Source organism: Schistocerca americana, chromosome 3, assembly GCF_021461395.2.
Source record: "Schistocerca americana isolate TAMUIC-IGC-003095 chromosome 3, iqSchAmer2.1, whole genome shotgun sequence".
Lineage (NCBI taxonomy): Eukaryota > Metazoa > Arthropoda > Insecta > Orthoptera > Acrididae > Schistocerca > Schistocerca americana.
The window spans coordinates 815,483,258-815,771,615 of NC_060121.1; the positions used below are offsets into that span (position 1 = coordinate 815,483,258).

General features: G+C 40.8%; 1 protein-coding gene and 1 non-coding gene across 2 annotated transcripts; one reads left to right on the forward strand and one right to left on the reverse strand.

Moving 5' to 3' along the window:
• Positions 1-12,854: 12,854 nt before the first annotated feature.
• LOC124605419 (dnaJ homolog subfamily C member 16) lies at positions 12,855-185,219 on the reverse strand. Its single transcript, XM_047137074.1, has 13 exons — positions 184,939-185,219; positions 184,716-184,782; positions 157,679-157,881; positions 157,268-157,548; positions 157,007-157,187; positions 128,267-128,468; positions 111,175-111,385; positions 109,651-109,853; positions 89,937-90,109; positions 56,246-56,515; positions 41,474-41,684; positions 32,001-32,132; positions 12,855-16,609 (listed from the first exon to the last, which is right to left on the reverse strand). The coding sequence occupies exons 1-13, from the start codon at positions 185,082-185,084 to the stop codon at positions 16,469-16,471; spliced, it is 2,421 nt and encodes an 806-aa protein (XP_046993030.1). The 5' UTR covers positions 185,085-185,219; the 3' UTR covers positions 12,855-16,468.
• LOC124608396 lies at positions 177,527-177,725 on the forward strand. The gene has a single exon (XR_006979048.1). It is a non-coding gene; the product is annotated as a U2 spliceosomal RNA (small nuclear RNA).
• Positions 185,220-288,358: the final 103,139 nt, after the last annotated feature.

Below are 288,358 nucleotides of genomic sequence, written 5' to 3' on the forward strand. Positions count from 1 at the left end.
CAAATATAAGGATGTAGAGGCTTATCTCACTAGGGGTAAGATAGATACTGCCTACAGGAAAATTAAAGAGACCTTTGGAGAGAAGAGAACCACTTGTATGAATATCAAGAGCTCAGATGGCAACCGAGTTCTAAGCAAAGAAGGGAAGGCAGAAAGGTGGAAGGAGTATATAGAGGGTTTATACAAGGGCGATGTACTTAAGGACAATATTATGGAAATGGAAGAGGATGTAGATGAAGATGAAATGGGAGATAAGATACTGCGTGAAGAGTTTGACGGAGCACTGAAAGACCAGAGTCGAAACAAGGCCCCGGGAGTAGACAACATTCCATTAGAACTACTGATGGCCTTGGGAGAGCCAGTCATGACAAAACTCTACCATCTGGTGACCAAGATGTTTGAGACAGGCGAAATACCCACAGACTTCAAGAAGAATATAATAATTCCAATCCCAAAGAAAGCAGGTGTTGACAGATGTGAAAATTACCGAACTATGAGTTTAATAAGTCACAGCTGCAAAATACTAACGCGAATTCTTTACAGACGAATGGAAAAACTGGTAGAAGCGGACCTCGGGGAAGATCAGTTTGGATTCCGTAGAAATGTTGGAACACGTGAGGCAATATTAACCTTATGACTTATCTTAGAAGAAAGATTAAGAAAAGGCAAACCTACGTTTCTAGCATTTGTAGACTTAGAGAAAGCTTTTGACAACGTTAACTGGAATACTCTCTTTCAAATTCTGAAGGTAGCAGGGGTAAAATACAGGGAGTGAAAGGCTATTTACAATTTGTACAGAAACCAGATGGCAGTTATAAGAGTCGAGGGGCATGAAAGGGAAGCAGTGGTTGGGAAAGGAGTGAGACAGGGTTGTAGCCTCTCCCCGATGTTATTCAATCTGTATATTGATCAAGCAGTAAAGGAAACAAAAGAAAAATTCGGAGTAGGTATTAAAATTCATGGAGAAGAAGTAAAAACTTTGAGCTTTGCCGATGACATTGTAATTCTGTCAGAGACAGTTAAGGACTTGGAAGAGCAGTTGAACGGAATGGACAGTGTCCTGAAAGGAGGATATAAGATGAACATCAACAAAAGCAAAACGAGGATAATGGAATGTAGTCAAATTAAATCGGGTGATGCTGAGGGGATTAGATTAGGAAATGAGACACTTAAAGTAGTAAAGGAGTTTTGCTATTTATCGAGAGTAAAATAACTGATGATGGTCGAAGTAGAGAGGATATAAAATGTAGACTGGCAATGGCAAGGAAATCGTTTCTGAAGAAGAGCAATTTGTTAACATCGAGTATAGATTTAAGTGTCAGGAAGTCGTTTCTGAAAGTATTTGTATGGAGTGTAGCCATGTATGGAAGTGAAACATGGACGATAACCAGTTTGGACAAGAAGAGAATAGAAGCTTTCGAAATGTGGTGCTACAGAAGAATGCTGAAGATAAGGTGGGTAGATCACGTAACTAATGAGGAGGTATTGAATAGGATTGGGGAGAAGAGAAGTTTGTGGCACAACTTGACTAGAAGAAGAGATCGGTTGGTAGGACATGTTTTGAGGCATCAACGGATCACAAATTTAGCATTGGAGGGCAGCGTGGAGGGTAAAAATCGTAGAGGGAGACCAAGAGATCAATACACTAAGCAGATTCAGAAGGACGTAGGTTGCAGTAGGTACTGGGAGGTGAAGAAGCTTGCACAGGATAGAGTAGCATGGAGAGCTGCATCAAACCAGTCTCAGGACTGAAGACCACAACAAGAACAACATAAATATGGCTTTTGGAACAGACAAATGTAAGAAAAATAGCATAGTCAAGGGAAAACACACTAAACAAGAAGATTACATATTGAATAACCACAGTGACTCCATAGAAGCGATGGAAAAAAGAGATGCCTATAAATATCTAGGATACAGACAAAAAATAGGAATAGATAATACAAATATTAAAGAAGAACTAAAAGAAAAATATAGACAAAGACTAACAAAAATACTGAAAACAGAACTGACAGCAAGAAACAAGACAAAAGCTATAAATGCTTATGCTACACCAATATTGACCTACTCATTTGGAGTAGTGAAATGGAGTAACACAGACCTAGAAGCACTCAATACACTTACACGCTCACAATGCCACAAATATAGAATACATCACATACATTCAGCAACAGAAAGATTCACATTAAGCAGAAAGGAAGGAGGAAGGGGATTCACCGACATAAAAAACCTACATTATGGACAGGTAGACAATTTAAGAAAATTATTTCTAGAATGAGCAGAAACTAGCAAAATACACAAAGCAATCACTCATATAAATACATTGGCTACACCACTGCAATTTCATAACCACTTCTACAACCCTTTAGATCACATAACATCAACAGATACGAAGAAAGTAAATTGGAAAAAGAAAACACTACATGGCAAGCACCCATATCATCTAACACAGCCACACATCGATCAAGACGCATCCAACACATGGCTAAGAAAAGGCAATATATACAGTGAGATGGAAGGATTAATGATTGCAATACAGGATTAAACAATAAACACCAGATATTACAGCAAGCACTTTATTAAAGATCCCAATACCACAACAGATAAATGCAGACTTTGCAAACAACAAATAGAAACAGTAGATCACATCACAAGTGGATGTACAATACTAGCAAATACAGAATACCCCAGAAGACATGACAATGTAGCAAAAATAATACATCAACAACTTGCCATAAAACATAAACTAATAAAACAACACGTTCCCACATACAAGTATGCACCACAAAATGTACTGGAGAATGATGAATGCAAATTATACTGGAATAGAACCATTATAACAGATAAAACAACACCACATAACAAACCTGACATCATACTCACCAACAAAAAGAAGAAATTAACACAACTAATCAAAATATCCATACCCAATACAGCAAATATACAGAAGAAAACAGGAGAAAAAATTGAAAAATACATCCAACTGGCTGTGGAAGTCAAGGACATGTGGCATCAGGATAAAGTTGACGTTATACCGATTATGCTATCAACTACAGGAGTCATACCACACAATATCCACCAGTACATCAATGCAATACAGCTACATCCAAACATATATATACAACTACAGAAATCCGTAATTATTGATACGTGTTCAGTAACCCGAAAGTTCCTAAATACAATGTAACATATACCATACAGTTAAAAGGAAGTCACGCTTGATGAAGGTCCGCGTCACTTTCCATTTTTAACCAGACCTAAGGTCTGAGAAAAATAGAAATAATAATAGTAAAATGGACCCACAAAATTACAGAACAATACCATTATCATCATTTTGCAGCAGAATTCTGACATATTCTGAGTGTGAATATAAGAAATTTCCTTGAGACCAAAGAGCTTATGTCCACAAAGCAACATGTTTTAGGAAGCATCTGTCATGCGAAACTCAGCTTGCCCTTTTTTCACATGATGTACTACAAATTATGGATAAAGGGTAACAGGCAGATTCCATACTTCCAGATTTCCAAAAAGCATATGACACGGTGCCCCACTGCACACTGTTGACAAAAGTATGAGCATATGAAATAAGTTAGATATAATAGTGGCTCAAACACTTCTTAACTAATAGAACCCACTACACTGTCCTCGAAGGCGAGTGTTCATAAGACACAAGGGGATCGTCAGGAGTGCCCCAAGGAAGTGTGATAGGACTGCTGTTATTTGCTATATACACAAATGATCTGGCAGACAGCGTGAGCAGCAATCCACAGCTGTTTGCTGATGATGCTGTGGTGTGGGGAAGGTGAGTGACAGGAGGAGGATACAAACTTGACTTCAGCAACATTTACAGTTGGTGTGATCAATAACAGCTAGCTCTCAATGTAGAAAACTGTGAAGTTAATGTAGAGGAGTTGGAAAAGCAAAGCATGTAATGTTCAGATACAGCATTACCAGTGTCCTGCTAAACACAATCATATCATTTAAATATCTGGGTGTAACACTGCGAAGCAACATGAAATGGACTGAGCATGGAAGATTGTGATAGGTATGGTGAATGATCGACTTCGGTTTATTTTGGAGTATTTGGGAAAGTGTGGTTTATCTATAAAGGAGACTGCAATAAGATGCTAGTGCAACCTATTCTTCAGTACTGCTCAAGTGTTAGGAAACAACACCATGTCAGATTATAGGAAGTTATCGAAGCAAATCGAAGGTGTTCTGCTAGATTTGTTGCCAGTAGTTTCAACAAACATGCAACTATTACAGATATACTTCAGGAACTCAAATGGCAATCCCTGGAGGGAAGCCAACATTCTTTTCGAGGAACGCTGTTGTGGCATTTGAATCTGACTCCAGAATGATTCTACTGTCACTCACATACATTTCGCCTAAGGGCCATGGAGATATGAGACAATAAATTAGGACTCATTTGGAGGCGTGTAGACACTAATTTCTCCCTTGTTCTATTCATGAGTGGGTCAGGAAAAGAAATGGCTCGTACTGGTACAGGGGGTAACCTCCGGAATTTACCGTACTGAATATATATGTAGATGTATAATCTGGACACAGCTCTTCAGTACAAGCTGTTAAAGATGGATTAGGGCTCATACAAAAAACTTTGTCGCAGGATTTGCTTACATGGCAAGAGAATTTTCAAACTCACCTTGATCATCAGATGGATAACAAAGAAAAAGAATTAAATGCAGTAAAGAAAGGTTAGTAATAAAACATCCCAGACATCTCTTGTAGCTGAGACTCATGATGTTTGTCCTAGTCCAGTGTCCAAAGAAAATATATGGAGGTGGCAAATGATGTGGGATTATGATATACACGTATACAGTGAGATGTTTATATTTTCCCACCTCAGTGTTGCAAATGTTTTGAGTGAAATGCCCAGTTGATGCGCTGTTGTTTTGGTTGGTTGTTTTGGGGAAGGAGACCAGACAGCGAGGTCATCGGTCTCATCGGATTAGGGAAGGACGGGGAAGGAAGTCGGCCGTGCCCTTTGAAAGGAACCATCCCGGCATTTGCCTGGAGCGATTTAGGGAAATCACGGAAAACCTAAATCACTGTTGTTTTCACGTCAGTTCTACCAACATTGAGAGTTGTTTAGTTCTCGGGGTTTTGTAAAATTCCTGGATTCATGTCTCGTCACTGTGCAGCCTATGAAAAGAATTGCGGAAGACTCCCAAATAAATTCCAAAGTACAGTGCAGTTTTAATACCAATATATTTCCAGGACTCTGTTGTCCGAGCCTGGTGAACTGTACCAGTTACATCACATGTACCCAAAGTTGGCATCAAACGACACAGAGTTTCCAACAATCAACAAAAGAGTCAGCCTACAATACATATGCTCGCAACAGTAGCCAAAAAACGAGTGTCTCAAGGTGCCTGCACGACTTCTATTTATACTTTTGTTAACAATTACATACTATGAAAATTACAATTTTATGTAAAATCACAATTAAAAGTTAAACCGAATATGAGATACACACTGCTAAAAATTTACAATCTCAGTGCTGAGCTGAACAACGTGAACCTATTTTCAACTTAGTTACGAGTTAATATAACATTTTCTGACCAATTATGTTACAGGTAACAATTACATTTCTAAATTTGTTTATAACAAATCGGCTAGTGCCCGAATTTTAGTGCTAACATATATCGGAGATTCAATTAACGTGCTTTATTTATATGTTCTATTTAATTTGTTGTAGTAATTTTATAATGATAAGTTTACTGGTACATCCTGACCATGTGCTCTATTTCTTTCGATTAGTTACAGTATTAATTTTACATTTATATTGTGTTTCTCACATAAGAACAATGTTAGATGCTTTTGGCACATTCAGAATGCACACGGTGGCTTTTACACATATGGTTTCAGCAAAGCATCGTTTTCGAATTATATGTATACTGAAATAGTGGTTATTTTTGTATGTAATGGACAATTTGGACTGGTGTTCATCTTTAATGCTCTCCGAGGGGTTCTGATAGGTAGTAATGAGATACAGTAATATTTCAACAGATGGCGGTAGTATCGTATATGCAATGTATAAAAGGGCAATGCATTGATGGAGATGTCATTTGCAGTCAGGTGATTTTTGTGAAAAGATTTTCAACATGATTATGGCCACACAACAGCAATTAACAGACTTTGAAAGCACAATGGTAGTTGGAGCTAGATACACAAGACATTCGATTCTGAAAATTGTTAAGGAATTCAATATTCTGGAAGCCTCAGCGCCAAAGAGTGTGCCGAGAATAAAAAATTTCAGGTATTACCTTTCAACACAGACAACGCAGTGGCTGATGGCCTTCACGTAAAAACCGAGAGCAGCAGACTTTGCATAGAGCTGTCATTGCTAACGGACAAGCACACGGCGTGAAATAACCGCATAAATCAATCTGGACATATGATGAATGTACCCATTAGAGCAGTGTGGTGAAATTTGTCATGCCTCTGTTAACAGTGCGACATCACCTGCAACTCCTCTCCTGGACTCATGACCATTTCGGTTGGACCCTAGATGACTAGAAAATGGTGGGCTGGTCAGATGAGTCCTGATTTCAGTTGGTAAGAGCTGACAATATGGTTCAAGTATGGTACAGACCCCACAAAGCCATGGACCCAAGTTGTCAACAAGGCACTATCCAAGTTGGTGGTGGCTCCATAAAAGTGTGGGCTGTGTACATGGAATGGACTGGGTCCTCTTGTCCAGCTGAACAGTCACTGACTTGAAATAGCTATGTTGGGCTACTTGTTCCCAAACAGCAATGGAATTTTTGTGGATCACAGTGCATTATGTCACCGGGCCACAGTTGTTCACAATTGGTTTTAAGAAGATTCTGGACAGTTATGGCCAATGATTTGGTCACCTAGATTGGCTGACAAGAATACTACAGAGAGCCGAGCAGATGCCTCTGCACAATGTCTCAGGAATCGTGTGGGATTGCTCATGGTGCTAAGAAAACATGATTATTCAGTGAATTGTTTATTTTGACAACTTTTACAAAGAGTGGTGCACTGTTGGCCGTAGGTGCCACCTGCCCTGGTCATGTACAGACTCTTGGTGTCAGACACTGTGCCAGTCCCTGTGCCTGCATCCTAGTGAGACATCATTCCTCTTGCATCAATATGGATGCTTAAACCAGCCTGGTACAGCATGGATGACTGCTACCAGCTGAGGGAATGTACTCGATCCCACCCCACACCTCTTCTTCCCTGGACCACACCATTTGTGGCTTGGTGCAGGCGGCAGGCATTGAACCTAGTACTGCCGGCCTTGTAGGCCTCGCACCTGGAGGCACTTACGCGTACCGGACGGTGCTCCGTGAGGGACGCTTGTCGTCGTCTTCTGTCCCACATTCAGAGAGTACAGCACCTGGTACCGCTCAGCTGCTGGTAATTCACAGTTCTCCCGCAAGTAATGTTTGGTGTGACATAGCATGAAGTTCGTCAGTGGAGTTCAGCTCTGCGGCACTCCATGGCTGGCTGGTACTGCGCTGGTTGATCTGAGACAAGACTTACTAAAACAACATGGTCATGGAACGGAATGTCGTCAACATGGACTCCATCATTCCCATTGACCTGAACCTTTCTCCTTTACTTGGAGCTGGGGCTCAGACATTTAAAGAGCTCTCCATAGTTCTGTGACATGCAATTTACTGGTGGTGACCACATGTGACCTCATTCTGCTACCCTTGCTTTAATTCTCTCTTAGCAGCTATTTAAATTGATTTATGAGGGTTTGCCCTAGCCATGTCTATTGCTTCTTGGGGCACCGTGCGAACGAATGAGTGTGCGTATTATTCTGCCTAGTCACTGTCCTTTTCTGTTGCTCTCTCTCACTCAGCTACTGCAGATTGTGCTGCCCGTCTGTCTTGCATCACGTGCTTCCTGGTCCGCCGCTAATTGTAGCATAACCAGCCTATCTTACAACAAAGTGGTTGAACTCTACTGAAAATTTTATGACTTGGAACCCTTATTATTCTGTACAGTTTCACATCCCTTCCCTCTGTTAAAATTCGTCCCAAATTTTCAGCTTCACTTGTTCTTAGTTAGCCTATACATTCTTAGTTGATTTTGCTATGCTTACCTAACTACAGCATTGTTTTTTCTGCTTCCATCTTATGACTAAGTTGTATCTATTTTACTGCATTTGGTGGTTTGCTATTTCACTTGAGTGTACCATCATACATCTCAGACAGAAGTAGATTGCACAAATAAATATCAGAACCAACATTATGCTCATGATTGACGAACTGTAAATAATTGTCTTCTGCCTATGCTTTTCATGATACTGTTTCTGTTGGTTTTTGGAATTTATCAAGTTGTTTATTGGCTGTAATAAAGTTTAAGCCAACGAGTTGTTGATATAAGTTAGGTTTTGGTGGGATAGAATGTGTGGGGGTTTCTCTGGCCAATACAACATTGGTCTGGACATGTTAATTAGTGTTGTACCCGTAATGGTATTTGGAAGGTGAAACTGTCTCCTTGCTATCTCGCATCAAGTCACTTTTATTAGCAATCCGTTACTTGTAACAATAACCGCATAATTCCTGTAGGTTTTCCATTTTCGTAACAGTTAGTGATTACTGTTTCTGACGTAAACATAGAATAAAGCCAGTGGTCTGTGGTTCTCTGGAATTCCGACTGTGGCACAAAAACTTTTTTCTCACACTCTGCCGCTTCTAGCTTCCATAAAAACAATTGCATTTCACATGACTTTTGGTTGGTTTCTATCGCCTTTGATGGACAAATACTAATTCTTTCCTGAATGCAGTCACTGAAATTTTCTATGGACATGGCAACATGAGCATCTCTTTCCTTAGAATCGAATGATATTTCTCGTGTTTGTAACTGTACCCATTTCTGAACTGTACTTCATTTTATTGGATATGGATGTACCGTGTAACATTGGTATTGTGCATTCATTCCTACTACTGGAAATTTAATTCTAACATGTATCCTAGCTTGATCAGTGGTTACTTCTACAATAAATGTACGATGAAATAAAACAATTGAAAATCCAGGATTGAATGTAACAATATTATGAAAAGGAAAGTTGCTACTCACCATATCACTAGTGCACTGACTATAACACCATGTTCAAACTCACTTAGATCTTGATAACCTGCCATTGTAACAGCAGAACCGATCTAACAACTGCGCCATACACTTCTCGTCTTATATAGGCACTTCAGACCACAGCGCTGTCTTCTGCCTGTTTACATATCTCTGTATTTGAATACGCATGCCTATACCAGTTTCTTTTGCACTTCTGTGTATATTTATCCATGCCAAGATGAATGGAAATTGTTTTGAATGCCAACAGTTTTTTACACCATATCAGGCATGTGCTTTTCACTTATGACTGATAGCTCATAAATTCAGAGAAAAATGTAGTTCAGCAGAACTGATGATTACACTAGTCTGCTGACATGAAATGATTGGAAACTGACTTCAACTTTTTATGTTGATTCCAAATCTGTTTTCAGGTTTTTTCCTATCACATGCAGTTTTGCCACAATTTGACCTCAAAGATATGTTGCTGTGTCAGTGCATTATACATACTGTTGGAGGGAAATTTATCAATATGCCACTGTATACCTTTAGGTTGTTAAAACTGTTGATGCTAGTTACTATTGTGTGACCTTGAAAGTGTTGTTCATCTCACAGACTGGCATTGCTAGTCTTACATTGTGATTATTCTGATATTTAAGACAGTATTAATAAAATAGTTTGCCTATTGTTTGTTGTAACTACAATGTCAACACGCAAGAGTTTGAACAACCCATATGTTTTCTGTTAGATTTGTGGAAATTATACAGTGCCAAGTAGAGAATGGTCATAACAGACTTTGAGAAAAAAGCTTACCATGTTTATTTTAAAATGAAACTTGGTGACCAGGACAAGGGAAGGGCACCAAAGACAAATTGCCGCTATTGTGTTAAGAGGTTACGTCTGTGGACAAAAGAAAGAAAGCATTTGTGCCATTTGTGATTCCAGTGGTGTGGAGGGTCCCTAAAAATCACCTTAATGAATGTTAATTCTGTTTTGTTAATGTTCAGGGGTGCAGTTCTAAAATTAAAACACACGTTGTGTATACAAGCATTGTTTCAGCCACTACACCAGCCGCACATGGAGAAAATCTGATTGCTCCTCTTCCTCCAGCAGTTTTAGATAATGTGGCAGAAGAAGAAGAAGAAGAAGAAGAAGAAGAAGAAGATGATGATGATAATGAAGCTGATACAATTCCAAAGACAATAGTGATGTCTACCAGCCTGAATGTGACTTTACCCCACAACTCGGCTATCAGAGCGAACTTCAAGTGAACTTAATGATCTCGTATGAGATTTGAATTTGCCTAAGGAATCTGTGGAACAACTTGGCTCGCAGTTAAAAAGTAAGAATCTTCTGAAACCAAGAACACATTACTCACAGTGCAGACAAAGAGGGAAAGGACTAGTTCCTTTATTCTCACTGAATGATTCCTTGGTTTACTGCCATAACATAAGTGAGTTAATGTACTTGTATGGCACTGAACATGATCCTACTCAGAGGACACTACTTCTAGACTCATCAACAAGGAGTCTAAAATGTGTGTTACTGCGTAATGGGAACATTTATGGATCCAATTCCTGTGGCCTATTCTGTTAAAATGAAAGAGACATATCAGAACACCCGAAGATACTTTTAACAAGTATCCAGGTATGAGAAACAAAAACGGCTTATCCACAGTGACTGCAAAGTTGTCAGAATACTATTGCAACAAAAAACTGGGTTGACAGAAATGCCTTGCTTTCTATATGAATGGAACAGTCAGAGAAGGCAAAGACACTGGAGTGTGAAAATTTGGTCAGAGCAGATAAATGTTGTGCCTGGAACTAAAAAAAATCCTGCATGAACTGCTTGTAAAAAAAAAAAAAAAAAAATAATAATCTTGCTTCTGCCAATGCACATAGAACTGGGCTTGATGGATTAATTTGTAAAAGATCTACAACAGGATGAAGCCTGCTTGAAGTACCTTTCCAAGAAACTTCCTCTTCATCGCACAAAACAGATTAAATGCTGGAATTTTTGTTGGTTCTCAAATAAAGAAATTGATGAAGGATGAAGATTTTGATAACACAATGAGGAGGAAAGAAAAAGACACATGGACTGCCTTCTGATAAGTTACTGAGAACTTGATAGGGAATAACAAAGATACTAATAACAAAGCCATTGTTGAAAAAATTGAAGAAGATAGGTCTGAAAGTCAACTTTCTACACTCATACATTGACAACATTCCAGAAAATTTGTACATTGACAACATTCCAGAAAATTCGGAACATTATAATAAGGATCGGGGGAACATTTTCACCAAGATATTAAGGAGATGGAGAGGAGGATCAGGGTGAACATTTTCACCAAGATATTAAGGAGATGGAGAGGAAGTACCAGGGGGACTGGAATGCAACTGCGATGGCCAATTATTGTTGGATGTTGAAGAGGGACAGTCATCATATATAAGAATCTGTCACAATATTTGAGAAGGAAAGTTGCTACTCACCATATAGCGGAGATACTGAGTCACGGAGGATTTTTCAGGACGTCAAGAAAGATAAAGTTTAAAAATTAATAGAATACTGTTGACTTGATACATGGTAAACATGAAATGAATTAGGGGAGTTCTGTAGAGTATTTTTTAAATGTATTTTATTTTTTTAATGTACTTTGTCATTAAAAACTCACATTGTATGAAATGGTGTTCGACTATTTTTGTGGTCTCAGAAGTTAAAAACTTCAAAATATTATTTGAATATAATAGAGGGAAACATTCCACGTGGGAAAAATATATCTAAAAACAAAGATGATGAGACTTACCAAACAAAAGCGCTGGCAGGTTGATAGACACACAAACAAACAAACACAAACATACATGTATGTTGTATGTTTGTGTTTGTTTGTGTGTCTATCGACCTGCCAGCGCTTTTGTTTGGTAAGTCTCATCATCTTTGTTTTCAAAATATTATTTCTTTTTTATGTAAAAACCTGAAGTGATAGGCAAACTTGGCAGTTATTTCTAGAAACAGCAAAAACACTTATTTTTAACAAACCATCTGACAACAAAAAGTTTTACAACACAGACTAGTGTTACAGTAACACTACTAAACATTCATTTTGGACGTTTTATGTTCAATCACTTGGTTCATGACATGATGACTTGCAGACTGAAGATTTTGATTAAGCAAGTAGTGCACATGCTCTGCCTCATAGTTTGACCACAGCTATTTGGGATTACTCATGCAAGTTGTTTTAATTCTAATAAGTAAACTTTTCAGTCTTATATACCACATATCACAACATTCCCCATCAGTTCTCATTCTGCTCTTAGGTTGCACCGTCTCACACATTTACACTTTCCTTTCTTGAGTCTTTCACTGCCCTCTTTCATTCCAGTTTTTTTTTCTTTGTATATCATGCATACTGTATTCTTGCTTTTTATTTCGTTCTACAATGATTGGAATTTTTTCTTAGCCAACCATAGTTTTCTCCTTTTTTTTAAAAAAAACTCCTTCAATGTGCCAGCTCAATCATTTTATTTCATTTACTTGTACCCTGTTCTTTCAATATATCCTGCCTGTATGCAGCAATATTTCTTAAGGCGATACAAAAGAAAACACACATGAGGAAGATAAAAACTCACAGCTTTGTATATTTTATTTTTAACAGTGCCTCTTTTTCCCTACTGCCAATGTCTGCTGTCAGATGCACATTATATTAAGTGTTAATCAAAGATACACTATTCTGTAAAAAGAAAGGAAAAACATAACCAAAAACTTTTCATTAATCAAATGAAAACAAATGTTTTGAAAGAAAGAATGTATTTGCATGTATAATTGGTTTTCTAGTATAAAGGCAATACATGTAAAATAATTTGTACTGCATTTTCAATGATGTTCTTGATTTTATAATGCAAATAGCATTTGCGACCATACTATAAAATATTATTAGAAACCTAGAGCAAATTGCAATGACCTGTTTAAAATGCAGAAAAGTCACCAGAAGTTTATGGCAGAGTGCCATTACACAGTCCTTGCAATTCACTCCACATCGACGACTTACCCTGAAATTTTAATGAGCATGTAAGTATTGAAAAATCAGTGTCCCATCATTCACTGCAATTTTAGAGCAGTAAGCTTGCATAAATAACAATAATAATATAACAACAACAACAGCAAGAAGAAGAAGAAGAAGAACAACAACAACAACAAGAATGATTAACCAAGAAAGCACTGCTGAAAATTTTACACATTAAATAATAAATAGTGTAGGAATGTCACAGGGATAAAGGAAATGATAAATGTTTACTTATTGCAGTGAAATGTAGAGGGAGATATCAAGTTTAGATGTGCAACAAACTATGATAAACAATGAGAGAACATTAATAATTACAAGAACTTAGCCATTCACCTTTAGCGTTATAGATTCATATATAACAAATAGATCAGTTCTGCTCTAGGCTATTAAAATTACATTTCCCACCCTCATGTAAACAATATGTATGGCACTTTGGAAAATTTGTCAATCCCCTAGGGGATTACAAGGCTTAATTTGTTTTTAGTAATATTCCATTTCTATTTACAGTCTACAGAAAGTTTTACTGAATAGCATGTACTTTCAAATAATGCTCATTTACAGGAAATAAAAATATATGTAAAAGCCCCCTAAATGACAGACATTCTTAGAATCTTCATAAATTTTACAGAATATTATGTACAAAAAGCAATGACAACTAGTACCACCCTCCCTCCACCCACCCACACACACAAATGAAGTTGTGCATGACTAGGAATGTATGTGTGGGCTTGGAGGAGGGGAGGAATAGACAGGGATTGGGAGGATAGTGCATCCAAGTATGAGTGTGAACATAATGAGCCTTCTTTCTAATGCTGGGAATTCAAAAAATATAGATAACTTAGCTTTTTATGCAAATATGGTACATTACCCGCCACATGTAACAGAAAAACAAATAAATCAAAAATTCTAAAAAAAGAAATTATTGTACATACTGTCATTTTATGGGGGTCTGTGAAAGCTGAATGGGAGCCAATGGTACAATTAAACTGTATAATATCACAGAGTGTGTAAATACAAAATAAAAAGGTCATATCATGACAACATTGTACAAACGGACCTTTAATTAAGAATTCTGACAGTTTCTCAAAAATTCAGCATGAAACATGAACACTTATACACTGTTAAAAACTGTAGTCCAAAAAATAATGTCTTATTTTGCAAAACACTGTATAAATTCTAATATGAAATTACAATCATTGGCTCACACACAGAAACAAAGAGACTAATGACAACTAATAAATACTAACAACTACAATTTTTTGCTTATGAAAAATGAAATATCAAAATCTAATATTTCCTTTCACTCTCATTAAGCATAACTGAGAAGTTAACCTTAAGCACAAAACAAGTGTGTTTCAAAAATTCTGATAAACAAAATGTTAAGACTTATTCATCAGACTTTGTATTTATATTCATACATAATTTTCCTTTCTTCAGTGAAAGCATTTTACCTTCTACATTTTAGACTACATGTCTCATCATTAATACTAATTTGTTAAAAATCTTTATTTACAACTGATTGTATATTTTGTGTCATCACGTGCAATTAAATTTATCAACTTTAGTGTTCATTTAATTGGTACATTGTATCTAAAGTCTTTGTATTAAAGTAAACTAAGATTTCTCTTCAATATCACTATGGTATATATAACTATAAGTTTTAATAACATATTTTCTTCCTTTTATATATCGAATATGTATTAAAAAAGAACAGCTACAGTAAACCATAACCATAGAAATTACAGGGAAAATGTTTAAACAGGTTATTAAAATCAGCATAGTAGCACGATTCAATAGGATACAGTTCATCTGAAGTAATCACAGATACAGGGAACAGCATACTCCCACAAAATGTAAGGCTAAAAATGGAGTATGTCTGTCACTCAAACAGCCAATAGGACTTCAAGTGTTAAAATCTTATTTGCGATCTGACTAGATAAAACATTACATTTTCAGGGAAACTAGTTTTTCCCTCTTACAGAACAAAGTCAGTGACTAGAAATTATACTAAAAGTGTAAATAACTCTATAAATTAGATAATAAGATGCACTTCAGTTAAAGAATATTCTTTGTAAAGAAATTTTGTCTCGTTCCTATTACACATGCAGAAATTAAAATTTAGATTAATAGAATACATTAAGAGTGAAATACAAAAAAGGGTATGTTGCCTTCTACTTAACAAAGTATTGAGTTATTGCAGGCTGAATCTGAAGACAAAAGTTAAAGATTTTGCTGCAACTGTAACTTCCTTTGTGGTACTACCTACATAAAAAAGAGCTTCCACAGAGCATCATATAGTGAACTGAATGAATTATCGACCAGAAAGCTCAATCTTTATTCTATACGTGGTCCTAATTAACAGTGTTTTCAAAAATACTCTTCTTAAAGATATATGAACTTTCAAGACGAATGTTTCTTTGCTCTTGGTTAAGCAGAATCATGCAATATCTGCAAAAAAGTCAATTGATAAGTGACACAGAGTCACTTTCTAGGAGGCAATGGACCTACATTAGCAACAATTCTGTAAGCTAAATGGCAGTGAAAATCTATATATCAATGCAAATGGAACAATGTCCTTATAGTTGATGAAGTCTCTTTATTTTTTCCAGGAGTCCTTCAATATAATTAAAAACATGGCATAAAATATCCATGTTGCAAATATCTACTAATTTTAAGCTGCTTCAGTTCTTGCGTAATAGGCATCTGTATATTTGTGGTGAAGGACTTAATTTATTTACAGAACTATTTTTTAAAAAATCAACGAGATTTTTTTCTTTCTGTAGAAGTATGTTTCACAGATTGTTCCTCTACACAGAGAGGGATTATTTTCCCCTATGAAGTTTGAGTTGTGATGCACACAGTGAACACAGTTTCTCAAGCTATGCTTCAATTGTTCTTAAAACTGTAACAGTATTCAGAATCTTCTCCGATAATACAATCAAATTTGCTCATACCACAACAACAGCTGCATAAATGCTAAAAAACAACATTCTTATTTCTGTCAGTCATGGGACCCTCAAAATGCCACATCATAAATAATACACTATAGTTTTTTTAGTAACAGCCAGATTAACAAAGTACATTCCTCTTCTAGAAAACAACAACACTCCTTAATCACATCACAGCATTTGGGAGAAAGATTTCCAGTTAGGGTACAGAACTTCTTCGGAACATGGAACTTGCAGAAACTTTTAAGAGAAATGGGCTTCTAAGGAATTTATGAAAAGTTATTTACATGATATTTTAAAATGTTTTAAATTTTTATATTATTTTACAAAAGCAGACAAGTTATACTTCTTAGTACAGCACCTCTTGTTATACAGATCATTGGCCAACTGCCTACTTCAGTGGAAAATCTGGCCAATAATTTATATAGTATCGTTGTGTTGTTCCTTCGAACAGCCTATCAAGCCAATTGGGTAAACCATCAAGAAGGTTACCTTGGAATACAACATTGCTGTATTTGTCAGATAGTAGACCCTGCAAAAAAAGAAAAGAAATCAAAAATATGTTTGCAATCCAAGCTGCTCCTGTAAGAAAAATCAGAATTTCAATATTCAGAGCTGTGTGGTAAATTTGAGATTGTGATTGCTGACATCATTTTGCAGCGTCTGCCTTGTCTTAGAAATGCATTCCAAGGGTATGTTAAGAGCAGATCATGCTATTTCACTAATCAACACTTGGCACACACAAACACACCCCTCACATTTACTGTACAGATAAATAGCCTGTTAGTCACTATCAATTGCCTACTGAAAAAAGAATTATAGCTAGTAACTAATGTACATAAAATTTTACTGACACATTTAGATACAGTAGGATCATGATAGTGAACAACATTTGATTGTCAGTATACTCTTTGTTGCAAAATAATATAACCCTGCTTACAGAAAGTTGCTGAGAATTACTATACCGGAGACATACAAGGATGAATGATGAATGCTGCATTTTGTGCCACTGTGAAACTCTTTTCCCACCAATTTAGTTAGTTCCTTTCAGCACTAATACGGATATACAAAGAGTAACATGTATCCTTGTCAAGACGCCTGCAATTCAATCACAACTCATCCTGCCTGTGACAGCTGCTGCAGTATTGAGAGTTCCACATCCACCAGGTACAAACAGCAATAGCTTGTGTCCACAAGCCATGTGACACTAAACATCCACGTATTCCTCTGCAGGGCAGCTTTATGTCACCACCCAGCAGCTTAGCAGTGAGTGCAAATTCCAGTCTTGATCTCGATGTCTTGACTTAACATGACAAGTCCTGCCAGTCTACCCATCAGAGCACAGTGGGCACCAGTGCAACCTATACCAACTGTGCCTAGACAGTGTTTCACAATTGTGACAGACTGAGTGCTCACATGCACCTACAAGAACTGCTATCACACTCAAAAGCTGTTTTGGTTCTAAAGTTACTGTGTACTTCCCCTCACACAACCAAACAACCAGATGTCAGACACTCATGTCGGTACCAAATATGTATATTGAAAGACTGTCAACCAAAACATCAATTTAGTTGAAAGAAGCAAAAATATAGAGAACATTTTTATTTTATTTAAAAACAAAGATGATGTGACTTACCATACGAAAGCGCTGGCAGGTCGATAGAAACACAAACAAACACATACATACACACAAAATTCTAGCTTTCGCAACCAATGGTTGCTTCGTCAGGAAAGAGGGAAGGAGAGGGAAAGACAAAAGGATGTGGGTTTTAAGGGAGAGGGTAAGGAGTCATTCCAATCCTGGGAGCGGAAAGACTTACCTTAGGGCGAAAAAAGGACAGGTATACACTCGCACACACACACACACACACACATATCCATCCGCACATACACAGACACAAGCAGACATTTTTACAAGGACAGGTATACACTCGCGCGCGCGCACACACACACACACACACACACACACACACACACACACATATCCATCTGCACATACACAGACACAAGCAGACATTTGTAAAAATGTCTGCTTGTGTCTGTGTATGTGCAGATGGATATGTGTGTGTGCGAGTGTATAACTGTCCTTTTTTCCCCTTAAGGTAAGTCTTTCCGCTCCCGGGATTGGAATGACTCCTTACCCTCTCCCTTAAAACCCACATCCTTTCGTCTTTCCCTCTCCTTCCTTCTTTCCTGACGAAGCAACCATTGGTTGCGAAAGCTAGAATTTTGTGTGTATGTATGTGTTTGTTTGTGTTTCTATCGACCTGCCAGCGCTTTCGTATGGTAAGTCACATCATCTTTGTTTTTAAATATATTTTTCCCGCATGGAATGTTTCCTCTATTATGAACATTTTTATTAGATAGATGTGGTGTTCTGTTGGACCAGAAACCTTTCTGATGAAAACGTGGTCAGAACTTATGGTTGTCTTGTAATCGTGTCTGTTTGCAAATTAACATGTCATATTTGCGGTAAGTACAATCTATCTTTCTTACATTGTTGACAACACAACATGGAGTTTCCATTCTTTTAAGTTGAATAATCATATTTGCTTGTAAAACATACCACTGACTTGCTTTACAAATTAACAGTAGGCACTGTGGCACGTCAGAAGACTAAAAGATCTTCCTCAAATCAGCGAACTCATAAAAGTGGCATATGGGAATGAAATCATGTTACTTTAACAGTGTCGACATGGATATGGCAATTCTGAGCGTGACATACATCAGTTCCAAACATTATCATCATATGGAGATGTGTCACAGACAATTTCACTGTGACAAAAAACAATATGATACTAAAATATTAGTAGAAGTACTAAAGGCACAATTTAGTGTTGTGGCTCTGTATGGCATGCTACCAGGTACATCTTCAGAAAATTTAGCTGCAACAGGTGTCAAGATTCGATTACATAATTCAAAAACAACATTTAGCTTTTAGCAATACTGTTTACATTTGACCACAGTGAAGGTATATAAATAGCAGTTTCTGCCCAACTTTTAAAATCAGGGAGGTTGTGTTTATGGTTGAGAAATAATGGGGATGAGCAATGGCAAATTAACATCTTCTCTCCATCTTTCCAAGGCATGAGTTCTTCCAAACTCCACTTTATTGTCAAAGGGAAGGAGATGACATAACTAGTGAGCTTAAAAAATTCATTTTATGGTAAATTCAAACTGCAGCTCATTGCAACTAGAATTGTGTCCACACAACCTACTTTACTAACAATAATTTAAAATAACTCTATTATCTGCACATAAATATTCACAAAAGTAATCAATTTTCACTTACTGGTATAGGAAAATATCTAGTGAAGCATAATTCGGAAAGAGTTAGATGTATTCCAATAAAAGGCATTTAGTATGCATGAACACAACTGCCAGTCAGAGCACTCAAAATACTCTACCAAATTAATGGTCAAGCAAGTGAAAGGTGCCTACACAAGGATATGTTAAGTATTGCAACATAACTCACTTTTGTTACTGACATCATTAAAATGTGCACAGGTTGGTTTCACTCACTCTTTTTTTAGATAGTTTCCTTATTTTGTGTCATATTACACGCTATGAAACAGTGTTCTGCAGTTTTTGTAACAAATGAATTGGCTGCAAAATGAAAGATAATGTCAAGCACAAATTTAAATCTGGAAAGTATCTTCAAGACAGTGCAGCTGCTTTTCAATGAAAAGACTTATTGGAAGTTTGGGGAATCTAAGTGAAGAAAACAAGATGAAGATAATTTCAAACAAATGTCAGTGGAAGTTTTTGCAAAAGTAAATACTCCATTTGTAAAACTTGGAAATCCTGAATTCTGCTTCTGGATTACTAATTTTGCAGACAAAGATCTACCCTGCACAAGATACGTACAACAAAATGAATGACCTTGGCAGCCAGTCATATGAGTGTGAGCTGCATTTGCATGAGTGTGTGTGTGTGTGTGTGTGTGTGTGAGTGTGTGTGTGTGTGTGTGTGTGTGTGTGTGTGTACAAGGTATGTTCAAAAAATTCCGGAACATTCATAATTTTGTGCCAATGTCGTCTTGGAGCAAAATGCGGTTGGCATCCCTGCATAAGCCTGTGTTTAATGTGTACTGCCAGAAGTTTCATTGCTATATGTCTTGTTAGTTGTTGTTCAGTGCTGTATTAAGCAGAACGTTGTGTTGCACAGTCTGTGGATTCCAGAGATGGCAGAGTTAGAGGAGCAACGCGTTTGCATTAAATTTTGCGTGAAACTCAAGAAAACCTCTACAGAGACAAACCAAGTGATGCAGAAAGCTTCTGGTGATGAGTGCTTAAGCCGTACTTGGAGTTACGAATAGTCACAATTTAAAAATGGGTGGACTGAAGTTAAAGATGACCTTCATTCAGGATGCCCTTTGACGTCTAACAATGACACTCATGTCAGAAATGTCAATGAAATTGTGAGTACCATTTGAAGATTGAATGTCCAACAGATTTCAGAAGAATGAACAATTTTAGTTGGATCATGTCACGAAATCCTGACATAGCATCTTGGAAAGGAATGTGTTGACACCAAGTTCGTCCCATGGCTTACAAGTAAAGACCAGAAAGACCTTCGCCTCGCAATCTGTGAAGAGCTTTTGGATCTTGCAAATGAGAATGAGATTAAACAACAGAAACTCCAGGACGGAATGTAACAATATTAAGGGAAGCAAAGTTGCTACTCATCATACAGCAGAGATGCAGAGTAGCAGATAGGCACAACAAAAAAACTGTCAAAAATGAAGCTTTCGGCCAGTAAGGCCTTCGTCAAAAATAGACCCCACACACACACACACACACACACACACACACACACACACAAAAGCAGTCTCAGGCAACTGAAAACACACTGTGAGTGGCAGCACCAGTGCATGATGGGAGTGGAGACCGAGTGAGGGATAAGGAGGAGGCTGGGATGGGGAGGGGGAGAGATAGTATGGTAGGGGTGGCAGAAGGTGAATTGCTGCAGGTTAGATAGAGGGCAAGCGAGAGATGGAGGGGGGGGGGGGGGGGGAGTAGCGGAAAGAAAGAGAAGTAAAAGGACTGGGTGTGATGGTGGAATGATGGCTGTAGAGTGCTCGATAGGAGTAGGGAAGAGGTTGGATGGGTGAAGACATTGACTTTCGAAGGTTGAGGCCAGGAAGGTTACAGGAACATAGGATGTATTGCAGGGAAACATCTCACCTGTGCAATTCAGAAAGCCTGGTGTTGTTGGGAAGGATCCACATGGCACAGGGTGTGAAGCAGTCATTGAAATGAAGGACATCATGTTTGGCATGTGTTCATCAACAGGGTGATCCACTTGTTTCTTGGCCATAGTTTTCAGTGGCTGTTCATGCAGACACACAGCTCTTTGGTTGTCATGCCCACATAGAATGCAGCATAGTGGTTGCAGCTTAGCTTGTAGATCACATGACTGGTTTCACACATAGCCCTGCCTTTGATGGAATAGGTGATGTTTGTGACGTGGTAGTGGGAAGCTGTATGGGACAGGTCTTGCATCTATGTCTATTACAGGGGTATCAGCCAAGAGGTAAGGGGTTGGGACCAGGCGTTATGTAAGGATGGATGAGTATATTGTGTAGGTTCGGTGGATGGTGGAATACCACTGTGGGAGGGGTGGGAAGGATAGTGAGCAGGACATTTTTCATTTCAGGGCACGACGAGAGGTAGTCAAAACCCTGACAGAGAATGTCCCAGGACTGGAGCAACTGTATTACATTTTCCCCCAGGGTTTCAACTACCTCTTGTCATGTCCTGGAATGAAAACTGTACTGCCCACTATCCTTCCCATCTCTCCCACAGTGGTGTTGCACTGTCCACCGAACCTACACAATATATTTGTCCATCCTCATACAACCCCAGCTCCCAACCCCTAACCTTGTGGCTAACACCCCTGTAATACACCTAGAAGCAAGACCTGCCCCATACATCCTCCTACCACCACCACCACCACCACCACCACTACCACCTACTCCAGTCCGTTCACAAACATCACCTATCCCATCAAAGGCAGGGCTACCTGTGAAAGCAGTCATGTGAGCTACAAGCTAAGCTGCAACTGCTGTGCTGCATTGTATGTGGGCATGACAACCAACAAGCTATTTGTCCACATGAAAGTAAGCTGATAAACTGTGGCCAAGAAACAAGTGGACCATCCTGTTGCTGAGCACGCTGCCCAACATGACATCCTTAATTTCAATGACTGCTTCACAGCCTGTGCCACGGGGACCCTCCACACGAACACCAGCTTTTCTGAATTGAGCAGGTGGGAACTTTCCATGCAATACATTCAACGTTCCCATAACCCTCCTGGCCTCAACCTTCGTTAGTCACTGTCCTCACCCATCCAGCCCCTTCCTTGTTCCCATTCCAGCAGTACACAGCTGTCATTCCACCATCACACCCAGCCTTTTTACTTCTTTTACACTACTTCCCTCGTCTCACCTCTCCCCTGCCCATCATTTAACCTGCAGCACTTCATTGTCTGCCTCCACTACCATTCTGTCCCTCTCCCTCCCTGCCTCAGCCTCCTCCTTACCACCACCCAGTCACCACTCATATCAGGCACTGGTGCTGCTGCTTGCAGTGTAGTTTTAGTTGCCAGAGACTGCAGTCACTTGTGTGTGTGTGTGTGTGTGTGTGTGTGTGTGTGTGTGTGTGTGTGTGTTGTTTATTTTTGACAAAGGGCTTACTGGCCAAAAGCTTTATTTGTTACAGTCTTTTTGTTGTGCCTAAATAAGAATCTGATAAAAAGGGGGGGGGGGGGGGACAAACTGTTAATCAACGGTACTATTGGTACATGTTGCATTGCTTGTGAGAAAATGTGAGAAGGAAACCACCTGAAATGTGGGGAGACAATTCATGGCTCTTGCATCACAATGACACACCTGCACATTCATCCCTGTTGGTGCACGACTAAAGCACAAAAAATCAAATCACTGTGCTGCTTCATCCTCCATACCCTCCAAACCTGGCCCCACCGGACCCTTTTTTTTTTTATTTCCAAAGTGGAAAACCCTGTTGAAAGGCTGATGATTTGCAATGATAAATGAGATTAAAGAAAATTACCAGAGATGCTTCACGTGATCCATCAAGAGTCGTACAGAGATTGCTTTCAGAAGTGGAAACAGCACTGAGAGCATTGCATCAATTGTGGAGGAGATTACTTCGAAGGAAACCATGCACAGTAAGTAAAAGATGAGCGTAGAAAAATCCTGCTATGTGGATATCCATAAACACAGCAAAAATAGATAATGTTACTAATGCTTTTCTGAGCATTTTATGTAGCTTTGGAATGATATCACTGGTCAGCTGTCCAACAAGGATAACGACACAACCAGTCTCTACTATTGATCATATAGCCACTGATACTGGCACAGAAAACTGTTACTTAGTACTAAAAAATCTGGGACTTTCAGTTCATCTTTGTCAAATTGCACAAATAAAGGTTCCTGTGGGAAAAGCAGCCAAGTTACATGCATATAAATCACTCTACTCCAAATCAACCACGCAATATTTTACTGCACAGTTAAGTCGTGTAACCTGGGACAGTGTATACAAACAAACAGATGCCAACAAAAAGTTTTGTCATCTTATGTCATTGTTTAAGCTCAAATTTGTGGAATCGCTTCCTGAAGTCCTACTTCTGGTTGGAGCACAGAGCAAAATGAAATGGATTACCAGTGGGATTACAAAATCACCCAAACCTTCAGACAACTCAGCTCTATAAACAATACATGCAGTCGCCCTGGTTTTTAAGCTATTATAAAAACTACAAAAAAATCTACAGAAGGTCCTTCAGGCAGCTAAAAGGTCAGCCAACGACAAACTGATAAAAAAATGCAAACAATAAAAGTAAAGCTGCTTGGACTTTAGTTAAATGTGAGACTGGGAGGAAAAAAAAGGAGGAGGCACTCAAACACCAAAATCAATAAATCAGGCAACACAATCAGTGATGAAAAAGAACTGGCTAACTTCATAAACTCATACTTCATCAGTATTGCAAAAGAACTGCAGAGCAAATTTCCAAAAAGATCTGATATTCCAGTGCAAAATTACGTAAAAATTCAATGGTTCTGCTCTCCACTACTCTGGGAGAAGTAAGCAGTGCCATAAAACAATTAAAAAACAAACCCTCAATAGGATTGGATGAAGTCCCAGTTTGTGTGTTAAAAGAGTGCCTAGACAGCATTAAAGCTCCAGTAACTGACACCACTAACCAGTCTTCTAGGACTGGCTGCTTCCCAGACTACCTGAAACTAGCTAAAATCATACCCCTTCACAAAAAAGGCGATGTTGAAAACACAGAAAATTACAGGCCAATTGCTTTACTTCCAGAATTTCCTAAAATAGTGGAGACTTTAATGAAAAATAAACTTATGAGCTACTTAAATAAATATAATCTTCTCTGCAAGGAACAGCATGGCTTCAGACTGCTCAGAAGTGCTGAACACCAATAGCTCTGTTAATAAAAATTGTTGTTGAATCACTTGACAAGGATAGTTATGTAACTGTAATTTTCCTACATCTATTGAAGGCCTTCGATACCATTGATCATGACACTCTTCTACACAAATTGGAGTCTCTGGGAATCAGGGGAGTGGTAAATAAATGGTGCCAATTATATCTAAATAACAGTGCAGAGAGTAGAAATTTCACATAACACATCCAAATATGTGGTAAATCACTTATCTGACCCACAGTACGTTAATGTAGGAGTCCCACAAGGAAGTGTTCTGGGCCCAATATTGTTCTTAATTTATATTAATGATTTTCCACAATGTGTGGAGCATGGAGAAAAAGTAATTTTTGCTGATGACAGTAATATACTGATTACCAGCAAGACACCTGCCATGCTATTGGAAAAAGCCAATGAAGCACTAGCAGATGTTTACAAATGGTCTACAGAGATCAGAGCAACTCTCAACATTAAGAAAACCAACAGCATGTACTTTAGAATAAACAAGAAGCCCAAGTCCATAAATTTAAAACTATGCAACACTTCAATAACAGATAACAGATATACCTAGGACTGCACATCGACAGCCAACTAAAACGGAATGAACATGTCATGATTATCTCAAAGAGGGTACCCACAGCATGCTACATGCTTAAGAGTTCTTGCATCAGTATGCAGTGACATTTGTGTAAGGTCAGCTTACTTTGGTTATGTGCATGCCATTTTTAGCTGTGTAATAATCTTTCTTGGGGAAATAGTACACAGAATCTGCAAACAGTTTTCAGATTACAACAGAGAGCTGTAAGTATAATGACAAAATGCAATAAATGGGCTCACTGCAAAGAATTATTTAAAAACCAGGTCATTCTGACTGTTCCTTGTGAGTTTATTTTTCAGACCATAATATATAACAGAAAAAATCTTGACAATTACAGCTTGAATAACATTATTCATGATCATAACACAAGGTTGAGTCATTGCCTCCATTTAGATAGGAAAAATATGCTAAAAGCTCAGAACAGTCTTGATTAGTGAGGCATGATAATCTATAAGAATCTGCCCCAGAATATAAAAGAAATTAGCAGTAAGTATTCTTTTTAAAAAAACTGTTTTCACAAGAGTATTATTTCTACACTTGGACAAATATCTTAAATGAAAACCAAAGAACTGTTGGGAACATCTAGCATAAGTTGTACCTGACATCGTATTTTTTTTCCATTCATGTATTATGTATTTATGCCTATGCATTTACGTCTGCTAGTTCCATATCAACACATCTAGTATACTTATTTAAACAATATAAATTAACTTTTTTCATTTACATTATATAGAGGCAAACATTCCACGTGGGAAAAATATATCTAAAAACAAAGATGATGTGACTTACCAAACGAAAGTGCTGGCAGGTCGATAGACACACAAACATACACACAAAATTCAAGCTTTCGCAACCAACCGTTGCTTCATCAGGAAAGAGGGAAGGAGAGGGAAAGACGAAAGGATGTGGGTTTTAAGGGAGAGGGTAAGGAGTCATTCCAATCCCGGGAGTGGAAAGACTTACCTTAGGGGGAAAAAAGGACAGGTACACACTCGCACACACACACATATCCATCCGCACATACACAGACACAAGCAGACATTTGTAAAGGCCTTTACAACTCCTAAAAACTTAGTTCAGCTATATTTGCACTTATAATCATTGCCAATCTTAGGGAGGGACAAATCAGTATATTGACATATTTTTATTTGATAATGCCACGTAGAATTGTGTTCTGGGGTAACTCATCTTTAGGAAAGAAAGTCTTCATCTAACAAAAATGTGCTATCAGAATAATATGTGGTGGTCACTCATGTGGTGATCACTCACAGTCATCTTGTAGACATCTGTTTAAAGAGTTGGGCATTATGACAACTACTTCACAGTATATTTATTCTCTCATGAAGTTTGTTGTAAATAATCCACTACAGTTCAAAAGGAGCATGATGTACACAGTTACAATGCCACAAAGAAAAACAACATTCATTACTCCACACTGAGGTTGTCTTTAGCACAAAATAGGGTGCATAATATTGGAAAAAAATTTTGATCACTTATCCAGTATATAGTATTTTTGACAGACAGCAAAGTAAAATTTGAAAAACAACTCCTCCTACTCCGTAGCAGAATTTCTATTACCATTATGTCTAAAAGGTGTTGGGTAGGAATTAGTAACTCACATCTGTATATCTTTTCTTTCTTTTTGTAAAAACAACAAGAACTTCAAAATGTTCAGAATGTGACCATGTGTACCAATTAATACGTGATGTGAATGTAAAATCACTTGTTACACATTGTTACGATCTGTTGTTGTTGTTGTGGTCTTCAGTCCTGAGACTGGTTTGATGCAGCTCTCCATGCTACTCTATCCTGTGCAAGCTTCTTCATCTCCCAGTACCTACTGCAACCTACATCCTTCTGAATCTGCTTAGTGTATTCATCTCTTGGTCTCCCTCTACGATTTTTACCCTCCACACTGCCCTCCAATACTAAATTGGTGATCCCTTGATGCCTCAGAACATGTCCTACCAACCGATCCCTTCTTCTGGTCAAGTTGTGCCACAAACTTCTCTTCTCCCCAATCCTATTCAATACTTCCTCATTAGTTATGTGATCTACCCATCTAATCTTCAGCATTCTTCTGTAGCACCACATTTCGAAAGCTTCTATTCTCTTCTTGTCCAAACTATTTATCGTCCATGTTTCACTTCCATACATGGCTACACTCCATACGAATACTTTCAGAAATGACTTCCTGACACTTAAATCTATACTCGATGTTAACAAATTTCTCTTCTTCAGAAACGCTTTCCTTGCCATTGCCAGCCTACATTTTATATCCTCTCTACTTCGACCATCATCAGTTATTTTGCTCCCCAAATAGCAAAACTCCTTTACTACTTTAAGTGCCTCATTTCCTAATCTAATTCCCTCAGCATCACCCGACTTGATTAGACTACATTCCATTATCCTTGTTTTGCTTTTGTTGATGTTCATCTTATATCCTCCTTTGAAGACACTGTCCATTCCATTCAACTGCTCTTCCAAGTCCTTTGCTGTCTCTGACAGAATTACAATGTCATCGGCGAACCTCAAAGTTTTTATTTCTTCTCCATGAATTTTAATACCTACTCCGAATTTTTCTTTTGTTTCCTTTACTGCTTGCTCAATATACAGATTGAACAACATCGGGGAGAGGCTACAACCCTGTCTTACTCCCTTCCCAACCACTGCTTCCCTTTCATGTCCCTCAACTCTTATAACTGCCATCTGGTTTCTGTACAAATTGTAAATAGCCTTTCGCTCCCTGTATTTTACCCCTGCCACCTTTAGAATTTGAAAGAGAGTATTCCAGTCAACATTGTCAAAAGCTTTCTCTAAGTCTACAAATGCTAGAAACGTAGGTTTGCCTTTCCTTAATCTTTCTTCTAAGATAAGTCGTAAGGTCAGTATTGCCTCACGTGTTCCAGTGTTTCTACGGAATCCAAACTGATCTTCCCCGAGGTTGGCTTCTACTAGTTTTTCCATTCGTCTGTAAAGAATTCGTGTTAGTATTTTGCAGCTGTGACTTATTAAGCTGATAGTTCGGTAATTTTCACATCTGTCAACACCTGCTTTCTTTGGGATTGGAATTATTATATTCTTCTTGAAGTCTGAGGGTATTTCGCCTGTTTCATACATCTTGCTCACCAGATGGTAGAGTTTTGTCAGGACTGGCTCTCCCACGGCCGTCAGTAGTTCCAATGGAATATTGTCTACTCCGGGGGCCTTGTTTCGACTCAGGTCTTTCAGTGCTCTGTCAAACTCTTCACGCAGTATCATATCTCCCATTTCATCTTCATCTACATCCTCTTCCATTTCCATAATATTGTCCTCAAGTACATCGCCCTTGTATAGACCCTCTATATACTCCTTCCACCTTTCTGCTTTCCCTTCTTTGCTTAGAACTGGGTTTCCATCTGAGCTCTTGATATTCATACAAGTCGTTCTCTTATCTCCAAAGGTCTCTTTAATTTTCCTGTAGGCGGTATCTATCTTACCCCTAGTGAGATAGGCCTCTACATCCTTACATTTGTCCTCTAGCCATCCCTGCTTAGCCATTTTGCACTTCCTGTCGATCTCATTTTTGAGACGTTTGTATTCCTTTTTGCCTGCTTCATTTACTGCATTTTTGTATTTTCTCCTTTCATCAATTAAATTCAATATTTCTTCTGTTACCCAAGGATTTCTACTAGCCCTAGTCTTTTTACCTACTTGATCCTCTGCTGCCTTCACTACTTCATCCCTCAAAGCTACCCATTCTTCTTCTACTGTATTTATTTCCCCCATTCCTGTCAATTGCTCTCTTATGCTCTCCCTGAATCTCTGTACAACCTCTGGTTCTTTTAGTTTATCCAGGTCCCATCTCCTTAAATTCCCACCTTTTTGCAGTTTCTTCAGTTTTAATCTACAGGTCATAACCAATAGATTGTGGTCAGAGTCCACATCTGCCCCTGGAAATGTCTTACAATTTAAAACCTGGTTCCTAAATCTCTGTCTTACCATTATATAATCTATCTGATACCTTTTAGTATCTCCAGGGTTCTTCCATGTATACAACCTTCTTTCATGATTCTTAAACCAAGTGTTAGTTATGATTATGTTGTGCTCTGTGCAAAATTCGACCAGGCGGCTTCCTCTTTCATTTCTGTCCCCCAATCCATATTCACCTACTACGTTTCCTTCTCTCCCTTTTCCTACACTCGAATTCCAGTCACCCATGACTATTAAATTTTCGTCTCCCTTCACTATCTGAATAATTTCTTTTATTTCATCATACATTTCTTCAATTTCTTCGTCGTCTGCAGAGCTAGTTGGCATATAAACTTGTACTACTGTAGTAGGCATGGGCTTCGTATCTATCTTGGCCACAATAATGCGTTCACTATGCTGTTTGTAGTAGCTTACCCGCATTCCTATTTTCCTATTCATTATTAAACCTACTCCTGCATTACCCCTATTTGATTTTGTGTTTATAACCCTGTAGTCACCTGACCAGAAGTCTTGTTCCTCCTGCCACCGAACTTCACTAATTCCCACTATATCTAACTTCAACCTATCCATTTCCCTTTTTAAATTTTCTAACCTACCTGCCCGATTAAGGGATCTGACATTCCACGCTCCGATCCGTAGAACGCCAGTTTTCTTTCTCCTGATAACGACATCCTCTTGAGTAGTCCCCGCCCGGAGATCCGAATGGGGGACTATTTTACCTCCGGAATATTTTACCCAAGAGGACGCCATCATCATGTAATCATACAGTAAAGCTGCATGCCCTCGGGAAAAATTACGGCTGTAGTTTCCCCTTGCTTTCAGCCGTTCGCAGTACCAGCACAGCAAGGCCGTTTTGGTTATTGTTACAAGGCCAGATCAGTCAATCATCCAGACTGTTGCCCTTGCAACTACTGAAAAGGCTGCTGCCCCTCTTCAGGAACCACACGTTTGTCTAGCCTCTCAACAGATACCCCTCCGTTGTGGTTGCACCTACGGTACGGCTATCTGTATCGCTGAGGCACGCAAGCCTCCCCACCAACGGCAAGGTCTATGGTTCATGGGGGGGTGTTACGATCTATAGTGCACAATGATCCAAGGAATATGTAACTAACTTAAACTTAATGACTGTGAGATGGTACACTGGCCAGCCTGAACATGGTTTTTAAGCAGTTTTCCGTGTTTTTTTAGGACTATGCTGGGCTCGTCCTCAAATTCTGCCTCCAACAATATGATAAATAAACAATTAAAACACAACTACATACAGAACAAAGTATAAATAACTCGCAGACAGATGGTGGAAATAACTTCCCTCTCTTAGGTAACCTTGACGACTGTGGTATTAGGAAGAGCTCCCAGCCACAAAGTTATATAATAAAATTTGCCGAATCTTGAAAAGCTGACCATGTACTAGACAGATTAAAAACTCTAGGAAAAAGACTAAAGAAGAAGTAATGTCTTACTATTTCACAATGGTGAAATCAGCCTTTTTAAACACCAAAAGTCACAAAAACAAATACATTCAGGTTTTGAAAACAAGTATTAAATTACAGCAATTCAAAAGAAATTAAAATGAAAGTATTAAATCTTAAACGAAATAAAGCTTCTTGCAATATAATGTAATGCAACAGATTTATTGTCGGGACATTGTAAACTTTAAATTGATAAAAATGAGAGATACTAGTAAGAGCGCTGTAGATTTTATACAGTGTTTAACAGGGAGGGATGTAAACAGGATATACACCCTTGTTTTTAAAGAAGATCTTCAGTCAGCTAATTGAGATTCTAACTTTACTTGAGGGATTAAAATAACACTTATTATTCTGCAAAATTTAATTCTGGGCTTATATGTGAAGTATTCTGAGACAACAGAAACAGAATTAGGTGGACTAAATACGGAAGTACAAGCTCTATATGAGGATGTGTTTCACAATAGAGCTAATGCTGGGAAAATGGAATCTTGCAATACTGAATATCAAAGATCAAAATCATGAGATTTTTGAATCCTAAGACTGGACATTTTATCCAAGAAATGTGACTTTATGCAACACTGTAAATGAGTTGAAATAGAGAAAAATAATTGAGTGTTTTAGATATAACAATGCCAGACATGGTGAGAAGCTATGACATTTCAGGAAATTAGTCGAAGTGCGGCTAAAACAGAATAACAAAGCTGATGGAAGTGTCTTGATTGTCATTAGGGTTGAGTATGATGTGTGTGCCAAACATAGTTCCTGTGGATATCAATAGATAATGTTGACAGCATGAAAATTTAGCCTCACTACAATACTATTGTTCAGAAATGGGTGTAAACTTAAGGACTCATTCATATGAGCAATAAGAAAGGTTCACTACATTTTTTGTCACTTGTTTCTTTCTTCAAGGAGGTTGATCAGTATTTAAGAAAGTAATTACTTACTACTAGGTGTAATGAACACTAGTAAATGGTAGGAATTAAAATCCTTTGAAATTTATAAATTTATCTCTTTCCTAAACATAGATGATGCTTTGTCCAAAAACAGATGTTACATTTTCAGGCCCCAAATCAAACAACCACAATTCATTTATTCTACAATTCACAAAAAATTATCTGCATTTCAAATGAACAGGAATTCTTCAAAAGGAGGGATTAGGTAATTAGAGGTGGAGCACAAATTGGACTGGAGAAGGAAACTGGTCACATCCTTTTCAAAAGAATCATCCTGGCATATGCCTTACATGATTTACGGAAACCACAGAAAAATTGCTAAATGGGGATTCGAAGTGCCATCATTAATGTACCATGTCAATTAGAAAAATAATTTTGCATTTTACACTTTCAAACCCTTCTAGTCCAAGTAAAATTTTTCTGCCAAAGATACTAGTAAAAATTAGATAGTGTAAGGATACTTACATCATCTTGCTGGTACCCTTGCTCAATGTCAGAGGTTTCTGTGTCATCTGATTCACTAGTATCAAAACCCATAAATGCTCCATTTGTTGCATTAGGTGTATTGCTGATGCGTTTTGTCATTTTTACCATACGCTACAAAAAAATTACAAGTAAAAATTAAACAACACATCGATCCTATGTATTAAAAATTAACATGACTCATGGATAAAGACTTGCCCCAATCAATAAGAGAACAATAAAAGAAGTTGCACTGGCTAAAAAGTCTTATTATCTGAGCAAGGCAATGAGATGACAACTCTACTATGGTTACCCAAGATGTGAAAAGAATACCCATGTTACCACAATGACCTATCAGTTGGTTGTAATTGATCATTAGTGGGTTCACATCTGGATAAAGCAGATTATTGCATGCACTATATTCCTGCATCTTTAAGGGAGACATACGAAAGACTGATGCAGAATGTGTTTGCGCTTACATCTTGAAAGTGAGAATTTTTCACAACATGATGGAAACACAAAGTAAGAGGCTGCGGTATTCTATCTCAACAGTGCTCACTGTGCAGGTTTCCATGGAAGGAATGAATGAATGGGATCCGGTATCTCCATGTGATACTAGCCAAATATGTGACAAACCCCCTCTCACTTGATGAATACTGTTATGTGAGCACCGGCCGCTGTAGCCGTGCGGTTCTAGGCGCTTCAGCCCGGAACCGCGCGACTGCTACGGTCGCAGGTTCGAATCCTGCCTGGGGCATGGGTGTGTGTGATGTCCTTAGGTTAGTTAGGTTTAAGTAGTTCTAAGTTCTAGGGGATTGGTGACCTCAGATGTTAAGTCCCATAGTGCTCAGAGCCATTTGAACCATTTGTTATGTGAGTACAGGTTTTCTCCCCAAGTGCTACCTGGTCCATCAGAACCTAAGGTTTCAATGTCAGATGAAAGATTACTACTAAATTAATATAACAGATAGCAAGCTGCCATTTCGATGAATCTGAATAAACAGGAAATGATAACTTTGTCTTTGCCTGTCAGTATCTTGAATCTTTGCCCCTTATCGTACTTGAATTTATATTTAGTTTTTGGTAAATACTCAAAATACATACTCCAGTAAGAATCCGTCCATGTTTTTAATCCAGACCATATCCTAACATACAGTGCTGATCTCCTAAGTTGTAATTTCAGGTGCATATTGTATATAGTTTCAATTATTTCTACTCAAAATGTCAAGTGAAACTAGCCTTTCTATTGAATGAAGTGGGTAGTAAACTAATAAAAAGGTATCACAGAATGTGATTTGCTTGATCATAAACAGTCCCTCCAAAAACACCCCTCAGAGATAGTTTATTTCACTAAATTTCCAAACTATGTTTTATATCAATGAGCCAAAACATGAGCACCTGCTGGAATGCAATGCAGCAGTGTTTTTACATGGCAAGGATTCAACAAGTCCTTGGTAGCTTTCTTCAGGTACGCAGAACCAGATACCTATGCACAGGTTAAGCAATTCCTGTAAATTATGCCTGTAGTTTGTGGGTGCAGAGCTGGTGCCCTTAATCTCCCACGTGTTCCATTGGGTCCAGGTCAGGCGAATTTGTTGACCAAGACACCAATATGAGTTCACTGTCATGTTCCTCAAAGCACTGTACCATGATTCTGGTCTTGTGATATGGGCAGGTACCCTACTGAAAGATGCCATCACCATTGGGGAAGACGTCGAGCATGAAGGAATGCAAGTAGTTTGCTGTAATGTTCATGTAGTCCACAACTGTCATGATGCCTTTGATTACTACCAGAGATCCCACTGAAGCCGGACTTAAAGACGATCATAGCATAATATTGTCCCCACTGACCAGTGCCTGTGGCACAGCGAATGTTTTATGCAGCTGTCTGCCTTGATGGCATTGTATCCAGTCATGACCACAGACCTAGTGTAACAAGAAACGTGATTCATCTGACCACATGTAACATTTTCATTGGTGCATGGTCCAATCCATTGATGCATGGTCCAATGATCTCATGCCCACTGCAATCTTAACTGATGATGTCATTTGGTCAACATCTGAATGGATAGGTGTCATCTGCTGGACAGCCTCATGTTCATCAATGCATGCTGAGTGGTGTGCCCTAAACATTTGTGCCTGCACCAGCATTGTACTCTGTTATCAGTTCTGAAACAAATCACTTACTATCCTGCTTTGCAGAACATGTAAGTCTCCTAGCACACATTCTGTGATGTGGTGAAGGCATCAAACACCCTGTCATCTAATCGTGGTTTTAATGTCCTTCAACCACTTTCTGTTGCTGCTCACAAAAGCAAATGTGTGAACAGTTTCACCACGTCAGAGATGCTTGTTCTCAGGTGCCACACCATAATAATCTATCCCTTGTAAAATTTACCTGTGTCAATGGACTTCCCCCTTTCGAGCCGATATTGACATCAGAATGACTCTCCAATCGTTCTGCTCCGCTTATGTACTTTCTGTTGTGACTCGCCGATCATTCACAGTGCTGCCGCGCAATTAGGCGCATTGTCTACATGCAGCGCTGGCTGCCAGCCACGCAGCAGCCGCGCCACCTAAGCGACCAGCCAGCCAGCGGCCACTAGGCTTGGACTCAGTGCTCATTCAAATGTTACCGTGTTCACATGTCTTGCTTTGTCAACTTGCTCAGTGACTTATGTGTGTTGTATCGTTTCGAAATATGTGTGTTCAACTTGACATTATAACAATTTGCGACGAGGTAGTGGATTTTTCCTTTTCATTGTTGACTCACAGGTTTGCATGGCTACTGTCGAGCAACTATTGCAAGGTCTCATTAAACAGCAAACGCTTCTCACATCGGCGATTCACGATTTCGGCGCGGCATCAAATGCGGGCGTTTCTCGTTGTTGTCTATGCCTCCTTTTCCTCCTTATGACCATACGGCGGAAGACTGGTCTGATTACGAAAAACGTCTTCGACAACATTTCTCGGCCTTTCATGTCATGTACGAACAAACAAGTAAATATCTGTTCCTTCCATGGATTTCACCTCAAATGTATCGGTTGTTGTCGCAAATGGCTCCTTTGAAAGATCCTGCGTCTTTGTCTTTTGCTGAAATGTGCTCACTTCTGTCCGTATATTTTCATAAGCAAATGCATGTGGTAGCCTTTCATGTTGCCTTTTATCGTTGTCAAAAACAACCGCATCAATCCTATCGCGCTTGGGCTGCTGAACTTCACGGCCTCAGTCGAAAGTGTCAATTTGTTACCGACGTTCACAAAGAATCCTATGCCGATTCCATGGTCCGGGATGCTATTATCCGGTCGGCGCCCGACAAAGAAGTTCGGCAATGTGCCCTTCAGTTGGCCAATCCTACTCTAGATGAAGTCCTATCCATCGCGCAGTCTTTTGAAATTTCTCGCGCCGCTGGGACGCAAATAGAGGCATGGGGCGACGTCGGGGAAATACAGCCCCTGAGCGCTGTTGACGACGCGTGCGGTGAGACCCTGCCGGCCGACATGGCCGCAGTACGCTCCCACGCGCAGCCTCGGCCTAACCGTAAACAACCCTCTAAGAAACTGCAGCACAACCCCCGGCAACTCCCTTCATGTCCGCAGTGTTTTACGAAACATTCACGGGAGGGCTGTCCCCAACGTTGGGCCACGTGTCACAATTGCAAAAAGAAGTGTCATGTGTCTGCCGTTTGCAAATCTGACCGCATACACGATGGTCATGACCGTGACACTAATGCTGATTCTGCTTCTGTGTTGTCTGTCAATTGCACTTCTACCCTTTCAGGGAGGTTATTCCTCACTGTCCAAATCCTTGGTCGGGATGTTCGCATTCAGGTGGATACTGGTTCTGCAGCCACTATAATTAATTCTCAGACGTATCTTCAGTTGGGTTCTCCACTCCTATCACCTGTCACTCAGCAATTACGGACGTGCAATAAACAGAAGATTTCTCTCTTGGGGCAATTTAATGCTGAGGTATCTTACAAATCCATCGTTCGCACTGTTCCCATATTTGTGGTCGACCAGAGTAACGCAGAGAATCTTTTTGGTTTCGATGCCTTTCACGTTTTTCGGTTCTCCATAGATGGCTCTGTCAATATCGTCTTTGATGCTATTCCTTATGCTCAATTGGATTCCTTGTCGACGACATTTTCGTCCCTTTTTTCTCCTGGGTTAGGCCGTGCAAACGACTTTGAAGCTCATATCACGCTCAAACCCACTGCTCGGCCTAAGTTTTTTCGGGCTCAGCCCATTCCTGTGGCCCTTCGGGATCAGGTAAAATGGGAGCTGGATAGTCTCACTACTTCAGAGGTCTTGCTTCCTGTCACTTCCAGTGAGTGGTCCTCTCCTGTCGTTGTTGTTACTAAGCCCAATGGTGATATTCGTCTCTGTGGCGATTTTAAAGCCACTGTAAATGCGCAATGCCTCACTGACACTTACCCCATGCCCCGACCTGAAGAATTGTTCACTAAACTTGCGGGAGGCCAGTATTTTTCTAAAACTGACATGTCATAAGCTTATCATCAACTTCCTCTCGATGCTGCTTCCCGGCAGTTTCTGGTCCTTAACACGCCTTTCGGCCTCTATCAATACCAACGATTGCCATTCGGGGTTGCCAGCACCCCTGCTCTCTTTCAGAGATTCTTGGAACAATTATTGCTCCCTGTCCCTGGGTGTATAAATTACATGGACGACATTGTTGTCACTGGCTCTACCACTGAAGAACATCTTCAGAACCTCCGCACCCTTTTTCATGTCTTACAGACTGCCGGTCCTAAGTGTAATCTTCAGAAGTCACAACTTTTTCAGGCATCTATCACATACTTGGGGTTTCAACTCCCTCGGGATGGTATTCGTCCGCTTCAGCAAACTGTCGCTGCGATCGATGCCCTTCCTTGCCCTACATCTGTTAAGGAGCTGCAGGCCTTCTTGGGGAAAATAGCATACTATCACAAGTTTTTACCGTCTGCTGCTTCGGTGGCTCAGCCGTTGCATCGCCTGTTGCATAAAAACGTGCCTTTTCACTGGTCCGCGTCATGCAATGTGGCTTTCCAGAAATTGAAAACTATGCTGAAACAGGCCCCGTGCCTGGCTACTTATCGACCTGGCCAACATCTTGTTCTGGCCACGGACGCGGTCGGTGCAGTCCTTGTGCACCATTTTTCTGACGGCTCTGAACAACCCATTGCTTATGCCTCCAAAACACTCACGGATGCCCAACAAAAGTATTCTCAAATTGAAAAAAAACTTTGGACATTATTTATGCTCTTCATAAGTTTGGTGTTTTTCTCTATGGATCCAAATATCATCTTGTTACGGATCATAAACCACTTGTTTCCTTGTTTCATCCATCATCGTCACTTCCTGACAAGGCTGCACACTGTCTCCAGCGTTGGGCTCTTTACTTGTCTCATTTCAATTATGAGATTCATTTCCGGCCGACGGCTCAACATGCAAATGCTGATGCACTGTCTCGCCTTCCCATGGGTCCTGATCTGGCATTTGATAGGGATGAACTTTTGTGTTTCCACCTGGATGTTGCTGAGTAGCGGGTTGTGGACAGATTCCCCATCACCGGGGACCGGCTGGCGGCTGCTACGGGTTCTGATCCTACTCTCTCCCGGGTTTTACGCTGTATTCAGAAGGGTTGGACAGATCGTCCGTCTGCTAAGACTTCTGACCCGTTGCGGAACTACTACGCTTTGTGCTACCGCCTCACAGCTAGGGATGGTGTTATCCTCCTTTCTACCGACAATGCTTCGCCGCGTGTTGTGGTACCTGCGTCTTTGTGTGTTTTGGTCTTGCGCCTCCTTCACAAAGGGCACTGGGGTGTCTCTCACACAAAATCTCTGTCATGTGTACTGGCCTGGCCTGGCATCGGCTCTGAAATAGCATACATGGTCGCTGCCTGCGGTCCTTGTGCATCGCAGGCCGCCGCCCCGAAGTCATCTTTGTCACCGTGGCCTTCGCTTGAGACGCCCTGGTAGCGCATTCATGCTGACTTCGCGGGACCTTTTTTAGGTACTTATTGGCTCCACGTAATTGACGCCTACTCTAACTTTCCTTTCATTGTCCGTCGCACGTTGCCTACCACCGTGGCGACCACAAGTGCTCTCACCCGCATTTTTTCTTTGGAAGGCCTTCCCTCTACTCTCGTTACTGATAATGGTCCGCAATTTGCCTCTTCCGAATTTGCGGATTTTTGTTCTCGTCACGGCTTTACGCATGTCACGGCCCCTCCGTTCCATACACAATCAAACGGTGAGGCTGAAAGACTGGTCCGCACATTTAAGGCTCAGATGCGGAAACTCCTGACTTCTTCTGCTGCTGATGATGCGCTTCTCCAGTTTCGGTTTCTTACCGTTTCACCCCCATGGGCGACCACAGCCCGGCTGAGCTCTTACATGGCCGACAGCCCCACACACTACTTCATCTTCTGCGGCCTTCCACCTCACGGCCGCGGGTGCCTTTGCTTGGCCGGTTCACCGCCAACGACCTTGTCTGGGTACGGGGATATGGCAGGCGGCCAAAATGGAGCCTGGGCCGCATCTTACGACACCGTGGCCGACGCCTGTATGAAATCCAGACGGACACAGATGTTGCAGTGTGTCATTCGGACCAACTTCGGCCTTGTGTGCCGGCAACGCCTGTTCTGAATGCCGCTACACCACCTTCGGCTCTACCTGACGCTCAGGATCTTGGCATCTCTCATTACTCACAACACAACCCTCTCACCGTCATCTTGGTGCCAGTACAAGAACGGACACCACCGGGAGACGTGCCCATGCAGGAACCAGATGACCATCATCTGTCGGAGCCAATCTACTCGCCTCCTTCTCATATGGACGCTGACACATCGCCCATGTCTCCTGTTATATCCACTGGACTTGCCGCAACGGGCAGATTAGTGCACGGGGCCCCAGCCGATTTGACCCCTACATCTCCTGTCATCTCGACCCGGTATCATTGGGGACACTTCCGTCCTTATGGGAAACCCCCTCCTCGAGACTTTACGGCCAGTCAAACAACACCTATGGACGTTAGCACTCTACAGGCCACCTCCATCAAGACCAGTGCAAAAATTTCAAAGGGGGGAAAAGTGTTGTGACTCGCCGATCATTCACAGTGCCGCCCTGCAATTACGCGTCATCTACATGCGGCGCTGGCTGTCAGCCATGCAGCAACCACGCCACCTAAGCGGCCAGCCAGCCAGCAGCCGCTAGACTTGGGCTGGCTCAGTGCTCATTCAAATGTTACCGTGTTCACATGTCTTGCTTTGTCAACTTGCTCAGTGACTTATATGTGTTGTATCATTTCGAAACATATGTGTTCAACTTGACATTATAACACTTTCCCTACAACATCACATGACGGGAATACCATCAAGTGGCATTCAATCTCGGGTGGGCTGTGGTCATTATGTTTTGGTTCGTCAGTGAATGTGCATATTCATCACTACCTTAATCATATTACATGTTCAAATCCACTAAAAGCACATTCACATAAAGTAAATTATTTTTTTAGAGTACTTTAATCTTTGGCCTTTTACATTCAGTAAATATTTACAGCACAGGTCTTAATATTATTTTTCGCTTAAGTTAAAAATATTACATTTATTTCTTTCAATCTTGTCAAAAGATATGAAATATTTACATCAGCTTTTATAAATGACGTGATTTTAAAATAGCCATAGTTGGCAAAGTGCACCAGCTGATTTCATAGTAGATTAAGGTTAGTCAAATTTTGTGGCTGTCTTAAAAATGTGTGTTTAAAAGAATCAACTATATTTCATTGGGAAGAATGTAAGGAGACTGCACTCAAATTAGCTGTGGTCAATATGTTGTTTAATGCATCAAGCATTAGAAAAGGCAGGTGTGACTGTGGCCCCAAGGTGCACCACTTTATGCTGAGACAAAGCTTATAAATAACAGATACAATTTTGCATTCATGTCCTGATTTCTAGAGTGGGTAAAAGAATTTTAGCAGCATATTTAATGAGGATGTCAAGTTGAGTGAAATTAAATTACATGAAAAAATTGCTTAGTCAGCTAACAACCTTGTCACACATGGACATTTGAAGACACGTCAAATATGATTCAAACCTGCGCATGTCAGATATGTCCATTATAACTGTTTATTCATTCATTACTTCATTAAATATATGTGAGCTATGGTACAAGTATTTGAAATCATTCTGACTGTGTCACTGACACTCCAGAAGCCGTCATTTATCTCTCTGGAATGTTCCTGCTGTTCTACCACAACACTGCATGGATAACAGTGGCAGCCTGTATTGTTGCCAGCACGTAACTGTGCTGTGAGGCAGGGCATGCGAGACACTGTTAACCAGTAGTGGCAATATATTCTGACCTCCCTCTAGCGCTCATCATCTCGTATTGAAGACCTGTGTTGTAACAAAGCAATAATTCACACAGCATCAAAGTGAGTGACAAATCATAATCTTGATACACTGAAAAGGCTAAAAGCCTGTGGAGTGTGTATGGAGCACTCAATAGTATGTGGTCATGACATGAGACTGATAAGCAACATGAAAGACTTAAATCTGATAATGATGTTGCACTGTACCTATCTTGTGTTTCCTAGTTGTTGAAAAAGACTATAAATTTGGAGAAAGCAGGAGATTAAAAGTTGATGAGAGGAAGGATTTTTTTTGTTTAGCTCTTGGTCAATTAAGCATGTCTCTTTCATTTTATATAATGTTTACATTGTCACAAAATTACCTGAATCATGTACTGAAAATCAGAACATGTCCGTCAATGAAAACAATCAATAATATTAAAAGTATGTTCATCACATAAACACAAAAATAACTGTCATTGCTAAACTGGGTTCTGAAGGGTGACAGCCCTGATTTATATACAATATTGAATTTTCTCTAATTGCCCAAAATTTTATTTACAAGAAGTTTCAAGAATCTTTCAAAACTCTTAAATATTTGATTTGGAGTTAATTCAAAATTTGTCAATCAAAACACCAGAAATGAAAATTTAGCATCTCATCACACACTTTGCAACTTTCGCTGTCTCAAGTCTCATGTGGAGTTTTCTTACTTTTGAAATTATTTATTTCAGACATCTCAGCTGTATCTACTATCAATATTACTGTACATCCTTAAGGATAAAGAATACACAAAACTCTCTCATATGGTGCACTTGAAGTATTTTTCTGATGCAAAATATTGCTAATGCCTTAAATTCTGACTTGTGACATCAAATAATCAATTACACCAGATATTTAAATTCTGATGTCTGCAGCTGAAGATTATTTGCAAAAACAAAAATAAATGAAATTTTTCTACACTGGGGAACATTATTTCCCAATTAACACATTAGTGAGAAAGAACAGACTGTCGAAAGTTGCAAATGGGGAGGCTTGCATATAATAGAAACACTATGTTACATGCACAGAACAACTTTAATTACAGCTGCTAAAATATGGAAGTCACCTATACTGTCCTACCTTGGAACCTTTTCCTCTACCGCATTCAGGGTGCTTAGCATGGTACATGCAAAAGTATTTCCGATGGCCATTTAGCGACAGGACGGTACCAATGCAATTCCTCGGATTTATGTTAAGATCTCTTGGTTCCGGTAAGCTCAGTGTTAGTAAACACTTGTACCACTCTAAAGCACGATCCAGCATCAAGTAGCCAAACATTAATGTCTTATTTCTGAAACAATGAGGGAAAGTTCTGTATAAAACATCAATTCAATAAATACAAACCAAAATGTCATAAAATGGCTGAATTTAATTGTTAATATTACTGTATGCAAAACATGAAAGTATAAGATTAGTTTCCAAGTTTGCCTTTGTCATACAGTCAGTCACACAGCAACTGACTTACAATAGTATAAGATGGACTTCGATGGAAGGAGGATCAAGTTAGCATTCTTTTCCAAATGCTTGTATGTTACTGAGTTTCTCTTCTATTCATATATAATGAACTAATTTTAATTTACATTTTGTTCATTTTACATTTATTTCCTGGGATGACAAATTTTCATATAACATACAGTCTGCTTAAAATTACTTGATAGTCGACATCTGTAACTTGCTGCTACAGTGTTGTCACATTGGCCACCAATCAGTTATAAGTGAACATAAGCACGGAAAGTTACTTCACAAATGCTGTTAATGTGTAACACATAGCAATGTTGGATGTGGCTGCCGCTAGATATGTCAGAAACGTAAGATGCTCTGTCGAGAACTGATTTTAAGTGACCAATGACTGTACTGCGGCACGAGATGGGTTTTGCAGACCTGAATTTAAACTCCTGTCCAAAGCTAACAACCACCTCAAGGTACGTAATGTATAAGAGATAGCGGTGGTCAACAATCTGTGGCAGAACTAAAATCACATTGAGTAAAAACTATAATCAAACTCTTTTGATTAGATTTTGAAGTAATTTTTTTTGACATCACACAAGATTTGAATCTACGACATTCCACATGGCAGGTTATTATGCTAACAATTGCACTAAAATACACCAAACACATCAGGAAAGAATACCAGACATGGAACTGGAAGTGAACTGACCAACTGTTGTGTGGCAGTTTGGCAACGGTGAACAGTTCAGGTGCGATGTTGAGGAAACTGTCTTGAGCAGCTAAATCGACAGCCAACGCGTAATGGAAATATTTTAGATCTGGTAGCCATGAACAGACCAGACCTCATCGATGGTGTCAGTGTTGAGACAGGGATTAGTGATCATGATGTTGTCATTACGACTATGGTTACGAAAGTTAAAAAGTCGGTCAAGAAGGCTAGGAGAGAATTCTCACTAGAAAGAGCAGATAAGCAGTTGCTAGTACCCCACTTAGTAAATGAATCGACTTTATTTATTCCCGGTACGACGGACGTGGAAGAATTATGGGCAAATTTTAAACACATTGTAAATCACGCATTGGAGAAGTATGTGCCGAAAAAGTGGGTTACGGATGGAAAAGACCAACTGTGATTTACCGTATTTACTCGAATCTAAGCCGCACTCGAATCTAAGCCGCACCTGAAAAATGAGCCTCGAAATAAGGAAAAAAAAAAAAAAAAATTCTCGAATCTAATCCGCACCTGAAATCTGAGACTCGAAATTCAAGGGGAGAAAAAAGTTTTAGGCCGCATCTCCAAATCGAAACAAAGTTGGTCCATTGTAATATGAGACACAATTTAGGTCGAATGAATGACGATGCAGCTACAGTAGTTTGGTTCGAGTCGTAAGCTTAGCAGTTAAGCTTTACCAGGTAGCCATTGCTATGCGTCAGGCGCTCCATCCGTATTTATACGGGTACCCTTCCTTTTTCACGCGCTTTGTCTGGTTTGAATCGATTGCTTATTTTGCTTTGATCTGATAAGTGCCGATTTCTTTGTTATAGGTGTTTACGTCACTCTAAGCTGAAAATGCATTACTGTACTGCGTCATGCATTGTTTGTCGCATTCTGATAGTTCGTATTTACGGCCTGTCGCCGCTCGCGGCATGGCTTGCTTTTGTGCGCGCTACCGCCGCTTACAATAATAAAAAAGAGAGGAATTGTCTCATAACCGAAACAACGGCAAGAGACTGCTATTTGTTGTTACTTACACTGCTGCTTTCTTCGATAATGATCAACAAGAACCAAATAATAGACTGCGTATGATAGAACATAGTTCTGAACGAGAGTTAGTCGAAAATTTTGCTCCGTTTGAAAATCTTTGCGGCCGCTTCTTTAGTACACCAAATTCTGCACAGAAATTAGTCATCTTAGATTTAAAAATCTAGTCAGTTGCCGTACTTCATTTCTGACTGTGTCACTATTAGGCATAAGAATAATACGAATATAAACATGAAACGATACGTAAATTCTTCCGCGTTTGCTGTTGTCTCACTCTAGTTTCGTAGTTTATTAGGCAGACAGGATTTAAATGAGATAGCAGCAAACACGAAAGAATGCATGGCAAAATGTTTATATTCGTATTAATTTTATAGTGAAGAGAATACCGCATGTGATTCACATTTCATCAGGTTCCTATTAGCAACCATCTCTTCTCACAGGTAGGAAAAAGTTCAGAACATAGAGTTGGCCATATTGACGAACATCCCAAACAGTCTTGCCAGTCGGATTTTCGTATTACATTGAAATTCTGCTACATTCGAAGATGAACAATGCGGAATTTGTATTTACTTCGTTGAATAATGTATGAAAATGCAGTGGTCGAAACTCGGGGCGGAGAAAAAAAGCTCGTCTTCCACCTTTTTTTTTTTCAAAAAAAATTTATTTACTGACTCAGAGGTTTTGGCGCCAGTATTTATCTTTGTGCCTACAAAGCATGCCTGTGTAGCGCTACATATATTCGACGGCAGAAGTTAGCTGTGGCGGCACCTACCAACATTTTTCAGAACTTCCGCTTGCTTTGCACTCGATTCTAAGCCGCAGGCGGTTTTTTGGATTACAAAAACCGGAAAAAAAGTGCGGCTTAGATTCGAGTAAATACGGTAACAGCGCAATTCGGAGAACGCTCAGGAAGCAAAGACAGTTGCACTCGCGGTACAAGAAAGATCGGCAGAATGAGGACAGGCAAAAGTTAGTAGAGATTCATTCTGCTGTAAAAAGAGCAATGTGCGAAGCATACAACCACTACCACCGTCATACCTAAGCAAAAGATCTTGCTGAAAACCCAAGGAAATTCTGGTCTTACGTAAAATCGGTAAGTGGGTCGAAGGCTTCCATCCAGTCACTCACTGATCAGTCTGGCCTGGCAACGGAAGACAGCAAAACGAAAGCTGAAATTTCAAATTTAGGATTTGAGAAATCTTTCACACAGGAGGATCGTACAAACATACCGCCATTTGAGTCTCGTCCCCTATGAAGGACATAGTGATAGACATCCCTGGGGTTGTGAAGCAGCTGAATAGGTTGAAAATAAATAAATCGCCAGGTCCTGATGGGATTCCAATTCGGTTTTACAGAGAGTACTCTACTGCATTGGCCCCTTACTTAGCTTGCATTTATTGCGAATCTCTTGCCCAACGTAAAGTCCTGAGCAACTGGAAAAAAGTGCAGGTGACGCCTGTATATAAGAAGGGTAGAAGGACGGATCCTCAAAATTACAGACCAATATCCTTAACATCAGTTTGTTGCAGGATTCTCGAACATATTCTCAGTTCGAATATAATGAATTTCCTTGAGACAGAGAAGTTGCTGTCCATGCATCAGCAAGGCTTTAGAAAGTATCGCTCCTGCGAAACGCAACTCGCCCTTTTTTCACAAGATATCTTGCGAACCATGGATGAAGGGTATCAGAAGGATGCCATATTCCTTGGCTTCCGTAAAGCGTTTGACTCGGTGCCCCACTGTAGACTCCTAACTAAGGTACGAGCATATGGGATTGGTTCCCAAATATGCGAGTGGCTCGAAGAATTCTAAGTAATAGAATCCAGTACATTGTCCTCGATGGTGAGTGTTCATTGTAGGTGAGGGTATCATCTGGAGTGCCCCAGGGAAGTGTGGTAGGTCCGCTGTTGTTTTCTATCTACATAAATGATCTTTTGGATAGAGTGGTGTACAGGAAGGTGTCGTCATTGAGTGACTGTAGGAGGATACAAGATGACTTGGACAGGATTTGTGATTGGTGTAAAGAATGGCAGCTAACTCTAAATATAGAATGTAAATTAATGCAGATGAATAGGAAAAAGAATCCCGTAATGTTCGAATATTCCATTAGTAGTGTAGCGCTTGATACTGTCACATCGATTAAATATGTGGGCGTAACAATGCGGAGCGATATGCAGTGGAACAAGCATGTAATGGCAATTGTGGGGAAGGTGGATAGTCGTCTTCGGTTCATTGGTAGAATTTCGGGAAGATGTAGTTAATCTGTAAAGGAGACCCGCTTATAAAACACTAATATGACCTATTCTTGAGTACTGCTTGAGCGTTTCGGATTCCTATCAGGTTGCATTGAGGAAGGACACACAAGCAATTCAGAGGCGGGCTGCTAGATTTGTTACTGGTAGGTTTGATCATCAAACGAGTGTTACGGAAATGCTTCAGGAACTCGGGTGGGAGTCTTTGGAGGAAAGGAGGCATTCTTTTTGTGAATTGCTACTGAGGAAATTTAGAGAACTAGCATTTGAGGCTGACTGCAGTACAATTTTACAGCCGCCAACTTATATTTCGTGGAAAGACCACAAAGATAAGATAAGAGAGATTAGGGCTTGTACAGAGGCATATATGCAGTCATTTTTCCCTCGTTCTGTTTGGGAGTGGAACAGGGAGAGAAGATGCTAGTTGTGGTACGAGGTACCCTCTGCCACGCACCGTATGGTGGATTGCGGAGTATGCATGTAGATGCAGATTGGAGGAAACCAGCTCCCCACACTTTGTGGTACGAGGTACCCTCTGCCACGCACCGTATGGTGGATTGCGGAGTATGCATGTAGATGCAGATTGGAGGAAACCAGCTCCCCACACTTGATGGGTCAACTATGAAGTAATTTTAATTAGACTATAGCTAAAGCACTTGCCAGAAGTGTTTAAATTCCTGCAACAGGGAAAGACTAAACAGACGCCCTCAGACAATTAGGAACTCTATAGAAATTAATGCCAAAAAACTGAATTAGATTATTGTTTTGGAGAAATATAAGTAACACACAAACTTGTATTACAATGATAATCACTTGTGAAAATTGAAAAACTATGAGAGAACTTGACTGCCCCACACTTGCCTTCAGAAGACAAAATTCCATTGCTGCCAATACTAGTAAAATTATTATTTAACTTTCAGAACCGTTCTACGGGATGGGCATGGAAAGGTTGTGAAGGAGGTTGAAGTCACTCAGGCACCAGACTGAGAGGGTCACAAATCATAAGGGGTGGGTCCCTCTCAACCTGGTATTTGAGTGGCACAACCACCATTTCCAAATCTCGCCCCCCCCCCCCCCTTCCCCTCCTGAGAATGGGGTTAAGGGTTCTGAAGGTTATGTAACAATTTTTCAATTTTGATGTTTCTATCAGCAGCAGTGCAATACCACCTCCTGGTGATTATACAGCATTGTACCATTGTACCTCCAGGGTTTCAGAAGACAACTGCACGAAACTATGAGACATACAGAAAAATAGCACATATCTGGGGTAGAGAACCTCTCCAAGTTTCGATATGTAATCTGCACTGCGGCGTAAATGCAGAGAGCAACAGTACCTGGCAGGCACGTCAGAACATGATGTATAATGGAGCAATGTGTGTGTCGTGGTCCTTGACTTCACTAAATGTGAGTCAACTGTGATGGTTCTGCGATGATTTCATACCAAATACCAAGTAAGAGTTCAAACGGACAAATCAATCTGTGGGTGGCACAACATTTTCAGTGAGCATGACTTCTTGTATGATGCAAACACTAACATTATTAATAAAGCAGCCTAATTAAAGCAATGTATGACATACGTGAGCCATCCAAACTAAACCAGGTATCTAACAAGGCAGCAGTCTCTTGCTTCCCACATTACTATAATGGATGAAGTAACAAAAAGAATTAAAAGCTGAACCACAGCAAATAACTTACAAATGTGACTGAGACAAGTGCCTTTGCTAAGAGTACGTCATCGCAAGCAGTGCCTCCCCTGGGCTCATGACCATATTGGTTGGACCCTAGAAGGATGGAAGCATGTGGCAATGTCAGACAAGTCCCGATTTCAGTTGGAACAAGCTGATGGTTGGGTTCATATGTAGGCCCAAGTTTTCAACAAGGCACTGTGCAAGCTGATGGTGGCTCCATAAGGGTATGGGCTATGTTAAAATGGAATGGACTGGGACCTCTTGTCCAAATGGACTGCTTGGAGACCATTTGCAGCCATTCATAGACTTCATGTTCCCAAAGAATAATGGAATTTTTATGGATGACAATGTGCCATATCACTGGGCCACAACTTTTGTGACTGGTCTGAAGAACATTCTGGACAATTTCAGCAAATGACTTGGCCACCCAGACTGTCCAACATGAAACCCACTGAACATTTGTGGGACATAATCAAGAAGTCAGTTTGTGCACAAAATCCAGCTATGACAACACTTTCACAATTATGGATAATTATAGAGGCAGCATAGCTCAATATTTCTGCAGGGGACACTCAGTCCATGCCTTACTGATATGCTGCACTACGCTGGGAAAAAAGAGGTCCAACATGATATTAGGAGGTATCCCATGACTTTTGACAACTTAGTGTAATACCTAAAACAAATTACAGTCCTACATAACAAGCAAATAGGGTCTAAAATTTAATAAATTTTGTATCACAACTATATCCTGCCCCAGTGGTTTCAATTTGAAACCATTCATCAAAGCAGTAGTATGAACTCAAGAGACTTTTGCAATAGCTTTCGATATACAGTAAAACTTCCCTTAATGGACATTTGCCGATCTTTAACGGACAGACTCCTCTCAATAGTAGACATTTTAAAACTCTTCTGCAAAATAACATTAGCCCTTATGGTAAAATTCATTCGAATGGTGGACTTTATCAATAATGGATGCTGGCACTGAAATGTATCCCTCAACAACAATTGAAGCTTCTTAATGATGGTTTGTGTGAATGAAGAAGATGGTTGTAAATTAAATGGCAGCAATCATTATCACAAATTTCCATGTTTTGTTAAGTTAAAGTGCATACTGTCTCTGTCTTGAAACACGAGAGCTTATATACTGCAGTACTAAGATGTAATAAAAATGGAAGAGGTTAACACCGAATGAAAAGATCAAGATCATCAATGTCTACGAAAAGGAAAAGTTTAGTGCTAAAGACATGGCCACAATGTTCGCTACCGGAAAAACAGTTCAGTGGCTGTTTAAGCAACAAAGTGAAATTCTGAAATTGTGTACTGGAAATGATAACCTTGCTAGTAAATGCACTTTTCCCAATGCACCATGCATTATACACCATGCTCTATTTTATAATTTTTCATATTATAATAGTGTACGGACATTTTTAATGAAGTACTGTAGTTACAGATAATTTTTCACTAGTTTAGATATACAGAATACTGCTGTATGGCACTACTGTATGTACAGAATTGTATACTGTATCTTTCCCCTTTTCTCAATAATGGACACTTCTTACGAGCAGACATTTTTATTTTCCCCATAGATGTCCACTTTTCAGAAGTTTTATTGTACTTACTTTCATTTCACTTCACGCACATGGAAACAAGACAAGCCCCCCCCCCCCCCCCCCCCCACACACACACACTAAAAGCAACAACAACACGTTACAATCTCCTACAACCACATAGCACATTATTCTCCGTGCTGACTGTTGCTTTTAATGCTGTAAATGACTACTAAAATACTACAGTCTCTCTGTGGTTATGACGACATTAGTGTTCTTCTCTAATCTATTTAAAAATGTAGTGAGTTACCAAACGAAAGCGCTGGCACGTCGATAGACACACAAACAAACACAAATATACACACAAAATTCTAGCTTTCGCAACCAATGGTTGCTTCGTCAGGAAAGAGGGAAGGAGAGGGAAAGACGAAAGGATGTGGGTTTTAAGGGAGAGGGTAAGGAATCATTCCAATCCCGGGAGCGGAAAGACTTACCTTAGGGGGGAAAAAAGGACAGGTATACACTTGCGCGCACACACACACATATCCATCCGCAGGCCTTTACAAATGTCTGCTTGTGTCTGTGTATGTGCAGCTGGATGTGTGTGTGTGTGTGTGTGTGTGTGTGTGTGTGTGTGTGTGTGTGTGTGTGTGCGTGCGCGAGTGTATACCTGTCCTTTTTTCCCCCTAAGGTAAGTCTTTCCACTCCCGGGATTGGAATGACTTCTTACCCTCTCCTTTAAAAACCACATCCTTTCGTCTTTCCCTCTCCTTCCCTCTTTCCTGACGAAGCAACCGTTGGTTGCGAAAGCTAGAATTTTGTGTGTATATTTGTGTTTGTTTGTGTGTCTATCGACGTGCCAGCGCTTTCGTTTGATAAGTCACATCATCTTTGTTTTTAGATGTATTTTGCCCACGTGGAATGTTTCCCTCTATTATATTCATAAAAATGTAGTGAAATTTTTCTATCTGTTTACTCTCCAAAAGTACTTATTTTAACTGCTGCATATCTATCATAACAATACTGTGTATGTTGCTGTATATGCAGGATGCATCAACTGTATCACAAACACAACCAATATCCTACACTGAAAACACTGAAATTATATTGTAAATATAATAAATTTCAGCATGTTCATTTTAATAAATCTGCTAGAAACATCAAGCTTTCCTAGTATTTAACTCCATGATGGCATATCAGGCCTGCAACTTGGTGTAACCATTTCTTCTACATATATGTATACAAATGTACAAACATCACAAGCCAGCATATAGAGCATGGCAGAGAGTAACTTGTAACACTGTTGTCACTCACTTTCTTGTTCAACTTGCAATGGAGGGAGAGAAAAAGAGCTCCAAAAGAGCACTAATTTCTTGTATGTCGTCTTTTCATTTCTTATGCAGGATGTACACTGATGGCAGTAGTTGCAAATGCTGGTTCTCCTTTTTTCTCGTAAGTATTTCTAAAAAAGATCACCATCCCCCTCCCCCGCCCATGGATTCCAATATGAGTTCACTGAGCATTTCTGCAATATTTGCATGTTGAATGTACCTACCAGTAACAAATCTAATACCATGCCCTTGAATTATACTTTGATGTCACCTTCTAATCCAATGTGCTGGGGATCCCAAACACTCGCACAGTACTCTAGAATGAGTTTTGTCAGTGTTCAGCATGCCGTCTACTTCATAGATAAGCTACACTTTTCTAGAATTCTCCCAATAAATCGAAGTCAACGATTCCCCTTCCTTACTATCATCCCACTTCATATCACTTTGCAATGTTACATCTAGACATTTAATCAACATAATTGTGACAAGTAGGACACTACTAACACTGTATTTAAACATTACAGAATTGTTTTTCCTACTCACTTGCATAAGCTTGCATTTTTTATTTATAAGAAGCTGCCACTCATCTCACCTACTAAAAATTCTTTACATGTCATCCTATATTCTCGTACCAGCACTCAATGACAAAATTTTCCCATACACTATAGTGTCATCAGCAAACAGTTACATATTGCTGCACACCCTATCCTTCAGATCATATATATGTATAGAGAACAAGACTGTTCCTATCACATTTCCCTGGGACATTACTGACAACACACTTGTCTCTGAAGAGCAATCGCCATCCAAGACAACTGACAAGCTTCTATAACCTAAAAAGTCTTCGAGCCACTCATATATCCAGGAGCCTATTCTGTAGGCTTGGACATTTAATTAACAGTCTGCAGCAAGGCACTGTGTCAAAATACTTTCCAGAAATATAGAAATTTGCAATGTACCTGTTGTGCTTCATCTATGGGCACAGGATATCAGGTGAGAAGAGGGCAACTTGAGTTTCACAAGAGCAACACTTTGTAAGTCCATGCTGATTTGTTGGTAGAAGCTTTATGTTTCAAGGAAATATATTAAATTCAAATTTAGAACATGGTCAAAACTTCTGGTGCAAAATGATGTCAAGGATACTGGTCTTCAATTAAGTGGGTCCATTTTCTTATCCTCCTCATATACGGGAGTCATCTGTACTTTTTTTCCAGTCACTTGGGACTTGGCACTCAGTGAGAAGCTCACGATAAATTAATGGGCCAAGAGAAACAAAACTGGCGTTCTACAGACTGGGGGGGGGGGGGGGGGGGGGGGTGTAAAGTCTGACGGCAGGAGGAACAGGACTTGTGATTGGGTGAGTACAGGGTTATAAATACAAAATCAAATAGGGGTTAAGAGGGAGTCGGTTTAATAGTGAATAAGAAAATAGGAATATGGGTAAGCTACTATGAACAGCATAGTGAATGCATTATTGTAATCAAGGTAAACATGAAGCCCACACCCCCACAATAGCATGTTTATATGCCAACTAGCTCTGCAGATGATGAAGAGATTGAAGAAATGTATGATGAGATAAAAGAAATTATTCAGATAGTTAAGGAAGACAAAAATTTAGTTGTGATGGGGGACTGGAATTTGATAGTAGGAAAAGGAAGAGAAGGAAAAATGGTAGGTGAACATGGTCTGGAGGAAAGGAATGAAAGAGGAAGCTACCTGGCAGAATTTTGCACAGAGCACATATTACCATAGCTAACAATTGGTTTAAATACCATGGAAGAAGGCTGTCACCTGGAAGAGGTCTTGGAGACACCAGAAGGATTCAGACTGATTATATAATGGTAAGACATGAGATTCTGGAACCAGATTTTAAATTGTGAAACATTCCTAGGGCAGATGTGGAATCTGATCATACTTTATTGGATATGAACTGTACATCAAAATTGGTGAAATTGCCAAAAGTTAGGAAATTAAGGAGATGGGACTTGGGTGAGTGAAAAGAACCAGAGCATGTTGAGAGTTTCAGAGTGAGCGCTAGGCAATGACGATAGGGAAAAGGCATACAAGAAGAAGATGAATGTGTAGCTTTGAGAGATGTAGTAGTAAAGGCAGCAGAGAATCAAACAGGTAAAAAGACAAGGCCTAGTAGAAATCCTTGGACAGAACGTAAGATACTGAATTTTAAGTGATGGAATGAGAAAAAATTAAAATGCAGTAAATGAAGTTGGCAAAAGGGAATACAAACACTAAACAATGGAACTGACAGGAAATGAAAAATGGCTGAAAAGGAATGGCTATTATATATAGTGGAAAGATAGACACCACCTACAAGAAAATTAAAGAGATCTTTGGAGAAAAGAAAAGCAACTGTATGAATATTATGAGCTCAGATGGAAAACCAGTCCTAAACAAAGAAGGGGAAACTGAAAAGTGCAAGGAGTATATATAGGGTCTATCCAAGGGAGATGTACTTGAGAGCAATATTACAGAAATGGAAGAGGATGAGTATGAAGATGAGATGAGAGACATGATACTGTGAGAAAAATTTGACAGAGCACTTAAAGACTTAAGTCGACACAAGGGCCAAGGAATAAATGACATTCCGTCAAAACTACTGATAGGCTTGAGAGAGCTAGACACGACGAAACTGATCCATGTGGTGAGCAAGATATATATAATAATACCAATTCCAAAAAAGAAAGGAGGTGCTGACAGTTTAATAAGTCATGGTTGCAAAATACTAACATGAATTGGTTACAGAAAAATGGAAAAACTGGCTGAAGCCAATCTTGGGGAAGATCAGTTTCAGTTCTGGAAAAACGTGGAACTCGTGAGGTAATACTGACTATGACTTCTTGTAGAAGAAACTTAAACAAAGGCTGAACATCAACAAAAGGAAAACAAGGATAATAGAATGTAGTCCAATGAAATCAGGTGATGCTAAGGGGATTAGATTAGGAAACGAGACACTGAAAGGAGACAAGTTTTGTTATTTGAGAAGCAAAATAACTTATGCTAGCTGAAGTAGAAAAGATATAAAATGTTGACTGGCAATGGCAAGAAACGTGATTCTGAAGAAGAGAAATTTGTTAGTATCAAATACAGATTTAAGTGCCAAGAACTCATTTTTGGAAATATTTGCATGGTGTGTAGCCATGTATGGAAGAGTAATGTGGCAATAAACAGTTTAGACAAGAAAAGAACAGAAGCCATTGAAATGTGATGCTACAGAAAAATGCTGAAGATTAGATGGGTAGGTCACGTAGCTGATGAGGAGGTACTGAATAGAACAGAGGAGGAAAGAAATGTTTTGGCACAACCTAATTAGAAGAAAGGATCAGATGACAGGGCACGTACTGAGGCATCAAGGGACCACTGTTTTAGTACTGGAGGAAAGTGTGGAAGGTAAAAATTGTAGGAGGAGACCAAGAGATCGAAACAGTAAGCAGATTCAGAAGGATATAGATTGCAGTATGTTTTCAGAGACGAAGAGGCTTTTACAGGATAGAGTTGCAGGAGAGCTGCATCAAACCAGTCTTTGGACTGAAGACCACAACAGTAAGGGGCCTATACTGAAAAGTATTCATGGTAAAACTTAACTGGGATGCCATCTGGACATGACGATTTATTTGTTTTCAACTGTAACAGTCGCTTCTCAACACCAGGAATGCCTATTTCTACACCATCCAAACAGGAGTCTGCATGATGGTCAAAAGATTTTTTGAAAATGGAACTTAAGCTATCATTTTGCTGTCTTCTAATGCCACACAAGATTGGCTGATGAGTGGCTAAATAGAAGCCTCTGATCCACTTAGCGATATTATGTAGAACTAAAATTTTCTCAGGTTCTTGGCAAGTTCTTTCACTAACATTTGCTGGTGAAAATTTTAGCATGCTTCATGCTTGGTCTTTTTATAGACACATGAATTTCTACTAATTTTTGCCTGTCAATATTTCTGCATTCTTTTTTGAACTGAGAATGCAACAATCTCTATTTCCTCAGCATTTTACACAAGAAATCGACTACATCCAGTTACATGAATGAAATCTCATTAAGTACACTATTCTGATTTATAATATGAAAGAAGAAAATTACAATAAGAGGAACAACATTTTTTGTGATGATGATAATAAAATAGTAGTGTAAGGTGGGGTAAATCTGACCTAGTAATTTCTTGTGGCTATAAAATGCTTATCCGGGGTCGGATATTAACATCATGTACATTAAATTATAGGTAATATAAAGGAGCAATTGTTTGCAAAATATTTTTGTTATACCATAAATAGTATTTGATATCGGTATTTTAAGAAACTTCCATTTTTTCCATATGCAAAAATGGTGGGGTAAACCCGACCCCCTATTTGTTTGGCTGATTTTGCCCAAAAATAGTTCTAAATGAACGGTTTTTTTGGGAAATGCTTATAAGCAATTATGTTTTTTACATAAATGAACAAAATGTATTAAAACAAATAACAATGTTTAGAGTACTAAATGAACTGAAAGTTAAATGAATGTAAATTTTAATTGAAAAAAAGATGATTTCATTGCACAGTGGTGCAACAGCAATGTCGATCTCAAAATGTTAAAATCACGAGCGACAGCTTGTACAGACATTCCCATTTGCATTGCAGCAACTGCTCGGCGAATATCGTTTTGATTGCATTTTGTTGTTTTTTGTTTGTAATTTTTCATACCATTTCCCTAAAAATAAACAAAAATTCACTTTGTTTCCATAAATAAATAATTTCATACACATAAACAATAAAAAATATACGGTCCGATTTACCCCACGATTTAGCGGTTGGATTTGTCATTTAACACACACAGAAACAATTTAGATGAAATTTCCAACAAAAACAATACATACACTAAATAGGTCACTAAATGCACTACTAAATCACTTACCGTTTGTTTTGCAATCACTTTATTTAATAAAGTAAATCTAGTGATGCAATTTGCACAAAAATTAAATTGAAACAGTCGAAAACACAATTGTCAATTGAGTGTCTAAATTTCAATTACAGCAAAGTTGTCAAGGTGACATTTTCGTTATTTCGAATGCTCTATATGGTAACACTAATGCGAAATTGCTCCGCTTTGCCGTTTCTCACAAACAGAGTGTGGTCGAGTTTACCCACGCGGTCGGATTTACCCCACCTTACCTTATTAAAAATTTAATTTCATGTTTGATAGGTTACAGAATAATAAACAATTGACCATATAACACACTCCAAAACTGATATGTATATTCACTTTTCAGGTAAGGTGAGCAGTCAAGACATCTCAAATCATCTGCTTGCAGTAAACTAACATAAGAGATGGTACAGGATAGAGCGAGTGTGATTAAAGCCAATTCCAAGTTTAAGAAGCTACTCCATTTGTAATGAACTGAGTATAGGACATGTCAAAGGAGACCTTTGTAATGGATGGGGCCACCAATAATGATATCCAGGTTAATGCCAAGGGCTTAACTAGTGGTTGAAATGATGCCTTACAAAAATAATGTCCTGTTTTGAACATTACTGACTCAAATAACATCCTTCTACATTTATTAGAACTACATCTAGAAACAAGCTGCTGATAAATACTATCCTGTGTGTCAGCTGAATCTATCTGTGGGGCTCATCAGCAATACAGTCAAAGCAACCACTTGGATTCATAATAAAGTATCTCTCTCTTATGGAAACAAACTCATTACATAGTAACCATAACTACACTACAAAAGATATGAAAAAAAAACCTTAACTTGGACTCAATGGGTTACAAATATAACATTTTCAAACACTTCTCTTAAGTAAAATTATGGTAATCAGAAAGTAGCTTACTTGCGATACGGCCAGACTGTTTTGTGAAATGCAGCTATAAGTTGGTTGCGGGACTGTGTATCAACTAGAAGTACAATTGTACGACAACCAGGTTTCAAAAGGCGAACCATCCCATTGTATGTTTCAGCTCGAAGTTCGTGTAATCGTAACTCCGGTGTTGTTGGCTTTCCAGTCTTCTTCAGTGTTGTAGTTTCATAATTTCCAGTCTCTGGTTTTGGAGCTGCACCATTTGTACACTGTTTTTTTCGGATGCTTTCTTCCTCAAGTCGGCTAATGGAAAATGCACAACACTTTAATATGTATGGGTATTGTTTCAAATAATTTTACATTACAATGAAACTCACATCCAATTCTGAGCCACAAAAGTATTTAGATTTTTGAAATGTCATGATATTTATATGCCTTTCTTTAATTTATCTAGGATTTTAAGCTATTACCAATGTGTTATTAAAAAAATCACAAAGCATAAAAATGTTAACTGAGTAACTGTATTTTTATGTAAACAATATGTTACTTATATATAGCATTATGTGAGGTTCATTAAGGAAATTCAACCTTGCAGGAGCATATTTTCAAATTCTCATGAATGTAGCATCAGAAGCTTACCTGGTGCTCAATAAATCATATGGCCTCTCAGTTACCTTTGAAATCTCTTCAGCCCCTGCCATAATCTAGTATTTTATGGATTGTTTACTACATTGTGTTCCAAAATGTTCTGCACACCTTGGTCAGATCTTAGTCACAACTGAGAACCTCACGCTCTTGTTCCGGGCACTAGTAGCAAAAGGACTAAAAAGGAAGGGAAGTTATGCACCACTGAAAACGTCGGTATGGAAACTGAGGAGTTGAGCTGTCCACCATGGTGCCACTACCAAGGTGATGTGTCATCAGGGGGACACCCTGAGTATTATTCGTCCCCGGACCAGCCTGAGTCAGTTGTAATGCTATTTGTGACATCTATGTGGATTGGCATATTTGTCTGTTTTACAATGTTTACATTCCAAGTTCTGTTAGCAGATGAACTCTGCTATTGCACAAACTGGTTTTTGAGGGGCATGCTTATTTAAAACAGCTCGCTTGCATCGCGTCTAAGTTTTCTGTAACCGATTTCATTTAGTTAAGCAAACTGGGGTGGTACTCAGTTTGTTTTGGGTGTAACTCATGTTTAAAAGAAATTATTTTTTGATGACTGTATGTCTTGTGGATTACTCACAAATATTTTTCATTTCTAACAGCACTAAGAAACAATTATTAGGATGGCACTCAGCATGACCCGTTCACAGTTTAGTTGGAATCCAAACAGTGAAAAACAAAATCTGGACTCAAGACCTGATGAAGACAACTAGCACATTTGTTGAAATATTGTGTAAAGAGAAAACCACAATATGGCAATCCCAAAAACTTGTAAACTATCAATTTTGCCAAGAAAGCCTGAAGGATCACAAAAGACATTATATGCGCAAGACATGGATTATTTCAAGGAGAGCCAAATTTTCATCCACTAATTTTCATGCGCTTTTTCTATATCACATTTCATCTGAAGTCAGAGGAGAACTATGACTCAAATTATTGAAAAATGACATAACAAAACCTCTCACTGAATGAAAAAACTTGACATGTATTGCTAAAGATATGAAAAATAAACTTTGTATCAAAACAAAAATTCTCCTGAGAAAGCTATAAAGTTATGAGACAGAACTGCTCAGCTGTACTTATCTCAGCAGAAGTTCACAGACACATTTACAGCAAGTATATACATTATCCTACTTTGTGGAACTAATAGTTCCTTTATTAGGGAGAACAGAAAGATAGATTTGGGAAGGTTGAAAAGGAAGGGCAAATCACTAAGACCCCTACACGAAATCTCCCTGCTGCGAGAACGAGGGGACAGGGACCCTCTAATCTCATCCTGCGATATGAGTGACTTGTCCTTCCTTTCTTGTTTCACCTTTCCCAATCTACTTCTTTCTCTCTCTTGCGGAAGGAACTACTAATCATGAAAAACAGCTTAAATAGTTATGAGGAAAACAATTACCCAGGTGTGTGTGGAGAGATTGGGGGGTGATGAGGAGAGGGAAAGGGCTCATCCTGCGATATGAGTGACTTGTCCATCCTTTCTTGTTTCACCTTTCCCAATCTACTTCTTTCTCTCTCTTGCGGAAGGAACTACTAATTGAGAGATTGGGGGGTGGTGAGGAGAGGGAAAAGGGGGGGGGGGGGGGGAGAGAGGGAGAAAGAGAGAGAGAGAGAGAGAGAGAGAGAGAGAGAGAGAGAGATAATTTATAGAAGAATGGAAAAACTAGTGGCGGCTGACCTAACCTCAGGGAACATAATTTGAGTTCCGGAGAAATGTGGGAACACACGAATCAACACGGACTTCAGAACTTATCTTACAAGGTACTTTAAAGGAAAAAAACCTATGTTTGTAGCATTTATAGATTTAATAAGAGAGCTTTTGACAATGCTGACAGGCATACACTCTTTGAAATTTTGAAAGTAGCAAGTATAAAATACAGAAAGTGCAAGGTTATTTAAAACTTTTTCAGAAACCAGACTGCAGTTATAAGTGTGGAAGGACACGAAGGGGAAGCTGTGATTGAGAAGGTAGTGAGGCAGGTTGTGGCTTCTCTCCAACGTTGCTCAATCTTTTTGTTTAACAAGCAGTAAATTAGAACAAGGAGGAATTCCGAAAGGGAACTAATATTCAGGGAGAAAACATAAAAACACTGATATTTGCCGATAATATTATAATTCTGTACACAGGAATCGAAAGAGCTGTTGGACTGAATGGATAGTGTTTTGAAAAGAGGTTATAAGATGAATATCAACAAAACTGAAGCAAAGGTAATGAAATGCAGTTGAATTAAATGGGGCAATTACATTAGCAAATGAGAACCTAAAGGTAGCAAATGAGTTTTGCTATTTGCGCAGCCAAATAAATGTTGATGGCTGAAGTAGGGAGGTGTAAAAAGTAGACTGGCAACAGCAAACAAAGCAATTCTCAAAAAGAGGGATTTGTTAACATCTAATACCAATTTAAGAGTGGATCATCAATACAGTGTATTTCAGTTTTTAATATATCTATGTTTCTCCAAGTACTGACAAAATAATGAATACATGTATTTGTCTAGAGTGTAGCTTTGTACGGAACTGAAATGTAGACAATAATCAGTTCAGATAAGAAGTGTGTGGAGGCTTTTGAAATGTGGAGCTATAGGAGAATGCTAAAGACTAGACTAGTAGACCAAGCAAATAATGATGAGGTACTGAAGCAAATTGAGGAAAAAAGAAATATATGACACAACTTGATTAAAAGCAAGGATCGATTCAACGGCCACATCCTGAGGCATCAACGAATCATCAGTGGGGTAACGGAGGGAAATGTGTGGAGGGGGGGATGGGGGGGGGGGGGGTGTAAGAGGTGAACTGGGAAGCCATACTATGAATACAGTAAGCAGGTTCAAATGGATGAAGGTTGCAGTAGTTCGCTGGCCATCTCCATTACCCTTTCTTTTGGGGTTTATTGCCCAGTTATGACCCTAGCAGCTCAAGTCTGAATTCCTTTGATGCATGCTGTAATGCTTATCCTAGAAGGACTAGAAATATTGGTACAGTGTTCTAGAAAATGTCATGCTAGCATCTTTATGCAGTTTCCAACAACCCTTCCAACAAATCCCCGCCACCCATTTGTCTTCCCTGCTACCGATTTCACCTATTCATCTCATTTCGTATCACTTTTTAGTATCACCTATCAAAATTTAAATAATGTAAATGGGTCCAACAGTTTACCACTAACCTTTAAACCAGATACCACTAAAATCTCGCTTTCCAGGTTTCGTTTTTGCTCAATTCACAAAATTGGTTTCTGAGAAATTTCACACAAATAATCTGCCATCTGATAATCCACTTTCAATATTAGTGCATCAGCATAGATTCACGAAAACTCACTTCTATAACACACAACTGCACTTACTGATACAAAATGTCATGCAAACAGAAGATGCAGCTTGTAATGAAACAGGCTGTATTGGGTCATGTGGAGTACCTGATACAGCATGTTTTGTAGTACGCAATGCATGCTAAAACAGATGTCGGTAATGTGTAAGGACACTTAGTGAATAAGGTCACTTAGTGCAACAGTGTGAAATAGTTGTAATGAAAATGTTAAACTGTGTTACAGAGCAATAAATATATGTTCTTAATCAGGTAAAGTAATACAGTTAGGATAAGTCATTATCACTTTGATATGAATTTCAGGATGTTTTGGCGAGAAAGAACACGTTCTGGAATCAGTATTAATAGCGTATAAATGTTAGTAACCTCCTTCATTCAGTTTTGTAATTGTAGTTTGATGAGTAAAATTCACTGTTTGCCGTAATGCAAATTAACTGTGTAAACCATTAATTTTCGAAAAGCTTAACATTTATATATCTTCGCAAGTCAGGACAAAATATTCTCATGGAAATCATCAACCAAAAATCTGCAATTAAACTCTTAATTAATGTTTCTGAAACATTCTATAGAGAAATTCAGAGCAACGTCCACTTATTATGAAAACTAGAGAATATTCGTTTAAACTGGAGATATAACCTGATTCAGAAAGACGATCTGTATCACAAATAATGTTAGAAGAACGATTCATTAATTTTCTGTTACACAACTTAAAGATTTTGTGATGTACGTAATTATTCCGCATTTTAGCCTTCAAATGTTGTAAAATGCATTTTTGAATGTTCGAATTGTAATTTTTTTATGTAGAAATATTACCAGTTCAAAATTGTTTCATAAAATTGCATAATTAATTAAATTACATAAAGATATTCGAGAATGTTCTGGACTGAATACTAAGAACTTGATTGTTAACCGTATGTATGTTTCAAAATTGCACTTCTAAAAGATTGTTAATTTCAGAAATATGCATTATTATTGTACTCATTTTAATTTCTACTAAAACTCTGTAATGTCAGTTTCTGCTGGATTAACTTATTGCAACTGTAACATCAAACATGTAATAACATAATAATCTCAAAGAACATAATTGTTAAAAGATGTATAAATACATCTTGTTCAAAGCCTTTGAGAGGGATAGAGGGAGTGCGCGGTTGGAGTACTATCTGGTGTGTTGCGGTTCCTGGTAAGTTGTAACAGTCAGCTGTTGTATATATGTATGTAATAAAGAAGTGTTGTCAACAGATTAATTGGTGTACATCTGGTAGTGACCCATGACTTTCTGCAGTGAAGTCATCATCTCCAAAAATGTAAAACAAGGTGCGATCAGCTATACTATGTTAAACCTGAATTGAAGGGATTGCCACATTGGATTTGGTGAATGGAGCTGGTATGAGAAGTTATGTTAGATTTGATGTTGGAGCTGGGCTTCCAGGCCTGGTTAAGTTTTAAATGGTTTGATGAGCTGGGATAGTTACGTTTTAAATGGTAGAGGATGAGAGGATTTATGACATACCAGTGTATTCTTCAGAAGAAAATATGCCTACTTTGGGTGCACAAGTTGAGTGAAACTACCGAACGAACCATTCTGGAATTGAAGGAATTTCGAAAACACGGACACCAACGACCGACAACGAGCAAAGAGATAAGTACTTACATTCTAAAATTTCTACTTTATCATGGATAAAGATTCAGAATTTAGTGTTAATGACAGTAAATATGAGCACACCTATAACACAATCAGATGTTAGGGAAAGTGTTTCTGACAGTGTAAGAATGTTGACAGTGTTAGAAAAGATGTTTTCAGACTTTTAACTCGAAAACTGAAAATTCTCATGCAGACATACATTCAAGACACAAAAGTTCTCAGGTAGAATTAAGTTTAAATTTGAGCCACAAATCGACGATTCTCAGGCAGATCTACAAGTTGTAAGTCCAAATTTGAACCAACAGATTGACAGTTCGATTTCGAAGGCTGTGAATGATTAAAATAAAAAATCGATGCAAATTTGGAGCAGATAGTGCAAACTAAGCAAACTTTCGAAAAGTGGCATATTACTTTTGAGTCAAGTCGTGAAGCAGTTAGTACTCGAGTGGACACTGTTGAGGGCAAAATTGCAGAGTTTGAAATTAATTCAACAAATGAAATTTCAAACAACTGGTCAAAATTTAAAAACATTGCTGATTTTGTAAATAAGGAAAATTCTCAACTGAGAAATGAATTTGACCAGTCGAAACGATTTTTTGGAAACGAAATTGAGACTTTCAAAACTGATACTGACAGAAAGGTCACAGAAATTGGTAGTAGGGTAGTTAATGTCGAAAAACTGTAGACCAAAAATTTGTAGAAATACAAGAAAGTATGTATAAAAAAATTTTAGTAGTAGTTGTAGTGGGGTCTGGGGAAATTTCCCAATAAAAACTTATCCAGGGGATAACAAACTACACCCAAAAGACTTTTTGCAATTCTGCAAGTAACAGAAATGTGTGACACTGTTAAGATAAAATTTGTAAAGAAATTACTTGATGGTGAGGCACCTTCGTGGGCTGATCAGTATTGTTCCGTGGAAATGTCTTTTGAAGATTTTGAAAAATGTTTTCTAACTAAATTTTGATCTGAAACTGAGCAAGCACAAATTAAAAGTGAAGTCTTGAACAGTCCCAGTTATAAAGAATCTGACAGGACAATGAAAGCTTATTGTGAGAAACTGTTACAGACATTAACGCATCTGGATAGACCATTTGATGAGCTCACTCATATCGATGCATTAAAACAGAGGCTTCCAAAAAGAGTACAGTGGGGTCTATTCTATTGACCAGATGAGTCCATAGAACTATTCTTGAAATATGTGGACAAACGTGACAGAGACTTTGAACAGAATAACAGATTTAATGTTAATCCCAATGACTTAGTCACAGAGAGGGTGCGGACCAAACCATGGGAATAATAATAATAATAATAAAAAATGAAGAAACTTTAATAATAACAGGGATGATTATAATGGCAATGATAGGAGAAATTTCAGTAGAAATGATCAGTACTATAACTCAAACAGAGAATGGGAAATGACAAGAGAGAGGTAACCAAAAGCAGGGAGATGATAGACATAGGCCTTTAAACAACTAAGTGCCCCACTGTGAGCCTGTCACTTTAGGACAAGGAATGTGTCTTACCAAAATCAGGCTAACTTCACCCGGAACAGACAGTATTAATATCAGTGACCAATCCATTATCGACAGTATGCAAATGATCAACCCGCAGATAGAGGAAATAAAAGAATACATTTATATAAACAAACTTAAATTTTACAGGCAATTTTGGAAAGTCATCAGAGAAACTACTAGTTACAATTGTAATAGGAGCCATGTTAATTTTGATGAAGTAGGCTTAGAAGACGATGTTATTGCAAGTTTACATAATCAAGAAGAACAATCTAATGCTGAAATGAAAGGTAAGAATAACTTTGATAATTATGGGTTGTGCAAACTTATGTGTCATAATGCTTTAGATGTAAGTTGTCATAATGATGTTTCTAATGAACTTTCTGTAGAGTCTGATGTTCATGTAGATGTGGTTAGTGAAAATGTTGTTGTGAGTGGTGATGGTGATGTTAATAGTGTTTTTAGTGTAAGCTCAGGTGATGGTGGTGGTGGTGGTGGTGGTGGTGGTGGTGGTGGTGATGATGATGATGATAGGGATTATGATGATTATGTGCTAGAAGATTCTGATGGTGAATTGAATGGAAAAGTACAGTTGAAGTCAAGGAGGATGCAATTAGTAACAGTGTTGAGAATAGCAGTTCCAGGAACTCTAATTACATACCACGTGAGAATCAGATTGTACCAGTCCAGCTTAGTAATGCATCAGAAGACAGGGGGGTTGACTGTGCTGATGTTTCTGAGATTATCTTGAAATCTGTTTGGGACAAATTTAAAGATTACAATGATGACAATGAAGCTAAGATCAAATTAAGGGAAATTTGTGAATAAACTACTTCTAAGCCAAATGAAATTGTCAGACAGGATACTATTCAGAACATGTGAAGTAAATAGCAACTCAAAAATTGCAATAAATTCTACTATATGTTTGAAGAATGTATTGCCTATTAAAGAAAATGCAAACATGGAACAGAGGTTTGATGAGATAGTAGAAGATCTTTTGTATCAGGGACAGGAAGACAGGGAAAACACCACTATTGGCAGTCCCTACATAAAAATTAAAGCTGCAGATTGGGAAGGATTTTGTTTGATTGACACAGGGACCCAATTATCCTTAATGACCCCAAGACAGGGGTAAGATCCAGCACTGAGGATTATGGGGAGATAGTTAAAGAAAAATTAGGGGAATCAGGTAAATTGAAACAAGAACAAAAGGCAGAATTAGGAGAATTATTGTGGAATTACTACGACTTTTTGATGACAGGCCTGGTAAAATAAAAGATTATCGGTGTAAACTCAGATTAAAACCACATTAGCCTTTCTTCAGAAAGCCTTATTGGGTACCCATTGCAAAAAGAAAAGATGTAGAAAAGGAACTTCAAAAGATGGAAGAGTGGGACATCATTGAGAGAAGTAAGAGCCAATACGATAACCCATTGGTAGAAGCAACAAAACGTGATGGTAGTGTTAGGCTCGTGCTTGATTCAAGACACCTAAACAAGTATTTGGAAAGGGAAACTGATCATCCAGAGAACATAGACAAGTTACTACATAAATTTGAAAGAATGAAATACATGACTAGTTTAGAGCTCACATCAGGATTTCTCCAAGTAGAGTTAGAAAATGATTCCAGAAAGTATACTACCTTTTTGTATGGGGGAAGATGTTACCAGTATTGTCTAGCACCATTTGGCCTTAGATTAGATTAGTTTTTTGTTCCATAGATTCGTGCTGAGGAGATCCTCGTGGATGTGGAACATGTCTTTTTTTTTTTTTTAAGCTGAAATAACAATACTAATAGTATGAATATATACAATACAACATTTGTTTCTATTAAAAAATTCACCATGGAGTAGAAGGAGTTGGCCACTAGTAAGTCTTTCAGCCTCCTTTTAAACTGATCTTTATTTGTAACTAAATTTTTTATGTTTGCTGGCAAATTATTGAAGATGAGTGTTCCTGAGTAGTGGACACCTTTTTGAACTAAAGTAAGTGCTTTTAAGTCCTTGTGCAGATCATTTTTGTTCCTAGTATTGTATGTATGGACTGAGCTGTTTGTTGGAAAAAGAGGTATATTATTTAGGACAAATTTCATTAAGGAGTAAATACACTGAGAGGCAGTAGTTAGTATACCCAGTTCTTTGAAGAGGTTTCTACAGGACGTCCGTGAATTTACTCCACAAATAATACATATTACACGCTTTTGAACTCTGAAAACTTTTGTTTGACTTGAAGAGTTAACCCAAAATACTATACCATATAACATTATGGAATGAAAGTAGGCAAAGTATGCAAGCTTTTTCATTTTTATGTCGCCTATGTCTGCTAACACTCGAATTGTAAATACATATTTGTTAAGGCGTTTCTGCAGTTCTGTGGTGTGCTCCTCCCAACTGAATTTATTATCAAGTTGTAATCCCAGGAATTTAAGACTGTCAACCTCTTCTATCTGCTCTTCTTCATACTTTATGCATATGCTGGGTGGAAACCTATTACAGGTTCTGAATTGCATATAGAAAGTCTTTTTGAAGTTTAATGTCAGTGAGTTGGCTTTAAACCATTTATTAATATCCATGAAAATATCATTAGCAGATCTTTCTAGAACTACACTTGACATACTATTTATTGCAATACTTGTGTCATCTGCAAACAAAATGAACTTTGCTTCTGGAAGTGTAAATGATGAGAGATCATTAATGTACACAAGAAAAAGCAATGGCCCTAAGATGGATCCTTGTGGGACACCATATGTAATTTCTTCCCATTCTGATGATGACTGATGACTTAATTCACTAGTCCCTTGCACTGACACCCTTTGTTTCCTGTTAGTGAGGTATGACTTGAACCATTTTGCAGCACTGCCCGTGACATCATAGAATTCTAATTTATTTAAAAGGATGTTGTGGTTCACACAATCAAATGCCTTTGACAAATCACAGAAAATACCTGCTGCTTGTAACTTGTTATTTAATGAATTAAATACATTTTCACTGTAGGTGTAAACAGCCTTCTCGATATCAGAACCCTTCGAAAATCCAAACTGTGTTCTTGATAATATGTTATTTGTGGTCAGATGGTTGAGAAGCTGCCTGTACATTACTTTTTCTAAAATTTTTGAGAATGCTGGCAAAAGTGAAATTGGCCTGTAGTTTGATGGTATCTCTTAACCCCTTTCTTGAATAGAGGCTTTAAATCTGCATATTTTAGCCAGTCAGGAAATGTCCCAGTTATCATTGACTGGTTACACAAGTAACTTAGAATTGTACTAAACTCACAAGAACATGCCTTAATTAACTTTGTTGATATTGTAACCACTATAATGCTTTGTTTTTAAAGATTTTATTATGGAAGTTATTTCTTTTGGTGAAGTGAGTAACATATTCATGTACCTGAAGCTATTTGTAAAGGCTAGTTTCAGATATTCAAGGGCATTATTTACTGATCCTGACAATCCCATTCTAGCAGTAACGGATATAAAGTACTCGTTAAATAGATTTGCCACACCATGCCCATTGGTTACTAATGTGTCATCTACCGTTAGTGCTACTTGCTCCTGGTCCTTTCTGGTTCTACCAGTCTCCTCTTTCACTATATCCCATATTGTTTTATTTTGTTCCCTAACATTACTATCTTCTTCTGGTAGTGCATTTGTTTAGATGTCTGAATTACTTTTTTTAATGTTTTACAGTATTCCTTGTATTTATCTAAATCATCAGCATTGGAGCTTTTCTTGGTCGACAGATACATTTTCCTTTTTGTCTTACAGGAAATCTTTATTCCTTGTGTAATCCACAGTTTTATTATAGACTTCTGTTTAATCTGAGTAACTTTTAAAGGAAAACAGTTTTCAAACATGGTACTGACTTTGTTCATGAATGTGTATATTTTTCATTCATGTCATGAGCACTATAAACATCTTTCCAGTTCATATCTTTGAGCAGTTTTTTAAAACGCTCAGTTTTTGGTCGATTGACTACTCTCCTGTACTCAGATTTAGCAGTCTTGATAATCTGCTTAGAATTTACATCTAAAACAAGGAGCCTCAACGTTTCGGTAGCAGAATTCATTACAGCTCTTGACTCTGTTTTGGGAAAGGATCTTTGTCAAAATTAACTGTTTATATAGATGACATTTTGATTACTGGGGAAACTTGGGAGCAACATATTAATACTTTGAGGGATGTTTGCAATAGACTGAGGAAGGGGGGAACGTTACTTAAACTATCTAAATATAAGTTTGCTGTGAAAAAATCGAAATTTTTCAGCCACAGCATTTCTGAGGAGGGTATTTTGCCAGATTCTGAAAAACTTGAGGCAACTGCAAAATCCCAATTCCTAAAACCAATAAACAATCGAAGTCATTTTTTGGGATGTGCAGTTACTACTGAATATTCATTAGTACCCAAGCTTTGAATGCTCCAAGTCTCAACAGACTGCTGAAGAAAAACACAATGTGGGTTTGGGATCAGGAATGTGAAGCTGCCTTTGAAGAAATAAAAACACAATTACGTAACAGTCAAATTATGTAGCGTCCCAATATGAGTTTACCCTTTTGCATTATGGCAGATAGCACTGATTATGGTCTAGGGCTTCACTTTTTACATGAAGTAGATGTAAATGGGAAAACAGAAAACAGATCTAGCGCTTCTGCTAGTAGAACTTTGAAAAAAAAACATGAGAAACAATACACTGTTACAGAGAAGGAACTTTTGGCCATTTACTGGGCATTTTCTAAATTCAGAAATTATTTATTGGGACATCAGATAGTTGTCTACAATGACCAAAAGGCATTACTTTATATTCAAGAATGTAGGTTCATCATGTAAGGATTACCAGGTGGGCACTCTTGTTACAGCAATTTAACTACTCAATAAAACATCTTAGAGCGTTTGATAATGTAGTTGCTGATGCTTTGTCTAGGCTACCTGTGGGGAGTGACTTTGAAGATAACAGTGGAGAATGTGAAAAGGAATTCAAAATTATGTACTTAAGTGGGGTGGACAATGAACAAGAAATCAGAGTCATTTGTAATGACATCCGCCAGAATCAGAACCATGGCAAGAACTTTAAACTGGTCAAAAGTTATCTAGGAAAAAGGGGACACGAGAAAGTGGGAGATTATTACAAAATTTACAAAGAAATGCTATTCAAGAAAAACAGCATCGATAGTGATGTATGGAAATTATGTTGGCCTGATCAATACATTGATGTAATACATTGATGTACTCATCAAATACATTCATAAAAGTTTTGGCCATTGTGGAATTCAAAAGTGTATCCAGTAAATCCAAGAGAATGTATACTTTAACAATATAGCTAGGAGAGTCAGAAAAAATTTTGACAGCTTGTGACAGGTGCCAAAGAGTAAAAGTATCCAATCAAACTTGTAGAGGATTGATACAGAACATCTTGCTAAAAGAACAACACGAGTTAGTCAATGTGACTTATATGGAGCGTCACCCAAGACCAAAGGAGACTATTGGTACATCTTTGTTATGGTTGCTGTTTCTTTCAAAATTCATTAAGTTATAACCTCTTCAGAAAGGAAAAAGTACAAGCATTATTTCAAAAATCAGAGGGGATTATTTTGGCAGGGTAGGAAAACGTCCGAAAATTTTATCAGATAATGCCACTTAATTTATTTCTGGACCATGGAAAGCTTTTATTGAAGATGAAAGGATAAACCATATTCTTATTTCAGCCTATCACCCACCGGGAAACCCTTCGGAGAGATACACGAGAGAAATTGGGCAATTCTTTAGTACATACTATAATACTAATCATGCTAGTTGGATTGACTATGTTGAGAAATTTGAAGATGTTATAAACTGCCTGCATCATTCCTCAACAAGTTTTTCACTTTATGAAATACAGTATAATAGCAAACCACCACATCCAATTAGTGATTTCATTGATTTTCTAGTCCGCAAACCATTAAGTACCCAATAGAGATAGTGTAAATTGTAAGAAAAACCATGAAATCTCAATGTGACATAAGGAAATGTAGACATGAAAAAAGATTGAACCCTACACAATTTAAAATTGATGACTTAGTCCCTGTTAAAACACAAGGGAAATCTAAAGCCATCAGTGGGGAATCAAAAAAGTTTTTTGACATATAAACTGGACCTTTCAGAATTCAGGACAACCCACATCCGAACGCTTACCATCTAGTCTACCCAAGTTCTGGGAGACTGTTTGGCCTACGAAATGTAACCAAACTGAAACTGTATAAAACAAAATGTAAGAAAATATTTTATAATAGATGTTTACAGAAATTTTAAATACTTTCATGCCGTAATTTTCCCAGGATATAGTGTATACTATGTTATGCTGTATATATTTGTTCCTCGGGGGAGCATGCATCCTTGGTATGCTAAGTGTTTGGCGAACACTGGATCCCCTAACTGTGCAATTGCCAGGTTTCATTTTCGTATTCTGGCATTGCATCTTACTCTTATTCTGTAACCTTGTATAATCAATTTTCTCCAACTGTCAATCTATCCTCTCTTCGCGTTAAGATATTTTTTTTTTAATTAATCTTACTTTTCAACAAATTTTTTAGAATAATTAGAACCTTGTGCAATTACATGTAAAAATATCTGTGAACCGGATTTGTACCCGACAACTTGTCCACAAAAGTATTGGCCCTCCTTCACTTATTCCTAACTGGAATTGACCACTGTATACCGTGTACTCGTAGTGGACAGTGCTATTGCAGCCTATAGTAGCCAGCAGTGTACAAGAAAGCCACGCCAAGTATCAGATAGGGACTGAAAACTGAAGTGTGCCGCTAAGGTGTACCAATGGGTGTACCAATCTTCAAGAAAGAAGACACCAACCCTCAAGAAAAGACGACACCAAAGAGATATATATATATGAATATAATAGGGAAACATTCCACGCGGGAAAAATATATTTAAAAACAAAGATGATGTGACTTACCATACGAAAGAATGCATCACAGTGTAGGCAGGTCAGTTGGTAAATCACGTGGGTGCTTTCACATGTGGCTCTGCCTTTGATCGTGTACACCTTCCGGGTTACAGGACTGGAGCAGGTGGTGGTGGGAGGGTGCATGGGACAGGTTTTGCATCAGGGGCGGTTACAAGGATAGGAGCCAGAGGGTAGGGAAGGTGGTTTGGGGATTTCATAGGGATGAACTAACAGCTTACGAAGATTAGGTGGACGGCGGAAAGACACTCTTGGCGGAGTGGGGAGGACTTCATGAAGGATGGATCTCATTTCAGGGCAGGATTTGAGGAAGTCGTATCCCTGCTGGAGAGCCACATTCAGTGTCTGGTCCAGTCCCGGAAAGTATCCTGTCACAAGTGGGGCACTTTTGTAGTTCTTGTGTGGGGGATTCTGGGTTTGAGGGGATGAGGAAGTGGCTCTGGTTATTTGCTTCTGTACCAGGTCGGGAGGGTAGTTGCCAAAGCTGTTGTCAGGTTGTTGGTGTAATGATTCAGGGATTCCGGACTGGAGCAGATTCGTTTGCCACGAAGACCTAGGCTGTAGGGAAGGGACCGTTTGATGTGGAATGGGTGGCAGCTGTCATAATGGAGGTACTGTTGCTTGTTGGTGGGTTTGATGTGGACGGACGTGTGAAGTTGGCCATTGGACAGGTGGAGGTCAACGTCAAGGAAAGTGGCATGGGATTTGGAGTAGTAACAGGTGAATCTGATGGAACCAAAGGAGTTGAGGTTGGAGAGGAAATTCTGGAGTACTTCTTCACTGTGAGTCCAGATCATGAAGACGTCATCAATAAATCTGTACCAAACTTTGGGTTGGCAGACTTGGGTAACCAAGAAGGCTTCCTCTAAGCAACCCATGAATAGGTTGGCGTACGAGGGGGCCATCCTGGTACCCATGGCTGTTCCCTTTCTTCACTTTTGAAGGCCAGACATACCAACAATTAAAGGGAAGTTTAACATTTATGTATCTTTGAAAGTCAGGACAACATATTCTTACAGAAATCATCAACTAAAAATCTGCAATTAAACTCTTAATTAATGTTTCTGGAACATTCTATAGAGAAATTCAGTGCAATGTCCACTTATTACAAAAACTAGAGAATATTCTCTTAAACTGGAGACATAACCTGATTCAGAAAGACAATTTGTATCATAAATAATGTTAGAAGAACGATTCATTAATTCTTTGTCACACAATTTAAAGATTTTGTGACGTATGTACTTATTCCGCATTTTAGCCATCAAATGTTGTAAAATATCATTTTGAATGTTTGAATTGTATTTTGATGTTGTAGAAATATTACCAGTTCAAAATTGTTTCATAAAATTGCATAATTAATTAAATTACGTAAAGCTATTTGAGAATGTTCTGGACTGAATAATAAGAACTTCATTGTTAACTGTACGTATATTTCAAAATTGCACTTGTAAAAGACTGTTAATTTTGGAAATTTGCATTATCACTGTACTTGTTTTAATTTCTACCAAAACTCTGAATGTCAGTTTTTGCTGGTTTAACTTATTGCAATTGTAACATCAAACATGAAATAACATAATAATGTCAAAGAACATAATTGTTAAAGGATGTATAAATACATCTTGTCGAAAGCCTATGAGGAGGGCAGAGGTTGGAGTACTATCTGGTGTGTTCTGGTTCCTGGTAAGTTGTAACAGTCAGTTGTGGTATATATGTGTGTAATAAAGAAGTGTTGTTAACAGATTAATTGGTGTACGTCTGGTAGTGACCCAAGACTTTCTGCAGCGAAGTTATCACCTCCAAAAATGTAAAAAAAGGTGCGATCAGCTATACTATGTTAAACATGAATTGATGGGATTGCTGCATTAAGATTTGATGAATGGAGCTCATACGAGAAGTTACGTTAGATTTGACATTAGATCTGTGCTTCTAGACCTGGTTAAGTTTTAAATGATTTGATGAGCTGGGATAGTTACGTTTTAAGTTGAACAGTTATATTGTATCTATCTTGAAATCCAAAGGCACTTATCTCTATCAAATCAGCAACTACTACCAACCAAGGTATGATTGTAAGGAGTATCTTCACATACATGATTGGCTTGATAAATATTTAACTGGCAGAATCCAGTGCATTACATTGGAAGGCAAATGCAAAAATGAAAATAAGATCAGGTATGTCCCAAGTCAGCATAATTGGATCTCTAACATACAACACAATTTATCAGACAGGACCAGTAGCACTATAAGATAGTTTGATGATAATGCTGTTATCGACAGAAACTTTTCACTCTCTCTCTCTCTCTCTCTCTAACCTCCCGGTTTCTTAATTTGGGTGGGGTTGGGGGGTATAACATCAGTTTTCTAACAGAGATTTGTCATGCCATGAACTCTTCTCCTGTGCCAGCCTCTTCATCACAGAGTAGCACTCACTTGCACCCAACATCATCAATCTCTGTCTTCCCCTCCACAGTTCCCTCAAGTACTATGGATGCTACTCCTTCATGTCTTAATGCATGTATTATCATCCTATCTCTTCTTATTGTCAATGTTTTCTATATATTTCTCTTCCTTCTGGTTCTATAGTGAACCACTTGATTTCTTATTTTATCAGTCCACCTAATCTTCAACATCCTTCTGCAGCACTATACCTCAAATGCTTTGATTCTCTTCTTTTCTGGTTTGCCCAAAACCTATGGTTCACCATCATACAATGCTGCTCTCAAAATGTACACTCTCAGAAATTTTTTGCTCAAATTTAAGTTGATGTTTGATACGAAGAGACTTCTTTTGGCCAGGAATGCTCTCTTTATGTGTGCTAATATGTCCCCCCCCCCCTGGTTTTTTGCTTTGAAGATAGCAGAATTCCTTTACTTCATCTACTTTGCAGTCCCCAATTTTGATTTTAGTTTATCGCTAACCTCATTTCTGATACTTTCATCTTTCTTCAGTTTACTCTCAGTCCATAGTGTATGCTCATTAGACTGTTCATTTCATTCAACAAGTCCTGTAATTCTTCCACAACTTCAATGAGGATAGCAATCTCATCACTGATAACCTTTCATCCTGAATTTTAATCCCATTCCTGAACCTCTCTCATTTATTCTGTCAATGCTTCTTTGAAGTACAGAGGCAAAAAATCTGCATCATCTTTAATATGAGTACTTTGTTCTTGGATTTCCACAATTATTGTTTCTTCTCAGTTCTTGAATATGTTGTATATTATCCATCTTTCCCAACAGATTATAATAATTTTTCTGGGAATTTCAAATATCTTAAGGCATTTTATGTCACTGAAAGTGTTTTCCACATCAACAAATCCTGTGACATATCCTGATCTTAAATTGTGTTTCCATTACCATGAGCAACATCTTTCCTAAAGCCAAACTGACTTATCTAACTGATCTCCAGTTTTCTTTTCCATTTTCTGTACGCTGAGGTGACAAAAGTCATTGGATACCTTCTAATGTTGTCTCGGACCTCCTTTAGCCCCGCATAGTGCAGCAACTCGATGTGGCATAGACTAAGCAACTCACTGGAAGTCTCCTGCGAAATACCAAGCCATGCTGCCTCTATAGCTCTTCATAATTGCAAAAGTGCGGCTGGTGCAGTATTTTGTGCACGAACTGACTTCTTGCTTATGTCCCATAAACTTTTAATGGGATTCATGTTGGTCAATCTGGATGACCAAATCATTTGCTCAAATTGTCCTTCAAACCATTCACAAACAACAGTGGCCCAGTGACATGGTGCATTATCGTCCATAAAAATTCCATTGTTATTTGGAAACATGATGCCCATGAATGGCTGCAGATGGTCTCCAAATAGCTGAACATAATCATTTCCAGTCAATGATCCGTTCAGTTGGAACAGTCGCCCAAGTCCATTCCATGTGACAACAGCACACACCATTATGGAGCCACCACCAACATGCACAGTGCCTTATTGACAATTTGGGTCCATGGCTTCGTGGAGTCTGTGTCACACTTGAACCCTTACAAAGTGAAATCGGGACTCATCTGACCAGCCCACGGCTTTCCAGTCATCTAGAGTCCAACTGATAAGGTCACAAGCGAAGGAGAGATGTTGCAGGCAATATTGTGCTGTTAGCAAAGATATTTGCTTCAGTCTTCTGCTGCCATAGCCCATTAATGGAAAATTTTGACGCAGTGCCCTAACTTATATAGTCATCATACAGTCATCACAGTGTAGCTTGTCTGTTATGACAACTCTATGTGAATGCCACTGCTCTCAGTCATCAAGTGTAGGCTGTTGGCCACTGTTATATGTGGTGAGAGGTAATGCCTGGAATTTAGTATTCTCAGTACACTCCTGATACTGTGGATATCGAAATACTGAATTTCCTAACGATTTCCAAAATGGAATGTCCCATGCATCTACCTCCAACTACCATTCTGCGTTAAAAGGCTATTAATTTCCATTGTGCAGCCATAATCACATCAGAAACTTTTTCACATGAATCACCTGAGTACAAATGAAAGCTATGCCAATGCACAGCCCTTTTATACCTTGGATTCATGATACTATCATCATCTGCATATTGAGTATCACTATCCCATGACTTTTTGTCATTTCAGTGTATACAGGGTGATTCAAAAAGAATACCACAACTTTAAAAATGTGTATTTAATGAAAGAAACATAATATAACCTTCTGTTATATATCATTACAAAGAGTATTTAAAAAGGTTTTTTTTCACTCAAAAACAAGTTCAGAGATGTTCAATATGGCCCCCTCCAGACACACGAGCAATATCAACCCGATACTCCAACTCGTTCCACACTCTCTGTAGCATATCAGGCGTAACAGTTTGGATAGCTGCTGTTATTTCTTGTTTCAAATCATCAATGGTGGCTGGGAGAGGTGGCCGAAACACCATATCCTTAACATACCCCCATAAGAAAAAATCGCAGGGGGTAAGATCAGGGCTTCTTGGAGGCCAGTGATGAAGTGCTCCGTCACCTGGCGGCCGATCCATCGGCTCGGGTAGTTGACGTTCAGGTAGTTATGGACAGATAAGTGCCAATGTGGTGGCGCTCCATCCTGCTGAAATATGAATTGTTGTGCTTCTTGTTCGAGCTGAGGAAACAGCCAATTCTCTAACATCTCCAGATACTGTAGTCCAGTTACAGTAGCACCTTCGAAGAAAAAGGGACCAAAAGCTTTATTGGCTGAAATGGCACAGAAAACGTTCACCTTAGGCGAGTCACGTTCATACTGAGTTGTTTCCCGCGGATTCTCAGTGCCCCATATACAGACATTGTGACGGTTGACTTTCCCGTTAGTGTGGAAAGTTGCTTCATCACTAAACACAATCTTTGAAACGAAAGATTCATCTGTTTCCATTTGAGCAAGGATAAAATCACAGAAATCGATTCTTTTAATCTTATCAGCTGCAGACAGTGCTTGAACCAATTTCAGGCGATAAGGTTTCATAACTAACCTTTTTCGTAGGACTCTCCATACAGTTGATTGTGGAATTTGCAGCTCTCTGCTAGCTCTGCGAGTCGATTTTCCTGGGCTGCGAACAAATGCTTGCTGGATGCATGCTACATTTTCATCACTCGTTCTCGGCCGTCCAGAACTTTTCCCTTTGCACAAACACCCATTCTCTGTAAACTGTTTATACCAACGTTTAATACACCACCTATCAGGAGGTTTAACACCATACTTCGTTCGAAATGCACACTGAACAATTGTCGTCGATTCACTTCTGCCGTACTCAATAACACAAAAAGATTTCTGTTGAGCGGTCGCCATCTTAGCATCCACTGACGCTGACGCCTAGTCAACAGCGCCTCAAGCGAACAAATGTACAACTAAATGAAACTTTATAGCTCCCTTAATTAGCCGACAGATAATGCTTAGCTCTGCCTTTTGTCGTTGCGGAGTTTTAAATTCCTAAAGTTGTGGTATTCTTTTTGAATCACCCTGTATTACTCTTATCAGAAACTTCTAACACTTATCTGGCATTACTATATTTGGAATTGTGTAGATGATATTTTTCTGTAAGTCTGACAGTATGTCTCCAGTCTCACAGTTCTTACACATCAACTTGAATAGTCATTTGGCTGCCAATACCCTTGATGATTTTAGAAATTTCAAAGAAATCTTATCTAGGCCTTCTGCCTCATTTGATCACACATTTTCCAAAGCTCTGTTCAGCTCGGACTCCAATAGACTCCAATATTGGTTACCTCTGTCTTATAAATCAACACCCATTTCTCTTTCTATCACATCATCAGACATTTCCTCCCTGCAGTAGAGACCTCCAACATTCTCTTTCCTCTACCTGCTTTCTCCTCTGTGTTTAACAGTAGAATATGACACTTTTCTTTTAACATTACCATGGGTTGTTTTGACTTTTCTATACGTTATATATTAAATTTTTCTTCATATGAACATTTCTTCATTGATTTCTTCACATTTTTTCCTGCAGCCATTTCGCTTTAGCTTCCCTATGCTTCCTATTTATTTAATCCACAAGTGTCTTATATTGCTGTATTCCTTTCTTTTCCTGAACATTTTTGTACTTCCTTTTTTGTCAACTGATTGAAATATTTTTCTCTTAACCAAAGGTTCTTCTTAGACACCTTCATTATACCTATCTTTGTCTGACCAACTTCTGCAATTGCTCTTTCTAGAACCTTCCATTCCTCTTCAACTGAGCTGCTTACTGTGGTATTCATTATTGCAGCATCTCCATCCTTAAAGAACTTCAAACACATATGAACATTTCTCAGCACTTCAGTATCTCATTTCTTTCCATACTGATTTTTACAGACGATTTTCTTAAACTTTAATCTATTCTTGATCATCACTAAATTATGATCTGAGTTTATATCAACTCATAGGCACACCTCACACTCTACTGTCTGATTTCAGAATGTGTCTGACCATGATGTAATACAGCTGTAATTTTCCTGTGCCTCCGAGCCTTTTCCAAATATGCCACTTCCTCTTGTGATTGTTGAACTGTGTATTCACTATTACTAACTGAAATTTATTGTAGAACCAAAGTTTTATTTCCCCTCTCTCATTTCTACTACCAAATCCCCATCACCCACAACACTTGTCTTCTATTCCTTTCCCCTACTATATCATTCTTGTACCTCATACATTCATTCATTTCGTATAGGCCACCTTTGGACCACGTTATTTCAACTGTCTTGCTTTACGTGTTCTGATGTTTGCCCAGTGCTCCCACATTCATTCTCAATGTTGCTCCTTCTTCTCCTGGGTCCAAGCTTTTCCTGTTTTTAGTTTTGGCTTTTCTTGGAAACCCTGCCACGCCGTAAGTTTCTCCTTGAGTGCAACACACTCCAAGATGCCATCATGGGTGATCCCCACTTCTTTAAGATTTTACTCCACCTCTGTGAACCAGGCCCATTTTGTTTTCTTCTCCTGAAAGTAGGTGATCATACGATTGGTGAGTCTTCCAGGGCTCATTCAGGTCGTATGTCCATAAAACATAATCCTTCTTTTCCGAATGGTATTGGTTATCTTCTCTAGGTGGGAATACAGTTCATGATTATGACATCATCTATATTCCCCATTCTCTTTGATGGAACCTAAGATCTTTCTCAAAATCTTCCTTTCCCTGACTTCCAGTTTTTCCATTAGGCCTTTTTTGTTCATTACTAGGCATTCAGAAGTGTACAGCCTCTGGACGGATAACACTGCAGTAATACCTTACCTTTGCAATGAATGATACTGATCTTTTGGTGTCGATGTTTTTAGTTAAATGAAATGCCATTTCCATTTTGTTGATGCTTGATATGAAGGCTTCTTTCTCTGATAAGGTGGCTGTTATCCAGTCTCCAAGATATTTAAACTTTTCAACTCGCTTAATTTTGCCTTTACCCGCTACAAGCTCCCTTGGTGGTGAATTTACATTTGTTATAAACTTGGTTTTCTCAAATGGAATTTGGAGGCCAGTCTTCTGTACTTGTGCATTAAGCTCATTAATCTGTCTCTCAGCTGTTCCCATGGAATTAGAAAAGATTGCAAGATCATCTGCAAAAGCGAGACAATCGATTTCAAAATTTTGTTTCTTGTAACCCAGGCTGACACCATTTTTAAGTTCTTGGTTTTCCAGTTCTTTGCACCACTTATGAATCACCTTCTTGAGGACACAGTTGAAGAGCAGAGGTGAGAGCCCATCTCCTTGCCTCCCTCCAGTCTTTATTTGAGAAGCTTCTGATGTTTCTCCTCTAAATTTCACTTTTGAGGTTGTGTTGGTTAGTGTTTGCTGGGTTATCACTTGGGTCTTCTTGTCTAGGCCAAATTGTTCTAGAATTCTGATCAGGGTTTTACGATCAATTGAGCCGTATGGCTTTTTGAAATCCACAAAGGTGGTCACAACAAAATTTTTATTCCTGAGCTTCAGGTATGAAAGGAAGTATTTGAGGTTCATTACCTGTTCGATGCATGATTAACCCTTCCTGAAACCTCCTTGATACTCTTCCAGTTGTGGATCTAGTATATAAAGCTTTCGACAGAATCTTATACCTCAGTTATTATTAAATTTTTATATTCCTTTACATAATGAATTATCTGTTCAATATCCCTCTATACTTTCTCTGTCTCTTCTTCTTGTGCTTATGACATTGGCTTGTATACCCACACTATTGTTATTGGCATTGGTTTTGTATTGAGTGTGATGAGAATAAACCTATCACTGAACTGTTCACAGTAACTCACTCTCTCTGTTACCTTCTTTCTCATAATGCATCCTACTCCTGTCACACTATTTTCTGCTGCTGCTGATATTACCCTATATTTTTATAACTTTAGAAAACTTATCTTCTTTCTATTTAATTTCAAACCCCCCCACCACCACCACCACCACCACCACCTAGACTGAATCTTTGCATTTCCATTTTCAGGTGTTCTAGCTTCTCTACTACATTCATACTTCTGACATTCCGAACCTATATTTGTAGAATATTACCCCGTGATTGGTTACACAATCTTTTTCTAATGGTTACCTCTCGTTAGCAGTCCCCTCACAATGGTGATCTGAATAGGGCTACTAATCCATAACCATTTGTATGTGGAAAGATCATCGTGACACTTTTTCAATTACAGGCTACATGTAATGTGGATAAACATTACATGTCCTTGATGCAGGCACTTCCGCTGCCTTTTGAATCCTCAAGCCAATGATCAGTGGCAATTCTTCTGCATTTTAGGGGCAAATTCCCACCCTAAGGGTGAGAGGATCTCTTACCTTTGACCGCTTCTCCTCCCTCCTTGCAAGGTTGTTGGTAGAACTGGGGGTAATTCCTTCTATCGGCAGTCTTTGTCTGCTGATGACTTTTATTTAATAACTTGGGAAACAGGACATTTTGATTAGTTGTAACAGACAATATTCCTAGATCATGGTGATCTAACACTTCCCTTCAAATGTGGATAAATGGAAGGTAACGCCCATAATACAGAGAAATAATCCAGAAGTAAACAATTATAAAACATCTTGAGCATGTCACATTGTGTAAGTAGTTGTGGGTAATACTAAGAAGTGGCACGAAATGGGTTAATCACATGAAATTAGTACAGTAATACTTGATCAATGTAGAATGTATATACCGTATTTACTCGAATCTAAGCCGCATTCAAATCTAAGCTGCACCTGAAAAATGATACTCGAAATCAACGGGGGGGAGGGAGGGGGGGGGGGGATATTCCCGAATCTAGCGTATTTACACGAATCTAAGCCGCACCTGAAAAATGAGACTCAAAATCAAGGAAAAAAAAAATTCCCAAATCTAAGCCGCACCTAAAATTTGAGATTCGAAATTCAAGGGGGAGAAACGTTTTAGACCGCAGAAACGTTTTAGACCGCACCTCCAAACCGAAACAAAGTTGGTCTATTGTAATATGAGACAATTTAGGTCGAATGAATGACGATACAGCTACAGTAATTTGGTGCGTGTGGTAAACTTAGCAGTTAAGCTTTGCCACGTAGTCACTGCTATGCGTCAGGCACTCCATCCGTATTTATACTAGAGAGCCTTTTTCACGTGCTTCATCTGGTTTGAATTGATTGCTTATTTTTCTTTGATCTGATAGGTGCCGTTCTCTTTGTTATAGGTGTTTCCGTCACTCTAAGCTCAAAATGCATTATTGTACTGTGCCCTGCATTGTTTGTCGCATTTTGATAATGCGTGTTTACGGCCTGTCACCGCTCGCGGCATGGCTTGCTTTTGTGCACGCTACTGCCACTTACAATTTTAAAAAAAGAGAGAGGAATCATCTCATTAGTGAAACAATGGCAAGAGACTGCTATTTGTTGTTACTTACACTGCTGCTTTCTTTGATAATGATAAACAAGAACCACATAATAGACTGCATATGATAAATGTTCTGAACGAAAGTTAAGTGTAAATTTTTCTCCGTTTGAAAATTTTTGAAGACACCTCTTTAGTACATTACATTCTGCACAGAAATTTGAGTCATCTCAGGTTTAAAAATCTAGTCAGTTGCCGTGCTTCATTTCTGACTGTATCACTATTCAGCATAGGAATAATACGAATATTAACATGACATGATATATATATTCTTCCGCATTTGCTGGTGTCTCACTCTAGTTTCGTAGTTTATTAGGAAGACAGGATTTAAATGAGATAGCAGGAAGCACATAGGAACACATGGCAAAATGTTTACATTCGTATTATTCTTATGGTGAAGAGTGATTCACAATTCATAAAAGTTCCTATTAGCAACCATCTCTTGTCACAGGTACGAAAAAATTCAGAACGTAGAGTTGGCCATATTGACACACATCCCAAACAGTCTTGCCAGTCGGACTTACGTAGTACATTGAAAGGCTGCTACATTCGGAGATGAACAATACGGAATTTGTATTTACTTCGTTGGGTAAAGTATGAAAATGCAGTGGTCGAAACTCGGGGCAGAGAAAGAAGCTCATCTTCCACTTTTTTGTTTTGTTTTGTTTTGTTTTGTTTACTGACGCAGAGGTTTTGGCGCCAGTATTGATCTTTGTGCCTGCAAAGCATGCCTGTGTAGCGCTACATATATTCGACGGCAGAAGTTAGTTGTGGCGGCACCTACCAACATTTTTCAGAACTTCCGCTTACTTTGCACTCGATTCTAAGCCGCATGCGGTTTTTTGGATTACAAAAACCGGAAAAAAAGTGCGGCTTACATTCGAGTAAATATGGTAAGCTGCACCTAAAATTTGAGACTCGAAATTCAAGGGGAGAGAAAAGTTTTAGACTGCACTTCCAAATTGAAAAAAAGTTGGTCCATTGTAACAAGAGACACAATTTAGGTAGAACGGATAAAGATACAGCTACAGTAGTTCGGTTTGAGTCATAAGCTTAACAGTTAAGCTTTACCAAGTAGCCATTGCTATGTGTTAGGCACTCCGTCTGTATTTATATGGGTACTCTTCCTTTTTCACGTGCTTCGTCTGGTTTGAATCGATTGCTTATTTTGCTTTGATTTGATAAGTGATGTTCTCTTTGTTATAGGTGTTTACGTCACTCTAAGCTCAAAATGCATTATTGTACTATGTCATGCATTGTTTGTTGCATTCTGATAATGAGTGTTTATGACCTGTCGCTGCTCGCGGCATGGCTTGCTTTGGTGTGTGGTACCAAGGTTTACAATATAAAAAAATAGAGAAATTGTCTCATTAGTGAAACAATGGCAAGAGACTGCTATTTGTTGTTACTTACACTGCTGCTTTCTTTGATAATGATCAACAAGAACCAAGTAATAAACTGCGTATGACAGAAGACGTTCTGAACGAGAGTTTAGCGAAAATTTTTCTCCATTTGAAAATCATTGCAGACGCCTCTTTAATACATTACATTCTGCACAGAAATTAGTCATCTTAGATTTAAAAATCTAGTCAGTTGCCGTGCTCCATTTCTGACTGTATCACTATTCAGCATAAGAATAATACGAATATAAACATGACGTGATATGTATATTCTTCCGCGTTTGCTGTTGTCTCACTGTAGTTTCGTAGTTTATTAGGCAGACAGGATTTAAATGAGATAGCAGCAAACACGAAAGAATACATGGCATAATGTTTACATCCTTCTACATTTTCTTTTAATTTATTTACTGATGCAGAGATTTTGGCACCACTATTTATCTTTGTGCCTGCAAAGCATGCCTGTGTAGCGCTACATATATTCGACGGCAGAAGTTAGTTGTGACGGCACCTACCTACATTTTTCAGAACTAACGCTTACTTTGCACTCGATTCTAAGCTGTAGGCGTTTTTTGGATTACAAAACCAGAAAAAAGTGCGGCTTAGATTCGAGTAAATACGGTAATTCAGAAATCTGATCTAGCCGTACAAGTATTTCACTCCTGAGGCACTCAGAACACTTTTATAGACCAATTTTTTGTGTAAAGTGGAATGTGCCTAATGCAGAAATGGAACGCAAATTTTAAGACTTGATTGCAGAAAAAAGCTTATACAATACTACTGTATTACGGTATACCTTAGTTATTCATGTCTATGCAAGAATACTATTTTTAACATTAATATTGTAGAGCCCTGACAATGCTGTTATGTGAAAAGATGTGATTTATGTTCTGCTAAACAATGGTTTTACCCAGTAAGGTCAAGCTTTTCAAAGAAATGCACTACCTGCATTATTTTATGCCAGTTTCAGTTGATTTGTAGCACTAAGTGACAACATGATGTCAAAAAAAGTAAGTTGCTAACACTTAATGAAAAGATTACGGTAACCAAGGCAAGTAGAAAGACAAACTCTCTGGCACGACACAATGTTGTGTTTTCAAATGTGGTAGCACACAAATTTATGAAACATTAAGAAATAAGGATATGAGATATGACATGGGATGGAGTGATGAAAGACAATGGGCAAACAAAAAGAAAGACAAAGATGAAGGGAACTGAAGAAACTGATGAGACAGTATGGGAACAGTTTTTAAGTGCATGAGCAAAAGACATGCCTCTGTGTGGACGCATGTCGCAGAGTGAGACTGAAGTCGCTTAAGAGCTTGGGAATATGGAATTTAAGGCATCCACAGGATGGTTGGAAGTTTGAAAATTATACACGTCGTGTGGAATGAAGCTTGTGGAAAAGTTAAGTATATGCAGGGAAGTGTAGCAACAGAACTGAAGACAATACTGAAGGCAATACTGCACAATGTAACTGTGAATTATGACCCAAAAGACTTGTGCAATGTTGATGAAATGGGACTGTTTTTCCACACTCTGCCTTCAAAATCTCTAACTTGAGGAGAGAAGTGCATCAATGGGAAAATGTCAAAGGTAAGACTCATTAGACTGCTTCATGGGAACATATTAGCTGAAATGGAGAAGCCACTGATTATTGGAGAGGTGGCAAAACCTTGGTGTTGCAAAAACATAGATACCAGTAATGTTCTGACGTCAGTAATATTCCAGTCACAAGGCGAAGCAATAAAATGGCATGAATGGTGAGTGGTTTTATGGAAGAATGGCTGGGCTCTTTCAATGACAAAATGAAGAAAGGACATCACCAAGCTCTCTTTTTCCTAGGCAACACAACCTATCACCCTGAAATTATAATATCAAACATGAAACTGACTTGGTTCCCGTCGAATCAACCAGCCTATTACTGATGCAGTCTCTTATTCTTAGTGTTGAAGAAGCCAAAAGTGCATTTGCTCTTGCACAGTCAGTTTCTGTCCTGGATGCAGTAAATTGGATTGGCTTGGCAGTAATGGATATAAAGCCCAAAACCGTCACCAAGTGCTTCATCAAAGCGGGGTTTGGAGGTGGTGAACAAGACACTTCTGTACTCACCGAAACTCAAGAAAATGCAACAGCCACTTCTGAATTAATTCAAACGCAAAACAATTCAAGCAGTCGCGATGAATACATCTTAAGTGATGACTGTCAACTCACTCCACTTTTACTTAAGCAATTGATGATGATGACGAAACAAAGGAAGAAGAAGAGGAGCAAAATGATGTCCCTAGAAAAACTGATGCATGAAGAAACTATTGTCAGCATTAACGATCTATGCAATTTGCAGTGCACATAAATTCTGTGCAAAATGTTGCACAGAAAAAAACAATTTTGAATAGGAAATTCAAACATATTTTCCTCTTTGATATGTGGCAAAAAAATGTGAAATGTAAAGCAATTTCCATGGCTGTGTGAGTTGACCGTATGCCGCTGTGTGAGGCGGGTGACCTTGAGCGGGACTTAGCCGCTGGACGAGGCCGGGCGCAACACGGGCCCTAGTATTACTAAGCCCGTGTTGCTCGAAAATTCACTTCCGGTTGCGCAATATGCGCCGCCATTGCACTGGCGCGCGGGCTTACTTCCTGCCACGCCCATGTTGCTTGATATCAGAGTGCGCAGGAAGCTGCAGGCTGATTCGACTCGAGGCAGCCGCACGATACAAACAGCCATGCCGTACAGGAGGAGAATGTATAGAAGAAGGAGCAGATAGTCAGTGTACAAGACAGTGGACACCTTTTCAATTACACCTTGTATACAATGAAAATGGCTTGTCTGTTGTAACCACACATGTTCCATAATCCCTGTTCGGTACAACTCCAACTGCAAAGGTGCGATAAGAAATAATGTCTCTTTCATTGTAGGCCTCCAATCCTTGAAGATGTATATCAGTACCTCTTACAATAGCAATTGTTAACCATGAATTGCCACTAACTACTTCTGTTGTAGTACAAGAAAATTGAATCTTGCAACCAACAAAAGTAATAGGTCCTTGTAGTAACTCCTGTTGACCAGTCTCATGTATGTAAAACATTACACAAATTTAAAGTTACAGCAAAAATGCAGCAGACATGTCGTATTGTGTGTCAATTAGTGTAATAGTAAGTGAACATCTACTGTACAGGATTAAAGGTATGTAAATATGTGCATAATTACAAAATCATAATTTTGTGCATGGTACTTGACAAATTTTATTTAGCCTAGTGTGTTTTATGTAATCCAGAAACTTGCCTGATTTGGAAAGTTATTTTAGTCCCATACGATTCCATTGTGAGAGAGTTTTACTGTATTAGGAAATGCAAATGGAAGACTTTAGATTTATTGAAAGAGTTCTGGGAAAGAGCAGTGTGTACATAAAGAAAATTCTTCACAAGGCACAAGTGCAACCAATCCTAGATTACTGCTTCAGCATTTAAGAGTTTTATGAGGTAGGCTTGACAACAGATGTTGAACAAATTTAGATGCACACTGCTAATATTGTGTAAGTTTGGCACAGACCATATCAAAGTGTAAGAGAGAGTAAAATAAATGGGAAGCTTTGGAAGGCAGGAGGCTTAATTCTTCAGAAACCCTACTTGGTAAATTCAGAGAACCTATATCCAAGGAAGCCTGTATGATCATTCTGCTGCGACCATCACATATCTCATGTAGTGATCATGAGAACAGGACTAAAGAGATTAGAACCACATAGACTGTCAATTTCACCTCTCTCAACATGTTAACAAAATAGGACAGAAAATCAATAATGGTTTGATGCATCCTCCACCTTCCACGCACAGTGCCTTGTAGAGCATATCACGTGTGTTAAAAAGAAATGGGAATTTTTTAATTTAGCGTGTTGCCTTCATATCACTTGCACTTTTTTTCCAGTTTTGTACTGGTAAATGTGGCTGGAAAGAATGTCTATAGTGTTATCCATATCAGATTTTTAGTTTGTTCTCCGCTGTCAAAGAGGTTAGATGATTATTTATTTTATATGAAAATGAACCAGAGAATTTTTGATACAAGATTGGAGTAAGCACAGCAAGATATTACAAATGTTAAATATTGCTTTTGATGAGGAAAACACTGGTTTAAGAGTGGCATAAGCATTTCAAACGCCGTGCAGACAAGTGCCGGGGATTCCCCAGGGCATTGTCAACCGATGCAATTGCAGAAAAAGTGAAAGAAATAATTATAAAGGATCACCGAATCACAATCGTGGAATTTTCTGACAATGCTGGCATATGAAGGGTTTCATGTAATGAAATCTTTTCAAGTGGGTGTGGACCCGTGAAAGCAAGCTTTGTTCCAAAATTTTTGTTGCATTTTGAATAAACACAGCGACAAATACTTGGGAGTCACTAAATGAAGTCTACAATGATGTGAAACAAATGAACTGCGTCATTGAAGGTGATGAAACATGGGTTTACAGATATTATCCTGTAAATAAAGTTCAGTTGTCCCAGCAGAAACATTCCAGATGACAATGACTGAGGAAAGCTCCAGTGTGGTCACATACAAAGGTTATGCTCATTGTGTTCTTCGATTTTAACAGCACAGTGCACCACGAGTTCTCATCAGAGGGTCGAATGAACAATAAGGAGCATTACTTACAAATTCAACACAGTTTGCATGATGCAGTGTGGAAAACACTACCTACACTTGTAGCAAAACAATTCATAGCTTTTGCACCACATAATGTGCCTGCTCACACTTCATTATTTGCTTGTTAATTTTTGGCCAAAACAATACTGTAATGATGCCTTAGCAGACAATCTACAGACATGGTTCCAAGGGACTTCTTTCTGTCCCCCTCCCCACCCCCCAAAAAAAGAACTATCACTTTACAAGCATAGATGAGATTAAAATAAACCACCAAAAGTGCTAAAAGTTAACCCATATACTGAGTTCCAGATTAAAAAAAATAAAATAAAATAAAATAAAATAAAATTAAATTAAATTAAAAAAAACACCTGGAGAGGTGCGAGTATGACTCATGCACTATGGGATATTTACATTTTGTACTACGTGGGCACGGCAACCAAAAAACTGTCTATCTGCATGAATGGCCACTGACAAACTGTGACCAAAAAACAACTGGACCACCCGGTTGCTGATCACGCTGTCCAACATGATGTTCTTCATTTCACTGACTGCTTCACAACCTGTGACATCTGGATCCTTCCCACCAACACCAGCTTTTCTGAATTACACAGATGGGAACCCTTCCTGCAATATATCGCACGTTCCCCTTACGCTCCTTCCCTTTGTTTGTCATTGTCCTTACCCATCTAGCTCCTTCCCTGTTCCCATTCCAGCACTACACAGCCCTTTATTCCACCAACACACCCAGCCTTTTTACTACTCTCCTTTTCCACTACCCCCCACCCTCTCACTCTCTTCCCCGTCCTCCGTCTGACCTCCTGACTGCAAGCAGCTGCTCCACCGTCTTTCCGCCTTGTCCCTGCAAGCTCCCGCAGTAGTAGCACTTTAGTGTCTCTCACCCCCACCATGCTAGACTCCCCCCCTCCCCCCCCTGCTGCCCACCCTGTTACCTCTCCCATCCTCCACTGCTGTTTGTAGTCTCTCTCTCTCTCTCTCTCTCTCTCTCTCTCTCTCTCTTTCTCCTTTTTTTTTGACAAAGGCCTTGTGGGCCGAAAACTTACAGTATGATAGTCTTTTTGTTGTGCCTGTCTGCGACTCAGCATCTCCGCTATATGGTGAGTAGCAACTATCCTTTTCATATTTTTTTTCCATGTGATGTAGTTAGAAATTAACAATTTTTGGAGTTTTTCCTTTAGTTGTACTGTGCGTCGTTGCTTCTTGCCAAATTTCATGGTTGTTGGCAACAGGATGTACATTATAGGTATTGATGAGTGAGTTTGTAAGTATTAAAATATGCGACATAAAATGGCTGTGTCTTTGATTGCATTGACTTTGAAGCTACAATTTTTTATGCCACCAAGGGGCCATAGACAAAAGTATGTGATATAAATTTCAACTTGATATGTCTACATGTTCCTGAGAAAATGGGTTTTTAACAGTCAGACAGACAGAGAGACAGACAGACAAAGTGATCCTATACGGGTTCTGTTTTTCCAGGGTGAGGTACAGAGCTCTTATAATGGGATATTTTTTGTCTTTTTTTTTGAAAGAGTTTTATTTAACCACCTACATTAATGTTATTCCTTTTGAAATAGTTTCTATTGGATATTATACACTTACACCAGCATCCAAAAATAATTCTATGATCAACATTGTACACGTACTTATTTCCCATCTTATACACACAAAATATAGGTAAAACTGTTAAAACACCTAGAAGAGTTTGTTAATCATTACGAACTGGGATGCTGACTGTGAAGGCATTGCCAGTTCACACAACTGGTAAATTTAAAAGATACTGACTAGCCAATGACTTCATAAGCCAATACCAGTAGTGAAAACAAATAAATAACAGTCTCAGTGAAGAAAATTTTCAGTCCCTGAAACACTTCTGGACCTCAATATTTGAGATAGTTTTTAGCAATCTAAGTAATTTATTTTAGTCTTATCTATGCTTGTAAAATAATGGCCCTTTAAGGTTCCCAAAAATAAGGAAAAAGCCGCATTCATTCTATGTGGATTCACTATGGCTGAAAAAGCAACTAGCCAACCAGCAATGGGCAAAGTTATGTTTGTTATTTGGGACTGCCATCATCTAGTGCTAACACATCATGCTTGTAAGTGGGCAGAAGCATGATAAGAACATACTTCTGAAATCTCCTGAAAAGGCATTGGGAGGCTGTCAAGACGAAACTTCACAGGAAGCTGTACGACGCGGTGTTTTTGCTCCCAGAAAATGCCCCAGCACAACACACAGTCCCACAAGCTGTTTCTTTGGACAACCAAATTTAGCCTCACCCTCTCATATCTGCTGACAAAACGCCCACTGACTTCTTCCTCTTTCCTGTGATCCCTATGAACTTAGAGAATGAGAAATAGTGAAGGAAAATATATGGAACCACACAAAATTCTAAGAAAACAAAAACCACTTACACTTCTGAAGCAGATGGTAACTGTGTTTCACAAAACACTAATTACAACAGGATAAAAGCTTTAAAATAAATACAAATAACAAACACAATAAATGTGACAAAAATGGAGTAGGGTGGGAACACAGTGTACATTAAAAGCCACATGATTAGCTCTGGTGGTCCATCTGCTGCTGGCCCACTAATGTGTCATCCTTAGCAAATGGCATCAATGGATATCAGTACTGATGTGTATTGGTTAGCACATCTCTCTCCTCTCTCTCTCTCTCTCTCTCTCTCTCTCAGCAGTTAATGGTGGGCTTCCCAAAACAGAATCAGTACTGTTCCTTAAAGTACTTACTCAATTCTCCTCACAAGGCTGAATGTACCACATTTCAGTCATTTTAAAAAGAACAAATATTTGGTAGTATAGAAACTGAACTGAAGGACTCAGTGTGATAGCCAAGGCAGGCAGACCCCTCTGCCATAGAAGTAGGCAGTATACTTTAACTTCTTACATAAACTGTAAAAGTTTATCACCCATGAACATTTGCAACTTTGACAGTTTGCAATGTTCTCCATAATACATATGAAGCAATTGCCAAAGTGCAGTTTAACAAACTATAAGTGCCTGATAGCAATTTATTATCGATTTGTGTAATGAATACCTAATTAGTGCATATTAATGATTTGCTCTTGCTATTAGTTAGTAGTCTCTTCTCAATATCATTCCAAGTTCAATTAATTTTTCACAATTTACACAAGATATGTCATTATGTACCCTCCAATCACAATGAAGACAACTGTTCCTAAAAAGGACAGAAGTGGCAGCAACTGTTCCGTTGTTATATTGTATATATTAATTTTTCACTACTTACACAAGATATGTCATTATGTACCCTCCAATCACAATGAAGACAACTGTTCCTAAAACAGACAGAAGTGGCAGTAACTGTTCCTTGGTTATATTGTCTTTGAGGTAGTCCACGGCAGAAAAAACCTTGGCCAGTATGCGCATCATGATCCCTTGTGCATGCTCATCCATTAACTCCTGTTCAAAATGGAAACAGAATAATATACTTATTTTGACAATTTACAGAATGATTTAACTTAGACTGCAATACAACTACTTAACTAGTAAATGAATTCTGTCTTGGAAGCAAATGCTATTTTACATGATATTCTCTTCTCTCTCTCACCCCCCCCCCTTTCCCCACCCCACAAACACACATACACAAATGTGTTGTTATACGAGAGATAAAAAAAGATTCTTGACATGCATACATAGTTAAGACATCCTAGCAATGATAGCTGAGCAAAATGTTACATACTTTAGATTAGATTAGATTTACTTTCATTCCAATTGATCAGTAGTGAGGAGGTCCTCCAGGATGTGGAACGTCTCAGAAAAACAACAATACATGACAAATATTTACAACTAAAACAAATAAGCTAATGTACCATTCCACAGGTCCCAAGTGGAATGATCGTCATTTTTTAATGAACACTAAGAGTCATTTTACAAATACTAATGCACTGAATTTAAAATAAAAAAGTTTTTTATTTATTTATAAGGTAATAAACATGTAATACAACTACTGTAATACTTATTTACAATGAACACATGACTGCACTGAAATTGTGCAGAAGTTAGATTTCTTACTGCACATTTTTGTGCCCGGAAAACTTTAGCTTGGCTTGATGAATTACCCCAAAAAATAATCCCATATGACATTATGGAATGAAAGTAAGCATAGTATGCCAGCTTTTTCATTTTTATATCTCCTATGTCTGACAAAATTCGCATTGCAAACAGAGATTTGTTAAGACGCTTCAGCAGTTCTGTGGTGTGCTCCTCCCAGTTGAATTTATTATCAAGCTGTAATCCCAAGAATTTAACACTGTCCACTTCTTCTATCTTCTTGTCATCGTATGTTAGACATATACCCTTGGGACACCCCTTACAACTTCTGAACTGCATGTAGTGTGTTTTTTTCAAAGTTTAGTGACAAAGAATTGGCTAGGAACCAGTGATTAATGTCCACAAATATTTTATTGGCTGATCTTTCTAAGACTACACTTGATTTGCTATTTATTGCAATGTTTGTATCATCGGCAAACAAAACAAACTTGCCATCTGGTAATGTTACTGATGAAAGGTCATTGATATACACAAGAAAAAGTAAGGGCCCCAAAATGGAACCTTGTGGGACCCCACATGTAATTAGTTCCCAGTTGGATGATGCCTGATAGCTTGATACATGTCTCTTTCCTAATAACACCCTTTGTTTCCTGCCAGAGATATAAGATTTGAACCATTTTGCAGCATTTCCTGTTACACTATAATATTCTAGTTTACTTAAAAGGATATTGTGATTTACACAGTCAAATGCCTTTGACAGATCACAAAATACGAGGGCAGTTCAGAAAGTAACCTCCGATTGGTCACAGTGCGGGTTGTGGGGGGAGTAGCGACGCCATCTGTGCGTTCACGCACTCAACAGGTCAGTCGGCATCAAGCCGTGGTCGAGTGAACGTCGTACCTGCGCTAGTTTAGTTTTTGTGGCAGTTTGAAATGTGTGCTGCAATAGAAAACCCCGCCAAATGTGAAGTGCGTGCTGTCATAAGGTTTTTTACAGCCAAAGGATATTCTGCAGCAGCTATTCATCGTGAGCTTTGTGCCGTGTACGGATCAAGAGTTATGAGTGAAGGAGTTGTCCGTGAATGGGTACGTTCATTTAAAAGTGGACGAGAAAACGTTCATGATGAAGAGAGGAGTGGTAGACCATCATTGGTGACTAACGAACTCGTTCAGACAGTTGATGCAAAAGTTCGTGAAAATCGACGTTTCTCAATGTCGGAGTTGTCTCCTGGTTTTCCACAGATTTCTAAGACTCTCTTGTACGAGATAATGACAGCAAGATTGGGTTACCGTAAGTTCTGTGCACGATGGGTGCCCAAAATTCTTACCGACCACCACAAAACTCAAAGAATGGCCTCTGCATTAGACTTTCTGTCACGTTATGAGGACGAAGGAGAACCATTGTTAAACAGAATCGTGAACCCTGAGACAAAAGAACAATCAAAGATGTGGGCACATTCAAATTCGCCTACCAAACCAAGAAAAGCCTCACAAGATTTTTCTGCCAGAAAACTGATGGCAACGGTGTTTTGGGATGCCAAAGGGGTGTTGTTGGTTGAATTCATGGAACGTGGTACGACCATTAATCAAGACGTGTACTGTGAAACAATAAAAAAGTTACGACGGGCTATACAGAACAAACGCCGTGGTATGCTGACTTCCGGTATCGTTTTTTTGCACGATAACGCCCGTCCTCACTCTGCTCGCAGAACAACGGCCCTTCTTGAGTCCTTCAAGTGGGACGTTATCAACCACCCACCTTACAGCCCAGACCTGGCGCCAAGTGATTATCACCTCTTCATGCATTTGAAGAAATGGCTCGGGTCACAGCGGTTTGATGACGACGAAGAGCTCAAAGATGCGGTCACAGGCTGGCTCCAGGCACAAGCGGGTGATTTTTATGCAGAAGGAATTTCAAAGCTTGTGAAGAGATACGATAAGTGCCTCAATCGCTATGGAGACTATGTAGAAAAATAGTGCAAAGATGTAGTTGTACGATGTATATATTAAAATATTTTTATTTAACTTGGTGTATTTTTTTAAATCAACCGGAGGTTACTTTCTGAACGGCCCTCGTATACCAGTTGCCTGCAATTTTTTGTCTAACGAATTAAGCACATTTTCACTGTAAGTGTAGATAGCCTTCTCAATACCAGAACCTTTTAGAAATCCAAAATGTGACTTTGACAGTATGTTATTTGAGATAAGATGGTTATAAAGACGACTGTACATTACTTTTTCAAAAATTTTTGAGAATGCTGGCAACAGTGAAATTGGACGGAAATTTGATGCTATTTCTTTATCTCCCTTCTTAAACAGAGGCTTAACTTCAGCATATTTCAGCCATTCAGGAAATATTCCACTGATTGTGATCTACCCATCTAATCTTCAGCATTCTTCTGTAGCACCATATTTCGAAAGCTTCTATTTCTTCCTGTCCAAACTATTTATTGTCCATGTTTCACTCCCATACATGGCTACACACCATACAAATACTTTCAGAAACGACACCCTGACACTTGACTCTATACCCAATGTTAACAAATTTCTCTTCTTCAGAAACGCTCTCCTTGCCATTACCAGTCTACATTTTATATCCTCTCTACTTCAACCATCATCAGTTATTTTGCTCACCAAGTAACAAAACTCCTTTACTAGTTTAAGTGTCTCACTTCCTAATCTAATTCCCTCAGCATCATCTGACTTAATTCAACTACATTCCATTATCCTTGTTTTGCTTTTGTCGATGTTCAACTTATATCCTCCTTTTAAGACACTGTGCATTCCATTCAACTGCTCTTCCAAGTCCTTTGGTGTCTATGACAGAATTACAATGTCATCGGCGAACCTCAAAGTTTTTATTTCTTCTCCATGGATTTTAATACCTACACTGAATTTTTCTTTTGTTTCCTTTAGTGCTTGCTCAATATACAGATTGAATAACACCAGGGAGAGGCTACAACCCTGTCTCACTCCCTTCCCAACCACTGCTTCCCTTTCATGTCCTTCGACTCTTATAACTGCCATCTGGTTTCTGTACAAATTGTAAATAGCCTTTCGCTCCCTGTATTTTACCCCTGCCACCTTCAGAATTTGAAAGAGAGTGTTCCAGTCAACATTGTCAAAAACTTTCTCTAAGTCTACAAATGCTAGGAATGTAGGTTTGCCTTTCCTTAATCTTTCTTCTATGGTAAGTCGTAAGGTCAGTATTGCCTCACGTGTTCCAATATTTCTATAGCATCCAAACTGATCTTCCCCGACGTTGACTTCTACCAGTTTTTCCATTTGTCTGTAAAGAATTCGTGTTAGTATTTTGCAGCTGTGACTTATTAAACTGATAGTTCGGTAATTTTCACATCTGTCAACACCTGCTTTCTCTGGGATTGGAATTATTATATTCTTCTTGAAGTCTGAGGGTATTTCGCCTGTCTCATACATCTTGCTCATCAGATGGTAGAGTTTTGTCAGGACTGGCTCTCACAAGGCTGTCAGTAGCTCTAATGGAATGTTGTCTACTCCCGGGGCCTAGTTTCAACTCAGGTCTTTCAGTGCTCTGTCGAACTCTTCACGCAGTATCATATCTCCCATTTCATCTTCATCTACATCCTCTTCCATTTCCATAATATTGTCCTCAAGTACATTACCCTTGTATAGACCCTCTATATACACCTTCCACATTTCTGCTTTCCCTTCTTTGCTTAGAACTGAGTTTCCATCTGAGCTCTTGATATTCACACAAGTGTTTCTCTTTTCTCCAAAGGTCTCTTTAATTTTCCTGTAGGTTGTATCTATCTTACACCTAGTGAGATAAGCCTCTACATCCTTATATTTGTTTTCTAGCCATCCCTGCTTAGCCATTTTGCACTTCTGGTCGATCTCATTTTTGAGACGTTTGGATTCCTTTTTGACTGCTTCATTTACTGCATTTTTATATTTTCTATTTTCACCAATTAAATTCAGTATTTCTTCTGTTACCCAAGGATTTCTACTAGCCCTCGTCTTTTTACCTACTTGATCCTCTGCTGCCTTCACTACTTCATCCCTCAAAGCTACCCATTCTTCTTCTACTGTATTTATTTCCCCCATTCCTGTCAATTGTTCCCTTATGCTCTCCCCGAAACTCTGTACAACCTCTGGTTTAGTCAGTTTATCCAGGTCCCATCTCCTTAAATTCCCACCTTTTTGCAGTTTCTTCAGTTTTAATCTACATTTCATAACCAATAGATTGTGGTCAGAGTCCACATCTGCCCCTGGAAATGTCTTACAATTTAAAACCTGGTTCCTAAATCTCTGTCTTACTATTATATAATCTATCTGAGACCTTCTAGTATCTCCAGACTTCTTCCATGTATACAGCCTTCTTTTATGATTCTTTACCTCAAATTGGCCTACAAAAACTGCGTAAACTAGAGTGCATGTTCATCAAGCGAGTTTTTCAACATTCTCGCGCTCCCTTCGCTCAAACTACTAGTTCTAGAGAAAAAACTGAACCGGACACTTTTTGTAGGAAATTTAATGTTGTTTAATTTTGTACTGTCACACGTTTTCGCTGGAGGGTGCGGTTTTCAAGTTATTCAAGAAAAACATACAAAAGTGATATTAAATGTGTTCTATCTTGGAAACCATTTGGACTAGGGCATACGTCCATATGAAGTCTTTTGTTCAGGATCACTAATATTATCACCCCTCAAAGCATTTACCTTTCCTACTGACTCTCCTTGTAAATCAGGCAATCTGACGAGTGAGGAGAATGTGGCCAGAACAGTTCACGCACTTGGGCAGTGGTGTGTAAGGGAGGCAAATAGGATTTGCATCATGCCGTGAAGACATATGACCAAAAGCAGTACACTGGGAACAGCGCGTGGGAGGTGGGTTATAGGGCTTCAAGTCACACCAGTAAACCATAACTTTACTTTTTGTGGAAGGGTACCCTCCTCAAAGGCCAGGACGAAAGCACCAGTACCAACACTATTGTCCTTAGTACCTCTCTCTGGACGAAATTAAAGCCAGGCCATTCCATATTATTCTCGAGTTCCTTGTCAGATTGAAGAAGAAGATCCCTGTGGAAAATAATGTCTTAGGTCACATTTAAGGACTGGTGAAGAGTAATGTTGAACCCGGATGTCACCTAATCATTCGCAAGCACATTCGGAAGCCAAATGGCTGGCAGAGGAGGTTTTAATCAGTAAGGAACCAGATCACATCTGAGTGAGTCAGCTTCACGAAACTTATCTTTGATATGTTCTACAATAAAGAGCAATTTGGTGTGTATTATTTATATCTCACTGTGTATCTTCTGTAGGCTTGCTGAAGATGTTTGTATAGCCCAATACTGGTCAAGCCACAATAAAAATGAACAAGCAGCAATGCAAACAGGGTGTCAAAAAAAGTCTAGTAAACATGGGCTCTAAAATGCATGTCTTAATGAGTCAGGAGCATTTATTCAGTAGAAGAGAAGCATTTTACACTAGTGAAGATGAGTAAGTAGTCATAGCTCTTAGGGTTTACATTTTAGACCCCACATTTATTGGACACTTTTTCTTAGTTTGATCTGCACTACCTCCTCCCAAAATATGGAAAACAAAGTCCTTGCAGCAGAAGACATGTGTTTCACAGTATCAAAGATGAACCAGTGCTCATAGCTCTTAAGTTGGGCATTTTAGAGCCCATGTTTGCTAGACATTTTTTCTTGTTTTGGAACCTGTCCCTAAAGCTTGTTTTGGGACACCTTATATAGAGTTGGTGCGTAAGTTCGTAGCATTTTTCCATAAGTTTAATACAAACAACACATACACGTAACAGAGACTTTAGTCATCAACAATACATTGAGACTGCAGTATTGTGTTTGTGATTGTGTTCGCGTTAGAGTGTGTGTGTGTGTGTGTATTTTTGATGAAGGCCTTAAGGGCCGAAAGTTTTATTTGGAACAATATTTTTGTTGTGCCTATCTTCGACTCAGCGTCACCACTACATGGTGAGTAGCAACTTTCCTTTTCATTATACTGTTACATTCCATCCTGGATTTTTCATTGTTTGATACATTCTCCTTCGCTGCTTGCAACAGTTTGCCAATGGCGCGGGTAAATTTTTGATTCCGCAACTGTTGAAATCATGTGATTTTGAGGCAAATAACTCAGTGAGCCATGTTCAGAGCGCATTTTCATCTGAAAAGGAATGTCCTTGAAGGTTGTTTGATAGAGTGGAAAAGGTGGAAATCTGAGGGCGCAAGATCAGGTGAATAAGGTGGGTGTGGAATGACTTTCCAACCCTACTCCAGTGTAGAGTTTTTTTGCCAGTCGAGGAGGATGTGGGTAGGCATTATCATGGAGTGGAATCACTTCCTGCAGTCGTCCTGGTCATTGTTCTTGGACTGCAGCTGCAAGATGTCTCAGATGTTGACAATAAATCTCAGCAGTCACGGCTACACCTCAGAAAAGCAATTCGTAGTAGACCACACCATTGTTGTTCCACCAGATGCATAACATTACCTTTTGTGGAAGCGTGCAGATCTTCATAAGGGGAGTTGCTGCATTGTGTGGGCTCAAACATTGCTTTCTTTTCCTTATGTTAGCATAGAGACACCATTTCTTGTCACCAGTAACAATACAGGATAAGAATAGTCAACATAGTTCGCGAGTTAACCGACAACAAGCAAGCAGAGACGCACATATGGCTACCCGCAGCTTTCTGTGATTTTTGCTTAGAGGATTTGGTACCCACACCCCCTGATTTTTTAACCTTCCCCATTGCATGCAAATGTCACATGATGGTGGAATGATCACATTTCATCATATTTGCCAGTTCTTAATGACAATGACATGGATGACTGTGGATTAATGCATTTAAACAATCTGTGTCTACACAGGTACTCCATAAGCCACCATACGGTGCGTGGTGGAGGGTATCCTGTGCCACTGCCAGTCATTTCCTTTTCTGTTCCACTCACAAATAGAGCAAGGGAAAAATGACCGTCTATATGCCTCCATATGAGCCCTGATTTTTCGTGTCTTATCTTCACGGTTATTACACGCAATGTACAATGGCGGCAGGAGAGTTGTTCGGCAGTCAGTCTCAAATTCAAGTTCTCTAAATTTTCTCAATAGTGTTTTTCGAAAAGAATGTCTTTCTTCCAGGGATTCCCATTTGAGTTCCTGAAGCATCTTCTAACACATACGCGTTTGAATCTACTGGAAACAAATTTAGCAAGGTGCCACTGAACTGCTTCATTGTCTTCCTTCAATCTGACCTGGTACAGATCCCAAACACTTGAGCAGTACTTAAGAAAAGGTAGCACCGGTGTCCTATATGCTGTCTCCTTTACAGGTGAACCACTCTTTTCTAAAATTTTCCCAATAAACTGAAGGCAACCACTTGTCTTCCATACCACAGTTCTCACATGCTTGTTCCATCTCATTTCGCTTTGCAACATTATGTCCAGACATTTAAACGACTTGGCTGTGTCAAACAGGACACTAGTATTACTGTATCTGAACATTAAAGGTTTGATCTACCAACTCATCTGCATTAACTTACATTTTTCCACATTTAGGGCTAAGTCACATTTTATCTTCCTATAGTCACTCAGATTCGAGACCTTACAGTACACCGTGGCATCATCAGCAACAACCGCAAATTGCTGCCCACACTGTTCACCAAATCATTTATGTATATAGAGAACAATAGCGGTCCAATCATACTTCCCAGGGGCATTCTTGATGATACCTGTGTCTCCGATGAAAACCCACCATCAAGGATAACATACAGGGCTCTACTATTTAACAAGTCTTCCAGCTACTCACATATCTATGAACTTATTCTATATGCTCATATCTACATTAACAGCCTGCAATGGGCCACCGCGTCAAATGATTTCCAGAAATAGAAATATGGACTGCCTGTTACCCTTCATCCATACTCTGCAGTATATCATGTTAGAAAAGGGAAAGCTGAGTTCCACATGAGAAATACTTTCTAAAACCATGCTGATTCATGAACATAAGCTTCTGAGTCTCATGAAAGTTTATTGTATTCGAACTCAGAATATGTTCAAGAATTCTGCAGCAAACACAAGTTAAGGATATTTGTATGTAATTTTGCAGGTCTCATCTTTTATCCTTCTTACATACTAGAGTGGCCTGCGCTTTTTTCCAGTTGTTAGGGACTTTGTACTGGGTGAGAGATTCACGATAAATTCAAGCTATGTAAAGGACCAATGCTGTAGAGCAATCATTGTAAAATTGAACTGGGATTCCACCTGGATATGGTGCTTTACTTGCTTTCAAATCTTTCAGTTGTTTCTCTACACCATGGATGCTTATTGAAACTTCCTGGCAGATTAAAACTGTGTGCCGGACCGAGACTTGAACTCCCTACCTTTGCTTGGGTAGCTCAGTTGGTAGAGCACTTGCCCACGAAAGGCAAGGTCCCAAGTTCGAGTCTCAGTCCGGCACACAGTTTTAATCTGCCAGGAAGTTTCATATCAGTGCACACTCCACTGCAGAGTGAAAATCTCATTTATGGATGCTTATTACTATGTAATCCATATATGAGTCTGTTCGATGGTCAAATGGTGGTATGTTTGTACGATTCTCCTTTCTGAACAATTTATTGAACATGAAATTTAAAACTTTGGCTTTCACTTTGCTATCTACAACTGCCACACCAGACTGTTCAACAAGGGACTGAATGGAAGCCTTAGACCCATTTAGCTATTTTACATAAGACTAGAACTTTCTCAGGTTCTCAGCCAGATCTTTTGCTAAGGTGTGATAGTGGTAGTTGTGGTAGGCTTCGTGCATAGATCTTTTCACTGACACACAAATCTCGACTAACCTTTGCATGTTGTCATTTGTGCATTCCCTTTTGAACCGAAAGTGCAATAGTCTCTGCTTCCTCAGCATCCTCCGAATTTCATCATTAAACCATGGTGGATGTTTTTATTTATTTACACGTCAAATTCCGTAGGACCAAATTGAGGAGCAAATCTCCAAGGTCATGGAACGTGTCAATACATGAACTTACAACATAAAAGTAATAACAGACAAAAATAAATGTTCATGAACCTACAAGAAAATCAGTCCATAAGTTTAAGCAAACACTATCAGCTATACAATGAGAATCGGCTTAATTTTTCAAGGAACTCCTCGACAGAATAGAAGGAGTGACCCATGAGGGAACTCTTCAGTTTCAATTTGAAAGCGCGTGGATTACTGCTAAGATTTGGTTCGCGAACTCACACCACTTATTGCCCGAACCGCCCGTTTCTGAGCCAAAAATATCCTCCTACAATGGGAAGAGTTACCCCAAAACATAATACCATATGAGCCCAATGTCAAAATACCCAGACTCGTGAACAGAGGTCGACAAGAGGTTCGCGAACTCACACCACTTATTGCCCGAACCGCCCGTTTCTGAGCCAAAAATATCCTCCTACAATGGGAAGAGTTACCCCAAAACATAATACCATATGACATAAGTGAATGAAAATAAGCCAAGTAGACTAATTTACGTGTCGAAGTATCACTCACTTTCAATACTGTTCGAAGAGTGAAAATGGCAATATTAAGTCTTTGAACAAGATCCTGAACGTGGGCTTTCCACGACAGCTTACTATCTATCTGAACACCTAGGAATTTCAACTGTTCAGTTTCACTAATCATATGCCCGTTCTGTGAGATTAAAACGTCAGGTTTTGTTGAATTGTGTGTTAGGAACTGTAAAAACTGAGTCTTACTGTGATTTAACGTTAGTTTATTTTCTACAAGCCATGAACTGAGGTCATGTACTGCACTACTTGAAATCGAGTCAATGTTGCACACAACATCCTTTACTACCAAGCTAGTGTCATCAGCAAACAGAAATATTTTAGAGTTACCCATAATACCTACGGGCATATCATTTATATAAATAAGGAACAGGAGCAGCCCCAACACTGATCCCTGGGGCACCCCCACTTGACAGCACCCCACTCAGATCCCACATTACAGCCGTTATCAACATTGTGAATAATGACCTTTTGCTACCTGTTGCTAAAGTAAGAGGTGAACCAATTGTGAGCTACTCCCCTTATTCCGTAATGGTCCAACTTCTGGAGCAATATTGTGAGATCAACACAGTCAAATGCCTTTGTTAAATCAAAAAATACGCCAAGTGTTCGAAACTTTTTGTTTAGCCCATCCAGTACCTCACAGAGAAAAGAGAATATAGCATTTTCAGTTGTCAAACGACTTCTAAAGCCAAACTGTACATTTGATAGCAAATCGTGTGATATAAAATGATCAATTAACCTTACATACACAGCCTTTTCGATAACTTTTGCAAACACTGATGGCATAGAAATTGGTCTAAAATTATCTACATTATCCCTTTCTCCCTTTTTATAAAGCGGCTTTACTACTGAGTACTTTAATTGCTCAGAAAAGTGACCATTCCTAAAGGAAAAATTACAAATATGGCTAAATACAGGGCTAACATGCGCAGCACAGTACTTTAATATTCTACTACACACTCCATCATAACCATGAGAGTCCTTAGTCTTCAGTGATTTAATTATTGACTCAATCTCCCTCTTGTCTGTATCACAGAGGAGTACTTCAGACGTCAATCTCGGAAAGGCATTTGCTAAGAAATTTATATGATTTCCTGTAGAAACTAAATTTTTATTTAATTCACCAGCAATGCTCAGAAAATGGTTGTTAAATACTGTACACGTATCTGATTTATCAGTAACAGAAATATTATTACTGCGAACTGTCTTTATATCATCAACCTTGTGCTGCTGACCAGACACTTCCTTCACAACTGACCACATGGCTTTAATTTTATCCTGTGAATTAGCTATTCTATTTGCATACCACATACTTTTTGCCTTGCTAATAACATTTTTAAGCACCATACAATACTGTTTGAGATGGGCTACTGTAGCTTGATTGTGACTACTTCTAACATTTTCATATAATTCCCACTTTGTTCTACATGATATCCTTATCCCACTAGTCAGCCAACCGGGCTGTACATTACTGCTAGTACCCCGTTTAGAATGTTCTAAAGGAAAGCAACTCTCAAAGAGCATGAGAAATGTGTTATGGAAAGCATTGTATTTATCATCTATATTATCGGCACTATAAACATCTTCCCACTCTTGTTCCTTGACAAGTTTTGAAAAACTCTCTATTGCTGTTGGATTAACTTTCCTACGTAGTTTGTAATTAAATACGACATTGGTTTGAGTACAAAAACCTTTTAGTGTTAAAATTTGCGCATCATGGTCTGAAAGGCCATTCACCCTTTTACTAACAGAATGCCCATCTAGTAATGAAGAAGGAATAAAAATATTGTCTATGACTGTGCTACTGTTCCCCTGCACCCTAGTTGGAAAAAACACAGTTTGCATCAGATCATATGAATTCAGGAGATCTACCAACATCCTTTTTCTTGCACAATCATGTACAAAATTAATATTGAAGTCACCACATATAACTACACTCCTGGAAATTGAAATAAGAACACCGTGAATTCATTGTCCCAGGAAGGGGAAACTTTATTGACACATTCCTGGGGTCAGATACATCACATGATCACACTGACAGAAACACAGGCACATAGACACAGGCAACAGAGCATGCACAATGTCGGCACTAGTACAGTGTATATCCACCTTTCGCAGCAATGCAGGCTGCTATTCTCCCATGGAGACGATCGTAGAGATGCTGGATGTAGTCCTGTGGAACGGCTTGCCATGCCATTTCCACCTGGCGCCTCAGTTGGACCAGCGTTCGTGCTGGACGTGCAGACCGCGTGAGACGACGCTTCATCCAGTCCCAAACATGCTCAATGGGGGACAGATCCGGAGATCTTGCTGGCCAGGGTAGTTGACTTACACCTTCTAGAGCACGTTGGGTGGCACGGGATACATGCGGACGTGCATTGTCCTGTTGGAACAGCAAGTTCCCTTGCCGGTCTAGGAATGGTAGAACGATGGGTTCGATGACGGTTTGGATGTACCGTGCACTATTCAGTGTCCCCTCGACAATCACCAGTGGTGTACGGCCAGTGTAGGAGATCGCTCCCCACACCGGGTGTTGGCCCTGTGTGCCTCGGTCGTATGCAGTCCTGATTGTGGCGCTCACCTGCACGGCGCCAAACACGCATACGACCATCATTGGCACCAAGGCAGAAGCGACTCTCATCGCTGAAGATGACACGTCTCCATTCGTCCCTCCATTCACGCCTGTCGCGACACCACTGGAGGCGGGCTGCACGATGTTGGGGCGTGAGCGGAAGACGGCCTAACGGTGTGCGGGACCGTAGCCCAGCTTCATGGAGACGGTTGCGAATGGTCCTCGCCGATACCCCAGGAGCAACAGTGTCCCTAATTTGCTTGGAAGTGGCGGTGCGGTCCCCTACGGCACTGCGTAGGATCCTACGGTCTTGGCGTGCATCCGTGCGTCGCTGCGGTCCGGTCCCAGGTCGACGGGCACGTGCACCTTCCGCCGACCACTGCCGATAACATCGATGTACTGTGGAGACCTCACGCCCCACGTGTTGAGCAATTCGGCGGTACATCCACCCGCATGCCCACTATACGCCCTCGCTCAAAGTCCATCAACTGCACATACGGTTCACGTCCACGCTGTCGCGGCATGCTACCAGTGTTAAAGACTGCGATGGAGCTCCGTATGCCACGGCAAACTGGCTGACACTGACGGCGGCGGTGCACAAATGCTGCGCAGCTAGCGCCATTCGACGGCCAACACCGCAGTTCCTGGTGTGTCCGCTGTGCCATGCGTGTGATCATTGCTTGTACAGCCCTCTCGCATTGTCCGGAGCAAGTAGGGTGGGTCTGACACACCGGTGTCAATGTGTTCTTTTTTCCATTTCCAGGAGTGTACTTTCTGGTACTTCTTACAAAGTGAATCAAGAACCCTCTCTAGCTTAAGCAAAAATGCTCTGAAGTCGGAGTTAGGGGACCTATAAACAACAGCAATTAGAAGTTTAGTTTCACTAAATTCAACTAATGCTGCACAACTTTCAAATATCTGTTCAGTGCAGTGTCGTGATACGTCTATGGACTCAAATGGAATACTGTTTTTTACGTACAGAGCCACTCCCCCACGCAGCAAGGAACTCCTCGAGAAACAGCCAGCTACATCCCTTATCCACTTACTAGGCACATAAGTCTCCAGACCACAATTTACAGTCTGATTAAACCTCATCCATAATTCCTCTACATCCATCTTACTGGAACTAAGTGACGCCAATTCACTGTCTAAGTGAAACCAAATAATTGCTCATCTGCTCTATCTAGCAGAAACACTCTCCTAGACTTCTTGACTGATTTATTAACTTTCGTAATCATAGTTGCTATAATGACATCTTGATCACTAATCCCCATTTCTACCACTGACATTGCTGATGAAGTCCAGCCTATATGTAGCTACAATGTCTACGATATTCCCATCGTGTGTGGGCTGCTAGCTAACTGCTCAAGACAGTTTTCTGAAAATGTGTTCAAAGGTATTTTGTATTACTGTCTGTCTGTACCCCCCCCCCCCCCCCCCCCAGACCCTCCCCCCTCCACACACACACACAATGAATCCACAGACATCCCTGTCTACCCTCAGTAGGTTAAAGTCACCTTCAACGAGTATTGCATGATCTGAGTATTTACGTGCTACTGAGTGTACGCTTTCTTTGAATGACTTCAGAACTGTCGCAGCAGAGCCAGGTGGCCAGTAAAAACTTCCAACAATTAACTTGGTTTCACCTACACTTGTTATATGCAACCAGATAACTTCACTGTAACACTCAACTTCGACCTCCTTGGTACACAAAACGGGTTAGAACACTGTTGCAGAAACAACGAAACAAACACGCCAAATTTAAACACATGCAAAATCCCCAAGATTGGCAATCTTTTACAGAAGCTCAAAATTCAGCATGGACTTCAATGTGAGATGCTTATAACAATTTCCACAATGAAACTTTGTCTCGAAACCTGGCAGAAAATCCAAAGAGATTCTGGTCGTATGTGAAGTATGTTAGCGGCAAGAAACAATCAATGCCTTCTCTGCGCGATAACAATGGAGATACTATCGACGACAGTGCTGCCAAAGCAGAGTTTCTAAACACAGCCTTTCACAATGCCTTCACAAAAGAAGATGACGTAAATATTCCAGAATTTGAATCAAGGACAGCTGCCAACATGAGTAACGTAGAATTAAATATCCTCGGAGTAGTGAAGCAACTTAAATCACTTAATAAAAGCAAGTCTTCTGTTCCAGACTGTATACCAATTAGGTTCCTTACAGAGTATGCTGATGCATTAGCTCCATATTTAACAATCATATACAACCGTTCGTTTGACGGAGGGTCTGTACCCAAAGACTGGAAAGTTGCAGAGGTCACACCAATATTCAAGAAAGGTAGTGGAAGTAATCCAATAAATTACAGGCCCGTATTGTTAACATCAACATGCAGCAGGATTTTAGAACACATATTGTGTTCAAACATTATGGAATTACCTTGAAGAAAACGGTCTACTGACACACGGTCAACATGGGTTTAGAAAACATCGTTCCTGTGAAACACAACTAGCTCTTTATTCACATGAAGTGTTGAGTGCTATTGATAAGGGATTTCAGGTCGATTCCGCATTTCTGGATTTCCAGAAGGCTTTTGCCACTGTACCACACAAGCGGCTCATAGTGAAATTGCGTACTTATAGGGTATCGTCTCAGTTATGTGGCTGGATTTGTGATTTTCTGTCAGAGAGGTCTCGGTTCATACTAACTGACGGAAAGTCATTGAGTAAAACAGAAGTCATTTCTGGCATTCCCCAAGGTACTGTTATAGGCCCTTTGTTGTTCCTTATCTATATAAACGATTTTGGAGACAATAAGAGCAGCCGTCTTCGGTTGTTTGCAGGTGACGCTGTCGTTCATCGACTAATTAAGTCATCAGAAGATCAAAACAAACTGCAAAATGATTTAGAAAATATATCTGAATAGTTCAAAAAGTGGCAGTTGGCCCTAAATAACGAGAAGTGTGAGGTCATCCACATGAGTGCTAAGAGGAACTCGTTAAATTTCGGTTACACAATAAATCAGTCTAATCTAAAAGCCGTAAATTCAACTAAATACCTAGGTATTACAATCACGAACAACTTAAATTGGAAGGGACACATAGAAGATAGTGTCGGAAGTCCCATGCGGCTTTTCGCGGATGATGCTGTAGTATACAGAGAAGTTGCAGCATTAGAAAATTGTAGCGAAATGCAGGAAGATCTGCAGCGGATAGGCACTTGGTGCAGGGAGTGGCAACTGACCCTTAACATAGACAAATGTAATGTATTGTGAATACATAGAAAGAAGGATCCTTTATTGTATGATTATATGATAGCGGAACAAACACTGGTAGCAGTTACTTCTGTAAAATATCTGGGAGTATACGTGCGGAACGATTTGAAGTGGAACGATCATATAAAATTAATTGTTGGTAAGGCAGGTACCAGGTTGAGATTCGTTGGGAGAGTCCTTAGAAAATGTAGTCCATCAACAAAGGAGGTAGCTTACAAAACACTCGTTCGACCTATACTTGAGTATTGCTCATCAGTGTGGGATCCGTACCAGATCGGGTTGACGGAGGAGATAGAGAAGATCCAAAGAAGAGCGGCGCGTTTCGTCACAGGGTTATTTGGTAACCGTGATAGCGTTACGGAGATGCTTAACAAACTCAAGTGGCAGACTCTGCAAGAGAGGCGCTCTGCATCGCGGTGTAGCTTGCCCGCCAGGTTTCGAGAGGGTGCGTTTCTGGATGAGGTATAGAATATATTGCTTCCCCCTACTTATACCTCCCGAGGAGATCACGAATGTAAAATTAGAGAGATTAGAGCGCGCACGGAGGCTTTCAGAAGTCGTTCTTCCCGCGAACCATACGCGACTGGAACAGGAAAGGGAGGTAATGACAGTGGCACGTAAAGTGCCCTCCGCCACACACCGTTGGGTGGCTTGCGGAGTATAAATGTAGATGTAGATGTAGATGTAGATGAAGATGTTGTGGGCAAGGCTAACCAAAGACTGTGTTTTATTGGCAGAACACTTAGAAAATGTAACAGACCTACTACGAAGACTGACTACACAACGTTTGTCCGTCCTCTTAAAGAGTACTGCTGTTCGGTGTGGGATCCTTACCAGATAGGACTGATGGAGTACATCGAAAAAGTTCAAAGAAAGGCAGCATGTTTTGTATTATTGCGAAATATGGGAGAGAGTGTCACAGAAATGATACAGGATTTGGGCTGGAAATCATTAAAAGAAAGGGGTTTTTCATTGCGGTGGAATCTTCTCATGAAATTACGATCACCAACTTTCTCCTCCAAATGCGAAAATATTTTGTTGACACCAACCTACATAGGGAGGAATGATCACCACGATAAAATAAGGGAAATCAGAGCTCGTACGGAAAGATACAGGTGTTCATTCTTTTCGCGCGCTATACGAGATTGGAATAATAGAGAATTGTGAAGGTGGTTTGATAAACCCTCTGCCAGGCACTTGAATGTGATTTGCAGAGTATCCATGTGGATGTAGATGTAGACCTCAATAGAGACAATATTTTTGACAACTGCAATGAACACGCCCCTCCTATGGCCTCTAATCTGTCTTTCTGACATATGTTTCACGACTTGCTGAATATCTTAGAGCTTTCCACTTTCAGTTTCACCAAGCTCTTGGTCCCAAGAATAATTGCCCGGAGGTCTTCCTGAACATGGAGATTTACTAACATCAAAATGATCCTCCTTAAAATGAGAAAATAATTTTCGTGTCATGCTTTTTCCAATGGTAGTATCCTCACACACAGCACACACACTTTAGGAAAAAGGAGACATGCAGAGAAGAGCATCATGAACACCGACCTTTTTCTAGTATATGCAGTTTGGAGACTAATTTACGTTCCTTATTAAAGAAAAAGATCAGATCTTTTGATAAACTGAAGATCCCTCTCAATAGAACTCATAAAACCATTAAGATGAAATGAATGGAAATTTATTTCAGTAAGTCTTTGGAAATAAAAAGAAATAAAAAGCACTATAGTCGGAGAAAGTGAGTATGCACATATGTTTGTGCAAGTGTGTGCGTATGCTTGTGTTTGCATGGCTTCTATTTCCAAAGAAGTAATTTTTGGTTGAGAGCTAGAAGTTTTAGGAGTCTTTTCACTGTGCTTGTCTGCAACTCAATGCCTCCTCTATGTGGTGAATAGTAATCTATCCTTTCATAAGGTCCCTGTTATTTCATCCTGGGCTTTCCCTTGGCTGTGGACATCTGGTTGAAACATTTATGAACACCTTTCATACATCATGGACAATGCCTACAGTTAGCTCCAGAAAAGAGGACATTATTGACTGGTTAAAATAAGAGGATTTCCACACCAGACAACTTTAGAAAGAGTGAATCAAGGAATTTCATAATTTAAAATTCCATAGTTATAATAAATTTCAGTTGCCTCAACATGTCTTAGACTAAATAGATAAAAATCATAGTGTACAATTCTGATACAGCCTCATTTTACTAAGACAACTTTCACTGGTTTATGGTTCAAATGGAAGACAAATGAAAATTACATAAACGTCAAAAAATAGGCAATGTGGTGTGTTTCGATAAAGATATTCATATTATTTTATTTAATACATTTAGACTGCAAGACCATGAATCAGAAAAATACTTGGGGATATATTCACAATTTACATGTCAACCCCAAAAAACAGGTGAGATTCAACTTCTATCTACATTTGTTTTAGTATGTTCATCAACTGTATCATCATCAATAATTGAGCATAATACTCCCATCTGCATATACAGGGTGAACATTAATAAAACCAATAAACTGCAGGGCCAATCCCTGACTGGAAATGGAGGAAAAAAGGTCCTATGAACATATGTCCGGAAACACACGATTGCCACGATAGATGGCACTGACAAATGACTGTTTCTCTGACCATATCCTTTGTGTGTTGCAGCCTCGGTGATTGACACAGCATACTGTAAGCAGCAAAAAGGTCTGGTATTCACGTCAGGAACAAGCCATGGAGATGGAAATGGTCGAGTGGCGGCATGACAGTACCAAAAAAAGTACCCTCATAGACACCAACCCCATTGCACAACACTTCACACCCTTTTTGGGCACTTGTGTGATCACGGGTCCTTTCAGGTGGACGAGTGTGCAGGGAGGTGGCGGACTGTGCAAAAACAAGATCTGGAGGACCAGCTCCTAAAGGATATCGAGATGAACCTTAGTACAAACTCCAGGCAAATGGCCCGCAAACAGGGTATAAGCCGACATACGATTATGTGTATAACGCATGACAACCGCTACTATCCCTATCACCTGCAATCCTATGGAGGCCACTTTGAACATGACTTAGATGCAATGCAATACTGCACTGTGTTCCAAGATGATTTGCTGTAGTTGCACACACACCGTCCATTTCTGAACACATGTTCATAGGACCTTTTCTCTTCCATTTCTAGTCAGAAATCTGTCCCTGCAGTTTGTTGGTTTTATTAATGTTCACCTTGTATGTCATGCATTTAATGTTAAAACACATGCAACAGGTAACATAACATTACCATGAATTTATATATGTGCCCATAAAATGTTATGTATAACCTTAATCATAGGATGAAAACAAAAAAATACTGTCAGATGTGTGATGTGTGATGCTGTAGTTGCACACACACCGCCCATTTCTGAACACATGTTCATAGGACCTTTTCTCTTCCATTTCTAGTCAGGAATCTGTCCCTGCAGTTTGTTGGTTTTATTAATGTTCACCCTGTATGTCATGCATTTAATACTGTCATGCATACTGTCAGGTGGAAGAGTTACGAGTATACAGAAAAGTAATGAACAAATGAGAAAAATTTGCTAAGAGGTAACAAAAAAAAGTGCACCTTGATAACAGCCTCATATGTTAATGCTTCTGTTGAATGAAGTAATCGCTGTATAGTGGATTCCAGCTGATCCCTTGTTTCATTCCATTCCTTAATCTTGGCAGAATCCCAAGTATGTGGTAACCATTCATATTTAATATGATTTGCATCTCTCCGCCATATGATAACAATATGTAAGGAAGGCTCCAGTGGACCGCCTTCACCTGTTGAGAATGAAATTTTGTACCCAGGCCAAAATCTGTTTCCACTTACATCAAAAGTTTTTATAAAGCTATTATTTTCTATATATAAAGCAGCAAGTTTTTTTATTTTTTAAAAAAAAAAGAGCCTTCAGTAGTTTCAGAAACTGTACACAAGCTCATCTGAATATTTGCTCAACTTCTTGTTTAATACAAAATGATAATTCACTTATTTTACCTATTTTCCATTGTTCCTTCTACATTAGTCCTGTTTAGTGTGCTAGAGTATTAATTTAACTATTTCTATCTGGTGTCGTGGAATAAGTTATGCCAGTTACAAAATTCTGTTGTCAAATTAAAAAGGTACCATCAAATTTTCACCACTATCTGCACTCCACGAGTTACCTTAGCATGTGTAATGGAGGGCAATATGTGTCTTTTTATTATTTGCTGAACAGATTACTATATAAAATAATGGAAAATAAAACTGAGGACTCTTAGATGACACAGTTTGACTTCGGAAGAGGAAACGGTAACTGAAAGGTAGTTCTGACATTGTGCTTGATACTGAAGCAAGACTCAAGAAAAAACCAAGATATTTTCATACCATTTGTTGGACTAGAAAGAGATTTCAACACTGTAAAGAGGTGGAAAACATTTAAAATCATCAGAGGACGTACAGTTAAGACTGTAAAATAGCTGGGTAATCTTTATGCAAATGAATAAACGCATGGGCTTCACCTTGTATTACTTTTTGAAATCTATCATGAGCCACAAGCTATAAAATTAACTTATATTATTCTACTTACATCCAATTTCAAGTTTAAGAATTCTGAACAACATTCTCACAAGCAGCAAAAGGCTTATTATGCAAGGTTATCTGAATTGTTCTGGTATTTGAAGAGATTTGTGTACCTAGTTAGAGAGCAATTAATGTGACAAAAGCAGAAACTTTTCACAAATCTATGTAACTTGTTTAAAGTCAAATGAATATTCTGCCTTGATTTTGATGAGTGGGAACAAACTGGAATACATCTACATGAGCCACTAGTTTTAGTTTTCAGTACACGCCTGAGTTGGAAACAAATATTATTCATGGAAAATCCCAACAACTTTTTGTCTGACTTAAAAGATATTTCACTTTCCAAAACTTGGTATTCATTTGGCAGTTTGCACTCTAAATTACAACATTTGTCACATGAAACAAATTGAGTTTCCATGATAGTAAATCCACTGCTTACTAAACTAAGTGTAGACATGAAATACAAAATCAAAAAACTTCAAAAAATTAGAGTACATAATAAATCTGACATACTGAGGAATGAGTACTGCCCTTGTTACATACCGCTTGTTAGTGCATTTATAAACTCCATTTGTTTCTCCTGGAAAATATACACAAAACGAACTCTTTCCACATTGTATGACGATTCCTGGGCAAAATCCCTTAGTGCTTGTCTTGCATCATCATGGTATGGTGTATCTTGAGATACTAGCACTACACACAGTCTCTTTCTTGGTCGTGACCACTCAGGAGGACATAATGCATCAAACATCCCCTACAACAAAATTCAGAGAAATTATTTCCAGTAATCCTAAACAGTTCTGAAGTTTCAGTTCTTATCTACTGCCTCTCTTATCTATTACATTAGAAAAATGCATTTAATCACATGCCATTGGCAGTTATTTGAAAGTCCGGTGGATAATAATCGCAACCTTTTACTATGGTTCAGAATGAGAAATTTTTATATTATTGGGAAGGTGATCACAGATTTTAATGGTTGAATACTACTCTTTCCTTTCTATGGCTCACTGAAGCTGAGCCGTTGAATAGTATAATTCATTTCTTCTTCTAGAATTATAGTTACAATGATGATGTTTTTAAATTATGATTGATTGTTGACAACAAACTTTATAAGGGTGTACATGTAAAGTGAAGCTGTCGCCAGTATGCCCAATTGTTTTAAGAGTTGTCTACAAGTTATTCTAGAGTGGAAATTAGACATTATCCTTATTGCATGCTCCTGTGCAACAAACACGTTTTAGTCAATGTCAATGATGAGTTACACCTGAATATCATGCCATAAGACACTAGTAAATGAAAACAGGAAAAGTAAGTCAACTTGTTGGCATTTTCGTATCCAAAATCTGATATTATCTGTAACAAAAGATGCATAGCTTAATGTGTAAGAAGCTCTGTAACCTGACTTGCAGCTGAGGTTCTTATCAATATAAACACCCAATAATTTATAATATTGTTTCATTTGTTGAAGCATTATTTCTAATGGTGTCCTTGTACTGAATCACATGTCTTGTGCTTTATCTAAATTCACTGACAATCCATATCCAGAGAACTGATCATTTATTTTCAGGAAAATATTGTGAAGAGTGTTCCATATTGATTTACTCTTTAATTTCTCCCATCATTCATGTTATGCCATTTGGATCATTACAATTGCAACAATGTAGTACTTTGGTTTAACAGTAGGTGACAGAACAATCACTAAAATTTTAATCCTTACACAGTACAACTCATTTTCCCAACTGCTGTCACTAAGTGTGTGGATAACAAGTTGTGCAATAATCCATGATGGCACTGTAAAATATGGTTTCTGCACAAGAAGAGTGTAAATACAGAGGATATTGACAGGCTATTAGTGGCAGTGTGTGAAGAATGTGCACCATCACGAAAAGTGCTCTTTCAGCACAACAGTGTCAGTCTCCATGCAAGCTGGAACACCACGGCTGCCATCGCTGTAATGGGATTCCAGGGACTTGGCCCATTCTGGTTACTACTTATTTACGGCTGTGAAGAAACCTCTGCATGGACTTCATTCGACAGACTTCCAGAAACTGCAAGCAGACTGCAGAAAACTGTTGTGAAAAGGATAAACAGAAGTTAAAGGGGCAAAGTCAGAGAATACAAAGGGTTTGGAAATACATGGAATGTCATTTCACCAATGGCAGCCTTGGTTGTTTGACTCACATGGGGATGAGCACTGCCATGTTGCAAGACCATTTTTTGTGATGGTGCACACACTCCGCACATCGCCACCAATCACCTGTGAATATCCTGCGTTTACCCCCTGTCTTCCACAGAAACCAACCACATTGTACAGTGCCAACCTGTTGTCCACACACGTAATGACAGCAGTTGGGAAAATGGGTTGCACTGTATAGGGATTAAACTTCTAGTGACTGTCCTGCTGCCTATGGTTGGACCAAAGTACTGCGTACTTGCAACTGTAACGATGAGTCAAATAGCGCACCATGACTCTCAGAAAAAAATTAAGTGTAAATCAATATGGAATGCCCCTCATATTTACATTCTGAAGTACTGAAGTTGCCCCATTAGACTTTATTATAATGCCTGCATGGTCATCAAAGAGTATTATTTCTGCTTCTTGGATATATGATCGAAAAACAAGAGCAGACCCAATATTGATCCCTATGATATGCCTATGATGATTATTCATGAAGGTGCTTTTTCATTCCATACAATCCTTAAGTTTCTTAATGCGATGCTATGCACCATTTTGGTTAGATAAGATGTAAAACAATTGTACATGTGCGCACATCATGGTAGAGGTGGGGCAACGGTAGTTGTGGGTGTTTCATTTACCGTGGGCACCACACAGTTTGGGCGGTGCAGTTCAACAGCTGAAAACTACTTACAAGTGGAACTCCTAAGCTATAGTAGCGAGACTGCAAACACTTGTATGACCAATGACTCAATAAATCATTTGTTTCTTTTTACTAGAGCACTGAATAAGAAAATCAGTATGTAAACAACTGAGACAGCCACTTTCAATGGACAAACCATACAGTTCAGAAGGCATGAGCAAACCACTCCTTTGAAACAAAGCGCTGTTTCTGGCCAAAACAGAGAACAATAATGTGGTTCTGCACAGATCCCAAGTTATAATGTGCAAGCTCTACCAGCATGATCTCTAATACCATAAAATTTGAGCCTCTGTAAGAGAATATTGTGAATTGCTCTATCAAATGCTTTTTGACAAGTTACAAAAATGATCCGTTGGCCATTTTTTGCATTTTAAATTTTGCACAATCCAATTCATGTTTTGAAAAACAGCATGTTCAGTGGAGAGGTAAGTGGTGAGAACAATCAGTAATTGTTAATATACCTGTCTTACTACCTTTCATATAAAGAGATTTGGCAAAAGTATCTTTCAGTCTGGAAAATCCCTTGTAATAGTGATGTATTGCATATGTCACTAATACACTGCATATATGTGAAGAACAGAATTTTATTACTTTACTCAAGACATTATCATCGAATACTTGAGTTTCTGGTTATGAGGGAGTTTATTACATTCTTAATTTCTTGACAAACACGGAGAATTGCAGTTTGCCTGTATGTTACTTCTTGCATTCACTCTATTGGCTTATTTCTGGAACTGTCCACGACAATCTGCTGAGTTACCTCAAGGATGTGATTATTAAATACGTTGGCTATCCGGTTGCTATCATTTATTATTTGGCTGTTATATGTAACATTTGTTAAATGATTTCCTGGTCTCTCTTTTAACTTTCACCTACATCAATTTAATTTTATAATCTGAATTACTAGTTTCAAGATGTTATACTGAAACCCACCTGTCTAATCTTCAATCATAGGAAACCTCGTTGTCTTTGTTTGGCATCTGAAATCTAACATTCACAGAAAATAAGAGGAGCCTGCACTGAAGTACTTTGGAAAATAATTATTTCACAAATTATAGAACATCTGTATGAATGGAGAACACCAAAACATAGGAAGATAATGTGAAAAGTTCTCTGATCAGCAAAGTGGCGGTGTTCACATAAATGAAATTTTGTTTATATTATGTTGGTACATTTGTGAAACAATGAAAGTCTGGAATGCTGTGTCATCATAATATTCTATCTTTAAGAAGGTTTACTGCCAAGAGTTTGTTCTTCAGTTTTTTGACATAAGAAATGAGCGCCTGAATTACTCTCCCTTGAATGTAGTATACATGAAGGACACCAAAAACTGCACTATCAGCAAGGAAAGAAGATGAAAGTTTAACACTGCATTAATGACAAGATAATTAAGGATGGAATAGAAGGTTGGATAGGAGAGGATGAGAAATGATATCTTCATTCTCTTTTCAAAACAATCACACAAGCTGCACTATCATTTGTAAGATTTATGTGAACAGTTCAGTCAGAAGAACAAGTGTGGTGCATTTTACATAATGATATCTTTGTACATGACATAGATTAAATTTCTTGGCAGAAAAGGTGGCAGGAAGATTAAGATTTCACAGCTTGTTGATGATGAGAGCACTAGAAGAGGATGATTTGTTCAACACTAAAGGGGGGGGGGGGGGGTGTTTGAACTCCAATTTTCTAGTTGTTGTTGTTGTTGTTGTTGTTGTTGTGGTCTTCAGTCCTGAGACTGGTTTGATGCAACTCTCCATTCTACTCTATCCTGTGCAAGCTTCTTCATCTCCCAGTACCTACTGCAGCCTACATCCTTCTGAATCTGCTTAGTGTATTCATCTCTTGGTCTCCCTCTTCGATTTTTACCCTCCACGCTGCTCTCCAATACTAAATTGGTGATCCCTCGATGTCTCAGAACATGTCCTACCATCCGATCCCTTCTTCTAGTCAAGTTGTGCCACAAGCTCCTCCTCTCCCCAATTCTATTCAATACCTCCTCATTAGTTACGTGATCAACCCATCTAATCTTCAGCATTCTTCTGTAGCACCACATTTCGAAAGCTTCTATTCTCTTCTTGTCTAAGCTATTTATCGTCCACGTTTCACTTCCATACATGGCTACACTCCATACAAATACTTTGAGAAACAACTTCCTGACACTTAAATCTATACTCGATGTTAACAAATTTCTCTTCTTAAGAAACGCTTTCCTTGCCATTGCCAGTCTACATCTTATATCCTCTCTACTTCGACCATCATCAGTTATTTTGCTCCCCAATAGCAAAACTCCTTTACTACTTTAAGTGTCTCATTTCCTAATCTAATTCCCTCAGCGTCACCCGACTTAATTCGATTACATTCCATTATCCTCGTTTTGCTTTTGTTGATGTTCATCTTATACCCTCCTTTCAAGACACTGTCCATTCCATTCAACTGCTCTTCCAAGTCCTTTGCTGTCTCTGACAGAATTACAATGTCATCGGCAAACCTCAAAGTTTTTATTTCTTCTCCATGGATTTTAATACCTACTCCGAACTTTTCTTTTGTTTCCTTTATTGCTTGCTCAATATACAGATTGAATAACATCGGGGATAGGCTACAACCCTGTCTCACTACAAATTTTCTAGTATACTGTAGCATTTACAAGACAGGTGTTGACAGATCTGAGCAAAAGAAACAACTGAATTGGAGAAACATTTTCTCATCAGTACTGCAAACACTGTTATCCCGCTACTTATTTTTACCCTGTTTTGGGAAACCAGGAACCAAAGCGAAAGAAAAACTGGAAGTCTTCTCATAGAGTTGGATGACAGTTTTGTATGGACGGCAACAAATATAATAAACAGTAACTATGAGACCAGTACTAATCGACTACATGAAAGTCTCATATGTTCAGTGTCATTGTAGCAGTCAATTTGGAGTATTGTCCTGAGGACTAATGAGTGTTTACTGTTATGGATCCAAGTGAAGCTTTTAGACCAGGGAACTTGGCTGCTGAGTCCTCAGCCATCCGTACAGGGAATGAGACCTGTAAAGTCACCCTGGATAAAGAACGTGTGCACTGTAAAAGAAAATGGCAACTTCGATGACAGAATAAGTGTGGCAAACACTTTCTTAAGGACAAGAGAAACTCTTGAGAGCCCAGACAAAATCCTACAAACTGAGAAACAATTTATAAAAACTGGTAGATTATCACATACAGACAATGACTATCTTATTTGATAACAAATAAAACAGTCACAGCAAATTCCCAGAACTCAAATCTCTCATAGAAAGGTGACACATACAAATGACATAAAGAATTGAGAATATTGTGAATTTCATAGCAGAAATCATTCAACTCTATAACCACAAATGTAACATATATTGGAAAAATACATTAGATGCTCAAGGAGGTAAATTATTTACAGCAACAAGTCGAAACATTAAGTCCAGCAAAGTTCAAAATGCATACAAGTGAGAGTAACTGGAATCGGTGGATTTAGATTAATAACTGGAGGTATCTACCAGCTGCCAGATACAGATGTATCAGTTGTAGAGTCATTCACAGATAGCCTAAACTTGAAAGGACAGACAGGTCCCGACCATATGGTAAAAGCAGGGACTGACTCATTCACCCAAGGCTGAATGGGAAGTTAAGCATATACAGGGTGGTCCATTGATTGTGACCGGGCCAAATATCTCACAAAATAAGTGTCAAACGAAAAAACTACAAAGAACGAAACTTGTCTAGCTTGAAGGGGAAACAAGATGGCGCTATGGTTGGCCTGCTAGATGGCACTGCCATAGGTCAAACGGATATCAACTGCATTTTTTTAAATAGGAACCCCCATTTTTTATTACATATTCGTGTAGTACATAAAGAAATATGAATGCTTTAGTTGGGCCACTTTTTTCGCTTTGTGATAGACAGTGCTGTAATAGTTACAAACACATGGGTCACAATTTTAGACAAACAGCTGGTAACATGTAGGTTTTTTAAATTAAAATACAGAACATAGGTAGATTTGAACATTTTATTGTGGTTGTTCCAACGTGATACATGTACCGTTGTGAACTTATCATTTCTGAGAACGCATGCTATTACAGCGTGATTATCTGTAAATACCACATTAATGCAATAAATGCTCAAAATTATGTCCATCAAACCCAATGCATTTGGCAATACATGTAATGACATTCCTCTCAACAGCGAGTAGTTTGCCTTCCGTAATGTTCGCCCATGCATTGACAATGGGCTGACACATGTTGCCAGGCGTTGTCGGTGGATCACGATAGCAAATATCCTTCAACTTTCTCCACAGAAAGAAATCCGGGGACGTCAGATCCGGTGAATGTGCTTCTACGACCAATCCACCTGTCATGAAATATGATATTCAATACCGTTTCAACCGCGCGCAAGCTATGTGCCAGACATCCATGAAGTTGGAAGTACATCGCCATTCTGTCATGCAGTGAAACATCTTGTAGTAACATTGGTAGAATATTACGTAGGAAATCAGCATACACTGCACCATTTAGATTGCCATCGATAAAATGGGGGCCAATTATCCTTCCTCCCATAATGCCGCACCACACATTAACCCGCCAAGGTTGCTGTTGTTTCACTTGTAGCAGCTATCGTGGATTTTCCGTTGCCCAGTAGTGCATATTATGCCGGTTTACGTTACCATTGTTGGTGAATGATGCTTCGTCGCTAAATAGAATGCATGCAAAAAATCTGTCATTGTCCCGCAATTTCTCTTGTGCCCAGTGGCAGAACTGTACACGACGTACAAAGTTGTCACCATGCAATTCCTGGTGCATAGAAATATGGTACACGTGCAGTTGATGTTGATGTAGCATTCTGAACACCGACGTTTTTGAGATTCCCGATTCTCACACAATCTGTCTGCTACTGATGTGCGGATTAGCCGTGACAGCAGCTAAAACACCTTTGTTGCAGGTCGTGGTTGACATTTCACATGTGGCTGAACACTTCCTGTTTCCTTAAATAACGTAACTATCTGGCGAACGGTCCGGACACTTGGATGATGTCATCCAAGATACTGAGCAGCATACATAGCACATTCCCGTTGGACAATTTGATCACAATAGCCACACATCAACACGATATTGACCTTTTCCGCAATTGGTAAAAGGTCCATTTTAACACGGGTAACGTATCACGAAGCAAATACCGTCCTCACTGGCGGAATGTTGCGTGATACCATGTACTTATACGTTTGTGACTATTACAGTGCCATCTATCACAAAGCGAAAAAAGTTGCCCAACTAAAACATTCATATTTCTTTACATACTACATGAATATGTAATAAAAAATGGGGGTTCCTATTTTTAAAAAACCCAGTTGATATCCGTTTGACCTATGGCAGCACCATCTAGCAGGTCAACCATAGTGCCATCTGGTTTCCCCCTTCAAGCTAGACGAGTTTCGTTATTTGTAGTTTTTTCGTTTGATGCTTATTTCGTGAGATATTTGGCCCGGTCAGTATCAATGGACCACCTGTATGACAAACACTATTATGATGTAATACTGAATTCATTATTGCATAACTGGCTCCAACAACTACTCTGACAGCCTATTAACAGATCTGATATCTTCAACAATTTCATCAAAGACACAGAGATTTGGGACTAATGTGCTGTTACAGGGATGATAGCCACCAAAGTTTATTATGAGCAGAGAATTATTGTTTGGCAGATCTGTTATCCAATAATGTGCTCTTAGCAAATCCTGTTGGGTATATTTAAAGAAACAATATTTGAGAAAGACTGTGTCACAATTGTGTTGTTTTAAATGAATACACAGGTGATATATGTCATGGGACACCACCTCATATCATGTCGGACCTCCTTTCCCCAGGACAGTACAGCAACTTGACGTGGTAAGCACTGAAAAAGTCATAGGAAGTAACCTGCATAAATATTGAGCCATGTTGTCTCTACAGCTGTCAATTACAAAAGTGTTGCTTGTGTGGGGTTTTTTACATGAACTGACCTCTTGCTTATGTCCCATAAATGTTAAATGGGAATCATGTCGGGTGATCTGGATGGCCAAATCATTCGCCTGAAATGTCCAGAATGTCCTTCAAACCAATTGCAAGCAACTGTGACCTGGCACGCTGTCATCCACACAAATTCCATCATTTTTTGGGACCATGAAGTCCATGAATGGCTGCAAATATTCTCGAAGTACCCGAACATAACAATTACCAGTCAATGATTGGTTCAGTTGGACCAGAGGGCCCAGTCCATTTTGTGTAAATGCAGCCCATACCATTAATAAGTTTGCACAATGCCTTGTTGAAAATGTGAGTCCATGGCGTGTGTGTGTGTGTGTGTGTTGGGGTTTATGGGCGCTCAACATCGAGGTCATCAGCGCCCTGACACACATTAAAAGGAACGAATGTGGAGAGACCTAATAAAACTGAAAAACACATGCAAAGAAAACAGGAAGAGAGGGAAATGACTACATAAGAAAGGATAACCAAAGGGAAGGGAAAACAGAGCAACAAGAATGACACAGGAATGTGTCATTGGCTGGCCACTTACAGAAAAGATGGGCGAGCTTGTCACACAGTGAGAAAATTAAAATCCGCTCCCTAAAATCTTTGTAAAAACATTTGACAAGGCACAGAACTTTAAAACTTTAACCACATTCGTCCGAGTGTTGCCTAAAAGAGTTGGCAGGTCCGCTGGCAAATCAGCCGAGGCCCGCTGGTCAGAAAATAAAACACAATCCAGTAAAATGTGGCTCACAGTGACCTGGACGCCGCAAGCACCACACAATGGAGGGCCTTCTCGCCGGAGCAGGAAGCCATGCGTCATAGGGCTGTGGCCTATTCGAAGCCGAGTGAGGAGAACCTCGTCCCGTCGATGGGGCTGAAAGGAAGTACACCACACACGCGTTGTGGGCTTGACTAGACGGAGCTTATTGTCAGTCACTTCCAGCCACTCATCCTCCCACCGACACATGACTCTGGAGCTCAACAGCGAGGTGAGTGCGTGCAACGGGATAGCACACTGAGATACGTGTGGATCAAGACACGCCTCCTTGGCTGCGAGATCCGCCCGTTCATTCCCAGCAATGCCGACATGCCCCGGAACCCAGCAGAAAGCTACAACCTTCCCTAGTCGCTGTAGTCGGAGGAGGGCATCCTGGATGGTCTGGACTACTTTATCCGCCGGATACAAACGGTGCAAGGATTGAAGGGCACTGAGTGAATCGGAACAGACAAGAAATTTAAGAGAGGAAGAAAGTCTCATCGGCTCCAGTGCCCGCAAGATCGCAGACAATTCTGCATCAAAGACAGTAAAAGTCTGAGGCAGGCGGACCTTGAGGACACGATCCGGAAAAACAACTGAGCAACCCACGGAATCCCCTTGTTTCGACCCATCCGTAAAAACAGCTACATAGTCGTGGTGCTCAGATAAAATAGCAGAAAACGCTGCATTAAAAACGGTGGCAGGAGTGCAATCTCTCTTGTACTGCAATAAATCTAAAATCACACGTGGCCTCTTCAGTAACCAGGGTGGCAGGCGGTTAAAACCCAGGATTTGGGGTTGTACAGACTCCACACCGAGGGACTCAAGCACACGGTGCACTCTGATCCCCAAACGGCAACGTAGCCCGGGGACGGCGGGAAAAAAGGCGATCCAGAGGTGGATGGGCAACAAGATGGTGAGCAGGCGAGCTGGGAGCTGCAAGAAACTTACAAGCTTGGCGCACCAGCAGGAGCTGCCGCCGGATGGTAAGTGGCGGTTCGCCAGCCTCAGCACAGAGGCTGGGTACGGGACTGGTCCGATAAGCACCCGTAGCCAGTCGAATCCCAGCATGGTGAACAGCGTCAAGGATCCGCAAATAAGACGGCCTCGCTGCCATAGTCCAGCCGTGAGCGCACGAAAGCTCGATAAAACTGAAGGAGACGCGCCCTGTCCGCTCCCCAAGACCTGTGGCTGAGGCACTTGAGGATGTTCAGTGCCTTCAGCGTTCTGGCTTTCAAGTCACGTAGGTGTGGCAACCATGACAACCTGGAGTCAAAAATTAGGCCTAGAAACCGCACTGTGTCTCCAAACTGTAGGACAGTATCCCCCATATGCAAGGCAGGCAACGTAAAAAGACGACGAGAACGATTAAAATGAACACAAACACACTTATCGGCAGAAAACCTAAAACCCGTCTTTGCAGCCCACTCCTCTAACCGCCGCACCGTTAGTTGCAATTGACGGCTCGCGGATGCAACACTAGAGGAGGAACAGAAAACAGCAAAGTCGTCCACAAACAAGGAGCACTGTACTGGACTCCGCACTGTAGACGTTATACTGTTGATTGCTATGGCAAAGAGGGTAACGCTTAAAACACTGCCCTGGGGGACACCGTTCTCTTGCTCAAAGCGATCAGACAGTGTGTTACCAACGCGGGTCCGAAAAAACCGCTGAGACAGGAAAGACCGAATGAAAATAGGGAGGCGGCCACGAAAGCCCCATTGATGCAGTTGTGCAAGAATACAGTGTCTCCAAGTAGTATCATATGCCTTACTGATATCAAAGAAGATACCGATACAGTGATGCTGACGGAGGAAAGCCTGCTGAATAGCCGCCTCGAGGAGGGTCAGGTTGTCGACTGTGGATCGAAATTTTCGGAATCCACACTGAAAGCGGCTAAGGAGCTGTCTGGTCTCTAGCAGCCAGACCAGACGACGGTTAACCATCCGTTCCAGGGTCTTTCCGACACAGCTTGTCAAGGCGATACTACGATAACTACTGGGACATGTGCGGTCCTTTCCTGGTTTGAGGAGAGGGATGAGGATTGCCTCCCTCCACGAGGTTGGGAACACTCCCGTGTGCCATATGAGATTAAAACATTCAAGGAGGATTTCCTTTGACGCCGCTGGAAGATGTCTAAGCATGGAGTACCGGATGCGGTCGTAACCTGGTGCAGTGTCAGAAGTCTCAGTAAGAGCCGACTCAAGTTCCCACATGGAGAAAGGGGAGTTGTAGGCCTCAGAACCGTTCGACCGAAAGTTCAAATTCGCTCTTTCGACAGTCGCACGGTAGCGACGAAACGCTGGATCCTGGGTTGCAGTGGCAGTACTTTGTGCAAAATGCTCTGCCAGCGACTGAGCTATGGCGCTGGGTGTCGTTTGGAGGCATCCCTGGTTCAGGACGGCAGCTATTGGTAAACGGCTGCGTTTACCGGAAATCCTCCGGATGGCTTCCCATACCTTTGTGGAACAAGTGGAACGGTTGATGGAGTCCAGAAACTCCTGCCATGACCTTTTCTTGCTCTCTTTAATGACACGGCGTGCCCTGGCTCTCGCGATACGAAAGGCGGTAAGATTGACCGTTGTTGGGCGGCATTTAAATCGGCGAAGAGCCGCACGCCTGTCACGGATGGCTGAACGGCACTCTTCTGTCCACCAAAGCACAAGGCGCCGCTTAAGAGTGCCAGAAGACTGTGGTATGGACAGGTCAGCAGCATGGTGGATCACAAGCGTGATGTGATCCACCCATTCCTGTACGCTGGTGTGGCGGTCAAAGACAGCCAACCGAGTGAACAGTGGCCAGTTAGCCCTGCCAATCAGCCACGATGGTGGCCGCTGCTCCAGCAATACACCATCCAGGAGATGAATGCGGATAGGGAAGTGATCGCTGGAATGTAGGTCGTCAATGACCTCCCAGTGAACGGAGTCAGTGAGGGTTGGAGAGCAGAAAGATAGGTCAATGGCTGAGAATGACCCCGTAGCACTAGAGAAATGAGTCGGAGTACCTGTGTTGAGGATGCACAACACTTGAGATGTTAGGAGGCCCTCCAAAATTCGACCTCGAGCGCAAAGAGAAGTGGAGCCCCACAGGACATGATGGGCATTGAAGTCTCCCAGGAGGAGAAATGGGCGGGGGAGTTGGTCGATAAGGTTTGTGAGAGCCTCTAAGTTCACTGCATCCAGAGGGGGTAAATAAAGGGAGCAAACGGTAAGCCTCCGACCGGAATAAATTGCAACTGCAACTGCTTGCAGGTCAGTATCCAGGGGGAGAGCAGAGGAGTGGTGGTCATTATCGACAAACACGGCGACTCCGCCTTTGGCCCTGTCTCCAGTCAGGTCATCTTTGCGATACAACCTATAGCCCCTGAGTACAGGAGCATCAGATTGTTTGAGATGTGTTTCCTGTAAACACAAGCACAGGGGGCGTTGCTGTGCTAGGAGGTGCAGTTCCTCCACATGTGCCCGGAATCCATTCATGTTCCACTGAATAATGGGAGCCATCTATCAGGGCGGGAGTACCTTCAGTCGCACTTTCTGTCGGGGAGGAGAGCCCACAACAGGTGGAGGCTCAGTTTTGGGGCGAGACGATTGCCCCAGTCTGACATCTACCTCCATCGCCTCAGAAGAGGAGTCGAGAGAGACGTCAGAGAGAATGACATCCACATCAGCAGACTGTAGAACTTCAGTCTCCTTTAGTGGGCGAGTCTTCACCTTTGTCTTTGGCTTCGATTTTCTGGCCTGAGGTGGCATTGGAGCCAAAACCTCAGAAGCAGTAGGGGGTGTACCAGCACTAGGCAGTACACAAGACTGGACCCGGGAAGGGGCAGGAAGTTCCATGATGTCAGCTACCACAGCCTGGTCAGAAGGCCGGGAGGGAGCAGCAGGCTTCACAGGAACGGCAGCAGCACATGTACACTGACAAACGCAGGTGCTAGTGCTGACAGTAGCAACCTCCGTTTGGGTAGCGGCATCGGTTTTCAAGACAGGCTGTTTCAGAACGGAAGAAAAGGAGGCAGCGAACGTGGGCGGCTGCATGGACTTGTAGATTTTCTTTGCCTCACCATACGGGATGCGTTTAGTGGTTTTAAGTTCCTGTATCTTCCGTTCCTCAAGGAAAACTCTGCATTCCCTACTCCACACAGGGTGATCCCCAGAGCAGTTCACACACTTGGGAGGAGAGGAGCAATCAACTCCCTCATGAGCGGCTTTACCACATTTCCCACAAGTGGCTTCCCCTTTACAGCCGAGAGTAGTGTGGCCAAAGTGTTGGCATTTAAAACACCGCATGGGGTTGGGGTAATAAGGCCGTACACTGAGACGTAGGAAACCTGCCTTCACATGCTCTGGCAATGTGGTGCTGTTAAATGTAAGAATAAAGGAGTCAGTTTTTATGAGAGCACCATCCACCCGTTTCATAACGTGTTGCACGTCCACAATTCCTTCCCGGGACCATTCAGACTTCAGTTCGTCTTGGGGAATGTCGACGAGATCTCTGCAAGTCACAACACCCTTGCTGTAGTTCAAGGTGTTGTGAAAGTCAGTCTCTATCGCAAACTCCCCAAGAAAGTGTGCCTTCTGAAGGTTCTGGACTTGCTGGAAGCTAGATGTTTCAACCAGCAAGGTGCCATTGCGCAGGCGCTTTACAGACTTTAACGTGCCAGCAATACCCTCTAAGCCCTTCTGTATATAAAATGGCGAAACTTTTTCAAAACTCCCATCTTTTCTTTTAATTATGAGAAACACATTCTGAGAAGCAGAATGCGTTCTGTTACTAGTACCTGAATTAGGAGGACTGGCTACACGAGCCCTCTTGTTAGATTGGGTGTTAGAACCTACCAGCGGCCCACCCTTTCCGCTGGGAGGAAAAGAAAAGTTCGAGGGTTCCATCTCGATCCCACGAGCAGCTAGGGAACTAAAGGTCCGCTCAGACAGAGCCCCGCATGCCTGAGTAAGCCCTATACAACTGGGGTGTGGCAGGTGCCCCAGAGGTTGCCCGCTTGCGACTGTTCCACCTCAACAGCCATGCATCTCATAGGCGCGGAGCACACCGGAAGATTGAGGGGTGTTTTATAGAGGTTTGTTCCATCCTCGCGATCCGGGCGGCCAAGCCAAGATCCCCATTCCCCGAGACACACAACATTCCACCGCCGCGCCGCACGGTGGTCGCTGAAGTGTACTCAGAGCTTACGGTGACGGGGGACAGGTGGCGCTTACCAGTCCCCAGCTCAGGAACCCCGGGGTCGCCAAGCCCGTACCCAGCAAATGAATGCTGAGCCCCTGGGGGCAGTCCATGGCTTTGTAGGGTCTGCACCACACTTGAAACCTACCATCAGCTCTTTAACAACTGAAATCAGGACTCATGTGACCAGGCCACAGTTTTACGGGGTCCAATTGATAGGCCCACAAGCACAGGAGAGGCACTGCAGGCAATATCGTGCTGTTAGCAAAGGCACTCGCATCAGTTGTCTGCTGCCGATAAATCTTGCCATGTTGTCCTAATAGATATGTTCATCATACATCCCACACTGATTTGCTTGTCTGTTAGCACTGACAACTTTATGCACACACCATGTTCTTGGTCATTACATGAAGGCCATTGACCATTACATTATCCATGGTGAGAGGTAATGCCTGAAATTTATTATTCCTTGCACACCCTTGACACTACGGATCTTGGAATATTAGATTCCCTAATGATTCCTGAAATGGACACTACCATGCAATAATCACATTGGAACCTTTTCACACGAAACATTTGAGTACAAGTGACAGAGTAGCCAATGCACCTTTTACACTTCATCTACATGATACTACTGCCATCTGTATGTGGGAAAATCACTATCCAATGACTTTTATCACCTCAGCATATATCACCAGTAGGGACAATAGAAAACAGAGCCACAGAATTAATAATATTTCTAATTATAGCTTATGCAAATGGTACAGAACAGAAAGTCGCTAATATCTGTCAATGTACTCCCCACCATGCACTGTACATCAGCTTGCAGTGTACATATGTAGACAGACGTGAAGACAAGATACAGTCGCTCACAAAGAAAGCAAATCTAACAAGTTTTTTTAATACTGTGTACAGAATATATACACACATAAAAAAAGTTTTGCATCACCTCGGTTCCTAGAACTCCTGAAGACAGACGTTGACTGTGGATATTGTATCACAGACACAATCCCTTTGACTGACCAGATATGTCACTAAACAAGCCGAAAGATGTAAACAAGCATGCAGGAGCAGCGCCTGATAGATGGAGGGGGTCCGACAGCCGATCAGTTCCAGTCATTCCACCAGGAAAGAGGTACATGGCTCGTGTTGTCTGTAGTTCAATCATGCCTAGACGGTCAATACCGCAGTTCGATCATGTCCGCATTGTTATTTTGTGCCAGAAAGGGCTCCCAGGTGTCTCCGAGTGAACTAAAGGGATGTTGTTCAGACATGGAGGAGATATAGAGAGACAGGGACTGTTGTTGACATGCCTCGCTCAGGCTGCCCAAGGTCTACTACTGCGGTGGATGACCGCTACCCATGGATTATGGCTCGGAGGAACCCTGACAGCAACACGAACATGTTGAATAATGCTTTTCGTGCAGCCACAGGACGTTGTTTTACGATACAAACTGTGCGCAATAGGTTGCATGATGCGCAACTTCACTCCCAACATCCATGGCGAGGTCCATCTTTGCAACCACGACACCATACAGTGCATAACAGATGGGCCCAATAACATGCCAAATAGACCGCTACAGATTGGCGCCACGTTCTCTTCACCGATGAGTATCGCATATGCCTTCAACCAGACAGTCGTCCGAGACGTGTTTGAAGGCGACCCAGTCAGGCTGAACTCTTTAGACACGCTGTCCACCGAGTGCAGCAAGGTGGAGGTTCCCTGCTGTTTTAGGGTGGCATTATGTGTGGCCGATGTACACCGTTGGTTGTCATCAAAGGCGCCGTAACGGCTGTACAATACACATATTGGCAAGGCATTTGTCTTCATGGACGATAATTTGCGTCGCATGATGCACATCTTGTGAATGACTCCCTTCAGGATAACGGCATCGCTCGACTAGAGTGCCCAGCATGTTCTCCAGACATGAACCCTATCAAACATGCCTGGAATAGATTGAAAAGGGCTGTTTATGGATGATGTGATCCACCAACCACTCTGAGGAATCTATGCCAAATCGCTGTTGAGGAGTGGGACAATCTACACCAACAGTGCCTTGATGAAATTGAGGATAGTATGCCACGGCGAATAAGGCATGCATCAATGCAAAAGGATGTGCTGCTGGGTATTAGAGATACCGGTGTGTGCAGCCATCTGGACCACGACCTTTGAAGGTCTCACTGTATGGTGGTACAACATGCAATGTGTGGTTTCTATGAGCAATAAAAAGGGCGGAAATGATGTTTATGTCGATCTCTATTCCAATTTTCTGTACAGGTTCCAGAACTCTCAGAACCGAGGTGATATAAAACCTTTTTTATATGTTTGTTGTACAGAATTAAACAAAATAATCCTCCAGGAAAAAGTTTTGCTGACAGTGTTCTGACTGCACTGTAGCACTTTGTATGCCTGATTGTTCTAACACAAAATTTAAAATTTTTATTTATGAATTCTTTCAAGATTAGAACACTGAATGTTCTACGTGTCATTTTTTCATGCAGGCTGATAAAATATTGATATTTATATCCATCTACAAACAGATGTTTAGACCTTTATTTTCTGTAATATTGAGCGTACTTATTAACTCTCATTCCTGATACCTAAATATTCCAAAACTTCTTTAAAACGCTATTCTAGCAATCCTTACATAGTTTTGCAAGATCAGTCTCCAAAATGTTAACCCCACATAAAGTCACTGTAAATGCATATAAAACAGTAAACTGTACAAGAATTCTTATCTTTTTCAAATAAGACATCAGAATGATTACAGTAATGTTACAAAGAAATCTAGGATTGGCATCTGACCTGTGAAGACAATCTGGGAAGCATTAGATATTTGTTACTATTAATAATATCCTGCATTGTTTTTATTGGCATGTCTGACATGCTCAGACTTGCAACCGGACGATCAATATTTTCATTGAAAAGCAATAGAGTATCAATATCACTAGGAACTTTGTACTTCTTTTGAACAGATCCAGTGGCAGGAGAATTCAGTTGCACAAACCTGAAAAGAGAAAAAAAGATTAGCAACAATATGTTAATAGTTATTAAGATGCTGCCAAATACAAGAAATTGAATTTGCTACTTTGATAAATATACATTGTCCAGTCACATTAATATGATCATCTGTCAAAACCTGAATGACCACCTTTTGCAGCTTGAGACATGCAGGAAGGCAGTCACGGTTCTGAGAGGGATTGAGAGGGATGTGGCACCATGCTGACTCCAGTGCTATGGCCAGCTGCATTACGTTTCTCAGTTGAGGACCAATGGTGCAAAGAGCTCGAGTGAGGAAGTTCCACAGATTCTCAACTGGGTTTAAATCTGGGTAGTTTGGTGGCCAAGGGTGTATAATACTCGCCCTGGTGCTCTTTGAACCACACATATACACTGCAAGCTGCGTGACATGTTGCACTGTCCTGCTAGTAGATCCCACAGAGCCGAGGGAAAACGAACTGCATGTAGGGGTGGACTTGGTCCACAAGGATAGTTGCATACATGTGTTGATCCACTGTGCCATCCAGAATGACGAGCTCACACAGGGAATTCCATGAAAACATTCCCCAGACCATACACTTCCGCCTGGTTGTAAGGCGTTTGCTTTACGACGTTTCATGCTATATACACCACACGTCTGTGCAATTGAGCATAAAATGTGATTCTTCCGAAAAGGTAACCTGTCACAATTCAATGAACATGTAGTTGTGATATTAGCGTGCAAATTTCAGCCTTCGTTGCTAATGAAAAGCAGTCAGCATGGGTGCATGAACCAGGTGCCTGCTGTGACGGCTCATGTGCAGCAACGTTCACTGAGGAGACACTGCTGGTAGACACTTGGTTAATCTGAGAGGTCAGTTGCTCAACCAACTGCACATCTATTCACTTATACACATCTCGGCAGCCGTCGGTCATCCCTGTCATCTATGGGCTGTGGCAGTTGCCTTGGCGCCAGTTTTGGACAGCACCCTTTCGCCATCATTGCATAAGAGGGGGACCCAAAAATAACCGGAATTTCTTTCTAGAAAGCATATACTTTATTGTTTTCAAATACAACCTTAATCTCCTTCGAAGTACTCTCCATTAGCATTAATACACTTGTCCAAATGTTCATTCCAGTGTTCGAAGCACCTTTTAAATTCGTCCTCTTTGATACCTGCTAGCACTTTCATGACATCGGGTTTTACGACTTCCACATCCACAAAACGTTTCCCTCTCAAGTCTCTTTTCATCCTCAGGAATAGGAAGAAGTCTGAGGGTGCTAAATCCGATAAATAGGGCGAGTGGGTCAAGATAGTCTCTTCGCTGAGACCAAAAACTGGCGAACGCTGAGAGCTGTGTGTGCGGGAGCGTTGTTGTGATGCGGGAACCACATGCCAGAATCCCACAAAGCCGGACGTTTTCGCGACAAACTTGTGCGAAGTCGTTTCATAGCCTCCAAATAAAATTGTTGGTTTACTGCCTGGTTTTCAGGGACAAATTCAGAGTGTACGATCCCTTTGATGTCAAAAAGACAGATCAACATCATTTTCACATTCGATTTCACTTGTTGAGCTTTGTTTGGTCGAGGTGAGCCAGGTGACTTCCATTGTGATGACTGTTGTTTACTTTCTGGATCGTACCCATGGCACCGTGACTCATCACCTGTGATGATTTTGTTGAAAAAAATGTGGATCAGCTTTGAATGCATGCTTCATTTCAAGACAGACTTGAATGCGATGATCCCTTCGATCTCCGGTAAGAAGCTTCGGCATGAATTTTGCTACCACTCTTCGCATCCCCAAATCGATTGTCAAGATGCGCTGAATTGAGCTCAAGGACAACCTGGACAAGTTCTAGAGTTGCTCGATTGTCTTGCGTCGATCTTCACTGATGAGATCACGAATTTTGTCGATGTTGTCTTTGCTTCGAGCAGTTGAAAGTTGACCGGAATGGGGCTGATCTTCAACCACCATTTCTCCATTTTTAAACTGAGAAAACCATTCGTACACTTGTGTTTTACTAAGAGAATGGTCTTTGTAGGCTGTCTGAATCATTGCAACAGTTTCTGCTGGGTTCTTGCCCAGCATGAAACAAAACTTCATTGCCGCATGTTGTTCGTAAGAACTAACCATTTCCTTGTGTCACGTCTGCACTGTATACACACTCAAAGAACTGCCAAAGAAACCAGACTTCTCACTGTTGGGTGACACCGCGTGGCAGAATGACTCAGCAGAGCTCCTACTGCGAGCCTCTGGCGGCACAAGCTGCTACTACAAGTACACAATGTACAGCATTACGATTCCGGTTACTTTTGGGTCCCCCCTCGTACTTTAGCCACGATGTAGGCGAACAGTTTACAAGCTTAGCTGTTTTGGAAATGCTACCACCTTTGGCCTGAAAGCCAATTATCAAGCCCTTCTGGACATCTGCTAAATTGCTCATTTCTGCGTTACAACGAATGCACTGTTTTCCGCATCCCCCAACATGCTTTATATACACCCTCCACTGCTAGTGCTGCCACCTGCTGTCACTGAGTGGCTATTTCTTGTTGACATTGAACATAGGCAGTGGCCTCATTAATGTTACTGGACAGTCTATATATTTTAGATACCACTGTAATGAAGACGAAAATATCAATAAAGAATAAAAACTGAGTGACAACTGCTAAGCCACATCAAGATTTCCACACCTCTAAATGTGCAGCAGTGATGCAATGAACTGTTATGGGTCCCTATCAACCTGGTTGTCTCAACAGTAAGGGCAAGTGTTATCAAGTTCACTATCAGGACCGATCTTCTGGAATCAGTCGGTGTGTTGATCCAAGGAGACTTGAGAAGGATAAGAATTTAACATGTCTTCTGCAATGTTGACATTAGAAATTGAGCACAAGCTCAATCCACCATATCAGCATTCACATACAGCAGTACAAGGAAACCACTGAAAACTTAAAATTTGGACAAAATGATTGGGGCATATATCCAGAAATAAAAGTTGCACATTTCGCTCCATAAGTGACCAAAGTTTGAAAGCAAATAGCTACATGGCTAGAGGGCAAATATAAGGATGTAGAGGCTTATCTCGCTAGGGGTAAGCTAGATACTACCCACCAGAAAGGTGGAAGGAGTATATAGAGGGCCTATTCAAGGGTGATGTACTTGTGGACAATATTTTGGAAATGGAAGAGGATGTAGAAGAACACGAAATGGGAGATATGATATTGCGTGAAGAGTTTGACAGAGCACTGAAAGACCTGAGTCGAAACAACGCCCCGGGAGTAGACAACATTCCATTAGAATTACTAACAGCCTTGGGAGAGCCAGTCCTGACGAAACTCTACCATCTGTTGAGCAAGATGTACGAGACAGGCGAAATACCCTCAGATTTCAAGAAGAATATAATAATTCCAGTCTCAAAGAAAGCAGGTGTTGACAGATGCGAAAATTACTGAGCTATCAGTTTAGTAAGTCACAGCTACAAAATACTAACGCGAATTCTTTACAGACAAATGGAAAAGCTGGTAGAAGCTGACCTCGGGGAAGATCAGTTTGGATTCCGTAGAAATATTGGAACACGTGAGGCAATACTGACCCTACGACTTATTTTAGAAAATAGATTAAGGAAAGGCAAACCTTCGTTTCTAGCATTTGTAGACTTAGAGAAAGCTTTTGACAATGTTGACTGGAATACTCTCTTTCAAATTCTGAAGGTGGCAGGGCTAACATACAGGGAGCAAAAGGCTATTTACAATTTGTACAGAAACCAGATGGCAGTTATAAGAGTTGAGGGACATGAAAGGGAAGCAGTGGTTGGGAAGGGAGTGAGACAGGGTTGTAGCCTCTCCCTGATGTTATTCAACCCTCTCCCTGATGTTATTCAATCTGTATATTGAGCAAGCAGTGAAGGAAACAAAAGAAAAATTCAGAGTAGGTATTAAAATCCATGGAGAAGAAATAAAAACTTTGAGGTTCGCTGATGACATTGTAATTCTGTCAGAGACAGCAAAGGACTTGGAAGAGCAGTTGAATGGAACGGACAGTGTCTTGAAAGGAGGATATAAGATGAACATCAACAAAAGCAAAACGAGGATAATGGAATGTAGTCGAATTAAGTCGGGTGATGCTGAGGGAATTAGATTAGGAAATGAGACACTTAAAGTAGTAAAGGAGTTTTGCTATTTGGGGAGCAAAATAACTGATGATGGTCGAAGTAGAGAGGATATAAAATGTAGACTGGCAATGGCAAGGAAAGCGTTTCTGAAGAAGAGAAATTTGTTAACATCGAGTATAGATTTAAGTGTCCGGAAGTCATTTCTCAAAGCATCTGTATGGAGTGTAGTCATGTATGGAAATGAAACATGGACGAAAAATAGTTTGGACAAGAAGAGAATAGAAGCTTTCGAAATGTGGTGCTACAGAAGAATGCTGAAGATTATATGGGTAGATCACATAAGTAATGAGGAGGTATTGAACAGAATTGGGGAGAAGAGGAGTTTGTGGCACAACTTGACTAGAAGAAGGGATCGGATGGTAGGACATGTTCTGAGGCATCAAGGGATCACCAATTTAGTATTGGAGGGCACCGTGGAGGGTAAAAATCATAGAGGGAGACCAAGAGATGAATACACTAAGCAGATTCAGAAGGATGTAAGTTGCGGTAGGTACTGGGAGTTGAAGAAGCTTGCAAAGGATAGATTAGCATGGAGAGCTGCATCAAATCAGTCACAGGACTGAAGACCGCAACAACAACAACAACAACAACAGCAGCAGCAGCTACAGTGTGAGGCTACTTGGCATGAACATAAATATCACTATAGAGACAGAACAGAGGCTCAGATTGACAAAAGTTGGGAAGGGTATTATTCTTTTCAAAAGCCTACCCCAAAAGTGATTGTGGGGAAACATAAAACATAATTATTTATGATCAACGGGGAAATGAACATTATTCCTCCCAATGTCAGACCAACGCTCAACCACTGTGCCACCTATCTTGGTAATATTATTGTAATATGGCTAAAAACAACCCAAGTGGCTATGATAGTGGAAGAGTAGTTGGCCAGCTTGAGATGAGTCACAGCAACACCACCATTTTCAAATGTAATTAAGAGTTGCAAAGAGTGTTTCCTCGTGAATGAAGGAAGTTCCTTGCAAGTGTAAAGAGAGGGGCAAAAGGTATTTTCTCGTGACTAAATAAAGTAGCTTTTGGAGAAGGAACAGCTGTGAATATGACTGTGGAGGTTGTAGAAGGTATGCAACACATGGTACACAGACCAACTAGTGAATTGGAACAAGTTTGTCACTGCTCCGCATATCCCTCTCCCTCTCTCTTTTTCATTTTCTCTTGGCTTGTACACTTTTAACTGGTGTATTTAAACTTTGTGGGTATGGACTTGTGGACAAATGCCTAAATTCAGAGATTAAATAATGAAACAACAAACTCATGAATAACTTATTTAAAATGCAATCACTCGTTTATTCAAAGTATTTTGCATACGATGCAAATATGATGTATTAGCATCAAATCTGGGCGGTTTGTATGTATGTCTGTTCCTGTCCCATGATATAAAAAAGTGACTATCGACTTCATTTCCCTACTCATCTCATAGGTGACCTGTGAAGAAAGCACAGTGTCCAGTAGAATGGCCAGATGGCAGCATAGTGTGTTTCAACAATCGCCACTAACTGCCATGCCAGACTACTGTGATGTACGGGACGTAATGATAGAGCTAACAGTACTGGTCATTGACAATGTTCTACGATGAATCTCAGTTTACATTTTGAGATATTCCAAACACGATCTAGTGTGGAAGCAATGAAGAATGTACTGAATTGTGACAATTACAATGAGTCTTGAGCCATGGTCTAGGTGGGAATCATAATCAGTGTAAGAGCTACATGGTTGGAAGGATATGTTTTATTTTTCTGAGGCATACTGGATACCTGTATAGGTCCACTGTCAGGTGGATGACAACTTCTATACCAATGTTCTTAACATAGTGATCAGTAAGAACATTAAGTGAGAGGAGTGCCCTGCAAATTTTTCACATGTGAATTTCAAATAGCAAATGTGAGATGGAACATGTACTCACATGATAGTAAGATCTTACCAATTTCAAGTTATAAAAAAAATAATAGATATATATTAAAAAATCTCTGCAGAAATCAACTGTGAGGTTGTCGTCGTCTTCTTCAGTCCAAAGACTGGTTTGATGCAGGTCTCAATGATGTTCTATCCAGTACACGCCTCTTCATCTCCAAAGAACTACTGCAACATACGTCCTCCTGAATCTGCTTACTGTACTCATATCTTGGTCTCCCTTTACAATTTTAACCCCCACACTCCCTCCAGTACTACATTGGTGATCCCTTGATGCTTCAGAATGTGTCCTGCCAACCGATCCCTTCTTTTAGTCAGGTTTCACCACAAATTTCTCTTCTTCCAAATTCTATTCAGAACCTCCTCATTAGTTATGTGATCTACCCATCTAATCTTCACATTCGTCTGTAGCACCACATTTCAAAAGCTTCTATTCTCTACTTGTTTAAGCTGTTTATCATCCATGTTTCACTTCCATACATGGCCACACTCTATACAAATACTTTCAGAATGGACATCCTGACACTTCCATCTATACTCGATGTTAACTAATTTCTCTTTTTCAGAAACGCTTTTCCTGCCGTTGCCAGTCTACATATTATATCCTCTCTACTTTGGCCATAATCAGTTATTTAGCTCCACAAATAGCAAAACTCATCTACTGCTTGAAGTGTCTCATTTTCTAATCTAATCCCCTCAGCATCGCCTGATTTAATTTGACTACATTCCACTACCCTCATTTTCCTTTTGTTAGTATTCTCCTTATATCCTCCTTTCAGGACACTGTCCATTCTGCTCAACTGCTCTTCTAGGTCCTTTTCAGTCTCCGACAGAATTACAATGTCATCGGCAACCCTCTAATTTTTTCCCCCCCCCCCCCCCCCCCCCCCCCCATGGATATTATTCCTATTTCAAATTTTTCTTTTGTTTCCTTTACTGCTTTACTAACTCATTGACAAATTTAGATAAAACTGTAACAGTGAAACGAGTCAGCAACTTCAGCTAACACAATGTAAATACATTTGTCTCAAGACTAAATGAAACATCCTGGTCTTTCAGCAAGCAGTACTCAGTAAACACAAACTACAATGCTTTCGTATCAGAATTCATGAGTGTTTTCGATGAATGCTTCCCCTTCATAACAGCATATGACAAAAACTGTAAAAAGAACTCATGGATAACAGAAGGCATCAGGAGCCAAGTAGAAGTTCTTGGGTAACATAAGAGATATCACCAGAATGAGATTTTCACTCTGCAGCGGAGTGTGCGCTGATATGAAACTTCCTGGCAGATTAAAACTGTGTGCCCGACCGAGACTCGAACTCGGGACCTTTGCCTTTTGTGGGCAAGTGCTCTGCAGAGTGAAAATCTCATTCTGGAAACATCCCCCAGGCTGTGGCTAAGCCATGTCTCCGCAATATCCTTTCTTTCAGGAGTGCTAGTTCTGTAAGGTTCGCAGGAGAGCTTCTGTAAAGTTTGGAAGGTAGGAGACGAGGTACTGGCAGAAGTAAAGCTGTGAGTACCGGGCGTGAGTCGTGCTTCGGTAGCTCAGATGGTAGAGCACTTGCCCACGAAAGGCAAAGATCCCGAGTTCGAGTCTCGGTCGGGCACACAGTTTTAATCTGCCAGGAAGTTTCATAAGAGATATCAGTTTGATTGATAACAGGAGAAAATATAAAAATGCAGTAAATGAAGCAGGTGAAAGGTAGTACAAAAGACTAAAAAATGAGATTGACAGGAAGTGCAAAATGGCTAAGCAGGAATAATGGGCGGACAAATATAAGAGTGTAAAAACATATATCACTAGGGGAAAGCTAGAAGCCACCTGCAGAAAAATTAAAGAAGCCTTTGGAAAAAAGGAACCACCTGTGTGAATATCAAGAGCTGAGATTGTAAATCAGTCTTAAGTAAAGAAGGGAAAGCTGAAAGATGGAAGGAGCGTATGGGGGTTCTGCACAAGGAGATGTATTTGAGGGCAATATAACAGAAATGGAAGAGGACATAAATGATTATGGGATGGGAGATATGATAGTATGGGAAAAATTTGACAGAGCACTGTACAAAAGGTGTAAGTCATAACAAGAGCCTGCAAGTAGACAAGATTACATTCCAACTACTGATAGCCTGGGAGAGCCAGCCATAACAAAACTCTTCCATCTGGGAGCAAGATGCATGAAATAGGCAAAATATCATCAGGCTTCAAGAAGAATGTAATAATTCTAATTCCAAGAAAGTAGTTGCTGACAGGCGGGAACATTGCTGAATTGTCATTTTTATAAGTCATTGTTGCAAAATACTAACATGAAGTCTTTACAGAAGAATGGAAAAACTGGTAGAAGCCGACCTCAGGGAAGACAACTTTGGATTCCGGAGAAATTTAGGAATGCACAAGGCAAAATGAAATGAGTGTGTGTCATTGTTAGCCGGGAGGCCCCATCGGGGAAGTTCGGTTGCCGAGTGCAAGTCTTATTTCAGTCAACGCCACATTGGGCGACTTGTGCGACGGGGATGAGGATGAAATGATAATGATGACAACACAACACCAAGTCCACAAGCGGAGAAAATCTCTAAGACAGCAGTTATAAGAGTCAAGGGACATGAAAGTGAAGCAATGGTTGAGAAGGGAGTGACACAGGGTTGTAGCGTATCCCTGATTTTATTCAGTCTGTACATTGAGCAAGCAGTAGAGAAAAAACAAAAAAATTGGAGTAGGAATTAAAGTTCAGGGATAATAAATAAAAACTTTGGGGTTTGGTGATGACACTGTAATTCTGTCGGAGACAGTGAAGGACTTAGAAGAGCAGGTGAATAAATTTGACAGTGTCTTGAAAGGAGGATATAAGGTGAACAATGAACCTTGCCATTGGTGTGGATGCCTGCGGGTCTCAGCAATATAGATAGCCATACCATAGGTGCAACCACAACAGAAGGGTATCTGTTGAGAGGCCAGACAAACATGTGGTTCCTGAAGAGGGACAGCAACCTTTTCGGTAGTTGCAGGGGCAACAGTCTGGACAATTGACTGAACTGCCCTTGTAACATCAACCAAAACAGCTTTGCTGTGCTGGTACTGCAGACAGTTGAAAGCAAGTGGAAACTACAGCCATAATTTTCCCAAAGGCATGCAGCTTTACTGTATGGTTAAATGATGATGGCGTCCTCTTGGGGAAAATATTCTGGAGGTAAAATAGTCCCCCATCTGGTTCTCCGGGCAGGGACTTCTCAGAAGGATGTTGTTATTAGGAGAAATAAAACTGGTGTTCTATGGATCGAAGTGTGGAATGTGAGATCCCTTAATCGTGCAGGGGGTTGGAAAACTTAAAAAGGGAAATGAATAGGTTAAAGTTAGATATAGCGGGATTTAGTGAAATTCAGTGGCAGGAGGAACAGAACTTCTGGTCTGGTGAATATAGGGCCATAAATACAAAATCAAATAGCGGTAATGCAGGAATAGATTTAATAATGAATAAAAAATAGGAACACGGATAAGCTGCTATGAACAGCATAGTGAATGCATTATTGTAGCCAAGATAGACATGAAGCCCACACCTACCACAGTAGTGCAAGTTTACGAGGTGCTATCCAAAATGTTCGGGACTGGTGCTGCCATCTGTTGAAAACCTTACCTTTGGACCAATTGTCACCATCACCCTCGAAGTACAAGGCATGTTTTTTTTAAGTAAGTACTGTTTTGATATAAAAAAAGACGCGCTAAGATATCTCAATAATTTTATTTTTACATGAAAGCCTGTACCTTAATCTAGGCACTGACGCCATTACAGTCTGATTCTTCCTTGTTTAGATTGTGTACCGAGTGTTTAACATGCCTCCGATAATCATGAGTCCCACCGACTGTGAAGTACAGGCTGTTATAAGATTTCTTAGTGCCAAAGGCCTAAAAGTGATTGATATTCATTGTGAGATCTGTGCAGTTTACGGAGAAAACATTATGAGTGATGGAATGGTAAGAAAGTGGGTGAGAGCATTTAAAGATGGCCACACAAATCTGCATGATGAACAACAGAATGGGTGTCCTTCGGTCGTTAATGAAAGTTTGGTGCAGGAAGTGGACAATAAGGTGAGAGAAAAGAGACGCTTTACGATTTCCTCCTTGATGGATGACTTTCCTAATGTTTCTCGTACTGTTTTGTACGGCATTGTGACCGAGTACTTGAATTACCGAAAACTGCATGCATGTTGGGTACCGAAAATGTTGACGGATGTGCACAAAACCAAACATTTAGACAGTGCATCGACTTTCCTTGAGTGGTACCACAACGACGGTGATGATTGCTTAAGCCTAATTGTTACGGGCGATGAAACATGGGTGGCCTATGTCACACCAGAATCAAAGCAACAGTTCATGGAAGATGAGCAAGGGCGTCACTTTGCTGAAATTATGTAGAAAAGTAAATTAAGGTACAGGCTTTCATGTAAAAATAAAATTATTCAGATATCTTAGCACGTCTTTTTTAAATTTCAAAACGGTACTTACTTAAAAAATATGCCTCGTAGTTCCCATCCATATGTACACACCGGTCCCAGTGCTTCTGCCACTGGTCAAGTGTTTCCTGAAAGTCCTGTTCTTTGAGGGTGTTTATCACCGCCAGCGATACTTCTTGAATCCTCTCTAGAGTGTCGAACTAACGGCCTTTCAACTTGAGTTTCAGTTTTGGGATTAGCGCAAAGTCGCAAGGTGCCAATCTAGCAAGTACGGTGGGTGGGGTACAACTGCCATGTTGTTTTTTGCCAAAAAGGTCCTAGTGAGCAAGGACCTGCGACAGAGCTTGTTGTCGTGATGCAGCAGCAAGTTCCCTTGACATCAAAGTTCGGGCAGTTGTCGCCACACGTTTTCATGGAGCCGTCTCAAAACGTCACAGTAGTATGCGGAATTCACTGTTTGTTTGGGTGGGACGAATTCTTTGTGCACAATTCCCTTGGTATCAAAGAAAATGATGATCATGTTCTTCACTTTGCTCTTCACCTGTCTTGCTTTTTTGGGTCTTGGAGCGCCCAGGCTCTTCCACTGGGACGATTGTTGCTTAGTCTCTGGGTCATAACCATAAATTCAGCTCTAGTCGCCAGTGATAACCCGTGACAAGAAGGCTGGATCATCAGATGCAGTCTGACAAAGGTCTGTGCACACTTCAACACGCTGTGCCTTCTGATCAGCAGTCAAGATCCTTGGCACAAATTTTGCAGTGACACGATGCATGCCCAATTCGTCAGTCAACATCCGTTGACATGTCTCATAACCAATACCCACTTCAACCGCAAGCTTCTGAATGGTTCAACGTCTATCCGCACGAACCAGTTGTTGAAGTTTGGCAACAACGTCTGGTGCTGTGCAGCTAACGGGCCTTCCAGTGTGAGCATCATCTTCAACATCTGTAAGGCCAGCCCTGAACCACATGCCACTCACACATGCGTACGGCTCATGCTCTGTCCTCCAAACACTTGTTGAATCATTGCAAGGGTCTCCGTAGCACTTTTCCTGAGACTTGCACAGAATTTGATACACACGCGCTGTTCTGTTCACGGATCCATCATAAAATTGTCACACACCAAACACAGAGTATTACGGAAATCACTGTGGACACGCAACATGTCCTCCCAGCTGAATGCCACTCTGCACACTGACTCATAAGATATGCAGCTCTCGCCACCTAGCGGTGCAAAGATCTACTACTCCTACTTTCCAGATGGCAGCACCAGTCCCGAAAATTCAGGATTCCACCTTATATATGCCAGCTGGCTCCACAGATGATGAGATTGAATAAATGTATGATGAGATAAAAGAAATTAATCAGATAGTTAAGGGAGATGAAAATATAATAGTCATGGGGGACTGGAATTCAATAGTAGGAAAAGGAAGAGAAGGAAAAGTAGAAGGTGAATATGGGCTGCAGATAAGGAAAGAAAGAGGAAGCTGCCTGGTAGAATTTTGCACAGAGCACAACTTAATCATAACTAACACTTGGTTTAAGAATCTTGAAAGAAGACTGTGCATGTGGAACAGACCTGGAGACACTGCAAGGTTTAGATTGATTATGTAATAGTAAGATAGAGATTTAGAAACCAGGTTTTGAATCATAAGTCATGTCCAGGAGCAGATGTAGGCACTGACCACAATTAATTGGTTATGAACTGTAGATTAAAACTGAAGAAACTGAAAAAAGGTAGGGATTTAAGGAGATGGGACCTGGATAAACTGAAAGAACCAGAGAATGCAGAGTGTTTCGTAGGGAGCGTTAGGGAACAATTGACAAGAATAAGGGAAAGGAATGCAGTAGAAGAAGAATGGGTAGCTTTCAGAGATGAAATAGTGAAGGCAACATAGGATTGGAATACTGACAGTAAAAAGTTGAGGGCTAGAAGAAATCTTTGGGTAACACAAGAGTTACTGAAATTAATTGATGAAAGGAGAAAACATAAAAATGCAGTAAATGAAGCAGATGAAAAGGAATACAAATGCCTAAAAAATTCAATCTACAGGAAGTGCAGAATGGCTAAGCAGGAATGGGTAGAGGACAAATGTAAGGATGTAGAAGCATGTATCACTAGGGGTAAGATAGATACTGCCTACAAGAAAATTAAAGAGACATTTGGACAAAAGAGAACCACCTGTACAAATATCAACAGCTCAGAGGGAAAACTGGTCCTAAACAAAGAAGGGAAAACAGAAAGGTGGGAGGAGTATATAGAGGGTCTATACAAGGGTGACATACTTGAGGGCAATGTTAGGGAAATGGAAGAGAATGTAGATGAAAATGAAATGGTAGATATGATACTGCATGAGGACTTTGACAGAGCACTCAAAGACCAAAGTTGAAACAAGGCCCAGGGAGTAGACAACATTCCCTCAGAACTACTGATAGCCGTGGGAGAGCCAGCCATGACAACAAAACTCTTCCACCTGGTGAGCAAGATGTATGAGACAGGCAAAATACCCTCAGCACTCCGGCCCTTTCTTCCTGGAATCTCAAATGCTTATCACCACCAGCTAAAGAAGACTATGTTCCATGATACAAAAGTGTCTGCACTGAAGGTCGTGAATGAAAAATACAACCACCTGACAGAAGCATGTATTGCAAGAATAACTAACAATGACAGAACGCAGCCCTTTGAATTCGTCATTTTAGTAGAATGTAATCATAATGTCATTCTCCACCAGAGCTTCTTGCAAGCAACACAAGCAATCATAGAATGTAGAAGATCAGAGCTCCAGACTGCTGAAGCTATTCCAACAATCACATGTAACAAAGACTGCTCCAGGCAGCTGTTTGCTGCTGGTGAAGACATAATTATCCTGCGATCATCAATAATAAGTTTTCCAGTTGTCAATGAAGACGCACAGTTAAACTGTGAAAGGATGGGCTTTAATGAAGAAATATGCCTTGCTACCACTAAGACAATGCAGGGAACAAAGTTACTATCGAACGCAAATAGGATTTGGCCTGACTGAGGAACAATGTTGGTGAGTCTATTTTTGGATGCTTTCAAATCCAGAGTGGAGAAAACACAGACCAAGCAGCCCACAGTAAAACACCTTATGAACACTGGAAATCATCCACCAATCAGCCAGAACTAGTATTGCCAGCTGAACAATGGATAATCTAAGGAAGTGGAAGAGATGCTACAAGATGACTTCGTTGAACTTTCACATAGTCCTTGGTCCTCTCCTGTGGCACACAGCATTTCTGTATCGACTACCAGTGACTGAACAAAATCACAAGTAAAGATGTCTATCCATTATCAAACAATGGAAAATCCAGGATGTAATGTAACAATATTATGAGAAGGAAAGTTGCTACTCACCATATAGCGGAGATGCTGAGTTGCAGATAGGCACAACAAAAAGATTTTAATACTTAAAGCTTTTGGCCTGGCCTTTGTCAACAATATACACACATTGCAGTTTCACTTGCCTGCAACTGCAAAATGTATGTGTGTGTGTGTGTGTGTGTGTGTGTGTGTGTGTGTGTGTGGGTGGGTGGGTGTGCGCACCAGTATGTGTGTCTACTGTTGACAAAGGCCATTGGCTGAAAGCTTTAAGTGTGAAAATCTTTTTGTTGTGCCTATATGCGACTCAACATCTCCGCTATATGGTGAGTAGCAACTTTCCTTCTCATAATGATGTCTATACATTGCCGCACGCTAATGATACCCTAGACTTTTGAAAGGAGCAAAGCATTTCTCTACTATGGACATTCACACAGGTTCCTGGAAAAACAAGGCTGAGAGGGGTGATCAGGAAAGGCCTGCCTTCATAGCTCCTGACAACCTCTAGGAGTTCAAAGTCACGGTGTTTGGACTTAACATTCCAGCCACCTTCGAACATATGATGGACAACCTGCTTTGCTCCAAAACTGGACACTGTGTCTTTGCTATGTGGACGGCACTGTCACTTTTCGAAGACATTTGAAGAACTTCTACGCCAATTGACAACCATGTTGAAGTGTGTTCTGATGGTAGGTCTCTGTCTGATCAAGCGAGATGGCGCATTGGTTAGCACACTGGACTCGCATTCGGAAGGACTACGGTTCAATCCCGCGTACGGCCACCCTGATTTAGGTTTTCCTGGATTTCTCTAAATCACTCCAGGCAAATACCACCATGCTTCCTTTGGAAGGGCACAGCCAACTTCCTTCCCCATCCTTACCTAATTTGACAAGAGTGATGACCTCACTGTCTGGTCTCCTCCCCCAAACAACCCAACCCTCTTTGCCTGAATCTCAAAAAGTGCCTCTTCATCACCCAAGAAATGTTGATCTTGGGGCACCTGACGAATGGTGAAGGAGTCTGTCCTGATCCAAAGAAAGTAATAGTAATTGCAGATTTTATGACTCCTCAGCATATCTGTGATGTGAGAAGTTTTCTTGGAACGTGCCCATATTATCAGCAATTCATAAAGGACTTCTGTACCATGAAACTTTCCTGCAAGAACTACTGCAGGAAGACACCAAATTTTTTTTTTGTATGAGGCACAAGAAAAATCTTTCTTTGTCAATGCAGAGGTTCTAACATCTTGTCCCATTCTATTATTGTATGACAAGAATGCTGAGAAGGAAGTTCACACTGACCAAGCTGTTTTGGCATAGCAGCAGTTGTAGTACAAATTCAGGAAGGTGCTGAAAGACTGATAGCTTATTCTTGCAGAGTACTTTCCACATCTGAGAAGTGCCACTCTACAACAGACAAAGAGTGCCTTGCAGTTGTCAGAGTTATCAACAAGTTCCAGCTGTATTTATTTGGAAATCATTCACCACTGTGATGGATCATCACTCTCTATGCTTGCTGAGTAGGCTGAAGGATTTGTCAAGCTGACCAGTGAGAGGGGCATTGAGACTTCAGGAGTGTGACATCACAATGGCATACAAAAAAGAATGCAAACAGAATGATGCTGACCATTTTTCAAGGAACCCAATAGTGGAGCACAGCAGCATGGACAAAATCTTTGTCACTCTGCATTAAATGACATGGTTGTTGAACAGGAGGAAGACACAGCACTGCTGGAAACTACAGAAATATTGAAGAATGATGAGTCGATCAGAGGAGGATTCCAGTCAATAAATAAAACATTGTATAAGAGGAACTATGATCCAATGGGGCAGAAATGGTTGCCTCTCATCCCCCCTCATCTGCAGCCAGTGATCCTAAAGTATTTATATAGCACTCCAACATCTGATCACCTTGGATTCATGAAGATTCTGTAGAGAATCAGAGGCAAGTATCACTGATCATGTCCCCGTCAATTTGTTACAGCACTATGTGAGCCACTGTGAGGAATTCCAACAATGGAAGCACGTGACATAGTTACCTTCGGAGCATCAGGTATGAATTCCACCTACAGCAGCACTATTCCACCACATTGGAATTGGCGGCTTGGCAAGAGTCACAAAGCTGACAAAGGGGAATTTATAGATAATAGTCGGCAATGACTACCTCACCCACTACTCTGTCACCAAAGATGTACCGACTGCTAACGCTCTGGAAATGGAAAAATTCCTTGTGGACACCACCATTCTGAAGCACCCTGTGTGACAATCTCTGAGCATGGAGATGTTTTCCATTTGAGGCTCGCACCAGAGGTAACTTCACATTGTAATATCACCCACAGGATGACAACTGCCTAGCATCCACAGATGAATCTATCTACATTTACAGCTACATGGATACTCTGCAAATCACATTTAAGTGCCTGGGAGAGGGTTCATCAAACTGCCTTCACAATTCGGTACGATTCCAATCTCGTATAGAGCACGGAAAGAATGAACACCTATATCTATCTGTATGAGCTCTGATTTCCCTTATTTTATCATGGTGATCATTTCTCCCTATGTAGGTCAGTGTCAACAAAGTATTTTTGCATCTGGAGGAGAAAGTTGGTGATTGGAATTTCGTGAGAAGATTCTGTCGCAACGAAAATTGCCTTTCTTTCAATGATGTCCAGCCCAAATCCTGTATCATTTCAGTGACACTCTCTCCCATATTTCGCAATAATACAAAATGTGCTGCACTTCTTTGTACTTTTTCGATGCACTCCATCAGTCCTATCTGGTAAAGATCTCACACTGCGCAGCAGTACTCTTTAAGACAACGGACAAGCGTAATGTAGGCAGTCTCCTTAGTATATCTGTTACATAGAATGGCCTTACAGAGCACTTTAATGAGATGCTGGCAGATGTGGTCTCAATCTACATTGGTGTCAAATGTAGAAATTGGGATACAACAAAACACATTGCGACATTCACATACAACACAGTGAAACAATACACAACATACAAAACAGTTCTTATTTCATATGGACAATGCTCAGGATACCTAAGTAAAGGATTATGAACCAATGTTAAGAAGTCAGCACGCAGAGATTATGTCTGTGTCTTCCACATGTAGCCCTACTACTGTCCAGAGGCAAAGACAGACTATGAGAGGTTCAAGGAATCTGACAACTCACTTCATGATTGTAAAGTTTTGACGGAAGGGGTTACTTCGATGCTCGTCATAGTTTAGAGGATGTAACAATACGACCAGAATATGAGGATCCACCAGCACTGTTGTACAGTGACAAGATCTAGATCCAGAATGCAATAGTAGGCTCCAATGACAGCTTCTGAAACAGCGGGTTACTATTTCTGCAGGAAAGGGAAGAATGCTGTGAGCTCTAGAGCCATCGGTGTGGTGTCTTATATTTGCAATGTTTCTTTACCTGTAACATTCAATAGTTGTATGAGGACCAAACCACTGTACAAACCACCATAGAGTGCGTTGCAAAGGGTACCCTGTATCACAACTAGTCGTTTCATTTACTGTTTCACTCACTCAGAGATAGAGCAAGGGAAAAACTACTGCCTATATGCCTCCATATGAGCCCTAATTTCTAGTATCTTATCTTCATGGTCCTTAAGCCAAATATGTGTTGGCGGCAATAGGATTGCTCTGCACTCAGTTTCAAATGCCGGGTCTCCAAATTTTCTCAATAGTGGTCCCTGAAAAGAGCATAGCCTCCCACCCAGGGATTCCCAATTGAATTCCCAAAGCATCTCCATAACATATGCGTGTTGTTCGAGCCTACTGGTAACAAACCACAGGCAGCCTCTGAATTGCTTTGATGCTTTCCTTTAACCTGACCTGGTGTGGATCCCAAACACTTGAGTAGCACTCAAGAGTAGGTCATGTTAATATCCTATATGTCTCATTTACAAATGAACCACACTTTCCTAAAATTCTCCCAATACAGCAAAGTCAATGACTCGCCTTTCCTACCACAATCCTTACATGTTCATTCCATTTTATATCACTTTGCAATGTGAAGTCCACATATTTAAACAATGTGACTGTGTCACACACGATGCTATCAATGCTGTATCTGAATATTACAGGTTTGTTTTTCTTATTCATCACCATTAACTTATATTTTTCTACATTTAGAGCCAACTATCCTTTATCACACCAGCTAGAAATTTTATCTAAGTCATCTTGCATCATCCTATGGTCACTCACCTTCGACACCTTCCCTTACACCACAGCATCATCAGAAAACAACTGCACATTGCTATCCACCCTGTCTGCCAAATCATTTATGTGTACAGAAAATAATAGCAGTCCTATCACACTTCCCTGGGCCCACCTGATGATTCCCTTGTCTCTGATGAACACTTGTTGTCGAGAAGAATGTATTGGGTTCTATTGCTTAAAAAGTCTTTTAGCCACTCACATATCTGGGAACCTGTTCCATATGTTTGTAGCTTTGTTAACAGTCTGCAGAGCAGTACCATGTCAAATGCCTTTTGGAAATCTAGGAGTATGCGAACTGTCTGTTGCCCTTCATCCATAGTTTGCAGTGTATCATGAGTGTTAAATGCTTTCAATGCTACGTGTTGTATTTCACTGATGACCAAGCTTTCACATTAGGTCTTGAGTGAGGTTAAGAAGTGACAATATGAACAAGAATATTCACTGATGGAGGACTCAAATCAGTTATTTGATTTTTCTTACAGCTGCCAACTTTAAGCAAAATAGTAGCAGTGTGATTCTAGGATGAGCTACATTCAATATTATAAAAATTCTACACTTATATTGTTGTTATAAGGAAAATTAAGCACATGTTAGTGACGGTAACGATAAATAGTCTTGCTGAACAACAACAACAACAACAACAACAACAACAACAACAACCACCACCACCACCACCACCACCACCACCACCACAACCACAGAATATTTTCAACAGTGGCATCCAAGTCACAGGGATTTGCAACTTCATCAAAAGTTCATTAAGAAGACTAAGAAAGTATTTGTATTTGGCAGAAATTATATTCATTAACATCCTTCTCAAGAGGTAAATTGACGTGTTTTGCAGAAAAATGTAGGAGAGACATAGTTAAAAAAAATGGCACTACTTAAAAAAGCAAAGCAACAAAACCAGACAAAGACTTACCTCAATTTAGTGGTACATTTTAGAGTTTTTTTTTACACTCTCATTACATAAGAGACATTCAGGGAAATTGGAAGAGGAGACTTAATGGCAGCTCATGTAGCCATTGCAAGAATTATAAGTAAAGTTTGCAATAATTTTTGCAATCACATCTTGGTGAAATAACTTTCAGTAAATCCACAGTCTCTCTTTGACCAGACTCAGAAAACATACCAAGATTCTACTACCTTAGCTTTGCTGAAAAACTGTACCAACTTCAAAACAGGTGAAAACAAAATAAGCACTCTTAGTATTGAGAAACAACTGAAACGAAAACATTGTTTTTACAGTTTCAGGCTTCTACCAATCATTTCCAATGGATAAACTAACACAATACACAAATAACAAGGCACTACGTTCTGACATAACTCCTATTAGGTTTTGCATTGAATATGTTGCTGAATTACTTCCTGTTCTACACAATCTCCTGACAATATCCTTGGTAGCAAAGGATCCTGTGCAAGTGGAAAAAGAGACTAGGTGACTCATTTTTAATAATGTAGAACAATAGATGCATTAATTGAGACCAGTATCTCTAGCATCCACGTGTTGCAGAATCCTACTGGAGTATATTATAAACTCCAGTATTATAAAATTTTCGAAGAAAACAGAATCCCTCAAAGACTCTGATGTGTTCAGAAAAAAATCATTTGGGTAAAACATGGATTACTTTTTCATCCTATATCTTGCAAACAGTAGACACAGTTGAACAGGTAGATTCCCTTTTTAATAGGTGTTCCCCAATGTACCATATTGCCAACTGAGATGACCATATGGAATATCTTCACAAATATGTACTAGCTGAAGAATTTTTCACTGTCAGAATCCAATATGTTGCACTGCATAAATTTTCAACAGTAACATCAAATGCGCACCACTGAGACATAAAATAATCAATAAAATAATGTTCTCAACACGTACAGAGGATTTAACAGATAGGGCCAGCAGATGTCTCCACGGCCAATATGAAAGCATGATGATCATGAAATTGTAAAGAAATGAAGAATAACTAAGAACTTTCGCTTCAGGTACCAAGTGGCAGCTCTCTTCAAATCTGCAGAAATAAAAGGTACTTCTCCTAACAAAAATAAAGAACCTAACAGTATATATACCAGGTGTCCATCTGAGTCTTTGGGTGCATTTTGTCTGGTTTTTCGGCAGCTATTTGCAAATTTGTTTTTACAGTGTATAGCTGGAGTCACCCCAAACAAATACTGTTCATCACATCTTTTATGCAATGTTCAGTGAGGACAGAAATCGTAGATTTGTTTCACCGTTACACAAAAAATGATTTTAAAAGTGGAATCTGACATGCTCATTTGATAGAATGGTCTGAAGGTAGTCTACTGTGATCCTCATTTTACTGATATGGACAATGGCAAGTTGAAAAGTAATGCCTCTGAATTTTTTATGTGAAAATAATTTAAAATAATTTTAAATAATAAAAATTTTGTTTACATTCTACATCCTTATTCTTCATGTGTTCATATTTATTTCTCAACGTATTCATCCAGGTCTGAGCATATTTCTCCCAATGAGAGACCAGTCTGTTGATACCATTACTGTAGAATGACTGACTCTGTTGACAGGCCCACAACCTTACCTCTGCTTGCAATGTTTCATCATTATCAAAGTGAAGTCCTTGAAGGTGTTTTGGAAACGGATAAAAATTGGATGTGGTTGGGACCGTACGGAGGATGACTGATGACAGTGAACCCAAGGCGTCAAATTGTTGCAGTGATCGTCTGTGGTCTGCCATTGTCATGCAGAAGGAGAGGGTGTTCCATGTGTGAACAAATGTTTTCTGCAGTAGTAACTCGATTACAACACACTGTTTTTTGCACAGCAGATTTTTTTCTTTATGCACTGCTACAATACATGTTACAATTCTGAGTCCTATAGCGGCAGAGGGCTGCAACTTTCATTACTGAAGTGGGAAAGTCAACCGAGTAATATGCATGACGTTTAATACCTCAACTGATATTGAGAAGAGAATAAAAAATTCGGAGGCATTACTTTTCAGCACATCCTCATATTAACAGAGATAGCAAAACATGAAAAATAACCAGGACTCCAGCAGTGACAGCACCACCACCCCAGTCTGTACTGACTATTACTGCTATGCTGCAGCACTGGTCAGTTGATGCTGGAGTACTGATTACATTTCATGTTTTACTGCCCCTGTTAATACATATTGATAAAACAAATATCACACTAAACTGATCTGGAACCGATCTATCGAACGGGCAAATAAAATTCTGCTTTGAAAATCATTTTGTTTGTAACAGGAAACAAACTGACACTTTCTGTCGACACTGGGCATTGCAGGAAAGATGTGATTAGCAGTATTTGTTTGTGCCTGATGACTCTTAGGAGGTACAACCTGTGTAAATGATATACCTTCTAATGACAGATGATTCTCAAATATTTCTATTTGATGATGACATTAGCTGGTAGCGAAGGATATTGAGTGCAATGTAGGCTACATATCAAATAGTAAAGTTCAAGACATAAGTTAACAGCTTCTAGAAAATAAATTGATGCCAAATCACATTAAGACTCAGTTTTCACAGTTTCTAACATACAATTTAGCTAAAACCAGCATTCTGAATACACAGATAGAGCATATGATTAGCCAGTCTGAATAATCTCAATTCCTATGTGCTCAGACAGACTGTAAACTGTCATGAAAAGCCCAAATTCAGGATCTAGTTAAAAAAAAAACCCCTCAGTACTATTATATTTACAATTAGAGCTGAATCTGCAATAAGTGGTCATCCAACACAAAAATTAGTCTACTTCCATTATTTTCATTTGCTTATGACATACAGCATTATATTCTGGGTAACTCTTCCCATTCTTAAAGAATATTTTTGGCTCAGAAATGGACATTTTGGCAATATGCGATACAAGTTCATGAAATTTCTGGGGACTCCTGTTCAGAACTCTGGGAATCCTTACATTGTCCTCTTAAAACATTTTCTTTAAAGTTTCTTGTTATTAATAATAAGAGTTAATTCCTAAGAATTAGCAGCTTCCATTCAATTAATACTAGGCAGAAACCCAACCTGCATTTGGGTCGCATCTCCTTAACTCTTGCGCAGAAAGGTGTACAGTATTCTGCTGCATACATTTTCAATAAGCTACCAGAAGAACAAAAAATCTTAGCAGTAGTCCTTGCACTTTCAAATCTAAACTAGAGAATTTCTTCATAGGTCACTCCTTCTAATCTGGCTAAGAGATAATGGGAAAATTTAAGCAAATTCCTATGTCATATTGTTGATTTTGTGAATATATATTCAGCAGTTTGTCATTTTCAAAGCATTCATGTGAAATTTATTTTATTAATTATTAATTTTTCTGGTGTAATTTCATGTACTGACTTGTCCCATGGAGTTGGCTCCTTAATTTGATCCTACAAAACTAGACATGTAAACAAATAAAATTATTAGTAATACCAAATGTGTTACATAAAATTTGACTTCAGCACATCTACAGTGCAGTAATATGATCAATGTAAATAAATGTTGCAAACTGCTTTCTGCTTGATGATGCTTGGCTACAATAGCCTAAGACTTTTCTTATGTACTTCAGTGTACCTACATTAACACATCTGTAACAACTTTTCAAATTACCTCCAAAATTAAATTACATTTCAGATCATTTTACTTACTCTGTATTATGTAGTCTTGTTTTTATGACGTGTTCTACATTCTTGACAATATATCTAGATGACAAAATGCCTATCCAATCCCACCTACAAGGGAAATGGGAGAGATTGAGGTGTGTGAAGAGGTGTAGGGTGTCCCTCCTTCCTTGTTCTACATGTTAATGGTGTAGGGCAGAGTGGTTAACACTGGCAAGAAGTACTCTTCACCAAGCACTGAAGAGTGGCTTGTGGAGAGTATACGTAGAAACAGATGAATACGTAAGCATGTGTGAATGAACTACATACATTATGAAAAAGGAAGCAGTCTACTTCCATTTGGACGACAGATGCTGTACAGGATTGGGGAAATAGTGTTTGTTCAAAATAGTGAGCTAGTGTTTTTATATTCTCTGGTTTTAATATGTGTGAATCTATTATAACTGTGCAGCCTGACTTCTGCTGACACTCTGATATTGCAGTTTTAACTCCCAAGATAATTAGGGGTTGTACTGCACCTTTAAGGAGACACAATGCTTGTACATTAAAAATAATAATAATAATAATAATAATAATAATAATAATTTCCCCGTGGAGATCCGGGAAAAGAATAGGCCACCGGTATGTTCTGCCAGTCGTAAAAGGCGACGAAAAGAACAAACCACTAATAGGGCTAACCCCCCTTTTAGTGTGATTAGTTGGTTCAGGACAGAACTAAAGAAGCCTCGGACAAGCGCCGTCATGGTCGGGGACAACGCTTGAACCCTATGCCCGCCCACAATGGTAACGACACTGCTAGCCAACTGGAAAATGATTTAAATCCAAATAGAGGTGTTTTGCCGGATATGCTTCCTGCAACCACCCTAGAAGGAAAACAAAGACAGAGGATGAGATGGTCAGATGAAGTTAATCGACACCTCATGTTCTGTTATTACCAAGCAACAAACCTAGGAACCAACACAACTGGATACAGATCACAAGTATACACAACATTTATTACCAGATACCCAGAATTAAAATTTTTAACAGAACAACGACTAGCTGATCAGATCCATGTAATAATAGAAAATAACAGGATACCCCAGTCAGAATTAGAAAACATCAAACAACAAGTACAACAAATACTGGAACAAAATAATGTGCAATCAGAAGAAGAAGAAAATACAGCAATGGACTCAAACATCCCAGAGCAAACAAACAAAGAACAACACGCATCAATTAAACAATCAGAGGAAAACGAAATCTTAAGACAGCCACCAGAACAAGCACAAATAGAACACGAAGTGACACAGATGTTAGATATAGAAGAAAAATTTCAGTTAACATATATAGAATACAAAGACACAAATACAGACATTAGACCATTCTTGCATAGACCACCAAATAACCCACAAGTCGAAACAACAATAAAAACTATCAACACAATCATACACAACAAAATAAATGAAAACACAACTATGGAAGAGTTACAACTACTGGTTTATATAGGAGCACTCACTACACTAAATATACACACTAGGCAGAGATCAGAACCAACCAACACACAGAAGAAACCCACAAAACCAGCATGGCAACACAGGCTACAGATCAAAATAGAAAAACTGAGAAAAGACATCGGACAGATAACACAATTTATAAGAAATGAAATCTCGGAAAAAAAAAAAAAAAACGAAAAAGGTTAGGTAAAATCTCACAACAAGAAGCGACAGAGCAATTAGACGAAAAGAAGCAGAAATTACAAGCATTAGCCAAACGACTCAGAAGATACAAAAAAAGTGAAAATAGAAGGAAACAAAACCAAACATTCAACACAAACCAAAAGAAATTTTACCAGACAATAGATAACACACACATTAAAATAAACAATCCACCAAACATAACAGACATGGAACACTTCTGGAGCAACATATGGTCAAACCCGGTACAACATAACAGGCATGCACGATGGATACAAGCAGAAACAGACACATACAAGATGATACCACAAATGCCTGAAGTGATAATTTTGCAACATGAAGTCACCCAAGCAATTAATTCTACTCACAATTGGAAAGCCCCTGGAAATGATAAAATAGCACATTTCTGGATAAAGAAGTTCACCTCAACACATTCACATCTAACTAAATTATTTAACAGTTACATTGCAGACCCATACACATTCCCTGATACACTTACACACAGAATAACATATCTGAAACCTAAAGATCAAGCAGACACAGCAAACCCAGCTAAATATCGCCCCATAACATGCCTACCAACAATATACAAAATATTAACTTCAGTCATTAAACAGAAATTAATGATACATACAACACAGAACAAAATTATAAATGAAGAACAAAAAGGCTGTTGCAAAGGAGCACGAGGATGTAAAGAGCAACTGATAATAGATGCAGAGGTGACATATCAAGCTAAAACTAAACAAAGGTCGCTACACTACGCATACATTGATTACCAAAAAGCTTTTGATAGTGTACCCCACTCATGGTTACTACAAATATTGGAAATATACAAAGTAGATCCTAAATTGATACAGTTCCTAAACATAGTAATGAAAAATTGGAAAACCACACTTAATATCCAAACAAATTCAAATAATATCACATCACAGCCAATACAGATTAAGCGTGGAATATACCAAGGAGACTCATTAAGTCCTTTCTGGTTCTGCCTTGCTCTGAACCCACTATCCAACATGCTAAATAATACAAATTATGGATACAATATTACTGGAACATACCCACACAAAATCACACATTTGCTATACACGGATGATCTAAAACTACTGGCAGCAACAAATCAACAACTCAACCAATTACTAAAGATAACAGAAGTATTCAGCAATGATATAAGTATGGCTTTTGGAACAGACAAATGTAAGAAAAATAGCATAGTCAAGGGAAAACACACTAAACAAGAAAATTACATATTGGATAACCACAGCGACTGCATAGAAGCGATGGAAAAAACGGATGCCTATAAATATCTAGGATATAGACAAAAAATAGGAATAGATAATACAAATATTAAAGAAGAACTAAAAGAAAAATATAGACAAAGACTAACAAAAATACTGAAAACAGAATTGACAGCAAGAAACAAGACAAAAGCTATAAATACTTATGCCATACCAATATTGACCTACTCATTTGGAGTAGTGAAATGGAGTAACACAGACCTAGAAGCACTCAATACACTTACACGATCACAATGCCACAAATATAGAATACATCACATACATTCAGCAACAGAAAGATTCACATTAAGCAGAAAGGAAGGAGGAAAGGGATTTATCGACATAAAAAACCTACATTATGGACAATATAATAGAGGGAAACATTCCACGTGGGAAAAATTATATATAAAAACAAAGATGAGGTGACTTACCGAACGAAAGCGCAGGCAGGTCGATAGACACACAAACAAACACAAACATACACACAAAATTCAAGCTTTCGCAACAAACTGTTGCCTCATCAGGAAAGAGGGAAGGAGAGGGGAAGACGAAAGGAAGTGGGTTTTAAGGGAGAGGGTAAGGAGTCATTCCAATCCCGGGAGCGGAAAGACTTACCTTAGGGGGAAAAAAGGACAGGTATACACTCGCACACATGCACATATCCATCCACACATACAGACACAAGCAGACTGTCTGCTTGTGTCTGTATGTGTGGATGGATATGTGCATGTGTGCGAGTGTATACCTGTCCTTTTTTCCCCCTAAGGTAAGTCTTTCCGCTCCCGGGATTGGAATGACTCCTTACCCTCTCCCTTAAAACCCACTTCCTTTCGTCTTCCCCTCTCCTTCCCTCTTTCCTGATGAGGCAACAGTTTGTTGCGAAAGCTTGAATTTTGTGTGTATGTTTGTGTGTCTATCGACCTGCCAGCACTACATTATGGACAGGTAGACAATTTAAGAAAATTCTTTCTAGAACGAGCAGAAACTAGCAAAATACACAAGGCAATCACTCATATAAATACATCAGCTACACCACTGCAATTTCATAACCGCTTCTACAGCCCTTTAGATCACATAACATCAACAGATACGAAGAAAGTAAATTGGAAAAAGAAAACACTTCATGGCAAGCACCCGTATCATCTAACACAGCCACACATCGATCAAGACGCATCCAACACATGGCTAAGAAAAGGCAATATATACAGTGAGACAGAAGGATTCACGATTGCAATACAGGATCAAACAATAAACACCAGGTATTACTGCAAGCATATTATTAAAGATCCCAATACCACAACGGATAAATGTAGACTTTGTAAACAACAAATAGAAACAGTAGATCACATCACAAGTGGATGTACAATACTAGCAAATACAGAATACCCCAGAAGACATGACAATGTCGCAAAAATAATACATCAACAGCTTGCCTTACAACATAAACTTTTAAAACAACACGTTCCTACATACAAGTATACACCACAAAATGTACTGGAGAATGATGAATACAAATTATACTGGAACAGAACCATTATAACAGATAAAACAACGCCACATAACAAACCTGACATCATACTCACCAACAAAAAGAAGAAATTAACACAACTAATCGAAATATCCATACCCAATACAACAAATATACAAAAGAAAACACGAGAAAAAATTGAAAAATACATCCAACTGGCTGAGGAAGTCAAAGACATGTGGCATCAGGATAAAGTTATACCAATTATACTATCAACTACAGGAGTCATACCACACAATATCCACCAGTACATCAATGCAATAAAGCTACATCCAAACATATATATACAACTACAGAAATCCGTAATTATTGATACATGTTCAATTACCCGAAAGTTCCGAAATGCAATATAACACATACCGTACAGTTAAAAGGAAGTGACGCTTGATCAAGGTCCGCGTCACTCCATTTTTAACCGGACTTAACGTCTGAGAAAGTGAAGGAAATAATAATAATATGCTTAGACTGTCCACACACATCAGATATTGAGTAAATTTGACAACAGGAAATAAAAATCTACTTGGCAAGGATTTAAAAGCTTAGAAAAATGTTCAAATGTATGTGAAATCTTATGGGGCTTAACTGCTAAGGTCATCAGTCCCTAAGCTTACACACTACTTAACCTAAACTATCCTAAGCACAAACACACACACACACCCATGCACGAGGGAGGACTTGAACCTCCGCCGGGACCAGCCGCACTGTAGTGCATGACTACAGCGCCCTAGACCGCTCGGCTAATCCCGCGCGGCTAAAAGCTTTGAACTCTCCATCAAACAATATGGAAAGTATTATGACAACATTTATGACTAGAACTATACAGGGTTCAACTTCTGCTAGCAATTAACGAAGGCAATAAGGAAATTTACACTCAGTTTTCTACTGCCTTCAGAAAAGGTAAGAAACTTTCTCACTGTTCGGATACTGCAATGGTAGAGCCAATTTTTCGAAAAGTTAATTTGGGGGAGTTGACAGCTACATGTTCTCACAACACATGAAATGACTTCCACTACTTGACAGGATTTCTTATACAGTAGGAGTAGGTGATCATTCAGATCTGACACAAATTGCAACTATGTAAAAGTCTTGATCACACAAATGTTACGTGTTTTGAAAAATCGTCGTCAGACAAAAGCTGTGGGGCAATGTATAGAAATTTGTGTACACTGTCCCATACCTTGTCTGACAATGATTTTTCGAAACATTTCATATTTAATAAAGAACTGTGCCATCAAGATATTTTCATGGTTGCAATTGTATGAAAATGATACCCTTACAGATCATTTATGGCACACACAAAATCAATTTAAATAATATCTACTGAACTAGCTTCACATCAGGTTGTAGTTTTAGATGACACTTACCCAAATGCAACACGTTCCCTGTAGAAAAATGCCATTAATAGGTACCGTAACCTCACTGAATCGTGGCGCTCAAATATAAGTGCTCTAACTCTGTTGTCTTTCCAACCACTCAGAAATAAGGAGACTGTTTCATCTTCAACTGGCTGAACTAATCGATATGGAAATCTACTTCTCACAAATTCTGAAAATGTTTTTGGAATTATGAAACAATGTTAACTTTATTTAACAATACACAGATATCAGTCATTCTCTGGTTCTTACCAACAATTTTTTGAACACTAAAAAGTGAGTCTCTATAAATACTAGCTTTCCCATCCAACAGTACAACAAGGGTAGGCAGTGTATGAATGCCAATTTTTTTTGTCAGCATTGGCTCATTTTCTGAATGAACTGTAACAATGCCAAATCCTAATGGCTCCAATTCTTCTATTAATCTTCTCCATACTGGCTCCACTTGCAGACAAGCAAAGCACCAATCCGAGTAGAACATTACAAGATATGGAATTCTGAAACTCTTTGGTACAATTTTGTTCTCAAAAGCCCTGAAAATTGATATAAAATTAGTATAAAAGATGGAAATATTTGTGAACATTAAACTGTACAAAATTACAAATAATAAAAAATACTGATAGTATAAAATTGTAGATGATGAGTTCCCTGAAGATCACTTACCGAGTTGTGACACTAAGCTGATGAAACGTAGTGATGTCACGATCCTGAAATTGAAATTTAAAACTACCTCCATGAGTGCCAAAGAGATCATCAAATGGATCTCTTCGATACTGACTATAATCACGTTTTGGACGTAGAGGTGGAGTTTCTTCCGTTATCCCAAAATTGTCATACTTCTTTCTTCGTTCAGGATCAGTTAAAAGCTTAATGGAAGGAAATAAAATATTATTATGCTGACTATTATAATATTTATAAACATTTAATTACTGCATATGGTACACATGTCCACCTCTAAAACATTAATACTAAAGATCCTCACTGAACTTGTGTCCGCAGCCCCGACAAACTCTTTGCATGACCTGATACTGCCTGTAGCTGTTATTTTTTTCTTTATTTGTATACAACTGTGCACATCCAGACAAGGCCTTTTTTAAATAACTGTACAAAAATTCAACGATGGCATAAATGGCATAATGTCAGTGACTTGGGAGTTCTCATCTTCTTCCACAGTGACTATGTTACAGATTTAAATATAAATTTTCTTTGAACTTAACAAAGAGGGTGGGGAGAGGGGAAGAATTTCAAACAAGTTTGTTCTTCACTGTATTCACTTAATTAGCAACATTAATTGACCACTGTTGCAGAAAACTTACTGTCACTAAAAAACAGGATGGGATGTAGGGCCAGATCAATGGTTACTCCCAGCTGCCTTTCTCTATTTACTTATAAACATCTGCATATATCGCTTGGAATATGAGACAATGGATTATTAAAACAGCATTTTCTGGCAGGGAATGAAACTGAATATAACAAATTACCCAAGAACATGAAAACGTTTACTAAAACAAGTAAGGCATTATATGTAATCAAAGATTATTTAGAAGATTCAGATTTTTTTAGTGGTCCTTAATGAAAGGGGGTTACTAAACATCTTGTCACATTACAATACTGTAACACATCTGCAAGAGAATCATGTGCCAAGATCTACAGTGCATGACAGTAACGTCTTGTCATTCTTCTCAGTTCAACATCTCACTCAGCATGGGGAGATGCTGACTCAGTTTTTCAGGTGGACTGAGGGGAGAACATACATCTACATCTACCTCTATCTACATACATACACCTATACACCGGTAGCAACCGCATGGTGCATAGCAGAGGGTACTTTGTATACCACTGTCACTTTCCCATTTTCTGTTCCACTTGTGAGTGGTTTCCAAGAAGAACGACTACTGGTAAGCCTCCATGTTGCTTCAAATCTTATTTTATCTTCACGGTCTTTTGCAAGATATATGTAGGAGCAAGTAATATACTGGTTGACTCTTACACATATGTACATTCTCAGAAATTTAACAGCAACCACACCCCAATGTAGAATGCCTTTTTTGTAACATCTGCCACTGGAGCTGGCTAAGCATTTTCGTGACATTTCTGCACTTACTAAACAAACATGTAATAAAACATGCTGCTCTTCTTTGGTCTTCTCAAATTCCTCTATCAATACTATCTGGTACAGATCCCAGACTGATAAGCAACATTCAAGTATTGATCAAATGAGGGTTTTGTAAGCTAACTCCTTTGCTGATGGACTACATTTCTTGAGGATTCTTCCAATGAATCTGTCTGGCATCTGCATTACCCACAATTATTTTTATGTTATTCTTCCACTTCAAACTACTCCACACACATACTCCTAGATATTTTGTGGAAGTAACAGTCGCCAGTGACTGTTTTGAAATAGTGTAATCAAACAATAACATATCTTTTGTCTACATACATGCAATATTTTACATTTAAACATTGGTTGGAATGTCAATTTTGAGAAGGATTGATTTCTACGCAGTGTAAAGATAACACATTGAGATGCAGACAGGCACACCGAACAGACTGTTACATGTTAAGCTTTCGGCCAAATCCTTTTTCAGAAAGGAAAGGAAAACGAATACACATTCAGACACCTCACACTAAGATAACCAACATCTCTGGTCGCTCTAGCTGGACTGCAGCTGTTGCATTGAATGAAAGCAGCAATCAGGAGTGAGGAAGGGCGGAGAGAAGAGCGCTGTCTCGAAGAGTATGCAGGGATGTGAATGGGGCAGGAAAAGGCTGCAAGAGACAGTGTTAGGACTGTGGGGAAGGGAATGGGAGCGGGGCAAGCAGAGGAACAGAATAGGAGCCACGAGGGGAAAAGACTGGTGCGTGCATTAGCAGAGCGTGAGAACAAGGAGGGTGAGGGTACATGAACTGGTAAGCAGTTACAGGACAGATGAGGTGGAAACTGCCGAGTGGAGGGTGTGGGAACTGTAGATTATTGTAGTTGAGGCTCGGATAATTTCGGGAACAGAGAATGTGTTGTAAAGATAACTCCCGTTTGTGCAGTTCAGAAAAGCTGGTGTTGGAGGGGAGGATCCATCTGGCCTGGAATGTGAAGCAGCATTAAAATCAAGCATATTAATGTTCAGCTGCAAGTGTCATAGGCTGGTTGTCTTCACTCTTTGCACGGTTTGGTAGTGGTTTGTACCAATATAAAAACACATGCAATGATCGCAGCAGAGCTGGTATACGACATGGCTGCTTTCACATGTGACCCAGCTTCTGATGGGGGTAGGATAATTAGACCACATAACAGCGAAGCAAGGACACCACAAAAACTTGGGCAGATGTACAAGGAAAATTACATTAATCTTACAACAGATCATGGACCCTATAGACTCTGACCACTGATGTGCCTCTTGCCAATAATGTCGGAAAGTCACACACATAGCTTGTACTGCCTGCATAAATGGCAATTAGTAACCCCACCAAATTACAATATATAGCGATCACTGGCTGCAAAGTGTAGCCTTTACAATTCCCTCTACACTGCAACAAGTCGCATGTTTCTCAAACAGCACTTGCAAATCCCTATGCACCTCAGTCCAATCCACCATTACCATACACAAAAGCAACACAAAAAACACATCAAAAAAATAAAGCCCATTCACCAAACATGTATTGTTCAAACCACATCCAGAGCTGATGACAACTTTGCAGCCGCAGAGTCCTCTTGACAAATGGCAACAGCTGATGTTGCAGTAGATATTTCTGACACCAGATTGTTGAGGCTAGGTGGTTATCACAACAGTGACAGAGGAAATTGCTATTTAGAATGAAGCACTGCTTCCTTTGTCCGCAAATGGGTTGGCAGTGGTGGTGGTGATTATTGGAATCAAGTGGTGGACTGCTAGTGAGACATCCCTGGATGAACTGGACTTTCAGCCATTTTAGGTACAGAGGTATTGTTGCTGCTGGAGTGGACATCGTTGGCCTCGGAATGACACAGCTAGCCACAGAAAGTGAGCAAGCCACCACCAGCATGACTGCTTTGACAGCTGTGTGCATAGGCAGTGTCACCTAGTGATGTCACCAAGATGTCAGTGGCTGACAGAGAGACTATGCACCACAGCTGATGAACAGCAGCCATGTCCATGCTGCATGCTCACCTAGAGCTGCTGAATACACTACAAGGATGAACGATACTCAAACTGTGCGCTCCACCATAACTGACATCAAAGGTGTATGCCTACCTTGGGTGATGGTCAGTGAAAGGGTGGTCAACAACAATTAGAGTGCAGCGAAGTACCAGTTGGGTTGGTTGATTTGGGTGAGGGAACCAAACTGCGATATCATTGGTCCCATGGATTTGGTAGGGGGGAGGAAGTAAGTCAGCCATGCCCATTCAAAGGGACCATACCAACATTTGCCTGAAACGATTAGGGAAATCACAGAAAACCTAAATCAGAATGGCCGGACACGGTGTTTGAACCTTCATTCTCCCGAATGTGAGTCCAATGTGCTAACCACTGCACCACCTAGCTCTGTAACATACCAGTCCAGACTTGAACACACATCTCAGCAGGGAAATGGTCATCCTCTGGAAGTAGTCACCTGGTAGGTGATTCCGCTGTGTGAAGACTCCAGATGGTCCACACATGACCTTCTGCTCTTGTGGATGCCTGTACGTTGTGGATTCTTAGTCCAGAGGGAAGGACAGCAGAATATGGGCAGGGGGGGGGGGTGGGGGGTGGTGACAGTCCTGTCTGGCGGAGCTCCAGAGACTAGAAGGTGGCAGGACAAGCCTGCAAGGGGCTTTGTTGAGAGGCAGTGGCAGAGGGAATGGGATGAGAGGAGGGGTGGTGGAAAGGAATAGGAGCAGAGAGGGGAAGAGTGTTGGGTGCATTGGCGGAGAGTGAACATAATGATTAAGAGGGGACATGAATTGGGTGGAGTTTATAGGACAGGGGTCAGAAACGGTTGGGTGGAGGGTGTGGGAACAGTAGGTTATTGTAGATTGAGTTCAGGATAATTTTGGGAGTGGAGAATGCTTGTAAAGGTTACTCCCTATGTGCAGTTCCAGATACCTCGTGGTTGAGGGGAGAATCCAGATGGCCTGGATTGTGAAGCAGCCACGAAAATCAAGCAAGCTATGTATAGCTGCATGTCGTGCCACGAGGTGACCTAGCAAGCTCTAGGCACAGTTTGGTGGTGGCCATTCTTTCTGGCGGACAGCTGGTTGGTAGTCGTACCAGTACAAAAGTATGTGAAGTGACTGCAACTGCAGTATATGACATGGCTGCTTTTGCAGGTGGCCCGGTCTCTGATAGGACAGTATAAGCCTGTGTCAGGACTGGAATAGGCAGTGCTGGGTGAGTGGATTGGGCAGGTCTTGCATGTAGGTCTTCCACAGGTGCCTGTCTGTGAAAGTCTTTGTGAGACCTTCAGCATACTGGGAAAGGGAGTACTTGTCATTGCAGGTAGATACATCATACCCCAGGCGATGTGGGAGGGACTTTTTGGTGTGGAAGGGATGACAGCTGTCAAAATTCAGATACTTTGGTGGTTGCTGAGTTTAATATTGACTGACTTGTGGATGGAGCCAACACAGAGCAGGAGGTGGAGTCGAGGAAAGTGGCATACTGAATTCAGAAGGACCAGGGGAAGTGGATAAGAGAAAAGGTGTTGAGGTTGCAAAGGAATGAGGATAGGTTTCTTAGCCCTCAGTTCCGATCATGAAGATATCATCAATGAACCTGAACCAGACCGCAATTTTGGGCTTTTAGAAGGCTAGGAAGGTTTCCTCTACATGGGCCATAAACAGGTTTGTGTCGGAGTGTGCCTTATTGGGTGCCCATGGCTGTGCCACAGGTCTGTCTGTACAGCCTCCCTACAGAGGAGTACTAGTTGTGTGTTAGGGTAAAGTTAGTAAGGTGTGGCTTTTTCATCACCTTCCAAACCCCTCACGCTCTGACATACCAGCTACACTGTATCAACATTCATCATCCTCGCAGATATTCACGTCCCCCCCCCCCCCTCCCACCTTGCTGTGTCACATGAACTTGTGAATCTCGACCTAACGAATTCCCCTCTCTCTTCCCTTATCCCAAAACGCGAATACTCCCACACTCCATCCATTTCTTCCCTTTTCCCACATTTTTTTTATATTTTTTCATAAATTTGTTTGCTCATATTATTACATATTTTCATGTAGTGATTAATATTTTTACATACTGATGTGTGTTTTTACATACTGGTACATGTTTTTTACATTATTTGTGTATATTTTTGTGTGTGTGTAAGTATTGGTGCTTGTCTTTTCCTTATTATCCAGCTCCCATAAGCCATCTAATGCCTTCATTGGAATTGTCCGTAACAGCCTAATCATAAAAATTTTCTTCTCTGGACCCCACCCCTCTTTTCACAATGACTTTCACCTTTTCAGATTTCGGTGTGTGTACCACTCCCTCACGAACCTGGTACTCCCAAAAAAGTATCTCCATAGCATAGGCATCAGAGTATATCTCTGCTCCCTCCACAAGACACTTCTACTGTGCAATTCTTACCACACACATCATATCTCTGAAACTGAATCCCTTGCTCTCCAGCATGTGGAAGGGTATTTCAGACATCACTTCCACAAGTTATCCAACCTGCTGACATCCTACTGCCACCTTGGGGCACCACTATCCAACCCTTATCCTACCCACAGTGTTCTTCCTTGTTAACCCCTCCTAGCACCCAGACACTACCTAACTGACCTTTTCCACCAAAATCCTCAGCCTCACAGCAGTTTCAGTCCTGTCAAAAAGCCTAACCTTCAGCCTTACATCCAAATTTAACCACACTGGGCTTGTCAAACTCCTACTCTTCTTTTCCTGATCCAAGCAATGGACGGAAACACTTCTTTCTCAACAATCCCTTCAACCATGGCAGTCATAATCTCAACACTGAACCCAGCCTCATTTCATATGACCATCCAATTGTGATCCTCTACTCCACCCACACCCCTCGCACCTTCCAAGACTTCCTTACCTCCAGCTTGACCTCACTATCCTTCCCCAAGTACCTTCGCAAGAACACCAGCGTTTCAGCAGAAAAAAAGGACAGCCATACAGAGCCTCAAAACAGATCTCACCTAATCATCCTACATCCAAACAAAGGTTCCACCACTGTCTTTATGAATCACAGTGACTCCCTGGCAGAAGACTTTTCCCAATTGTCTGATTCCTCCACATATAATCTTTGCTAGAGTGATCCCATCCCAGAAGCCCAACATGACCTGCAATTCCTACTTAAAGAGTCAGGCCCTTTCCAGAACCTCTCCTCTGAATCCATTTCCCTCCTTACACCCAAGACAACCCACAAATTCAACTTGTAAATGCTCCTCAAAATCCACAAACCCTACATCCCCAAGCATCAAGAACCCTGATGCCCATCATCTTGTTGCTGTTGAACACCTCTCACAATGTTCTTCAGATTCCAAAGCTATTATATCATTACACTCAAGGTACAAGGGGAGGGGGGGGGGGGGGGCAAAAAAGGCCTTCAGTCACAAATTTTCATGTTTTATTCAGTACACGAGGACCCTATAGGTGCATCTTCAGGCGTAATTCGTCTTAATACAGGCTTCATTTGTTCTCTTGAATAAGATGAAGTGCATATACCTGTCGCGAAAAGATTTCATGTTAGTTTATGAATTTCATGAGTCAGATGGGCAAAATATGTGTGAAATACTGGAAAAGGTGAATAGTGTAATCTTACCACATAATTCAAGAAAAGTGTTTTTAACATTTTAGCAGCAGCATCAGTTTTCTCCTCCATCGATTACAAACATATTACTTCATTCACGAGGCACATTTGCAAACACATGCTTGTAAACACTTCACAGATGTTTTTGTACATGGTGTGGTCAATAATGAATTTTTCATAGTGCTAAAGATATAATTATTAAACAATTGACATATGTAGGAAACAGTTGATATATGCAGGAAATAACTTTAGAACAGATCTTTAAAATTACTGAAATAGCTGTGGCTTGCAAAATCTGTTTGTTCATTTAACATCGATTCTGGTTTTTGATTTTGTGGGCGTATATCTCCAGATTTTCTAACAGATTTGAGGCCTTACCATTGGCTTCATTATGTGATACAACCAAATTGTTTTCTAGATTGTTGATGACATGTTTCGTTTCCAACATACATTGTGCAATGACTTATTTTTCAAAGTGGCTGAGCCTGAAAGGATTTACATTGTCTTGAAAATGGGTCCCCTCTTCCCCTTGCAGGCTTATCCTGCCCCCTCCTAGTCTCTGGATGCTCCACCAGACAGGACTGTTCTCTCCCCACACCCATCTTCTGCTATCCTTCCCTCTGGACTTAGGCTTCACAAGCTACAGGCATCCACAAGGGCAAAGATCATGTGTGGACTACCTGCAGTCTTCACACAGCAGAATCACCTACCAGGTGACTACTTCCAGAGGATGTCTGCTTCCCTGCTGGGATGTGTATTCAAGTCTGGACTGGTATGCCACCCAGATTGGACTCGCATTCGGGAGGATGAAGGTACAAACCCGTGTCAGGCCATTCTGCTTTAGGTTTTCTGTGATTTCCCTAATCGTTTCAGGCAAATGTTGGTATGGTCCCTTTGAATGGGCATGGCTGACTTACTTCCTCCCCCCTACCAAATCCATGGGACCAATGATATCGCAGTTTGGTTCCCTCACCCAAATCAACCAACCCAACTGGTACTTCGCTGCACTCTGATTCTTGTTGACCACCCTGTCACTGACCATCACCCAAGGTAGGCATACACCTTTGATGTCAGTTATGGTGGAGCGCACAGTTTGAGTATCGTTCATCCTTGTAGTGTATTCAGCAGCTCTAGGTGAGCATGCAGCATGGACATGGCTGCTGTTCATCAGCTGTGGTGCATAGTCTCTCTGTCAGCCACTGACATCTTGGTGACATCACTAGGTGACACTGCCTATGCACACAGCTGTCAAAGCAGTCATGCTGGTGGTGGCTTGCTCACTTTCTGTGGCTAGCTGTGTCATTCCGAGGCCAACGATGTCCACTCCAGCAGCAACAATACCTCTGTACCTAAAATGGCTGAAAGTCCAGTTCATCCAGGGATGTCTCACTAGCAGTCCACCAATCATCACCACCACCACCACCACCACCACCACCGTCAACCCATTTGCAGATAAAGGAATCAGTGCTTCATCCTGAAAAGCCATTTCCTCTGCCTCTTTTGTGATAACAACCTAGTGTCAACAATCTGGTGTCAGAAGTGTTTAATGCAACATCAGCTGCTGCCATTTGTCAAGGGGACACTGCAGCTGCAAAGCAATCATCAGCTCTGGATGTGGTTTGAACAGTAGGTGTATGGTGAATGGGCTTTATTTTTTTGGTGTGTTTTTTGTGTTGCTCTTGTGTACGGTAATGGTGGATTGGACTGAAGTGCACAAGAATTTGCAGGTGCTGTTTGAGAAACATGCAACTTATCGCAGTTTACAGGGAATTGTAGAGAGTACACTTTGCGGCCAGATACATCTAAATATTGTAATTTGGTGGGGTAACTAATTGCTGTTTATGAAGTCAGTACAAGCTATGCGTGGGACTTGCCGACATCATGGGCATTATGCTCAGAGCCTAGTGTGACTATGATCTGTTGTTAGAATTTATGTTATTTTCCTTGTACACCTGCCCAAGGGTTTTTGGTGGCCTTGCTTTGTTGTCATGTGGTGTACTTTAATTTTTTTTAAATAGAGTTTGCGCAAATGCCACAAACACAAGTAATGATGATACAGGAAGCAGCTGAAACTTTGTTGAAACAGATGGTTTCAGTACCACAGAAGAATGATATGCTACAAGGCAGGCATATACTTTAACAGCAGATAATAAGTGCAAACAAGGTGAACTAGCTGCGACGGTAGATGCAAAAGCATAATTTAGTGTACCCATTCCCTCTGTGGATCCCAGCGTGGCAAGTCTTGATGCTCTTTTCTACGCGTAAACCAACAGAGGATGTGTCACCCTTTATTCACAATCTGTATCCTTCTGCTACTCTGGGTAATTGGTCAGAAAAATGTATGTTTGCCCAAGACCATGTTACAGTTTGTGGATGCAGCAAAGACATACATAATGTGTCATGAATAAGGTGTCACGTTCGAACAACTTAAGAAAGGATTTTATCAGCATTATCGCAAGCAGAATAGTGCTAGATTCTTCAGGATGCAACTGAATGGGATGTCTCAGAAATAAAACGTATTGGTGCAAGCATTCTTAGGTAGGAACAGGGAAATCAATGCACAAACATATGAGTTAATACAGAAGGAGATGGATAAACCTACCATAAACCTATTCTGCAAGAGGAGGAACAGAGAGTGCTAGACATATTTTTGAGAGGACTTCCACTTGATATAGTGTGGTATGGTATGGTATGGATGGAGAATGCAAAGGGTCTGGCTGATGCCATTAAGGTTGCTATGGAACTACAGGAAATAGACATAGTGACTAAGGTGCGAGATAAACTGAGTGTTTTTTCCTCTGATGTGAAGTGTTAAAGGTGTGGACTGAGTTGCTTCCAAACGTAGCCCTACATTCAGAAACAATGCCACTGATCACAATGCTAAATGCAGGTGGTGGAGCAATGGGTGCAAAACTGCTAACATAGAAAGCAAGGAGGATGGTATGAGGCTAAGGGCTTGTTAAACATCAACAGCAATTCCTCAGCTGACTTATGGCTTTCCCAGTGAAGCATTAAGCTATGAAGGCATATGCAGAGACAGAGTGCTGCTTGGTGGGCATTGTGAACAGAATGGAACATAGTTTTCTAGCATTCACTGTGGCTCATGTGTCAGTAACTAGTATGGACCTCCTGAGTAGAAAGAGACTGAATTGGGTAAGATACAGGTTATGTGGAGTAGAGGATAATGATGTGACATTTTTGGGATCAACTCTGCTCAATTTCTTCATTGGAGCAAGACATATATGGAAGTACAGCCCTGTGTTAGTGGGGATACTGAACAATCCTAGGACTAAATTTTCTGAATAAGCATCACGGAAGAACTGTTCTTTCACAGCAAACTATCGAGCTCGGTGACAGACTGTTCCGGCTTGGAACAGTAACCAAAACGGTCCGCCAATCATGAAGGTCGAGTCGAGTAAACTGTAGACACATTCACTAAAGCTCAATTCGGATGACAAAGTGCCGAGGTACAGGGAAGCTACTCTGAGTGTGTGTGGGTACTGCTATGGAGCTGTTGGAATTGGATAATTTGCATAATTTTGTATGTACGAGGGTTATTCCAAAAGTAAGGTCCGGTTATAAAAAAAAAATCAAAACTAAAATGTTTTTTCAAAACAATTGTTTTATTTACATTCCTTACATCTTTATCTATTTTTCTACATAACTTCCATACTTATTTAAACATTTGTCACATCGTTCAACAAGCTTTTGAATGCCCATGTTATAGAAATCGGCCGCCTGTGACGATAACCAGTCCTTAACTGCTTCTTTCACTTCATCATCTGTGTCGGAGCGCTTGCCACCGAGAAACTCCTTTAAGTAACGGAACAGGTGGAAATCACTTGGCGCCAGGTCCGGACTGTAAGGAGGATGGTCCATCTGTTCCCATCCAAATTTCTTGATCAGAGCTTGCGTTTCATTTGCAGTGTGGGGTCTGGCATTGTCATGCAACAACAAGATTCCAGACGACAAAAGACCACGTCGCTTATTCTGGATTGCACGTCGAAGTTTAGTCAGGGTAGCGCAGTAGGCGGCTTTATTAATCGTTGTTCCTCTCTCCATAAAGTCGACTAACAATACTCCACGTCTATCCCAGAACACAGTCGCCATAACCTTACGTGTTGAGATTGTCTGCTTTGCCTTGACCTTGACTGGCGATGACGTGTGACGCCATTGCATTGACTGACGTTTAGACTCTGGAGTGATGTGAGAAACCCATGTCTCATCCCCTGTGACAACATTGTCTAAAAGACTGTCACCTTCCTTATGATATCGCTCCAAAAAATCAAGAGCAAAAGCCATTCTTTTCATTCGTTGGGGCTCAGTAAGCAGCCTGGGAACCCAACGGGCACACAATTTGTGAAACTTCAAATGTTCAGACACAATTCTGTACAAAGTTGTTCTACTCACATTCGGAAAATGCATGTCTACGTCTGTAATAGTGAATCGGCGATCTTCACGAATTTTTTTGTCAACCGCATTGACCAAATCGTCTGAAATCACTGATGGTCGGCCACACCGTGGTTCATCGGGCACATTATCCCGTCCTTCATTAAAAGCTCGCACCCACTTGCGCACTTTACTGTCGCTCATTATGTTAGGACCGTACACTTCAGTAATCTGCCGATGGATTTCCGCCGCTGAATTGTTTCTTGCAGACAAAAACCGTATCACTGCCCTTACTTCACAATCAGTGGGCTGATCAATTGTCTTAAACATTGTAAAGTGACACTGTGAACTACACTCAGCAACAGTAACAAAGCGAATGGCGGCGTTTGACGCGCAAGGCTTGCTGGGAGTCGGCGCGCATGCGTGTTTTGTCATTGGCGCCAAATTTCAATAGTTACGGCGAATCGGACCTTACTTTTGGAATAACCCTCGTATAAGAGTTGCATATGAATACAGGCAGTAGATGGGGATTACATGGTTCCAGTGGATGTGGATAATTTTGTCTCTGACTAAGTGGAGCTGTTAAAGGGATTATTGATTGCCTACTTGGACATACTAGACGAGGACGATTTATACAGGTCAAGTGAAGACCTTTGCCACAAGCATGCCATAGATGCATCTGAACTGTGCGAGAAACTACAGCATTTATAAGTGCAGTCCCCTAGAACTTAGAACTACTTAAACTTAACTAACCTAAGGACATAACACACACCCATGCCCGAAGCAGGATTCGAACCTGCGACCGTAGCAGCCGCGTGGTTCTGGACTGAAGCGACTAGAACCTCTCGGCCACCACGGCCGGCTGGAGAGTACAGGTCAGTGTCAATGCTTCTCAATGACAGATTTAAAGAGTGGATGTCACCAGTTGGAAGTGGTTCACTCTTCCACGGGGACACTACCAGCATCAATGCCTGCTGTTTGGAATCATGAATATGCTGGCAATGTTCCAGAGGTTATTGAATGGAGTGCTATGTGGATTAAAAGAAAGTCTGTGTATGGTCTATTTAGATGATATTATTATGTTTCCTTAAGACCTAGAGGAGCATCCACTGCAACTGAAGGGAGTGTTTAAGAGGTTACGTTTTATTTTAAGTAGTCAAAAGTGTCATTTCACTTCCACAGAGATGACTATTTAGGTCAAGTGATTAGCCAAGATGGCAGTGATATGTTCTGTCTGTGATTTTCTTACCACCACAAACAACAAAACAACTTCAATCATCTGTAAGACAATGCAATGAATATAGAAAATCTGTCAAGAGACTTGCTAAGATTGCTAAACCATTAACTCATTTGTTAAAAAGAGGTGAGGAATTCCAGTGGACAATTGATTGCCACACTACATTCAAGAAACTGAAAAATGCACTAACTATTAGCATGGTATTAATACTTGCAAATTATGAGAAAGAATTCATCCCATCCTGTGACTCACGCAACCAGGTGATTGGATGCATTCCTAGTCAGGATATAAATGGCAAGGAACACCCAGAAGCATGTGCATCACAGCAGTTGAATAAGGCCAAACAAAATCACTCAACCACAGAGAAAGAGATGTTGAGTGTCATATATGGTACTACTTATTTCCATTGTTACATGTATGGTAGCAAATTCAAAATGATAACAGACAATGCAGCATTAAAGTGGTTATTAGGACTGAATGATTCTTCAAGCAGCTTAACTTGCTAGGCATTAAGGTTGAGTGAATTTGATTATGAGTTAGTACACAAACCTGGAAGAAGCAGCAATGCCAATTGCTTGAGCAGATAGACTGGAGTTGTAAGAGTGCTTGGTAGAAGCCTTGCAGAGTGGCAAAAGGAGCAGACTGCCAGCTATTTACAACACATCCACGCTTCTCGATGCATGAGGGGCTGCTGTGTAGGCTGACAAAGTTTGGCCCTTATGTTGTGGTGTACCCACTGCACTGTGGGACAAAGTGTTCAGAGAAGCACACAAACATGTGTCCCGGCTGCAGCACAAATTTTAATTCATTTTGTCTGCTTCGATCATTATCGTAGATAATAAAAAGAGACTTAAATGTCTCAGGGAAACATTTAATTATAAGATCTATTAGAACAAAAACAAGTGTTAGCAGGTCACGGAGGGCACAAAACAACTTTTTGTCAAACAGCTGAGCAATTACTGGTGGAGGACAGAGAGACAGGACGCTGATCAGCATGTGAGGAACTGCATACCACGTGCACAATGTGCTGATATCAACCATCATCACACACAGTGCAGACATTATACGAGGCATTCAAGACATTTGAAATGGTGAGAATGGACATTTTCGGTCATTTCAACCTAATACTGGCAGGTAACTGCATCATATTAACCATCATAGACCACTTTTCATGTTATGTTGCGATGGCTGCAATCTCAAATCAACAAGCAAATACAGTGGCTCAGGCAATGGTAAACAACTGGTTATTGAAGTTTGGTATTCCGACACAATAATTACAGATTAGTACACTAACTTCACGTCCAAGCTGATTAAGCAGTTGTGCCATATATTGCAAATGTGGATGCTAAGAACTAGTGCCTTCCACCCTCAATCAAATGGAAGAAAGAAACATATCCATCACACAGTCTGCAAAATATTAAGCTAATTACGTGAACTGAAATTACAACAATTGTGATGTTGCAGCTGCATACAATTTTGAAATACATGATAGCAGTGTGCTTTCACCATATGAGGCGATACATAGTTCTAAGATGCAGTCGCCTTTTGAAGTGACTAAGCCGTAAGTTGGGAAAAACAGGGAGTCTGTCAAGATGTTTGTGAAGGTGTTATAGGTTGTGTGGAAATTTGTGACAAAAGTGAATACAAAAGCATTCGAGCAGCTGGCAAGAGCAAGTGGGATGACGTGTTGACAAACTACCTACGAACAGATTTGATCAACGGATTAAGCTGGCAAATCCCTTCACACCGAAGGGTAAAATGAAAAAAATTCCTTTTACAGTATCAAAGGTCATATCAAGTCATAGAAATGACATCACTCATGAAATTCAGTTACAGCAAAAAAGGGGTGTATTATCGCTGAGCAAATGTTTCAGTATGTGTGGCAGTATCACAATAGGCAGCAGAATAGCATTACAACTTTCAGTGCCTCAGTTTATAGTACTGTTGTGGTTCTGATTTTGCTTTGTGTAACCTGCATTTACCTCAAGATGAAGACAGTCCACTCCTGTTATAGCAAATATCTTATTTGTTTAATGTCAAGTTAGATGAATGGGTTTAAATGCAACAAAATACCTTGAAGTGAGTAGGAAAGGTCTGACCTACACATTTGAACCAAGAAAAGAAAAATCTTGGGCCCAATTAGGGAGAATCGTGACACACAGCCAGTGACATAAAAGGAACTGCACTTGCACAAGGTAAAGGTGACTGATATCATGTGGAAACATCTGCTTTCAGTGGTTACATAACACATATGAATCCAAACAGACTGACTTGTCAGTGAGTTTTTAATGTCGCCAATTAGTGGTTACTGATTAGTCTTCAGTTTTGAGATCTTTAGTTCCGCTATTGTTAATGGTTTGAAAGTTAATTTTTCATTATTCAATTGGCATGGATGTTATGACAAAATTTACCAGTCATTTGTTGGTAGGTGCTATGGGTGACAGTATGGATGCTACAATTGAATTTCTTCAGTTGTATGACCTCATGGTGGAATGTTTACAGTGTCAGCAGTGTGCAGAATTTATGAAATTGAAAAAAACCTCTGCTTCTCAAACCTGGGACAGGTGTATGTGGCAGTGTTTTCAGGGATGTCTATTTTGGCTTTTTAGCGTCTGTTTTTTTTTTTACTTGTCAGCTGACCTTGAGTGGTGAGTATATTTTCCTGTATTTTTGATGTTTATCAAAAGAAGTGTAGTGTGTTTCCTTGTGTTCATAATTTTCTTTGATAAGTGGAAATCAAAATTTATGTTGGAGTACTTTTGTGTGTGTGTGGTTTGTGTTGGTAGCATAAATTCATGTTCAGTAGTTTATAGTAGTGCGTATCATGGAGTGTGTTGTATGTATTTTGGTCTTGTTCAGTGTTCCTTTTTTTTTCTTCTATCTCACTCTCTCTAAAATACTTAGTTCTGCTTGTCTGAGCTGTTGGTACAATGGAATTTGTTTGAGCTATATAGGTCAGATGAAATTTGCAACAGCAGGTTTTTGGGCTGTTGTGGGATCCTGGTACTGCTACCTTTCTTTCCAGCAAAATTTGTGGTACTGGGTTTTAACATTGAATGGATGTTCCTGGTATTGCCGTCTTCATTTGACTTATATAGCTCAAGCAAAATTTACGGTACCAGGTTTTTATGCTGTGTGTGGGCTGTTGGTATAGCTGTCTTTGTTTGAGCTTTATAGGTCAAGTGAAACCCTAAATTACTAACAGTGCATTTTTTTGTCAGGGTGGATTATCGATTTCATGTACATTACTTTTGGCTGAGTATTTGTTTGGAATAGTAATGCAATTTTTACTGTCATGTATTCAGTTTGTCCCACCTAAAACTCCCTACTTCCCACAGCTGTCCTGTTCATTTCATATTATTGCATGAGTTAAATATTTCGTGCATTACTGCATCATCTTGACAACATCACAGATCAAAGCCGTCTGGGAGTATCACAACTTTTGGTACTGCCCTGTACTCATAAAACAATTTTAAAAATACAATACACCAGTCATAAAACTGCATAACAGGTGATTGGGGAAGAGTTAATAGCCCATCACCCTATATATGTATTCAAATGTTCAAATAAATATCACACCCATCTCACTGTCACTTAACACAGAGGGAAGATTTATGGTAAACTAGTTGCTATCCATAACATGAGATTACATACAGCCCGTCAAAATGTGGCGAACAGAAACTGAGTTCCGGTATTGGTACTGTCAGCTGGTTTATATGGTTTGCTGTGCGACAACTGACATTGTCATCACGAAGAATGACATAGCATCTTCAGTTGTTTTATCTGGTATTATCGACAACTTGTAAACCCACCACAAGTGTCACACACTGATGGCACAGGGCGAATCCACACATCATAGGGTAATGCTGCACAGAAAGGTGTTCTTTATTTTCTTTCCACTGGGAACGTAGAATGGCTTGCCTTGTAACTATTTACAAAAACAATGAAAGAAAATTTTGTGTACAAATAATTTTGTTCCCTTCTAAATACTCATTTTTAAAATTCATACTTCCTTGTGTGTGTGTGTGTGTGTGTGTGTGTGTGTGTTCAAACCAATACTGGAAACATTTTTTCCTCTCCGGTGTAGGTACTAAAGTACATGGGCTTGGAAAGCATCAACAGCTTCTTGAGGTAGTAAAAAATCACTATCCACACATTGGGACAACAAGACATTAATTCCAAACTTTTCTCTGTCTAATAATTTATGGTTTGGTCATACTATCTGAAGCCACCAAGTCATAAGCAAATTGTCATCCTTCAATTTAGCACATACATCATCAGTTTGTGCTACAGATCAGTGTCACCACAACCAAAATTTAAAAAAAGATGACACACACACGGCAGTATGTTCTCTACCTGTTCATGCATGTATGAAGTCACATACCCCTAAATCGTTTTGTCACAGGATGAAGCCAACATCCAGTATCAGTAGGTTCGGTTGACTCATTTAGTGCATTGTTATGATGAAGAACGACATGACCTTTTCAGTTGTTCATTCGGGTATCAATTATAACTTATAGCAAACAAACTGTTGTACACTATTCAGCACTCAATGTTCTTTGATCCTCTAAAGCATTGGTTCCTAGCCTGGGGGTTAAACATAATGTTCCAAGGGGTAAAAACAAAAGGTTAACTGTGTTTCAGTCATGAAATAAAGTTATTTGTAAAAGATTGATAGTATTATCACTATTTTGTAGGACTGTAATGCTGATTCCATAAGTTACCAATAAATTCTTCTTCTTTCTTTCTCTTTTTTTTTCAAAATACTAACATTAGTATATGAAACAATGTTCTGGAGGTTATAGCTTGTGAAACAAATGTATGAACATCTTCCTCATGCAGTTTACCCACAGCATGTGAAGTTTGCATTATGTACATGCATCCATGACAGCAAAATTGAGACGTATACATCATGCTCAAATATCTCATGATAGTTCTTACAATAGACCAAAAATTGCTTCATTACTCACTTCATAACAGATAAACAAACTAATTGACAGCACAACATGACAGTAACCACATAATGGCTACCACATTGCTGTAGATCCTAAACATTATTATTATTATTATTATTATTATTGCTAGTCGTCAGACACAGAACAATGGAATGGCAAACTGAAGTCTCCCAATTTCTGCCACTTCAGAAGTAAGAAGCCCAGCAATCAAGTGATTTACAAACGGCAAGCCTAAGTACAGTACACACATTTTAATTTGGATGATTTTAAATTGTGGTGCAGGGACGGGTTGAAGCAAGTATTCCTTGGGAGAGGATTGGCGTACAGGAACCACATGTTGTACTGTGTGTCTACCCATAATATGGACGGTTAGATTTCTTTTCCGAGAAGTAGCTCTAGGTAAAACTCACAATGCACTAAGAACTGCTTCATTATTCTATGAAAAAGCTTGTTACAAATATGTAGACGCAACTGTATCTCAAACATTTTAATTGGTAGTTTAACACAACACCTAAACCTCAACTACCTTTCATCATTTTAAAAATGAAAGTATTCAAAGACAATTCTTTTTCATTCAGAAGTTTTATTACATGCTAATATTAAGGATGGTGGGGAAGGAGGGGTACTAGCTAATATCTCATTACACCCAGGTAAATGGCATTGGAAAGGTTCGGAACCACTGCTGTAAAGCAATGATTGCGACATCCCAATATAATAAAAGACAAATAAACCATTTTGTTGGTTTCGGTTCATCTTGGAACACACAAACAGTTGATCGCTGTTTAGTTTCCAGCTTCAATGAATATATTCAGGTTTCGCATCCTGTTACAATGTAGTATATGGGTTCTACATTTATACAACAGACTTTATTGGGCATTTTATGATATGAATTGACATGAGGCCTCTTTTTGTTTAGGTCAACCTGTGCAGAATCCATCAGCACGACATATTTTCCGAGCTAAATGTACATGCAATCTTCAATATGCTTAAGGATGTCTCTGTCTCACAGGAAGGGAAGTGCTGGTCCTCTTCAATTATGCTGAGCACAGCACTGATATCTTTTGGATCAATGGCTTTTGTTCGATCTTTCCAAAATTCATCTCTGCCGGAAGTATCCTGATAGCAAAATTCTTCAAATCAATCGCAAACAATCTTTTCTGAAGCTGATTGATTACCAAAAGGTGAAAAAAGTGATTTGAGACATTGTTATTTGAAGCCGTAACAAATACGGTTAAAAAATCTGCTGTCAAAAACATTCACAGGAAATTTCCATTTTTTTCACTACACTTTGTTCACACGCACACTTCATATAAACAACTAGGCCCATTTCTGAGCTGGCATATAAACAACTTGGCCCATTTCTGAGCTGCCATTGCTTTAACAACAACAAATGATAAATTGTAGAATCATGGTAATGTCATACCTCAACATCAGTCACAGTCATTAGTAAAATCATAAAAGGTGACCCTCATATCTCAGGAGCCAGAGCAGGTTATAAGGAAGTTGGTGCAGACCTTGTAAATTGAAGGAGGAGGTTATTATAGACAAGTGATATTAAAAGGTAAATGCAACAACCTGGTAAAGGAAATTCAATATTTCACAGCAATATAATTGAATTTAACAGGGAATCGAATGATGTGAAAATCATTCTACTCCGCTGCAGAAGATCTTCACAAGAACTATTAAAATTCTAGGCTAAAATCAAACAGTGGAAAATCCAGCATGGAATGTAAAAAACATAACCCATGCAAAGTAGAGTCCCATTAATGCGAACTAATTGGTTTGGTTGGTTGGTTCGGGGAAGGAGACCAGACAGCGAGGTCATCGGTCTCATCGGATTAGGGAAGGACGGGGAAGGAAGTCGGCCATGCCCTTTGAAAGGAACCATCCCGGCATTTACCTGGAGCGATTTAGGGAAATCACGGAAAACCTAAATCAGGATGGCCGGATGCGGGATTGAACCGTCGTCCTACCGAATGCGAGTCCAGTGTCTAACCACTGCGCCACCTCGCTCGGTGAAGTAATTGGGACCGGACCTTGTTCGGATTAGTCGGAATTACGGTGACGAGTTTCTAGAATGAAGTATACCAAGCAGATAAGTAGGTACACCATGGTAACAAATGGGAACAAGTGTGGGAACAATGGCTCACTCTCACTCCCTGCCCTTGTTGTTGTGCATTGTTGAGACCTCTCTACATCTACATGGTTACTCTGCAATTCACACTTGGCTAAGATCAAAGTGTAGTATCTGTTCTTATCAGCTTAATATCTGATACGTCCTGCATCGCAGGACCAGAATATTAAACTCATTTTTGGCTCATGACAGAGTGCTAGGGGCTTGCTCCACCTCTGTCACAGGTTGGCCCGGCATTACAGTACCGCCGGGATCGGCCCACCTAAAATGAATTAAAACACAGCCTGACATGAGAATCTTCTGCAGTGATCAGATATTCTGCTGGTAGCAAAACTTGTCGTAGTTGTCGTGCCTGGCAGAGGGTTCATTGAACCATTTTGATACTACTTCTCTACCATTCCACTCTTGAATGGTGTGTGGGAAAAAGGACCACCTAAATCTTTACGTTTGAGCTGAGGGGGTTGGGTTGTTTGGGGAAGGAGACCAGACAGCGAGGTCATCGGTCTCATTGGATTAGGGAAGGATGGGGAAGGAAGTCGGCCGTGCCCTTTCAAAGGAACCATCCCGGCATTTGCCTGGAGCGATTTAGGGAAATCACGGAAAACCTAAATCAGGATGGCCGGACGTGGGATTGAAACGTCGTCCTCCCGAATGCGAGTCCAGTGTGCTAACCACTGCACCACCTCGCTCGGTGTTTGAGCTGATTTCTCTTATTTTATTATGATGAGCATTTCTCCCTATGGAGGTGGGTGTCAACAAAATATTTTCGCATTCGGAAGAGAAAGCTGGTGATTGAAATTTTGTAAATAGATCTTGCCGCAAAGAAAACTGCCTTTGTTTCATTGACTGCCACTCCAAATCGCGTATCACATCAGTGACACTCTCACCCCTATTGCACGATAACACGAAACGAGCTGCCTTTCTTTGCACTTTTTCAATGTCCTCTGTCAATCCTACCTGGTAAGGATCCCACACTGTGCAGCAATATTCCAGAAGAGGACGGACAAGTGTAATGTAGGCTGTCTCTTTAGTGGGTTTGTCGCATCTTCTAAGTGTTCTGCCAACAAAGCGCAGTCTTTGTTTTGCCTTCCCCACAATATTATCTATGTGGTCTTTCCAATTTAAGTTGCTCGTAATTGTAATTCCTAAGTATTTAGTCGAATTGACAGCCATCAGATTTGTGCAATTTATCATATACCCAAAATTTATCGGATTTCTTTTAGTACCCATGTAGATGACCTCGCACTTTTCTTTGTTTAGTGCCAATTGCCACTTTTCGCACCATACACAAATTCTCTTTAGATCGTTTTGTAACTGGAATTGATCATATGATGATTTTACTATACGGTAAATTACAGTGTCATCTCCAAACAATCTAAGTGGGGTGCTCAGATTATCACCTAGATCATTTATATGTAAATCAGGAACAGCAGAAGGCCTATGACACTACCTTGCGGAACGCCAGATATCACTTCTGTTCTACTCGATGATTTACCATCTATGACTACAAATTGTGACCTCTCTGAGAGGAAATCACAAATCCAGTCACACAACTGAGATGATACTCCATACACACGCAATTTGATTAATAGTCACTTGTGAGGAACGGTATCAAAAGCCTTCTGGAAATATATGAATATGGAATCAATCTGAGATCCCTTATCAACAGCACTCATTACTTCATGGGAATCAAGAGCTTGCTGTGTTGCACAGCTGCAGTCAGTGCACTGCCAATTGGCTCACAAAGCGCTGGATTATGTTAAGTTATTGATAGCTGGCAAGCGTAACATTTGTGATGTATTCGTTCAGGTGTAGTGGAGTGCGTATTTTCATTATGAGTAAACGGAAACATACAATGTTAATTCTCAAAGAAAAACTGAATGCTTTGAAGCGGATAGACAATGGTGAGAATGTATCTAAACTTGCAATGGAACTGGGTGTTGCCAAAGCAAACATTTGTGATTGGAAGAAGAGCCGAGTGAAGCTTGAACAGTCTTGTGCAATATCTTCGGGAAAAACACTCGAAATTCGGCAGACTTTGAAACAGTCCCAGTATGATAAAATGGATGAAACTCTTTTCCTTTGGTTTATGCAGGAAAGAGAAAGGGGAACTCCTCTACGTGGAGCACAGGTTCAGGAGATGGCTGTCTACCTGAACAAGCTAATGAATGGTCAGGAGTCTTTTAGTGTGAGCACAGGTTGGTTGGACAGATTCGAAAAATGACATTGAATCCGTCAGCTAACAATTACTGGAGAGAAGCTTTCTTTTGTCCATGATGCAGCGAAGGAATAGTTGGGTAAGCTTGAAAAAATGATATGAGGGGGAGAGTATTCTCCCCAACAAATTTATAACACTGACGAGACTGGCCTTAATTTTAGGGCATTGAAAACGAAAAGCCTGACATCAAAAGCAGAAGACCATGCTCCTGGTTTTAAAATGTGCAAAGATCGTGTGACTTTATTAGCATGTAGCAATGCTGCTGGTAATCACAAGCTGCCTTTAATGCTGATTGGCAAATATGCTAGGCCCAGAGCTTTTAAAAACTGCAACATGAAGTCCCTGCCCGTATATTATAGCAACCAGAAAAATGCACGGATGGATGGTAAGCTGTTCAAAAAATGGTTTCACGGCCAGTTTGTTCCCTCTGTTCAACAGTTTTCTAAGGAGAATCATTTGTCTCCCTGTGCAATCCTATCGATTGATAACGCGCCATCTCACCCCAGCACTGTGGAATTATGTAATGGCAAATTTGTGGCGAAGTTTTTGCTGCCAAATGTTACACCACTTCTACAGCTGATGGTCCAGGGCATACTGAAAACATCAAAATTGATTTACAGAAAACAATTTTTAAGAATGCTGATCCAAGAAGATAGCATTCCTTTAGTGGACAAAATAAAAAAGACCAACGTGAAGGACATTGTTTATTGAGCTGCTGAGGCATGGCAGAATATTTCAGAAAATACTATGAGAAAATCATGGAGAAAACTGTGGACATCTCTTGAATTTCAGGGCAACCTGGTTGAAAATGAAGAGGAAAATCTACTACAAATGATACAGACACTCCCTGGATGTGAAGAAGCTAGTGAAGGAGACGTAGATGAGTGGATGGCAGCAGATGGGGCATGTGTGGAGAACCTCAATGATGCTGATTTAGTTGCTGCTGTGACCAGGAAGAAGTGGACTGCTGTGATGGAAGTGACAATGAGCCTGAAAGCAACAAAGGACAGCTGGTGCCACACAGTGACGCAGCAGAAGCCCTTGACCTCGTGTTGCATTGTTTGGAGCAACAGCCCACTGCTACACCTGCTGATTTTATGTTTATGAGACAATCGCACAACTATGTGTCATATAACAGGCTGTCTTCATTATGCCAGAAAACAATGACTGAGTTTTTCTCATCTAAAAAGTAGGGATAAAATGTCGGCTGTATTTTAGTAAGTTTGACAGCTTTTCTTTCATTGTTATGCATTGTTTAACCTAATGTTTTCTTACCAATTTTTCTAATACATGTTTACTGTACTGTGTAAATTAAAATAGTGTGTATGTGGGGCAGTTTACCACACAGTTTTCCATACTTAGACTAACATGTTTCATGTTTGGATTAACCAAACTTTCAGATTACTGGGGTTTGGATTAGTGAAACTCTGCTGCAATTGAATTTCAGGGAATCAAATGATGAGAAAATAATTCTACTCCACTGCAGAGGATCTTCACAGGAAGTGTTAAAATTCTAGGCTAAAATCAAACAGTGGAAAATCCAGGATGGAATGTAACAAATACAACCACTGCCTCCAACCCCTTACCTCATGGCTCATACCCCTGTAACAGACGTAGATGCAAGACGTGTCCCAAACATCCTCCCACCACCACCACCTACTCCAGTCCAGTCACAAACTTCACCCATCCCATCAAAGGCAGGGCTACCTGTGAAACCTGTCATGTGATCTACAAGCTAAGCTGCAACCAGTGTGCTGCATTCTATGTTGGCATGACAACCAACAAGATGTCTGTCCGCATAAGTGACCACCGACAAATTGTGGCCAAGAAATAAGTGTACCACCCTGTTGCTGAGCACACTGCCCAACAGACATCCTTCATTTCAATGACTGTTTCACAGCCTGTGCCACATGGATCCTTCCCACCATCACCAGCTTTTCTGAATTGAGCAGCTGGAAACTTTGCCTGCAATACATCCTATGTTCCTGTCAACCTCCTGCCCTCAACCTTCGTTACTCACTGTCCTCACCCGACCAGCTCCTTCCCTGTTCCCCATTCCAGCACTACACAGTTATCAGTCCACCATCACACCCAGTCTTTTTACTTCTCTCCTTTTCCATCATTCCTCCCCACCACTCCCCCACCATCCGTCTAACCTGCAGCACTTCACTGTCCACCAACCCCACCATAATATCCCTCCCCAACCCAGCCTCCTCTTTACCCCCCACCCAGTCGCCACTCTCATCATTCACTGATGTTGCTGCCTGCAGTGTGGTTTCAGTTGCATGAGTCTGCAATCATTTGTGTGTGTGTGTGTGTGTGTGTGTGTGTGTGTGTGTGTGTGTGTGTGTGTGTGTGTGTGTGTGTGTGCGCGTGCGTGTCTGTCGTCTATTGATGATGAAGGTCTTATTGGCTGAAAGCTTTATCTGTGATAGTCTTTTTGTTGTGCCTATCTGCGACTCAAAATTCTAGGCTAATGTTACAATTAATATTAGGAATGTGACAATGATGAGGCCCCATACTCCAAAGAGTGAAGGGGACGATGCGGGAGACCAGCATCGCTGTACTAGGCGAGGTCCTTGTGGAGGTGGTTTGCCATTGCCTTCATCCAATCGTAATGGGGATGAATAATGATGAAGACGGCACAACAACACCCAGTCATCTCGAGGCAGAAAAAATCCTTGACCCCGCCGGGAATCGAACCCGGGACCCCGTACACGGGAAGTGAGAATGCCACCGCAAGATCATGAGCTGCAGACATCAGCAATGTAACTATAATATTTCGTTAAGTCACTGTTGTATTACACTTAACTAAATTGTACACATCTAACTTTTCAGGTTTGCACATATCTCACTGCAAGACCACGGAAATTTGATTCATAAAATGTAATTCAATTTAATATTATACTGCTTGGTACAATACATGTTACAAAGGCCTATTCCTTCTTATGTTTGCTTCATAAGAAGAGAGGTTCTAGGCAATGTCACGGTGAAAAATCTGGAGTAAATCCATGGGATACAACTTCGCAATCTTAGGTCTACCTCTTTCACAGTTTACCTGTACGATCAGCTTAAATATCACATGTTCACTACTGTAACACCGGGAACTTACATCAAAATACTTCAAAAGTAATAGACTTACTGCTAGCACACACACAAAATTAAAGCAGTATCTTCATTTAACAGGTGACAAGAATAGAATAATCCATATTAAGAACATACATCCTGGTCTCGAATTGTTTATCCAACTTTCGAAGTATCATCTTCATTAAAAATGAAAGAAAATAATGCTATCCCATCAGGACGAAGTATGACATTAACTGTAGTATGACATTAACTGTAGTACAAATTCTGGAAATTCCTACTGATATTACTCATTAGCAAAGTAGAATGTACGTTGGGCATCAACAAATAAATATTGTGTGGCTCTTTAGCTGCAGGTCAAGTTCAGTATTTATTTGTTAAATAGTTTCTCAGTTTGCATAACGGAGTTATGTAAAAACAGTCCCAGATAGACAATCCCCCCCCACAATTACAGAAACTATCCAAGTGACACCTGTGTCATCAGTGACACTGTTCATAAGACCTCAGAGACAGCTGTAAACAAGGAGCAGCAAGCGACTAGTTGGGAATAGACCATTAACTTGTAATACAAAGGATGGCATACAATTTTTGAAGTAAATATTTATTATATACTAAATGCATTAGCATAATAAAGATTCATCAGGATACGATATAGGGACACAATCAGGTGTGGCCAAAAACATTATGTTTGCTGTCACCAGTCGCATGTAAAACACCAGAACTCCTGACAGCAAGTGGAGAAACTCTCAGGATGACTAATAAACAAAATAAGCCAGACGTTAGTGACAAAACCACACACTGTATAGCAAATAAAAGACACTTATTGACGAATTTTAACTAGAAGACTTTATGTCACACAATGACATCATCAATGATGGTATTGTGGAGAATGCTATGCCATTAGAGTTTTGTCAACAGGAGGCCTACAAAATAGCCAGTATTTTACTCTATAAACTTGTCTTACATGTTTCTTTTATAATGACATAATCCAAGTCTTGCAGCCATATCCCAAGAGTCTACATTAATAAAATATCAGCTCTTTTCAATCTGTATGTAAGTGCTCTACAAACAACAACTTTGGCTGTGGCGAGAAAGAAATACAATTGGCATGCTGTTCCTTTAGGTACAACCAGAATTATGCTTCCAAAATATAATACAATACACTTCTTATTATGTCAAATGGCTCTGAGCACTATGCAACTTAACTTAGAACTAATTAAACCTAATTAACCTAAGGACATCACACACATCCATGCCCGAGGCAGGATTCGAACCTGCGACCACAGCGGTCGATCGGCTCCAGGCTGTAGTGCCTAGAACCGCACGGCCACTCCGGCCTGCTCTTATTATGTCCCTACTAAATATTTGTGGCATGATGTTTTTTGTCTATATATTCGTTTTTCGAAATAGTAAACAGAACAGAATTTTCACACCTACACCCATAGTCTCTGATTAGGTATTACGCTGAAGACGAAAAAACAGGGTGTTGGCGAAATAATGTTTCAGGCCATGATAGATCAAGTAAACAAATGTCAGTACACAAGTACCGATCTATATTAATGATTCTGTACAATACGTATCGAGATTTAAAACATCTTTAGGCAGTAATGATGTTGCGTATTATTTAGTGAGTCTGTGTTGGAATCCATTTGAGTCTTGTTTTCTGGTCTTGCAGTAGTATGCGTATTCGTCATTTCCAGACGCGCCCAAGCAAGTTCGTTCAGGCTTAGTACCCACAAGGGTTATGAAATCAAAGCGCAACTAGAGTTACGAACAACTGATGTCTACAAACACAGCTGATTATTCAAAAATACACGAGATAACCCGCACATTTTTTCCAATAAGATGAGAATTCCCGAATATATCTATCGTTAGAGCATTACAATTACTTGGTACTCAGGTGATTGCAGACGTGAGTACAAGCTATACAACAAACTGTGAAACGTCATTCTTACCTCATATGCCTGGTTTATTTCCACGAATTTATTTTCGGCGGCGGGATCACTATTTTTATCAGGATGCCTAGAACAAACGACGTGTTTTAAGACGTCAAATGTCGTTGAGCACAATACAGCAATGCGGCTTTTGTTTTGCACAGTTTCATTTAACAAACTACTGACAACTGTTATGAACGCTTAAAACCGTTCCTTTGAAAAGCTGGGAGGCAATGAAACTCACCATTCTTTCGCTAACTGCTTGTATGCCTTCCTTATTTCTTGTAGTGTTGCTCTCCTATGTATTCCTAAAATTTGATATGGGTTACCTAAACCATGAACACCAGCAGTTATCAGAAAAAAGCAAATGAAATGACTGAGCCATTTCATTGCTTCTCGTTAATTTAGAAGTTAGAAAACACGTCCAACAACCATCAACAACAACGAAAAAAGTATTTACAAAATTAACACAAACACTATCACATATTGATCCGCGCCATGACAAAACACACCTCCTTGCCTACTGTCCACCACACGCCACAGGAATATCTGTGGCGTTTATTTTGGGAGCTAGCTAAAATGTTGGAAACTGGCAGTAAAAATTACTGTTCATATCAGTCAAAGATGGTTAATAAAAGTCAAATTATTTAGTTCGCGATGTATGGCATAGTTTTGGTTCACCATATTACATAACAAAAAGTAACTTCAATTCTCATTGAATTTGATCAACATTCCAAAACACATTTCAACGGCGGCACTCCCGCAGGCCTTCAACGGACTATCACATTATGGGACTTAACGTCACGTTAAGGTTTTTGGGAGGAAAGTCTTCATAGTATGGTCGTCTGTTAATGTCAAAAGTGAACCTGTTTTCGTGGGTTACAGTATTTAATTTTGTACTTTTTTATCTTCTTAACATTCATTTCATTACTGTGCTTTGTTTTCGTGGCAAAACTGGACTTTTTTTCCATTGCATGGTCTTTCATAAGCGAAGTCAGATATCTGAAAACGAAAAATTATTATAGCTTTATAGTAACAGAACGGAGCTGATATTTATAAATAAATACATATAAATGAAAGAAGCGATATCATTTAACAAAATTTTAGTGAAAAAGTAAGTTCTGGCAGGGTGAAAAATCCAGTTGTATATGACATTATTAGTTACAAAAGGGAAAAAAAACATGGATAATCTAAACCACCTCTATTTATTTCCTTATAAATATTGTTTGATGTGTTTGTATGTCTATATTTCATTAGCACTTTACCACATGGAATTGATCAAGAACATGGGTTGTTAAGGGGAGACAGAAGGCAAATGGCTTAAAAAAAAACGTGTTTGAAGAGCCCGCTAATCCCCGTGTAAACGGCACAAATTGTTCGTGAGTTGTGATCCCTCATTTAAATGCCATTCCCTCTTTTTTGTACCACGCAGTGAAAATTGCACCGATTTTGATATTTCTCGTAGCCATTTGCGGCATCTATTGCTTTTTCATGTCGAGATCAGTGAGGTCAATAGTATAGAACTCGCTGGTCAAGATTCCCTACTCTGTATCTCCTATCGATACCCTCCGTTCCGATCGCGTTTGTTAAGCCATGTTTTCACAGGCATGAATTTCTTACAGTTGCTTCCCCATACCACTAGGCTAACAAGTACGTTACCGTTCCCACACGTCGAAGTTGCAAATGCTGCTTACCCTACTTTACTCATACGAGAGTTTTTAGCGGGAGAGTTTATACTGATATCGATGAACAAAACTCGGACACACATATGTTGAGTATGGAAATGGACATCTTGCAGGAATAATTTTGGGACATCCAATACGCTAGTAATCAAGCTATCTGCCGAGGACGACATTACGTTTGAAAATCATTTTCGAATGAGAAAAATCAATTTTGAAATATTTTTGAGCCGTATTTTTGGCTCTTTACACACACTGACCAGCCAGAACATTATTTATTTACTTATTTATTATTAGTCCTATAGATCACACATTTTGTACAAAAAAATGTATCATGATGTACGAAAAGTCAGTTAAAAGTTATGGTAAGATGATGATGGTGGTAGATACTTCACGTAGCAGAATACATATAAGACGTAAATACAATATTACAAATTATTTTACTTAGTATAAATAAATACAAGTGTATAACAAACGAAAATGTACGTTACTAAGAAATATTCCACACGTTCTCCATAGACCATATCTCAATACAGACCACCAAACTACTTTCGATACAAACTTATCCAGATGACAGCAGCATCACCTGGCAAAGAATGACTTCTAGTCAGACATATCCATGGCGCATGTAGTAACAATGAGCATGCTCTCCGTTTGTTGAATGGGGAAGACGTGGGATCTATCTGAGTTTGACTGAGGGTAGATTGTGATGGCCCGGAGGCTTAGCACGAACATTTCAGGTGCTCAAGGAGTGCTGTGGTGAGTGTCGTCAACAAGTGGCGAAACCAAGGTGTAACCAGGTTCAGATGTCGTAGGGTTGGGCGGCCACTCCTCATTACGGATATCGGACGTTGTAGGCTGGGCAGACTGGTAAAACAGAACAGGCGGTGGAGTGTGGTGGAACTAATAACAGACTTTAATGCTGAGCAGAGTACAAGTGTGTCTGAACACACAGTGCATCGAACACACCATGATGGGTCTCTGTAGGTGACGATGCATGCATGTGCCAGTTTTAACACTATAACATTGGCAACTACAACCGAAATGGGCACATAAACATCGGCACTGGACGTTGGAGCAATGGCAGAGCGTTACATGGTCTGATGAATCCCGGTACTTTCTTCATTATGCCGTTGGGAGGACGCGAATCCATCAGCTTCCAGGGGAACAGCTCCTTGTCACCTGCACTGTGGGATGGAGACAAGCTAGCGACTGCTCCATTTTGCTCTGGAGAACATTCACGTGGGCATACATGGGTCCAGTGAAGCTTGTGCAAGGCACCATGACGACCAAAGAGTATCACACACTGGCTGCAGATTACCTACACCCTTTCATGACGATCATGTTTCCCAAAGTCAGTGTCATTCTTCATCAAGATAATGTGTAATGTCTCAAGGCCAGGAGTGTGATGGAGCGGTTCAAGGAACATAGTGGCGAGTTCCAATTGATGTGCAGGCTCCCCAACTCGCCAAATCTGAATCCGATCGAAAACATCTGAAATGTGATTGAATGTGGCGTCAGAGCTCATCGCCCCCTGGTCGGAATTTACAGGAATTAGGTGACTTGTGCAGTGCCAACTCCCTCCAGCGACTCACCAAGACCTTACTGATCCTTCGTAAAGGTGGACATATCGTCTACTAGGTAGGTGGTCATAATGTTCTGGCTGATCAGTGTAAGTCCAATACACATATGTAAGATACCATTCCAACTCGCATTAAATTACAAGTAACATTGAAATATCTGGTGGCTGGGGTCACTGCAATACAGGTATTTCATTCCAAAAACCACTGTTTTTAAATTTTTATGTTAGCTTCAATACACTGAAAGTACATCAGAAAGTAGGTTTTGTCTCAGCAGCTCAGCTTTGCTTTCATTTTCAGGGTTAGTCAAGGATCTGATCTGTCACTGGTGCTATAAATATAAGTTTGTTTTACCGGGTATAGTACTTAATTTTGTAATCAGTCTTTGTGCTACTGTATGGAACAGTCATTACTCAATGACAGCCCTAGTACAAACAGTTACATTTGTTTGGATTTTAATGAGAGCCAAGAGAAGTTTTAAATCTCTAAAACCACAAATGAGTTTCCATTTCATTGCAATATTTACGGTCAATGACTAAAGTAAAAATTATCATTATACTAAAATAAAAAATACACTCAGAGTATTGACTGCTCTGCAGTAAAATTAGCCTTAGCAACATCATACAGTTACAACACTGTTTAATGCGTTTCGTCACTTCAAACGGTGTTGTGTAACTCTGTTACAAATAGTGACTACAGTTGTTAAATGCTAAAAAGTTGTTCATGGTGCACTGTTTAGAAACAATTTGCCACTTTAGAAAGTATTTATTTACCTAGTTGAAGACCAAGCCAAGTATTCTGGAATGATGCTAACTTTTCACATAAAGAAACGCAAGAGTCTGGATCAGTACTGTCCAACGAACCAGAGCATAATGAGAGCAGTTCCACCTGCTGGCAGCTGCTGAAGTTCATAGGCGATGTAAGAAATTCATGAGTGTGGAAACATGCCTTTATTGTTTTGGAGCATTGTTGTTTGTACTTAGTGAAGTTTGTTGTGAGTGAGCTAGGTGTTGATTTATACACTCCTGGAAATTGAAATAAGAACACCGTGAATTCATTGTCCCAGGAAGGGGAAACTTTATTGACACATTCCTGGGGACAGATACATCACATGATCACACTGACAGAACCACAGGCACATAGACACAGGCAACAGAGCATGCACAATGTCGGCACTAGTACAGTGTATATCCACCTTTCGCAGCAATGCAGGCTGCTATTCTCCCATGGAGACGATCGTAGAGATGCTGGATGTAGTCCTGTGGAACGGCTTGCCATGCCATTTCCACCTGGCGCCTCAGTTGGACCAGCGTTCGTGCTGGACGTGCAGACCGCGTGAGACAACGCTTCATCCAGTCCCAAACATGCTCAATGGGGGACAGATCCGGAGATCTTGCTGGCCAGGGTAGTTGACTTACACCTTCTAGAGCACGTTGGGTGGCACGGGATACATGCGGACGTGCATTGTCCTGTTGGAACAGCAAGTTCCCTTGCCGGTCTAGGAATGGTAGAACGATGGGTTCGATGACGGTTTGGATGTACCGTGCACTATTCAGTGTCCCCTCGACGATCACCAGTGGTGTACGGCCAGTGTAGGAGATCGCTCCCCACGCCATGATGCCGGGTGTTGGCCCTGTGTGCCTCGGTCGTATGCAGTCCTGATTGTGGCGCTCACCTGCACGGCGCCAAACACGCATACGACCATCATTGGCACCAAGGCAGAAGCGACTCTCATCGCTGAAGACGACACGTCTCCATTCGTCCATCCATTCACGCCTGTCGCGACACCACTGGAGGCGGGCTGCACGATGTTGGGGCGTGAGCGGAAGACGGCCTAACGGTGTGCGGGACCGTAGCGCAGCTTCATGGAGACGGTTGCGAATGGTCCTCGCCGATACCCCAGGAGCAACAGTGTCCCTAATTTGCTGGGAAGTGGCGGTGCGGTCCCCTACGGCACTGCGTAGGATCCTACAGTCTTGGCGTGCATCCGTGCGTCGCTGCGGTCCGTTCCCAGGTCGAAGGGCACGTGCACCTTCCGCCGACCACTGGCGACAACATCGATGTACTGTGGAGACCTCACGCCCCACGTGTTGAGCAATTCGGCGGTATGTCCACCCGGCCTCCCGCATGCCCACTATACGCCCTCGCTCAAAGTCCGTCAACTGCACATACGGTTCACGTCCACACTGTCGCAGCATGCTACCAGTGTTAAAGACTGCGATGGAGCTCCGTATGCCACGGCAAACTGGCTGACACTGACGGCGGCGGTGCACAAATGCTGCGCAGCTAGCGCCATTCGACGGCCAACACCGCGGTTCCTGGTGTGTCCGCTGTGCCGTGCGTGTGATCATTGCTTGTACAACCCTCTCACAGTGTCCGGAGCAAGTATGGTGGGTCTGACACACCGGTGTCAATGTGTTCTTTTTTCCATTTCCAGGAGTGTATTTCTCTGGGTTCACACATCTTTATAAAAACGTTACAAGTAAAGAAATTCTCTCCTAAAATAAAATTCAGAGGAAAAAAATGTGTAAAGGCACATGAAAGAAACCAAGAATGTCAGATCAAAGAAAATCAGTCCCTCAAGAAAGTGTTCCAGCATCTTCAAGGCTTTTCCCCATAGTGAGCTGGTGGAGATGGACACTCATTTGAAAATACTGTGGTGAACTTCAGTATGCTTTGTTATATTATTTCCAAAAATACTGTGCGTAGAATGTGTGGTAGTCACATATTTTTGGGAGAGAATAACTATCCTCACAAAAGGGTTGTGTCAAAACTGACATTGAATTGTGCAAAGTGTGAAGCAGTCATTACAACGATGGCATCACAGATGCAAAATAGTGTATTCAAGTACAACATAAGAAAAGTTTGTGGTCTTAGATCAGTTGGTAAGGGGATGGAGGCAGCCAAGCTCTTTCGTGCAATGCCTCACATTCTAAATACTCCTGTTAAATTTATGACTTATGATGAAATCATCAGAAGTGTTGTTGCTGAAGTATGTAACCTTTCAATGCAGGAAGCAGCTGAAGAAGCACCCAAGAAAAGTTAAGACAGTGAAAATGGATACATTTGTTCATGTTTTGATGGCAACTGGCAGAAATGTGCCCATACTTCACTAAATGACTATATAATTTGATACCAGCAAGGTAACTGATGTAGAGATTCTAAGCAAGTACTGTGTTACTTGTGGCAGCGAACTGAGAAAGAGAATGAACAAAACTCTCAGAAGAATTATGCTGGTCCAAGTGGTGAGATGGAAGTAGCAGGAGTTCTCAGGATTTTTAATTGTTTGTTCAGATGCAAATAGAGGTGGTAGATACACACAGTATTTATGGGGCTGTAACAGTGAGGCTTATGACCAGATATATCCAGAAGAACCTTATGGTCCAAGTGTCACAATTTCCAAATTAGAATACACTGGGCACATTCAGAAGAGAAGGGGGTCCCATTTGAGAATTTTATCGAACTAAATTTCAAAATAGTGTTGGGACATGGTAGGAGGATATGTAGTAAAGGTAGCCTGACAACCGTTAAAATAGATAATTACAGAATTACTATGGCTTGGGCATGTGAAGAAATGTTGGGAATTAAAAATATATGAAGAAAGTTGCATGCACTCTCTTTTCCATAAGCTTTCCACAAATGAAAATCCTCAGCATTTTCTTCACTTAGCTGATCCTGACACTTTGTGCAAATACATGAGAAGTGATACGTATATTTAGAGATCTTTATAAATATACTTCATTGGAGAAATGTCTTCAGCAGAAAACACAAAATTTAAATGAATGTGTGAAATCTGTCATTTGGCCCTGGCTATCAAAAACTGTATTTGTTCAAATTGCAACTCTCAAATTTGGTGTTTATGGTGCAATTTTTTGCTTCCCTAACTGAATTTTTGGAAGCACTGGGCATAAAATCTAGTGGAAATACTACAAAATCCTTGGTACAAATAGGTAAAGAGAGTATCTGCACAGCAGAAAGTGCTAATTTAAAATGCACAAAAGAAGCAAGACAAAAAATAAGATGGATCAAGAGAAGAAAAGAAGACCAATATGATTCAGATGATGCTCAATATGGCACAGGAAAATATTAATTGGAAGTAATTCTCATAATTAAGTACACTAAAACTGCAGTATTAAATTTTATATTGATTTTTCTCAAAAGCACATTTTATGTTTTTCAGCTGATGTTATTTTCTGAAATAAACTGCTTAGAAATATAAAAATTGGTCAGTTTGTACTCAGGATGGTAATAAGTTATTAGAAATAAATTTTGAACTACAAAACCAACAGAAACTGTTTTGTGGCGTTTAAGGTTTAAAAAAGTAAAATTTATTAGAGAGAGATTTAAAAAAATATTTGAAATCCATAAGAAGTAAATTCAGACATATGTGTTATGTACATTCAGGAAATATTTCCGATTCTATCACATAGTTCTCCTCAAAAGTGCGTCTATTCGAAGGATGAAATATTGGCAGAATAGGAATAAAAATGGATGAAAACACACACTATTTAAAAGATGTATCAGTTCCACAATTTTGAAGATATGGCAGTGAAATTTTGTTCTATCCTATACAGAGGATGAAATATCATTGGCAGAATAGGAATAAAAATTGATGAAAACACACACTATTTAAAAGATGTATCAATTCCACAATTTTGAAGATATGGCAGTGAAATTTTGTTCCATCCTAAACATGAAATTAACACATTTACTCTCAATTTCCTTGGATTTTCTCGGAAACTATTAAAGGGATTTCTAGAAAGTAGTCCCTGTTTAATCTCTTTGTGTATAGTAAGCTTCTCTCATGAGGTTTCTTGAATATATAGGAGAATTTTAATAATGTTTTAGTTATAATTCTGTAAGCAAAATGCCAAGCACTTTCTCCCATACATCACCTTAGATTCAGAATTTCAAAACTTACAGTTGGGACAATATTTATTGGGTTTATAGAAATAGATGTACAAAATTTCATAATTTTATCATTCATAGATTCTGAGAAAAAGGGACATAAACTACAAGAAAACATAATTTTCAGGAAATGCTATTTCAGGTTCAACCTAACGTTTTTCCTTATGCCACTTCTTCAGAAGACCTCCCAGATTTTTTCCCTTCAAGGCATCTCTTCTAGTTTCTTCTTCTCTGCCTTCTTTCCCTTACCAGGTCTTCCAATCACTTTTTAGCTCCAGAGAGGTGGTGTAAATCCATTTTCCTCAAGATATCTCGGGTGAATTTTCCCACCTTAAAGCTCATTTCCTCTAATACCTTCATAGTCCGTAAGTTCCTGTCATTAAATACAAGAATTGCATCATAACTTGTAATTTTGACAACTGTAGCAGATAAAAATATGACAAAACAAGAATAGTTCGTTTGTTGTTCATACGAAACAGAGTCACAGATGATCCATAAAACCAAAGGTTATGTATCACAACCTTCCAGATGCATCCTATGCAAGTTTGCTTCAAAATAATCCATGGAATCGTTGTTCACCAAGTTAAGGCCAATTCACACTGGTCATCATGACACCATCACGTCAGCACACTGTCACGTCAAAGTGAATTCTTGCATGGCTGCCCTCAAATTTTTACTTCTTTTTTTGCGGGAATTGCGATCTTCACAAGATGACTTTCAACATTTCTCACATGCAAAGTGCACATACATTATGGTAGTGTACATGGATGCTGAAGTCCACATTTGTACAAAAATGACTTTTATTGGACTCAAATGGTTTGCAGCTTGTGGGATAGATTATATATTAGAGAAGGAAGACAGAAGTGCAAAACAACACAAAAAAGAGTGTGGGTACGAAAATATCAATACGTGGTACAAAATGGGAGTTTCACACACTATACAAGGAGGTCAAGGAAGAAGAAACTGCATTTTTTATTTCAAAAAGTCGAAACATCACTTCTTCTCGTTTGTTTCATCAAATTGCACTCAGAATTACTAAAAGGAAGACAGTGTTGTGAACAGCCATAACACTGCATGAGAAATTGGTTTAAGTTTAATTGCTGGTTCAGTGCAAATTTTTGTGCAATAGTCATATCTCCCTCAAATGTCCTCCTGCTTAGCTGGGTGGTAATGTGCTTGGTTCGACTCCTGGCCGGGTTGGAGATTTTCTCCACTCAGGGGCATGGTGGTGTGTTGTCATCATCATTTCATCCTCATCATCGGCTGCAAGTCGCCCAATGTGGCGTCGCCTGAAATAAGACTTGCGCTTGGTGGCCAAACCCGAATGGGACCTCCTGGCTAACAATGCCATATGATCATTTCATTTCATCTCCCTCAAATACCTTTTACTTCAAGATTTATAGGTTTTCTTTACATCTTGTATTTGTCTTTTAATAGTGCCTTACGTGTACTGGGGTTAGATAGAGAAACCATGTAAATATTGACCACTGATGCTTGTAAAACTGTTTCACACAGAATCCAGACAGTTACTTGACAATAAATAAACACACCACAAACACATTTAATCAAACAGCTTGCAGTGTCTGAAGATTTCAGTCCATTTCTGTATGAATTACTACCAATGTCTGACAACACACAAATAAATTCCACCTACTAATCAATCTGATTCTACCCACAGTACTTTCTTCACTTGAAGTTGCAGCAATGTTTCAGTCCATTTTATTGTAGAATATAAAATATGGAATCGGTATGTACAAAAATAAATGTATTAGAGGGCAACTAATTTTGTAGACTCATGTCGTACAATTCAGACTGCTGCATCACAACTTCAATTAACCTTTCGTGAGTTATTATAAACTTTAGCAAAAGAAAAACGTATCGGAACAATTTACAGCCAACAATAAAAACTAATATCAACCATGAAAACCACGACAAAACGAAATACGGAGATCTGCACATAGGCTTGGGCCATGTGGTCAACAATGGACAGTCAGTGTCAGCTGTCAAAACTTGCTTCTTCAGAAACCTTGGTAGTGCCATTGTGTGACGTGATGGGATGGGATGGTCAGTGTACATGAGGCCATTCGTAATGCACTGCAGAATTTTTGACAGAATGGGATGTGATGTGACATGATGGCCAATGTGAATTGGTGTCTACTATTGAAGTGTTTCAAAAAGTGGTGGTGGAGGAAGGTTGCATCACATATTCAATTGTTTTTCAGGCACTCTGGATGCAATTTCGTCATTGAAACTTTTGGAACTTAATGTCCATGAGTTCTGCTAATAAATGAAAAAAAACTGAAAATTGGCATTTTGGTCGATTTCATGATCGTTCACCCTTAAGTTTGGTTTGGCCATTAATAAAATTTAACGTTTTTAGTTCCTCAGTTCCAATACTATACTCCAACTTTTTGTATCATGGATGGTAGCTCTTAACCTCACTTTCACCATTTGGTACAACGCCAAGCATATTTTCTCCAGTTCACACTGGCCATCACATCACATAACGTCAAAACATTCCACAATGGATTTCAAATGGTAGCATCAACACTGACCCTCATATCAGTTTGGGACATGGTACCACATCATCATCCATTATCGATCACATGACCCTCGAGCTCATTTTGTCCCAGTACACTGCCATGCTCTCATCCTCCACCCAATACACTGCCATGTTCCCATCCACCATAGTTCGTTTTGCCATGCTTTCATTAGGTTATGGTTTTTGTTAGTTAATGTCAGTTGTTATGCTATGTCTTTGTTATTTGTTCTTTGTGACTTGAACTGACTTGAAATGACATGATGGACAGTGTGAATACACCTTGATGTAACAGTACCATGATATGATGGCCAGTGTAAAAAGGTCTGTGGCATCACATGTGATGGCCAGTTAGAATTGACCTTAAGACTAGTTCACACAAGTAACAAATGTGATCCACAGCTTGTGCATTTCTGTAGTAGCACCACGATCTACCAATCACACAGGATGCCACAAATGCTATGTTGCTGGACAGTTTTCAACATGGCGTTAAATGAAACCATATGGGTGGGTATTAGTATTATAAAGTGGGTTATGGTATTAGAACTGTGTCAACAGTTATGTACAAGGGAGGCAAAACCTATATATTAGATCCGAAAATAGATTTTGTGCAGTGATAAATCAGAGGCCACAAATACATATACATAAGAAATGCAATTGAAGAAGAAAATGCTGTCCGCTATGACAAACTAACCAATATATGGCATGTATAAACATCATCTGCAGAGATGTTACTCTTACAAGATTATAGAATTTTATTGCACTCGTTGATCTAGGTATTTTGAATAACTAATTTTTAGTTTAACAGCTGCCATATCACACTCAGAGGCTGTTTCTGATATATAACTCACAATCTATTCAGTGCCTCATCTTACAAATCACAAAGATTATACAACTCACTTTTTTGGTTAAATATTAAGTTTATTTATTTATTCACCCACAAATCTTTCAAGATTGTGGGATAGGCCTACAGCATGGTATGCAAACATTGTGCTCTTTGCATTCTATAGTTTGGGAGGAAGCACTACAGACAAAAACAAGAAAAAATTCTTAGTTAACATGGGCTCTGAAGTGCATACCTTAAGAGCTATGATCACTTTTTCATCTTTTCTATATTGAAAACTTCACAGAGAAGAATTTGGACCATGTGATGTTGTCTGTATTGGGTAAAGGACGCAATTTTGCCCCTACACCTAGTGCACTATCTCCGATAAGTTTTGTGAGTGGTGTTGACGAAGCTGTACAACGTCTTCCTATGGATGCTTCTGAAGAAAGAACAAGGGAAACTAGCCTTGCTCTTTTGAAAGATCCTTCTCAATGCAGTAACACAACCTCTGAAGAAAAAGCTGAACAACAGGATCTCCAAGAGGATCCAGACATAGTGGTACTGAAGAGTGCTAAAGGTAACTCAACTGTTTTGTTACCTCATTGTTTGGATTTAGAGAAGATGTATGGCCTACTTAGTGATTCTATGTGCAGGGATATTGATCACGACCACGCAGCACATGTGTAACGGAAGACGTGTACATTCCTGAATTCTTCCTCGTTACCTGCAGACACCACTGAGTGGTTAAGACCACATGGCAATGTACCACCAAGACTGTATGACCTTCCTAAGGTGCTCAAAGATGGTCTTCCTTTATGGCCTATAGTGAGTAAAATTAACACCATCACATATGATTTAGCCATACAGCTTGTTTCTTGCTGAGACTATTGGTTGGCAAATGTCCACATCATATACAGAAATAATTCGATTTTATTAACAGACAGGGGACTCTCCACCCAAGTAGTGCAAAACTTTTAGTGGGTTTTGATGTAGTATCTCATTTTACAAAGGTACCTCTTGCTAATTCCTTGGTACTAATTGGTAAATAGTTTTAGGTGGGCCTCACTGCTTTGTTTCAGCATGCTCTTTTTCAATCTATTTTATATTTTGCACAGACTGACAGCATCGCCATGAGCTGCCCCTTGTCTTCCTTGGTGGCTAATTTATTTATGGAGGATTTTGAGGGAAGAGCTCCTGAATAAGTGGTTCTTAAACCAACTGTGTTTTGGAGGGATGTGGGTGATACTTTAATAGTGATCCCCACAGAGAAGATAAGTTAATGGAGTTTTTACATCAGTTTACGTACATTCATGAGAACATTCGATTTACTATTGAATTAGAGAAAGATGCTTGTCTCTCATTCCTGGATATTTTGGTTAGACGAAGAATGATAGCTGTCTGAGGCACTCTGTTTATCATAAGCCAACGCACGCTGATTTGTACTTACATTCTTCAAGCTGCCATCACCCTCCCAAACCATGACTGTGCTTAAAACCCTTGTACATAGAGCCCATACAGTGTCGGATGCTGATAGTTTGCCTAAAGTGCTTAGACATTTAAATACAGTGTTCAGAGACAATGGATATTCTATCCAGCAAATTAACAAGGCACTCTCAGCTAAAAACAAGAACTGGGAAGTGGATAAAGAGGAGAATGTGCCAGCAAAGTCGCTAGCTATTCTTCCCTTCGGCAGAACTATTTCCTTCAAAATAGCATGAATCCTCAGTAACTTTAAGGTGAAAGTGATTTACGACCACCATCTAAGATTTCAGACCTGCTGTGATCAATGAAGTATAATTTTTTATTGCAGAAGGCAGAAATTTACAAAATACCTGCCAGTGTGGTATGGTGCATACAGGACAAACAACACACATAGTGGAAGAACGCTGTACATAAATATTGCACCCTCCTTTTGCAACCCAGCAAGTCTGTAAATGCGGAATATTGTATCTACAATGGACATTCAATGGAGTATGACAAAACTTCCATTTTGGCCACAGCAACATCTTGTTGGGACTCCATTGTAAAAGAATCCGTTTGCTCCAGACGATGACGCCAGAATACTTCGATGACTGTGGCGAATGGCAACACCAAAGACAGCTAATCTTTGAGATCCCAAGAGCGAGGGCGCTGGCACGAGGCACTCTGGTGCATCTGTCACTGTGACTCTGCGGCAATACTCCCAGTGCACTATGTAGGGCGGAGTGGAGAACGTCTTCGTCAGTCTTTGATGGCCCACCTGAAGATGACTGGCAGGTGTCCAGACGTAGAGTGGAGTGATGTTTACGACGACTGGCTGCAATCCCGAAATTTCTTCGAACATTTAATTTGCTAGGAAAAGTTTTAATTTCACAGCTGCCTTCTTTTCGTTTTTCCTTACCTCCAGTTTACTGGGGGCAGTGATTGCATGAGAATTCTGTTTGCTCTGCTCTCTCACAACTGGAAGAGTCACTGCTGACTTGTCTGCTTCTTTCCCCTGAATAATTGACTTACCTGGCTATACACAATGACCAGTCAGAATAGAGTTGTAGCAACAACTCAATTTTGAAAAAATTGTGGCTACCTATTTTCTATCTCCCAACCCTTCTAATGGTAACTAAGCTTGTTTTTATTCAGTGGTCTTAAATTATTTCGCAGCATTGTAGTCAGATTCTGAGTTGACTTCCGAAAATTTCCCGGCGTATTTCTTCTTCTAATAATTTTCGGAAATGCAGCCGGATCCCGTCGACATTCTGCCACGATATTTCGGCCCAGAGACGTCCGGTCATCATCAGGTGTGTACACAACTACTGAAGAGCCCAGGTGCAGTCGCGGTATTTATGCCAAATACCGCGCATGCGAAATGTAGTGGAATCCTACAACGCATGCGTCAGATGTTGACATGCGCGGTATAGCCGAGTTGTACGTGCTGGTAACTTAATCAGTGCAGAATTGACGGCCTTGTTTGAATATATACTCTCCTCAACGTACTTTTTATTCAATGGCGAATTCTTTGAACAAACAAACGCCGTCGTCATGGGGAGCCCTTTGTCCCTTGTGGTAGCTAATCCTTTTATGGAAGATTTTGAGGAGAAAGTACTTGAGTCTGCTGTTTTAAAGCCTACGGTCTTCTGGCGGTACATAGATGATACTTTTGTTGTATGGCCTCATGGCAGACAGGAACTGGAGAGATTCCTTCATCACTTAAACTCACTACATGAGAACATCAAATTCACAATGGAGATTGAAAAAGATGGCATTTAACCATTTCTAGCTATCCTAGTACGCCGTAAAAATGATGGGTCATTAGGACATTCTGTGTACAGGAAACCGACTCTCACAGATTTGTATCTCCAGGCGTCAAGCTGCCATCACCCAGCACAAACAGCTGGTGTTCTCAGTACCTTAATACATCGAGCGCATGTAATATCGGACGTTGAAAACCTCCACACAGAATTAGAACACTTGGAGAAGGTTTTTAAAGAGAATGGCTACACTTCACGCCAAATAAGGAAGGCCACGCGCAACTGTCACAACAAAAAGCAACACGCTGAGGACGCTGATGACGACCATAAATCAGCTGCGTTCCTTCCATACGCCGTGAATGTGTCGTCGAAAATAGGCAGGTTACTGAAGAAAAATAAAATCAAGGTTATCTTCCGTCCACCAGCAAAGAACCGGGCCCTGGTTGGCTCCGTTAAAGACGATATACAGCTGAAGAAAGCAAGCGTCTACAAAATTCCCTGTGAGTGTGGTTCTGCATACATTGGCCAGACGACAAGAACTGTCCATGAACGATGTACAGAACATGAGAGATATACCCGTCTGCAGCAGCCATCAAAATCGTCAGTAGCAGAGCACTGTATTTCTTTGGGACATTCAATGTTTATTCCAGCCATTGCAGAAGCATAATCTGTGCCAGTTCCTACCATATTAGTGACTGGACGTTTGAGATCTTTCAAAGAATTCACAAGAACAGCAGCCACATTTCTTGCATCTGCAGTTTCTACTACAACGAGTTTGAGAAATGCTGATCTAATGGTTTTGTTGTTTACACTATAGTACCATATAACGATACCTAACATTTTAAATATGGATACATCTGTGGATTCATCTATTAGTACACTGTATTTTTGGTTACCTATATCTTCAACCAATGATTGTGTAAAATATGGAGCCAAAACTTCAGTGTTAGTGCACTTTGTACGATGTAATTGCATGTTTTTAGCGCCTTCATCACCGGAAAACACCTCCTTGCACAGTATTCCTCAATGATCTACAGCTAAAATAGAGCAATGTTCAGCAATAAATAAAGAAAGGGCGCCTTCTGCTCTGCTTGCTATTCTAACTGTAGTTTTCTGAACAATTTTCGCAGGTAAGGTGGTTTGTGTTCTTTTTAAATCATTTTTTTGTTTATGCTTAATAGTTTTCGAATGCTTTCTAATGTTACACAATTTAGCATAAACTCTGTTGCACATACTTGTCATCTTACCTTGGATAAGTCTCCAACGACTGGTTTCAGCCACCCATTGAATTCAGGTTCTGCTTCCCACGCATTCCGATATTCTTGAGCATACTGCTTCTTCTTCTGCGGTAAATCCGTTATGTAAGCCACCACAACATAAGTTTCACCAATTTATAATCACTGAAAATACATTAAAACTCAGGCGAACTAGAGGTCATGAAACAATCTACTCACTCGGTAACTCGATATCAGTCCTATTGTTCATTGTTTAAAACGTAATAATGTCTGAGATACCCCCACCGAATTGTTCTTGCGTTACCGCTGTGCATGTGGTAATAATTTGACTGTGAGTTAACATTTCGAAAAATGAGAGGTTGCTGGACAGAAGTGTATTTTATTATACTTAATATTACGTATGTTTTTTGACAATTCGAAAAATAAAGTGACTTCAAAAGTTGAAGAATTATAGATCGATACGCTATCGACGATAACAGGCTGTTGGGTAATGAATAATGAATTGTCCTATAGTCAAGGTTTTCTTATTCTGTAGGCAATTCCCACGTTCAGGTTTACTAAATGCTGAACAATGTTACATGATCTGCTAAGAACTTAATTAACTTAGTAAATCTAGAACAAAATCAGTGTAGTACCCATTCTATAGTTAAAATCTTAGTTATGTTAATGAAAATACTGGCCCAAAATAGTTCTGATTTGTACTTCAAAAGTCGTCAGTACTCCAAAAGTCGCCAAATAAGTCGCTAAATAATTTTTGTCGCTAAAAAGTTTTTTTGTCGTTAAGACGAAGGCAAAAGTCGCTATTTCTAGAGACAAAGTCACTAAGTTGGCAACACTGAGCCCAGGTGCAGTCGCGGTATTTATGCCGAATCTCGCGTACGCGAAATGTACTGGCATCCTACAGCGCATGCGCCAGTTTTTGACATGCGCGGCATAGCCGAGTTGTACGTGCTGCCCTCGGTGGTGAAAGTAAAAGATCATCTAGTCATTGAGTATCGAATGACGCCATCGATTCCGTTGTGACTGTATAATTTTAATAACAGGATTCGAATTTTTATCCAGCTGAAAGCCATTGTCACGATTTATAAGATGATAAAATGTATTTCCACTGATTCTCTGATGACAGAATCCCAAAATCCGGAAACCGGAGCTAAAATTTTTGTTCCACTGTATTCCATTGAATGTCCCAAAGATATACAGTGCTCTGCTACTGCCGATTTCGACGGCTGCCGCAGACGGGTGTATGGTTTGGTTGTTTGGGGAAGGAGACCAGACAGCGTGGTCATCGGTCTCATCGAATTAGGAAAGGATGGGGAAGGAAGTCGGCCGTGCCCTTTCAGAGGAACCATCCTGGGATTTGCCTGGAGTGATTTAGGGAAATCACGGAAAACCTAAATCAGGATGGCCGGTCGCGGGATTTAACCGTCATCCTCCCGAATGCGAGTCCAGTGTCTAGACGGGTGTATGTTTCATGTTCTGTGCATCGTTCATGGACAGGTCTTGTCGTCTGGCCAATATATGCAGAACCACATTCACAGGGAATTTTGTAGACGCCTGCTTTCTTCAGTTGTAAATCGTCTTTAATGGATCCAACCAGGGCCCGGTTCTTTGCTGGTGGACGAAGATAACCTTGATTTTATTTTTCTTCAGTAACCTGCCTATTTTCGACGACACATTCACGGCATATGGAAGGAACGTGGTTTATTAAGTTTTCAAATTCATACTGACATATTGTTCACCCAGTATTTTGCAACCTAATTTGAGTTCTTACTTTCTTTTGTTACAAATATAGTTGTATATTTCTAGTATACTTGACTACTGTGATTGAAACAACATTTTATGTGTTGCATCAATTATGGTAACATGTTTAATTAAACATTAGCGTATTTATATGTATGTTGTTGCAAGCGATGCATCATTTAATTAAGAGAATATAGCAATTTCGTATGAGACAATTTTTATTAATATTTTATTCCCCCCCTCCCCCCACTGGCTTATTGCACCATTCACAGAACGAAATTTTCAGTACACCCCTAGTAAAATCAGTTATAGCGACTTTCTAGCGACTTTTGATATTGAATCTAGCGACTCGGGTTTTTTAGAGTTGGCAACACTGCCTGAGCTCTTCAGTAGTTGTTTACTCACCTGATGATGGCCGGAGGTCTCTGGGCCGAAATATCGTGGCAGAATGTCGACGGGATCCGGCTGCATACCTGCAAATTATTAGATTCTGAGTTGTAAATTCCACATAGCTCCAATGTTTGTAGTTTATTAAACAGATTTTGACTGCAAGTCGATGCACACTGGTTTATATCTTAGCGACCATAGGTTTCACCATCCAGTCTAGAAGAGAGCAGCATTAAACACACTAGTACACCGAACAAAAGCCGTTTCTGATGGGGACCACGTGGTTTTAGAAATTAATCATTTGTAATACGTGTTCTGAAAGAACTATTGTGGGTAATATGACATCAAGTTAGCATTTTTCAAAAAAAACGACACGTGTAAATGTTGAACATTCAGGTGATGAACCACCGATTGCATTCCTTCCCCTCTGCGGTGCTACAGCCAGCAAAATAGGAAGAGTCCCTAAAAGATAAGGTATCAGATCTATGAGGCCTTTTTTTTTTTCAACCTCCGATAGGCTATAAATGAAAGACAAGTGCATAGAAAATAATTATCTTATTACCGAAAGTTTTGTACACTTATGGTTACTTTTCAACATAGTCACCTAAAAGATTGAGACATTTATCGTGTCTGTGGATAAGCTTAGCAATACCCTCTTCAAAAAATGTTCCCACCAATGATTGTAAATGAGCATTGACGTTGTTTCAAAGATCTTCGTTGGTTTGAGAGCACTGCACTCCTTGCCAAGTCTACAGTCAGCATTCCTCTTCATTTGTTTTGAATGACCAAATTTGCATTTGACTTCAGGAATTGTGTTGATCCATGACCACACTTGTCCACACACTGCTGGCACAACCCAATGGCTTCTTGAACAATTTCAATGAGACATTTCAATCATCCACCGTACAGTCCTGACCTGACATCCAGCGACTTTCACCTTTTCCCTGAACTGAAGAGTGCAGCACTTTGAGACCAACAAAGGTCTTCAAAACAACGTCAATGCTCATTTGCAATCATTGGTGGCAACATTTTTTGAAGAGGGTAATGCAAAGCTTGTCCACAGGTACGATAAATGTCTCAATTGTTTCGGTGATTGTGTTGAAAAGTAACCATAAGTGTACAAAACTTTTGGTAATAAAATAATTGTTTTCTATATACTTATCTTTTGTTTATAGCCTATCGGAGGTTGAAAAAAAAACGGCCCTTGTATTTTCCGACTGCCTAAGAAGATAAATCAGATCTACACCCCATTAAAGACAATCTCAGACTCAGGATTTCTGGGATATATAGCACCCAATGTGAGGGCCGAAGCAGTTACACCCATCAGTCCATCTGCACCGTTTCCGACTGCTGTGAAGAATATCTAAGGCATATTAAAAATCGAGAACTGCAGAAATCAACAGTCACAGTTGCCTCACAGACAAACAGAAAATACTGTTTGACGAAACAAAAATTTCTCCCAGGCTTCCACATACTGGACTCAATAATTAAAGAGGCAGTAGAAATAAAAATGTGTGAGAAAACCTTCAACTGTAACAGCGGATATAATCTTAGTGGTGGGTGGAAGCGAACTCTCTATGCAGAGAACAGACAGAGGTATTCGTCACAATGTTTAAGCCGGGTTCACACACGCAACGAAAGTATCGCCACAAGTCAAGTCATTCTGGAGTGGCGCTGTGAGCTACTGGTCACACAGGACGCCACAAATTCTTCGTAATTGCGCAGTTTGTAAAATGGCGTCACCTGTCTCAGCTTATTAAACGGCTGTACATATTACTAAATAAGATGTTTTGGAAACATAATAAATGTATCCAGAATGAGATTTTCACTCTGCAGCGGAGTGTGCGCTGATATGAAACTTCCTGGCAGATTAAAACTGTGTGCCCGACCGAGACTCGAACTCGGAACCTTTGCCTTTCGCGGGCAAGTGCTCTACCAACTGAGCTACCGAAGCACGACTCACGCCCGGTACTCACAGCTTTACTTCTGCCAGTACCTCGTCTCCTACCTTCCAAACTTTTCAGAAGCTCTCCTGCGAACCTTGCAGAACTAGCACTCCTGAAAGAAAGGATATTGCGGAGACATGGCTTAGCCACAGCCTGGGGGATGTTTCCAGAATGAGATTTTCACTCTGCAGCGGAGTGTGCGCTGATATGAAACTTCCTGGCAGATTAAAACTGTGTGCCCGACCGAGACTCGAACTCGGAACCTTTGCCTTTCGCGGGCAAGTGCTCTACCAACTGAGCTACCGAAGCACGACTCACGCCCGGTACTCACAGCTTTACTTCTGCCAGTACCTCGTCTCCTACCTTCCAAACTTTTCAGAAGCTCTCCTGCGAACCTTGCAGAACTAGCACTCCTGAAAGAAAGGATATTGCGGAGACATGGCTTAGCCACAGCCTGGGGGATGTTTCCAGAATGAGATTTTCACTCTGCAGCGGAGTGTGCGCTGATATGAAACTTCCTGGCAGAATAAAACCGTGTGCCCGACCGAGACTCGAACTCGGAACCTTTGCCTTTCGCGGGCAAGTGCTCTACCAACTGAGCTACCGAAGCACGACTCACGCCCGGTACTCACAGCTTTACTTCTGCCAGTACCTCGTCTCCTACCTTCCAAACTTTTCAGAAGCTCTCCTGCGAACCTTTCTTTCAGGAGTGCTAGTTCTGCAAGGTTCGCAGGAGAGCTTCTGAAAAGTTTGGAAGGTAGGAGACGAGGTACTGGCAGAAGTAAAGCTGTGAGTACCGGGCGTGAGTCGTGCTTCGGTAGCTCAGTTGGTAGAGCACTTGCCCGCGAAAGGCAAAGGTTCCGAGTTCGAGTCTCGGTCGGGCACACAGTTTTAATCTGCCAGGAAGTTTCATATCAGCGCACACTCCGCTGCAGAGTGAAAATCTCATTCTGGAAACATCCCCCAGGCTGTGGCTAAGCCATGTCTCCGCAATATCCTTTCTTTCAGGAGTGTTAGTTCTGCAAGGTTCGCAGGAGAGCTTCTGAAAAGTTTGGAAGGTAGGAGACGAGGTACTGGCAGAAGTAAAGCTGTGAGTACCGGGCGTGAGTCGTGCTTCGGTAGCTCAGTTGGTAGAGCACTTGCCCGCGAAAGGCAAAGGTTCCGAGTTCGAGTCTCGGTCGGGCACACAGTTTTAATCTGCCAGGAAGTTTCATATCAGCGCACACTCCGCTGCAGAGTGAAAATCTCATTCTGGAAACATCCCCCAGGCTGTGGCTAAGCCATGTCTCCGCAATATCCTTTCTTTCAGGAGTGTTAGTTCTGCAAGGTTCGCAGGAGAGCTTCTGAAAAGTTTGGAAGGTAGGAGACGAGGTACTGGCAGAAGTAAAGCTGTGAGTACCGGGCGTGAGTCGTGCTTCGGCAGCTCAGTTGGTAGAGCACTTGCCCGCGAAAGGCAAAGGTTCCGAGTTCGAGTCTCGGTCGGGCACACAGTTTTAATCTGCCAGGAAGTTTCATATCAGCGCACACTCCGCTGCAGAGTGAAAATCTCATTCTGGAAACATCCCCCAGGCTGTGGCTAAGCCATGTCTCCGCAATATCCTTTCTTTCAGGAGTGCTAGTTCTGCAAGGTTCGCAGGAGAGCTTCTGAAAAGTTTGGAAGGTAGGAGACGAGGTACTGGCAGAAGTAAAGCTGTGAGTACCGGGCGTGAGTCGTGCTTCGGTAGCTCAGTTGGTAGAGCACTTGCCCGCGAAAGGCAAAGGTTCCGAGTTCGAGTCTCGGTCGGGCACACAGTTTTAATCTGCCAGGAAGTTTCATATCAGCGCACACTCCGCTGCAGAGTGAAAATCTCATTCTGGAAACATCCCCCAGGCTGTGGCTAAGCCATGTCTCCGCAATATCCTTTCTTTCAGGAGTGTTAGTTCTGCAAGGTTCGCAGGAGAGCTTCTGAAAAGTTTGGAAGGTAGGAGACGAGGTACTGGCAGAAGTAAAGCTGTGAGTACCGGGCGTGAGTCGTGCTTCGGTAGCTCAGTTGGTAGAGCACTTGCCCGCGAAAGGCAAAGGTTCCGAGTTCGAGTCTCGGTCGGGCACACAGTTTTAATCTGCCAGGAAGTTTCATATCAGCGCACACTCCGCTGCAGAGTGAAAATCTCATTCTGGAAACATCCCCCAGGCTGTGGCTAAGCCATGTCTCCGCAATATCCTTTCTTTCAGGAGTGCTAGTTCTGCAAGGTTCGCAGGAGAGCTTCTGAAAAGTTTGGAAGGTAGGAGACGAGGTACTGGCAGAAGTAAAGCTGTGAGTACCGGGCGTGAGTCGTGCTTCGGTAGCTCAGTTGGTAGAGCACTTGCCCGCGAAAGGCAAAGGTTCCGAGTTCGAGTCTCGGTCGGGCACACAGTTTTAATCTGCCAGGAAGTTTCATATCAGCGCACACTCCGCTGCAGAGTGAAAATCTCATTCTGGAAACATCCCCCAGGCTGTGGCTAAGCCATGTCTCCGCAATATCCTTTCTTTCAGGAGTGCTAGTTCTGCAAGGTTCGCAGGAGAGCTTCTGAAAAGTTTGGAAGGTAGGAGACGAGGTACTGGCAGAAGTAAAGCTGTGAGTACCGGGCGTGAGTCGTGCTTCGGTAGCTCAGTTGGTAGAGCACTTGCCCGCGAAAGGCAAAGGTTCCGAGTTCGAGTCTCGGTCGGGCACACAGTTTTAATCTGCCAGGAAGTTTCATATCAGCGCACACTCCGCTGCAGAGTGAAAATCTCATTCTGGAAACATCCCCCAGGCTGTGGCTAAGCCATGTCTCCGCAATATCCTTTCTTTCAGGAGTGCTAGTTCTGCAAGGTTCGCAGGAGAGCTTCTGAAAAGTTTGGAAGGTAGGAGACGAGGTACTGGCAGAAGTAAAGCTGTGAGTACCGGGCGTGAGTCGTGCTTCGGTAGCTCAGTTGGTAGAGCACTTGCCCGCGAAAGGCAAAGGTTCCGAGTTCGAGTCTCGGTCGGGCACACAGTTTTAATCTGCCAGGAAGTTTCATATCAGCGCACACTCCGCTGCAGAGTGAAAATCTCATTCTGGAAACATCCCCCAGGCTGTGGCTAAGCCATGTCTCCGCAATATCCTTTCTTTCAGGAGTGCTAGTTCTGCAAGGTTCGCAGGAGAGCTTCTGAAAAGTTTGGAAGGTAGGAGACGAGGTACTGGCAGAAGTAAAGCTGTGAGTACCGGGCGTGAGTCGTGCTTCGGTAGCTCAGTTGGTAGAGCACTTGCCCGCGAAAGGCAAAGGTTCCGAGTTCGAGTCTCGGTCGGGCACACAGTTTTAATCTGCCAGGAAGTTTCATATCAGCGCACACTCCGCTGCAGAGTGAAAATCTCATTCTGGAAACATCCCCCAGGCTGTGGCTAAGCCATGTCTCCGCAATATCCTTTGTTTCAGGAGTGCTAGTTCTGCAAGGTTCGCAGGAGAGCTTCTGAAAAGTTTGGAAGGTAGGAGACGAGGTACTGGCAGAAGTAAAGCTGTGAGTACCGGGCGTGAGTCGTGCTTCGGTAGCTCAGTTGGTAGAGCACTTGCCCGCGAAAGGCAAAGGTTCCGAGTTCGAGTCTCGGTCGGGCACACAGTTTTAATCTGCCAGGAAGTTTCATATCAGCGCACACTCCGCTGCAGAGTGAAAATCTCATTCTGGAAACATCCCCCAGGCTGTGGCTAAGCCATGTCTCCGCAATATCCTTTCTTTCAGGAGTGCTAGTTCTGCAAGGTTCGCAGGAGAGCTTCTGAAAAGTTTGGAAGGTAGGAGACGAGGTACTGGCAGAAGTAAAGCTGTGAGTACCGGGCGTGAGTCGTGCTTCGGTAGCTCAGTTGGTAGAGCACTTGCCTGCGAAAGGCAAAGGTTCCGAGTTCGAGTCTCGGTCGGGCACACAGTTTTAATCTGCCAGGAAGTTTCATATCAGCGCACACTCCGCTGCAGAGTGAAAATCTCATTCTGGAAACATCCCCCAGGCTGTGGCTAAGCCATGTCTCCGCAATATCCTTTCTTTCAGGAGTGCTAGTTCTGCAAGGTTCGCAGGAGAGCTTCTGAAAAGTTTGGAAGGTAGGAGACGAGGTACTGGCAGAAGTAAAGCTGTGAGTACCGGGCGTGAGTCGTGCTTCGGTAGCTCAGTTGGTAGAGCACTTGCCCGCGAAAGGCAAAGGTTCCGAGTTCGAGTCTCGGTCGGGCACACAGTTTTAATCTGCCAGGAAGTTTCATATCAGCGCACACTCCGCTGCAGAGTGAAAATCTCATTCTGGAAACATCCCCCAGGCTGTGGCTAAGCCATGTCTCCGCAATATCCTTTCTTTCAGGAGTGCTAGTTCTGCAAGGTTCGCAGGAGAGCTTCTGAAAAGTTTGGAAGGTAGGAGACGAGGTACTGGCAGAAGTAAAGCTGTGAGTACCGGGCGTGAGTCGTGCTTCGGTAGCTCAGTTGGTAGAGCACTTGCCCGCGAAAGGCAAAGGTTCCGAGTTCGAGTCTCGGTCGGGCACACAGTTTTAATCTGCCAGGAAGTTTCATAATAAATGTAAAATATTACTTACCAAAGTGTTTCTCGTCTCTCTTGTCTCGACTACATGTTTTAAGAACCGGTCTGCAGCTTCAAACCAAGCAAGGCTGGGTTTATAAATACCATCTGTAGATGCACCACTTTTAAGTGATTTCAGTACTTTTTATATTCATTCATGTAAGCATTTCGAATGCTTCGAATTTTTTATTTTGTTGTAGCTACAACAATTCCAGGTACATATTCACACATACTGTTTACTATTTCAATTAATGCAGCATCTCTCAAATTTCTGTCTTTGTATGATTCGCTTTTGCAGTTTCAAAGGAATTCTCGTTCTTGATACACCTCCAAGAATCTCATAATTGTCGCTGTTGACCACGTTTTCGACATATTAATAGCAAACGCACAAACAAAAGCTCTATCTGCGAACGAATACGCACTAGAAAGGTTTGAATCTAGCCGCGAGGTAGCAATCGAATGACGTTATTCGATTGGCAAAATGGCGCAGCAAAGTAGAACAAGTTCAACTTTTCGTGGCTTGACAAAAGTTGCGCTTCTTAAATGGCGCCACCGAAAACTAGGCGTTCACACATGGAACTACAAAGCCACTGCAGTTCGCCATTAGCAGTGGCGATACTTTTGTTGCCTGTGTGAACCCGGCTTTGCACTACTTTGGGAGTGGTGGAGCCACCAGCGCAGACGTTGACACCACCTGCGACTGTGTGATGTAACTACCAACCAATCAGAAGCCTTCTTTGGGCTATGTAAGGCCACCACAATAGCAACTTTGACAGTCAGTTTCTCCTGACAAAGATGATAGTGGAAATTGTAGAAAGCTCAACGAGGCAAGGAGCTCGAGAATGCTTTGTACAACAGTCGTGAAATACTTTGTTCTCATAAGGGACTATTTGCTACCTATGCCATAACTATATTTATAAGGGTTTTGCTTTTATTTCATGGTCATTTCACAGTTTGCCATCGACTTTCCCCTTGACTGTATAATACATCGGTTATGTGTTGCTGAAAATCTTCTTTGTCTAACATGGTGTTATGCAGCACAAAAACGTACTTCATAGTACTGTCTGTAAGGCTCATATTGGTTTCTATGTTCTTCGATAATAAGCGTCATTTCGATGCCAAAATACCAAAGGCAGACTCCAGCATTTTTGTACACCTGGATAGACGTTTCATTAAGCATTGCTCTTCAATAGTTAATCTCTTCTCACGATACCGCTTCAGAATGTTAAGTAGTAGTGGATATTCGGTTGAGGCAAGAAGCTGTACTCTGGAATGTCCAGTCTTTTGTCCTTTAGTTGCTGAAGAGTGCAGATGGTTGAAATATTCCACCAACACTCTGCTTCTCTGTTTACTACATCCATTGACACATAGTTACTAACTTGAAATGAACGTGGGTGATGGCCTGTAGGACTCTGAAAAGAACTTCTTGTAATTGGAAAACATCTATCCTGCATTTTTCGGACATTGGCTCAGAATATGTTTGCCGTCAATAGAACCATTAGCATTAAAAAAGTTCCATGTCTTATAAAATGCTTCTGCTATACCTCTGAAAGTCTCCATCATTGGAACAGGCATGTATTTTGGTTGCAGTTGCTCTCACAATGCAACAACAGTTTCATCTATAACGTTGCCAACAGCTGATGTCCTCGCCCTACCGCTATATGCAAGCGTCTTAAAAGATGATCTATTGGTTACATACCTAAAATGAAATCATAAAATCAATACAAGTTTTAAGTTGAATTTTTCTTAATCGCCAGTAATATTTTCTAGGACACAGCAATATTGGAACATGGAAAAAAATTAATTTGTAGAGACCATGTTAAGAAAGAAATTGATGTATTTGAGAGACTAGTTTGCAGTAGAACTAAGAAAAATTCCAGTTTCAAAGTCAGGATATTTTGCAAATGGCATCATTGTTACAGAATGCTCTTATTTCAATTTGTTGATGTTTCTGAAGGACACTGTGAAACCTAGAACGTCATCAGGGAATTTGTGACAAGTCTTTGTCGCAGAAAACGTTGAGTCTTTGGAATCCATTACTGAAGAACTATAGTCCAATTCAAGAATGTAGGCGATTCGCACAGCTCGAGGCACTGACAGTGATTGCATTCTTGCCAGTTCCGAGTGACAGTTACGGTACATGCGTACACATGCTTTATGCTTGAACAAAGTGTGAGTAGAAGGGTCTTGGGGTATCGGCGCAATTTTTATATCAAATTGATATCATATTGGTATGCAAATTAATTAAAGTGTTAAATTAATTACAGCCCCAACCACGGCCACTCCACTGCCGACCAACCGCACCACCAACCCCTACCCCCAGATGATGTCATGTGTTTTCCTAAGCCTGAACTTGGGTCCGAGCCCACTCCCCCTCCTTACCTGTTGGGGGAATATCTTTGTCCCTGGGCTGTGCTGACTTATTTCCCCCCCCCCCCCCCCAATTGTGAATTGGCAGGAAATCAGAAGTGGCAGTGCCCTTTCTGGGACTTGAACCCTGCTCCTCCTGGACAGAGAGCCCAATTGCACACCCCAACACATGTAAACCGCCCAGATAGGGGAGAGTAAGGTTATGTTAGTGTACTTTATTTATTTTGGTTGGAAAACTGAGGTAAAGATCGGTCCAAATTACGTAATTAGTCATAAAGATCGGCCTAATTAGATAACTAAATCCATAGCGTTACACAAGGACTGCCCAGTGTCGCAATACAGCTCAAATATTGACGACACAGTACACCTGTTGTTATCCTGCTGGTAAAAAAATTTACAATATGACTCGAAACTAGTGGCAGACGCACTTAAACTCTACCATACAACTACAAGCCTGCAAAAAAAAGGATGAGGTGTAAGGCACTATCTTTATTTCTTTTATTTTTTTGGCGGGAAATATATTCTACTGACAAGATGCTGGTGTTGAACAGAGATGAGTTTAATAAGTGTATTACCTGTAAGCATAAATCGGAGGACTGTATATATGGCTGTTTGATACCAGGGTTCGCTACAGATGCCTGCTCGACAATCACCTTGCAGCCCAGGTAATCGAAGCCAGTACACACTAATGTAAAAAATGCTACACTGTTCTAATTACACTTCGAAATGGTCGTGGACAAACCAGTACTCATAATGAATGGGTCATAATGCAACACATGTACTGGGGAAAATCGTCGACCCAAATGACTGCAGAGGGGGGTGGTAGTTGAATGTGCGTTCTCCTCAATGGGCGCTTACGAACTAACCAACCTGGAGGCAGTCTTAGTCTCCCCCCCCCCCCTTCCTCCCTCCCTCTCCTCACCGTGGACAACGACAGAGGTTGTTCGACCTTGCCGTTAGTGGTCCACAAACAGATCCTTCTGGTCGCATTGATACACTGACTCCAGTGTGTGGAAATCAGTCACAGATAGACAAAGGCAAGAAGAGAATGCTTATTGCCATCTGTTAAAGTATTTCTTGGAAAGACTGGATCCCCCAAGAAACAAAAATGACTTGGAAAACAGGAAGCCCTCCTCCTAAAGCGACCGGAAACCCCACTGTACCTGTGAGCACAACATTCATCAGCTGTAGCCAGAGTAGCCTGCAAGGCATAGCATATGCTTGCTGCAGTCGCTGACCACCTTGATGTGACAGACTTCGCCAACACAAAAATATGTGTAGTCAACTAAAAAACGGACGGTAAATGGAGGACTATCCCAAGTTCAAACTTTTTGTTTAAAATATAGAACCCCCCCACCTACCCATATGCCGCCATCCCAGTCATCGACAGCTGTGTCGGCGATCTCACACACACTAGACCATCTGCCACACTGCCCTTACAGCTATCCAAAGCTGATGACACATACAGGTAACCTCATCTTACACATCGACAGTGTAGCAGATGTCTCAGTGTTCCATTTCAAAGAGCATTGTTTCCGCATTTGCAGTCAGGTACATGTTTACTGTTCTGGTGTTGACTGTTGCCGGAGAGGTGCCATTTACAACACGCATGAGGTAGTAGAGGTACTGTTATACTATGGGAGAAAAATTGAAATAAAAACATTACGAGGGCATACCAGCATGTGGAAAATGGCTCCGAGCACTATGGGACTTAACATTGCAGGTCATCAGTCCCCTAGAACTTGTTGTTGCTGTGGTCTTCAGTCCTGAGACTGGTTTGATGTAGCTCTCCATGCTACTCTATCCTGTGCAAGCTTCATCATGTCCCAGTACCTACTGCAACCTACATCCTTCGGAATCTGCTTAGTGTATTCGTCTCTTGGTCTCCCTCTATGATTTTTACCCTCCACAGTGCCCTCCAATACTAAACTGGTGATCCCTTGATGCCTCAGAACATGTCCTACCAACCGATCCCTTCTTCTAGTCAAGTTGTGCCACAAACTTCTCTTCTCCCCCATCCTATTCAGTACCTCCACATTAGTTATGTGATCTACCCATCTAATCTTCATCATTCTTCTGTAGCACCACATTTCGAAAGATTCTACTCTCTTCTTGTCCAAAATATTTATCATCCATGTTTCACTTCCATACATGGCTACACTCCATACAAATACTTTCAGAAACGACTTCCTGGCACTTAAATCTACACTCGATGTTAACAAATTTCTCTTCTTCAGAAATGCTTTCCTTGCCATTGCCAGCCCACATTTTATATCCAACCATCATCAGTTATTTTGCTTCCCAAATAGCAAAACTCCTTTACTACTTTAAGTGTCTCATTTCCTAATCTAATTCCCTCAGCATCACCTGACTTAATTCGACTACATTCCATTATCCTCGTTTTGCTTTTGTTGATGTTCATTTTATATCCTCCTTTCAAGACACTATCCATTCCGTTCAACTGCTCTTCCAAGTCCTTTGCTGTCTCTGACAGAATTACAATGTCATCGGCGAACCTCAAAGTTTTTATTTCTTCTCCATGGATTTTAATACCTACTCCGAATTTCTCTTTTGTTTCCTTCACTGCGTGCTCAATATACAGATTGAATAACATCGGGGAGATGCTACAACCCTGTCTCACTCCCTTCCCAAACACTGCTTCCCTTTCACATCCCTCGACTCTTATAACTGCAATCTGGTTTCTGTACAAATTGTAAATAGCCTGTCGCTCCCTGCTATTTTACCCCTGCCACCTTCAGAATTTGAAAGAGAGTATTCCAGTCAACATTGTCAAAAGCTTTCTCCAAGTCTACAAATGCTAGAAACATAGGTTTGCCTTTCCTTAAATGTAGCTTTTAAGATAAGTCGTAAGGGTCAGTATTGCCTCACATGTTCCGATATTTCTACGGAATCCAAACTGATCTTCCCCGAGGTTGGCTTCTACTAGTTTTTTCCATTTGTCTGTAAAGAATTCGCGTTAGTATTTTGCAGCCGTGACTTATTAAACTGATAGTTTGGTAATTTTCACATCTGTCAACACCTGCTTTCTTTGGGATTGGAATTATTATATTCTTCTTGAAGTCTGAGGCTATTTCGCCTGTCTCATACATCTTGCTCACCAGATGGTAGAGTTTTGTCAGTACTGGCTCTCCCAAGGCTGTCAGTAGTCCTAATGGAATGTTGTCTACTCCCGGGCTTTGTTTCGTCTCAGGTCTTTCAGTGCTCTGTCGAAATCTTCACGCAGTATCATATCTCCCATTTCATCTTCATCTACATCCTCTTCCATTTCCAAAATATTGTCCTCAAGTATTTTGCCCTTGTATAGACCCTCTATATATTCCTTCCACCTTTCTGCTTTCCCTTCTTTGCTTAGAACTGGGTTTCCATCTGGGCACTTGATATTCATACAAATTGTTCTCTTTTCTCCAAAGGTCTCTTTAATTTTCCTGTAGGCACTATCTATCTGACCCCTAGTGAGATAAGCCTCTACATCCTTATATTTGTCCTCTAGCTATCCCTGCTTAGCCATTTTGCACTTCCTGTCGAACTTATTTTTGAGACGTTTGTATTCCTTTTTGCCTGCTTCATTTACTGCATTTTTATATTTTCTCCTTTAATCAATTAAATTCAATATTTCTTCTGTTACCCAAGGATTTCTACTAGCCCTCGTGTTTTTTCCTACTTGATCCTCTGCTGCCTTCACTACTTCACCCCTATAAGCTACCCATTCTTCTTCTACTGTATTTCTTTCCCTCATTCTTGTCAATTGTTCCCTTATGCTCTCCCTGAAACTCTCTACAACCTCTGGTTCTTTCAGTTTATCCAGGTACAATCTCCTTAAATTCCCACCTTTTTGCAGTTTCTTCAGTTTTAATCTACAGTTCATAACCAATATATTGTGGTCAGAGTCCACATCTGCCCCTGGGAATGTCTTACAATTTAAAACCTGGTTCCTAAATCTCTGTCTTACCATTATATAATCTATCTGAATCCTGTCAGTATCTCCAGGCTTCTTCCATGTATACAGTCTTCTTTTATGATTCTTGAACCAGGTGTTAGCTACGATTAAGTTGTGCTCTGCGCAAAATTCTACCAGGCAGCTTCCTCTTTCGTTTCTTACCCACAATACATATTCACCTACTACGTTTCCTTCTCTCCCTTTTGCTACTGACGAATTTCAGTCACCCATGACCATTAAAATTTTTGTCTCCCTTCACTGTCTGAATAATTTCTTTTATTTCATCATACATTTCTTCAATTTCTTCGTCATCTGCAGAGCTAGTTGGCATATAAACTTGTACTACTGCGGTAGGCGTGGGCTTCGTATCTATTTTGGCCACAATAATGCGTTCACTATGCTGTTTGCGTTAGCTTACCTGCATTCCTATTTTCCTATTCATTATTAAACCTACTCCTGTATTACCCCTATTTGATTTTGTGTTTATAACCCTGTAGTCACCTGACCAAAAGTCTTGTTCCTCCTGCCACCGAACTTCACTAACTCCCACTATATCTAACTTTAACCTATCCACTTCCCTTTTTAAATTTTCTAACCTACCTGCCCGATTGAGGGATCTGACATTCCACACTCTGATCCAGAGCTACTTAAACCTAAGTAACCTGTGGACATCACACACATCCATGCCCGAGGCATGATTCGAAGCTGCGACCATAGCGGTCGCGCGAATCCAGACTGAAGCCCCTAGAACCGCTCGGCCACAGCGGTCTGCAGCATTGAGGAATGCTTCTAAACAACTGTCTCTACATTTAATCCCATTCTCCATAGTGACAAGCAGCAGATATCCAGTGTTCCGCCAAGGCTCCCTTAATCTCAAGCAAGTGGTGTGAGTCGATCATTATGTGGTAATCAACAGTGCACCAGTTGACGGATGGATGCGAAATACACTGTTGATATGGGATGATGGAAAGTAATACACTCTGCAGTTGATATCACGATCAATTTCAGCAATTTTCTCAGTTGTTGCGTAATTTCAGCACCAGTCAGTGACACAGTAGAATTTTTCCCAGTTTCTGTATCATGGGTAAATCACCCCTCGACTACTTTGCAGCTACACTATACTAGATTTCGAGTTCAGCTAGATAACTGTGCAGTATGTCCATTCGACCATATACGCCAAAGTATACCAGCTGGCGTCCTATACCGACGTAATTATGTTACCCACATACTTCCAGTGCATCAGTCATAGTGCGGAATTTACGATTACGGCTGGCCATCTTTACCTGAGTGGATGGGCATCACAGAGTATTCACACATTCGTAAGATAAAGCCTGAGATTGACAGATCCCTCCCACATTGTCCTTGATCAGTCTTCGCTGCTACACCAATCTTACCCATGACATCCATCCAGAATTACAAGATCTCTCCACATAATGTGCATGTCGAGGAGAGTAGTGCCTCTTATTGGTGTACAGAAGACATGAGAGTGTCATGGTGATATGACGGATGGTTAAGAAGAAACTTGTGGTTTATACATGATGGAACTCCAGATGGATGGAGTTTGAAACATTTCACGTAAATCAACTGCGCTGTCAATTCTGAAGCATTATCTCACTGTCTAGAGTCAGTACCAATAAGGTACCAGCATGAGAGAAATTATGGCTACACAGCTCTGCACCTAAAAAACGCTATATTGTTAATGTCACACAGTTTCCGAAGTATTCATCGTGCAAAATGCAACGCTCTAAATCTATAATGCACAATATATTCGTCCAACGTCAGACATACAACCAACCCATAAGTTTCCTATCCCAGTCACTACAGTGAAAAACTTTAAAATGATAAAACTCCTTCCTTCTACACTATTCTGGTGTCCTAGGATGGCGACGTGACTGTATATCCACCACTCGTGCTTCTTGTAAACCAACTAGAACGATAGAGCGAAGTCTGGAGATTACTACACACTTCGCTGCTCTACTCGCTGGGGCTCACTTCGCTATCGCCGCTCGCCTGCGTCACTAGCCGCAAGTTATGGCTGGATGCAAGGGTGGCAGACTTGCAGCCGCACTTGAGCTGCTCATAGACGCTGTGGGAAGTAACTGCAGCCACAAAAGACAGCCCAAGCGAAAGAACACGATGCTGCAGTGCTACACCTGCCAGTGGGTGGGGCATTTTGAGAGTACATGCAAGGGCGCCATTGCATGCTTGAAGTGCGTGGCAACGCATGACACTCGCAGCTGCCCCAAGTCACATGGAGTGGTTTGCAAATGCGTGAACTGCGGCGGGCCCCACGCCGCCATCTCACATAGCTGCGGCTACCTCAAGGTGATCCGCCGCCAGCACGCCGCGACACGTCCTGTGGCGGTGTCTGGCGCCAAGACGACCCCCCCCCCCCCTCCCCTGCTCTGGTGAGGGTAATGGGCCTCGCCGACTAGAAGCCGCCACCGACGACGCACTGGCCGGCTTCCAAGCCGCCTTTGCGGCCGTAAGGGCCGCATTCAAGGACGAACTTGCAGCTGTCCATCGCCAGCTTCAGCTGCTGCTGGAGGAGCTGCAGCTTCTGAAGAAAAAGACACCTTTCTCCACCCCACCTCCCCTGTGAGGAGGCCGGTAGTGGTGTACGCCGCCATGCAGATATCGACCGCCCCGCCCCCTGCAGAGATGCAGGAGGCGGTGCACCTGAGTATTGGGACAGGGGTGATTTTGGCACAAAGTACTGTTATACAAGATGGAGACGATGATGTCATCCAATATGGCGACGATGACGTCATCCAATATGGTGGCCGTGACGTCATTCAAAATGACGGATTTTGGCTGGAAGTTTGAATTTCGGTGGGAAAGTGCCACGGCCCCCTCCCCTAGAAAAATGGCTGGAAGCTCAAATTCCACCATGATTATGCGTCACACCTAGGAAAACGGCGGTAAAAATGGACATGTCTTTATTATGTAACCAATTTCAAGCATGTGTGTTCGCCATGAGCTCTAAGCCCAACTGATTTAGTTCATATCATCGCCACCAGAGAGCGCCACCGTGACATAATCCAAGATGGCGACCGTGACATCGGTCGAAATGGCTGCACCCAGTGTATCCACCACGTGGTGTAAGATTCGACACTTGGCCTACCTCCACTAACCTAACCCCTCCAAAATAAAAATCACACAAAGTGCAACTTCCAACTTGATGATACGGTACATCTACCATAATGGCGGGAAAAACAGACTTGTCTTTATTAGTTAACGAATTTCAGGCAGGTGTGTTCGCAACTGAGTCTGGCATCCAACTGGCTTAGGTCATATCGGTGTCACCAGAGGGCACTCTCCTGACTCCAGATCATTACGCAAGTACCGTTATTCAAAATGACGGCAGACACTGTGTTCACTGCGAGCTCCATGGCCCAACTGACGTAGTTCATATCGTCAACACCAGAGGACACCACAGCGACATCACGTGAATCCGCAAGATCGTCTGCTCTCTCCCGCGCGCTCGTTATAACCGGACACGCGCCGTGCCACGAGGCCCGCGGGCGTCCAACCGCTTATGTCACACACCCTTGGCCGGCACCTCCATACACGCGCCAAACGTAGTTTTCTGTAAATATGCTAACACTAACATCACACATCTAACCTATCAATTACCTAAATAATTAGTTCCATTTCAATTTTAATCATTTTCAGTAATTCAATTTACAATTTCAACATTCAATGATCAAGTTAGAAGTTCCACATTTTCCCACTATATGCACGGCGTTCAGTCATGACCTAGCACCCCCCCCCCCCCCTCAGCCCTAGAATGCTGCACCAATAGGCACGTGACTCTACGTAAGGAAACTGTGGGAAAGAAAGGACACTTGTACTAACCTCAGCCACCCCACCGCCACTTCCTCCTAGTAACCAGCGCCAAGTTTGAATTCTGGCAGTAAAGAAAGGTCACTTGTGCTTTCGCTACCAACGTAAGAAAATTGTTGCAAACGTAGCTCACCACCACCACTAACCTAAGTCACCAGGCCACCACCTCTTCCTAGGGGCGGGTGGTAAAAGGACTCAGCCCGCACTAGGCTGATGGAGAAAGGAAGGGGTGTACTTCATTTACTTGGGAGCAATTTTATTTAGGGATCAATCACAGAACATACGCTCTCACATGCCCCACATCATAGAGACCTGCAAACTACTCCTACATAACTCATGTATAAGGCTTTACACACTCTTGCTAATTCTAAACCGTCAAAAATAACACATTGCAAAGCCTACAGACATGTGAACCACCTGTAAATAATGCAATACATTTACATCCAGATAGCCAAACAACTCCTAAAGTGTCATATAGCTAGGAAAATGGGTTTTGCTACGCTTTCAGCTACCTAGCTTCACTACTTTTCAAGGACCAGACCGCCACCTCTTCCTAGGAACCGGCGCCGATTTTGAATTCTGGCACTAAAGAAAAGTCACTTGTGCTTTTGCTACCAATGTAAGAAAATTGTTCAAAATGTCGCTTACCACCACCACTAACCTACGCCTCCAGGATGTAACCTCTTCCTACGTGCTGCTGGTAAAAGAACTCCACCCACACTAGGCTGATGGAGAGAGGAAGGAATGTATGTTATTTATTTGGGAGCATTTTATCTAGGGGTGGAGTATATGTGTCACAGAACACATGCACTGACATGCCCCATAGCATACAGATCTGCAAACCACTTCTACATAACTCATTTATAAGGCTCTACACATACCCTTGTAATTGTAAACCGTCAAGAATAACGCACTGCACTGCCTACAGACATGCGAAATACTCTTAATTAGTACAATACATTTATGTCCAAATAGCCAAACAACTTCTAAATTGTGAAAATAACAGTCCATCTAAAACACTCTCCCTGCTAATTGTCAATGGTCGAAATCATGCACCACCCTTTATTTAAACAAATAGAGGCAGCGCCACCACCAAGTGTATTCGCCACTGAGTCCATAGCCCAACTGACTTCTTCATATCGATGCACTAGAGGACGCTGTAGTGACGCCAGGTGATGATGCAAGTCCCTTAATCCAAGATGGCGCCACCTAGTGGATTCACTACAAGCTCCAGACCCCAACTGGCTTAGTACATGTCATCGCCAACAGAGGACGCCACCGTGACACCAGCTGATAATGCAAGTACAGCTATCCATGATGGCGGCAAACACTATGTTCTCCACGAGGTCTAGTACTCAGTACCACCAACAGAGGACGCTGTCGTCCGTTTCCTGACGTAAATCAAGATGGTGACGTAAACCAAGATGGTGAGCGCGTTAGAAAACAGTGTTTCAAACAACTAAACAGGTTCACAGGGGCCGTTTCTTCCGATTTACAGTGTAGTACGTGGGATACGATCATTCTCCTAGAGTAGAGGTGATAAAACTTTAAACTACCCTCTGTAGTGTATCAGTACGTGTGTATTTAAAAGTTTCGGTCCACATAAGCAGCAGTAGCAGCAGCAGTTTGACAGGTAAATCCAGTGAGGGACGAAGTATGCCATTAGGAATGCCTGGAAGGCTGCACGATGCGCTATTCTGAGAAGCATTGCGAAATCTCTCTCTCTCTCTCTCTCTCTCTCTCTCTCTCTCTCTCTGGTGGCTCTCTCTCTCTGGCTCTCTCTCTCCGCGCTCGACCCCCAACGCAGCTTTGCGTCATCGCACGAGTAATGGCGTCTGTGTGAGTTCTATATCGGATTAAGTTATTTGAGCTTCTATAGTTGTTAATTTTTGTGTGCTGAGGGATAGAGAATAACGATGATAGCATGTTGGGCTTATAGATTTGAATGGACGTGGATCTGTAGTGCTTGTATGTCATTTGGGAACGCACCACAATGCGCGCATTTCCGCCGAATGGTCAAAACACGGTCCTGTCGCAGTAAGTCAATTCGCTCTGTTTCTAGACAGGCTGCAGAAGGTGGTGGGTATGGCTTTGGCCGACATCTGCCCATTTCGGACTCAAAATGGTATGATCACATGCGCAAAGCTGTAGAAATGGAAGCAGTTGCAAGATGTGTAGGGACTGACTAAGACCATGTTGGATTTTTATTGTAGCAGATAGGTTCGAGAAAGGTGACTCGTTTCGAGATATGAGAGCGCCAGAAATATGATTCATTTGTGGCTGTGATCCAGCGCAGGTATGTGGCTCAATGGGAGGACCTGATTCCAAATCATAGACATCATTTCTAGTGGGAAGCGTAACACTAGATGTGTGAAAAGCTAGTGTACATTTCTTACGACCTCAATAAGGATACGATTTACTACTGTTTGTGTTCCTTGTCAATCAGTCATCGCCTTTAACTCATTGGATGTATAACGGAGCCTCTGACATGGCATCTAGACAGAAAACGTTACACTTACTGGATAAGTGTGAGGGAGTTGCAAATACTGGTCACATACCGCGTTCCTCAGCAGAATGACTTTCAAAATTAAGCGCTTTTATGACGAGATTGGATTGTCTGTTTGTTTCTAGTTATTGAGCTGTCTAGAGCAGGCTCAACTTAGCTAAAGTTTCGTGTTCATAAAGAAATAATTCCAAGTCTATATGTTCAGAATTATATTTCGTGAGTGATCGGTAGGATGCTGCCTGGTGCTTGATAACGAGAAGTACAGCGAAAATGGTATAATATTATAGCGAAAATATGGGTGTTCTTGTAATCGACGAGTCTGGAGATGTCTAGAAATGTGTTCAAGAAAGCGGAAACCGTAACGCGTTTGTGCCGCGTGGAGACGACCCTCTCCTTGCACATCAGTTCTGAGAATGACTTCGGTTCGCTGATGTAAGGGGGATGATTTGGTATGGTGAGGGATATGAATTGCATGTTTACTAGATCGAGATGGTACTCGGTGATAAATTCCCTGGTTCGAGGTAGGTTTGACGTTCCAATATTCCTGTGAGTTTGGTATGTATTTGATGACCTGTAGACAACATTGTGATGTTTAGTTGTCGGTGCAAAATGGAGATCAGTGTAAATTAGTTTTTTACCGTTGAGTGTAGCGTCTGTAGAAAGAAAGAACTGGATGACAGTGCTTCCCTAGGACTGGGGGAGCATCGTGACATATAGCCAGTGTGAATGTGGGCATACCATAATTTTTTCGGGTGCTGTAACGATATAAAAGATAAGTGCGCTTTTTCTGTAGAATGTGCATGTATTGTATTTTAAGGTTAGTGTGGCTTACACTGTGTAAAGTGTGTATATATTGCATTGTAAAGTTACTATTGTTTATGTTATGGGATGACTAGAGAGGATGACTGCGAGTCCTATCGTGAGGGACGTATAGATTGAGTACATAGATAACGGTGATCGATTTTTTACGTGGAAAATTATATGCGCTATAGATAATGAGGTGCAGTCGTCAAGAGGAGAGATTAACTGTACATTGTTTGGTGTCAGAGTATAGCAGCAATATAATATTTAATTTTAGTTACACTGGTAAATGTCTTCATCCATTCCAACATTCTTGTGAATCTGGTGTGTATTTGACAATGTGTGGGAAATTTTGCATGTTTAACTGTCAGTGCAATTGAGCGATCTGTGCAAAATAAACACAGAAAACCTCAGAAAGACTAAGTGGATCATGCTTCAATAAAGGTTGCATCACTAATTCGGCGGGTAAATTCGATAAGAGCGAATCAGAATGCTCGATTGATTGTGGTGGGATATAGGAGGGAAAGTTTGCGTATGTTGTGAGCAGGAAGGGTACAACTTTAGGAGCGTTCGGAAGAGTGGATTCGATGTTATTTTCGTGAACAGGTTCTGTTATGGGAAGAATTTCCGTGCACACAACTTGAGACATCTAGCAAGCGAGCGTTAACTATTTCTGGGACATTATACAATTTCCGAGAGGTTGACTTGTGTGTTATTTTTTTACAGTGCGATGTGACGTAAGAATAACGTTGAGAACGTTTTAGATGGCGAGTCGTCACGCAGACGTTTCGCGGCGAGGCGAGAGCCATGCTGTGTAGTTAAGTATGGTTAAACGTGTGTGTGTGTCAACACGCCCTGTGCTATTATGCCTTCAATGGCAGAGACAAGCGGCACCTGGAGATGCCTGGCATATGAGACTGGCGTGAGCGCTGTTTGGAATGCAACTTTCACCGATGTTCGACGATGCTGGCTCAGGGACCGTGACGGAGCGCGCGGGACTCGAGCTATGGTCGCCTCACTTCGCCAGGGTTGTGGCACGTGCAGAACAGCTTTGCTCGCGTCATCGTTGGCGTCTAGTTAAACACTTATTTGGATAGGAATTTCACGGATGTGAAGTATGAATGCGGCTGTCGCCACTTCACGTTTGCGGAAGCCGAGCAGGGACCTGTGCGCGGTTTGACAGCTGACGGGCATGTGACTTCGCGGAGGACAGGGTGTAGTGGCGGGTGCTTGCTCGCATCTGTTGCGTAATTTTGCGAGCGGACCTGTAGTCTGTTCTTTGCGTTATTTGGACAGTTTATGGGTACTGAGCGTGTTTGCAGATATGTGTACTGCAATATTTATTAGCAGTTTGCTATTGTTACTGAAATTAGTGGACTGTGCAACATGACCCCAGATATATCTGGGTGGGTGTTTTGTAATAGTGTGATAAATAAAATGTTCAAAAATAAATACAGTGCAGTCATTCCATACACTCCCCAGCAGCCCAGAACAGGCTGAGTTGTCTTCCCTCACCATCTTGGTTTACATCAGGAAACGGGCGACAGCGTCCTCTGTTGGTGGTACTAAGTACTAGACCTCATGAAGAACATAGTGTTTGCCGCCATCATGGATAACTGTACTTGCATCATCAGCTGTCGTCACGGTGGCGTCCTCTGATTGTGACGAAATGTACTAAGCCAGTTGGGGTCTGGAACTTGTAATGAGCCCACTAGGTGGCGCCATCTTGGATTAAGGGATTTGCATCATCACCTGACGTCACTACAGCGTCCTCTAGTGCATCGATATGAAGAAGTCAGTTGGGATTTGGACTCAGTGGCGAATACACATGGTGGTGGTGCTGCCTCTAATTGTTTAAATAAAGGGTGGTGTATAATTTCGACAGTTGACAATTAGCAGGGAGAGTGTTTTAGATGGATTATTATTTTGACAATTTGAGATTTGTTTGGCTATCTGGGCGTACATGTATTGCGTTATTTACGAGTGATTTGCATGTCTGTAGGCTGTGCAGTCCGTTGTTTTTGACGGTTTACAATTACAAGGGTATGTGTAGAGCCTTATAAATGATTAATGTAGCAGTGGTTTGCAGATCTGTATGCTGTGGGGCATGTCAGTGCGTGTGATCTGTGACATACTCCACCCCTAAATAAAAAGCCTCCAAATAAATAACATACGTTCCTTCCTCTCTCCATCAGCCTAGTGCGGGCTGAGTCCATTTAGCAGCAGCCCATAGGAAGACGTGGTGGCCTGGTGACTTAGGTTAGTGGTGGTGGTGAGCTACGTTTGCAACAATTTTCTTACGTTGGTAGCAAAAACACAAGTGACCTTTCTTTACTGTCAGAATTCAAACTCGGCGCCGGTTCCTAGTAGGAGGTGGCGGTCGGGTGGCTGAAGTTAGTACAAGTGCTCTTTCTTTCCCACAGTTTCCTTACGTAGATTCACGTGACTATTGGTGCAGCATTCTAGGGCTGGGGGGGGGGGGGGTGCTAGGTCATGACTGAACGCCGTGCATATAGTGGGAAAATGTGGAACTTCTAATTTGATCATTATATATTGAAATTGTAAATTGTATTATTGAATGTGATTACAATTGAAATGGAACTCATTAATTAGGTAGTTGATAGGTTAGATGTGCAATGTGAGTGTTACCATATTTACAGAAGACTATGTCCGGCGCTTGTATGGAGATGGCGGCCAAGGGTGTGTAATGTAAGCGGTTGGACGCCCGCGGGCCTCGTGGCACGGCGCGTGTCCGGTTAGAACGCGCGTGCGAAAGAGAGCAGACGATCTTGCGGATACACGCGATGTCACGATGGTGTCCTCTGGTGTTGAAAATATGAACTACGTCAGTTGGGCCATGGAGCTGCAGTTGACACAGTGGCTGCAGTCATCTTGAATAACGGTACTTGTGTCGTGGTCTTACGTCAGGAGAGCGCCCTCTGGTGACTTCGATATGACCTAAGCCAGTTGGAGGCCAGACTCGGTGACGAATACACCCGCCTGAAATTCGTTAACTAATAAAGACAAGTCTGTTTTTCCCGCCATTATGGTAGGTGTACCGCATCATCAAGTTGGAATTTGAACTTCGCGCGATTTTTATTGGGGAGGGGGTTAGGTTAATGGAGGTAGTCCACATGTCCAATCTTAAACCACATGTTGAATACTCTGGGTGCAGCCATTTTGATTGACGTCAAGGTCGCCATCTTGGATGACGTCACTGTGGCACTCTCTGGTGGCAACGATATGAACTAAGTCAGTTGGGCTCTAGAGCTTGTGGTGAACACACATGCTTGAAATTTGTTACATAATAAAGACATGTCCATTTTTGCCGCCATTTTCCTAGGTGTGACGAATTATCATGTTGGAATTTGAGCTTCTCGCCATTTTTCTGGGGGAGGGGGGGCATGGTACTTTTCCGTCAAAATTGAAACTTCTCGCCAAAATCAGCCATCTTGAATGACGTCACAGTCGCCATATTCGATGACTTCATCGCCACCATCTTGGATTACGTCATCGCAGCCATCTTGGATAATGGTACTTCGTGCCAAAATCACCCCTGTCCCAATAGTCACCTGGAGATGGACGTGGAGTCGCACACTCTGCCTCCTGCTGTGGAGACAGACACACAAACCATGGAAGAGATGCCATCTTCTACTTCACACGACAAAGAAGGGGCATCAGAGGAGGAAGAGCTGCCCCTGTGCCTGCCACTCTCAGATGAACGCAGTGTGCAGCCCTTTCGCAAGAAGATTGCGGTGTCCGTAAGGGATGGGTCGTACTCACACTGGGACAAACCATATCCCTTCACGCCTCCGGAATTGCACAAGCCTCCCCTTCCCTACCACCAGTGCGACCTTTGCTACAAGTGTGGCCTGTTGCAGGAGGTGGTTTCCTGGAAGGAACTGCATCATCTTAATGCTCATCCTGTCTTCACCCCCCATGACTGGGAGCGTGTCTACCAAGTTGCAGAGAAGTGGGTGTAAGAAGAGTGGTGTATTGGTAGGAAGAAGCATGTCCTAGGGGACCAAGCAGCCGTAGACTAGTTCAAAAAACCTCAGGAAGTACCATGATGCCAAATCGAACGAGAGGCCATAAAACCACCCAAGATGTCAATGGAGAAACAGCAGACACATTGTTTACTCTCCCTCATCACTGGACTCAATGACAGTCTGCAAATTAGTGCAGAGCAGTATGGAGACTCCTGTTCTGTCTCTTAGGAAGTTAATGGATTTCATACGTCTAAAAGTCAGACATGTATGTACCCTCAGTCACACTTATCGCATCAGTTGTGCTTATAATTAGTAATAGTATCAGTTTTGACGTATGCGGCTATGTCTCACAAGGAAATAGTGCAAACAAAAACCGGCATGAATATTTTTGACAGCTGATACACTGAGGTACCACCCACACCATGCTGAAATGCACATGAAGAAGCAGCACTATCAGTAGCCAAAGGAGATGTAACAGTCTTATTGTTGTTTACAGTAGCATCACCATAGATCTGGTTGCATTCCTCATGCAAAAAGAAGCCCTAGTATGATGTTAGGTACGTTTGCTTATGTGTAGGATACTGTAGCAATTTCGTCCTAACACCACATCTCTCGAATACACCCCCCCCCCCCCAATTATTTAAGATGATATATGTGATATTAGTCCACTCTCCTACAGAATACTCTAGGGAATGGCTTAAGTCTGATAAATGCATTGATTCTTCTCCTTAATGCTTAAGGAATAACATTGTTTTGAGAACCGGCAGTAATTCGCTAATATCTATTCGACTGCATGTGCGAGAACACAATTGTGGATAGGGATACATATGTTTTGGATGCTGTAATGTAGCGCCTCTGTGTAATACTTATGTCGCCTTTGTTGGAGCATTTGCTACAAAAACCCATGTAGTTTACAGGGGGAGTGGGAGGGATAAAACTGAATGCAGCGAGAGCATAATTTTTAAGCCTTTTTCGGTCTTGAGTGTCAGGGAACCCCACAACCCACCTCAGTTCCCCGCATTTCGTTGTACTTGTTCTCTAATTTTATGTATTCTCAGTCAGTGTACGTCATTTTTCAAGTTTATTTCTCGATTTTACATATTTCGTCGTATTTCCCTCAATCTTACGTATGTTCCATCAATTTTTCGTGTTTGTGCCAGTTTTTCCGCTATTTTTACTGATTTTATGTCATTTTTTCATATTTTATATATATATATATATATATATATATATATATATATATATATGGTCATACTGCCGGTATACCCACTCGTTGTTTGATTTTATACAAGGATATTTGCGTGTTCTATACACCAGCCTACTAAAAATCATAAAATCCTAAGAATTAACCTGTTCCCTGTGATCTACATGCATGCAATTTGGATAGGGAGCCCATGAAAACTATAGTAACAGTCGCCTGGTACCTAGATGAGACTCAACGAGTAGTGCAGATTGGAATCTTGTAGTCTGGAAACAAATCCATGTACTGCTACGGCACATCTCAATTTAAATAAGGCAGCCCGCTGTTGACGTAGCGTGTTTGAGTAGTGTACCCATTAGGCACAGGCCTTTAGAGAAATAAAACCTCCACTGGTGACTGGAAACAGTTTTTTCTTTCGAAGGTTTTCTCCTGGCACCACCCATACATCCCACTCATTTTCCCTTCCTGACACAGTACAGCACATACAAAGTGATGTCACAAGTGGGATTAGCCCACCGTTAGGTGTGGCTTACTTGTTTACTTTGCGTATTTTACCACTCCAATTTGATGAAAATGAGGTGGCAGCGCCTGTTTGCCTGGTAGTTATCATGTAAATTGGCAATGACACGAAACTTCGACTTCCACTTTGCGCTTTTAAGCGCACATTGTGCGCTCGCCGCGTGCGGAACGTACCGTCAATGCATTAGGCCGAAGGTGGCTCCTTTGCTGCTGCAGTCTTCGCGTTGCTACACGCGCAGTCTGGCGCACGTCGCTGACCACGCCACGCCTTCATAGCCACGCCATCTTGTTGTGCCGCTAAGCGTCCATGCTGCCTCGCTGCCGCACGCAGATGCTGCCGCCGCCGCCGCCATCGTCATCTCGAAGCCCGGCGCCTCCTTACTGCTGTTCCGCCTACACTACCGCCTTCGCTGCTGTCCCCATCGATGCGGCGTGTTGCTGCAAAGCACTCTTACTTTCCTTCAAAGCCTGGGCTGCAACTCGTCACTGCTTAAACACTATAACTGCTGATATTTGGACATAACTACAACTGCGGCCGTGTCCTTAATGACCCACATATCGTTCCCTTTTATTATCCTGTGTCAGTGAATTATTATTACTACTAATGAATCTATTCTTTGAAGCTTTTCACAAATTATCATTTATTATTTTAAAAAGCTTACACTCATTTTCCAGTCTCCTTTATTGGCTACCATCAAATAATGAGCACAAATTATAGTCTTTGGCGTACATTTGTTGCAGTTTTCTTGCACATATGAAACTTCACAAATGATTTGTTCCCTTCACAGTGAGTCTTTACAAGGCAACACGTTCACTTTTCTTGTCTCTCAGAAATGCCCTCGGGTGTGACATAGGTACTAGTCTCCCTGGTTGCTGTGTGCTTATTTTGTCTTCTTGATATAAAGTGGAATCTCTCTACGAGATAGATTAATGGTGCCAACTAGATTTGTAGTGTTTGCTTTCACGGTTTCAGAGAGAGCAAAGGAGGTGAAAAGATTGTCACATGTGACATTTTATCCTTTATTGAGGTAATGTTGCATCAATTTTTTCGCAACAAAGTCGCCAGCCTAATGTCGTCCTTTCTTAGGTAAGGGAAAGCATTCACAATGTTTTGTAGTCCTTTTCTAATGCCACCCAATACTTCTGCCTGCCTGGTTTTGAGCCATGAATTGTGTGAATCTGTAATGGCACTTTGAAGGAAAAACCTGTTCATCAGTTGTTTTATAATGACCTGGTTGTAGCTACATTGTGCATTCACAATGAACTCATACCAGATATCTGATATCGAAGGAAGTTTGTCTTCTTTCAATCGTTCTGATCTTGTGGATGTAATTATCTCTCTATCATGAGCCATTGTTAACTTCACAAAATTATTTCCCCACTTCATTGACCACAATGTGTCTGGGGGGGGGGGGGGGGGCAGAGGAGGGGTAATCAGAACAATTGCGCAAACAGAATTCGAAGCACTGTCTTACAGAAGAGAAAAAATGGCCGGAATTTTCAGTATCCTACAGCTACAGGTCTGGAGATGTCCTAATACCACAGTGACGGGTTAGTGACAGCATCCCCACCAGTGATGTATGGTCTGCTTCAGCTTGACTTTGAACACTTGATTTCTCAGAACTTTCCGTACATACCTTGCCTCCATCTTGTTCGAATCAGTTTTTAGATGCTCCTATGTACTGGCACAAAGGATGCCTTGTGAATGAATAGAGCATTATGATTGTATTTTGCACAGATCAGGATATTGCACCGGCAGTTAAATTCTGCAAAGTGGCCTACAGATCGCCAGAATATGGAAAGACTCCTACACAATTACACTGCCCTCCCACTGAGGACAGGAGCTTGAATATTATAGCACGAAACAGATCTCCATCAATATATCACAGCGTACTGTGCCCATGTAGTAAACATACAATTCATATCTTGCACCCTACAAAATCAGCCCTTTTACGTCACTGATAATAGACTGTGAATACAGACAACACTATGTACACCCCTCACAGCACTAGATATTTCATTGTGAGCTCGGCAATCATCCACCCCCGACGGGTGACCAGAGCGCCCTCAGCTGGCCGAAGTCACTCTCAGAACTGTTCTACAAATTTGGGCTCGCTCCCCGTTGGCACAAAAACGTTACTGTTTCTAGTCCGGACCTGCTTGCTTGCTTACTTTTTCTACACCCATCTCCAGACTCTGGGATTACAAGAACACATGTATTTTCGCGTGGTTTGCCATAATATTATACCATTTTCACGGTACTTCTCGATATCAAGCACACAGCAGTATCCTACTGATCGCTCACACAATATAATTCTGAAGATATAGACTGGAAATTATTTTTCTACAAACCCAAAACTTTAGCTATGTGGGGTGTGCTGTAAACCACTGACTAACTAGAAACTTCTTACATCTATGAAGACATTTGCGCAGAAACTCGAAAAAAATAGAGATAACTGATATTTCCACTCACGAATACTGATGCTGGTGATGTAGCAGATTCCAAATCATCCCTATAATTTACAAGCTCAAGTAAGGTGTTTCTCAACCCGCTCGGTTAGCTGAGCGGTCTAACGCACGGCGTTCCGGAGTGGAAAGGAGTGCCTGGTCCCCATCACGAATCCGCCCGGTAGACTTGTGTCGAGGTTCAGTGAGCCAGTCAGTCTGTAGATGGTTTTTAGGCGGTTTTCCATCTGCCTCAGTGAATGCGGGCTGGTTCCCCTTATTCCGCCTCAGCTACACTATGTCGGCGATTGAGGATCAAACAAGTTCTCCACATATGCATACACCACCATTACTCTACCATGCAAACATAGGGGTTACACTCATCTAGTGTGTGACGTTCCCTGGGGAAGGGGGGGTCCACCGGGGGCCAAACTGCACAACAACCTTTGGGTTCGGTGTGGGGCGGCGGGCGGGTGCAGTGGACTGTGGTAGTCGTTGTGGGATTGTGGACCACTGCGGCTGCAGCGGGGATGGAGCCTCTCCATCATTTCTAGGTCCTTGGTTAACATACAATACTATATGAAGGTGTTTTTCATGTCTAGAGAACCAGCAAACGTGTCTTCCACATGCTAGATGCACACACCACAATCGATCTTCTCTTATTTAAATTTCCTGGATTTTGCTATTTCATTGTGGTTCTTCTCCAAACTACGAGCAGGTACTATAGATTCATGTCCTTCAGTGCCCATTCACGTCTATCATGACAACATTCTATCATTATTTTATTCCATCGACCAGAGAAAAACTACGAAGTATAAAACCTCCAATAACTTCATCTGATAGAGAACTCGATGAGATTTTTACTGCATGCTGGCATCGAACACATGTGACGACCCTATTAAATATACAGGTATTGATCCACTGCAGAGACCAGTTTAAAGTTGCATCACCTGTACTGTAGGAGGATGACCGTATCCCACAGATCATACTGTAAGTCGCAAGAGACGCTCCCTGTGACCCTGCATCGTTGTTCAAAACATTGTTTTTTTCTGCTGTAACACAATGTGTACACTGCCTTACATTTTGTTTTTCCACCACGACTTCGAGGTCTGTGTAAGGTTCTAAACTGTCATTAACAAGTTCTGATCCATTGCCTCTGTCCGCCCCCGGAAGCTGAGTGGTCAGCGCGACAGATTGTCAATCCAAAGGGCCCGGGTTCGATTCCCGGCTGGGTTGGAGATTTTCTCCGCTCAGGGACTGGGTGTTGTGTTGTCCTAATCATCATCATTTCATCCCCATCGGCGCGCAAGTCGCCGAAGTGGCGTCAAGTCGAAAGACTTGCACCAGGCGAACGGTCTACCTGACGGGAGGCCCTCGTCACACGACATTTCATTTCATCCATTGCCTCTCACAGAAAACTAGATGTTGTACGGTGTAAATCATGTTGTTATTACTGCTACCATATCACACCGCACACAATGGATGATTTCAAATAAAAGACGGTTATAACATAAGGAAACTGGAAGAACTTGGCAGCATTGTGGAGAGTTTCCCAACTGCAGTCCAGGGGTGATTGGCGACCTCTACATTTAAAGTCATCTGTCACAGTGACGGAATAGCTGATGGCTCCACATTCCATTTCGACTGATTCCTCATATTGAAGTCATGTATGTGATCACTGTTTTGGTGATATCCATCCCCAGAAGGTGTTGTCCATCCAACAAAACTCGTTTTCCAAGTCAAACAAGCGATGTCAGTCAATCATTACGTGGCAACCAGCAGCATACCAGTGAATGGGTAGGATGGAAAAGAAACCCCCGATGTACTGAAATAATAAGAGTTACAGTTGATTACGTGAATAATTGTACCAATTTTACAATAACTTCAACACCGACCAATGATGTGACAGCATGTTTCCCAGTTTCAGTATCATAGCTAAACCACCCTCTCTACACTTCGCAAGTATCATTACAAATGTGGATAGATGACTGTGCAGTACGTCCATGCACTGTTAATTCTTGAACACATCATCAAAGTATATCAGACAGAACTGTACATATTTCTAACACTTAGAGCATAGTGCTTAATTCACGATCTATCTCTATGCCGATGGGAGTCACAGAGCACTTCGCAGTCTTGGGTAAAATTAGAGTCTGAAAGACAGCCCTCACACTGTCATTGACCAACCCACCCAGCAGCACCGTTACCAATTTAATCCGCAATCGACCAGAAGTTGACCGCTATATTCCACGTCTCGTGAATGAATGGACCTTGCCGAGACATCGCCCATCCAAGTGCACAAGATTCCTCGAGATGCGCCCATGTCGAGGAGGTTAGCGCTCCTTATCGATGTATAGTAACAGATTTGAAGATGTTGTGATGTAATAGCAAACGGTGAAGAAGAACAAGAAACAGGTGTTTTTTATGTGCGATGGAGCTCCAGACAAATGGAGTTCGAAGCATTTTTATGTAAATCAACCAAGCTATCAATTTTAAAGTATTACTCCAGAGTCTAGGATCAGTACCTGGAAAGTATTGGTAAGAGAGAACATAAAGACATGCACTCCTAAGGCTACAATGTTCTGCACTTAAAACGGGCTATAATGTTAGATCACTTGGGTTTCCGACCTATCAGTCGTATGGAATATAGCGCTGTTAATATTCCAATGTAAGAAATATATTTCAAGAGTATGACATACATCCTTCTTCCCCATTTCTTTGCGATAAGCTATGTTATCGAACTGTAAAACTAAAAAACTACATCTTTAAAACATTCGCTGTGTGTGATGAGCACAATATAGCTTTCCAGAGATGTATAGCATCAACTGTTCAAATCCGATCATGATTCAGAAATTATACTGTGCCTGCGTCAGCCCTATATAAAATTATGGTTAGTAACGGGGAATACCTCTTACAAGAAAACAGATAAACTCATGGCAGCAGCCCCTAACATGAGAAAATTACAAGTCATTCCACCACTAACTCTGTAAACAGCACATCTGTCATGCCAATGTATACAAGGGGATTTCAGAGTCTCACAAGCACCTATCGCTAACTTAGTTACGAAGCTGATGTCTTGGTATTACATCCAAGATGCGACAGGGGGATGGAGTACATCACATAAATCATAGTTCTTTTAGAGGAAAGTGTCACGTTTCACCACACATGAGATGGAAGTCCTATGATAACCGACAGGTATTCTGTTAATGATCACAAGTAGACAGTGCTTTAAATCACATACAGAACACATGGCTGTATACGACTCGAATGCAGGCTATGTTGAGTGTAACCTCCCCACAAAAAAAATAAAATAATTAAATGATGAACCTAGAATAAACTCCCCACAAAAATAATGAAATGAACCATGAGCCAAGTGTAACCTCCGCACAAAAATAATAATAAAATGAATTTTTAAAATTCAATTCCTAAACCCGGAAATAATAATAATAAAAAAATTCAGTAACCTGCTAAATTTTATGACGACAGCAACGCTGCGCCTCGGCCCTGTATCCTGAATAAAAAAGCAAAAATTCTTACCTCAATAAAAACTGCGAATATATCTGCTCTTATGTAGAAATTTTTTGGCACAGCTTTGTGCAATGCTGGCGTATATTTTTTTCTGATTCTTGGAAGGAATGATCATGCATTGGAAATATTCTTTAAATTGAAATGAATGCTTTTCTTTAAAAAATTACTTTATATTATGAAAATTATTATTGCAGCATTTTTGAAAGAAGTTAATAACAGTTAATATACATTACAAGATATGCGCAAGGCTGCTTCTTTACCTTCTACAATAATACTCATCCTACAGAGTCCCGACCAGAGCAGACTGGCGACACGCGCAGGCACGCGCCGACTCCTGCAGACTACTGCATACCAACGTGGACTGAAGACTACAGCCGACTGACTACTACTGCCGACTGCTACCGACTCGCGACAAGCAACAACAAACTACATACTGCTCTCTGGTCAGAGATTCTGCCATGCCTCGCCCATCGCCGGCAACACATGCGTCTTACATAACCCTCCACTGGGGGGTTAAAATTTGGCAGTGATGGTGAGTCAATTGGACTTGCCATGAGCAACAAATTTTTCTTAATTAACTAAGTTTACAATCACAGAATATGTACATCAATAAGTGCAGAACATGAAATAAAATATAGTGCGCATGCACTGAGTACAGAACATATCAAGCAATGACAAAATGTATACACAATGAGTACAAATCATATTATCAAATGGCAAAAGTGCACACGCACTGCAGTACAGAACATATCAGCAAATCACAAAATGTATACGCAATGAATACAAATCATATTAACAAATGACAAAAGTGCACACGCACTGTAGATCAAAATATATCAGGAAATCACAAAGTATACGGAATGAGTACAAATCATATTTACAAATGACAAAGTGCACACGCACTGTAAAAGTCTTTAGCATATTTAGGACAACTGATCTTGTTAACAAATGAAAATGAAGTGCACACGCACTGTATATGTCTTTATCATTTTACAAGAACTAGGATAGGAAAGGGAAGGATTGCGTCATGGTTGTAGCACATTAGGATGCACGCAGCTGCACTGAAAGTCCATATCTTTTTGCAGAAGCACAACACCAAGTGAGACAATCTGAAGTTCTCTTCCCTGAAGTATTAATCAGTGTATCCAAGACACTGAAATGTCGTATTAATATTCCATGTTATCATTTTGGTAGTACATTAGGTACACCAAACAGTGGGACCATAATAACATCTCCATCGCTCAAGGTGGTGGACAGCATGTCGTGTCAACACCACATTCTTGTAAGGTACACCAATGTAGAATTAGTGCAGAAACCAAATATAGTGCTCCATGAGCATGAGGATAGATAGGACAAACGGATATTGCAGTAATTTGTGGTAATTAGGTCAGATGGTGAAGGACATTAAATCTTATGCTAGTCATCATTGATAATTACACTAATCTATTAACTGATTTTTAAGTAATTTGAGGCACTCATCGCCCAGTTACTGAACATTTCTGTACCATGTATGAAGTATTACAGAATAATGTTCATAAGTTATCTGTTTACGGAGAACATTGGCACTCATTGGCCAGTTACAAATCATCGGAAGTCATCATTCAAAACAGGAGCTAATTCATATATAGCATGAAAGCGACATAATATAAATTTAAAGTATAAGAAACAGTGGCATTCGTTGGTCAGCAAGTATAAATTATTACAAAACATTTTTCATCCTTCAAGTGACATCTGACATATTTTAAATAATTATTGGCACTCATTGGCCAATTACAAAGTATTCATATAGTTTTACAAAACATTATTCAGTATTATTCAGAAGTCATCATTCAAAACAAGAGTTAATTATTGGAATAGCATTAATGCATAAGTCATCATTCAGTATTACTCAGAACTCATCATTCAAGTGATATAGGACATATTTAACGTGTAACACACTGTAACTAATACTCAAGGTCTGTGGTTAGAAAACATTACTCAGTATTACTCAGAATTCATCATTCAAATGACATATTACTCAGAACTGATCATTCCAGTGACATAGGACATAATGAAAATGTAACATACTGTAACTATTATTCAAGGTCTGTGACTAGAAAACATTATTCATTATTACTCAGAATTCGTCATTCAAATGACATATTACTCAGAATTGATCATTCCAGTGACATAGGACATATTGAAAATGTAACACACTGTAACTATTACTCAACGTCTGTGGTTAGAAAACATTATTCAGTATTACTCAGAACTCTCTTAAACTGGTAGCATTATTTGGGACTGGTAATACATTTTTTTGTGCTAGCAATGGATTGCGTTGGGATCGATAATTAATTACTGGGGCATAACAATATTTGCTTTTGAGTTATTGCTGCAAATGAAGATGTGTAACGTCATTCGTCATGAGTCAGCTGTAGCAAGGTTATGAAACAAAGGCAGTATATGTGATTACATTCATAAATGACACGGGTTTAATGACCAACTGCTTATAGCACATTAATGTCATGAATAATTTCTCCTGCAAAAAATACAAAATGGATTATTAAACTGAAAGAAGAAACGCATATTATGCTGAAAAGAAGTGAACTTCGAATTAACAGGTATTGAAATGTGTATAAAATATATATGTTCTCTAGCTGTCCTTTCCAAAACATTCAGTCATCATACCATGCGACATAAGACATACTGTCAAAACGAACTGCAACAAATACTTAAACAACTACATAGCATTTCTTAACTAACAGTAAATATATAAACTTCATCATTATTTTCATCTGCAAAGAAAACCTTCATCACCTGCAAAGAAAAACTTCATAATTCATATCACTATATTCTTCATCATTATTCATCACCATTCATTATCATCTGCAAAAGTCACTTCATTATTCATTATACAACTATTCCTTGTTTCTAGCATATTTCATCACTAAAATTAAGATGTATAGTTCTGCCATACAGCCTGCATCAATCGCCTCGTATTCTGAAAGAAAAAATTAGTTAAGACTGCTATTCTACGATGTGTATAGTATATTCTTGTTAATGCTTGTTAATTCTGATCCATTTACTCTTCGTGACGAGGTATTGCATCCTTTTTTCGTTCATTGCGAAGGTGAAATTCTCATTTCTGTTTAATTTATTTCTTTTACACGTTATTTCTTTCTGAAAATGATGAACAAAGATTAATGTCTTGCATTTAAATCATATACCCACTAAGTAAAAGCTGGTTTCTAGTGATATAACTGAGCATACAGCATAGCATGACAGAAAACATAATACGAGGTGTGGCTAGAAAAAAACCGGACTAGTACTGGTGAAACAATAAAACGAATGCAATAAGGCTGAAAGTCGCGTGGCCTGTCACGTGACTCTCGCTCCGCCTACTGCTCGAGTTTCATCTGCCTCCTGCACTCAGTCTGCCCGTGGCGTCTGTTTTAAGTAGTTGACGTTTTGTCTGTGCGTCGGAAAATGTTGAGTGTACAGAAAGAACAGCGTGTTAACATCAAATTTTGTTTCAAACTAGGAAAATCTGCAAGTGAAACGTTTGTAATGTTACAACAAGTGTACGGCGATGATTGTTTATCGCAAACACAAGTGTTTGAGTGGTTTAAACGATTTAAAGATGGCCGCGAAGACACCAGTGATGACACTCGCACTGGCAGACCATTGTCAGCAAAAACTGATGCAAACATTGAAAAAATCGGTAAACTTGTTCGACAAGATCGCCGTTTAACAATCAGAGCAGTGTCTGAGTTAACAGGAGTTGACAAGGAAAGTGTTAGGCAGATTCTTCATGAAAGTTTCAACATGAACAAAGTGTGTTCAAAAATGGTTCCAAAGTGTCTCACAATTGAACAGAAGGAACGTCGAAGAATGATTTGTTCTGACATCCTGGAAAACATTGAAAGTAATCCCACCTTCTTACAAAATGTTATTACTTGCGATGAATCGTGGTTTTTTACTTACGATCCCGAAACTAAACGCCAATCGATGCATTGGAAAACTCCTGGTTCTCCATGACAAAAAAAAAGCACGAATGTCAAAATCGAAATTCAAGGCAATGATGATTGTTTTTTTTTGACATCAAAGGGATTGTGCACATTGATTGGGTACCAGAGGGACAAACAGTGAATCAGCATTACTACATTAGAGTCCTGGCTACCCTACGTGAGCGAGTACGGAGAAAACGGAACGATTTGTGGAGAAAAAAGTCATGGATCCTTCACCAAGACAATGCCCCAGCTCACAGTGCGTTGTCAGTGAAGACGTTTTTGGCAAAACACAACATTCCCATCTTAGATCATCCAGCCTACTCACCTGATTTGGCCCCCTGTGACTTTTTTCTTTTCCCTAAAGTCAAGTCAGCTTTGAAAGGAACTAGATTTGAGACTGTTGAAGCAGTAAAAGAAAAAGCGACGGAAGTAATGTATTGACTTACCGAAAATGATCTGCAGCATTGCTATGAACAGTGGAAAATTCGTATCGAGCGGTGTAGAGACCGAGGAGGAGAGTACATTGAAGGAGATAACATGAAATTGTAAATAATTGTAAATAAATTTTTTTCCAGCATCAGTCCGGTTTTTTTCCAGCCGCACCTCGTATGTCAAAAACATAGACAGTGTGCAGGTGCAAAAAAGTACACAGAGTATCACAATGTAGCAGCAAAAAAAAAGTAAAATAGTCACGATGTTGAGATATCATAAGGCATAATGTGAAAGTCAACTGGTGTTTGTTACATCTTAAATATTTCATAGTGCATACAAACAAAATAGGAAAACAATCATACATACATGAAAAATGTGCACAGTCTGATGTGTAACGACAAGAAAAGCGACCTGCTAACCTTACCTTGCCGGGCACTTGCCAAGAGAAAATACGATAATCATCAGTAAGTGTTCATCTGAATATAATTGCATAAGTGGTCATAAAAAAAATTAGGAAATGGCATTACAGTGTGATAAATCATAAAGTACGTTCATTCAATAAAGGGTTTGATGTTGGAGATATGGTGATTCCCTTTGGTTTTTCTGGTTCTCAAAGTTTCGACGTGTACTACATTGGGGTGAGGAATGCTGCGAATTCGATATGGACCTGCGTAAAGAAGCTCAAGTTTACTGCATCTACTCTTTCCTCTGTTGGATAAATAGTATGTACGTACTAATATCTTCTGTCCAATGTGAAAATCACGGCGTGTACAAACCTGTTTTTACTGTCTTCTCCGGCGCTCTGCGGCACGTTTGATGTTGTTCAGCGCAATGTCAATTATTTCATGGTGTCGTAGTCGACGAGATGTAGGAAAGGTTACTAATTCTTTAATTTTGTTAGATGGTTCAACATTTTTCAGTATAACAGACGGAGATAGCATAGTAGATTCATTTGGTATGGAATTAATTACATCCTGGAATGAGAGTATGTGTGTGTCCCAATCAATATGTCTTTTATGGCAGTATACTCTACACAGTTTACCAATTTCTTTCATTAATCGTTCACAAGGGTTCGAAGAAGCATGGTACCTGGATATATAGATCGGAGAAATGTTTCTAGCTCGTAACATACGTGTCCATATAGCAGATCGAAACTGTGATCCATTGTCGGAAATTACTTTCAATACATGCCCTACATGAAATAGAAAATGTTTTACAAATGCTTTCGAAACAGTTTTAGCAGTAGCTTTGCGTAACGGAGTGAAGGTAACAAATTTTGAAGTAAGTTCAACAGCGACAAAGATGTAGCAAAAACCTCTATTAATTCTGGGAATCGGACCAAAAATATCTACAGCGGCCATGTGTCCCAATTTTACAGGTACAATGGGATGTAACGGAGGAATATGTGAAGTCGTGTCTGACTTATCTTTCTGGCAAATTTTATATGACGCTAAAACTCGTCGAATACGTTTCTCCATGCTGGTAAAATAACAGTTCTGTCTCAGTGTAAGAAAACATTTTCTGGCTCCGTAATGTGCGTAACTTAAATGAGTATACCAGATTAATTTGTTAACAAGCTCGTCAGGAATGCATAATAACCAATTGTTGCTGTCAGGGTGAGAGCGGCGAAACAGAATATTATTGCGTACAGTGTAATGGTTTCTAATGGTAACATTATTCCTATCTTGCCAAAGGTGTTTAATTTCTTTCCATACGTTGTCTTTACTCTGTTCTTGTGCTATGTCTCGTAATGACGACGAAATGAAATTTTCAAATGCAACTCTTTGAATGTACATGACGCTGAAATTTGCTTTGCAGAAGTTGGTTGCGATGTCTTGCTGATTGTTGCTGAGAGAACGGGATAATGCGTCTGCTACAACATTTTGTGTACCGGGAATGTGAACTATTGTAAAATTAAATTCCTGCAAATAAAGTTTCCATCTACTTAATCTGTCGTGTGTAAATTTAGCAGAAAGTAAAAACTGTATAGCTCTATGGTCCGTGTAAACGGTCGTATGTCTTCCATAAAGAAAATGCCGAAATCTCGTAAATGCCCAAACAACACATAATGTTTCAAGCTCTATAACAGAATAATTACGTTCGGCAGGTGATAGAATGCGACTCGCAAAGGCGATGTTTTTAATTACTGTAGAACCATCTTCTTCAATTTCCTGAAAAATATGTACGCATAAAGCGGTGTTAGAACTGTCGGTGGCAACGGAAAAATTTCTAGTAAGATCTGGGTGCGATAAAAGAGGTGCATTCAACAAAGCATGTTTCAGATTGACTAATTTAGACTATTGGTTTTTCATGTAAAAGTATGTCTCAGATGTCGTCAAAAGTAATAACATTTTCGTGTACAAGATTCTCTGTGTCAAAAGTATTGCTTGCGTTACTGGAAGATGCAACCTCTACTGTATTTAGTCAAATTCTATCTGACGTGCTATTATTTTCGGGAGGATGCTGCGGCATTTCCACTATTTGTACTGTTCTGTTATTTCTTCCTGACGTATTTCGTTCGGGATGATACCTACTGTCTGGTTCATTCATGATAATATGCTGTTGCGGATGATTTTGCTGCCGATAACACCGACTGTTATTAAATGTACGCTGAAAATTGTGCACATTACTTTGACGTCTCTCATGATAATCATTTCTATACGGCGCATTGTGATAGGAATTGAAATGGTGTGTTTTCTGTACGTAGCTATTTCCATGTTGCTCTGCGTTACTATTTGTTGGAGCTGATGCTATACGTGCAGGCGGCGAAACATTAAAGCTTGGTTGACCTTGTACATTACATTGTTGGTTAGATATGCTAACCGGCTGGTTTTGTTGCTATTGCGGTGAAAAACCACTATTGTTACCAAAAATATGTTTGCTGTTGCTGATAATTTTACACATACTGATGATTAAATTTTTGTCTGATATTAACATTACGCTGGTAGTTCTTGTCATTTCGGGAACGTATAATGATAAAATTGTCATTTTCGGTCAAACTTGTCTTATAGGGTTTTCTTTACACATTCTTACACATAGATAGGGCGATAGTTGAAGAGCTGTTTTGATAGATATAAAGGATAGTAGAACAGAAGGCAGCAGTGCAGAAAACTAAAGATGAAACAGCACTACTACGGCTCGGGGCCCTGTGCACGCTACGGCACATATTCATTAAAGCGTAGTGAATCCCCTGAGGTTTATTACGCGCTGCAAATAAATTTTAGCTTTTGCGTTACAGGCAATGCCGTTGAAAATTCAGAAGCAAGTTGTTGTATCAAGTCCAAAGCTAGTTTCTGCATTACAGGCAATGCTCGTGAAAGTACAAAAATAAATTGTCATATACAGTTCAAAGCGTGTACCTGTGCTCTGTCATTTTCAAATACCTTAGATTTTCTTTCAGATAAAAATTGCTTATAATCGAGGTTATTGTCTCTGGCTTTGTGAACAGGTTCAGGATTGCATGAGAATCTATTTGTCTGTGTGATTTCATATTCTAAGTCACGTAGTCTCTGTAAATTACTTAAGTTACACTGGCTGTGTGAGTGTGACAAATGTTCGCAATGTGCCGAATGCTGTGACGTGTTAGTGACTGAAACATTTTTCATTTCTGTTACTTTAATACGTTCGTCAATTTGGTTGTTCTGCTGTTCACATTTCTTATCGACTTCTGTATCCAGAGTGTATGAAAGTTTGGTGACTTTAAATTAAACTCGTCGCGTATCTGTGTCGCATTTTCTGAACATTGTTCAGTGACTGCATTAATTTCATCTCTAAGTGATTCTGTTGTGCCTACACGTGTACTACATAATTCTTGTACAATAGATGTAATTTCTTCATAACTGTTCCTAGCATGAGCCTTACTTTCCTCACATAATTGTTCTTTCGTGTCATGACGTTGCACGGTAACAGCTGTAATCTGTTCACTAACTTGTTTGTTCTGTTCGTTAAGGTTGTTGTGCTTTTCGTTCGGCAGTTTGAAACTTTAATTAAATTGTTTGATCGACCTGTCATATTTTTCATTGAGTTGTTTGAAATGGTTGTCGAAATTTTCATTACGTTGTTTGTACGATTCCTTAAGTCGTTTGAAATTGACGTCTTGTTTTCTACTGCTTTCATTAATTTGTTGTTTGAGATTTTCATGAAGTTGTAGCGTTAATGCTATGACTCGATCCCAGCCAATATTACCTACTCTATTCTGTATGCTGTTTGATGGCGTATCTGCTTTTGTCGCATTTTCTGTAACCATTTGGTTATTCTGTGATTCTCGAAAAGGTTTGCCAATCGGATGTGCACTGTTAGTCACAGCACCGGAATTAAATAATTTTGACGTATTCTGATTACACTGTTCATTTTCGTTAGAAACATTTATCTGTTTGTTACGTAAATTTTGCAAACCGGGTGTGTCAAGCTGGGCAGCGTTCATTGTAACAGAACGTCCCGCGTCTTGAATTGCCGTTAAATTAATAGAGGACACAATTGAATTTGTTTGCTCATCATTAGCATTAAAATCATTACTAGTGGTCGGTAGGTACTGATTGTCTGTACATGGAGGACTATCATTAATACACTGAGTGTCGCAAGTATTATCGGTCAGATTAGAGTCGGTTATTTCACTTATTGTACATCGCGATGTACTGTTAACAGTTTTTCGCGGCATTTTTCAAAAATCAGAATTAAGGACAAATGAAACAAAGACAATGCAAAATGCAACAAACACAATTACAACAAAGAGCAACAAATTGCCGATGATCTGTGAAAGAAAGAGTGACAAATTAGTAAATGCGATGCAAACTACATTTAAATAAATAAGAGCAGATATATGACTACTTCTCAGAAGATTCACAAAGAAATACGATCCTGGCCGGATGTCACCAAGTGTAACCTCCCCACAAAAAAAATAAAATAATTAAATGATGAACCTAGAATAAACTCCCCACAAAAATAATGAAATGAACCATGAGCCAAGTGTAACCTCTGCACAAAAATAATAATTAAATGAATTTTTAAAATTCAATTCCTAAACCCAGAAATAATAATAATAAAAAAATTCAGTAACCTGCTAAATTTTATGACGACAGCAACGCTGCGCCTCGGCCCTGTATCCTGAATAAAAAAGCAAAAATTCTTACCTCAATAAAAACTGCGAATATATCTGCTCGTATGTAGAAATTTTTTGGCACACTTCGTGCAATGCTGGTGTATATTTTTTTCTGATTCTTGGAAGGAATGATCATGCATTCGAAATATTCTTTAAATTGAAATGAATGCTTTTCTTTAAAAAATTACTTTATATTATGAAAATTATTATTGTGGCAGTTTTGAAAGAAGTTAATAACAGTTGATATACATTACAAGATATGCGCAAGGCTGCTTCTTTACCTTCTACAATAATACTCATCCTACAGAGTCCCGACCAGAGCAGACTGGCGACACACGCAGGCACGCGCCGACTTCTGCAGACTTCTGCATACTAACGCGGACTGAAGACTACAGCCGACTGACTACTACTGCCGACTGCTACCGACTCGCGACAAGCAACAACTAACTACATACTGCTCTCTGGTCAGAGATTCTGCCATGCCTCGCCCATCACCGGCAACACATACGTCTTATAATGTCATGCGACTGATGCAGCCGGACAAAACAGAGGAAAAATTGACCTGCACCAACTTCTCCCTCTCTTGAATGCGTCATCAGTCTACCACTAAATCGTAGCTTATTACAGCTCCATCTCATTCGATCAGTCCATCCACTCTCTGTTATCCTTTAACGCAGATGCATGTAAGTTTAGTGGCGGATGGCTCTCTGTCCTCCTGAAAAGCGCCAAATACTTTAGTCAACTCATGTGTATGACTGACACCTCAATAGACACACAGTATAATGCTGCCTTGATGTAGAAAAATTGGCTGCTGCCCTGATTCCCTTCACTTCCATGTCGACGTTTTCTAGGATTCCTCTTGCTGCCACATACTTCTTCCCATGTACAAATTGTTCTGTGCGAACCAGAAGATACGCAAATACTTCCTCAATTACCCCACATTTCGGTGTATATTCAGTTAATTTATACCTATTTCCTGTCCTTTATCACAATTCTATCGATTTTATGTCAGATCTGTCCATTCGATCATGATATAACCTCTCGTTCTGTGTTCTAAAATTGCTTGTAAATATAGCACAGCTGCCAACACCCAGCCCACATGCATTGATCGGGAGGTGTAGTATAGTACTGTATTCGACTGTGTCTAGTCACCTCCACATTGTAGAGTGTTTGCCCATCTGTCCTTAGAGAATGCTCTCTTTCCAAACAACAAGAATGCTTTTATGATTAATGATGTTTTCACGAGCGTGCACAAGCTTTTAGCAGTGAGAACATTTAACATTTCTGAGGCGTATATTGATAGCAGGACAAACATTTGGCATGATGCATCAGTCACCCTGGGTACACGTGCACGGCTGGGTACATGTGCTTGGATGGTCTTTGCTATGCAAATAGGTCTTTGCATCCGTCCGGTCGCGCCAGCAACAGTGTTTAGGTGATCGCGTATTTCGAGAGGAATTTCTCAGGTGTCAAGTATGAAAGGGATGCCGCCGCCTCATGCTTGAGGGACCCGAACGGGCACCTGTGCGTGGCTTGGCAGTTGCCAATGCATCCCTACTTCTGGGAGCATGTGCGGTAGCATTCTGTGCAGTCCAGTGGACAGGGGGCAGCGGGTGGTGCCTGTGCATGTTTTATGCGTGTCAGTTGCATTATTTTGTGAGCAGGTCTGTAGGCTGTGCTATGCGTTATTTGGACAGTTTACAAGTTTATTTCGTATCTTCACATCAGTGTACTGCATTATTTAGGAGTAGTTTGCATGTCTGTGTACTGTGTATTGAAATTATTTCAGTAATTTAGGAGTTGTTTGTGTGTCTGCAGAGCATTATTTCAGTAATATCTGAGTAGTTTACAGGTCTCTAGGCTGTGTGGCATGGCCCCAAGCATGTCAGAGCATGTGTTTTGTATCAGCCTGATAAATATACTATCTAAAATCTATCCCTTAATAAATTGCTCCAAAATAAATAAAGTACACCCCTTCCTCTCTCCAGCGGCCCAGCACAGGCTGAGTCATTTTCCCCTCCAGACAGCCATTTGGGTTACGTCACAGAACGGGTGACTTCGCCCTGTGGTGGTGGTACTGTGTACTAGGCCTGGACCCCATGGCGACCACACTGTTTCCCTCCATTTTCCCCTGCCACCTTGTATTATGTCACAGAACAGACAACAGCACCCTCTGGTGGCAGTACTGTGTACTAGGTCAGTTGGACTCCAGACCCCATGGCGACTACACTTGGTGGTGGTACTGCCCTAATTGTGTAAATAAACAGTGTACGCAAAATAAAGACCTACGTCCAGCACAGGTTGAGTCCTCTTCCCACCATTTCCTAAGACAAGATGGTGGTCAGATGACTTAGGTTAGTGGAGGTAGCCAAAGCGCCTTTTCTTTCCCGCCATTTTCTTAGGTTAGTAGAGGCGTGTTGCATTGTCCTGATGGAATATCAGCTTGCTGCCATTTTCCGTAGGAGGGGGTTTACCAGTGGGTGAGAGGTTAATTAATTGATCAATTTAATTAAGTAGTCAATCAAAGTGACAAGGGTGAGAGGAGCTATTACAATAACTCAGACCTGAAAGTGTGCCTGTAGCAGTGAGTGGGGAGGTTTGCTGAGGGGGGAGGGGCTGGCAAGGGGTGGAGTACAACATGTTAACTGTCTGTCAATCAAAAGGAAGTGCGGGTGACATGGAAAACCACTTAACAGAACACTAGGTTAAGTACCTGTCAATCAAAGGAGTGTTGAATTGTCCTGATGGAATTTGAACTTCTAGCCATTTTATGAGGGAAGGGGTTTACCAGTGGGTGACAGGTTAATTAATTGATCAATTTAATTAAGTAGTTAATGAAACTGATAAGAGTGAGAGGAGCTATTACAATAACTCAGACCAGAAAGTGTGCCTGTAGCAGTGAGGGGGAAGGTTTCCTGAGGGGGGAGGGGCTGTGAAGGGGTGGGGGAACAACAAGTTAACTGCCTGTCAATCAAAAGGAAATGCAGGTGACATGGAAAACAACTTAACAGAACAATAGGTTAAGTACCTGTCAATCAAAGGAGAACAATATGTTAAGTACCTGTCAATCAAAGGACAACAACAGGTTTGACCCTGAGTGCATATCTGCCCCTGATGTAGGCTACCCACACTAACAAAATGGACTCATGTGAAGGTAGTCCCTATAGTCACGTATTGGTATTCAATATATTTTGGTATATTAGAACAAAAAACACACCTGGCACAAAAACTCAACAAAGCAACAACATATAAAAATAAGTGTTGGAATTTAATTCTGTGTCTATGCAGTACAAACATTAACAATAATTATTATAAAAACAACATAAACATGCATACCTTCTTCATCAATACTGAGTAGAACATCTTGAGGAGTAACATCATTTTCTGATGAAAAATCTGAAACTAAAGCTGGTGGTAATTCTTCCTCAGATGAAGACTCCAGTTGTTCGTCGTCAGATTCATTATCCAAAATCTCATTTAGTGCATTTATAATGTGTTCTTCTCTCCGTAGACGTTTGGCCATAATAAGTTTGTATGTGGCAATCACTACTTACACAGAATGCATTACTGAAACCGTATTGCATGAAACAAAGCAGTGGCTGCATAATACTTGCATACAAGGACAGACATGTTTCAACCTGTTCTCCTTCTCCTCCAGTGCTGGAAAGCTACAACGACATCAAGCAGTGAGATAAAAGGAAGTTTTGCGATTGTTGACCAAACACCATCTAAACGAAAAATGTGATTGTTGTAGCCGCAGTAGCAGAAAGGTCAGAACTAACCCGTCCACAGTTCTAGGACAATCTTCATATTTATTTTTAAAGTTTCCCCATAAAATGTAAAGTTTAGTATAATCGCTAATTACCTTAGTTCATAAAAAAATCACAGAGATTCAGCACTCTAGGCAATAATGCAAAAATGTGACAAACGAATGAATTAAGAACTGGGCCACGAGTGACCCAACTGCTGTTCTAGTGTTAATGTAGTACAGGTTACTGTTGAGACCTCTCTATTGAAACGTTATTGGTCTACAGAAATCTGGGCCCTGATATTGTAACCAGGCCTTATACACGTTCTCTTTCTTGCCAGAGCAGCCAGAAATGACATCTGCAGCCGCTGCTGTTTCAAACAACGCGGTAGATCGCCTCGGGCTCTTACAAATGCATCTTAAGCAAATGGCGCTTGACAAATTAGAGTTAGAGAGACAGTTTGATGAAACTGTGAAACCCAGCAGGAGTCAATACAGACAGCTACAAGCTCTTCTAAGGCCGCTGCAAGGGATCCTATCATGTATTTGCCTAATGTAACCAATATGCTCCCGGCATTTAATTTTGTACCTACATTTTCTGGATAATCGCCTGAAAATCTCTCCACATTCCTCCAAAATATCCATGATGTAGGGCAAACATGTTTCTGGCCAGACGGCTTTCTTTTAAACATAACAAAATTAAAACTTTCTGTCGATGCATGCACATATGTGGAGTCAATCGACGCATTGCGTGACGCAGTTACTTTCGACGTCCTGGGGGTTGGGTTGTTTTGGGGGAAGAGACCAAACAGCGAGGTCATCGCTCTCATCGGATTACGGAAGGAAGTCGGCCGTGCCCTTTGAAAGGAACTATCAAAGCATTTGCCTGGAGCGATTTAGGGGAATCACGGAAAACCTAAATCAGGATGGCCGGACGCGGGATTGAACCGTCGTCCTCCCGAATGCGAGTCCAGTGTGCTACCACTGCGCCACCTCGCTGGGTCCGACGTCCTGGCGAAGGCGTTAGTAGAGCGCTACTCCAACAAATGCTGTGTCAGTTATTACCAAGATCGGTTATCGACACTCCGATAGAAGAGTGGGAGAGATTTCGAAGCCTTTGGTGATCGCATCAGACCTGTATCTTGCCCCAATTATACCTTAGGGAAGAATTGAGGAGGCCAAAGCAAGAACGATTGCGGTATTTATACGGAGAATTAACCGGGAGATCGGGAGTGAGGTAAAAGTAGTCTCTCGCACTTCTCTGCATGAGGCAGTTCGACTAGCGTTAATCCGCAAAGAAGCTAGACGGTTTGCTTCGATCCCCGCGCCCCGAAACGAACTGCGCCAAGCTTTTGTTAACGATACCAAGTGCCAGCGGTGTGGCAAGTCAAATCACACTGCAGAGTAGAGTTGTGGCGATTCGTGAATGAGTCATTCATTTGAAAGACTCTAAATAAAGAATCGTAAGAATCGAATGGTGATACGGACGAATCGTTGTTCTAATGAATCGTAAGAACAATTGCGTGTTTCCGTGTAGTGACGATTCCAAGTTCCAACGATTCATCGATTTTTAGTACGCTATGCTTCGAAGGCAACTTCCGAATCATGCTGGGTCTTGCCGAATGATTACGACCGCCAGATGGCAGTTAAGTGGAGGATGCATGTGAACAAAGGAAGCTCGGAATGAAGAAACGAAGTTCGTGAGCCATAATATTACTCGTGAAAACCAAGCTGACACTTGGCGGTGGCTGACGGGAACGAGCGTAAAGGCATTTCCCATTTACTATCGCTACCATCAGCCACCGCGCCGACGTCAGCTTAGTTTGCGCGAGTAATACACGAACTAGTGATGACAGAAACGATATACAGCAAGTACACAGCTCCCAATAGAAAAGATTAAAATCACGAAATCCAAGTGTGATGAATAAATACGTACCTCTTATTTGTTGCAGATGCAATGCAAAACACTCACACCTTCTTTACACACGAGCAATAGCACGTGGATTATGTATTATATTTCTCGTATCTCGAAAACGGCCCTAACGATTTGGATGAAATTTTGTATTTAGACTGGTTTTTGCCTTTTGAGTTCACCTACATAGTTGCATTCTTTCGTAAAATGTCAATTTTACAATATATATATCCTACATAGTTCCATTCATAAAAACGCAATTTTATATTATAAAAACGCTATTTCACATTAACGCCATCTCGTAAAACTTTGTTAGTACTTATTGAATGTAGTTAAGGTTTTGGTTTTTATGTTTATCTTTTTTTATGTTTTTATGTTTATCTTTATATACACTCCTGGAAATTGAAATAAGAACACCGTGACTCCATTGTCCCAGGAAGGGGAAACTTTATTGACACATTCCTGGGGTCAGATACATCACATGATCACACTGACAGAACCACAGGCACATAGACACAGGCAGCAGAGCATGCACAATGTCGGCACTAGTACAGTGTATATCCACCTTTCGCAGCAATGCAGGCTGCTATTCTCCCATGGAGACGATCGTAGAGATGCTGGATGTAGTCCTGTGGAACAGCTTGCCGTGCCATTTCCACCTGGCGCCTCAGTTGGACCAGCGTTCGTGCTGGACGTGCAGACCGCGTGAGACGACGGTTCATCCAGTCCCAAACATGCTCAATGGGGGACAGATCTGGAGATCTTGCTGGCCAGGGTAGTTGACTTACACCTTCTAGAGCACGTTGGGTGGCACGGGATACATGCGGACGTGCATTGTCCTGTTGGAACAGCAAGTTCCCTTGCCGGTCTAGGAATGGTAGAACGATGGGTTCGATGACGGTTTGGATGTACCGTGCACTATTCAGTGTCCCCTCGACGATCACCAGTGGTGTACGGCCAGTGTAGGAGATCGCTCCCTACACCATGATGCCGGGTGTTGGCCCTGTGTGCCTCGGTCGTATGCAGTCCTGATTGTGGCGCTCACCTGCACGGCGCCAAACACGCATACGACCATCATTGGCACCAAGGCAGAAGCGACTCTCATCGCTGAAGACGACACGTCTCCATTCGTCCCTCCATTCACGCCTGTCGCGACACCACTGGAGGCGGGCTGCACGATGTTGGGGCGTGAGCGGAAGACGGCCTAACGGTGTGCGGGACCGTAGCCCAGCTTCATGGAGACGGTTGCGAATGGTCCTCGCCGATACCCCAGGAGCAACAGTGTCCCTAATTTGCTGGGAAGTGGCGGTGCGGTCCCCTACGGCACTGCGTAGGATCCTACGGTCTTGGCGTGCATCCGTGCGTCGCTGCGGTCCGGTCCCAGGTCGACGGGCACGTGCACCTTCCGCCGACCACTGGCGACAACATCGATGTACTGTGGAGACCTCACGCCCCACTTGTTGAGCAATTCGGCGGTACGTCCACCCGGCCTCCCGCATGCCCACTATACGCCCTCGCTCAAAGTCCGTCAACTGCACATACGGTTCACGTCCATGCTGTCGCGGCATGCTACCAGTGTTAAAGACTGCGATGGAGCTCCGTATGCCACGGCAAACTGGCTGACACTGACGGCGGCGGTGCACAAATGCTGCGCAGCTAGCGCCATTCGACGGTCAACACCGCGGTTCCTGGTGTGTCCGCTGTGCCGTGCGTGTGATCATTGCTTGCACAGCCCTCTCGCAGTGTCCGGAGCAAGTATGGTGGGTCTGACACACCGGTGTCAATGTGTTCTTTTTTCCATTTCCAGGAGTGTAGATGTCTTTCCTTGTTGTTGTTGTAGTGGTCTTCAGTCCTGAGGCTGGTTTGATGCAGCTCTCCATGCTACTCTATCCTGTGCAAGCCTCTTCATCTCCCAGTACCTACTACAGCCTACATCCTTCTGAATCTGCTTAGTGTATTCATCTCTTGGTCTCCCTCTACGATTTTTACCCTCCACGCTGCCCTCCAGTACTAAATTGGTGATCCCTTGATGCCTCAGAACATGTTCGCTGGTATCTCGGAAATGAAAATTTATATTTAGTTAACTGTTTGTTTTCAACTTTATTTGAATAAGTAGCTTCTCCCAAAAAACACGTTTTTAGAAAAAGAAACAGAGCTAAGCTCGGTCTTCCACACATTATGGTAATAACAAGAGTAATATGCACATTACAGCATTAGATTACTGATTACTTGCATAACTGTATCAAAGTTTCTTGTCTAAACACAGTTCAAAGCAAGTATTGTCACAAACATATACGGTTCAGGCTCAGTTCGCGAAAAAGTTCTACACACACACACACACACACAGTTTATAAATTATAGTTCAAAAACATTATCTTTCTTAATTTACTCGATCTTAGACGTCGTCGTAAGTCTGTGAGAGTATTTCCAGCCCTTGAAAAAACACGCTCACAAGGAACTGAGCTTTCCACCACACACAAGCGTCTTAACATGAGCTGGTACAGTCTCGGGTAGTATATCTTACGTTCACTCCACCATCTAAATTAATTTCGATACACTTGTCGAATTGTATTGTTGTAGACGTCTTGGGTATAATAGTTTGACTCGAAGAGCGTTGAACACTGGAGTCAAAATCTTCACAAAATAAATCTTCCTCCGTGTATGCTGAGTGTTCCTGTTCTTCAGGCTGTTTTGCCTCTTCGTCGCTGGATGTTCTTAATGCTGCAGCTTTTTGTATAACAGACTGTTCTGCTTTGTTGTACGAATTTGTTGACAGAAATGCTTGCTTTTTAAATCTGGGATCAAGCAAGGTAGCTTCGGCCAACATAGCTCTATCTTCAATATCTTTGAAACGTCTGTCAAGTTCGTCCTATATTTTTCTAGTAACAGATAATACCTGTCTAGGTTTGTTGGCAGTATAGTATTTCTCAAAATGTTTTCTCAAGCACCGACAAAATAGAATTAGTTTAGATATAGTTACTTGTTTCTCAGAACTCACATCCTCAGTGATATGTAAAAAAAGGCTTTAAAATTTTGCACATTTCTTCGAGCATTTCAAAGTCTTCCTTAGCAATTACTATTGCAGGATTCATTATTGCTGAAGTTGCAACAATAGCATCCCTGCTCTTCACTACACTTCAGGATTGAATTCCACCTTGTTTAAACGTCTTGTTTCATAGTCTGCTCTGGAAGACCCATTTGTTTTTGCACTTCCTTTAATTTTGAAAGTGCATGGGGACTTCGTTTAAAATATTCCACTGCTGTTTTTACTTTTGTTTGCAGCTCTTAAATTTCAGCTATTGCATTTTGCACAACCAGATTTAGGGTGTGAGCGAAACATGGAATACTTTGCCACTCCAAATATCTCGCAGCTGAAATCATATTAGCGACATTGTCAGTCACAATTGCGACAATTTTATTGTCAATTTCCCACTCTTGACAAACCCTCCTTATTTCGTGGGAGATATTTTCGGCTGTGTGTTTTTCATTGAACGCAAAACAATCAACGAACGCGCTGCATAATTTAGGGGTTTCATCTAAATAGTGCACAGTTATTGCGGCATAATTTTCGCCAGCAGCCGAAGTCCAACTGTCTGTAGTAACACAACACGCAACAGCTTGAGACATGTTTGCTTTTACTTTCTCTTTCATACTATTGTACGTTGAATCCAACAGTGCGTTCGAGGGGTCTTTCTCGAAGGTAATACATAATTTGGATTTAGATTCTGTATCAGTTCTCTAAATTCTGGCTGTTCAACTATTCTGAATGGGTGAAACTGCTTCACAATTAATTTCAGAACAATTCCGTCCAAAATTTTGATCTTCCACACTGGTAGGGGTCTCGTGACGAAATCACTAATTGTGCTCTGTCCTGTTCTCTGTTTTTTTGTTGGTGGCTGAATCGATTCTTTGGTCGACGTCGAGGGTATAGAATACGATGTTGAGGGCACTATGGCAGACGTTGAAAATAATGATATTCTTACTTCAGTAACACCCTCTACTTCGTCTTCAATAACCAACTGAGGACCTTCGGGTGTGAGAACAGCAATAGGATGCTGTGTTCTTAAGTGTCTTGCTAAATTGTAAGTCGTTCCAGCTTTGAAGGAATAAATACTAGAACATATTTCGCATTTAGCACGACCAGGGTAATTTCTAGAAAATATTTGCAGATAACCGTTTTTTTCGCTTATCACGATCCATTTTACTGACAAACACTAACACTTTAACATGCACATATACAAAGAAGACGACAATCACTTCTGTTTACGACGACGCAAGTAACTCAAGAGATGAAAGTATATAAACATTCCTGTTTTCTGCCCATTTCGGGAGAGCCAACAAATGAAGAAAACTAAAGAACATGTAACTTATATTCTCTCAGTCCTTAGTAAATCATTTTCTTTTTCAACGAATTATAGTATGTTTACAGTAGTTTCCAGATATTTGCAACACTTTTAAAATCATGTATAATTTATTTGATCCAACCCTAGAATAAATGTCGATTGTTATGAACTCAGTAAAGTTGTAACACCTTGCCATTAAATCATTACGCGTTTGCAGGGTTACCAACGGTCCGGCTTTTTCCGGACATGTTCGACTTTTTTGTTCCTTTTTTAATGTTCGGCAAAGTTTTGTTTTTTAGAAATATCGTGCTTTGTGGAAACAAAGATGTATTTAATCGTGTAAGGAAGTTAAGTATAGCGTAATTGAACTGAGGTATAGATTGCAAACTCCTGGCTGTATGTTTTTCATGGGATTCGCAATCAATGGTGTGACTGGATAAATCTTTCATTCATAGTCAAGGTTAAGATATCGCTATTTGATATATTGTAATATGTCTAGCACTGTCTCGTTCACGCTCTTAAGGCCGTATTGTACGATACGCCTATCGCGTTCACCTACGCATCAGCTCCCTAAACGTAAACATCGGGAACTGCAGACCGGTTCACGTTGCCCGATCAGACGATGCACGGTTGATAGTCCCCACGCGAATAGGTGCATCCACACTAGATGACATTAAAACTCTTAGGGAACAATCTGATTTCTTGTGAAGCCGTTCATTTTAATTAAATTTTCTGAGAGCTTAAAGTTCATATTTATTAAGTAGTCGTTATATTTTTTATTGTCATTTTTTCTTGAGTAATTGTTCTCTCATATAGCTATCACCGAATTACGTTACAGTATTAGTGTTCTGACTTATAGTCTCAACTATTCGTTTTACTTTATGGCACTTAAGTTGCACAAGCATATATTTATCTAAATTTACATTTATACAGCATTTCGCCCATGGAGGACGCATTGTTATTCCAGCTGCTGGCCTGTAACCCCTAAGATTAGGGCAGGATGACGACGACGAAAAGCCAGACGTTGTTGGGTTAAACCATGACTGGGAAGAAGTTAAATCCACACAGTTTATTCATTCATTTCGTGATCGGACCATCTCACCGACTTCTGTCAGTTTTTTTTTTTCCTTGCGTACTAAAACAAAGCAAAATATGCAATCAAATCAAACGTGACCTTTCGTCAATTTTAAGACATTACCCGTACAAATCGAAAATGACACTTGTAAAGTCATATGCATGATTACTCAGAAATAAACGATTGGTGGCGTATCTAATCGCGATACAATGGATCGTGAGAGGAATACAAACACCATTCTTCGCAGTATGCCTGAATTAAGGGTTCCCGGCGGGGTCGGGGATTTTCTCTGCCTCGTGATGGCTGGGTGTTGTGTGCTGTCCTTAGGTTAGTTAGGTTTAAGTAGTTCTAAGTTCTAGGGGACTGATGACCATAGATGTTAAGTCCCATAGTGCTCAGAGCCATTTGAACCATTTTTTTTGAATTAAGGCGATTAATGCTTGTTTGATCCATTCTATTTCTAGAATACGAAGCAATCAAAGTACCAAGTATCTCTTCCGAAAATAGCTTGAGTAAAGAAAGTCTGCTGGAAAAAAAAGTTGTTTAGTTGCCGTATTTATGAAAATTTGAAGAATGGACAAAATCTTCTATATAGAAGCTTGAAGTTGGGATCTGGTCACAGAGGTTAATAGCAACAGTAAACCAGAAACAAATAAGCAGAAAGCTGACTGTAGTACCCCCTTGTGCCAACGCACGAGTTATCCCTATATAGTGCACATGCGCGGATTCGTATCATCCTACGTTTTTCTGTGCTCTTTCCAATTCCACAGCACCTTATAATTTGTAATAAAGCAGCTGTCAGCCCTCACACACTGCAAATTTAGCTTAACTTTTGTTTCGTCGAAATACAAAGCATAGGTATTTTGCTTTTAATTTGTCTGAGAACTTGCTTCTGTCACTACTATTTATGTGAGAAGACGACATACTTCCAAAGTGTAGGATATTATCGTATACAGCGACATTACTTCACTGCTAAATTGCTAATTCTGTTAGTTCCACCAGTGCTGCCACTAAATGGCTGTCGCACTAGACCAATATTACAGAGCCTATATAGAGAGAATATAGGCTCTCTAACCAATACTTTTCTTGGCTGATCGCTTTAAACAAAAACTTTTTAATTAATAATTTCAAGTTCCAGTTTTCGAATGTTATTGTGTTCAGATTCATATAAAATTTTAGTGAAGTAATGTCGCTGTATACGATTGAATCCTACTGTTTAGAAGTATGTCGTCTTCTCACGTAAATAGTAGTGACAGCGGCAAGTTCTCAGACAAATTAAAAGCAGAATACCCATGCTTTGTGTTTAGAAGAAATGAAAGTTAAGCTAAATTTGCTGTGTGGGAGAGCTGTCAGCTGCGTTATGAATTACAAGGATGATGTGGACTTGGAAAGACATCTTAGCAAAGAAAAACATAGGATGATATGAGCCAAATCACGTCTGCCTTCTGCTAGATTTTGTTACTATAAAACAGACGTCTGTAGTTAGATACGTTCAAGCCACACAACCAAACCAGCATACGACATAATTTTGCACTACCTTTCGCACAAATCGACTCCTCTTTCCTGGCATACTGAAATAAAACAATAGATGCAATCAAATCAAACGTGACCTTTCATCAATTAAGGCATTAGACGTATAAGTCGAGAATCACACTTGTAACGTCATATGCATGCTTATTCATAAATAAACTATTTCTGGCATATCTTATCATGACACAGTTCGATTCTAACCCCATTGACAATTTCAGACATGTCCTGCCATCTGTGAGCAAGGTGTAGAACTTTTTGCATTCCGTAAGAATCGTGCCAGCGCAGACTAGAATGAATCCTGAAAGAATCGTGAACGAATCGTAGGAATCGATTCGCTATGTGAGATTGAATCGTAGGAATCGAATCGGGAAAAAGAATCGTATTGCCCAACTCTACTGCAGAGCATTGTCGCGCACCTTGGTGCGGAAAATGCCGCACGATCGGGCATCCGAGCAACAAATGTCCACATTACCAAGATACAAAGTTCCCCACAGAGGGCTGCTCCGCAAAATGATAGACGAAATGAGAGGCCTCAGTGGAACAATACACAATGGGGAAACGAGAGCCGGCCGCGGTGGTCTAGCGGTTCTAGGCGCTCAGTTCGGAACCGCGCGACTGCTACGGTCGTAGGTTCGAATCCTGCCTCGGGCATGGATGTGTGTGATGTCCTTAGGTTAGTTAGGTTTAAGTAGTTCTAACAAGGGAACATCCCCACCGCACCCCCCTCAGATTTAGTTATAAGTTGGCACAGTGGATAGGCCTTGAAAAACTGAACACAGATCAATCGAGAAAACAGGAAGAAGTTGTGTGGAACTATGAAAAAATAAGCAAAATATACAAACTGGTTCGTCCATGCGTAAGATAGGCAACATTATGGGCAATGTCAGGCGAGGAGTGCCGTGGTCACGTGGTTAGCGTGAACATCTGCGGAACGAGATCCCTTGGTTCAAATCTGCCCTCGAGTGAAAATTTTGCTTTCTTTATTTTCGCAAAGTTATGATCTGTCCGTTCGTTCATTGACGTCTCTGTTCACTGTAATAAGTTTAGTGTCTGTGTTTTGCGACCGCACCGCAAAACCGTGTGATTAGTTGACGAAAGGACGTGCCTCTCCAATGGGAACCGAAAACATTTGATCGCAAGGTCATAGGCCAACCGATTCCTCCACAGGAAAACACGTCTGATATTTTGTATACGACACTGGTGACAGCATGTGCGTCACATGACAGGAATATGTTGTCGACCCACCTAACTAGTACACTTGGCGAATGGGTGAAAAGATTCTTCTACCTTGCCCGATTTAGGTTTTCTTGTGGATGTAATAATCACTCCAAAAAAAGTGATGAAAACATAAGTGTTTTTCACATAAACTGAAAATAAAAAGTTAAAATTTTTAGTCGTGGGCAGATATGAACCAAGGACCTCTCGTTCCGCAGCTGTTCACGCTAACCACGGGACCACGGCGCTCCTCAACTCTTGTAGCCCTTAATGTTGCATATGTTACGCATAGACGACCCAGTTTGTATATTTTGCTTATTTTTTCATAGTTCCACACAACTTCTTCCTGTTTTCTCAATTGATCTGTGTTCAGTTTTTCAAGGCCTATCCACTGTGCCAACTTATAACTAAATCTGAGGGGGATGCGATGGGGATGTTCCCTTATAAGTTCTAGGGGACTGATGACCACAGATGTTAAGTCCCATAGTGCTCAGAGCCATTTGAACCATTTTTTTGGGAAATGAGCGAGGGCCATGCCCTGCCACACACCCTCGTCCCAATCCAGAACTATGAATCCAGTTAAGAAGGCAAGGATTAATGAGGTGGCAAATTTAATACTAGGAGGTAAGCTCAGAGGCAAGACTGTCCATATGTTAGTAGACACCGGAGCTCAAATTAGTGTTTTATTTGTGTCCCAACATGACAAGCGTGCGCTGAAGCCGCCGTGGTATAATACAAGTGGCTTAGGTGAGAGATAATAATACAGGCTGGTACTTCTTCTGTCGACATGCAATTGACGGAAAAAATATGGGCTTGACATGGAAGTAGTGAGGAGACGCAGACGAGATTTCGATATCATTTTAGGGAATGATATCCCGCAGCGTTTTCAGGCGGTGATGAATTACAAGACGGGAATTTTTCAGTTCATTGAGGCAACCCACTGTTTTGGCAGTAAGCGCGCGCCTCGGTCGCGAGGAACTTGTGGTACGAGGCCTCTTCCAAAGGCTCCAACATAACCGTAAACGATGGGCGTTAAAAACACCGTGCAGAATCAGCGGAGTTATGGGAAAAGTTCTCTGGATTGATGTGGAAACTCTAATGCTGCCAAGATCGGGTTTCCTCAGCCAGAACGACATTCTCGACTGTTTGCAAATACATTTTAAGAAAAGCATAAGTAAGCCAGACGTTTTAGGAAAGAAATTTAGAGTACCATTTTACGTTGACAATTTCGTTCAACGATATATCGTGATTCCTCGTGGAACGCTATTAACAGGTGGAGAAGAGGTTATAGAAACAGAAGTTCATTGTGAAGAACAGTTTAAGCAAAGTAAGAGGAAGAATTTACCAGTGAGAAAGGTTCTTGCAATTACGCCTATATTAAGGAGTCTGTTGCGAGAGAAGTTGTCACATTGCCTACGTCAGATCAAAACCTTTTTTACCCAGATGTGGGGAATATGCGTGGTTATTCGAGGAACGGCAGTATTTGTCAGCAACTGACGTCGTACAGCACGAAATTCCTACGGGATACGATAGACCGAGCGCTCAGAAACCATATAGATTACCATGTCATTTACAATCTGTCGTTGAAAAAACTATTCAACAGCATTTACGAACGTACCAGTAGATGAAACTATCCGCATCCTTCAGGAGCATGTCCCACCAGACATATGCGACCTGGTAGAGTTGTGCCTGACTTCAACGTACTTCAAATAGCAAGGAAAAAAACTACGAGCAGTCAGACGGCGTAGCAATAGCAAGGGGTCCTCCGGTCCCCCTATCTCCACTGGCAGCCGACATATTCATGGAAGCCTCTGAAGCAATGGCCCTCGGTTCAGCTCCTTTACGCCCACGTTGCTGGTTTAGATACGTGGACGATACGTTCGCTATATAGCCTCATGGTGAAACGGAGCTACACAAGTTTCACAAATATTCGAACAACATGCGCGGGAAGATACAGTTCACGCTCGAAGTAGAAAAGAATGGTGCAATTCCATTTCTAGACATTGAAGTATACAGGAGAACGGAGAGCACACTGGGGCACAGAGTATATCGCAAGCCTACACATACAGACAGGTATCTGCATGCCCAATCCTACCGCCGGCCGAAGTGGCCGTGCGGTTAAAGGCGCTGCAGTCTGGAACCGCAAGACCGCTACGGTCGCAGGTTCGAATCCTGCCTCGGGCATGGATGTTTGTGATGTCCTTAGGTTAGTTAGGTTTAACTAGTTCTAAGTTCTAGGGGACTAATGACCTCAGCAGTGGAGTCCCATAGTGCTCAGAGCCATTTGAACCCAATCCTCCCACCACATAGCGCAGAAGAACTCTGTCATTCGTTATTTGGCAATCCGTGCGCAGAGCCTAAGTGATGCTCAAAACATGCGTTACACCTGAACTTAAAAGGCTACGCACAACGTTTCTAGGCAGTGGCTACAGCCACAAATTGATCCACACAGCGTTGTCGACGAACACGAGTAATGGTTGAAATGGCTCTGAGCACTTCTGAGGTTATCAGTCCCCTAGAACTTAGAACTACTTAAACCTAACTAACCTAAGGACATCACACCTATCCATGCCCGAGGCGGGATTCGAACCTGCGACGGTAGCGGTCGCGCGGTTCCAGATGTAGCGCCTAGAACCGCTCGGCCACCACGACCGGCGAACAAAAGTAAGAAAGATAAACAAGAAATAGACAAACTGCAGCCAACAGTGCGCTCACCTAATGTGAAAAATGTTACTGACCGAATAGGTAAACACCTTCGCCACATTGGGGTGCAGCCTGTCTTCTATAGTGGTCGTAGGATCCAGCAAGTGCTAGGCTCCACTAAGGACAACGTGGATGCATTACACACTGCAGCCGTTTACAAGGTGGAATGCGAATGTGGAGAGGCATACATCGGCGAGACTGCTAGGTCAATAGCAACGTGGATTCGGGAACACGAGCACTATATTCGTCCAGGGCAACATAACAAATATGCAGTTGCAGAACATCAGCAAGACTGCGGAAAAGAAATAAAATTCAGCGAAGCCTATTTGTTGGCCAAGCAGTCGGTTATAACGAAACGCAAAATCAGAGAGGCCACCGGAATACTTAAACATCCTAATAACATGAACAACTCAGGCTTGCCTCACTTGGCTGCCAGCAATCAGAGCCCAACAGACCGCAACGGTCAATACGAGGCACGAGTACTACCGGCGAGTAACTGACGCCGCGAGGCCGACGTCCAGCAGATGGTTAACAGCAGCCAACTTCTCATTCGACGCTGACCACCAATCATGGCACATAACACAAGAGCCAATAGACAACAGAGGTTACATTCTCCCTCCATCGCCATAGCCTATTAAAATAAAGTTCCCTCTCCTTCTTCCTTAAGTGACCAATGAAACTAACTGCCTTTTTAAAATTATGACGTAATGGCATGCGCAGTGAACAGTGACAACAAAATGTAAAGGACACTGGTTAGCTAGAACGCACCATTAGACCCAGAAGAAGGCCACTGCAACCGTGGCCGAAACGTTGGTTTTTCTCCAGCAGCATTATGACGCGGTACCATACCTAGAAAACTTTTATGTCGACTGACTCTGTCCACGGAAGCCTACACAATTATATTCAACAGCAGCTCGCTGCAGGGACAATTCAACCCTCTGCTAGCGCGCGGTCGTACTCTGTAGTAGTGGTCCCAATAAGATCATTAAATGGAGAGGAATCCTGTTCCTGCGTAACCAAAAGTGCCGGCACAAAGATGAAGAACGTAAGAGCAGAGAAGGATGTGAGACGACCTCAGCCAATAGCCCACTGACTAGGACGTCACCACGACGGGAGTGGCCTCTACCCGAAGAGCATATAAGCGCCGCTCCTTCCAGCCTTTCCCAGACAGTAGAAGACGGACGCTAGCAGACCAGGACAGTAGAGGCAGCACTACAAGAGCCGTCATCCTAACTGCTATACTGAGACTTGTGCCTTCTATCAATTGCATATATGGACATCGTCTATAGCGAAGGACAGTGATTATTTGCATGTCGCCCATCGCTTGCGACAACTCGTTGTAAATACAAAGTTAACTTTTTCAATCTACTTTATTGTAATAAAATCCATTAATGGATTTGCTTGAAATGTTGTATAGCTATCTGAGAAATCAGTGTCCGTTAGGCACCCTATAAGAGATGATGGGGCAGGACCCCACATTGGCGACGTACTACACGACAAACCCCGCACCTGACGGCCGTGGAATTTTGTTTGTTGGAGCCTTAATTCTGTGTTTTCTGGGGGGCGTTGCAGAAAATTTCTTTGCTTTTGTCCTTATTTTGCTTGCTTGCCTCGGTCTGTTTGTTGCATTTGTCTCTCCCAAGATGCCCACCCCATCTATCATGCCCCCTGCTCAGGCACCACAGTCGCAAGCGTTAGATACAACGCAGCTAATGCAGATGTCTCAGTTCCAGACGCAGTAAATCACTCTGCTAAACATGATGCAGCAGCTACTGGCCAACGCTGCGCGCCCGACGGAACAACCAACACCTACAGCAACACCTACTGCTATACCGCCTTTTCGACAGTTTAATGAAAAAGAAGAGGAATGGCTCGAGTGGTTGTCCTAGTTGGAAGCGCACCTCCTTGCTCACAACGTACCAATTACTGTGAAACTTCCATCCCTATTATCCACTTTAGGAAGTGCAGTTGTAACATCCACGTGATAAATTTTTGGCTACAGTGCGACGAGAGGAAATTATGCCTCTAACAGTTATAAACATTATGTATTCGACGTATGAAAAAACAGTGAAAACTTATAAATATTAATTATTTACATAATATTCTATGATGTAATTAGACATATCGATGTGTATCATACAAAGACAATGATAATTGTAAATTCCTTTTATGATCTGCGTTTGTCTTTCTTTGTTTTTACCTTTTGTTGGTTGGCTTATGTAGATTGCGGACGCTTATCAAACTGAGGTCTGTTAAGAAATTGTAATTATTTGTTAATTATTACTTGAAAATAGAGTTCATTATTATTATAAATATGAGTGAATAATTATTTGTAACTTTAATTCCTCTCTCAGTAAGCATTATCTGTGTTAATTATTTCTTTCCGCTGCAAGGAGCGCAGCCATTGATGACAGCGGTTTGTATCTGTGGTTTCCTTAGAAACAAATCAAATGTTTGCTTGATGAAGTCTAAATAGTGCACAATACGAAAGTAGAGTTTCTGTAAAGTTCAATAAGCATTTAAAATACTTACTTGCTCTAACAATAGAAAGTCTCTATCAATTGTCTGCCGCCATCTTAAGAATTATCACTGCGGCAAATTCAAATTACGCTACTCTGCAGACATAAATACTGAACGTAATACAAATGTGTAAAAAATAAATGTGCACTGGTGGTCCCGAACTCATTTTAATGAAAATGATTAGAATCAGATTGTTTCTTTAAAAACAGTGCTCATAGCACGATCCTTATAAGAAACTTTTCTAGCTGATGTATGGAGCCGAAATTAATTACGCGCGAGTTGCGAAGAATATTGTTTCAGGTAACATAAGTCAGTGTTGTGCGCGGCTGATATTCGGTGGTTTTAATGATCATTTTGCTGAAGATAACTGCTTCCATCTTAATCAATAGTTGTATTGAATCTGTTGTATGAACTGTGATTTAGTGACACTTACACAACTTACAGACAACACTTTAACACGACGTTAACTTGGAGTACTTTAGCAACTTGATCAAATCTTTAGCCGGGAGAAAAATTATTTAGTAATTCTCAATGTAATAAAATAAGATTATCATTTCCATTTACAAATTAGTTAAATACCAAACCACTGAATAACACAGCGAACGCCACACAGTGTTCCACCTCATAAACAAACTTTTTCCTAACGCCACTCCGAGTGAACTTACTTATGACCAGGTGGTACAGTTGCTAACTAACTATTATGACCAACAAGTGAATGTGGTAGCAGCTCGGTATCAATTCTTTCATTGCAGAAAACGGTGAGAACAAACTTATCGCGAGTTGGTAACAGATTTTCAGGGTATGACAAGGAAATGCAAATTCAAATGTGCTTGCGGTGCTTTATATTCAGGTGCTATGTTGCGGGACGCGATCATGTACCTAATGTCAAACTCAGAGAACAGATTTTGAAACAGTCCTATCCATCATTTCGGCAGATAGTGCAAATATTAGATCAGTACGATTCCGGTGCCTTGTCGGCTCATAAATCTGAGCAGCCATCTATCTGCTGGGTTGAGTCCCTTGTGTGTGATCGGCCCATTTCGCGGAAGCTTGTGCTAGTCAGGCCGAGTAAACACTTCCCCACGCCGCGTAAGAAGTTCGCTAAACGGGCGGCTACACAGGCGAACAGAATTAAGTCTTGCCCTTGGTGTTATTCATGGCACAAACACCAAGACTGCCCTTCCCGACAAGCTCAGTGTTCCGTTTGTGGTAGGAAAGGACATGTACAATCCGTATGTTTGCAACGGAACAAACATTAGAATTCGGCCCACTCACAAAAATCTAGTCACAAGGCCCATGTCATTAATGCAGTACATCCAAAGTCTGCAATGGGCAGTAGCAACACCAGCAAGGGTGCAGTTTCTTCAGCGATCTGCCAGTCGAACAAATTTTTGTTCATTTACTTCTTTGTGGAAAATGTGTGAAATCTTTGTTGGACACGGGTGCCTGTGTCACATTTCTCAATCGTCACACATATGAACTGCTAGGCTTCCACGCCTGTCTAAAACTAGCACGCAACTGACGGCTTATAATGGACAAAACATTCTTGTTCTCATAACTTGTTCTTTGCCTGCCATGTATCTCTCGCATACTGGAACAGTGACTTTTACAGTTCTAAAATCATGCGATTGTGAGAACATATTTGGTCTTGATTCTTTTGATTTGTTTGGCTTTAACATTCAGGACAATGTGTTATCAGTGTCTGCATTCCATGCAAAAGACACTGTCGCTAGGTTGCTAAAAGAATTCCCGGAACTCTTTTCTGAAGGTCTAGGCAAAGCTAACAATTTTGTTGCACATATTACTCTGAAAGATAATGCTCAACCAAAATTTGGCGGGCCAGAACTGTTGCATTACGGGGCAAAGTCGTTGCTGAACTTAAAGAATTGCAAAATAACGGAGTTATTGCGCCCATATCAGCTAGTCAGTAGGCAAGTTCACTGGTTTTGCTCCCCCAACCTTCAGGTCGCATTCGCCACTGTGTTGACTTTAAGTCTACAGTCAACCCACAAACTATGATTAATACTTATCCATTGCCATGCCCAGAGGATCTCATGGAAAGATTAGGTGCTGGTCGCTACTTTTCAAAACTTGATTTACGCAACACATATCTTCAAAAACCACTCAATGAAGAATCTCAAACCATGTGTGTAGTGAATACCCACTTGGGTATGTTCAAATATTTGCGTTTGCCTTTTGGCAATGCTTCTGCCCCCGCCATTTTCCAACGGTATTTGAAACAGCTGACTGCACAAGTGCCAAGCTGTTCAAACTATTTGGACGATATTGTCGTAGCAGGTCATACACCTGAAGAACATATTGCAAAGTTACGTGCTTTGTTTTGTGTGTTAACTGAGGCAGGACTAAAGTGTAGACTGGGCAAGTGCGATGTTTTTAAACCTGAGTTGCAGTATCTTGATCATGTCATAAACAGTCAAGGTGTAAATCCTCTTCAGTCGCATTTGTCAGCCATATGAGATTTGCCAGTTCCTCGCAGTGTCACAGAATTGCAGTTTTAGGGGAACTGAACTATTATAATCGGTTCATATCGAATGCTACACAAATCGCAGCTCTATTGCGTCGCTTGCGTTGCAGGAATGTCCCCTTTATTTGGACAGATGAGTTCCAAGTAGCTTTTCAAAAACTTAAAGATGCATTGGTCAGTGATGGACGCTTAGTTCACTTTGATCTTGACAAATCAGTTGTGTTGTAAGTTGACGCGTCCTCTTACGGAATCGGTGCAGTGCTTTCGCACAGAATTGATGATAAAGGCAGGCCTATTGCTTCTGCATCAAAATTGTGGTCTAAGGCTCAGTGTAACGATTCAGAAATTGAGAAAGAGGCTTTGGCTACGGTATATGGTGTCACCAAATTTTACCACTAATATGGCAGAAAATTCTACTTAGTAACGGGTCACAAGCCCTTGCAGTCCTTGTTCCATCCGAAGAAACTGGTTCCTGTACGAACTGCCCAAAAATCGCAAAGATGGGCTTTGTTGTTGTTTCAATACCAGAACGAGATTGTGTATACTCCGATGGCTCAACATGGTAATGCGGACCCACTTTCACGTCTTTCGATTGGCGCTGATAGAGACTTTGACACTTCTGCTGCATATTGTTGTCACAACCACGCTCAGTATTCTGAATTGCTTCAGCCTTTGCCGCTGAACTATAGGAAAATTGCACAGGCCACGGAAGCTGATTCAGATTTGAAAATTTTGCCTACGTACCTACGCACATCTTGGCCTCGTTCCATGCATAGCATAAAGAACTCTGTAGTGCGCCAATATTTCGCACGTCGGAATAGGTGTGATTCTTGTTCAGAATGGCAGTGGACAGTCACGTGTGTTGATCCCTAAAGCTTTGCAAAAAGAAGTGTTGCAGTTACTTCACCAAGGACACTGGGGGATTGTTCGTATGAAACAGTTAGCGCGTCGACACTGTACTTGGCAGGGTATGGACACCCAAATAGAACAGATGAAGTCACAGTGTCACGCATGAGCGGGACATCAGTCTGCTCCGTCGCAAAATTCTCTGCTTGGCCTAAGTCGCAATCGCCATAGCAACGTGTACACATAGACTTTGCGGGACCTTTTTGGAACACTCGCTGGTTGCTTGTGGTTGACTCGTATAGCAAGTTTCTTTTTGCTGTGACAATGAACTCGACAACGTCACGTAGCACAATTCAGGAACTGTATTCTATTTTTTGCCTCGAAGGTTTACCTGAAGTAATAGTGTCAGACAAGTGCCCTCAGTTCACGTCAAATGAATTTGAAACATTCTGTGAATGCAGTGGCATACAGCATCTGACTAGTGCACCGTTCCATCCACAGTCAAACGGTGAAGCGCACCGTTTCGTCAAAGCCTTGAAGCAGCAGGTAGCCAAACTTCGCCCTGCACACACCAGGGATCAAGCATCGCAACTGTTTCTCGCCTCCTATCGTACGCACCCGCGTGATGGATCATCGCCGGCGGAATTGCTTCATGGCCGCCGCCATCGGACACTGCTCCACTTGCTCCACCCTCCTCAGCATCTGGCGCCAAAGGAAGGCTGCAAATATTGCTTCGCGCCACGTGATATTGTCTTTTACATGGTTTTTAGCGACAGCAGACTGTGGGCGCGAGGCGAAATCGTCCGTCGACTTGGTGCTTGCATGTATCTTACTTCAGGTCCAAAACCAACTTCGCCTCTGTCATGTGCACGATGATCTTTCAGTGTCTCTTCCCCCAGATTCACGGATCCAGAGGACAGTGCAACCATAGCAGCCGCCAGAGGGTGTCATCACGACACTGCAGGATGATCCGACGGAGATGGAGCTTTCGCCTCCTCCGCCCCTTCTTGTACTACCTATGGAGCTGGACTCACCCACACCACAGCAGTCGCTGCCTTCTTCATCTGGTTCCTGGCTTCAGGGGGTGGACACGTACCCTTCTGGTCATTTTCTAGGGGGACGTTTCCGCCAGGGCAAAGGTGGAGTACGACCGCCCCCTGCAGCCACAGCTTCCGGTCCCGCGATACACCCACACTGCTGCCTCCCCTGCTGTGGTCGCACCCCCTACACGACGACGGTCGGTCGCTTTGGGGTGAGGGGCGGGGGGGGGGTGAGGATTGTTCCAGTGTAACGAGAAGCGCCTGCACGAAGATTAAGAACGCAAGAGCAGAGAAGGCTGTGAGACGACGTCAGCCAATAGCCCACTGACTAGGACTGCACCACGACAGGAGCGGCCTCTACATGAAGAGCATATAAGCGCCGCTCCTGCCAGCCTCGGTCGGACAGGAGTAGACTGGCACTAGCAGAATTGCAGTACTACAAGAGCCGTCATCCTAACTGTTACTGAGACTTGTGCCTTATATCAACTGCATTCATGGCCATTGTCTATAGCAAAGGATAATGATTATTTCCATGTCGCCCATCGCTTGCGACAACTCGTTGTAAATGCAAACTTAAGTCTTTTCAATCTACTTTATTGTAATAAAAAGCATTAATGGATTTCTTGAATTGTTGTATAGCTATTTGAGAAAGCAGCATCCTTTAGGCACCCTATAAAAGATGGGTGCGCAGGACCCCACAAGTCCTATTGCCTATGTGTAGACATGATAGCAGTAAACAAAATCACTTCTCCTGACACATACCCTCTACCCCGTATCGACGAAACATTGGACCGATTATGGAACTGTAAGTATTTTACCACGCTCAACATGCGTTCTGGGTACCACCAAATTCCTGTTGCACCACAAGATCGACCCAAAACTGCTTATCTACATCTACATCCATACTCCGCAAGCCACCTGACGGTGTGTGGCGGAGGGTACCTTGAGTATCTCTATCGGTTCTCTCTTCTATTCCAGTCTCGTATTGTTTGTGGAAAGAAGGATTGTCGGTATGCCTCTGTGTGGGCTCTAATCTCTCTGATTTTATCCTCACGGTCTCCTCGCGAGATATATGTAGGAAGTAGCAATGTATTGCTTGACTCCTCGATGAAGGTATGTTCTCGAAATTTCAACAAAAGCCCGTATCGAGCTACTGAGCGTCTCTCCTGCAGAGTCTTCAACTGGATTTTATCTATCATCTCCGTAATGCTTTCGCGATTACTAAATGATCCTGTAACGAAGCGTGCTGCTCTCCGTTGGCTCTTCTCCATCTCTTCTATCAATCCTATCTGGTACGGATCCCACACTGCTGAGCAGTATTCGAGCAGTGGGCGAACAAGCATACTGTAACCTACTTCCTTTGTTTTCGGATTGCATTTCCTTAGGATTCTTCCAATGAATCTCAGTCTGGCATCTGCTTTACTGACGATCAACTTTATATGATCATTCCATTTTAAATCACTCCTAATGCGTACTCCCAGATAATTTGTGGAATTAACTGCTTCCAGTTGCTGACCTGCTATATTGTAGCTAAATGATAAGGGATCTTTCTTTCTATGTATTCGCAGCACGTTACACTTGTCTACATTGAGATTCAATTACCATTCCCTACACCATGCGTCAATTCGCTGCAGATCCTCCTGCATTTCAGTACAATTTTCCATTGTTACAACCTCTCGATATACCGCAGTATCATCCACAAAAAGCCTCAGTGAACTTCCGATGCCATCCACAAGGTCATTTATGTATATTGTGAATAGCAACGGTCCTACGACACTCCCCTGTGGCACACCTGAAATCATTCTTTCTTTGGAAGACTTCTCTCCACTGAGAATGACATGCTGCGTTCTGTTATCTAGGAACTCTTCAAACCAATCACACAATTGGTCTGATAGTCCATATGCTCTTACTTTGTTCATTAAACGACTGTAGGGAACTGTATGAAACGCCTTGCGGAAGTCAAGAAAAACGGCATCTACCTCGGAACCCGTGTCTATGGCCCTCTGAGTCTCGTGGACGAATAGCGCGAGCTGGGTTTCACACGATCGTCTTTTCCGAAACCCATGCTGATTCCTACAGAGTAGATTTCTAGTCTCCAGAAAAGTCATTATATTCGAACATAATACGTGTTCCAAAATTCTACAACTGATCGATGCTAGAGATATAGGTCTATAGTTCTGCACATCTGTTCGACGTCCCTTCTTGAAAATGGGGATGACCTGTGCCCTTTTTCCAATCCTTTGGAACGCTACGCTACGGTACACCGCTGCAAGAAGGGGGGCAAGTTCCTTCGCGTACTCTGTGTAAAATCGAACTGGTATCCCATCAGGTCCAGCGGCCTTTCCTCTTTTGAGCGATTTTAATTGTTTCTTTATCCCTCTGTTGTCTATTTCGACATCTACCATTTTGTCATCTGTGCGACAATCTAGAGAAGGAACTACAGTGCAGTCTTCCTCTGTGAAAAAGCTTTGGAAAAAGACATTTAGTATTTTGGCCTTTAGTCTGTCATCTTCTGTTTCAGTACCATTTTGGTCACAGAGTGTCTGGACATTTTGTTTTGATCCACCTACCGCTTTGACATAAGACCAAAATTTCTTAGGATTTTCTGCCAAGTCAGTATATAGAACTTTACTTTCGAATTCATTGAACGCCTCTCGCATAGCCCTCCTCACACTACATTTCGCTTCGCGTAATTTTTGTTTCTCTGCAAGGCTTTGGCTATGTTTATGTTTGCCGTGAAGTTCCCCTTGCTTCCACAGCAGTTTTCTAACTCGGTTGTTGTACCACGGTGGCTCTTTTCCATCTCTTACGATCTTGCTTGGCACATACTCATCTAACGCACATTGTATGAAGGTTTTGAACTTCGTCCACTGATCCTCAACACTATCTGTACTTGAGACAAAACTTTTGTGTTGAGCCGTCAGGTACTCTGTAATCTGCTTTTTGTCACTTTTGCTAAACAGAAAACCTTCCTACCTTTTTTAATATGTCTATTTATGGCTGAAGTCGTCGATGCAGTAACCACTTTATTTATGATCGCTGATTCCCTGTTCTGCGTTAACTGTTTCAAATAGTTCGTGTCTGTTTGTCACCAGGAGGTCTAATATGTTATCGCCACGAGTTGGTTCTCTGTTTAACTGCTCAAGGTTGTTATCAGATAAAGCACTTTAAAAAATTTCACTGGATTCTTTGTCCCTGCCACCCGTTATGAACGTTTGAGTCTCCCAGTCTATATCCGGCAAATTAAAAAATCTCCACCCAGAACTATGACATGGTGGGGAAATCTACTCGAAATATTTTCCAAATTATCCTTCAGGTGCTCAGCCACAACAGCTGCTGAGCCAGGGGGCCTATAGAGACAGCCAATTACCATATCTGGGCCTGCTTTAACCGTGACCTTCACACAAATTATTTCACATTTAGAATCTCCGTCAGTTTCCTTCTACACTATTGCACTTCTTATCGCTATAAACACGCCTCCCCCTTCACTGTCCAGCCTGTCTCTTTGGTATACATTCCAATCTGTGTTTAGAATTTCATTACTGTTTACAACTGGTTTCAGCCAGCTTTCTGTCCCTAGTACTATATGGGCATTGTGACCATTTATTAATGAGAGCAGTTCCGGGACCTTTCTATAGACGCTCCTGCAGTTTACTATTAGCACATTAATATTGTTATTCCCTGTTGAATTTTGCCTACTCCTACCTTGCCGCGTCTCAGGAAGCGTCTTGTTGGGCCTAGGGAGGGAATTCTCTAACCTAAAAAAACCCACATGTGCACTCCACACATACTCCGCTACCCTTGTAGCCGCTTCCTGCGTGTAGTGCACGCCTGACCTATTCAGGGGGACCCTACATTTCTCCACCCGATAGCGGAGGTCGAGAAATTTGCACCCCAGATCTCCGCAGAATCGTCTGAGCCTCTGGTTTAAGCCTTCCACTCGGCTCCAAACCAGAGGACCACGATCGGTTCTGGGAACGATACAACAAATAGTTAGCTCAGATTCCACCCTGCGAGCGAGGCTTTCCGCCTTCACCAACTCCGCCAACTGCCTGTATGAACTGAGGATGACCTCTGAACCCAGACAGCAGGAGTCATTGGTGCCGACATGAGCAACAATTTGCAGTTGGGTGCACCCAGTGCTCTCTATCGCCGCCAGCAGGGCCTCCTCCACATCTCGGATGAGAACCCCCGGCAAGCAGACAGAGTGAACAGTGGCCTTCTTCCCTGACCTTTCCGCTACTTCCCTAAGGGGCTCCATTACCCGCCTAATAAACCCCTACCCCCCGTGTGCCTGCTCAGACCTTGCTGAAGGAGCGGCCACATGTCCACTCACAGGCAGAGCGGGCGATGCCACACGGCCAACCTCCACATTAACCCTCCACCTGGTGTGCCGCGAATGCTGCTGAACCCACCACTCCCCTTGAGGAGAGGGTGGCCCAACCGTGCCCGGTACCCGTGAAGATGTCTTGACAGCAGGGACTGTTCCTACTGGATTATGAGTTCCTCCGTATGTGTTTTGGCCTAAGAAATGTGCCTGCAGCTTTTCAAAGGGTATCTGACTTACTATTGAGAGCCCGCCCAGTTAGCTGTGCCATCTAACACTCTGCTTTCTGGGCAGGAAGGAGTGCCGGTCCCTGGCACGAATCCACCAGGCATATTAGTGTCGAGGTCCAGTGTGCCGGCAAATCTGTGGATAGATTTTAAGGCGGTTTCCCATCTGACTCGGCGAATGTGGGTTGGTTCCCCTTATTCCACCTCAGTTACACTATGTCAGCGATTGCTGCACAAACACGTGTACTATGCAAACATTAGGGAACTGCACAATAACCCTGGGTTCAGTGTGGCGCGGCGGTGGGGTGAATAGACTGCTGTAGCCTGTTGTGGAGTTGTGAACCACTGAGGGCTATGGTGGGGACGAAGCCTCTCCGTCGTTTCTAGGTCCCCAGTTCCATACAATACAATACAATACTATTGAGAGGTTTGAAGCCTACTATGTGTCTCATGTATCTGGATGACACGATAAATTTTTCAAGGACAATTGAGAAACACACAGAAAGATTAAGGAATGTGTTGTCTAGGTTGCAAAATACACATCTTAAGTTTGAATATAGAGAATTGTTCACAGATCCAGTACCTGGAACATATTATTAGTTCAGATGGAGTTAAGCCGGATTCTAGGTTGACAGAAGCTGCAGATAACTTTCCAGTGCCTACGAACGTTAAAGGCTTGCAATCACTTCTGGGACCAGCAAATTACTATCGCTGTATTGTGGAGGATTATGCTATGATAACCAAGCCATCGACAAAGTTGCTAAGGAAGTGTGTTGAATTCCAGTGGACAGAGGAATGTGAGAGAGCTATACGAAAAATAAAATTAAAGACGTTTCAACATGTTCACCTTTGTTAATCTACCCAGCTTTTGAAAAATCATTTATTCTTTCCACAGATACATCTGATTACACTGTGGGCGCAATTTTTTCTCAGGAACACAATGGCGAGGAAAGACTTATAGGTTACGCCTGTAGGCAGATGAATTTAGCTGAGATTAATTATAGCACTACCGGAAACGAGCTTTTAGCCTGTATGTTTGGAGTGAACTATTTTGAATGCTACTTCACTACCGGTCATAAGTTTTCGATCATCTCCGACAACTATGGATCTGTGGTCAAAACAGGGATTTAGTTTTGAATATTCTATCATATCCCCGTTCTGATAATAAAACCAGAATAACAATGTAAAGACTAAGCACCCGGGTTGTGTATCTGACTGGCTGTTCGCGTAGAGGTGCGCTGATGAGTATCCGTAACAACAATGACGAGCCTTTACCCAAGGCGGTTCCATTCGAATGGGCCTCATTCTTTCAGCAGTCTGGGTACCAATCAGTTTGCATTAGTTTACAGTACACTGTGTGCATGTAACAGTGTGTTTGTATGCCTGATCAGGTTTGTATCATATTACCTCCTCATGGGACGGAAGTGGGAGACTGGAACTGAAAAACTTGTTGTTATGTGTAGCTCTGAGCTGTGCACTAGATAGGCTGTTCTAATAGGACAATGCAACAAAAGTTGGCGCAGCTGAATATACAGTGGTGTGGGTATGCATTACAATGGTTCAAGTGAACTGATACCAATGCAAGTGTTTCGTGATCTGAAATAGACCAAGTAATATCATTTAGGGAATATCATATGTGTAATCATACGTGTACTGAGTAAACGTCATAGGAGTCGTACTGCACCAGAAAAGAAGAAGTAAATAGTATGTGAGCTGCTCCAATCTCTGTCTCAACCGTGCAACGCCGTCTTCGTGAACAGCGTTTGAAAGGTGCATAACGGTCAAAAAGCCTTAGTTACAGAAACAAAATAAGGTCAGATGATTGCAATGGGCACAGCAGAATAAAATTTGGAGCGTGCAGCAGTGGTCCAATGTGTTATTCACAGACGAGTCTAACATGAAGTTTTCGAAAGCCATCGTCGAATGTTTATTTGTCGACTTCATGGAGGGCATATGGTCAGTATGTGACCTCAACGGTGAAACATGGCGGACAAGGTGTGGGTAAGTTTTGCACTTGGTAAAGTCGATGATCTAGTGATAATAAATGGAACATTAAAGGAGGAAAGGTGTCACAACATTACAGTTCCATTTGGCAAAAGACTTATTGGTCGTGGGTTTGTTCTGCAGCAGGACAATAATCCCAAACATGATTCTGATTTGTACAGAGGATATGTAAATAGAAAAGAGAAGTGTGGGGAACTGAAGAACATGATTTGTCCAAGTCAGTCACCTGACTTAAATCTCATTGAGTTTTTATAGGATAAACTGGACAGAGAGGTCAGAAAAATGGGGTCATCTAATGCTGAGGATCTATGAAATAATTTACAGACATGTTGGACTCAATATCTGAAGAAATATATGTTATCTCCAGTGTGATGAGAGTTGGTGCAGCTGATCTTAGGTCAAAGGGTGGATACTCTGAAGAGGCTAAAATCTAGACCATATTGTATTCTACTTAATGATGGAGAGAGTCTACTTACTTGATCTGTTTACTTAGTACGCTTTGTTCGTAAATTGAAAAAGGTATGTAAATTTTTTCATGAGTGATTGAAAACTTTTAACTGGTGCGCAAGTTCACTAGGGTCACTGACCACTCAGCCTTCAAGTGGATGTTAAGTTTAAAGGACCGAGTAGTCGCTTAACTCGATGGGTATTGAAGCTGGTAGAGTATGATTATAGAGTATGTCGCAAACCCAGCTGTCTTCACCAAAATGCAGAAGGGTTAAGCCGCAATGTCAGAATTGTTTAGTCACATGATGTTCAATAGGGGAGCTAAAGAAAGCACAAGAGGGATGTAGAATGTCACCAGTACGCATCTCACCAAGAGTTTGTCACCGAAGACGGTATTCTCGACCGAAAGGCCCCCTTGGGTAACATAGTGGTAATACCTAAAGACTTACAGCAGCGTGTTATGGCACAATGTCAAGACAGTTTGCAGGCCTGCCATAAGTGGCGACATGCCACCAATGCTAGGATAGAGTCTCATTTTTGGTGGAAAGGCAAGAAAAACAGATGTATGGAAATATATTCAAAATTGTTTAACTTGTGCACAGGGAGCGTCTTCTCAAAGGAACAAAATCTCTAGGCGCTCCCAAAAGCTACAGAAGCATTTCAGACCGTCGCGTTAGACACTGTCGGTCCCTTTCAACAAAGTGCCCAAAATAATACATCTTGTCTATTCTTGATCACTTTTCTCGGTACTTAATTCCAGCGGATATGACCGCCGAAACAGTCACTTGCGCCTTTGCCAATCACTTAGTTCTCCTATTTGGAGACCCAGATGCTATATTAACTGACCAAGGTTCCCCAGCTTCATGTCTGCCCTGTTAGTACAAGTGAGTCGCCTAGATGCAAGACTGTCCATGTCCTCCATAACTGGTTTTGAGAAAAAGTGGAAAAACTCTTTTCACTTGATAAATACACACTGCCCTACCCTGTATGTTGTATATGTAAGTATGGATTAGTACAAAACCATTTGGGCTATTAAAAAAAATCAGGACCTCAATGCATGTAAGATATAAGCAAAATAAAAATGGATTTGTACAGTTTTGCATCTGATTTTCCAGATGGCCACTTTTGCATGGAACTGAAATCGACATGGACAGTTTTGAATCTGACTAGTTGTTTATGAGGAGAGGATATGGGGTGAACATAAAACTGTGTATTCAGTTTTAATTTCTTTTAATATTTCTGAAGGTACATTGTGTAACAACTGACAAACTGCAATCCACTTAATACATCATATCTGGAACAATGTCTTCATCTTCTCCTGTTAGGCATTCTGATTCAACTTATGCCCCTGACCCACTGGAACCTATTAATGTCATGTACCACAACAGGGATTCATGTTCCCTCCAGGAATCACCATGGTGTTTCTCGAGGAGTTTTGAAACATCCTGCAGTTTCTTTTCATTAATAGGAACAACCATGTTCGTAATGCAGCTCGAGTTTATGTGTGCTAAGTGTTTCCCACATTTGCATATAGACATTGGTAGGTTGATTTCAGAATTATAATTAGGCTCCCCTTGGACTTTTATAGCATTCTGAGAATCATGGATGATGCACACTCGTTTTACTTTTGTTATCTCGAAGGGGAATGATGCTGCAGGTTTAGTGATGTTTTGAATGGCTCCTTTCCAGTCAACTACCTTCCAGTCTCTTCCTATTATGTGAAGGGTCCCATACTGTTCCAAGTGGGTATTGTACTCCGATGGCTGAACTACCACTTCTCATTTCTGCAGTTGCCTTTCAATGAGCCCAAAAACTCTATCAGGAGGCATGAATGAATGTCCAGTTACGGGATAAATAACTTCTATTTTGTTTATGCCTGGTGCATGTTTGTACATCCAGTGACACAACATTGAGACAACTATTGTCTTCTTATTTTGCCCAGGGCATCCACCGGCAATTAATGTAAAAGTTTGTGCGTTGCTCATGTCTGTATGGCACAAACGGTGGTAAAGAGCTGAACACATTTCATTTGACCCTTCTTACTTTCATGTTCAAGCCAAGTGTACATGAAGACATTATTAGTGGTTAACCTTGACTTAGAGGAACCTACTAGAATGGCAAAATTGTATAGGTATAATTGCCTACTGTAATAGACACTCTGATCAGATATTTTTGGCAAGGGTAAATTCTTTTGGCAGTCAAAGGACATTGTCAGAAGGTTGTCTTGCTTTTCCTTCAGCAGTGAATAGAAACTGTTTATTTAAGGTTATGAAGTCTCTTTAGACCCATAAGTTGAGCTTTCTTAACGTCACACTTTTCAGTTTTGATCTGCTCGAAAAGTCTGAAGAACATGGAACAAACATCTGATTTTGGAGACCCAAATCCAATGTTAAATTTTGTATTAAATGTGTTCTTATAAAAATTCCACATGACTCGCTTTTCAGGAGTAACCACGGAATTGTAATGTCGCCATATCTTTCTAATGTTGAGACTCGCAGGTAAATACACGCGACAGCTTTTCTCCCTGCAGTAATGTGACTCATTTGGAACATACGTTTTTATATGAGCAATTACTTCCTGTCATTTGGGCTCATTCTTCATCGTCTAGCGATCACCTCCTTTTCTCTCCCTAGGAATATCTCCAGTCTTGAGGTGATGGCGTGCGATGTTTTGCACTCTTGCTTTTGAAACACCAAGAATGTTCAAAAATGTTTCACAACATACTTTCACTTTCACTGACCCACCAGGTACCTTTTTTTACGAAATAAGAGATTGTCTGTCCTCTGTTGATTTGTCTTTCTCCCTTACAATGAGATCTCGAAGGTGTCTTGATAGTCACGTATTTCAGAAGGAAATTATCTTGGTAAATTTTATCACACTTTGCATAATAGCTGATATGAAAAGACTTAATATCTGTCATTGTCAGGCTAGCACAGTCCCATCCGACTCTATGATCACATTTACGATACTCAGGAAGTCATTTTAACGAATATTTGAAATCACACATATAAACAAAGTTATTCCTAGATCAATGTTAGGTCATGTCAATAATAATAGTCAACATACATATTTATTACTTTCACACAAATACAATTAATAGGGTATACAGTTTTTCTTAACACCCTGAACTGTTATTCTAATGTTCAGATTTCCACCATTTACTGCATGTTGTAAAGACAAAAATAATAAATACCTCTTCAATTTTGCCATATTTCGTTTCCACTGGTCTTCACGGCATACGTGCTTCCTAAAACTGTCAGATTGTCTTTCTGTCATGCCTTGATTATGTTCCATAATTTATAATTTATTTAGATGAAAAATGTGTATAACTTTCAGAATAAACAGCTGTAAGAGACCACATAAGTACAATGTTTACATGCATATGGTAGCCATCTTGCATTACAGTCACATGACCCCAGCCTGCAATGTGATTTGTCAAAAGGGACAAGGCAAGTTTTGCACCCAACTTACTGATGGACATGGACAGTTTTGAATCTAACTTCACTTTTCATGAGCTGTTTTCCATAGGACATGGAGAGCTTTGAGCATAAATAGCATTTCAAGCATGTGTAAAGTGTCATGCTCTACAATCCACAGTTGCCAACTCAATTGTTTTAAAAAATGGACATGGACAGTTTTGCATCTAAGCGACTCATATACAAACTGTTAAGAATCAAGAAATGGCCCACAACACACTTTCATCCGCAGGCTAATGGCCGCCTCGAACGAGCATCGAATGCTGTCTTATTACACGGGGAAGGCTCATTTAGACTGTGATAAGTGTGTCGCTTATGTCGTTTCGGCATATAACAGCCGTATGCATGAATCAACTGGGTGTACACCCTACGAGGCCGTCTATGGAAGGCCCATGAACCCCCTGTTTGAATTTGATAAACTCCCACTGGAGTAAACATGAGCAAAGTAAAAGAATTAAACCAGTCTGAAAACAGGTCAAGCAAAAAATGCCAAAACTACTCACAGTTGCTGCATAGTAACAAAGGGGCTATGCCTCCGCAGTACAAACCTGGTGATCCTGTGCTTCTCTGAAATCCATAGCACGAAAGGAAGAACTAAAAAGTATGAGGGCCCTTGCACTGTTTTACAGGTGATCATACTGACAGTGCATTTTGAGCGGCTTAAGCTGTACCATGACCCAGCTGTGCCGCTGGCAGCTGTACCACTTAGCTCTGCCACAAAAAAAGTAAAGAAAATGAAGGATAAGCCACTGCTCACATGTCCTCACGAACAATGAGCCTTAAGAAGTAGACACCCCTCTGCCCTAAGATCTAGGGACTAAGTTTGTTCTGTCAGCAGAAAAGAAAATGCATAATCAGATTTATAGTAGAGTATAAAAATGTAAGGAATAATTTATGTACAGATATAAGGAAGACTGGAGTGCCAGTTTGCTTTTTATTTGAACTGTGTATATATAAACATGTGTCAGATGGACAGTTTTAACTGCAATAGAGATGCATACTGCCCCTCAAAATGATAGAAGATGATGCTTGTGTCACTGTATCATATATATATGTGCTGTGCTATAGAGTAGGTTGTAGCTTTAAGGAATAGTAACTAGAGCAGTGGAATAAGAATGTGCTATTTTATAGGAGAAAATGTGTGAAGTGGTGGTCTACTGAACTGTAGAAGCTGTTGCAATTGTGGAAGTTTGTGCAGAGTACTGAGGGAAAAACTGTGAAGGTACTATTTGGCTTTCGAGAACATTAGCTATCGAGTCAAACGGATAGCAACTGCCAAGATATGAATGACCTAGATTGTATGTGTCACAGCCCTGTACTAAAGAAGATATGCTTTTCCAAGTTTTACTGCATTTTTTCCGTATGGTCTTAATGACTCTCATTTAACACAATATGACTTTGTGCCAGACAGATATTAGATAAAGTTGAGGAATATAAGCAAAAGAGATTAGTTGCTCAAATATTACTTAGTGCCTCTCATATGCTTACCAGTAATCAATTTCATAACAACATTTACATTCTGCACACGCCTCACTTAAGTGGCTGTGTACATGTAAAGAATATGAATTACCTTCTGGTAGAAAGTCTACCAATTTTATCTTTCCATGCAGGTCTCAGTGACACTCAACGAATTTATTATAATAAGGTGATCGAATAAGACTCTTCCAGGAAGATAGTGTGTTGAACTTTCTCACTGGTTCCGCTGACACATAACAAGCTTACCGCTATACCACCACGTGGATAACTATTCATTCTCTCTACTATGCAGCTAAGCAATGGCCTATTGGACACATTAGACTATCAAGAAAATAAGATTATATTGTTGAATTGGTATTTTTCGTTAACCGAATAAGCAGGCAGCAACATCTACATAGCAACGTCAGTTAGGAAGACTTACAATTACTTGGAGTAAAATCACTGAAACAACTAATATGTAAAGTAATTGTATTTTTTCAAGTTATTTAGGGAAATGATTCTGAAGTAGATGACATAATTTCCAACCATTTTACACTCCTTTGTTCAAATGGCTCTGAGCACTATGGGACTTAACTTCTGAGGTCATCAGTCCCCTAGAACTTAGAACTACTTAAACCTAAGTAACCTAAGGACATCACACACATCTATACCCGAGGCAGGATTTGAACCTGCGACTGTAGTGGTCGTGTGGTTCCAGACTGTAGCGTCTAGAACCGCTTGGCCACTCCAGCAGGCTGCACTCCTTTAACGAGTTATTTTGCAAGCAATCACTATTGATCAAATATACTTAGCAGTCCATGTCTTTGCAATAATATGAACCTGGTTTTGAACTAAGTAGTCAACCGAGGTAAGTTTATTTTCGCCAGTGCCGAGACATGCAGTACAGTACCACAAGGAATATTACGAGAAACATGTATTCGCGCTATGCAGCCATGGATTACCTAGAAAACTCCATAATGTTATCTCATTAGGACACAGCGATATAGATATAAACTGAGAATACCAATAAATTTCGTGAGGACGCCATATTGATACACCATCACACCGAGTGTGGGTCTCCCCTTCTTCACTGAATCACAGTAATCGTGTAGCATGTAAACGACACGCGGAACGTACCCAATCCCTGCACAATGCACGGCGCTTGTCTGTGTTCGGTCATGCCCTAAGCACCTACACGAGGTAAACAAAGTGTGACACAACCTTTAACTCATTCTGTTGTCCGTTCCTAATACTACCACCCAATAGGAAAAACACGATTTCGATCCCATTGCAGTTCTTCAAGAATAATGGAAAAGAAATACCGTAATTCAAAGATTTACTGATGAAATGATCGCACATTTAGACTAATGTTCGACTCATGGACATCAGATTAATGCATTGTACCACTGTAATATGCCGAACAAACTGTTCATGGCTCATTTCCTGAAATATTCAGTACTCTTTCGAAACTAAGCCTTTTTCATAATAACATCCACCGACCATGGCCCTTTGAAAATATTTCTTTGGGTTCCACAATTAATTTGATTTCGCAATTTAATGCCCAGCAACTAATACTGTGGGCAATTTATTTGTTAGCTAAACATAATTTTGCTCGCCCTCCTATGATATGGGGTTGTCACCTCTCCAGATGGCTTGGACTGTGTTACCAGTTGTGGCATAGGTAATTAATGAAAGTCCATATATATTTATAATATTGTGTATATCTTTGTGATTCTCCCACAGCGAGGAAGAGAAGAAAACTTCTGAACCTTGCATGAAACAGCTGATGCTTAACAGCACTGCAGATAAAATTACGGTTATATGAAATCTTTCCTCCCCTCGTGAACCATGGACCTTGCCATTGGTGGGGAGGCTTGCGTGCCTCAGCGATACAGATAGCCATACCGTAGGTGCAACCACAACGGAGGGGTATCTGTTGAGAGGCCAGACAAACGGGTGGTTCCTGAAGAGGGGCAGCAGCCTTTTCAGTAGTTGCAGGGGCAACAGTCAGGATGACTGACTGATCTGGCCTTGTAACACTAACCAAAACGGCCTTGCTGTGCTGGTACTGCAAACGGCTGAAAGCAAGGGGAAACTACAGCCGTAATTTTTCCTGAGGGCATGCAGCTTTACTGTATGGTTAAATGATGATGGCGTCCTCTTGAGTAAAATTTTCCGGAGGTAAAATAGTCCCCCATTTGGATCTCCGGGCTGGGACTACTCAAGAGGACGATGTTATCAGGAGAAAGAAAACTGGCATTCTATGGATCGGAGCATGGAATGTCAGATCCATTAATCGAGCAGGTAGGTTAGAAAATTTAAAAAGGGAAATGGATAGGTTAAAGTTAGATATAGTGGGAATTAGTGAAGTTCGGTGGCAGGAGGAACAAGACTTTTGGTCAGGCGAATACAGGATCATAAATACAAAATCAAATAGAGGTAATGCAGGAGTAGCTTTAATAATGAATAGGAAAATAGGAGTGTGGGTGAGCTACTACAAACAGCATAGTGAATGCATTATTGTGGCCAAGATAGACACGAAGCCCATGCCTACTACAGTAGTACAAGTTTATATGCCAACTAGCTCTGCAGATGACAAAGAAATTGATGAAATGTACGATGAAAACAAAGAAATTATTCAAATAGTGAAGGGAGATGAAAATTTAATAGTGATGGGTGACTGGAATTCGGTAGTAGGAAAAGGGAGAGATGGAAACGGTGAATATGGATTGGGGCTAAGAAATGAAAGATGAAGCCGCCTGGTAGAATTTTGCACAGAACAAAACTTAATCATAGCTAACACTTGGTTCAAGAATCATGAAAGAAGGTTGTATATATGGAAGAACCCTGAAGATACTGACAGGTTTCAGGTAGATTAAATAATGGTAAGACAGAGATTTAGGAACCAGGTTTTAAATTGTAAGACATTTCCAGGGGCAGATGTGGACTCTGACCACAATCTATTGGTTATGAACTGTAGATTAAAACTGAAGAAACTGCAAAAAGGTGGGAATTTAAGGAGATGGGACCTGGATAAACTGAATAAACCAGAGGTTAAACAGAGATTCACGGAGAGCATAAAGGAACAATTGACAGGAACGGGGGAAAGAAATACAGTAGAATAAGAATGGGTAGCTCTGAGGGATGAAGTAGTGAAGGCAGCAGAGGATCAAGTAGGTAAAAAGACAAGGGCTAGTAGAGCTTCTTGGGTAACAGAATAAATACTGAATTTAATTGATTAAAGGAGAAAATATAAAAATGCAGTAAATGAAGCAGGCAAAAAGGAATACAAACATCTCAAAAATGAGATTGACAGAAAGTGCAAAATGGCTAAGCAGGGATGGCTAGAGGACAAATGTAAGGTTGTAGAGGCTTATCTCACTAGGGGTAAGATAGATACTGCCTTCAGGAAAATTAAAGAGACCTTTGGATAAAAGAGATCCACTTATATGAATATCAGGAGCTCAGATGGAAATCTAGTTCTAAGCAAAGAAGGGAAAGCAGAAAGGTGGAAGGAGTATATAGAGGGTCTATACAAGGCAATGTACTTGAGGACAATATTATGGAAATGGAAGAGGATGTAGATGAAGATGAAATGGGAGATATAGTACTGCGTGAAGAGTTTGACAGAGCACTGAAAGATCTGAGTCGAAATAAGGCCCCGGGAGTAGACAACATTTCATTAGAACTACTGACGGCCTTGGGAGAGCCAGTCCTGAGGAAACTCTACCACCTGGTGAGCAAGATGTATGAGTCAGGCAAAATACCCTCAGACTTCAAGAAGAATACAATAATTCCAATCCCAAAGAAAGCAGGTGTTGACAGATGTGAAAATTACCCAACCATCAGTTTAATAAGCCACAGCTGCAAAATACTAACGCAAATTCTTTACAGACGAATGGAAAAACTAGTAGAAGCCGACCTCGGGGAAGATCAGTTTTGATTCCATAGAAATATTGGAACACGTGAGGCAATACTGACTCTACGACTTATCTTAGAAGCTAGATTAAGGAAAGGCAAACCTATGTTTCTAGCATTTGTAGATTTAGAGAAAGCATTTGACAATGTTGACTGGAGTACGCTCTTTCAAATTCTGAAGGTGGCAGGGGTAAAATACAGGTAGCAAAAGGCTATTTACAATTTGTACAGAAACCAGATGGCAGTTATAAGAGTTGAGGGACATAAAAGGGAAGCAGTGGTTGGGAAGGGAGTGAGACAGGGTTGTAGCCTATCCCCGATGTCATTCAATCTTTATATTGAGCAAGCAGTGAAGGAAACAAAAGAAAAATTTGGAGTAGGTATTAAAATCCATGGAGAAGTAATAAAAACTTTGAGGTTTGCTGATGACATTGTAATTCTATCAGAGACAGCAAAGGACTTGGAAGAGCAGTTGAACGGAATGGATAGTGTTTTTAAAAGAGGATATAAGATGAACATCAACAGAGGCAAAACAAGGATAATGGAATGTAGTCGAATTAAGTCAGGTGATGCTGAGGGAATTAGATTAGGAAATGAGACACTTAAAGTAGTAAAGGAGTTTTGCTATTTGGGGAGCAAAATAACTGATGATGATCGAAGTAGAGAGGATATAAAATGTAGACTGGCAACGGCAAGGAATGCGTTTCTGAAGAAGAGAAATTTGTTAACATCGAATATAGATTTAAGTATCAGGAAGTCATTTCTGAAAGTATTTGTATGGAGTGTGGCCATGTATGGAAGTGAAACATGGACGATAAATAGTGTGGACAAGAAGAGAATAGAAGCTTTTGAAATGTGGTGCTACAGAAGAATGATGAAGATTAGATGGGTAGATCACGTAGCTAATGAGGACGTATTGAATAGGATTGGGGAGAAAAGTTTGTGGCACAACTTGACTAGAAGAAGGGATTGGTGGGTAGGACATGTTCTGAGGCATCAAGGGATCACCAGTTTAGTATTGGAGGGCAGCGTGGAAGGTAATAATCATAGAGGGAGACCAAGAGATGAATACACTAAGCAGATTCAAAAGGATGTAGGTTGCAGTAGGTACTGGGAGATGAAGAAGCTTGCACAGGATAGAGTAGCATGGAAAGCTGCATCAAACCAGTCTCAGGACTGAAGACCACCACAACAACAACATGAAATCTTGGTCAAGCTACAGACAACACTTATTCGAGAATACCATCCTTAATTTCGCAATCAAACCAAGGTGAAATAGGTTGTGTAGTCAACAGTTTCACACTAAAACTCTGAACTTCCAGAAGTGATTTTGTGTATTCAGCCTACGAAGCCATTCATGCTATCAATTTTCAACTTCGAAATTAGTAAATACGCATTGAATATTTTACTACATTAGCATAAACATGAACTCCTTGTACGTCTTTTGCTCGTACCACAAATTAATGTAGGGGTTGATGCCACCTAATAAAATGGAATATTGCTGCCTATTAGTCATGAATATTCTTCTTGACAGTTGCCTGTGGAGCCAAAACAACGCACTTCCAGAAGCCGCTTACGTGAGCGCGCAACCTGGCGCTGCTGAAATCGCACATATCGAGCGCCGTAAACAACACACTGCACCACAAACAACCCCTATTGAGTGCACTAGTGACCCAGTAGAACTGACTTTAAAAACTTTGCTAACATAAGCAACTCTACACCGTTTAGGACGCAAGTTATGCAACTTCCCTACTTAATATGCTTACCCCCATGCACCTCGGAGGACCTACATCGGATTTACTGGCAAAACCTTGACTAAAGAGGTGTTACAAACTTTGCAATGAGCCCCTGGTGAGCTTGCACTACGCGCCAGAATTACGCAGTAGCTGCTAGACAATCACATCAGGTTACATCGATCTTTTGAACACTAGTACAACACACTGGAGACACAGTAGATCTATAGCGATCAAACACAGTACCAAATCAGTTTCAAAATTTTGATAATGATGATGTATTCCACGCACTTGAGATACTCTTTGCATTTGCATATTCTGTCCTGTTATATCGTACAATATTGCACTAGAAGACTTATGTAAATACTGAAATGCTGACAATGAAACACATGCTGCAGTACTACAAGTAAATTAAATGGTGGAAAACTGATTGTTGTATTATTATTAGTACCATGATATATTCTAAACTTGAACATGAACTAGATATTCATGAACCCAGTTATTTTGATTTATTCACCTTAAGGCAGGAACAATTTCTATATTTCGCACCAAGGCAGTCCAATGCTTCTTTTAAAAAGGCACAATGCATATTACGTATATTACTGAGCTCCCATTATTCGTCGCACCGGCATGAAACTTCCCATCTACACAGGTAAGTTCGTCACCGAAGAACTGTCGACACTGCCTACGAGAGTCGTCGATCCATCACAGCCGTTTTTTCTTATAGACAGATAAGTTAAGCACAAGTCACTGAAGTCCGAAATCACACGTAGATTCACGTTTGAAATAGAGGCACTCTGCCTCAGTGACATCAACAACGAGAAGAGGTTCCATAACAAAGCACATGAGAGAGCCAGTAACAGTTTAACGGATACAAGTAAACAGTTTTTCATTACTAAGGAGACTCAAAAAGCAATGATAACATGAGATGTAAAAGGTTAATCGAGCAAACTTTTCAAAACACCTTTATGAGTTCGAGAGGTTGAAAAGTAAAAGATAAGAGGGAACCACATCAGAATTAGTAATGCAAGAGTTGACTTTGTCAACTGCTGCTCTAGCTACTAATAACGATTATTGTGTTCAGCATAAGGTTATTGAAATCCCTCTTGCTGTTTTTGAATCTGTGTATATTAGGTTTTATGTAAAGAGTGACCATCCCCCCCCCCCCCCCCCCCTCCTGAGTTTAAGCCCATTTTTGTGTCATGTATATACTGAAAATTAATTCATGAAAGGTAGTGCCTTAATGCAGCTAGGCTTTGCTCAATAACATGTTTTGATAAAAGTACGTAGAGTGTGCCAATTCATATTTGTTATTTATAAATAACATTGTTAAGGAAAAGCTTCTTCCTAACATTAACGTCACTTCTACTGCATGGAGCGAGGTGGCGCTGTGGTTAACACACTGGACTCGCATTCGAGAGGACGACAGTTCAAAACCGCATCCAGCCATACTGATTTACGTTTTCCGTGATTTCCCTAAATCCCTTAAGGTAAAAGCCAGGATGGCTCCTTGAAACGGGGACGGCCGATTTCCTCCCCCATCCTTCCGTAATGCGGGACCGATGGCCTCGCTGTTTGGTCCTCCCCAAATTAACCAACCAACCACTTCCACTGCTGTGGCTGACTCATTGACTTTTTGTTTTACCCCGTGGAAGCCCCTAGATGTTATGGTGTTTGATTTGTAATGGAACACATGCCCCCTAATGCGAATTGCCACATTGACCTTCGATTTTGATTGTGACAGCAATTCTAACTGAGCACGAGTTAGCTTGGGTTATTTCCAAAAGAACTGTCAGTAGTTAACTGTGACAAGAAAAGTCTATGATGTGTGATCCCATTAATAACATTACCATTCTAGAGGCACCATACAGGACATATCAGCTTACCACTACATCATTGAGTGACAATGATGTATGACATTGAAGGAACAATCAATTTTGTTGACAGGGCATTTGCTGGCTTACCTGTGAGGGAAAATTCGCTTTTTCCTGTGAAGAACAGAGTGAACTTATTGCTATTGACAGGGCATGGCGTGCACATATCCATTATGCCAGTGAAATTTTGGTGGGCATCCGTAACTGGATGCTGCTGCAGTAAATTTTTGAGTCCTCCCTCTGTATTTCTTACCCTACCACTACATTACCAACTCTATTCTGTACTTCCTTCTTCTGTCACGGAGTGGTCAGCCGAGGATAATCTGGACTGACCTATTCTGACAGCATCTAATCTATCTCATCTTTTCCATCAAACAACAACGAAGTATTGGTCTTCCTTTGCTGCAGTAATCCATATTTAGTTTCACTGTGGTTCACCATAGTAGTAGGGCAAAGAGAGCACGGCCCAACATTGTAGTCTGCCTACTTCAGGGGCAAGTATACATTCAGGGGCAAACCTATTGTTCTCTTCTGATTATCAGGTCCTTAACCTATTGTTCTGCTAACAAGGGAACCTCCCCATCGCACCCCCCTCAGATTTAGTTATAAGTTGGCACAGTGGATAGGCCTTGAAAAACTGAACACAGATCAATTGAGAAAACAGGAAGAAGTTGTGTGGAACTGAAAAAATAAGCAAAATATACAAACTGAGTAGTTCATGGCAACATAGGCAACATTAAGGACACTGGAACCGCAGCAGCGCCGTGGTCTCGTGGTAACGTGAGCAGCTGCGGAACGAAAGGTCCTTGGTTCAAATATTCCATCGAGTGAAAACTTTAATTTTTTATTTTCAGTTTATGTGACAAACTCTTATGTTTTCATCACTTTTTTGGGAGTGATCATCACATCCACAAGAAAACCTAAATCGGGCAAGGTAGAAGAATCTTTTTACCAATTCGCCAAGTGTACAAGTTAGGTGGGTCGACAACATATTCCTGTCATATGACGCACATGCCATCACCAGTGTCATATAGAATATATCAGATGTGTTTTCCTGTGGAGGAATCGGTTAACCTATGACCTTGCGATCAAATGTTTTTGGTTCCAATTGGAGAGGCACGTCCTTTCGTCTACTAATCGCACGGTTTTGTGATGCGGTCGCAAAACACAGACACTAAACTTATTACAGTGAACAGAGACGTCAATGAATGAACGGACAGATAATAACTATGCAAAAATAAAGAAAGTAAAATTTTCACTCGTGGGAAGACTTGAACCAAGGACCTCTCGTTCTGCAGCTGCTCACTCTACCACGGGATCACGCTGCTCCTCAGCTTATGTTCTCCTTTATGTTGCCTATGTGGCCAAGACTGATGACCAGTTTGTATATTTTGCTTATTTTTTCACAGTTCCACACAACTTCTTCCTGTTTTCTCAATTGATCTGTGTTCAGTTTATCAAGGCCTATCCACTGTGCCAAGTTATAACTAAATCTGAGGGGGGTGCGA

Bases quoted from the DNA above. Each gene is read 5' to 3' on its own strand.
- LOC124605419 (XM_047137074.1), bottom strand. From the start codon at position 185,084: ATGAAATGGCTCAGTCATTTCATTTGCTTTTTTCTGATAACTGCTGGT. The intron at 109,854-111,174 runs GTATGTAACAAG...CATTCTCAACAG, and splicing joins TATAAATGCACTAACAAGCG to GTGAAGGCGGTCCACTGGAG. The intron at 56,516-89,936 runs GTAAGTAGTGAA...ATTTTCCATTAG, and splicing joins TACATAATGACATATCTTGT to CCGACTTGAGGAAGAAAGCA.